General features: G+C 49.0%; 6 protein-coding genes across 40 annotated transcripts; 3 read left to right on the forward strand and 3 right to left on the reverse strand.

The window, feature by feature from the left end:
- Positions 1-4,366: 4,366 nt before the first annotated feature.
- Positions 4,367-9,779, reverse strand: Bag5 (BAG cochaperone 5). 2 transcript variants are annotated; one of them, XM_021655975.2, is made up of 2 exons: positions 9,646-9,779; positions 4,367-8,060 (listed from the first exon to the last, which is right to left on the reverse strand). In XM_021655975.2, exon 2 carries the CDS (start codon positions 8,033-8,035, stop codon positions 6,692-6,694), a length of 1,344 nt encoding a protein of 447 aa, XP_021511650.1. In that variant the 5' UTR covers positions 8,036-8,060; positions 9,646-9,779; the 3' UTR covers positions 4,367-6,691. The 2 variants fall into 2 exon arrangements, with proteins under 2 accessions (XP_021511650.1, XP_021511651.1); XM_021655976.2 differs by lacking the exon at positions 9,646-9,779 and adding an exon at positions 9,314-9,443.
- A 124-nt stretch (positions 9,780-9,903) lies between these two features.
- LOC110560175 (cytochrome c oxidase assembly factor 8) lies at positions 9,904-48,839 on the forward strand. 9 transcript variants are annotated; one of them, XR_009593153.1, is made up of 6 exons: positions 9,904-10,035; positions 18,488-18,685; positions 19,835-19,898; positions 24,131-24,221; positions 28,504-28,769; positions 29,620-30,161. XR_009593153.1 is itself a non-coding variant. In XM_060388235.1 (6 exons), the coding sequence occupies exons 1-6, from the start codon at positions 9,913-9,915 to the stop codon at positions 48,391-48,393; spliced, it is 771 nt and encodes a 256-aa protein (XP_060244218.1). In that variant the 5' UTR covers positions 9,904-9,912; the 3' UTR covers positions 48,394-48,839. The 9 variants fall into 9 exon arrangements, 8 of the variants coding, with proteins under 8 accessions (XP_060244218.1, XP_060244220.1, XP_060244219.1 ...); XM_060388235.1 differs by lacking the exons at positions 28,504-28,769; positions 29,620-30,161 and adding exons at positions 38,161-38,297; positions 48,236-48,839; XM_060388237.1 differs by lacking the exons at positions 28,504-28,769; positions 29,620-30,161 and adding exons at positions 38,161-38,297; positions 44,004-48,224.
- Positions 48,840-56,266: 7,427 nt separating this feature from the next.
- On the forward strand, positions 56,267-104,573 carry Klc1 (kinesin light chain 1). Of its 16 annotated transcripts, none has more exons than XM_021655957.2 (16): positions 56,267-56,461; positions 72,731-72,992; positions 74,561-74,791; positions 76,074-76,152; positions 76,933-77,158; positions 78,300-78,387; positions 78,868-78,969; positions 82,962-83,135; positions 83,216-83,315; positions 84,328-84,377; positions 84,462-84,529; positions 85,485-85,593; positions 87,615-87,776; positions 93,810-93,940; positions 103,881-103,947; positions 104,184-104,573. In XM_021655957.2, exons 2-16 carry the CDS (start codon positions 72,732-72,734, stop codon positions 104,184-104,186), a joined length of 1,851 nt encoding a protein of 616 aa, XP_021511632.1. In that variant the 5' UTR covers positions 56,267-56,461; position 72,731; the 3' UTR covers positions 104,187-104,573. The 16 variants fall into 16 exon arrangements, with proteins under 16 accessions (XP_021511632.1, XP_021511635.1, XP_060244209.1 ...); XM_021655960.2 differs by having other exon boundaries at positions 87,639-87,776; XM_060388226.1 differs by having other exon boundaries at positions 87,639-87,749.
- Positions 101,059-111,576, reverse strand: Xrcc3 (X-ray repair cross complementing 3). 4 transcript variants are annotated; one of them, XM_021655971.2, is made up of 9 exons: positions 111,259-111,576; positions 110,316-110,497; positions 109,309-109,453; positions 108,244-108,381; positions 107,160-107,372; positions 105,523-105,677; positions 102,742-102,954; positions 102,557-102,603; positions 101,059-102,479 (listed from the first exon to the last, which is right to left on the reverse strand). In XM_021655971.2, the coding sequence occupies exons 3-9, from the start codon at positions 109,361-109,363 to the stop codon at positions 102,245-102,247; spliced, it is 1,056 nt and encodes a 351-aa protein (XP_021511646.1). In that variant the 5' UTR covers positions 109,364-109,453; positions 110,316-110,497; positions 111,259-111,576; the 3' UTR covers positions 101,059-102,244. The 4 variants fall into 4 exon arrangements, with proteins under 4 accessions (XP_021511646.1, XP_021511647.1, XP_060244216.1 ...); XM_021655972.2 differs by having other exon boundaries at positions 109,309-109,467; XM_060388233.1 differs by having other exon boundaries at positions 110,132-110,497.
- A 17-nt stretch (positions 111,577-111,593) lies between these two features.
- Positions 111,594-141,687, forward strand: Zfyve21 (zinc finger FYVE-type containing 21). Of its 5 annotated transcripts, none has more exons than XM_060388243.1 (7): positions 111,594-111,807; positions 125,941-125,991; positions 126,463-126,631; positions 127,549-127,624; positions 127,711-127,802; positions 129,940-130,082; positions 141,335-141,687. In XM_060388243.1, the coding sequence occupies exons 1-7, from the start codon at positions 111,670-111,672 to the stop codon at positions 141,365-141,367; spliced, it is 702 nt and encodes a 233-aa protein (XP_060244226.1). In that variant the 5' UTR covers positions 111,594-111,669; the 3' UTR covers positions 141,368-141,687. The 5 variants fall into 5 exon arrangements, with proteins under 5 accessions (XP_060244226.1, XP_060244228.1, XP_060244227.1 ...); XM_060388245.1 differs by lacking the exon at positions 141,335-141,687 and adding an exon at positions 128,235-128,286 and having other exon boundaries at positions 129,943-130,053; XM_060388241.1 differs by lacking the exon at positions 141,335-141,687 and adding an exon at positions 130,217-130,797 and having other exon boundaries at positions 111,595-111,807.
- On the reverse strand, positions 130,854-200,302 carry Ppp1r13b (protein phosphatase 1 regulatory subunit 13B). Of its 4 annotated transcripts, none has more exons than XM_060388224.1 (18): positions 200,189-200,302; positions 169,609-169,756; positions 164,126-164,245; positions 160,841-160,917; positions 152,037-152,138; positions 149,729-149,903; positions 148,370-148,566; positions 144,527-144,667; positions 141,826-142,006; positions 140,220-140,324; positions 138,288-138,454; positions 137,487-137,988; positions 135,762-136,528; positions 135,096-135,233; positions 134,894-135,027; positions 133,830-133,996; positions 132,715-132,914; positions 130,854-131,937 (listed from the first exon to the last, which is right to left on the reverse strand). In XM_060388224.1, exons 1-18 carry the CDS (start codon positions 200,285-200,287, stop codon positions 131,896-131,898), a joined length of 3,462 nt encoding a protein of 1,153 aa, XP_060244207.1. In that variant the 5' UTR covers positions 200,288-200,302; the 3' UTR covers positions 130,854-131,895. The 4 variants fall into 4 exon arrangements, with proteins under 4 accessions (XP_060244207.1, XP_021511665.1, XP_060244208.1 ...); XM_021655990.2 differs by lacking the exon at positions 200,189-200,302 and adding an exon at positions 199,285-199,530; XM_060388225.1 differs by lacking the exon at positions 140,220-140,324.
- Positions 200,303-246,954: the final 46,652 nt, after the last annotated feature.

A 246,954-nucleotide genomic window follows, 5' to 3' on the forward strand; every position in this document is an offset into this window, starting at 1 on the left:
CAGCGGGTGAGGCTCTCTGCAGCTATGGGTGGAAGCCAGACTCCTGAGGACAAGAGCCTCCCCCAAGGGCTGGGCTGTCTACTGCAGCCTGTGGGATGGTGGGGACAGGAAGTAGGCTAGGCAAGCCCAGGAGATAGTCTAGCCTTGGACAGAGTTTGGATATGGTTATGTTCACCACTCCTAATAATGCACGTGGCAGCCTAGCTCCATCACCTGCACTTACGGCAAGCGCACACACCCGTCCCAACACTGTACCCAGCAAGTTCAGAAACCGCCCCCTCCCCTGACCTCCTCTGGGCCACAGACTATCCCATCTCTGAATAATAGTATTTTCCTTCTCCTGGTGACAATGAATTTTAGAGCATTTGGAGTGTATTTCTAAGGTATTGGAGTATTAATAGTACAAGGCCTGATCCAGCCTGAACTTTTTTTTTTGGTGGGGGTGTGTGTGTAAGGGATATATGTACAGTAAGTAAGGCAAACTGCCCTCAGGTGAGCAAGATGGCCCTTTAACCCCAGCCCTGGGGGGCAGGCAAATGAATCTCTGTGAGTTTGAAGCCAGCTTGGTCTATATAATATCTAAGGACAAAATATGTTCAATAAACTTTTAGGGAGAACCCTCTATTTGCCATCTTAGACCTGACTGAACATATGATTAAAAGCAGGTGCATTATGGGAAGGGACATAAGCAATAGGGGGAAAACACAGGGCACCTGTGCCGTGCAGGCTGGCAGGAAGGAGGCCCAGAGTGTGGCCAGGTGGAGACAGTCCCCAGATTGCCTTCACTGGTCACAGGGGCTGGTCCACTCCCACTGCTCTGCTGGGGAATTATGGCTGGAGCCTCTAATAAATGACAGCACTGGCATCCCATCTCTGGATGTGGTGATGGGGTCAGGACTTTGGTTTTGAAGTCACGGTGGCTCTGGGCTGGCCCTCTCCAGCAGGCAGCAAAGTTCACATAGCAGCCTTGTCGGGGAAACCCTGCATGATTGGAAAGCCCCGAGTTCCGTGGGAAATGGCAGACTCCCTTTGTCAGTAAGGCTTCCTCTTCTCTGCCTGGGGAGCCCGGATCCCCACACCCTCTACCTGAGGAATGTCACGTAGTCCTTAGGGAAATTACAGGTCCAACTCCCTTTCTCCCAGAGAGAGCCCATTTAGCCAGCACCTGGGATTCCTGAAATGCCTCTCCATGTAAATGAGGCATCTCTGTACCTAAGCCCTCCAGCCAATGATCTTTACCTACCCTGGATTTCCGAACCCCTCCCCAAAGTTCTATATAACCTCATTCACCCTGAATAGAATTGATCTGCCTCCCTGAAGCTGAAGGTCATTTCCATCACACTCATAGGCCATCTGAATCCCCAGGGACTGGTGGCCAACGCTCCTCAGGAAACAAGGGAGAGCTACATTCCTTGTCAGTTAACAGTTGTGCTTCTCTTCAGGAAGCCTCCCAGACTTCTCAACCACATAAGACCCTGTGTGATGGCCCTCGCCCAGGGTGCAGGCCCTCGTTCGGGAATCACTTTTGTCCCAGTCTGACATGGAACAGTAAGTACCTGGCTTGACAACCGAGAGACTTGGTTGTCTTATGTCCTCTCCTGCACCCCGAGTTCAGTAATTCTGCATCCAAGAACTACAGCCATTTCCTGTCCTTTGGATTCAGTCTGAAGGACAGATTTGAAGCAGCCCCTCCCTGATCACCTTGCCACCTGTAAAGGGCACTGGCCCCCGAACCGCCGTGAGTTCAGCAGTGACAAGGCACAGACTTACTTCTTCCGGCTGAGTATTAGGAGTCATCTGTTCCCATATGTGGCATGTCTGAGGGTCTTCTGCACATCGGGCACTGTGCACCCCACCAGAGCTCCTGACAGGGACACCAGAACCCTGGCTAAGGGGTGGCAGAGGTCACTTGCACCCTGGAAATTTTCTTAAGCAACAGGAAGGGTTAATCAAACTTCCTCTCTACCTAGTTACTCAGCAAGCATCTTTTGAGTGCCAGCCACATGCCAAGACACTAAAGAACAGCTCATCCCACAGGCATGCAGGCCTCTTTCCTACCAGGCCCTGGGGCTACAAGGTAGGGAGGCCAGCTTGAAAGGCGGTTGGCCCGGGACAAGCAAGCCACTGCTAGAATGTGAGAGCAGACACCTCCAGACCTGGAGACGGGAAGGGGTAGGGTGGAGCAAAGCAGCAGGGTCCAGGCTTCTGTCCATGACTCTCACCCATACTCACTCAGGACTACCCAGGTCCATGGCTCAGGACCCCAGAGAACTGGGCTGAGATATATGCAAAGCGTAAGGGCGGAGACAGCTAGCAACAATCAGGTGGGAAGTGGGTAGCTTCAGGAAATGCCTAAGTATTCAAAGGCTTTTGGCACACACTGAAAGGAGCCAAGTGCTCCAAGGGTTTGAAGGGTGGAGGGCCTGAGGCCCTGCCGCTCTGGAAAGGTCCATGTATCCTAGTTAGACAGGAACTTCACACTGGTCTAATTTCTGCAGGGTGATTCAGAGCTGGAAGACACTAGCCAGCATGAGAACCACAGCATTCTTTCCTCTGAAAGGGCCTCATGTTGCTGTTGATCTGACAGCTTGGAGCAAGACTGTTCCACGCATGAATCATCAGGCCCTTCACCCTTCAGCATGACACCTACTCATCCTCCAGGAGCCAAGTTTAAGAGGCTCACCAGTAGCTCTGGCTTTGACTGAAGCAGAAGTGTGGTGTGAGGCTGCTTACTGGAGTGTTGTCTGATCTCGACCACCTAGCCAGTGTACTCTCGGTGGGAGCCTTCCCAGCCCTGATGTCCATCCCAGGCTGTGCCCTAAGTTGGTGAACCATTCTCTCGGGACCACACACCAGCTACTGCTCCGCCTTTCCAGGCAAACGTTTGGAGACCTGCACTTCATTCATTGTCCTGTCTTCCCACTGGTCATTTAACCTCAGAAGTTCAGATGACTTGGAATGCAGGTGAGAACTGCACCGTGCTTAGCCCATAGGCAGGTAATGGTAGTTTAGTAAGTGAAGGATCTAAGAACAGCAAGGGAAGGGCAATAGATGGTTTCAAACATGTCCGGACCGGGAAGGGCAGAGCCCAGTGCTGCTTCCAGGCCTGGATGGGGCCGTGCACAAGCTCACTTGGATATTGGCCCACTCCACGCATATCCCCCGCTCAGCTGCCCTGTGGGTTGCTGGGCTTCTACCTGACCTGCCAGCTCCCAGGATGGCTGACTCTTGATCTTGATTCTTGATCTTTGAGAAGGTGGCCAAGTGCAGGGTAATGGGCAGTGTTTAATCTTTGCGTAGTCCTAAATCCCCTATTGTGTATGAGACTTTGGAGGTGCCCCAGCCCACTTTTCCACTGCTGTGTGTGTGTGGTAACGTGTTTGGGGAGCACAGACAGGCCTCTCAGCAGCCCTGTAACTGAGCCTTCAAGGGTGATCTATCTCAGGAAGATCGTCTTTCTAGAACAGATCCTGCAACCAATTCTCATATCTACAAGGTCAACTACTGTCAACAAAGGAGAATAGTGTGCCAGGCCCATCCTAAGCACCCTGGGGTCTGGGGAGCAAGCCAAGGCCATTACCTCCATATAGTCAAATCTGTGCCCATCAAGCATGAAGGGCCCCTCCCGAAAGAAGATGGAATGTGAGGGACAAGGCAGAAGGCAGGTAGAAGTCAGCAGAGAACACGAACTCTGGGCTCATGTCCTTTCTCCACACCAAGCTAAGAGCTTTGTTTTATTTCAGAAATAAGAGGTTTGCTAATGTGTCTATGTCAAGAGAATAGTGACTTGTTTTAGACACCCTAATAGTCACATGGTTAATAGTGATGAGGTGGGAACCAGCATACTGGAAACACTTCTGAATTACACATCAAAACCGTGGGCAAATGTTTCTGCCATTCTTAAGAGAAAAATCATAAGGCCTCTGTGGCCAGCCCTTATGGCATTCATTGGTAATCTTAGTATTCTCAAAACTCAGACAGAAGGATTACTCTAAGTGTGGAGCCAGCCAGGGCTGCATAGTGAAACTATCTCAAAAGAAAACAAACAAACAAAATCAATCTGCATGTACAGAATCAGCTGAGACTAAAAAAAAAAAGAAAAAAGAAAAAGCCCATCCCAAACCAAAAAAACCCAGGGGACTTTGCATTAAAGTAGCATGAAGCCAAGCATGCCTGTGTACACCTGCCATCCCAGTGCTTCTGGGGTGGAGGCAGGAGGGTCAGGAGTTCAAAGACAGCCTCAAATTAAAAACAGAAAGAGAGAGAGAGAGAGAGAGAGAGAGAGAGAGGGACACAAACTGGTTGAGCTTCATTAAAATTAATATACAGGCATTTTTAGCAAAAGAAAGCATTAAACCGAACTGAATATACTTTCGTTCCATTTATTTTAACAGTGACTCTGTCACAGATTTTCATCTAAGAGGGCAAAGAAGGAACTAAAGGCAAAGCTATCTGAATTTTGGACAAGATGGTGAATATTCCCACTTTCTTTTTTCTAGAACCAGACATGACATGTTTAAGGCTGGCAAAGGCCACGATTATCTGGAGATTCTCCTTGCAGCAGCTTCTTCACATATCAAGACACTACAGTGACAGACTGAGTTTAAGATGTCCACGAATCAGCCCACAGCATGCACAGGGCTCCAGAGGGACAGGAAAGCGCAGTCTGAACCTTGTTTTGTTCTTTGTATCAGACAACCCGGTCCAAAGAAATCTAACCCAAGACACAACCTATCCCACAGCACACATGTCATGTGGCTACTTCCAGGACCAAAGGGTCCATGTGGAAACCTCACTGGCCTGGAGGAGAGCTTCCTGTGCTTAGCAAGGCTCCATCTCAGCAGTGTGGGGTCCCCTGGCAGGTTACAGCAAAACCACTTCAAAGAGACAAAAAGCTGCTTCAACAGGACGACAGTGGACACTTTTGTGAGGAAAGGCTGACACGTGACTCTCAAAAATGAAGTTAAAGAATTATGTAACTCTTGAAAGGTACAGCTAACGTGGCTTCATGTACTGTGATTCCCTGGAGTTCAAGTCAGACTTGATGGTTCTAAGGCCATGCCACAGCACAGCTCTGACCAAACTGAGAATTCCAGGGCTGGCAGTGGGGAGGGCTCACTGCCAGAAGCCCTCAGGACCTATTCTAGAGCATTTCCAGTAGGAAGCTATGGTGGGCTTTTGATGAGATGTGCACAGGAGCTTAGAGCTATGTTTATGATCAGGCATGCAAAGCTAATTCTTCATGTTTTTTGCTGTTTAAAGAGAATTTCCTTTCAAGTTTCCAAAATATTGTGAAAAAAACAAAAAAAAACCCCACAGCTCACCAAAGTTGGAAAGGTCAGGTCTCACAGGATCATGTAATGAACTGGGAATGGGGTCTGTTATGATACAGGAGCCCACACTATCTGGGTACTGCAGAATTTTGGGGAGCTCCTTTGTTAGCACTAATAGACAACCATCAAATTGGATACTTAAATAAAAATATGACATCAGTAGGTACCCCACAGCCTTACCCCAAGTGGGTAGAGGTGATATTTAGGTGCCAGCAGCAGCTACTGCCATCTGGCCTCTGCAGAGGGCAGTCCCTCCAGATTACAAGTCTCTGGTGTCATGGTGTAAATGTTATGCTTAAAAGGCTTGTCTAGGCTGGGCAGTGGTGGTGCCTGCCTTTAATCCCAGCACTCTGGAGGCAGTCAGATCTCTGAGTTCAAGGCCAGCCTGGTCTACAGAGCAAGTTCCAGGACAGCCAGGGCTACACAGAGAAACCCTGTCTCGAAAAACCAAAGGGTGAAGGGAACAGAAAGAGGCCTGTCTATTTCACAGCTCTGACTGACAGGGAACTCCATTCCATTTATGCTACAGGTAGCTCCTGATCAGCTCTGGAGAGACCCACACTGGACACTGCAAGTCCATCCTGCCGTTACAGGCAGACAGCGACTGCTCTTTTCTTCATTTAAATGTTCCCCAGCCTTATTAACTAATAAGGAGAATTTTAAGTTGAGATCTCACAAGCAAAAATAGCTTGAAGGTATCGATTAGCTGATGTTTAAACCCTCAGTGCAGTTTCAAATTTTTTGTTGTCAGGCTTGATTGATTTCATGTGTGTTGTACACAAGATTTCCTCCTCTAAAATGAAAAGCACAGGGGAACAGTTTTGTGTTTTTTTTTTCAAGCAAAAATGTTTATGAAAAAAAACATACCATCCAAACAAAAACCCTACCCCATAAAATTAGGCAGGACCCATAGGCCTTCCAACTTAAAAAGGCCCAGCTTTGTTTAGCATAATAAAACATCTCTGTACTGTTTTTGTGCGTGGACTTTATTCAGTCCTGGAATTTCCTCCTCCTAATTTAGCTGGAGTTAGGTAAGTTTCTAGACTCTCAAATTCTGCATTTAATGTTCGAACAACCCATTTAAATCAGGAATGCTGCCCTTTTCATGTTCCCATTAAAAACACACAAAATAAACACAAACTACACACTGTAAGGATAATGAGCCAGATGGAAAAGTTAATGTGCTATAATGATATTCGTTTTGCAACATCAAAAGCAGCAGAAATACTGAATAAAATTTGATTAAATCATAAATACTGAGATTGAATATGCACATAGAAATTACATTTAGGCTCCACAAAATGAAAGCTCTTTAAGAGTAGATAAAGTGCGAACCAGCAAGATCAGCTCCTGGTCCATCAGTACTCCCACTCATCAGACTTCAGGTCAAGGTAGCTGAGGATGTTCTGGGCCAGCTTCACAGCCTGTTTCCTGGCAGCCTTACACTTCTCTTCCCCCTGTGGGTCAACAGCATCCAGAGCCAGTAGCTGTTTGGTCAGTAGCTCCTCTAGACGGATGTAGTTCTTATCAGTTCGATTTCCACCAAAAGAGAGGACTTCTCCCTGGATCTCGGACAGATTTCCAAGGACACCCCACACAGCCTTATGCGGCGGGGTTTCCTCACAAGGGGACAGCTTCCTCTTCTCAAGGGCTTCCTTCAGGTCCAGATACGTGATGAGGGTCTGGACTTCAATCACTGCTCGTCTCCTGGCTTCCCGGATGCAGGGGTTCTTCTCAACACTTACTTCATCCAGCTGTCCGATCAAGCCCTGCAGCTCTGTCTTGGAGCTCAGATACAACTCAGGAGGGCTCTGCACCTGGAGCAGCTCATTTTTTATTTCTCTCATCCTCTTGAGGACCTTTTCTATTTTTATAATGGAATGGTTCTGTCCCAGGTCAAATGCATGCGTATTGTCAGCTTCCTCTTCTAAATCTAGATATTTCAGTAATGTGTTGATGTCCTCTACCACCTCTCTCCGGTAATTCCTGATCTCCGTCCGCCCGCACACGTCTAGGGCATCTAGATCAGCAATCAGCCCCGACAGCACGCATGATAAGTGCCTGCAAGTCTCAGTACTGTCCACACCCATCAGAAGTGCGATCAAAGTGCCCCTGGCCTTGTTCACCTCACACATCACAGAGTTGATCTTGGAGACAGAAGGATGCACATCCTCAGACAGTGGCAGGGAAGGCTGTTTCTTCATGCAGTCTTCCATAATCTCTTGCACTGCACAGATCTTGGTTAGTGCATAGTACCTTGCTTTCCGCAAGGAGACTTTCCCTCCAGTTTTAACATGTGTGAGCCTCAGGATGATGTCCTGGATGGCTTCCTCAAACTCATCAGTCACAGGGTTGCCCCCACTGTAAAAGGGCACAATCTTTTCTTTCACGAGGACCTGCGCTTCACTAAAGATGTTCTGGATTTCAAGCCTGTGTGGGTGGTTTGCATTCTGCTCCAACTCTTTGAGAAGGCCTTCTGTCTCCTGTGCTGCCCTCTTCCTAGCCTGCTGAATGTCTCCTTTTCCTTCTGTATCTACAGAGTCTATTTCAAAAAGTTGTTTCGTCAGAATCCTCTCCAGTTTCTTGTAATTCTTGTCATCTGACAGGCCACTGAAGCCAACCACTTGTGGCTCTATGTTCTTTACTTCCCGCTGGATCTCCTGGAGCCTGCTAATAGAGGGGTGTTGGTTTCCCATCTCCATACTTCTGTGTTCAGATGCACAAGCACTGCAAGATGGCAAGAATGAGAACGTATTACAGGCTCTGCAGGATGTTTACATCAACCCATTCTAAACTCCTTTTTAAAAGGCACTCTTTTTACAAGGGCTGTGGAGCTAGCACTCAGTCAAGTTCAAGTTGGAGCCAGGGAAGAGGTGGAGACAGGGCTCAGTGTAAGAGCATTGGATGCTCTGTAGAGAATCTGGGCTTGATTCCCAGCGTCCACATCAAAGCTCATGGCCACAATAACTCCAGTTCCAGGGATCTGATTCCTTTTCTGGCCTCTACATGTACTAGGCACACACGTAGTACACAAATACACAGAGGCAAAACACCAATGCACATAAAATGTAAAAGCCAGGCAACATGGTACTCAGTTATACTACCAGTGCCGGGAAGGCAGAGATACATGGATCTCTGTGGTTCACTGGCCAGCCAGTCTAGCCTACTTGAGGCGCTTCAGAATGAGAAGCCCTGCCTCAAAAAAACAAAGCCAAAGGATACCACAGAATGATGGGGGTGGGGAGGCTGAACCCTGGCACCTGGGCAAAAGGCTTGTCAAAGATTTAAAAGACATAGTTGAGGGAGTTGACATTCATATGTCAACTTACTCTCCTGGAAATAGGGACAAACCAAACCAAGCTGGGTGTGCTGGAACACGCCTACAATCCCAGCATTAGAGAGGCAGAGGGAAGAGAATTATGAGTTCAAGATCAGCCCGGCTACTTAGTGATACAATGAATCAAAAGCAAAAGGGAAGTAGGGGGATATGGGAGCGATTTTAAGAACAGATGGAAGTTACTCAGGGTCCAGACTGGTGTGGATGTCTGTTTCAACCATGAAAGTGAGCTGCATATACTTTCACACGAAGCCAAACCACTAGGTTAGCAGCAACACACTTTCCTGAGATTTCAACATCCTAAATTAGGTTTTTGGAAGCAGCAGGGTACCTCTGTGAAAGCTAACAGTAGCTCTTCCAAACTCAGAGGACCACCATTCTGCCAGGGAGTCAACTTTCTACTTTTCAGAAAAGAGGAACCAAGAAATTTCCAAGTCCTCGCTCTCGGTTTCAAGCACCCCCCTCCCCCACGCCCGCGAAAACGTGACGACTGCGATGACCGGGTCACTCGCCTCCCCGTAAGCGTGCCTGGAGCCTTTCCCACGCTCTCAGGTTTCTACCAAACAGCTCACTTCCGGCGGACAGGCCACAGAACTCAGTCCCTGGGGGAGGGTCCAAGCCCGGCCCTCGCAGCGCTTTTTACCCCGTGAGGTCTGGGTGGCGGCGGTCTTGGCTGCCGCGGACGGCGGCGAGGTGGGAGATCGGCCCGTCACGGGGAGCGGCACCGGAGCGGGACCCCCAGCGGCATCCCCCTCGCCCTTCCCGGCTAGGTCTGACCCGGGCAGCCGGTGAAGGGGCCGGCGGAGGCGGCGGCAGCTACTGGCCGCGGCGGCCGCTCCCGGGCGTCTCGGCCGGGCCCGACGCGCCGCCGCCTGACCTCACAATGGGAGCCGGGCGGGCGAGGGCCTGCGCTGCGAGGGCGGAGAAGCGCCCGAGTCGGGGAGAACGAAGCTCGCGTGCCCGCGCTGCGCTCACCTGTGCCGCACGCGCCATCGCGCTCCGCCACCCCCGCTTCCGCCGCGCTGCCGTCGCCCTCGCAGAGCGGGCCACACGGCTCCGGAGCCCGGGGAAAACTGCTCCTCTCCGCGTCCCGTGCCGGCCCCGCCGCCCGACGTTTCTCTCCGGGAATGCGCACGGTCGGCCTCGCCGCGCGACGCCTCCGACTTTGCGACGCTGCCGTAAAGCCGACCTTTCCACTGTCGCGATGCTGCCGTGCGTCGCGAAATCTAGCGCGCGCGGACCATGGCGGCTTTGCCGCCCGGAACCAAAGCCCTTGGACTGCCTCTCTGCCGCTTCTTCTCCGGCGGCGGCGTCCGGCTGGCCCGTGAGCGCGGTTCGGAGCGCAGGGATGCTGCGTCCAGCCGGGTAAGCGGGACGCCGGGGACGCTGGCAGGGAGGAAGGTCGCCGAGCACCTCCCAGGACGACTGCGTCTACCCGGCGGGCTGATGATCACTGTAGAGGACCGCTATGGAGAGTGCGGATCTTGCTTATTCCCGAAGTTGATTACGTCTGTATTTACACAGCTCTTGAAGTGTGTACTTTCTATTTGTTGCTTCGTTAAGAAGATTAGTGTTCGTCTTAACTCCCTGGCTGACTTCCTCATCGCAGTTTTGTAGACTTCACATTGCTTGTAAATATGCACAATGTCAGAGGTCCATCAGTTGCCCTTCTTTGCGAGAGGATGTTTTGTTTAAGGGAGGCCTAGGTTTTGAGTCTATCGGTCAGACGAAAATGCCGACTAAGGCTGCAGATAAAACATTAAACAGTGCTACTAACACTTCATTTGCCACCAGGCTAATGACAGAAATTGAAGAACTTGGTTTAAACAATAATTAAGGGAGGACAAAGAGAGAGTTAATTAAAGATTGCGAATGTGCCTGCTGTGTAAATTTTCATCTCTGCCATGCTGTGTCTTAGCACACTTTTATTATAATTACGGTTTTGAAGTTTTGTCTTGTCAACAATTTAGATTTGTTGCCTACGACCCTGGCTTCCGGCTCAGTTCTCTGGTACAAGAAACAAGCCTTCACTCATGTCTCTAGAAAATAGAGCTTCCACGGCTTTAATCCCAGTGCTTAGGAGGCAGAGGCTGGTGGATTTCTGTGAGTTCAAGGCTAGCCTGGTCTACAGAGCAGGTTCCAGGACAGCCAGGGCTACACAGAGAAAATCCTGTCTCGAAACAAACAAACAAACAAACAAACAAGCCAAAACCCAAAAAAAGGGAAGGCACTCTTGTCCACAGCACAAGTTCCTGGACAGCCAGAAACATAGATGGATAGATGGATGCATGCATGCATGCATGCTTTGGGAGGGGAAAAATGCAACAGCCAAGAGCTTTCCTCATGGTGAGCTTTTTCCCTAACATTCATTCATTTACTTATTATTATTACTCTGTGTGATACTGTGCTGTGGAGTTGAGAGGACAACTTTCTGGAAACTGTTCATTCTTTCCATGGTTGGAATCCATGGTAGGTTCCAGGGATGGAACTCAGGTTTTCACATGAAATGCTTTTCACCCTTTGAGCTGTCTTGTCTGACCTTCCTTATCCCCGGTGGTGAACTAATGCTGGAAAAAAGACTGACAAGGAACAATCTTTGAAGAATCTTGCTGGAGGCATGCTGGCACAACTAGAAAGGCAAGCTAAGCTGATCTGCATAGCAAGTTCAGGGGGTCATCGTTAAAAGTGAGGTCCTGTTCTCAAAACAAACAAAAAGTAAGCCTTACCCTGGGTCTGGGTCCTCAGGGTAACACTTCAGCCTTTTGTAGTCCAAGGGGCAAGCCTGTGCAGTGGGGAAGATTATGGCTAGAGGAACTGGCTACCAGCCAGAACTTGCCCAATTCTACACTGACTGCTTGTGCTATGTTTTTTAGGATCTAAATGCCCCATTATGGTAAATATTGGGTAGTACAAAAGAAAACAGTTTTGCTTCAGGGCTATTTCCTATGTACTGCTACCTTTCTTGTTTCCTGAGTAATTAAGTGATTGTAAGAAAGATTGTTGCTTTGCAAAGACCCTTTGTAAATAGCAAGTCCTAAAAATAACATTGTGGGGGGGCATGCCTGTAATCCCTGCACATGCAGAGGCTTGCAGATCACTGATCACTGTGAGTTCGAGGCCAGCCTGGTCTACAGAGCTAGTCCAGGACAGCCAAGGCTACAGAGAAGCCCTGTCTTGAAAAAAAAACAACAAAAAAAACCCTGAAAACTTGTACGCCGAACAGGCCTGTTGCCCACTGCTGGAACCGTGGCCTCCTGACATGGCATGTCATTACTGCTCTGGCATTCATCAAAAATGTCAGGTACAGTGCCTCATGCCCATGATCCTATCACTTGGGAAGCTCCAGTGAAAGAATTAGAGTTCAAAGCTATCCTCAGCGACAGAGAACTCTGAGGACAACCTGGGCTACATAATTTTGGAGAAAATGCTTTCTCAAAAAAAAAAAAAGTCACTGTTAACTTCATAAAATGTTGCCAGGCAGTAATGCCACTCGCTTGCCTTCATTCAGCCAACACCTGGGAGGCAGAGACAGGCTGATCTCCGAGTTGGATTTAGCAGCGCCATTGTATTTGGCGTGAATTCCGAAGTGACGGCAACTAGGCTTTGAAGGATCCTTTTGTAAATAGTCAGTGATTGTTATCTGAGGTACTTGAAGTTGTCTTCCTGAAGCAGTCACAGAGCCTTTGCATAACTTAGACACACCTGACAAACCAGGAAGCCTGGCAGAGAACTTCAGACAACCCCTAGATCAGATAAGAGATTTGGTAGCAGAAACTGACTTGTTGAAAGTACCTTTGTAACAATACAGAGGCTTCTTGTAAGGTGGCTTCATTCCTCAAGGGCTGATCAACCCTCAGAAGCCTGAATTCATCCTGTGTGTCTCTTTCTCTGATCAATACAGAATGAGTTCTAGGACAGCCAGGACTACACAGAGAAACAATGGCACAAAAAACAAAAACAAAAGAACATACTTTTTTGTAATGGAAGTTTTGGTTTCTTTGTAAACTCAGTTATGTAAATATGTTTTTGTTTTAATCCCAAGTGTGAGATTTTAGTTGGGCTATAGTTTTCTCCACAACTGTTGTCTCCTGAGGGGCCTGACTTTTGCCAGCCAGTACCAGCCTTCCAAGTGAGGGTAATGGTCTAGGACTCTGAGGATATCAATTTGAGAGCCCAGAAAGAAAAGGGGTGGCGTAGAGTGTTGGCCTGTGTTGTGTAGCAGTTTAAAGAGACCAGAGACTGGCGGTTTGGAGCTTCTGGGATGCAGGGGCATGGAAGCCACTTTTGCTGTTGATGGAGATTGGTATATCACCCAAAGACCCATTGACCCTAAACAGCTGGGAGAAGTAAAGGGGTCTCTGTCCATCTCCCCACTAACCTCTCTCTCCTACTTAGGGTTGGGGGGTTTGGTGGAGGGAAGTGAAGGCCTAAATATCCCAAATAAACTAGCGTTTTAAAAATGAGTACAACACTTTTCCTGTTCTGGGAATTATTTATTTTGGTTTAAACTTTTCAGCAACTAGGAGAACCTTCTGGACCTTTGGGCCTGAGTTTTCAAAGAACAGGCCATTTTGATATTTTTTAGAGAGAGCAAAGGGCAACTGGAAATACTACATACAAGCTGGATGTGGTGGGCACGCCTGTATTCCCAGCGGAGGGAGGCAGAGGTAGGCTGAACTGAGTTCAGGGCCAGCCTGCTCCACAGAATGAGTTCCAGGGCAGCTACACAGAGAAACCCTGTTTCAAACAGCCAAAAAAGAAAGAAAGAATAAAGAAATACTGGTACTGATAGTTTTATGTCAACTTGACACAAGCTAAAGTCATCTGAGAGGAGGGGGCCCCAATTAAGAAAATGTCTCCAGCCAGGAGGCAGAGGCAGGCTGATCTCGGTGAGTTTGAGGCCAGGACAGTTCTACAGAGTTCCCGGAGAGTCAGGGCTACACAGAGAAATCCTGTTTTGCAAAAAAGAAAGAAAATGTCTCAGTCAGATCTGGTTGTATGTTGCAAGCCCCATTTTCATAGGTAGTGATTGATGTGGGATGGCGTAGCCCGTTGTGGGTGGTGCCATTCCTGGGCTAGCAGTCCTGGATTCCCTAGGAAGGCAGGCTGGGTGAGAGAAGCCCAGTTGAGCAAGGCAGTAAGCATCCCTCTGTGCTCTCTGTATCAGCTCCAGGTTCTTGCCCTGTGTGAGCTCCTAACCTCACTTGTATATGGAAGTGTGAGTGATGTAAACCCTTTCCTCCCCAAGTTGCTTTAAAAAAAAAAAAAAATTATGTATTCAGTATTCTGCCTGCATATATGTCTGCATGCCAAAAGAGGACATCTGTTCTCATAGATGGTTGTGAGCCACCATGTGGTTGCTGGGAATTGAACTCAGGACCTTTGGAAGAGCAGCTATCTCCCCAGCCCCCCACCCCCACCCCAGTTGCTTTAGGTCATGGTGTTTTATCACAGCAGTAGTCACCCTGACTAAGACAGCACTGCAGGGCCCATCTGTGAAGTGGGCCTTGGATCCGGAGCTGTTAGGAAAGACAAAGATAATAAAGCGGCAAATATGGAGGGGCCCAGGCAGGAAGCCCCTGCTGCGGTCAGTTCTGTGGCTCTCCTTTGTATCTGACACTGAAGATAGCAGATTCTGCGACTTGCTTTTTCTAGTGTTAAACCTTTGCAGGCCTGGAGGGATAGCACCTTGCTTCACTGGTTTGTGTAACCGCTTTATGCAGTAGGGGCCTGGGGCCCTAACTTGGGCCGCCTCTGGCAAGCATGCACACTCCCTGCTGTCTCGCTCCCACTGTGGTTCTGTGCTGTACAGCACTGCCTGCAAGGAGACACCAGCAGCCTGGCTTGCCTCTCAGGCATGTTGGATTCTTGTTTGAGACTCTGCAGGGTGCATGGCCCACAAGGAGGCTCCCTTCCCACGCACAGCCCTCCTGGCCACGCTTCAGGAAGCCAGGCATTGTGTTCGCACATTGTAAGAGCTAAATCACAGTAATTATTCACTCTACAAAGGGAGGCCTTTTTTTATTTTTATTTTATTTTTTTACAAAAGGGCTTTCTTTTCCCCTCCCCCAAGCCTCTTGCTTTCTTTCCTAATAGCACCTGCTTGGTAAACACAGTATTTTCATGTAGGGAAAGTAGAGGAATTAACCCATCATAGTCAAAGATAAATCTCTTTCAAGTTATGAAAAACAGAATGAGCAGAAGATGTGTGTGGGGGCTGTCCTGTGGAAGCAGGCGGGCTGCCACCAGCAGATCTGTGTGAAGAAGCCGTGCGCTCCTGGACATCCCGTGGGCTCTCTGTGCTGTGCAGTCAGCAATCAGCTGTGGTGGGCAACCTGTTATTAAATTTTGTGGCAGGGTCACATTGTGTGCCCTTAGCTAGCCTGGTACTATGTAGATTGGGCCCGGCTGGAATGCCCTTGCTCTCTCCCTCCTGAGTACTGTCGTTAAAGGTACATGTGGGGTGGATCTTTGAACATTTCTTCTTTTTGTTGTTTTGGTTTCGGTGTTTTGAGACAGGGTTTCTTTGTGTGGTCTTTGCCGTCCTTGGTTTTATAGACCAGGCTGGCCTCAAACTCACAGAGATCCACCTGCCTCTGCCTCCCTGAGTGCTAGGTTACAGGCATGTAAAGCCACTGCACCTGGCTTTAACATTTCTTCCTGGAGATGGAGCCTGTAAGAAGAAAAGAGTGGGCTGGACCTGGTGGCGCACACCTTCGATCCCAGGGAGGCAGAGGCAGGCAGATCTTGGTGAGTTCAAAGCCAGCGAGTTGGGAGGCTAGAGACATGGCTTCTATGGTCAAGTATGTGCCACACAATCAGGACAACTTACTTTGGATCCCTAGTACCCATGTCAAAATCCAGTGTGCTATAATCCTAGTGGTGGGTGCGGACATGGAAACGGTGATCCGTGAAGCTTGTCGGCTGGCCAGCAACTTAGCCAGTTAGGCGAGTTTCAGGTTTGGAGAGAGGACCCATTTCAAATAACAACGGTGTAGAAAGTGATCAAGGAAGATGCCTGCCATTGGCGTCTGACTTGCTCTTTAAACGTCTGAATATGTTGATGCTCCCTTATCCAGACTTGCCATTTGTGATGGAATGGTTGAGCCTGGGTTGGGGAGATAGCTCTGTGGCATAGTCACTGGTGCTCACACCTTCAACTCTATGACCCACACTAACAAATAAACACACACATACAGAGGTAAGCCACTGAGGACACTGGGACTGTAGCTCAGTCATAGAGTGCTTGCCTTGAATGGGTAGGGTCCAGAGCTTGATACAGCACCACAAGAAAAGATAACAAATTTTAAAAAATATTATGGCTGACAAGGTGTCTCAATGGTTAAGAGCACTGCCTGTTCAGATTCAATTCTCAGCACCCATATAGTTCACAATGGACTATAAATCTATTTCCAGAGGATCTGATACCCTCTTGTGGCCTTTACAGGTACTGAGCATACATGCAGGCAAAACACGTGTACACATAAAAATAAACTTTAAAAAATTAAAATGTGCCAGGTGCAGTGGCACACGCCTGTAATCCCAGTACCCAGGGAGGCAGAGGCAGCAGGATCTCTGGGAGTTTGAGGACAGCCAAGACTATACTGGGGTGGAGGGGTATTTGGGGTGGAGGGGTATTTGGGGTGGAGGGGTATTAAAATGTGGGTATATGTACCAGCAGTACAGGTGCGCAAAAAGTCCAGATGTGTCTGTCAGAGCCGCCTGGACCTGGAAAGACAGGCAGTTTTGAGCTGCCTGACATGAGTACTAGGAGCTGTTCTCGGGGTCTGTGACAGAGACCAAGTGTTGTTAACCACTGGGCCATCTGCAGCCTTGCCGCGGGGATTTCAGTGTTCTTTCCTTTCTTTTGTGAGTAACCCTGGCTGTCCTAGAAGTCACTCTGTGTAGACCAGGCTGGCTTCGAACTCAGAGATCGGCCTGCCTCTGCCTCCTGAGGGGTGGGATTACAGGCACACAGCGCCGCAGACACTGCCATCCCCCCAGCCCAGCCAGGGTTTTCAAAGAAAGCACTTAGACATTGCTTTGGCTGCAGCCTGGAGTAGTATGGGCAGAAGTGCAGAAGATCAAGGGTGGGGCCAATGTGGAGGAACTGGTTCCCACAGTAATGGTGTTTATAGAGGGCCAAAATAAGTTTGTGCCTCAGCCTCCTAAGTGCTGGAATTGCAGACACAGCCCCTCTGCTGAGATCATTTCTTTCTTTCTTTTTTCTGAATAGCAAAACATGAGGTCTGGTTTCAGTCTTTATTTACAACTATAGAATGTAATAAGTAGAAGCTTCAGAGGCTGGAGGTGTGGCTCCTTGTGTCAGAGCTCTTGCCAACACACCTGAAACACTTTAATTGAGCTGCATCCCAGCCCATCTTTCCAGACTTGATTTTGAATAACATGCTCACAGGAAGAGCCTCTGTTTTGAGATGGTGTTGGGGCTGGAGAGGGCAGTCAGTTAGGAGCACTGGCTGCTCCTCCAGAGGACCCAGGTTCAATTCCCAGCACCCACAGGGCAGCTCACAGCTGTAACTCCAGTCCCAAGGGATCTAACACCCTCACACACACAAAACAACAGTGCCCCAAAATAAAAATTTTTTTTAGAGCAGAAAATCCTTTTTTTTAAATATATATATATTTATTTATTATGTATACAATGTTCTATCTGCATATACACTTGCACGCCAGAAGAGGACACTGGATCTTATTATAGATGGTTGTGAGCCACCATGTGGTTGCTGGGAATTGAACTCAGGACCTCTGAAAGAGCAGGCAGTGCTCTTAACCTCTGAGCCATCTCTCCAGCCCGCCAAAATAAAATTTTTGTAAATATAAAAAAAGGTGATTGATATGCTAAACATACAAATTAGACCCAACAACAAGCATATACTTAGAACATTGGATTTTTCTAAATATTTATTTTAAGGGATTTATTTTTATTTATGATTGTGTAAATATGTGTGACGTATGTGTTTGCTGAGGCCTGAGGAGGGTGTTAGACGCCCTTGAAGTTGGAGTTACAGGTACCTGTGAACCACAAAATAGGGCTGCTGGATCCGCTAAGAGAGCAGCACGTACTTTCTGATAAAAATAAAATGAAATGAGCTAATGGAGAAGTTATATAAATGCAGGTTTATTGGAAGCGGCAGGAAGGGGAGAGAAGGGAGAAGTGTGAACAGAGAAGGAGGGGAGAAGAGGAGAGACGGGGGGAGGGGGGAGAAAGGGAAGGGGAGGGAACAAAATGTCTGTCTGGATTATGTAGTGAAGAGCCTCTGGTAGAGGGGAAGCTCTGCCCTGGGCTGGGGAATTTAGGGTACAGGGCAGGATCTGCCAGCCCAGCTACGGCTACAGGGCAAAGGGACCAGGATATGTTTGAAACCAAACGTTTTTAATCACTGAGCCACAACTCCACCTTCCCACCTCCATTTATTTTTTATTTTATTTTTTTGACAGGATCTCACTATGTAGTCCTGGATAATCTGGATATGTAGGTCAGACTTACATATCTATCTGCCTGCCTCCCAAGCGCTAGAACTAAAGGTGTGTGCTACCAACTGGCCTCAATAGTATCTTCACAAGAGCAAAGTACACACACACACACACACACACACACACATGATACATTTGAATTCCACAGTGCATCCGACTTTATGGCCACCTACTGTATCTTATAGTATTAACTGTGTGCTCACCATTTCTTGCACTAACTCACAGGGTAGGCTGATAAGGACCTTGAATAAATGCAGGTTGCTAATGTTATAACACCAGGGTCTGGTTTAGTTGCATGTTAATTCCATTCATTTTATTAAAGGTCTCAAGATTCTGCCCTCCAAGACAGTCTTGCCATGACTGGATAGGCCCCCCGGATCAATACTCAAACCTTCGTCCTGTTCATTTTCACGTCCCTGAAGACGAGTCCCCCTTGGAACAAAGGCTTAGAGAATTGAGGCAAGAAACACAGGAATGGAACCAGCAGTTCTGGGCCAACCAGAATTTGTCTTTCAATAAGGTAAGTGTGGGGTTCAGCTCCATGAGGAATAATACTCTCAGCCACTTGGGGGCACTAAATCTTTAGCGTTTACATTGTAGCCTTTCTGTTTGGGGCTTGTGTGAGTATGTAAAATATTTTGTCTTAAATAGTGTGTTTAGGAGCCAGGTGTGGTGATGCATTCCTTTAATCCTAGCGCTCGGCCTTCAAAGGCAGGAGGATCTCCAGTTCAAGGCCAGTTTTCCACCCTAGTGAGCTCCAGACCAGCCAGAGATACATAGTAATATCCTGTAAAAAAAAAAAAAAAAAAGGCTTAGGAGATAGATTGTATTAAAGCAGCATGTAACTGTATGAAAGACAAGGCCAGTCTCTACTATGTAGCAAGTTTAAGTCCATCCTGGGCTACATGAGAAAAGTCCTGTATCAAGCATGAAACTAACCAGGCTCAGATGGCTTCACACCCACTCTGATGGCAGCTGGAGAGATGGCTCAATGGTTAGAGCACTGGCTGATCTTTCAGAAGACCACTCTCAATTTCTAGCACCTGCATTGCAGTTAACAAGTGTCTCATTCTGTTCCAGGGGGTCAAGTGACCTCCTCTGGCCTCTTCAAGCACTGTGCATGCACATTGTACACAGACATGCATGCAGACTCTCCTATATACACACGAAACAAATCTTCTTAAAAACGCTTTACAAGTGTCATGTTTCTCAGGAAATGTATCCCAAACTTCTCAGCATTGTGCTCAAGCTGAGAGTAGTAGAAAGCAAGAGAAAAATTCTGTCTCTCTCCTCTTGTTTTAGTGCCTGGCATTAAACCTAGGGCTTTGCACTAGGCAGGTGCTCTGCCTTGTTTAATTTTTATCTTAAGATCAAGGCCTATTAAGTTGTCCGTGATGCTTTGAACTCACATTCCTGCCCCAGCCTCCTGAGGAGCTAAGCTTACAGGTATGCACCACCTCTCCTGCCTAAGAACACAGTTGTTTGGGTTTTAATATTTTTAAATTAATTTTGATTTTGTGAGACAGGGTCTCATATAACCCAGGGTGGGCTCAAACTTGTAGCTGAGAATGACCTTGACCTCTTGATACTCCTGTCTCCACTCCCAAGTTCAGGGAGTGTGGGTGTGTACTAAACACCTGGCTAAGAGAGTTCTGATGTCGCCTTTCAGGAAAAAGAAGAATTCATTTACTCAAGACTCCAAGCTAAAGGCTCAGGCCTTCGAACCAAGTCAGGTTAGTAGCTGGCGCTGTGTTGGTGTTGTGAGAGAGGGGACGCACAGGGGCAGAGAGCCTGTGTCCTCACTGCTCATCTCACTGGCCTGCAGACTTGTGTTCCTGTGTGTATGTGTGCCGTCGGGTTCCCACAAGCTCCCGGCCCCCTCTCTTCTTCCTTCTGCAGCCTCTCGGGGGTTAGCTCTTCCTTTTTCCCTTGCCTTTCTTTTCCTCGTATGGTCCTGGGGTGTGGGGAGCAGGGCCTCAGCAGTGGCTGTCCTCAGACAGGAGGACAGAGCCACCCTAGGGCTTCTTCCTTTGTTCTTAAGATCCTCTCCTGCCCTATCTTGCCCCTCTCTTGCTTTACACAATCTGGCCCTCCGCCTGCCTCCCTGTTTATTTCTCTGTCCAGTGATGCCAACCCCAGGCCAGCTTCCAGCCATGCTGGGCCCTGGATTAGCAGACAGAGATGGGGGTGTGTTGAATTAGCCTGGCTGTTGCCATGGGAACGTAGGGTGAAGGAGGCCCAGAGGGATGGCCAGACAAAGGGGTCAGTGTCCAGAAAACACACACAGTTCATCTTGAATAGCGGATGGGTGGTGTTTGTAGCCGAGATGACATGGACCATCTGGACTTTTAAACAGGCTGCAACAAATTTGTCTTAATAACAACACCTGTGAACTGACTACTCGAGGAGGAAGCTTTAAACAAACAGGACAAACAGAGCAGCAAGGCGTCAGTCTGCTTTCTGAATTTATAGGGAAGTTTTCATGGACACTTAGTCCTGGTGGAGTTGCTTTGGTGGCTGATGGCAGCCTGAAATCCCTAGCCCTTTTCTAGAAAAAAGCAAGCAATGTCCATGACCATCCCTAAGACGCCCTAAAGGGACAGTGAGTTCAGCAAGTTTTCCTTACAGGCTATCTTTAACTGCCAAGTGGCGATGTCTGGATGCCCGGTGATTGCAGACTAGACGAGCAGTTGGCCACCTGCTGGCTAAATGTTCTGCAAATTCTGCTGCAGTGCGGGAAGTTCACTGACTTCAAGTGCAGAAAGCAGGCAGCCCTAATGGCATTTGTGGACAGCGGTGGCAGGACGGAGTCTTCTCTGCCCTTTTTTTGACTGCACCAGTGTTTGTGCATCCAGAAAAGAGGGAGCCATGGAGACAGATCCTCCTCAGATGGCATTTGTGAGACACCCACATGTTTTCAGTAATGATGTAATAAATTGAGTTTTCCCTCTCCCTTCTTCCTCCTCCCTTCCTGTTCCAGCCCTTCTCTTTACCCTGTTCCCTGCTCCAGTTTGCTTTATGTTCAGTAACAAGAGACAGAGATGCTGCTGTGGAGGAAGAATGGCTTGGCCAGCATTGGTGGGGTTCCTGTGGGGGGACCCTAGGCCTGTCTGAGAGCTTCTTGGGGACTCATCAGGGGTGTGCAGCCCTGCCTGCCTCTCCCCTTCCCTGTGCACACTGACTGCAGCAATGGCAAGCCTACCTGGAGCCCCCCTCCCCGCTCCAACTACTGTCAAGTATCAGAGAAGCTTTTGTGAGACTGTGCTGTGCTGATCATTTACTAGATGAGGAAGTAGGCGTAGGGAGGACACAGTGTGAGTCTCCGTGGCCAACAGGGGGGAGCCTGTCCCTCCAGTGAAACAGCCAGTGCTGCTGTTGCCAGGGGAACAGCTTTCTGTTTTGACAGTCCCTCCCTTGTAATGAAAGGCTCAGAGGTGTAGCTGGAGCAAAGGGAACTCCCTTCTCTGAGGATCAGCTAAGACTGCCGCCCGGGAAGCATGTCTGCACTGGGTTCCATCCTGGTGCCCTCAGTCTGCTCCTATTTTCCCCACCTGCCTGTGTCTTTCCTTTGAGACCAGCCTACCTATCACCTTCCCTGGGAGCCTTTGGCGTTCCTTACCTCTCGGGTAGTAGGCACCCCTCACTTCATCTGAAGCATCTGTGTTCATAGAGGCATCCATTGGCCACTGGGATGGAGTGGGTAGAGCAGAACTGTGGGGCTGACAAGCCAACAGAGCTGGGGCAGCACACAGGTGGGTTCAAACTGCACATCTCGCATGTGGACCCTTGGAGAGAACTAGCAGGGAATTAGGGAGGTGAGTGGGCACCTGACAGTGTCCTGTGTGTGTGTGTGTTTCCTCAGGAGAGTCCTCTAGGCAGAGGGGACAGCAGGAAGGCTGAGGCAGAAACAAACACGTCTCAAGAAAAAGGTGCCGTGTGGTCAGCACAGTGGAGAACACTGCTGAGCTCGTGACAAGGGCCTGATTGTTCCACACGCTCTGTGCGTTAGCAGGGGTGCATGGCACACGTGCTGTTTGTCTGCACCATGTAGTAAACTGAGGCACAGAGGATGGCAGATCACCGACACCCGCCTAATAAAAGGCAGGCTGAGGTTGAACACGGAAGTGCAGCTGTGGAGCTGAACCAGTCTTCCCACTCGGTGTTGTCATTCTCGCCATGGGCTGTCCAGGTGGGAGGGTGAGGGGCGGTGGCTCCCACATGTGTACTGTGCAACAGCGCTCTCCATGAGGCATCGCGTTGCACCCACGCCTGGAGGAGAAGCGCATGGCCTCTGCCTTGCCCTCTGCGCAGTTCAGGAGGTGGTTGGTGTTTGGCTTTCAGGTTCCGTGTCAGGGAACTCCATCCCTCATTCACTCTCCGCTACCTCGGAGTCTCATTTCCTTGCCGTCGCCCTGAGCCTGGCCTCTGCACCAGTGCCCACCCCAGGATCGTTTGGGTTTCCATGAGTAGGTTAGCTCTGAGAATGGGTGCCAGCCACAGGTGGAGCATCCGAGAGTGTCACCTGTCCCCGCTACAGCTGTCCACGGTGCCTCGGTGTGTGTGCTGGCTCAGGGCACACGCTTGCTTCCCCAAGTACGGACTGGCTGTAGCTGACCACTGTGCTCAGGTTCATCCCTGGGCCCGGTTGATCTGTGCCCGCCTGGCTGCGACAGTGCTGCGTGGCCCACCACTGTAGCTCCGTACAAGTTCTAAGTTGAGAAATGTGAGCTTTGTCTCTTTCTTTTGTTTGTTTTAGTTTTTGAGGCAAGGTTTTCCTATGTAATCTTGCCTGGCCTGGACTCACTGTGTAGTCCAGGTTGGCCTTGAACTCATGGAAATCACTTGCCCCTACCTTCTGATTGCTAGGATAAAAGGTTAACGTTGTCCTGTTCTCTCACCCCCATTGTTTTGACTGTTAAATTCTTTGACTTTCCATTTGAATTATAAGATGGTTGGGTTTTTGTTGTTGCTGTTTTTTCGAGGCAGGGTTTCTCTGTGTAGCCCTGGCTTGCTTTGTAGACCAGGCTGGACTTGAACTCAGACATCCTCCTACCTCTGCCTCCAGAGTGCTTAGATTAAAGGCATGTACCACCACTGCCATTTAAGGTGGTGCATGCCTTTAGTCCCAGCACTCCACAGGCAGAGGCAGGAGGATTTATGTGAGTTTGCATCCAGGCTTGTTTATAGCATGAGTTCCAGGATGACCAGGGCTACACAGAGAAACCCTGTCTCAAAAAAAAGAGAATCTTTATGTGTGTCAGGGGTTGGTGATGATGGTGTTCTTAACAAAATCTCAATAGTTCGATTTTCCCCAATAAAGACTCAAGCCAGGTGCTGGTGTGAAGAATGCTAGTTCAGAGAGGCAGCTGACCTTCCTACTCAGCATACGTCCTAGAAGAAAAAAACAGCCTTCTTCCCCAGCATGTCTCCAGAAAACCTCAGACTACCTGTCTCTCCATCCTCCTGACTCCCTCTTACGCTATTGTCTATTTCTCTCTTCACTCCTTGGCAGCTGGTTGCTTGCTCCTCCTCTTCTGTAGTTGACTTTATTTAATCCTGTGCAAGCAGAAAGCTCTTGGATTAAAGGTGTATGTGAGGGCTGGCCACACCACAACTAGAAACAGGCTTTTCCAGAAAACAGCACAATCTCAGGGTTCACAGTGTGACCAGACATCCTGCAGCAGGGTGGGTCAGCCTTGGCATGCTTGTGGAGGTCAGAGCACAGTTAGTGGGAGTTGATTCTCTCCTTTACGTTCTGGGTCCCAGGGAATCAGCTCAGGTCTTCAGACTCGGTATCAAGTGCCCTGACCCATAGAGTCATATAGCAGGATCTCCTTGTAAGCGAGGCTGACCTCCACCTCCCGAGCCCTCTGTTTCCACCAGCAGTTCTAGGGTGATGAGTGTGCGCCAGCACAGCCAGCTTCTCCCCGTGTCCTGTCACATTTAAGTTGAAATTTACTTCTAGGTCAGAGAGCAACGCTGGATGCGGAGGAGATGGCTGACTTTTATAAGGAGTTTCTGAGTAAGAATTTCCAGAAGCACATGTGCTATAACCGGTAAGCGCTCCCGCCTTCCCTGAGGGTCACCTGTTCCCTGAGGGTCACCTAGCGCATCCTCATCTGGCTGTTTCCTTCCTTAGTCTAACAGCTCTGCTGTTTTCAGTAGAGGTGGGGGCTCCGTGACTTTGCGGTTCCCCCTGCAGCTTTAACTAAACCGTCAGCCTCAGTGTGCGCATGGCGCCCACAGCGCTTCCGGAGTGTCCGGAAGACACTCCCTTGGACTTGTCGGGTCAGTCAGGACATGCCTGGGTGGGAGCAAGGAGCTCAGTAGAGACCCAGGGCCACAGGAGAGCCATGCAGGGCCCAGCAAGGAAGCTGCACCCAAGTGAGTCAGCCTCCCACGATGCTGCGTGCACAGGTTACAGAATGCACCGTACACACACGTCTGTGCTGATACTCACAGAACGTTCCTGACTCCTTCTGGCCACATATGGAAAAGCTTCGCTGCCCCTGTGCCAGTAGTAGTTAAAGGTAACCACATTTTTAACACATTTATGGACACTCATGTAGCTGGACTTTTGACTGCTTTATTGGATCTCCCTATGTCACCCCTATCCCTGCCAGCCCCTCAACATAAGGTAGGAGAGAAAGAAGGTGAGAGGAGAAAGCGGGCGTGGATATCTTAGACTACTTCCTGCTGATTAGGGGTTCCTTGGGGAGGGTTTGATCAGGATATCTCCAACCAGCAATCCAACCGGCAGCAAGCAGCAACAGCAGCAGAAGCAAACAGCAGCAGGGGTATCAGCAGCCACTCCAGGCCCCTCAGGGCTCTCTGATTTATACCCTCTAAAGAGTTCCCGGAATTCCAGACGTAAGCTATCTGGAACCACAGCCCTGCCGGAGCACAGGACAAATCAGAGTTAGCTACTGTGGTCAGTCAGAAGCAGCCCATATCCCACCCCTGGGATTAAAACAAAAACATATTCACATAGTATTTCTGTTTTTATTTAGATTTCTTTGTTTTTTGTTTTTTTTAAAGATTTATTCATTTTATATGTATACAGTGTTCTGTCCGCATGTATACCTGCATGCCATCTTTCCAGCCCACATTTCTGTTTTTAAAGAAACCAAAATTTGGGCTGGAGAGATGGCTTGGAGGTTAAGAGCACTGGCTGCTCTTCCTAAGGTTCAGCAACCACATGGTGGCTCACAACCATCTATAGTGAGATCTGGTGCCCTCTTCTGGCATGTGGGTGTACAGCAGGCAGAACACTGTATACATAATAAATAAATAAATCTAAAAAAAAAAAGAAAAAGAAAAAAACACAATCAAAATTCTTACTGCACACTCAGGCAGGCTGGTCAGTGGTGGCACACACCTTTAATCCTCTCACTTAGGAGGCAGAGGCAGGTGGATCTCTGTGGGTTTGAAGCCAGGCTAGTCTACAGAGTGAGTCCCAGAACCGTCAGGGCTACACAGAGAAACCCTGTCTTGGGGGGAGGGGAAGAACACACTACAAGTGATTATTTTCCTGTTGGTAGAGAGATCTAGACGCTTGTCATCCCTGGCTGCTGAAACTACCTGGGGATGACAGATCAGGTGGGAGCACAGCCCAGGCCTGAAAGGTGTTCTCATGAGAGGTGGGGATGTAGTGTGGCTGGGATTCTAAATCTAGTACAGACCATAGGCAAACAGCAAAGGGGTGTGCATATGTGGGGTGCGTGCCGAAGACATTCGGGAGCCCAGCACAGTGGCCATGAGTTAGACGATCATCTTGTCAGTTCGTGGTCTTTTTTATTTATTTACTTATGTTTGAGACTAGGTCTCATCTATAGGCCTGACCGGCTGGAAACTTACTCAGGCTGGAAACTTGCTCAGCAGACCAGGCCTCTGCCGTAGGAGTGCTAGAATTAACAAGCAGGTGACACTGGGTTTGGCTTGTTTTTGTTACTGTTGTTATTTGGTTGGTTGGTTGGTTTTTTTGTTTTTTTTTTTTTTGTTTTTTTTTGAAAAAGTGTCTCACTGTGTAGTTCTGGCTGTTCTGGAACTCACTGTGTAGATCTGGCTGGCCTCAAACTCACAGAGATTCTGCCTACACTCACTTCCCAAGTGCTGAGAGATTACAAGTGTGGGCCACCATGGTTGGCCTGATACATCTGATTTTTTTTTTTTAAAGAAGATTTTAGTTGTTTGTTATATCTGGTAAAGCAGTTAAATGCAGCTTGAGATTTGCTTTAAAATACAGCAGTGGCAGGGCTGGGTGTGGCCAGAGTGCAAGATCTCAGAGAGCACGGGCGGGCGGCAGTGGGGGCGGTGAGGGCAGAAGGCAGGGCTGGAGATCAGGCCTGTGGGGTAGTACCTGACCTAGCCAGTCACCCGGCCTCGTGAGTGTGAGGACACAGAGCCCTGCTGCCCCCTACAGGCTCAGTGAACAGCTGCTCTCAGGAGGCCGCCTCAGCACACAAACAGGAAGGCTCAGCTGGCTTGTCCCCAGAGATCACATCAGATCATGTGCTTCGCCAGAGCCCTGCTTGGCCTGAGGCGCCCGGAGTGGCAGCTTGCGCTCCCACAGCCTTTCCCGGGTGCTTGGGTGCTGCTTGTCAGTGGACTTGCTTCAGCTGCTTCTCATGTGAGCTTCTCATGTGGTGGACTTTGGGGACTCAGACTGTGGCTGGCGAGCACTGCCACCTCCCTAGGGCTTCCGTCCCTCTCCTGCCTGCTGTCCTGAGAGCCAAGTGGCTCCAGCCCCAGCAGAAGCGGCTCAGGGCCTGGCAGGGCTGCAGCTGGCGGCCTTGGGGCGGCAGGGGCGTGCGCCCAGGGTCTGAGCTGCATCTGTCCTCGTGCAGTAAGCTCTGAAGACTTCACCGGTAGGCTGGGCGCTGCCTCCAGTGGTGGGCCTCCACTGAATGACTTGCAGGCAGCAGCCCTGGTGTTTTTGGTTTTGGTTTTTAAGACAGCGTTTCTCTGTGTAGCCCCGGCTGTCCTTGACTAGCTTTGTAGAGCAGGTTGGCCTCAAACTCACAGAGATCCACCTGCCTCTGTCCCTGAGTGCTGGGATTTCAGGCGTGAGCCACCGTACCCAGCCTGTGTATTTTCTTTGTACAAATTCCACCCGGGTGTGTATGAGAGGATCAGAAACCTGTCATCCAGGAGAAAGGGGATTTAGAGGAAGACAATTCGGTGTCCTACTGTGGAGCTCTTTGGCTGTGTACTTTTCATACAAACTAGACCAAGGCAGGACCTCTCCCTACCCCAGGACCCTAGAAAGCCTGATAGGTTGTGTTCCTGTTATCACTGCCTGTCCAGGAATGCTGCTGGCTTCAGAGGGGGAACCTTCAGTGAAGGCCAGAGGACGGTCAGAGCCTTCCATACTGGGGGGAGCCGGCCGGCTGGAGTGGAGAGTCAGTTGAGCACACCTCCAGGGCCCAGTGCCTGCAGTTGACCAGTGCCTCTTTCTCCGTAGAGACTGGTACAAGCGGAATTTTGCCATCACTTTCTTCATGGGGAAAGTGGCACTGGAGAGGCTGTGGAACAAGCTGACACAGAAGCCAAAGAAGATGAGCAGTTAGGAGCCCACCTGGACATGACCCCCCCCCCCTGCATCCAGGTTCCCTTATGAGGGCCCTGGAGACTAAGTGAGCTTGAGTCCCTTGGCCTGTGTTCAGACCCTTCCTGACTGCATCCTAGCTGGCTTGTTCTCATCGATACATTGTATATTTATCGTCTGTGTCTTGAATTGTACCAATTCAGAAGGTAATAATGTAAAAATGTGAATAAAGTTTCACTGCAGGAATTTAAACCTGTTGAAGTTAGGCGGGAACCTTCACCTGGCTGTGGTGGTGTGGTGGGGATCCTCAGATCCAAGCCCCAAAGATGGCGAAGTCAAACACAGCAGGTGCAGTGTCTCTGGTCATCACAGAGGGGTGCCATCGTTGTGACATGAGGCCACGGTCTCGGCTTCCAAAGGCACTGCATAGCAGCCATCACCGCATGGGTAGGGCGCCTCAGAAAAGAGAACACGGAACTGTGTGTGGTTGATGTGGGCTGATGCCACCATTACGGTTCAGCTTTGGACCATCTCCACAGGCTCAGCTGCAGAAGGCTTAGTTCCCAGCTGGTGGCACCATGGGGAGGTGGAGCCTAGCTGGAGGTGGCAGGTCGAAGGGCATACCCTCAAAGGGACCAGCAGGAGTCCAGCCCCATCTCTCTCTCTGCAACCTCCTCTGCCACATGCTCCCTGACGGGAGGTGGCACCTCACCAGCAGCCCAAAGGCAGGGGGCAGAGTGAGCTGGACTGGAGCCTCCGGAGCTGAGATGGTGACCTTTCCTCCTCTACAGTGACGTCCTCAGGAGCTCATCAGTAGTGAGAGGCTGATGCTGTCGCCCTGCATGCTGCTACCTAAGGACCTTGCCAAACCTGTGCAGGTCCCACATTACCAGTGTTCTGCTCACTTGTCCCAGCGTTGTCACACTATAACAGGGAGATCGCCATTGTTCAACAAACCAGCTCTGCTCCTCAGCTAGTGGCTTGGTGACCTGTCCAAGTGTATCCATTTATGGGCCGCCACTGGTCCTCAGGGCTCCGGGAACCAAGCTTGTTTCAGGTAAAGAGCCCGGAGCACACTTTCAGGGAGGGGCAGGTGGCAATAGAGCCAGGGATGTGGGAAACACTCCCCAGGCCCCACAGCTGGAGGCCAGGGACTGTGCCCGAGTTCCAGGTCAGCGGCTGTCTCTGCAGAAGTAGGGGCAGGGCCTTGTCAGGTCCTCATTTGGTGGAAGTGACTACAAGTAGGTGACAGGGACTTGAGACTCTCATTACCCTGCCCCTCAGGTTGAAGGCCAAAGCTGCTGTCTCCTTTTTATAGTTGTTTATTGGTGTGTGTATGTGTGTGTGTGTGTGTGTGTAGGTGTGTAGACATATACACATCACAACACACGTGCAGATAGCTCTCAGGAGTCGCTCCCTTTTACCATGCTGGTTCCAGAGATTGAACTCAGGCCAGCAGGTTAGAGGGGAGAACCTTCACCCTCTGAAGAGCCATTGCCCTGGCCCCAAGGGTGCTGTCTTTGAGGAGTGGCTTCACAACAGCTGTTAGGACTGTCTGAAGCTGGGCAGGAAGTCTGAGATAATCTGCAGAGTCTCCACAGCTGGCGGATGGCCTCTGGATGGCCTCTGGATGGCCACTCTCTTGGGTTGGCCCCAAACTTAGAAACAGCTGCTTCGCACCAAGGACGAAGGCTGGTGGCAAGCGTGGGTCTCAGCCTTGGTCTTGGGATCTGATCTCAGAACAGGAGCAGATCCTTGCCCCCAGCCGCTGGCACTCTTTTGGGAGGTTCTGGAAACTTCGGGAGATGAGCCCGGGAAATGGGTCACGGAGGAGGGGTGATTGTTCCTGACAACTGCTCCCTGTCTCTCTTTGCTTCCTGGTCTCCGTGATGCCAACTGCCGTGCAGTGCCATGGCCTCCCCGTGATGGACTGAACCCTCTGAAAGCTTGAACCAGAATAAATCTTTCCTCGATGAAGCGGCTTCTGTTTCCTCACAGTCATGTAAGGGAAGGAGTGCGGGAGCAGAGCAGAAGCAATCGTGGGCTCTTCCTCAGGACAAGGCCCGGCCTTGTGAAGAAGGTTGTCAGCAGGAAGGCAGCGCCGGGCCCTGTGGCTCAGGGATGTGTGTGAAGAGCACACACTGTCTCTGGTCTGTACTACCCCTGGGGATCTGGTCTCCTGAGGTGTCCTGTGGGCCCTGTGGCTGCTCCCAGATTAATAGGACAGAGTTCTAGCAACTGAAAGGTCTGTGTGAGTTTTGTCTCTGTAGCCTGTGGCCCTGTGCTAGTTCAGACCCAGAAGTTCAACTTGATCCTGCCAAGTGCACTTGAATGGCGTGATAAGACAGGGTCTCACTGTGTAGCCCAGGCTGGCCTCTGATTCACAGAGATCCCTCTCCTTTGTCTCCTTTTTCCTTCTGACTGCTGGGATTAAAGGTGTGTACCACCACACCTGGATTTATTGGACTTTTTAAGAGTGTGTGTGTGTGTGTTTGTGCTGGGGATTGAACCCAGGGTTTTGTACTTCTGGACCAAGTTCTGCCACTGATTGACATACTGGAACCTGGATTCTTTTGTTTTGTTTTGTTTTTTGTTGTTTGAGACAGGGTTTCTCTGTGTAGCCCTGGCTGTCCTGAAACTCACTTTGTAGTACAGGCTGGCCTCGAACTCACAGAGATCCACTTGCCTCTGCTCCCATGTGCTGGGGTTAAAGGCATGTGCCACCATGCCCGTCCCTGGGCCTGAATTCTTAAAATCTAGTAAATGTTAGGTTAGATCACAGATATGTAAATAGATTGTAATAAATTGTAATTGCAGTTATTTTGACCATAAAATTTGTTCTGTTTTTATAGCCTCATTCTAATAAAATATTACTATAGGCGTTCTGGTGTTTGGGGTGGGGCTGTTCAGTTTTGTTGTGTGTGTGTGATGTGTAGGTCTCTCTCGCTTCTGCACTGTGTTGCACACTGCACTTGCTGCTGCCAGCTGACCCTCCTGTTTCTGCCTCCTGTCTTGCTTTCAGTGATGGATCACAGATGTTCCCTGCTGCATCCAGAGTGAGTTACCTGCCAGGCCTTCTCCCCACACCTAAGCATTAGCTCTTTGACACAGGTCTTTCTGTGTAGCTGCAGTGGCGCTGTAGCCCAGGCTGTCTCCAGGTTGTGACTCTCTGTCACCTCTGTCTCCAGAATGCTGGGATTACAGGCATGTGCCACCATGCTGCCAGCGTGTGGACTTTCACATGTCTGTAACGTAAAGGCTGCCCCAGGAACATGCTTCACACTCTGATTTCCCTGCAGAGTGCTTCCTTGATGAATCTCAGTTGTTTTGTTGTTTTTGAGATAGGGTTTCTCGGTGTAGCCCTGGCTATCCTGAACTCACTTTGTAGACCAGGCTGGCCTCCAACTCACAGAAATCTGCTTCCTCCCGGAATGCTGGGATTACGGGCATGCGCCACCACTCCCAGCTTCAATCTTTTTTATATTTATATTGTTTGGTTGTCTTAAAAGTCTCAGAAGGAGGCTGGAGAGATGACTCTCCAGTAGGAACACTGGCTGTTCTTCCTGAGGACCTGGGTTCATTTCTCAGCATGCAGATGACCCCTCACAGCCATCTCTAACTCCAGTCCCGGGAACCTGAAGCCTCTTTTGACCAGCAAGGACACCAGGTTCACACGTGGTGCACACATGTACATGCAGGCAATACACTTAGATGCTTAAAACAACAACAGACCCAAAACATCACACTGTCTGCTCTGCTGGGTTGTGCTTCAAGACACTGCTGCTAGTCACCCAGGAAGAGAACTGGAGTGGTCCCCGAAACTCTGGAGCCCTGGGCTGGCTTGCCTCGGACATAACAGGAAATCTGGACAGGGGCCTTCACTTAGTCCTGACAGGAAGCCTGGTCAGCCTTCAGGCCTCAGCACCTTTGGCTAGAACAGTATGGGCAGAACCTCCGGTGGCCTCGGGGTAGCTCTAGTTTCAGTGGCTGACAAGGCCCAGGCTCTTCCAGAGTACTGAAACGTCAGTGACTGACTAGTAGTGATATCTTCCAAAAGACCGCTGCAGGCCGGAAGGCCTGAGGCTGGAGGATTTTAAGCAGCTGTCTGGGGAGTGACAGGTCTCTGGCAGGCCCTTCAGGGACACTCCCAATCCTGTGACCAGTTGTGAAGCCTTGCACCCAGGCTTTTCTCCTTCTCCTGAACCCTAACAACGTGTCCCCGAGATCAAGGCTGTGAGCCCACAGCCCTGAAAGCCAAGAGCCCTGTGAGAAGTGCCTGGTTCTAAGACTTGATGCCCGACACTGAAGCTTCCAGCCCAGAGGTGAGCAGCCAGGCACAGCCCCGTCTGCCCTCCTTGATGGCTCCTATAAACTTACAACAGATATCTCAGACGTCCTGCTAATGAGGAAGTCACGTGGGAAGTGGCATGACCAAGTTTGGTGTTTGCTGATCTGTTTTGCTCCCAGCTTTGCTTTTTGAAACAGGAATATAAAACACCCCCACCTCCTGCTGACAATTTCTAAGTCACACTTTAACATGTTCAGCTTAGGAAACTGAGATAGCACAGGAAGGAGCCGCCAGGAAGGAACAGCTTGTCTCATGAAGAGGATGAATTTTCCAAGTAGAAGCGGGGAATCAGCTTATATGTTTTGTTTGGTTTTTTGGGTTTTTTTTGGGACAGGGTTTCTCTGTGTAGCCCTGGCTGTCCTGGACTCGCTTTGTAGACCAGGCTGGCCTCTAAGTCAGAGATCCTCCTGCCTCTGCGTCCCTGAGTGCTGGGACGGCAGGCATGCACCACCGTGCCTGGCCAAGCCAGCTTCTATGTCGCCCGCCGTTTCCCTCTGTGGTGTTCGAGTCATTTCCCATTAAGGCCTGGCATGTTTTTTAGTATCTGAAAACTGTTTGTGATGCTCTGATCTGTTAGAGAGGCTCTCGCTTGGCGCAAGTTGACCTTGTGTTTCTGGTCGGTCTCCTGCCCCCAGCTCCCCAGTGCTGAGGCTGCAGTGTGCACCCCACACTTCCTGGGGTCAGACCATGCCAGGCAGGCGCGCCACCCGCTGAGCTGGGTCTCCAGCCCCGCATGCCCTGACCTCTCCAGTCTTTCCTTGGTGGCACCCATGTTAGGTCATGATCAGCTTCATCATGGCCAGCTGTTGTCGGGTTCCAGCTGTTGCTCCTGCCTGTGGCTGCCCTGCTTCTCCCTGCACCCCACACAGCACCCAGCATTTGAGGGGAGCAGGATAGCTAGAAAGCTGCACCCTTGGGTTCACCCAGCCAGCACCCAGGGTACACAGGGCACACCTTGTCACTTTATTGTCGTTCCTCTATGCTCTCATAGACCAGCAGGGTTTGAGATACAGAAAGATAATGTTGCAGAGTGAACCCACCAGGGTCATTGCAGAATCAACTGGTGTGGTCTCCAGTTTACATCCCCCGTTAATTGTAGGTGTGTGTGTTCTCTGTGCACGTGCGTGTGAGGGCCGAAGACCAGCACTGGACGGTGGCTGTCAGGACCTAGTTTTCTTTTGTTTTTGTTTTTTGAGACAGGGTTTTTCTGTGTAACCCTGGCTGTTCTGGACTTACTTTGTAGACCAGGCTGACCTCAAACACACAGAGATCCACCTGCCTTTGCCTCCCTGAGTGCTGGGATTCCAGACATGTGTCACTGTGTCCTACTTGTCTAGTTCTCTTTTTTCTTTTAACTAGTCAGTTTTTTTTTTTTTTAATTTTATGTGCATTGGTGTTTTGCCTGCATGTATGTCTGGGTGAGAGTATTGGATCCCCTGGAACTAGAGTTACAGTTGTGAACTGTCATGTGCGTGCTGGAAGTTGAACTCAGGTCTTCTGGAGCAGCCAGTGTTCTTACCTGCTGTGCCCTGTCTCCAGCCCTAGCATCTTGTTTCCTGAGCCCAGGCCTCTCACTGGATACTCTCCAGGTAGGCCAGGCTAGCTGGCAGTAAGCCCCAAAGACCCTCCTGTCTCAGCACCCACAGTGCTGGGAATAGGAGCACGGACCACCACACCCCGCTGTGTACATGAGCGCTGGGGACCAGACTCTCGTCCTAGGCTTTTATGACAAACACTACTGACTGAGCTATTGCCAAGCATAATAGTAGATTTCTGTATATTTCTTTATCTGTTTTTGTTCTGTTTTGTTTTTTTGAGACAGAGTCTTGTGTAACACAGGCTTACCTCAAGTTTGCATTCCTGGCCTTAACCTCCCTTGTGCTAGGATTACATATGTGTATCATCATGCCTGGAAGTTAACCATAGTCCTTGTGGTTTAATTTAGTCTGTGTCTATGTGTGTGCCTGTGTGAATTTGTAGGCACCATGTAGGTGCAAGAACAGTAAGCAGCTGGGCATGGTGGTGCACGCCTCTAATCCCAGCACTCTGGAAACAGACACAGGTGAATCTCTGTGAGTTCAAGGCCAGCCTGCTCTACAAAGGGAGTCCAGGATAACCAATACTACACAGAGAATTCCTGTCTTGGAAAAAAAAAAAAAAAGTCTGAAGAGATGGCTCAGAGGTTAGCACCGCTTGCTCTTCCGGAGGTCCTAAAGTCCCAGCACCCACATGGTGGCTTCCATCTACAATGAGATCTGGTGCCCTCTTCCGGCCTGTAGGCACACATGCAGACAGAACACTGTACACAGAATAAATAAATCTTAAAAGGAAAAAAAAAAAGAACAATAAGCACTCCTAACCACTGAGTCAACTCTCTAGCCCTATTTTTTTTTTTTTTTTTTGAGCAAGAGGGGAGGTTGAGGCATGCTTTCCTCTGTAAAATGGAGCTCCCTCAAAAGACCAGGCTGGCTTCAAACTTAGCGATCCACCTGCCTCTGCCTCCCAAGTGCTGGGATTAAAGGCATGAGCCACCATCACCAGGCTTATTTTTTGTTAGTTTTTTTTGAGGCAGGGTCTTACTCTTAGCTCACTATAGCCTGGAGCTCACCAGCAAGGCTGACCTCAGTCCTAACAACTTTCTCGACCCAGTCTAGCCATGTTCTGTGATGACAGGCGTAAGCCATTTTGTGCAGGTTGCTTAACTATTCAACTCAGAATCATCTGGACTCAAATTGTACAGCAATTATATCTAAGTGCTAGTTTCTAAAAATACATTCTCAAAGAAATTAAAGGCCACATTAAAAATGTTCTAAATGCTGAAGCTGATTACTTTTATTTAAACTGTGTTTGCCTATACATATGTCTGTACACACGTATATGCCTGGTCCCCTTGGAGGCAAGAAGAGGGCATTGAGTCCCCTCAGACTGGAGTTACAGATGGTTGTGAGTCACCGTCTGGGTGCTGGGAATTGAATCCCTTGGTTCTCTGGAAGGGCAGCCAGTGCTCGTCACCACAGCGTCATCGCTCCAGCCCGTAAACGATCAAATTTTAAAGTGTAAAATTTGAGGTAGAGTGAGACACATACAGTGTAGGCCCAGCTGGGACCTTGCCACTGTTCACCATTAATAGTGCTTCAAGACACGGTTTCTCTGTGTAGCCCTAGCTGTCCTGGACTCACTTTGTAGACCAGGCTGGCCTCAAACTCACAAAGCTCTACCTCCGCCTCCTAGGTGCTGGATCACAGCTGTGTGTCACCACACTGGGCTCCAATGTTTGCTTCTTGTAGAAAGCTCTTCTCTTATTCCTCCACTGGCCTGGCCTACCTGGAGACCTTGAATGTAGCCCAGAATGCCCTTGCCAACACACACACAGCAAACCTGTCACCACCCAAATGGTTCACACCAGAAGGCTTGATGCCCCCCCCCCACACACACACAGACACACACACACACCTTCCCAGGCTCTTCCCTTGCCGGAGAGGAATCCTGCCTCCTTGTGTCCCAGCACTCGGGGCAAGCTCGGAGATCTATAGAACTTGGCTAACAGTACTACCAGTTTTTATTAAAACGTGTGATTGTTTTGCCTGCATGTGTGTATGTGCAGAATGTATATGCAGTGCCTGCAGAGGCCAGAGGAGGGCATTGGATCTCCTGGAACTGGTGTTACGGACAGTCATGAGCTGCTCTGTGGGCTTGTGACCATTTGTGTCCTCTGAAGAACGGCCAGTGCTCTTAACTATCTCTCCAAGCCCTGGTGCTGCCTTTTGAACAGGGCTGGCTGTTCTGGAGCTCATGTGGACCAGGCTGGCCTCCTGCCTCTGCCTCCCCAGTTAAAGGTGTGCTCTACTGAGGGGACTATCAGCTGTTACAGCTGTTATCAGCTGTCATCCACCATGCTTAGACACCAGCTTGTAGGCGGGGCCAGGGAGTCCCTACCTCTTCTCTGGGAACCTCCTTGTTGGTACCAGCTGCCTAATGAGGCATGCAGAGGCCAAAGCGATGTGCTAAGGCCAGGGTAAGCCTCGGTCTGCCCAGGCACCCAGGGTTCTGCCCCTTGTCAGATAGGGGAGCTGAAGCTCACAGAGAGGGCCATGTACCTGGGACCCATCCAGAGCCCTAGGGAGCAAAGAGAGAAGAGGGTCCTGCCTTCTCCCCTGGCTTCTCCAGGGCTTAGAAGCTAGTGATGTGAGCCTGGGGCTTCAGTGACCTTCCTGCTGGAGGGGGAAGTGGAACTGAGAGATGGAGATTCCAGAGGGCAGCGCTGGGCTGAGGGGGCGGCCCAGGCATAAAGCGATTTCCTAGCGTGTGAAGCCCTGGGAACTGTCCCTCACCACAAAAAAAAAAAAAAAAAAAGTGAAGTGTGTTCAAGAAGCAAGGGCAAGGGAGCGAGGGTGGGAGTGGGAGGGAATGAGGGAGCAGGATACAGCTGGGATACAGTTAATAAAATGTAATAATAAAAATTAAAAAAAAAGAAGAAACAGGGCAGAGTGTAAGGCCAGGCCCAGGACATCCTGTCAGGGAAACAGTTGTAAACGACCCTGAAGTAATAAAGTTCCTCTCTCTGTGGGTAGCCCTGGCTGTCCTAGAACTTGCTCTGTAGACCAAGCTGACCAGAACCAGAGATCTGCCTGTTTCTGCTTCCCAGGTGCTGGGATTAAAGGCGTGCTCCACCCCTGCCTGGCTGAAGATGTTTCTTTCCACATTTGTGCAAACCGGGCGAGCCCAGCACCATTGGCCCTGTGTCCCGGGATCAGGTGGCGCTTGAGTGCACTGTTGCACTGCTGGGTGGGACTGTGTGGGTGGGAGCGGAGCGCACACCGGAGTCTCCACCTGCTGCTCACACCTATTTAAATGTGTGTGTCTCTGCCGGAGTGCCAGGACTGCCCTCGCTGCTGTCCCTCAGTAGGGGCACCCCCTTTCTCCCCAGCCTCCAGCAAAGACCTGCACGTGGGTCTGGCTCTCTCCCTGCATCCTGGACCTCCCCCCGGCTTTCCTGGGAACCAGGCAGCTCTGTCTCCTTAATTCCCAGCCCCACTCGGGCTGTGGGCCCAGCAAAGTCCATAGATTCCTCGGGCACCACCTCTCACCCTTTTAAAGAAGTTATTTATTGAGACGAGGTTTCACTCTGTAGACCAGACTGGCCTGTGACAGAAGCTTTGGGTTCTTTGTATGTTATGGAAATATATCTTTTAGTCCCAAGTGTGGGATGTTAGTTGGGCTATCGTTTGTCCACCCCTGTTAATTGTCACCCGTGGAGTGAGGCTGGGAATGGCCTTCCTCATGCTGCTTGGAGGGGGGCATGGTCTGGGACTCTGAGAGGGTAAATATGAGAGCCCAGAAGGAGAAGGTGTGGCGTTCGGTGTGGGGTGTGGAGCAGTTTGCCGAAACCAGAGATGGTCTGGCGGTTTGGAGCAGACAGGAGAGAAACGCTTCGGAGAGCAGCGGCTTGGAGGAGCCTGCTGGCTGCATCTGCGGTTGATGGGGACTGGTGCAGAGCCCTCAGAGAACCCTTGGCGATAGCTAGCCAGGAGAAGCGAAGGGGTCTGGCCCCAGCCCACTAACCTTTAGTCTCTTCTGCTTAAGGTTGGGGGTTAATGGAAAGGTGGTAGAGGCCTAAACGCCCCAAATAAAGGAGAAGTTTAAGAAAGCCCTCTACAGTCGGCTTTCTGCTGCGGTGGCCTCCGGCTCAGATCCTCCTGTCTCTGTGCTGGATTAAAGGCTTGTGCCACCAGGCCTGGCCTTCTTCGCCTTTTGAGTCTCAGTGTGCACTCAAGACTGGCCTGAAAAAAATAAAAATAAAAAAAAGACTGGCCTGAAACTCTGTCTATAACCAAGAATGGCTGAAAATGCTTCCTCCTCCTGCCTCAGCTTCTCCAGCGCTGGCGTTTGTCAGATGCCTTCCATGATTTCCGGAAGAAGCAGTTGAAACTTTTGGCAACTTAACAGGCAAGAGGCCCAGCCTGTACCCCGTTCTTTGGCTTCTCCCCTCATCCATAACCAGCATCATTTCTCCATGTAGATACCCCAAGGGATGACACTAACCCTTCATCCCTGGGCATGCCCACCTCTAACCCTAGGTATGTCTACCCTGTCACCCCAGGTGGTTCTACCCCAACTTACCCTTGGCTGGGGAAGCCTCGGGAGGAATTATACCACTCCCCCGTAGGACCTGCCTTCCCTTCAGCCTCCCACACTTTGCCATTACAACCTCGGCTCCACAGCTGTATCTGCAGCCTGGTGAGTACTTGGCACCCAACTGATCTTTTTAAAAAAATGATTTTATGTGCATGGGTGTCTCGCCTACATGTTTGTTTGTGCACCATATGCATGGCTACTGCCTGTGGAAACCAGAAGAGATCATCAGATCCCCCGGAACTGGAGTTACCAGCAGTTGTGAGCTGCCGTGGGGGTGCTGGGAATTGAACCCAGGTTCACCTTAAAGGGCAGCCAGTGCTCTTACTTTATGAGCCATCTCTCCAGCCCCAAGATGACCTTCTTGTCAGCTGCTACCTCCTTGTATATCTTTGCAGCCTGTGCTCTAGCTGCTGCAGGACCTTGAGGAGCTCCAGCTGTGCAGGACACTGGGCGTGCCCCAGGGGACTTCCATTATCTGCCCACCAGTCTGGGCGGAAAACCAGTCTGACTGCACAAAGCCTACAGGGCAGAAGTTATTAGCAGCCTAACCTCTTCAAGGGACGTTGTACTGAGAATTCTGGAATTTTGATTTTTTTTTAAACACGGAAATAGTCAGCACGAAGCAGCTGACTATGATTTATCTTGTGCTCTAGCAGAGACGTGGCTTTGCTAGCTGCAGATAGCTCCTGTGATTGTGTGACGTGTGAAATGCTGGGAACTTTTCAGAGGGTATATAAGTGTTAGTGCCCTGAGAGATGGGGTTGGTGGTTATTCAGGGATGTTGGTTGTGGTTTGTTAGTAGTCGTGCTCAAAGAAGAAAAATATTAGCTACAAGGCTATCTCTCTCTCCATCCTCTTTCTTTCATAGAGGGTGAGACTAGGGGGCTAAAGGTTGGAAAAAGAACCCACAAAGTTGCAAAAACCAGCCACAAGCAAAAAAGAAACAAGAAGAAATACTTAAGAATATCTCTCAGCCAGGCATAGTGGCGCATTAATTCCAGTATTCGAGAGTCAGAGGCAGGGAAATCTCTGAGTTTGAGGCCAGCCTGGTCTACAAAGCGAGTCCAGGACAACCAAGGCTACCCAGAGAGACCCTGTCTCGAAAAAAGCAAAGAAAAACAACTCTCCTTCTCCCTTCTCCCTCCCTCTCCTCCATCCTTTCTCTCCTATCTAGTGAAAGTGGGGGGATAAAAAGAAAAGAGAAACCACAAAGTAGCAAAAACCAGTTACAATGAAAGAAGAAACAAGAAACAAATTAGATTCTAGGATCTCTCTCTTCCTTTCTCTCTCCTGTAACCTTTCTCTCCTGTCTAGTGAAAGTGGGGGATAAAAAGAAAAGAACCCACAAAGTAGCAAAGACCAGCTACAATGAAAGAAGAAACAAGAAACGTTGGATTCTAAGATCTCTCTCTCTTCCCTTCTCTCCTGTATCCTTTCCTCCTATCAGGTGATAGGGGGTGAAGCTGGGGGCGGGGGATAAAGGGTGGGAAAGGAAGAACCCAAAAGTAGCAAAGTCCGGCTGGCTACAGGAGGCGGAGAGGGAGTGAAGACAGGAAAGCTTACAGGCCTGGTAAGCCTAGCCTGCACCGCAAGGGGGAAGCAGCCAGGTAGATCCTGTCTCATGGTGGAAGGAGAGCGCCAGCTCGGGAAGCTGTCCCCTCTCCTCACACCTGTGTGAGGCAGGTGTACTCTGTTTGTCTCTTTCTCTCACAATAACAGTGAGTACTTTTTTTTTTTTAAGTAGAAAACAAAATGATCCTCAGCACTATTTTTTTTTTTAAACCAAGGTCTCATGTAGTCCAGGCCTAGGTCAAGAGGCAGAGCAAGTAACCAGCTGACGGGGATTGAAAAGTAGGAGGGAGTTTGAGTTGAGGGGTGTTTAAGACGGCATGAAAAGGCTTTTAGCTCAAGCCTTAGCTTCATCTTCATCTCCTCAGCTCCCTGGCTTTTTGGGCTTTGAGCTAGCAAGCCTTTGGCCTTGGGTTATTTTGGCCTTTTCTCCTGGGCTGTCAGCTAGGCTAGTGAGCCTTTTGGGACTTTTCCACCTGGACCCAAGCTGAGAAGGAAGATCAGCTGGCTGCTTTCTTTGCCTCTCTGAGCTAGCAGGTGTTCACCCCAGCACCTGGCTCCTGAGTTTTTATTGGTAAAATAGAACCATAGGGATTTTCATTTTTATAAAACAGACCAGGCTGGCGTCAAACTGGCAGAGATTGGGCTGTTTCTGCCCACCAAGTGCTGGGATCAAAGGTGTGCACCATCATACCAGGCCTGGAATCTTGAGCTCTTGGTCCTCCTCCTCCCCTAGTTTACTCTCACTACCTAAATATGGGCTATGGGCGCTCTGCACATGGAGGGTGTTGGCATCACGTGACTATCATGTGACTCCACTCCCCCAATGAAGCTGTCTCCCTAAACTCCACTGTCTTGCCTGTCCTGCCACCCGGCAGGCAGCCCCGTTCTGCCTCTGTCCTGTGAAGCTGATGGTTCCGGAGACCTCCCCTATGTGGAACCCTACAGTGTGGAGTTCCTGAGGCTGGCTGACCTCACAGCCCAGTGTCCTGGAGTCCCCTCCACGGTGTAGTGAGGACATGGTGCTTGCAGCTGGCCACCGCGTGTAAGGGCTCCCATGAGGTACCCAGAAACTAACGAAAACTATTTATTACCTAACAAAACTATTTATTAGCCATCAGGAGAGACAGACCCTAGCCCTCAGTGGCCCTTGTCGCCGCCCCTTAGGTTCTGCATCTGCTAAGGAAGAAGCTACTGACTGTGGGCATCTGCCAAGAATATTATTTCTTTTATGTTGTCAAAAATGAATCGACTGGTCTCCTGGAAACATCTTGGTTGCTTCCAGCTGCTTGCTATTGATTGTTGTAATTGCCTTCACTTTATCCTGAGTCAGTCCTCCTTGGAAAAGTACAAGGGCTGCGGCTGGAGGAAGCTGAGACGGACAAACATGTCCAGTAGGTAGCCAGAGGAGGCTTTTCCTGGGCCCACTGCCCCAAGCACACACTGGGACCCAGGGAGGAGCTGGGCATTGAAATAGGCGCCAGGCTGCTGTGGGGGTGAAAAGAGGAACCAAAAGCAAGCAAGCCTGAGTGTTGGCAGACGCCCTGGGAAAGGGCATCAGTTGGCCTCTGCCCTGCCCACCCCCAAACCTGCACCAGGGAGTGCTTGCAGCTGAGGACTGGGCGGGGGAGCCTTTAAAAAATAAAATTAAAAATTATGTCCTAATGCTGGGCTTGATGGTGCACACCTTCAATCTCAGCCCCCTGGAGGAAGAGGCAGGTGGATCTGTGAGTTCAGGGCCAGCCTGGTCTACAAATTGAGTATAGGACATCAAGGGCTGTTGCACAGAGAAACTCTGTCTCAAAAAACAAAACAAAAAATTGTGTCCCACATGACCTTGGAGCTTCCAGCTTCTCCCATGATCAAGCCACCCAGCAACTTAAGTCTAGTGTGCTGTCCGCTCTGACACAACTTGGTGCCACCTGCACACAGACAGCTCCCACACGGTGGCTGGCCGTATTTCCATCTTGTTAGGGCATCATGGAAATGCATCTGGCTGTGAACATCAGAATCTGACCTCATGGCCATGAAGGAGCAACCTTTTCCAGGGCAGCGCCAGGACCATCTCAGCCCCCAACCCGTGCCCCTCTGTTGCTGCCTTCAACAAACGGGCATGTCAAGTGGCAGGTGTTACAGCAGCTGGACCCTTCAACACAGCAGTGAAAGAGCAGGTTGGGGGATCTGTTGTGCGGTTCCTCAGAATTTTATTCATGTGTTTCATGGCATCCTCAGAGATGAGCTGGGTAGGGTCCTGCGTGTCCTTCATAGCCTTGGGGCTGCAGTTCGGAATCAGAGCCCTGCTGTTACAAACCTGGCTGGCCGTGTCTGGGGCTGCTATCTGGTGCAAGCCGAGAGGACAGACATGCTCTGAGCCACTGCTGCAGGTGCTGGGAACCATATGTGAACAGAACAATGTTGAGAGAGAGAGGAAGAGGGGGGCATATGCATCAGAGGTTAAATTACACAGATTGCTACAAGAATTTAAGTGCCATGAAAACGGTGACTTGGCTGGGCAGTATGGGGCCAGCAGATGGCCAGGGTAGGTGCCCCAGAGGCCACTGTGACCAACAGGAGGAGCTGCTGTGTCCTGAGCTGCCTAGGGCAGGATGGCCATTGTGTTGTGGGTATAGGGGTGTGGGAGGAGAGAGGTCCTTGTGGACAGGCAGGTGATTAAACTGTCACCCAAGGGCTTGGGAATCACTGAGGGTCTGGGCATCTGAGAGTCATGACCTGTCCATGTCGCCAGAAGGCAGGAACAGTATGGTAAGCCCCAAAGAGGCTGTTGCAACCACACCCTGCCCAGAATATATTAATAACTTTAAAAAGGATCGAGGGCTGGGGGTGACTCAGTGGATGAATGTGTCGGCCACGAAACTTGCATTCCATCACCACAACCCACGTGGTGGAAAGAAGGAACTACAAATTGTCCTCTGACCTCCACCTGCATGACATAGCATAAGCATGGCCACACCAAAGGAATAAAAATTAAAGACAGATGTGGGACACACCTGCAATCCCAGAACTCAGGAAGTAGAGGCAGGTAGATCTCTATGAGTTCAAGACCACCTTGACCTACATAGTGAGTTCTAGCAATACATAGTGGGACCACGTCTCAACAAAAGCATAAGAAGAGAACGTGAGAGCGGTGAGCCTTCCTTTACAGGGCTTTACCACCCTTCCCTTTGGTGGTGAGCCTCTGTCCCTGAACCACAGAGAAAGGCTCCTGCTGTTCTCAGCTGTGGGAATTGCAGCATTTGGCTCTGCAGCCCCAGGAGACACATACTTCCGTAATTAGCACAGAGAAGAGGGCTCTGCTCTGGGCATGCGTTAGGAGGACAGATGATGCTGGGATAGAGAGAGGAGAGGCTCTTCCGTGTGCGGTGGGGAGGGAGCAGAGCGTGCACGCTCAGCAGAATGGCTAGAAGGCTAGAAATTTGCCTGAGGCCACTTGGATCTGAACTGTGGAAGTTTCAGGCTTCCTGGAGTGGCATGACAGTCACAGGGTGCAGTCACAGGCCTGAGTGGAAGCCTCACCACCAGTGTCCTTGAAGCCTCAGTTTCTCCATTTGCAGAATGGGTCGATGCTCCGTGCTCTGGCTGGCACGGAGAATGTGAATGAGAAATGAGAATGTGGGAGTTGAATCAGCGTGTCGTGGGGAGGGTCAAGGCGGGTGCCATGCTTTGTCCATGGTTGCCGGGGGACAGCTGTGCAGAGGGCTGGGCATGGCCTCCCCTTTCTGAAGGCCGCTCTCCTCTCAGCATGCACCAGCTCAGCCTGTGCAGAGCCAACTCCAAGGTTCCTTACTGTGCCTTCCTTGATGTCTGCCGCATCCTCCTGGCAGAGGGCAGGTTCCATCCGTCCTGCAGGCCAGGCAGGTTGCGTCATCCAACTGCTCCATGGAATTTGAGTACCGGCCTGAGCACTCTGGCCACCTCCTCCGTCTAACTGCACAGGTGCCTGGGTAGCACGGCAGTGGCTGGAGGCGCACCTCTGTTAGGGGCCTCCATCCCACTGAGCCCAATACCCTTCTCCTTTTGCTTTTTTTTTTTTTTTAAGATTTATTATGTATATAATGTGTGTTTGCATGTACACCTTAAGAGAGCACCAGATTTCATTTTAGATGGTTCTGAACCATCATGTGGTTGCTGGGAATTGAACTCATGACCTCTGAAAGAGCAGCCAGTGTTCTTAAACTCTGAGCCATCTCTCCAGCCCCCTCCTTTTGCTTTTTGAGGCAGTGTCTGATGTAGCCCAGGTTGGCTTGGAACTTGCTCTGTAGCTGAGGATAACCTTGAACTCCTGATCTTCCTGGGATTTCAAGAATGTGTCACCACACCCTGTCCAGTGCGTTTCTCCTGAGTTTCCAGACCCCTGCAGTCCCGGCCTGCCCCCTTGGGGTGAGTTCCACCAGAGGAGGAGGTACGTGGTTCTCTTTTCCAAGTACCGTACCGTGTGTGTACCTAATATATGGGGCTGAGACATCTGTCCTCGGCTGTCTCCAGCTGCACTTGAACACTGGGGAGCTGCTGCAGAAGGGAACGGAGGCCGGTCCTGGGGTGAAGGTGTAGGCACGCAAAGCTCGCCCTGGGGACTGTCACAGGCCTGTGGGTGTGCTGGCCGTCATGGGACGGGATGCACAGGAGGCAGGGCTGCTGGCCCACCAGGGAGACGGAGACCCTTCCGCCGTGCCCCCTCTTCAACGGCTGCAGAGCGGTGAGCCCTCCGAGCCAAAGCCAGATGACAGAGATGGGCTTAGACGGCCTGTGACCCAGGCAGGCAGAAGCCAAGGGGAGCTTGGAGTTTTCGTGAGTTGGCAATGTAGCTCGGTGGTAGAGCACTTCATCCAGCTTTCACACCTGGGGTTAGTTGGTAGCTTGGGATCGAACCCAGGGCCTTTTGCATGGTAGGTGGCTCACACTAACAGTCCCCGGGGCTTCTAGGTTTTTTTGAGGGTCTCTCTGTGTGGCCCTGGCTGTCCTGGAATTCACTCTGTAACCCAGGCTGGCCTCAGACTCAGAGATCTTCCTGCCTCTGCCTCCTGAGTGCTGGGAAGAAGGGCCTGCTCCGCTACCACCTGATTCCGTCAGGGCGTTTTTCAATGGCGAGAAAGTGCTAAACTGTTCCCCGATGCTGAAGTCTAAGGGTGTGGTGGCCAGCACAGCTGCTGCCGTTTCAGAGAACTCAGGGGAGTAGGCTAAAGCCGGCCAAGGCATCCGACAGGGTGGAGAGCTAAGGAAATTATAGTAACATGGAGTCCCAGCTGTTACAGGATACCCTCAACTTTGGCTTTTAATAGGTAGCTCCTCCCAGGATCCAAGCAGGAACTGGGTGCGGTTCACATCTGGTGGGTGAGAGGAAAGTTAGCAGCAGAGGTCTGTGGTGCCCCCTCGAGGAACCTGCACCCACACTTCGGGTTTTTCAAGTGGGAAAACAAACACGAGCTGTACTGAGGAACAGAAGGCCGGAGGAGCCCAGGCACCCAGGCTGAGAAGGGCCAAGAGAGGCCAGCAACTGACCTGATCCTGTACCTCCTGCAGCTGCAGCTCGGGGGGCCTCTGGCTGGGTGGTGCTCCCACCACTCAGGTTCATCAGAAAAGGAAGAGAGGGCCTGGAGGGCTCAGTGCTTGCCCAGCATGCTCAGGGCCTGGGCTCTGCCTGCACGGCATAAACAGGGTACAGAGGTGAATTTCTGTAATTCTAGAATTCAGAAGAGACATGGAGGATCAGCAGTTCATTAACTACAGTCAGGACTACGAGTACCTGTCTCCCTGCTAAAAGTAAAGTTAAAAGAAAGGCAAGTGTTGATGGATGCTGTTGTGTAGACATGTGACACACTCTAGTAACCTCCCAAAATCCATCAAGAGGGCCAGTGAGAAGGCTCAGTGGGTAGAGGCACTTGCTGTGTAAACCCACTGACTTGAGTTCAAACCCCAGACCTTCCTTAAAGGTGGAAGGAGAGAAACAGCTCCAGACAATTCTTTGACCCCCATACACACAACAACAATAATAAGCGGGGTACCCCCCCAAGACCCTTAGATATGAACTGAGCATGGCAGCTCCTATCTGTAATTGTAGCACTCAGAAGGCCAAAGCAGATGGAGCTCAGACTCATGGCTGCATACACGAAGGAAGAGGAAGTTTAAGGCTGAAAGGTGCCGGTGTGGTAGCTAGCGTATGCCTGGAAGGCAGAGGCAGGAGGATTGCTGCAAAGTTTCCGTTAACCTGGACTACAGCGCTGACTTCTAGGTTAGAGCTAAGTCTATGCATCAACACCTGACCCAACAAAAGTAAAGAACACTTGCCTTGCATGCACGAGGCCCTGGGTTCAGTCGTCAGAACGGCAAGATTAGTTCTGTGTATGGAGCCCAGGCTGCCCTCTGGATCTTCCAGTCTCAGCTCACTCAGTGCAAAGGTTACAGGCATACCAGCACCCGCACCCAGTTCTGCTGCTGATTTCTGCTGCTGCTGCTGCTGTTTTTCCTTGTAGTGAAACACCCCCGGCGTTATGATTTCAGCCTTCCTGTATGTGTGTTTGCACACGTGTGGTGTTGAGAGTTGAAGTGAGTGTCCGTACTCCCAAATTCCAAAAGATAAATATGTACTAAGATAGGCTTAGATAGTCCTTAGAGCTCAGCCTGGGGGTTCTGGTGCTCGGCCACACAGACTGTAGCTGAGGTCTGCTGGGGGGCTTTCCTGGGAGCCAGGAGGCTCCAGTTGAATCTATAAGCAACAAACCCAAAGAGAAGAGCCAAGCTCTCCCCGAGGCATAGCAGAGCGGGTAGAAATGCTAATTACGGGCTGGGGGTGACCCTCAGGGGCGGGGAGCTTGGCTGGCATGCATGGGGCCTGCATTCCACCTCAGCAGCACGCATGCCACGCTGCATGATCCTGTGTACACGAGACACTGAGAGTAGTCAGCACCACAGTGGCGGACACCTGCTGGGGTCACCCTTGCCGAGCTCCATGAGAATGGAGTGTGGGACCAGCGCTGTGCAGGCTGCAGTGCTACGGAGGCAGCAGGCTTTCCCTCCTGCCGGTGTGAGCCTGCACCCTCCTACACGCCCCACTGAGGAATCCTGCTGCAGTGGCATCAGACTTGCAGGCTCCAGAATCCCCTCTGGAGAAGAGACTTCCTCCAAAACGGTGTTGGTGACCACCCATCCTCCTTTCTCCCTCTTCCCTGACTCCTGCCTGGAAACCAGCTTGGCCAAAGGCTCATGTGATAAAACCTCCATTGTCCTCAAAAAGGCAGAAGAAGAAACCTTTCTTCTGGCCCGTGGGCTTGGCTTCCTCTCCTCAGCCTCTATGATGCTGCTTTCTGTCCATTGCGTTAAATAAACCTTGTGATCTCAAGAAACGCCTTTGTCTTCATGTCCTCTATTGTCTGAGACCTTCAAGTTCCAACTTTCATTTTCAGTGCTGGGCATGTTAGACTTACTGGCAAGTGCTCTGACACTAAGCCACACCCTTGGCCCTCACGGTGTCAGTCTTAAGAGATGAGAAGGATCACAGAGATCAGTGATGATGATGGTTGTAAATGATTAATATGTTAATTAATGCTAAATAGTCGTAATGGTTTAGATGGTTAATTTCACATTGGGTGTAGTTTACTGCAATAAAAATAGGAGGGGAGATATTCAGGCATCAGACTGAGGGACATAATCACAAACATGTTTCTGACTAAGGTCTGACACCCAGCTCCTAGGACTCAGTAACAAGACAGCTCCAGGCAGGCGTTTTGGTGATGCTTGTCATTCTAGTCCACATGAGTTTAAGGTGGGACGACATGAGTTTGGGTATATAATGACCCAAAAAAGAAACCAAAAAGACCTCCCTTCCCCCCCACCAAGGAAAAAAAAAACCCAAGCCAACCCAGGCATGGTGGCACTCGTCTTTCATACCAGCACACAGGGAGGCAGAGACAGGTGGATCTCTGTGAGGTTGGGGCCAGCCTGGTCTACAAAGCAAGTCCAGGTCAGCCAAGGCTACACAGAGAAACCCTGTCTCAAAAAACCAAAGGGAAAAACAACAAAAAAACAAAACAAAAGCCAAAGCCAAAGATTTGAATATACGTTTGACAAGATAGATATGTGAACTGGGGTGTGGCTTAGTTCCTAGTGCCTATCCAGTGTGCATGAAGCTCTGAATTCTATTTCCACTACCTACATATAAAATAAGCATGGAGTAAAGAAAAAGTTCACGGTCACCCTTGACAACCTTTGGTGACTCGGAGGCCAAGCCTTGGCAACATGAGACCCCATGTTTTAAACAAAACTAAAGGTAGATATTGTGCTTTGAATAGGACTGGTTCCTCACAGACTCAGGAGTTTAAATGTTTGGCCATAGGGTGTGCTACTGTTAGGATGTATGGCCTTGTTGGAGGAAGTGTGTCACGGTGGGGGCGGGCTTTGAGGGCTCCTATTCCCAAGCTTTGTCCAGTTGGCTCACAGGCCCCTTCTGCTGCCTGCAGGTCCACATGTAGAACTCTCAGCGCCTTCTCCAGCACCATGGCTGCCTGCACGCTGCCATGCTCCCCGCCACAACGATAGTGGACTAAACCTCTCAACTGTAAACCAGCCCCAATTAAATTGTAGGCCACACCTACAATCCCAGCACTCGGAGAGGTAGAGGCAGGTGGATTTTTGTGAGTTCAAGGCCAGCTTGGTCTACAGAGCAAGTCCAGGACGGCCAAAACTACATGGAGAAACCCTGTCTCGAAACCCTCACCCCTCCCCCAAAAAACAACTGAATTTGTCTTCCTCCCCTGTGGCCTTGCAGGGAAGTCCTATGGGGGAAGTGATGAAAAAGCAATAGAGTCCATGTCAGAGATATCCCTCCCTCCCCCACCTAGTGGGTTGACAGGAAGCCTAAGATGCCTTTTGGACTTATCTTCTTGGGGTCTGGGCATTGTAGTATGTCTATCCTGTACTATATGACCAAAATCCACTTATAAGTGAGTACATACCATGTGTGTCTTCCTGGATCTAGGTTACTTCTCTCAGGATGACCTTTTCTAGTTCCAACCATTTGCCTGCAAATTTCATGATTTCCTTGTTTTTAATGGCCAAGTAGTATTCTATTGTGTAAATGAACCACAGTTTATCAGTTCTCATGTGAATAGAGGAGCTGGGGTGTCTGGGTAGGGGGGAATGTGGGAGGGAGGGTGGGACTGGGATGAAAGGAGGGAGGGACCTATGAAGGAGATGGAAATTGAATTAATTAAAAAAAAAGAAAGAAAAAAGACATGTTGAAGTGTTTTAAATAATTATAGTAATTTCTTTAAAAATAAAGCATATATGTATATTATATATATATATGTATATATATGAAACCATGAAAAATGTACTCATGAGATAAAGACCTAAATATCATATTATACCCTTTTGAAGTAATAAAGTTCATTTGTAAAGTTGAAAAAAAGCATGTGATCTTTTCAGCATGATAGTCATGGAGAAAATGCAACTTTAAATTACAGATAGGGGTGGGGCTGTGGCTTGGAGTCTTTGCCTAGCATAGATGAGGCCCTAGATTCAATCCCTAGCAGCAAAGAATGAATCCCTCTTACACACACATTTACTTACACACCATCACACACTGACACACAAGCCCAGTAGACAGCACCACATGTTGTCTGAGAAGCTTCAGTCATGTTCAAGCGGGAGCGGGCCAGGCAGACTGAGACCCCACCAGAAAGCCACATGGGTCGCCTTGGCAGATGTGGCAGTGTCACCGGTGCACCATCCCAGTGACACAGTTTTGGGACAGGCCGAAGGAACGGGTAAAGACAAGAAAGAAACCAGACCACGTGGCCTGCTGGAGGACATCAGGAACGCGAGGGAAATGCCATGTCTAGGGAGGGCTTTCAGCTAGACGACTGGAAGTTTCCTCAAGACTCCTCAGGTCTCTAGCTATGCAGCAAGACCTGAAGGACACGAATGATGGGCCTGGACCCTGGTGTAGTGTCCTTTAATTCAGCACTGGGAGGCAGAGATGGTCAGATCTCTGTGAGTTTTGATCCTGCCTAGGGTAGAGAAGTGGGTTCAATTTTTCTGCCTACTGAAGAATTGAACAGCAGCAAAGAAGTGCTGCTGAAAATTTTGATCAGTCCCAAGGGAGTTGATTTGATACCTGGGAATATCAGGGCCCCTCTTGGGGCTTTTAGTCTCATTAATAAGAGAATGGTGGTGCTTGCCTTTAAGCCCAGAATTCAAGGTAGAGACAGGCAGATCTCTATGAGATCAAATAACATATACCCAGCAAATAACAGAAACCAGAACTACATAGTAGGGTCTCGACAAAACACAAACAAACAAACAAAAAATAAAAATAAGTTAAGAATGGACACAAAAGGAATTTCAAAAACAAAGAATGGACTCAAGCAGATGACAGTTGATTAGAGTTTGAAAGGAAAACCCCAGCCAGATGTGAGCTGCACACCGTTAGACCAGCACTGGCCAGGCAGAGGCAGGAGGGTCTCTGTGAGTCTGAGGCCAGCTGCTGAGTCCAGAAGCATGTGATGATGTTCCAGGGCACATGTGACATCCCTGTCCTGTGTGTCTTATCTGTAGCCCTTGGGCCCAAGGGACCCCCTTCCCCATAGTAGGCAGTGACAGTAAATCTCTTGAAGCTTGGGGCTTCTCCTCCAGCTGTTCTCAGAAAGGCCTCACCTCCAGGACATTCATATGAGTCCTGGGTTCCCATAGTCATGTGAGGAGAACAGCTCTCAAGACATTGGACCTCCTGAGTCATTGTTGGCAGGAAGTGATGTGGTGGCCTGCAGAACCCTTGGGTACCTTCTCTAAGGGTGTGCAGGCACTCAGTGAAGATGCTGGTTTGTCTACACAGGCCCTGGCATTGCTGGGAGAATGTGAGAGGCAGAGATGGCCAGGCTGCCTCCTGTGGGAGTCCCTGCCTCATTGGCTGGTTCTCCTCCAGTGCTGCCTTTCTGAAGGCGGCAGCCCTAGAATTTTGTGCTGGGCAGTTCTGGCTCTGCAGAGGAAAAACTGCCTGGAAGTTCCATTTTTAGAATTAAAGCCTGAGACCAGAAAGGGTGTGATCTGTATAAGGAGCTGGATTAGCCGCAGGGCCGGATACCAGGACGGGCGTGCCCAGTGACTCCTGCCTGCGCCTTGCACACAGCACTGCCTAGGTCAGGAGGGGACTGCAAGCTTCTGAGGGGAGGGGTAGGTGCCTCCAGCTGCCAGTACCACCAGTCACCTGCCCTTCAGCTCCTTCCCAGCCTGCACTGCTTCCCATGTGGACATCCTCTCTGCTGACGCCCCTCTGTTTCTTCTCTTCCTGTTGCTTCTTCCTTCTCTTCCCCTCTCTTCTTCCCTCCTAACTTCTTTCCCTTTCTTCCTCTCTTTTCCTCTCTTCTTGGGCATTTGTGGACAACCTCAGTCTTCTGTTTCTTTTTCTTCTTCTTCTCCTTCTTCTCCTCCTTCTCCTTCTCCTTCTCCTCCTTCTCCTTCTCCTTCTCCTTCTCCTTCTCCTTCTCCTTCTCCTTCTCCTTCTCCTTCTCCTTCTCCTTCTCCTTCTCCTTCTCCTTCTTCTTCTTCTTCTTCTTCTTCTTCTTCTTCTTCTTCTTCTTCTTTTTTTAGAGACATGGTTTTTCTGTGTAGCCTTGGCTGTCCTGGAACTCACTCTGTAGTTCAGGCTGGCCTCCAATTCAGAGATTCATCTGCCTCTGCCTCCCGAATGCTGGGATTAAAAGTGTGCTCCACATCTGACTTACTTCACTGTTCATTAACCAGAGATTTCAGCTTCACCTCAGCACTACTTATAGGCTACCTCCAACTTTGCAATTCCAACAAGATTTTGTCTCAAAACCCAACAAAAACAGCAGCAGCAACAAAAACTAGGATCTTTTTTGTTGTTGTTTATGCTTATTATCCCAGCACTTAAGAGGTAGATCCAGGAGGAACAGAAATTCAAGATCACCCTGACTACATGATGAGTTTGAGGCCAATCTGGGCTACATGAGACCTTGTTTCAAAAACAAACCAAAGGCTAGTGTGCTGGCTGATTTTTGTCAACTTGATACAAGCTGTAGTCATCAAAAAGGAAGGAGCCTCGACGGAGAAAATATCTCCAGCTAGGCGCTGTGGTGCATGCCTATAATCCCAGCACTTGGAGAGGCAGAGCCAGGCAAATCTCTGTGAGTTGGAGGCCAGCCTGGTCTATAAAGCGAGTCCAGGACAGCCAAGGCTACACAGAGAGACCCTGTCTTGAAAAAGCAGCCCTGTTTCTTTCTCTTACAGAGACAGGGCTGTAAGCAAGCCTATATAGGACATTTTCTTAGTGAATGAGAAAGAACCCAGCCCATTGTGGGTAGTGCCACCTCTAGCTGGCCATCCTGGGTTCTCTAAGAAAGCAGTCTGAGCAAGCCATGGGGAGCAAGGCAGTAAGCAGCCCTCCATGGCCTCCGTATCTGCTGCTGCCTCCAGGTTCTTCCCTGCTTGAGTTCCTGTCCTGACGTCCTCCAGTGAGGGACAGTGATGTGGAGCTCTAAGGCAAATAAGCCCTTCCTCCCCAACTTGTTTTTGGGCATGGTGTTTCATCACAGCAATAGTGACCCTAAGTAGGACAGAAATCAAATCTGCGAGTTGAGCCCTAGCCTTGGCTTGCATTTCTAGGCAGCTTACTGATCTGTCTGGGTTTGGGAGCAGGACCAAAGGGCCAGAGGCTGAAGGAGCTGGAAATAATGAGGGCAGAGGACCACACATTTCCATTCAGGGAGGGAAGGGGGTGGAGAAGCAGACAGGTAGTGCCACTAGCTGCCCTTGCTGGATAGAACAAGACTATCACTCACCCTTCCCACCCGCCTGCTACAGCTGGAGCCACCCTCGTACTGGGGAGCAGGGCCACCTAGGTCCTTTGATGCGCCATAATGGCACAGTCCCCTACCCTTCAGCTGGTCCAAGGGATGCTCAGAGGCCACAGGATCTCCACAAATGTGTTAAGGCTTTACCCTCATAGCCCCATGTTTGTTCCCAGGCCCTGGTCCTTAGACTCACTGGGATGGGCAGATAGCATCTGCTTGCCAGATGCAGCCTGCTAAGAGGCCTTCCCACGACAGAGGCTGAGCTCACGTGGGGCAGAACTCCTTGGCTCAGCCAACCTCCAAGTCAGAAGCACAGAGAGGCTCTACTGTGATCCCCAAAGCTGAGAGACAATGTCTCTCAAAGCCTACAAGAGCTGGGTTGCATAGCTATAAAATGGGGGCGACAGGGCTCTGTTCAGTGGCTGAGGGCCAGTTAACACAGACAGTATAGGGCTGGAGGTGTGCCTCAGTTTGTAGAGTGCTTGCCTAGTGTGCACAAAACCCAAGGTTTTGTCCCTAGCACTTTATAGACTGGTGTGGTGGTGCATGCCTACAGTCCCAGCATTTAAGAGGTGGAGGCAAGAGGCTCAGAAATTCAAGGTCATTCTCAGTTCATAGCGAGCTTGAGGTCCACTTGGGATTCACAAGACCCTATCTCAAAACATTAAAAAAAAAAAAGGACAAATGAAGGAAACAAACAAACAAACAAACAAACATGTATTTAGCAAGGGTGGGTGCTGGTCTCAGAGATGGCTGGGGCTGACTGTAGATATTCCTTTGCTTCACCCAGCCACCAGGCAGCTGTTCTGCCAAATATTTGGGCAGCAGAGCACAGCAGCCATGCCTTTTGCCTTGGTCAGCCCCTCCCTTGGGGAAGCAGCCTCAGCCATTAATGGCTCTAAGAACTGGCAGGAATTCCGAGAGTCAAGACAGAAGTCAAGGACTCAAGGGCCCGAGTGTTCCTTCCAGCAGAGGGGGTAAGGCAAAGAAGAGAGAAGGGTGGGCTTGACCTCCTCCCTTCCATCGACCCCAGCGGCACACCCTGCTGCTCTGTGGCAGGTGTTAGGTAGGGTGGGAGGATGCAGAACACTTTGCTCTAATGCTGTCAGGTCAGGGGACAAGCAGCTGTGTAAACTGACTGCAGTGCCCAGTAGTGGAAGGGACAGGGGGAAGCCTAGAGGAGACCTTGACTGGGCTGGCATGGTTATAGACGGCTTCATTGAAGAAATGACTCTTGCCTGAGTCTTGGAGTACCTGGGCATAAAGCAGAACATTTGTAGCTGGGTGGTGGTAGCATACACCCTTGACCTCAGCACTCAGGAGGCAGAGGCAGGAGGATCTTTGTGGGTTCAAAGCCAGCCTGGCTTACAGAGTGAGTTCCAGGACAGCCAAAAGTTATACAGAAAAAGTTCAACCCTGTCTTGAAAAAACAAACCAAACCAAAACACAAGAAGAACATTTGTTGTGGTCTAACTACTTCCTGTGAGGAAAATCATGACCGTGGCCATGATGGAGCAGAGATTACTATGGGAACCTACAGAATACCTTGGCTCTGCAGGAATGATGATGAAAGAAGCAAGGTGATCAAGGGATGGCTAAGTTCATGGAAAGGAGCTGTTAACACCCCCAGCAGAGGGACCAGACTCTCAGCAAAGAGCCCTGCAGCCACTCCTTCCTGCCTCCCAACTGTTCGTGGTCCTGAGAGGTATCAGATGTATGTATTGAGGTGATAGGGTGGGACTCCAGCACTGAAGCTTTCACGAGTTGACACACATGCTGGTGACCTTTGGGTGGTATAGCTGCTTGTATGTCATCCTTGCTTCTGTAAATAACCCCAATATCATTGGCTCATCAAACTGGACTAGAGTGGGATTCTTTCTTTGCTCTGTTGGTGCCCTATTGGGGGCGAACAGATATTTACATTTTTTTCAGAGATTCATATTCATCTATGTGTGTATGTGTGGGTGTGCCCATGCGTGCAGGTGACACAGAGGCCCGAAGAGGCTGGAAGAGGTCCACAGGCAGTTGCTGGAAACAGAACTCCAGTGTCCTGAAAGAGCAGCAAGCATTCTTAACCAGGTAGCCATCTTCCCAGCCCGCCAACAGGTGTCTATGTCTCTCCGAGAAGTCATGTAACATTCTAGGCAGGTGGACACTGAATCTGGTGTGTGGCAGCGCAAACTGAGGGGCAGATGAGGGCAGCTAGGGACAGGAAAACACAAGCTTAGCATGACCAGGGCCTGTGGGCCTTTGTGGACCAAACTGGTGCCGAGAGTGCTGTATGGCTGTGGCAGGGCTGATTAGCATGGTCTTCTCTTTTCCCCGCAACACAACATGGTTGCCCCTGCCTCAGGGTTTGCTGGAGTGTTCTATGCTGGCGTAGTGGGCCTATTCTTTCCTAGATTTTGAGTGTCAGCACACTTTTTTTTTTTTCCCAAGATAAGGTTTCTCTGTGTAGCCTTGGGTATCCTGGACTTGCTCTCTAGACCAGGCTGGCCTGGAACTCAGAGTAATCCACCTGCCTCCAGCTCCTGAGCACTGGGAGTAAAGGCTTGTGCCCCCACCACCTGGCTGTTTTACTGTTTCAACAAGTCAGATTCTGTTTAGGCCTGTGTTTCTCACTGGTATGGGAGCTGGCCAGCAGACTCCATGTGCTGGCATCTGGTTCTTCCCACGAGGACCTTGGGAGCTTAGGTGACATTAGTTGAAGGGGCGAAAGAACATGATGATAAATCATGAACAAGGCGGTGGGCAAGGGACAGATGAAACAAACAAACAAAAAAAAAACAAAAAAGCCCTCCACGGAAGAAGTTCATGTAATACAGGGCTCTGAGGGAGCGGCAAGGGCCCCGCAGAATGGAAACGGGCTCTGCTTAGCTTGCTCTTTTCTTTCTTACAGGCCAGGACCAGGTATATACTTTGCGCAGATGTACGGTGGTGGCTGAGAGAGAACTCGTGACACCCAATACCCAAGCAGCAGTTTGTGTGCTGGGACGAGTAAAAACTTTACAGTCACGAAAAGACTCCTTCCTAGGTCAACCTGAGCTGCTGTGCTTCCACCGCCTTATTAGCCCGCCTTCGATTTTCCTAGTAGGTTAAAATAACTGGATCTGCCTGCGAAGACCAAAAGCACCTGCTTCCCTGAAGTTGCTAGGTGTAACGCAGGGTGGAGGGCTGCAGCAGGTGCTGGGCAATATCATCAGAAGAGGGCAGTGGTTGCTAAGGTAGGGAGGCTGGCACTCGCAACCCCTACCCCTTAGTAATGCCACCGGGCGTTCTGCGAACGTCTAATGGCATCTGCAGGGTGCCCAAGCCGGTGGCAGGCAAGCTCGGCCTTGCCACTGACTCAGCGTACCCTCCGGCCGGCTGCTGAGTCAGGCCTGCAGCTGGGGGTGCCAGGCGGCTGTGTGAGTCCCGGGAGCAACCTGAGCTGGCACGCCTGCCCTTCGGGCCAGGCTGGAGGTCGAGAGCTGCGGCCAGGAGCGAGCTGCGGAGGGTGGGCCCCGGCCGCCTGGCATCCTTCCCCTCCTCCACCGCTTGAGGCGGGACGAGTGAGGCCGCGGGTGCGAGGCGACCGCACGCAGACTAGCGGCTCCTGGAGGGCGCGGGACTGCAGCCCCCCGCCTCAGTTTCCCCCGTGCCCCGCCCGGCGGTGCGAGGGCGGGTGACGTCACGGCGCACAGCATTGTGGGGCGGGCGCGGCGCCGGCGACGCCATTTTTGGCGGCGGAGGGTGGCGCGAGGCTGCGGAGCGCGAGTCGGGCTGAGGATGCTGCGGGGCGGCCGCGGAGGCGCCGCTTGCTGCTGAGGCGGCTGTGCTCTGCGCGGCCTCGGCCTGTGACAGCGCGACGAGCGCGGCGCTCCCGATCGGACGGTGAGTGCGCGGCCCCGTCCCCGCCCCGCCCCGGGCTCCGCGCGGCTCGTGCGCAGCGCTCCGGACGCCGCCGCCGCGACCCCTTCCCGCCCGCATCCTCCGGGCTGTGAGGCTTCTGGGACCTTCCGGTCCACCGCCGCGTCTGCACCCGGCCCTTCCAGGCTGCGATTTTGGTCCTCCGCCCAGACCCGGACCCATTCTCCTCCCTGCTTCTCACCGGTGCCGCACGCTCGGGTCCCCTCTCCGCGCCGCCCGCGCCCCTCCGTGCTCCCGTCTCTGTCACCTCTGCCTGCGCACCTGCAGCCTGCGGTCCTTGCCCTCTCTCAGCTTGAGCCCGCGCAGGCTGGGGTTTCTGTCCCCTCTCCTGCGCCTTTCCAGGCTCGGTCTCTTGTCACCTCTCTGCGCTCCTGTAGTCTGCGGTCCTTGTCCCCTGTCTACCTGCGCCCCTGCCCTGTCACTGCCTGCGCCTTTCCTGTCTGAGCTCTTTGTCATCTCTCTGTCTGCACATCCAGGCCGAAGCTCTCGTACAAACCCTCCTCGCCAGCCCTGGTTCGAGACCTGTCCCATCTCTGCCTGTGCCTCTCTGGGTTGAGGTCCTTGTCCCTTCTCCGGCCTGACCTTCCAGGTTTGGGGCTCAGTCCTCTCTCTCTGCCTGCGTTCTAGGCTCGGGTCCCTGTCCCTGTCCCTTCCCCTCCGCTCCACTCCAGTGTCCCTCACGCTCTGTCCCGTCTGTGCCCAGGGCTCCGCCCTGACTCAGGCCCCGGGGCGGGGGCGGCCTTCCAGTGGCAGCTGTGGGCTTAGGGTCCCAAAGCCTCGCTGCTGAGGGCCCGGGGAGGCGGCGGCGGCGGCGGTGGTTGTGTTGGGGGTCAGCGGACTGGCTTTGTCTCAGGCCTCCCCGCCCTTCTAGCCCCCACCTCTCCCCGGCACCGCCCTGGGCGGCGTGCTGTCATGCTGTGGTCCGTGGCCAGCCAGTCTCTTTCAGTGGCCGTGTGTGGAATCTCCCTGGCGACCTGAACGTGCTTCCCTTGGAGTGCTTTTCCTTGTTACTGTGGGACCCCCTTCCCGTGGGGGGGGGGAATTAAAGCGTTAAAAAAGTAGTATTAACGTGTGATGAAGTGGATGGCTTTATAAAGAAGTTGGCAGGGCATCTCCAGGTGTGTTGTGTTGGAATTGTCACTACCTGCTGTTTTATTATTAAGTGGGGATCTGGTGTACTTGCACAAATGATGTCTTTTTTAAAAAAGCATGAGAACAAAAAAATTGTATATTATTTAAACTGCTATGTGGAGGGGTAGTTGCGTTTTTGATTCTTTGTGTTACTGAAATTCCAGGGCACTTCATACAACATGACTAAGCCTTAGATCAGAATTAGCCTGGAATGCGTTGTAATAGGACAGTGAAAACCCCACCAGGAAATTGGACCAACCTCCTTGAGTCTCCTAAGCATACCACAGTTAGGGATCTTCTTTCATGGGCTGCCTACAAGCCTCAGTTGTGGCAGGAAATTTGACCTACTGTGTGCATCCTAAGTATTTTTAAGAATGCAATGATTCTATTTAAAATTTCAGAGTGTGTGGATGTGTGGGAGGGTTGGCCCTCTCCAGATCGTTAAAGAATGCAGCATCATGTTGCAGTCTAGCCTGATGGCCTGTGGTGGAACCAAGAGGGGTGGGACCTGGTAGTGAGCCCTCTGTCCACCCGCATGCAGCTGGTTTGGGAGTGCATTGTAAAAGCATATGTAGTGACTGCGCACCTTAACCCTAACACCCGAGCGGGGCCTTATTAGTACAAGGCCAGCCCCAACTACATATCAAAATTCTATTTCCAGTAAACAAAAACCAAAAAGCAAAAGTATAGACATGCATGGAATCTAGACAGGGGTATTTTCTCAGTGCAAAGAGGGAAGAGATGCGGTACACATATATGAAATATTCTAGCACTGGAAAAGTCCTGTTTCCTCAGTGCAAGAAGAACAAACAAATATTACCCACAACTTAAATGCTTATATTTTAAAAATGAGTACATTCTTGGGGCTGGCGAGATGCTCAGTTGTTAAGAGCAATTACTGTTCGTTCAGAGGGATTAGGGTTTGGTTCCTAGCACCCAGAAAAGGTGGCTCGTAAGTGTCTCTAACTCCAGTTCCAGGTAGTCTGAGACCCTCTTCTGAGCTCTGGTGCACAAAGGAATCATTCAGGTGTACACACTGATATCATCTTAGAAAACATTTTAAAGCTTTTTTTTTCCAGGTTGGGAAAAGTTAAAATCTCTAAAGGGCCATAAACAATCTTCAGACACAATTGACTTAAATAGAAAAGTCAGAAGCGATGGATTTCTTAGTTGAGTGAATATTAGAAATCAGATTACACAGCAAAGAAATGACTACCATGCTAGCAAGTAGTGTCAAGTTTTAGAACATAGAATAAAAATGTTAAAAACCGGGCACGGTGGCACATTTTGAGGATTTTCAGGCCAGCTTGTGCTCCACAGCAAGATTCTCCCTCAAACAAAGTAAAAAAGCAAAAGAATAACACTGGGAAGGCAGAGGCAGGCGGATCTTTGTGAGATCGAGGACAGACAAGGTTACACCTGTCTGTAACCCTGTCTCAAGAAATTAAAATAAAAAATTATGGGGGCTTGGGCTTGAGGGATTGTTGGCTGCTGAAAACCCACTGTGCAGGGTTGTGCTGTTAGCATCCTGGCATGGGTAGTTCCTGAAAGGGGTTAGACCCAGCCTGAGTGGTGAGGAGGCTCTTAGGCACTCGGAGGCAAGTGCATCTTGGCCACATGTGGTCCTGATGGGAGGAATAAGGCCTGAGAGTAGGTTGTGGTTGAAGCCTGTCCCAGTGGGATGGGCTGAGGGGAAGGTGAGGCTGGGAAATGCCCATGTGATGGTAGGATGAGCCAAGGAGGCCGCTCCTGTTCTGAGGTTGGAAGGAGGGCGAGGTGAGCCAGGTGGCATTTAGAGAAGGTAAGGGCATCGGTGTGGGCGGTGCTGTGCACCATGGTTGGAGGTGCGGATGAGCAGCTGGTCAGTGGGACCTAGGATGCAATGGTCGGCCTTGGGTCGGGGAGGGCCAGGAGGGTGGGGCTTGGGAGGACTCCAGACTTGTGTCAGAGTGAGCCAGCAGACCAGGGCAGCAGTGCCCTCCCGCCCCGCCCCGTCTCCCTGGCTGAGGAGCTGAGCTGAAAGCCACCGTTCTGCCTCGTCCTGCCTGCTCTTTCTTGGTAATGCTTCCCAGCTGACAGTGCTATGCTTTGTTTCCTTGTTATTTTTAAAGTTTTTTTTTTTTTGTGTGTGTGTGTGTGTGTATATGTGTGTGTATATGTGTGTGTGTGTGTGTTAGTGTTTGCCTTCGTGTATGTGTGTGCACTACATGCTAGCTGGTGCCTGAGACAACCAGAAAAGGGCGTTGGATCCTTGGGGTCTGAAGTTGCAAATGGTTGTGAGTTGGGATCTGAACCTAGGTCCTGTAAAAGCAGAAGATGCTCTTAACTGTGAGTTCTCTCCAGCCCCTGGCTCATCTGTTTCTTATTTTGTTTTTTGTCTCTGTTCATCCATTCATCTCCGCAAGGGTGGGATTTCTTCCTGTCTTCCTTGTCAGCGCCTGGTGTGCACGAGCAGCACTCACTGTTTGTTGAAGGGATGCGTTTAGAATAGCTTCTCTGCTTTCTGGTGACTCACCGGCTGGTGACACCCACCATGTTGGAGAGAATGGGAGAAGACAGGATGATGTTTACTTTTGGGGATGATAAATCCCAGGTGCTGTGGGAGGCCCGGTGAACTGGCTAGAGCTGTGGGTCTGCAGTTAAGACAAAGAATAAGGCTGGAGATGGTGCTCTGAGGCTGAATCAGCGTTATACTGAGGGCCGGCCGAGGGCCCGCCGTGCTGCACATACTGATACATAGATGGCGAGTGCCCCTGAGGGAGAGCGCCCTGCCACACTGGCAGAAGACTACCGTGAAGAACAGTTGCACTAAAATGTCTTCTGGATTTGGCATCTATGAGGTTATGACTGTGACTGGATTTGGCCTCTAGGAGGTACAATTCAGTGTTTTGCTGGGGCTCTGCCTCCCTCTGCCTGCACCTCATGGCAGGAGGCCAAGGTGCAGATGGCCTGTCTTGCTGTCAGGGCACCCTTATGCCAGTCTACCCTGTAGCATCTTAATGAGGGCCAGGCATGATGGTACGGGCCTTTAATCCCAGCACTAGGGAGACAGAGGCAGGCAGGTCTATGAGTTTGAGGCCAGCCAGGTCTAGACAGAGGACTATGTGTAGAGAGACCCTGTCTTAAACAAACAAACAAACAAACAAACCAACCCAAAGTAGTTAGTACTCGTAGGTCAGGATGCACTGTGGTCCATGGTGGTATATCCTACAGCTCCAGCCCTTAGGAAGCTGAAGCAGGAGGGCCAAGTGCAAAAGCCAGCCTGGATTACATCATGGCAAGGCTGTAAAGTGCTGGCCTAGATTGTACAAGCCTGGGGGTCAATCTCTAGCACTCTAATAAACAAACAAATAACAACAACACCAAAATCCCCAAACAGATCTAAAAGTTGAATTGTGGGTTTGTTTTTACTAATACTTGGAGATAGACGAAAGTGATTTATGCATTTTGTAATTTATAAAATGAATAGCAGTGGAAAGAGGGAATTGTATATGTATGTAAATTAAATGATTTTTTTGTTCTAAAATATTCCCATTGCCTCAGGTTTCTTTTGTTTGTTTTGAGACAGTGTTAGTGTGTGACCCTAGTTGACTTGTGTAGACTAGGCTGGCCTGGAACTCAGATCTTCCTGTCTCTGCCTCCTGAATGCTGGAGTTGAAGGCATGTGCCACCAAGCTGGCCTCTTACTACCTCAGTTTAAGCCATGGGTTGTCCCTGACTTCCTCTGTAAGTCCTCCCCTTTCATTCCGATGTTCTTGGGACAGTGGGTGACAAAGGACTGTGGAGTTAATGAGGCAGAGCAGGTGTGGACAGTCCTACTGTGCTCCAGGCATTGACTCACATTGTTCTGGTCAGAGCCACAGCCTCATGGGAACCCTGTCACCATTAGCCTGCAGTTGTCTTTTCACGGAAGGCTTTGCCCTGCTACCATTCTTTTTTTTTTTTTTTTTTTTTGACACAGCATCTTTGTGGAGCTCTGACTGTTCTGGAACTCACTCTATAGACCAGGCTGGCCTGAACTCACAGAGATCCACTTGCCTCTGCCTCCCAAGTGCTGCAATTAAAGTGTGTGCCCAGAGGCTGGGAGATGGCTGGCTCAGAGGTTAAGAGCACTGGCTGCTCTTCCAGAAGTCCTGAGTTCAATTCCGAGCAACCACATGGTGGCTTTCACAACCATCTATAATGAGATCTGGTGCCCTCTTCTGGCATAAATGGAGGCAGAACACTGTATACACAATAAATAAATAAATCCTAAAAAAAAAAAAAAAAAAAAAAAAAAAAAAAAAAAGGTGTGTGCTACTACTGCCTGGCAAAAATCTTTTTTTTTTTAATTAAAATTTAACTACATCATTTTTTTCCTTTTCTTTCCTCTCTTGAGCCCTTCCTATGTGCACCCTTCCCCCTGTCTCTTAAATTCATGGCTTTCATTTCTTTGTGTGTGTTTGTTTCTAAATATATAAATACAGCCTACTTATTCTATATATTGCTACTTCTATGCATATGATTTCATTGCTGATTACTTGAATAATCATTTTTGGAGGGCTCTTTTTGTGTTTTTTAAAGATTTATTCTTTTATTCTCAAGGTCTCACTAAGTAGCTCTAGCTGTCCTGGAACTCACTGTGTAGACCATGCTGGCTTCGAAATCAAGAGGCTGTCCTTTGCCTCCCAGTGCTGAGATTAAAGACTTGAATCACCACATCTGCCCCCCCCTTTTGGCTTTTTGACACATGACCTCTTTTTAAAATTTTTATTAATTAGGTTTATTTGCTTTGTATCCCAGCTGTAACTCCCTCCCTCATCTCCTCCAAATCCCACTCTCCCTCCATCTTCTTTTCCTATGCCCCTCTCCCAGTCCACTGATGGGGAGGTTTCCTCCCCTTCCATCTGACCCTAGTTTATTAATTCTCATCAGGACTGGTTGCATTGTCTTCCTCTGTGGCTTGGTAAGGCTGCTCCCCCCTCAGGGGCAGGTGGTCAAAAAGCCAGCTCCTGAGTTCATGTCAGAGACAGTTCCTGGTCCCCTTGCTAGGGAACCCACTTGGGTACTGAGCTGCATGGGCTACATCTGAGCAGGGGTTCTAGGTTATCTCTATGCATGATCTTTTTCTGCACTATCAATCTCAGAAAAGGCCCCTGTGCCCAGATTTCTTGGTTCTGTTGCTCTCCTTGTGGAGCTCCTGTCCCCTCCAGGTCTTTCTATCTCCCCTCTCTTTCATCAGATTTCCTGTACTCTGCCCAAACTTTGGCTATGAGTCTCAGCATCCACTTTAATACCCTGCAGGGCAGAGTCTTTCAGAGGCCCTCTGTGGTAGGCTCCTGTCCTGTTCCCTGTTTTCTCCCTCTTCCAACGTCCATCTTCTTTGCCTTTCTGAATGAGGATTGAGCGTCTTACCCAGGGTCCTCCTTCTTGATTAGCCTCTTTAGGTGTACAGATTTTAGTATGTTTATCCTATATTATATGTCTAATATCCACTTATAAGTGAGAATATACCATGTGTGTCTTTCTGCTTCTGGGATAGACATAGGACCTCTTTAGATAGCTCTGGCTGTCAGAGACCAAGCTGGCCTTGAACTCACAGAGATGCTATTTCTGCCTCCAGGGTATTGGGACTGAGGGTATGCACCACCATGTCTATAACAAAAATCCTAGAAAGGCAAGCAGATGGTTTATTGTACCAGCCTGTGGTATTTCCATGGCTGCTATCATGAATCTTTTGTTTATACACATTTTATTTTACAGATTGATAGAATTTTTCTTTCTTTTTCTTTTCTTTCTTTTTTTTTTGTTAGCATGGGTTCCTGGTGTGTGTGTGTGTGTGTGTGTGTGTGTGTGTGTGTTGTGACCCAGGTCTCATGTAACCCAGGCTGGTTTTTAATTACTGTGTAGTCAAGAATGACTGAACTTCTGGTCTTCCCACCTTTACCTCCTGAGTACTGGGGCTACAGGTATGTCACTCATCCAGTTTCCTGCAGTGCAGGGTATTGAACCCAGGCAACCAGGCAAGCACTCTCCCTAGGAGCTCCTTCAGTTCACTGTTAGGATTGGAATAGGGGAGGACACGGAAGGATTAGGTTAGATTAGGTTAGAGAAAGGTTAGCTGAGGGGAATGCTGCCTTTGGCTAGGAAGAGCCCAGCAAGGCTCTTTGAGATGCTCTGGGATGCAGGTGGGGACTCTTGCCTCTGTGGTACTCAGATTTGTGTAGGTAGTTTTTAACAGTGCTGAGGGCTGCACTCAGACCTTGAGTGTGTGTCACCCCTGAGCTGCAGCCCTAGTCCTATAGTGATTCTTTTTTTTTTTTTCTTTTCCTATAGTGATTCTTAAGAAAGGACAGGAGGCTGGGTGTGGGTGTGCTCACCAGGAAGTAAGCCTGAAGGACAGTCAGACAGGTCATGCATTTGCTGCCAGCCTGGGCTGGTATTCCAAAAAACAAACAAACAAACAAACAAACAAACAAAAAAAACAGGCAAGGTGGACAGGCCTGTAATCCCAGCACTTGGGGAGGCAGAGGCAGGTGGATCTCTGAGTTTGAGGCAACCCTAATCTACAAAGTGAGTTCCAGGACAGCCAAGGCTACATAGACAACAACAAAAATAACCCAAACAACAACAAAATAGACTAGTGTCCCATAGCTGGATAGAACAGTCACCATGAAAACAATTATTTATTGACACCTTTTGAGCTAGAGTCTCATGTAGCCAAGGCTCCTTTTATGTATCCAACTGTTGCATTGTTGGTTTGAAGATTGAGAGAGCCTTTGTGAAACCTTTTTGGGTTTGTTGGATTCATTCTGAGCCTGGACCTCATTGTCTAAGCACAGAAGCCTCTGTGCCCCTACTCGCCCCCCTCCTCTTCCTCACTGAACTCATGGAGTATTTCCTGACAACCTGTTTTGTGTATTTTTTTTATTTCCCCTTTGACTTGTTTTGTTATTGTTTTGAGATGGAGTCCTGCTGTGTAGCCCCAGTTGGCCTTGAACTCAGTGTGCTAACAAGTTGTCTTGTTGTCTTGTTCCTTTTTTATAAATAAGCTTTATTTCTCTGTAGGGATATATATATGGTCTCTCTCTCTCTATATATATGCATGCAATATATATATATATATATACATATATATATATATATATATTTAGACAGGGTTTCTCTGTGTAGCCTTGGCTGTCCTGGACTCACTTTGTAGACCAGACTGTTGTCAGACTCACAGAGATCCACCTGCCTCTGCCTCCCAAACGCTGGGATTAAAGGTGTGTGCCACCATGCCTGGTTTTTAACAGCTACAGGTTTGAAGCCTGTACCCTAGACCACCGAAGATCATCTGGGCGCGTACATTTTCTTATCTGCCCAGCATTTTATTTCTTGGAGCATTTGTGTGAACATATGCTTTCAGCTGTGTCACGTACATCAGATGGGCTTGCCAGGTCTTTGTTGAGTTGTGTAATTTTGACACTTACCTCACTGAAGCAAGCACACTGTGATCTTGTTCTAAGACTGGGTATTTGCTTCTCTGCACATAGATGGGTTGCTGCAGACTATCCTCCAGCTTGTGTCTGGTGCTCTTTGGGGTGATTGTCAGTGACCTCACCCAAGAGGGTGCTCATAGTGTCTGGGGAGCCCACCAGAAACATGCAGAGCTTTTGGGGAACAGCTCCTCCTGCAGACTCATGCAAGAGCTTCCTTCCATGCTGGGTCTACCCCCTTTCTTCAGAGTGCACCTTCACCTTTGCTGTGTTTCCTGGGATTAACCCAGCATTCTGGAACTGCAGCCTAGTTGTGTATCATCTCCCAGTTACCCTTTGCTCTGTGTACTCCCTCAGACCTGGTACTCTTTCTACTGCATTCTCGCTCTCTTTTTAGTTGAGAAGTAAATCACATTACATAAAAGTCCCCATTTTTTAGGACAATTCTAATATCTGAATTAAACTCCTGAAGCACAGGGAGGGCCAGAGGTACAGTGACTCTCACCTTTGATTCCATCACTTGGGAAACTGAGGCAGGAGGACTGCCATGACTGCATGAAGAATTTCAGTTACCCTAGGCTACAGAACGAGGTGTTCTTTCAAAGGCAGTGGGTGGGCGCACAGCGCAGCTCTAGGTAAAATGCTTGCCCAGCCCCCCATTAACGGGGTGTGGTGATACACACTTGTATCTAGAGGTAGGGGGATCAGAAATTTAAGGCCAGGGCTGGACAAGATGGCTCAGCCAATCAAAGCGCTAGCCTGACGGTCTGAGTTTGAGTCCCACAGCCGATGGTCGAAGACAGGAGAGAGCCAACTCCTGGAAGTTGGTCATTGTCCTGCATGTGATATGTGTGTGTGTGTGTGTGTGTGTGTGTGTGTGAATGGGTTTGTAGATAAAAACTTTTTCTTTTTTTTTTTTATTTATTTTTACTTTATTTCCATTTGTGTTTTTCCTGCATGGATATATGTGTCAGGGTGTTAGAAGCCCTGAAAATAGAGTTACAGACAGTTGTGAGCTGCCATGTGGGTGCTGGAAATTGAACCCAGGTCCTCTGGAAGAGCAGCCAGTGCAATTAACCACTGAGCCATCTCTCCAGCCTGATAAAAACTTTTTCAAAAAAAGTTCAAGGTCACCTTCAGCTGCAGAGTGAGTTGGAGGCCAGCATGGGCTATATAATTGTTGTTTCATTACTTATTTTTATGAAAATAAGAAATGTTCAGGTCATTTCATGGCCATCATGGTTCCATGACACCATGAAGAGCTGAGACAAGCTGATGTGACTTGACTGGAACAGACAGAGTCTGGGCTCCCTCCATTCTGACCAAGGTTTCTTGACATATGCCCTGCGCACAGACCCATTGCTTTAACACACACTTTATGCTGCTTACTATTTGCCAGTGGGGATGGGGCAATCAACCTCTAACAGGCTTCTCTTAACCCCCAGATACAGAAAGGACCTTCTGCCACAGTGAAAGTAGGTTGATGTGACATTGGATCAAGAATAAACTTCTGAACACATAAAAAAAAATTTTTTTAAAATTTATTATTTAATACTCTGCCTGCATGTGTGTCTGCAGGCCAGAAGATGGCACCAGATCTCATTATAGATGGTCATGAGCCACCATGTGGTTGCTAGGAATTGAACTCAGGACCTTTGGAAGAGCAGCCAGTGCTCTTAACCTCTGAGCCAGCGCTCCAGCCCCACATCAGATTTGTTTGTGTGGAGCCGGGAGGTGGCTCAGTAGACACTGGCATTGTTGTGAGCCTATAGTGTGTTTCAGGCTGGGGAGAAGGTAGTAGCAGGAGGCTGTAGCAGCAGCAGCAGTTGCTAGAAAATGTATGGCTTTTCCTCATGCACAGACCATAGGTCTCGGCACTGTTCTGGCTGGTTCCTGTGCAAGAACATGCAGGCTCTGATTTGGAAGGTGTGGCTACTGTGCTTATAGTCTCACAAGTGGAACATGTGAGTGGCTTAGCCCTTTAGTGAGTTTGTCTTTTGGAAGTCAGCTAGCCGCACCTTTAAGTGGGAGCCGGTTTGCTTCTGAGCCCTTCAGTATGCTGTGGTACAAAATCATGTTAACTGAGCTATTGGGAGACAGCTAGTTTCAGCACTTGAAAGCCAGAGGCAGGCAGATCTCTGGGTGAGTTGAAGGTTAGCCTGGTCTCTATAGACAGTTTCAGGCTAGCCAGGAGCCAAACCAAGGCCCAAAACAAAAGAAGGAGCAGTGAGATGGCTCAGCAAGTAAAAGTGCCTGCTGCTAAGCATGGATACCAGAGTTCGAATCCTTTGGTCTACTATTGGAAGGTGAGAACTGACCCTATAGATTGTCCTTGGACCTCAGTATTCATGCACACACAAAAAATAAATAAGATCTGATGAACAAAACAAAAATATGCTAGGCCTTGCTGGTGCATGCCCTTAATCCCAGAACTGGGAGGAAGAGGCAGATGGATCTCTGAATTAGAGGTCAGTCTGGTCTACAGACTGTGTTCCATGACAGCCAAGGTTATACAGAGAAATCCTGTCTTGAAAAACAAACAAAATAAAACAACAAAACAAAACTCCAAAATATCCCCCAAAACAAAAACAGTTTTCTCAGAAGTATGTGTAGTTTTTCCATTAAATGTTTTTTTTTCAAGAATTTTATCCATTCATTCATTCATTCATTGGCTATTTATTAATCTTTAAATAATTTATTTAAAGATTTATTTATTTATAAATAAATAAATACTCTTTTATTTATTTCTTTAACATACATTGGTGTTGTGCCTACATGTCTGTCTGTATGGGGATATCAGATCCCCTCTGGAGCTACAGACAGTTGTGAGCTGCCATGTGGGTGCTAGGAATTGAACCAGGTCCTCTGGAAGAGCAGCCAGTGCTGAGCCTTCTCTCCAGCCCATGCTTATTTACTTTTTTGAGAAGCAAAGTTGGAAGGAGAAAAGCTTTAGTGTAGGTTCAGACACTGAGAGAGGCCTGCTTAAGAGAGGAATAGTGGGGCTGGAAAGGTCACTCAGTGGTTGAGAGCACTGGTGCTTTTCCAGAGGACCTTGGTTCGATTCCCAGTGCCCCATTGTTGCTATATATAACTCCGGTTCTAGGGGATCAGCTGCCCTTTGGTGCACAGAGATACATATAGACAAAATAACGTATACATAAAGTAAATAAAATTTAAAAAAGCAAGAAGGAAGAGAATGGTAGTGCACGCCCAAGGGTGGATGTGGCCTTCTCCACAGAGAATGACATCACCCGGGTCTTGGAAACTCATTTAATGGGAGACACGATCTTGCGTGAAGGGCTGTTCAGGCAGGATCCCAGGAACGGGTTGGGGGTTATCCCAGAAAAAAGCTTGCTCTCTTTGTTTTCTGTAGGTGTGGTTTTTCAGGCCTGGAGTGGTGTTTCTTCTGTGGTAGAAGGTGGACTGTCTGCATGGCCACTGTGCCTCATGCTAAGCTCTGGGTGCAACCAAGGAGAGTTGGTGACACTCCATCTGCTGTGTTGGCTCCAGCACGTTCTGGGTGATTTGTTTTTTGTTCTCTTGTGAGACAGGGTTTCTCTGTGTAGCCATGACTATCCTGGGACTCTTGCTGTAGACAAGGCTGGCTTTGAACTCACGGATTCACCTGGCTCTGCCTCCCGAATCCTGGAATTAAAGGAGTGCACCATCACTGCCCCACTGGGTAATTTTTTTTTTGAAAAGTTTTAATTACATTTTTTGGTAACCTTTATTTTTATGTGTGTGGGTGTTCTGCTTGCATGAATGTATGTGTGTGCATCACGTGTGTGCAGTTCTGCTCGTACATACACATGACATGTATGCAGAAGAAGGTGTCAGGATTCCCTAAGACAAATTAAAGACTGTGAATTGCCATGTTGGTACTTGGAACAGGACCAAGGTCCTCTGGGGGAATAACCAATGCTTTTAACTGCTGAGCCATCGCTCCATGTCCCCCCCCTCCTATTTGGTGATTCTGATTTCACTGTGGTTGCTGGCGTCCTGCTGCAGTGCAGTTCTGCAGTTAACGTCAGCCTTTGGCCACTGTTTACTCCTGCGCCTGTCTAGTCTGCCATGTTCCCCCTCTCGGATTTCCATCCTTAGTCCTTGGTTTGTGTGTGAGTGTATGTGTGTGTGGGGCAGGTGTCAGTGGTCAATGTGGAGGTCAGAGGAAGCTGGTTCTTCCCATTCTGTGCTCCAGTCGTCAAACAGGTCAGCAGGCCTGCATGCCAGCAGCCTTCATCCTTTAATCTTTTTTTTTTTTTTTGAGATTTATTTATTTATGTATGTTAGGTATACAGCGTTTTGTCTGTACGTACATTTGCATAACAGAAGAGGGCATCGGATTCCATGGGTCTACAGTTACAGATGGTGGTGAGCCACTATATGGGTGCTGGGAATTGAACTTAGGACCTATAGAAGAACAGCTGAGTCATCCCTCCAGCCCCACACCCCTTAATCTTATGAGACTGAAGGGAGGCAGAGATCTGTTTTCAGCTGGTTGTGGTTGATGATGGGCTTCATAGGATCAGACAGGAATTCCCTGGCTGTCTGATCTGGGAGAAGAGGCCCTGCTACCACAGATGGTTTTGTAGTTAGGTTCTACTGGGAGGCTTGTAGATGTCTACTTGATTTTACTTTTTTTAAAGTTACTAAATTTTAAAGATTTTGTTGTGTTTTATGAGTATGAGTGTTTGGCCCGTATATATGTACACCACATACATGCAGTACCCATGGAAGCCAGAAGAATGTGGTAGATTCTATGGAATTGCAGGTAGAGATAGTTATGAGCCAATTTGTGAGTGCTGGGAACTGAACCCAGATTCTCTTCATGATCAAGTCCCATTTTATTTATTTATTTTTGAGAAAAGGTCTCATGTAGCCCAGGTTAGCTATGCTATGTAGCAAGGATGGCCTTAAATTTTGTACTTTCTTGCCTCCGCCTCCCAACTGTTGAAATTACCACTGTGTTGTTTCTGCAGTGCTAAGTTTCTAGACTTTGTGCTTGCTAGGCAAGGGCCCTACCAACCACATAATTCCCAGCCTTCAGAGCCCGCATTTTGTTGTGATCCGCTGACCTCCACTGTGCTCTGCAGGGTCCTGGCTGAGCCCCAGAGGACAGCGTCAGAAGCAGTGAGGGATGTAGCTGAAAGCTGCTGGCTAGGTGGAGGAGTCACTCTGGAGACGTCTCCAGACAGGAAAGTCAGTGTGAAGCAAAGAAAACAGTCTTTGGTCTGGGTGTAGTTGCGTTGCTAGAGCTTACATGCAGCCCAGGGTTTGATCTCTAACCCTGCAGCATTTCATAAGCTGAGCGTCCTGGTGCATGCTTGTAATGCCAGCCTGAGGGCAAGGACACTCCAGTGAGAGGATTTGAGTTTGAAGTCACCAGGGCTACATTGTGAGACCATGTCTCAAAAAAAGTAAATCAACACAACAGATGTAGGGTGGGGGACTGTTTACCAGGCACACACAAGGGCCTGGATTCTGTTTCCATCACTACAGACACAGGAAATTCCCACACTTAATTTTTTCATCAGTCTGGAATAAATTTTTATGGGTGTTGAGAGTGGAGTGCTACCTCCATGCTTTCCTGACAGACAGCTGCCTTAGCACTGTGTAGCAGCTTACTCGGCTTAGACGAGGAGGGACGTGGGCAGCTCAGTACACACCCCTCTGTGGTGACACGTGAGCCTGTGTTCACACTGCAGTGCCTGGTATGAATGTGGACATGGTCTGAGTGAGGCGTGCCTGTGCGTTCTGTGAGCTGAGAGCTTGGGGAATTGGAACCTTGGCAGCCTGTCCCTGCACTGTAGTATTTGCAGTGTCATGTGTGTCAAGAAGACATTTCATGTTTGCTTTATCTAAAGTAATTAGTTGTGGTTAGAAAAAGTTAAACTCTAGCCAGGCAGGCCTCAGATTCATAGCAACCTTCTTGCCATAGCCCCTGTGTGCTAGGGTTGTAGGCGCTAATGCTCATGCCTTAGTCGTATGTTAGAAAGATGAAATGAACTCAGACTTGGTATAATGCTTGAATTATTTTGCCTGGGAAAGATCAAACATTCATGTTTCATTATTGGGAAATGTAAATACCTTGCTATCAGAGGTAAGAAATGAGGAGAGAAGGCCCACATGTTTATATTCACGGGTTTAGTCCTGATGCCCTGCCCCTTTCTTTGCTCACGGGAACCTGATTACACCTACAGTTTGATCTTCATTAGAAGCTGGTCTTAAAACATCTCAGTCGTGTAGTAAAGTACACTATGTACCAGGACGAGGAGCCAGGAGAAGAGAGCACACTGTTTTCAGGGAGCTTCCGTCACGCTGGCCTGCATCCTCTCTTCCACCTGTACATTTACAACAGTGGCCTTACAGGCCGCATGCCAGATAAGCACACAGCAAGTTCACTAATGTGCCCTTGGGAAGGACTCTCTCTCTCTCTCTCTCTTTTTTTTTTTTTTTTGGTCCTTTCATTGTGTTCTGTCAGTGGAAGTTGAGTGTGCATCTGTGCGTGTACACAATCTTCTTTTTTTCCAGACAGGGTTTCTCTGTGTAACCCTGGCTGACCCGAAACTTGCTGAGTAGACCAGGCTGGCCTTGAACTCGGAGATCCACCTACCTCTGCCTCCTGAGAGCTGGAATTACAGGCATGTGCCACTACCGGCTGGTGCATATGAATAATTTTATGGCAATTGATTTTAAAAGCAATTTAGTTATCTTAACTGTGCCCCAAATAATTTTTCTGGAGAAACCGACAATATAGAAACTTGAGTCTATTCCTTGTTTTTGTTTTCATTCCTAGTGTTTAATCTATCTACTGCTTCTCTCCTTTCTTCATTAGCATCTGTCAGTCTGTTCATTTCCCGGAGGTACTCAGGGTTGTCTTTGTGATTCAGAAGGGATGGAGGTGGAGGCCCTGTTGTGTTTTTTTTTGTTGTTGTTGTTGTTTGTTTTGTTTTTTGTATCTTGAAACTGGGTTTCTCTGTGTAGCCTTGGCTGTCCTGGAACACTCTCTGTAGACCAGGATGGCCTTGAACTCACAGAAATCTGCCTGCTTCTGCCTCCTGAGTGCTGGGATTAAAGGCATGCACCACTACTGCCTGGTTTATAGTGGTTTTTTTTGTTTGTTTTTTTACATTTTTATTTATTTATTATGTATACAATGTTCTATCTGCATGTACACCTGTACACCAGAAGAGGGCACTAGATATCATTATAGATGGTTATGAGCCACCATATGGTGGCTGGGAACTGAACTCTGAATGAACCTCTGGAAGAACAGCCACCTCTTAACCTCTGAGCCATCTTTCCATGCCTGGTTTATAGTTTTTAAAGATCTACGTGTTTTTATTTATGTGTGTTGGTATTTTGCCTCTCTGTGTGTATGTGTATGTTTGTGTACTCCATGTGTATAGTGCCTGCAGAGGTGAGAAGAGGGCCTTGAATCCCCTGGAATTGTAGTTACAGATAGTTGTGATCTGACATGTGGGTGCTGGTAACTGACCTCAGGTCTTTGAGAACAAGTCTTTTTAACTGATGAGCCATCCCTCCAGCTCGGTGAAGTGGAATTTAAAATTGTCAGTGTTTGCTATTTAAAGATAAAACATCAGCAGAGGTTTTAGTGAAATGTCTGATTCTCTCTCCATTGTAGAATGTATGACAACATGTCCACGATGGTGTACATAAAGGAAGAGAAGCTGGAGAAGCTTACGCAGGATGAAATTATTTCTAAGACAAAGCAAGTGATCCAGGGGCTGGAAGCCCTGAAGAATGAACACAACTCCATCCTGCAGAGTTTGCTGGAAACGCTGAAGTGTTTGAAGAAGGACGATGAGAGCAACCTGGTGGAGGAGAAATCCAGCATGATCCGCAAGTCCTTGGAGATGCTAGAGCTTGGCCTGAGTGAGGCGCAGGTACCGGTGGGCGCCACTTAGTCATGAATGTGCTCAGAGAGTGGGTGCGGGCTAGCACCCCGTCAAAACACGGCAACCCCAGGACCACAGAGTGTTTGAATAACTCGGACACAGAGATGAGGACAGGGCATGCATACATGTTCATGCTTCCCCGAGGACGTGCAGCCCAGTCAGTAAAGCTAGCTAAAATTCAGTGAACCGGCTGGTCAGTGGTGGCACATACCTTTGATCCCAGAGCTCGGAAGGCAGAGGCAGGCACGTGAGTTTGAGGCCAGCCTGGTCCACAGAGCAAGTTCCAGTACAGCCAGGGCTACACAGAGAAACCCTGTCTGGAAAAAGAAAACAGGAGGCAGACTTCTGGATCACCAGTTTTCTCTGTTAGAAAGTCACCACCTAAATTCCAGTTTAAAAGTTTATATCTTCACTCTGTTGCATTAGTTATAAACCTTCAGCTGTTCTCTTGTGTTGTATTATGCTGTACTGGGGAGGAACCCAGGACTTCATGCAAGCCTAACGTCTCCCCAAGTTGTTTGTTTTTATATACATCCATCTGCCTGCCTGCCTGCCTGCTGTCTGTTTATATCTGTCTATCTGTATCTGTTTATCTGCCTGTCTATCTATCTGTATCTGTTTATCTATCTATCTATCTATCTATCTATCTATCTATCTATCTATCTATCTATCTATCTATCTAGGTATGCATGTATCTGTTGTGATAGGGTCTCTCTATGTAGCTGTGGCTGTCCTGGGACTCTGTGTAGTTCCAGGGTGACCTCAAACTCACAGAGATCTATCTGCCTGCCTGTGCCTCTGCTGGATTAAAAGGCATGCACCACTATGCCACACGTAGCTGTTTTGTGTGTGCGCGCGCGTTCCTGCCATGGCATGCACATGAAGGTTAGTGAACAACCATGGGAGCCCACCACATAGGTCCCAGGGACTGGACTCATGTCGCCAGGCTTGGTGGCAAGCTCCATCACACACTTGCCAGCCTCCAGTTCTGTGTTGAAAGGTGTTAGGTACGTGGATTTTTTATTTTCTTTTTTTGGCTTGGTAGTCATAGGTTTTAGTTAAGGAAGTAAGAACTCCTGTCTTCTGTTTTGTGTTATAGTTGGGAGGATGGCGACCCAGTTACTGTGCAGTGACCAGGATAGGCAAATACGTGCTCTGCAGGGCACAGCGGAGGCTGCCTTCCTCTGCTCTTTTTCCTTAGTACCATGAGGAGTATGCAGTACCTTTGGCAGTTGTTGGCAGCTGCAGAGGTTCTTCCCTTGCCTTACTGGTGAGGGCGATGTGCATGCTGCCCTCCCCAGCTCCACCTTTGCTCCTCACCTACCTGTGCTTTAAGCATCATGTACTCTCCTGTGGAAGGAAGCCCATGCAAAGGAGGCCCACTTTCAGCCACAGAGGAGATGTGTGTAACCCATAGAGGGTAAATAGGAATCCAGATCTTGTTTACTGAACACAGAGAAGCATGTGTGAATGTGCTTGGAGCTGCAAGCCCACGTGTGTGCTCCGGGCCCTTCCCCAGAGGCGCGCTGCAGCGTGTAAATGTCTTTCCTGATCAGGTGATGATGGCCCTCTCCAATCACCTGAATGCCGTGGAGTCTGAGAAGCAGAAACTGCGTGCTCAGGTTCGTCGTCTGTGCCAGGAGAACCAGTGGCTGCGGGATGAGCTGGCCAACACACAGCAGAAGTTACAGAAGAGTGAGCAGTCTGTGGCTCAGCTGGAGGAGGAGAAGAAGCACCTGGAGTTCATGAACCAGCTGAAGAAATACGACGATGACATCTCCCCCTCGGTGAGTGGCTTGTGCCACGGTTGGTACCCACTTCTGTTCAGGAAGTGCGGATAGGCAGTTTAAAAGCAAGTCTTAGCCAGGCAGTTACAGTAATCCTGTGCCTGTTAGCCCAGCGCTTTGGGAGGCACAGGCTTTGGGAGGAGAATTGTTACAAGTTCAAGGCCAGCCTGGTCTATCTAGTGAGCAGCGGGCCAGCCACAGCTATATACATAGCAAAGCCCTGCCTGGAAAGAATAGAGCAGTAAAAGCTAGTCTTTGCTTCAGCTAGGGAGTTTGCTGCTTAGTCCTTTTCCCAGGTTGCTTCTCCTCAGTGATGTGTGTGCTCAGGTCTGCTGGCTTGGCTTTCCAGCTGATGCCCCCTGCTTTCTCTTTTGTTCTTTGTGGGTATTTGCTAGTACTCTGGCTTCGCTTAGCTCAGTGTCTCTTGTTCTTTGTGGGTATTTGGTAGTACTGTGGCTTCGCTTAGCTCTTTGTCTCTTGGAGATGGAAATGGAGCTTTGCAGATGCTCTTCCCCTGGGCTGCGGCCCTGGTTCTCTTCCCTCTTTGGCCGTCGTTTATTTCTGTCCTTTGTCTTTCAGGGTCTTGGTGTCTTTGAAGGATGCATTATGCATCGCTATGGGAATGTTCTATGGGAGAGTTATCTCCAGAGGCACTGCTGCCACTCTCATGGTGATGTTCATTTCTTACCTGATTAGAATGTTCGTTCTCTTCCCTGTTGTCACTGCTTTTGCCTTGTGCACTGTGCAGGAATCTATTGAAGTTATGATGTAAAACTGACAGGTTTTTAGCTCATCTTGGGGCCCCTAATGTCCTCCACCATGGGCATGGGGCCTGCAAGCCCCACTATTGCTTTGGGGTTCTAGCTGCACCATTTTTTCCTGCTCACTGTTTCTTGATTTTTCACCCTCCTAGAACTTCATCTGAGCACAGTGGACGGATCTAAGGTCTAGAAATGCAGTCAGGGCCTGTCTTTCCCCGTATGGCCTACAGTTATGTTTCGTCAGTTCTGATCTAGCAAGCTCTCTTTGGTTGCTTTTATCTGTTGCTTTTGCTGGGGTGGGGTAGGTGTCAACCTCAGGCTCCGTGCAAGGTCGGCGGGCTTAGTGAAGGCACCGCTCTTTACTAACCTGACGGATAGGCTCGCAGCAGATGAGCATGCACGTACTTCTGAGAACGGCCTGTCCTGTCTGGTCTGTGGCAAATAAAAAGGATTTTCTGTTGAGGGACTTGCAGGTGGCATGTGAGCTCTGTGGAGTTCATGCTGCCCTGGCTCTCTCGTAGGAGGACAAAGACTCTGACTCTGCCAAGGAGCCGCTGGATGACCTCTTCCCAAATGACGAGGATGAGCCGGGACAAGGAAGTGAGTTGCTAGCTTGTGGTTGTCACTCTGCATGGTGCACAGCGCTGCTCCTTTCTCTCTGAGGACACCTCTGTCACGGTGTGCCGAGCCTGTGCTTAGCCTGTGTGATGGCTGGCTCTTCACTCACACACTGTCTAACATGATAGCCCAGGTGGCCTGGGACTGTTTTCTTTAGATTAAAAAAATTATGTGTGTGAGTGTTTCATTTGCATGTATGTATGTGCACTAGGTGGGTGCCTGCTGCCTACAGAGGTCAGAAGAGGGTGGAGAAGCCCTCAAAACGGAATAACAGCTGGTTGTGAGCTGCCTTGTGGGTGCTGGGAAGTGAACCCCAATCCTTTGCAGGAGCAGTAAGTGTGTGTTCCTAACCACTGAACTATCTTTCTAGCCCCAGACCTCAGACCCTTGTTTCTTCTGCCTCATCCTCTCCAATTCTGGGAGTAGAGGTGTGTGCTACTGTACCTGGGAGATTGCCTGTGTTTTCCCCAAACTTTAAAGTAGTTAGTGCGTGTTGGGATGTCAGTACATAGGCCAGAGCACAGTAAACAGACCTGTGGGTCTTTGCACGGCTAAAGAAGTTGGAGTTCTACCTACCCAGCTTTTCTTTGGTTTCTCGCCTGGAGGAATCCTATGATGTCAGTCTGCAAGATGCTGTCTGGGATGGGCTCTTTCTCCGGGGCTCGCTCAGGGATTGGCAGGAAGGTGTGAGTGAGCGTGCGCACTACCTGGGGTAGGATGCGGGCTGAGTGTTAACCGCTGTGCTGTGTGTCTCCTCTGCAGTCCAGCAGCAGCACAGCAGCGCTGCAGCCGCCGCCCAGCAGGGTGGCTACGAGATCCCTGCGCGGCTGCGCACGCTCCACAACCTGGTGATCCAGTATGCTTCGCAGGGCCGATACGAGGTAGCAGTGCCACTCTGCAAGCAGGCCCTGGAGGACCTGGAGAAGACTTCGGGCCACGACCACCCTGATGTGGCCACCATGCTCAACATCCTGGCCCTGGTGTACAGGCTAGTCCTTGGGTCACTGCACTGAGCTCTCTGAGGGCAGCTTTGAATCTGCCTGCTGCTGCAGGGTTTGACAGACCTTCTGGGAACAGCTTTCCAGCCTTGCCATCCACTTTGGACAGCCATCAGTTAACAGAGCATCAGTGTGGTGGCATGGCCCACAGCACCAGAGAAGGCGCTGCCTGCAGCCGCTGGGCCAGCTCCTCCTGAGTAGTCATTTATGCCCTCCTCAATGACCGACTTTTTTTTTTTTTAATCTGTTTTGTTTTGTGTGTATGAGTGTTTTGCCTGTATGTGTCTGTGCACTGGGTATGCAATGCCCTTGGGGGTCAGAAGAGGCCTTTGGGTCTCCTGGAACCGCAGTTACAGGGGATGGTGAGCCACCCATGCATTCTCTGCAGGAGCAGGTGCTCCTAACTGCTCAGCCATCTCACCAGGACATTTTTGACACTTTGATATGCAAATGAAGCCCTCTGAGCATTCTCCAAAATTTTGTATTTTTTTCCCCCTTTGGGATAATCTCCTAAAACAGGTTTTTATAAACCTTTGATGGTTCTGTCCAACTGCTTTTTAGAGGGTTGGTGCCCTTTCTGCTCCTGCCACAGTTCTCTGTGTGGGCAGTATTGGTCATTTCCTCCTCCTTGTCAGTAGGCTAGAGAAGTAGTTTCAATGTGTATTTTTTTGAGTGTATATTTTAAGTCATCTGCATTCTCCTCTGAATTTTATAATGTCTCTTTTTCTTGTTGGATTTTACAGTGCTCTAAATTTTTTATTTTTAATCTTATTTTTAATTTTTATTTAAATTTTTATTTTTAATCTGAGTTTCCTGGTGGGCTTCAGTCTCACCCTGCTGGGCCTGGTCCCTGAGTCCCTGACTGAGCAGGTCTAGGGCAGGTGTGAGTCTCTGCTGACTTCTGGCTTCAGTTGACATTCTTTGTGATCCGCACGTAGGCTCTGTCCACTGCTCTGGACTGACTCCCTCGGTCAGCACTGCAGGGAGTTTCAAAATTTCTTTTCAAAAGGTTCAGGCTGGGTTGTGGTAGAGTAAAGCTTTGCATGCTTGAACCCTGGGGCTCAGTCCTCAGTCTCAGTAGTGGCTGGCAACTTAGTGGCCTCTAGCTGATCACGGAATGTCTCTCTTTAGGGATCAGAACAAGTACAAAGATGCAGCTAACCTGCTGAACGACGCCCTGGCCATTCGTGAGAAGACCCTGGGCAGAGACCACCCCGCGGTGTGTATACCTGCTTCTTCCAGCCCTTTACATTTTATTTTCCCCGGCTCATCCCAGTGTCAAACTCAACAGGGAGGGTCTGAGAGCCACCTGGCCCCAGATGGCACCGGCAGGGCCTGCTCAGGTAGTGACACGCTCACATACTCCAGTCACTTCTGCTTTTAAAGTCACCTCCTCAGATCACTGGCTCACTTGGCTTTGATCCAAAATCAAATTGCATGCCCTGCTCTAGATTTGTTCAAGAATTTGTGTTGTCTTCCTAAAGAGTCTGGTCACATCTGCACATAGGTCTGTTTTGGTTGCCTTTGTGACTTTGAGAAAATTGAAGAATCAAGATCCTGCTGCTTTGTTTCATTTCAGTGATCTGTTTGTAGTGTACCCTCTGACGTGATGAGTGCATCCCCATGCGCGTGGGGAGGGTCTGGGACACCCCTTCGTGGCATTTCTTCCGTGGCTCACTGCGGCCTTCTGTCTTGGCAGGTGGCAGCGACCCTGAACAACCTGGCAGTACTGTATGGTAAGCGAGGGAAGTACAAGGAGGCCGAGCCGCTGTGTAAACGAGCCCTGGAGATTAGAGAGAAGGTGTGGGGCAGCAGTTTCTTGTTCACTGAAATTGAGGGGTGTGTGCATTTGAGTGCGTGTGCGTGCCTGTGTAAATGACAAAGTTTAAGGTTGAGAACAGCACAGTGATACGGTATTTTTTTAAATTATATTTTTATTTTTTTTAATATTAGTCACAGTCTACCCACATTGTATCCCAGCTGCAGCTCCCTCCCTCATCCCCTCCCAATCCCACCCTCCCTCCCTCCCTCATCCCCTCCCTGTCCCTCTCCAACTCCACTGATAGGGGAGGTCCTCCTCCCGTCCATCTGACCCTAGCCTATCAGGTCTCCTCAGGACTGGCTGCAGTGTCCTCCTCTGTGGCCTGGTAAGGCTGCTCCTCCCTTGGGGGGTGGGGGGTGGGGGAGGTCAAAGAGCCAGCCATCCAGTTCATGTCAGAGACAGTCCCCGCAGTGATATGGGAATACTATTTGCTTACTGACAGTAACGCCTGGAAAGGCAGAGAGCCCTGAAATGGAACCACCCATGTGGGAGTGTGTTATGGGTCGGGGCTTCCAGCATGTAGCTATGCTGCTCCTGTGGCTGATCAGAAAGGAGGTTCTGAGTGGCAGGGGGCAGCACGGCGTCTCTGCATTTCACTGGTGGTGTGTACTTGTTAGTAAAGATGCTTTATTTTAAGAAGTTTACTGTATTAACACCAGCACTCGGGAGACAGAGGCAGGTGGATCTTTGTGATTTAAAGTCAGCCTGGTGTGTATAGTTTCAGGACTCACTACACAGAGAGACCCTGTCTCAGACAAACAAAAGTAAGTTTACTGGAGCTGGAGAGATGGCTCAGCAGTTCAGAGTACTTGTTACTATTACGGAAGACTCAGGTTCAATTCCCAGGACCCACATGGTGGCTCACAGCTGTAACCCCAGTTGTAGGCGATCCAGAGTTTTCTTCTGGCTTCAGCGGGCATCAGGTGTGCATGTGGTGCACAGACACACATGCAGGCAAAACACTCATAACATGAGTAAATGTTGTTGTTGTTGTTATTTTTTATTTTTATTTTTTTTTTTTGAGACAGGGTTTCTCTGTGTAACCTTGGCTGTCTTAGACTTGCTGTTAGACCATTCTGGCCTCAAACTCACAGCAGTCAGCCTGCCTCTGCCTCCCTGAGCGCGCCACCATGCCCAGCTGGTAAATCTTAAATAACTATGTATTTCATTGCACGCCTTCCAGTGGTCCAGGCAGAAGGTTAGCAGAGTACTCAGGGCTACGGGCAGTTCTTGAGGAACAGACTGGCCCCAGCACACCAGCCTTTTTTCTCAGTGTGCGTTCGTTGAACACCTGTAGTTTCTGGAGGGATATAAAGAAGGTGGGGCCTTGTCTCTGCGACAAACAGTACAGCAAGTCTAGGGCCTCGGAGGAAATTCGTATTTGTTACAGGCTCCTAGGGTGGACTACAAACTGTGCAGGATGAATGGCTTGGTGGCTGAATGGCACAGTTCAGCTTGGTGTTTTCTTTTGCTTTAAGGTTGATCGATTGATTGATTGATTGATTTTTTTTTTTTTGAGACAGGTTTAAGATTGATTGATTGACAGATTGTTTTTTGTTTTTCTTTGTGTGGCCTTGGCTGTCCTGGACTCACTTTGTAGACCAGGCTGGCCTTGAACTCACAGCTATCTCCCTGCCTCTGCCTCCCTGAGTGCTGGGACTAGAGTGCGTGCCACCATGCCCCACTGGATTTATTTGTTTGTATTCTATGTATCTGAGTGTTTTGTTTACAAGCATAGATGTATACTGTGTGTGCACTTGGTCTCAAGAGACACCAGAAGAGGACACTGGATTCCTCGGAGCTGGAGTCACAGACCGTTGTGAGCTGCAGTGTGGGTGCTGGGAACTGAATCTGGGTCCTGTGCAAGAGCAGCTAATGTTCCCAACCACTGAGCCATCTCTCTAGCCTCAGCGTGGTGTTTCTTAAAGTTGTTTATTAGTGATACTGGGAGTGGTCATTTAATTTTGAGCCATATGCAAGGATTATTAAATGTATAGCTATTTCAAAATTTTTATTTGATTTTTTTTCACTTTATTTTATGTATGAGTGTTTTGTCTGCATGTATGTCTGTGTATCACATGCATGCAGAGTACCCTCAGAGCCCGTGGAACTGAAGGTCCAGATGGTTGTGCACTACCATGTGGCTGCTGGAAATAAAACCCAGGTCCTCTGCAAGTGTTGTTAACCACTGAGCTGTCTCTCTAGCCCCTAGATAATCTTTATTTTATTGTGCAGTCACCTGCTTATTTATGAAAGGAAAGTGTCAGATTGTGTGGGCTGGGGTCAGAAGCAGCGTAAGCATAGAGAGGGATCTAGATTAGAAGACCAGTTCAGCCAGCACTTGGCACATGACTGTGCTCTGAGTTCTTGAGGGGCTAAGGGGGCTTCTCTGTTAACTCCAGAACCCCAATACTAGTCTGGAGAAAACAGCAGAGCCTCTTCCAAAATGCCAAGTTTATTCCAGTGCTGTATGCAGATCCCTGCCGGCAGGAGCGCCCTCCCTTGATGAGCTGGGCCCGGGGGTGGGGGGTGGGGGGTGGTCACCTGTGGGATAGAGCCGCAGGAGGGGAGGGACAGGCTCCTTCCTCCAGCCCTGCGTCAGCTCAGGGAGACCTTGGGTTTGAACTAAATCTTGGCTAGCTGACTTGACAGGCTCAGAGGCAGGGAGAGGTGGAGAAGACGTTGGCAGTGTGTTCGAGTGAGGCGCAGTGCTGAGCGGCCAGTGCCTGGCCAGTGTTTTTGCTGTTATTTATTTATTTATTTATTTAGCCTGAGGTGTTTCTCTGTGTAGCCTTGGCTGTCCTGGAAATCACAGATACCCTCCTGCCTCTGCCTCCCGAGTGCTGGGTCTGAAATTCTGCAGCACCAACCCGGTGCTTGACCAGGTTCTGGAGGGAGTTAAGTGTGAGTTTGTTCTTCCGTCTGTGCCAGCCACCTCTCTTCTTTTTCCTTCTTGCTTTTTTGTTTTTGTCTTTCATTTTTGTTTTTGAGACAAGGTTTCACTGTGTGGCCTTGGCTGTCCTGCTTTGTAGACCAGGGTAACTTCAAACGCATAGAGATCTGCCTGCCTTTCCCTCCCTGAGTGCTGGGGTCACAGGTGTGTGCACCATGACTGGAAACCAGCCACCATTTCTAAGGAGGAGGAGGAAGGAAAGACAAAACTCCTGCTTTCCTGACTTTGACTCTAGGGAAAGGATCAGTGGGCAGGGTGATTATGGTGGTGAGACTTGCTGGAAAAGGATGGTGGGTGTGTTTATGAGGCAGTCCTGGGGAAGTGGGGAAGGCTGCAGTGTGAGATGCAGGAATAATGCACGGAGGTCCTGGGTGTCTGTAGTAGCGGGGCTTCGGGGAGCACAGCAAGCATCTGCGATGGAGCACTTGAATTCTGGTAATCAAAGCCTGTGAACCGCTTTCTTAGCTTCATGGCGTGCTCCACTGTGGCACCTGCCACGGATTACACAAGCTGCTGAGGGCTGTGGAGGCTCATGCCTGTAATCCCAGCCCCTGAGAGGCTGAAGCAGCACTAGCCTGGGCTAAATAGCAAGTTCCAGGCTAGCGTGCACTACAGAGTGAGACCGTGTCTCAAAACAAACTAACAAACACCGCCTCGTGCACACCACCCCCCAAAAGAGCCAGGTGTGGTGCTCAAGCTCTTGGGGGGCAGAGGAGCAGAGTCTGAAGTTCAAGGTCATCCCTGCTACATAGTGATATGCTCCTACCCTGAAAAGAAACAAGTTAAGGAAAGGAACACAGAACCCTTTCCCTCCTTCAAGGTGAGGTCAGTGGGCTCCAACTAGTCTGTAGTGATGTGGCATGGGAGTCTGAGTGTGCCCAGTGTACATGTGGGGCAAGGTGAGTGCCGCCCTCTGCCAGGACGGTAGACAGTCAACAACAACAACAACAACAACAACAATAATAATAAAAAATAATAAGAAGTGGTGCTGTTTCTGAGTCACTGTCTTTAACCCCAGGTTCTGGGAAAGGATCATCCTGATGTTGCCAAGCAATTAAATAACTTGGCCTTGCTGTGCCAGAACCAGGGCAAGTATGAGGAGGTGGAGTATTACTACCAGAGAGCCCTGGAAATCTACCAAACAAAGCTTGGGCCTGATGACCCCAATGTGGCCAAGACGAAGAATAACCTGGTATGCTCTATGTGACTCGCCTGGAGATGACAACTGCGGTGTTTCTGTGTGAGGGTGCTGATACTGTGCTTTATTTGAAGGCCTCCTGTTATCTGAAGCAAGGGAAGTTCAAACAAGCGGAGACTCTGTACAAGGAGATCCTCACCCGTGCGCACGAGCGGGAGTTTGGTTCTGTGGATGGTAAGCAGTCTTCTGAGCAAATGTATTATCGTGTTAGTAAAAAGAATGGTTTCCAATTCAAACTTGGCTGAAATATCTAAAGGATTTTCTCTCTCTCTCTCTCTCTCTCTCTCTCTCTCTCTCTCTCTTCTCTTTTTAAGATTTATTTATTTGAGTGTCCTGTCTGCATTTACATCTGCCAGAAGAGGGAATCAGTTCACATTATAGATGGTTGTGAGCCACTATGCGGTTGCTGGGAATTGCTCTGGGAGAGCAGCCAGTGCTCTTAACCTCTGAGCCATCTCTCCAGTTCCCGAGCAAGGCAATTTATAAAAGAAAGCATTTAAAACCTTGCAGTCACTGACAGCCTTAGAAGTCAGCTGCCCAGGGGTTACTGTGTAGCCTCAGCTTTCCTGAAGCATAGCAATCCACCTGCCTCTGCTTCCCAAGCGCTGGAACTAAAGTGTGCACCACAGGTCACTCCAGCCGTCTCTGTTTCTCTGTATCTTTTCTTCTTCTTCTTCTTCTTTTTAGATTCTGTCTGTCTATCTATCTATCTATCTATCTATCTATCTATCTATCTATCTATCTATCTATCTATCTAATGGATGAGTGCTTTACCTGCATGGATTCCTCATATTACAGACGGTTGTGAGCCACCATGCCACCATGTGGTTGCTGGGAATTGAACTCAGGACCTCTAGGAGAGCAGACAATGCTCTTAACCTCTGAGCTATCTCTCCAGCCCTCTTTCTTTTCTTTCTTTCTTTCTTTCTTTCTTTCTTTCTTTCTTTCTTTCTTTCTTTCTTTCTCTCTCTCTCTCTCTCTTTCTTTCTTTCTCTCTTTTTTCTTTTTCTCTCTTTTCTTTCTTTTCTTTCTTTCTAAAGGGTTTCTCTGTGTAATAGCCATAGAACTCACTCTGTAGACCAGACTGGCCTAGAACTCAGAGATCCACCTGCCTCTGCCTCCCAAACACCACCACCACCTGACTGGTTTTCTCATTCCTCAACTTTGATTGTTTTTTCTTCCTTAGATGAAAACAAGCCCATTTGGATGCACGCAGAAGAAAGAGAAGAGTGCAAAGTAAGGCTGGGCTGCCTTGAGGGGCCTTGTGAGTTGATATACTGTAGTGTGTCTTTACTCATTAAAATTCTCTGTCACAATTAGGGAAAGCAGAAGGATGGGGCATCCTTTGGAGAGTATGGTGGCTGGTACAAGGCCTGCAAAGTGGATAGGTAAGTCTGTGTGCCCAGAGGCCAGACAGCAGGGAAAGACGGCGCTGGGCCAGATGTTAAAAGTCTAGTCCCATAGCCCCTGTTTCCCTTAAGTTCTAGTTGCAGACATGATTGTTGAGCTGCTGAGATGGCTGGGAGCATTGAAGCCTGGGAGCTGACATAAGCACAAACTTTGACCTCCCCAGGAGGCTTATCCGCAGGTGTGCCTACACACACTGATAATAACAATGAGTAGTAAAATAAAGTAAAAAATAAAATCCAGGCATGGGAAGACATACCTCTAACCCCAGTACTTGAGAGGCAGATACAGAAGGATCTTTTGAGTTTGAGGTTGGCATAGGGAGTTTCAGGCCAGTCAGAGCTGGGGTGTGAGGCCCTGTCTCTAAAACAAACAAACAAACAAACAAACAAACATAAAAACCTGGCTGTTTCCTCGGTCAGTGAGCTCGCTCCAGCAGGTGGGTGCTGGCCAGCACTCCTTTTTATTGACAAGCACCTAACTGAAGGAGCTTAGCTGAAGGGGATACTTCAGGAGCAGCTGCCTGAGGCACAGTGCAGCACACTTAGCATGTGTGTGGAGCTGGAAGCCAGCCCTTAGCACGCCTATCTGCACAGGGGGATGATACACCCTGGCTGTTGGAGGTGAGTGTGAGCACACACGATGCCTGTGCTCCGTGTGCCCTATACTTCTGCTGGCCGAGAAGCCTGCTGCAGTTCCCTAGTGTTGGCTTCCTTTCTTTAAGACTCAGTATCCTCCTCACATCCATCAGGAAAATGTATTAGCTGACAAAAAGCCCTGTCCTCCATGTACTGCACCAGAGCACACTGTGATGCGGACTGCTGCCCAGCATCCATGCCCGTCAGACGAAGGGTTACCACACACCACAGCCTTGCTGTTGATGAAGCTGTCACGAGATTTGTACTTAGTGGTTCTGTGTTGTGTGCATTCTTGCAGTCCTACCGTCACAACCACTTTGAAAAACCTTGGAGCACTTTACCGACGGCAGGGGAAATTTGAAGCTGCGGAAACACTGGAAGAAGCTGCCATGAGGTCACGTAAACAGGTGTGCCCGTCGCTTCTGTCAGCTGCTCTGTCGGAAATGTGGCCTTATATGTGGCTGTTACTGAAAACTTTATTGGGCTTAGTCTCTGTGAGGACTGCAGGAAGAAAGGATTTATTATTTATTTTGGAGACAGGGAATTGCTCTGTAATGCCATCTGGTCATACATGTATACACACAAAGAAAAAATTTTAATGTAAAATACCTGGATTTGGGGTCTGAGTGTGCTGGCACAGGCCTTTAATCCCAGGCTTTGGGAGGCAGAGGCAGAACAATTTCTGCAGAGAGGTGCAAGGTTTGTGGGCAGCCTGGGCTACATAGTGAGTTCCAGGCCACTCAGCCCTACATAGTGCGACCCTGTCTCAAAGACCTAACAAAACCAAACCAGCTAACCAAACAAACCCCCAAACTCCCGAAGAAACAATGAAAACAGAGTAGAGCATGGGTTTATTGGGTGTGGTGGGTCACATCCCTTTCATCCCAGCACTGGGAGGCCAGCCTAGTCCTACAGAGCGAGTCCTCGGACAGCCTGGGCTATACAGAGAGACTATGTGTCTATAAAACAGAAGCACAGGTTTCAGTGTGGCCTTTTTGTGCACTGTGTTGGGTGTTTTGGTTGCACTCAGCACTCAGCACCCTCTCACATCATGTTTGTGGTAACATAATTGTATTCATCTAAAGTGTGCAAAGGGGCTGGGCATGATGGCCTCTCAGTACCCGGTGCTCAGTACTCAGGTGCTGAGTCAAGAAGATTAACCTTTTTAAACCAACCTGCACTATAAGAGACCTTGTCAAGAAACTAAAAAGGTAAATGAAAAAGAAGGAAAGGTGAAAGGCCGGGAGTGCCCCTACGTGCTCACGGTTGGTGTGAAGTACTTTGAGTTGGGGCCAGCTCTCCTGGGACTTGGGGGATGGCGTCAGGCAGAGCCCTTGGTGCTGCCTGTGGTCCTGGGAGGTGGGTCAGGCAATATGTGGCCTGTCACCAGCTGTGTCTTCCCAGGAGTGGGCTCTGCAGCTAGGCCTTGCTCTAGATTGCAGGCTGAGGTCTAGCAGGGGGAGCTGCAGGGAGAGCTCTCGGAGGTCCAGAGGAAGGGTGTGAGTGCTCCCCTCAGGACGCTCTCCAACAGGCAGCCGCAGAGGCTCTGAGCAGAAGACAGCTTCTGTGCCTCAGGAGTGTCGTGTCACACAGCAGGGCAGGATGTGGGCATGTGCCAGGGTTGTTGTCATCGTGGCTTTTTGAGACAGATTATCTCGGTTCCTAGGCTGGTCTCAGACTCCCGCTGAGGTTATCCTCGAGCCTCTGACCTTCCTGCCATCTCACAGTGAGGTGCAGGCATGCACCATCAGGTCTGCTGTGCGCTGTGTGCTCCCCTGGTGTGCATGCTGGGTCCAGTTAGATATTTCCAGCCCCATTCGTCGAGCCACCTGCTTGTGTTTGGCCTTACCTGGAGTTTAGTGTGTGCTTATAGCACTTGTTTTAAGTACAAGGCCTGAGGTAGCCAGGCTGACCTTGAACTCATCACCCTCCTGTGCTGCTTTCTGAGTGCTGAGATTACAGGCATGGACCATCACAGCAGCTTGCTTACACAGAGTACAGCTGCAGTCAGTCCTGTGTGTAAGCTCCTAATTTGGGTGATGCAGACGTACATAAGGCAGACCCCTCCCTGTGACCCTAGGAAGCCTGAAGCCCATTCCCAGGAAGCACTGAGCAGAGTTTGTCCTGGTAGCTTAAGAATCGGTGCATCTGGGGCCTGTGAGGTAGTGAGGGCTCGGTGGGTAAAGCTGCTTGCTCTGGGAGGTGGCACCGAAGACTCCCACAGACCTGCAGGAGGGTGGAAGGAGTGACCCGCCTGACGCCACAGTGCCCTGTGACCTCTTCCACCCAACCCGTGCCTGCAGGCGCCCAGGAACAAACAGTGACAGAATAAGTAAAGATTTGGCTCTGTCTAGTCAAGCTCGGGCACCTGAGAAGTCTTCTGAGGTAAGTGCTAATGCGTCACCGTTCTCCCCTGCCTGGCTCACAGGGTCTTGACACTGTTCACAAACAGAGAGTGGCCGAAGTGCTAAATGACCCTGAGAGCATGGAGAAGCGGAGGAGCCGGGAGAGTCTCAACGTGGACGTGGTCAAGTACGAGAGTGGCCCTGATGGAGGGGAGGAAGTGAGTATGAGCGTAGAGTGGAGTGGGGTAAGTACAGCACGCAGCTGGCTGCGCTCGGGACTGCCGGCCTGCCCCCAGCAGCACTTGCTGGCTGTTCTGTCTCACGCTAGACCCTCCACTTTCCGCAAACTAAGCATCAGGGAAGCTCTCTGTAAGTTCCTAACTTCTGCTAATACTGAAGCTGTAGTGCTTGTAGTTGTCTTCCTGAGGCCACACCAGCTGACGGGCCTCTGGTAGAGCATGTGTGCATGCTGATTGAGCGTCCTGGCTGTGTAAAGCCCAGGCTAGACTCTGGTTCCCGTAACCTAGGGATGGGTGTGGCTGACAGCTAACTAGCTTTCCTAACCTGCCCATTTCCCTGCTAACTCAGAGCCCCTGGCAGCACTCAGGAGGCCACCCTGGGGCTGCGAGAGAGCCTGGAGGGGTGATGCTGTTTAACTGGACCTGCTTTTCACGGCCTCAGGGCTGTCCTGTCTGCCTTGGCGGGCCTAAGCCCACACTGCCACTTGACGGGTGTCCCAGCCTTTTGGCTTAGAGCCACCTGCTTGTGTATGGAGCCAGTGGGCTTCAGAGTTCACGTGGGCCTGCTCCCACAGCAGGCCTCTCCACTGCTTCCCACCTCGGGTCGTGGGCGGCATGTGGCCTTCAAGTGGGTTTCTGTAATGTGCTGAAGACTCGTCTGCTGCACGGGTGTCTTTAGCCCTTTCTTCAGGGAGAGCGTGGGGGATCCTGCAGGCCAGGCACACCACTGTGCTGGAGCTCCCGTGGGGCTGTGGCTGGCTGTCCTAGTGTGGCTTTGTCAGCTGTCGCTCGGGACTTTCTCACAGTCTATCCTGCTTGTGGATTGGTTGGCTCTAGAATTTGCTTAGCTGCAGCTCTGGGAGGAGCCAGCGTGTTGACTAAACGTCATGTGACCTGTTGGTAGCCACATCCCAGGCCATCCTCTAGGGTGATCTAGCAGCTTTCTTGTTTTGAACTTTCCTGTGCCAGGACAGCCAGTCAGCATCCACTTTACTGTTGAGCATTGTTGGGCCTGGTCCCAGGCTGCAGCACAGGTCTGGGGGTTCCTGCCCGTGCCTGTCCTGTCCTGCCCGAGCTATCCACTGCACTTACTGTCCGCCCCACTTCCTGCATGCTTGTCCAGAGGGCCTGTCCTGCTTGGTGGCCAGTGGCTTGCTTACAGATTATAATACTCTTGTGACGTTCTGGGAGAGCGCTCTCCTGAGACAGTATTTCTAGGTCTGTCTGTATGTGAGTCCTGTGCCAGTGACATTGTCAACAGTTCAGCAGCTCACACCCCGCCCTGGACACTCATGGAGGAGGTGGCAATGCCTTTACCTGCAGAAAGGGAGCCCTCAGAGTGCGAGTCTTTTCTGTCATGCTGCTGCCTTCCACTCTGTGTGTGTGTGTGTGTGTGTGTGTGTGTGTGTGCATGTTTGCATGTGTGTTCGCTGGCGTGTGTGTAGGTGTGTGTGTGTCCACGAATGTGAGTACACACATTTAGGCTAGAGAGCTAACTCTCCTTCATGTTTGTTAGGCAGATTGAGCTGTCTACAGCCTTGTTTCTTTTGAGTCTCAGTGGGTAGCTCAGGCTGTCCTTGTACTTAGTGCTAGCCTCCTGCCTCAGCCTTCTGGGTGCTGGGAATACGGGTGTGCACAGCACGCCTAGCTTAAACTTAAACTTGGTTTCATTTGACACTATTGGGTATGATTGTAGGGGCTTCCACATGCTAGGCAAAGCCTTTTCCTCTGAGCCGAGTCACATCCCTCCTCATCCATTCATTCGTTCATTCACTCGTTCTTACGCAGCCCTTGCTGGTCTGCAGCTTGCTGTGTACACCAGTCTGGCCTTGAACTCACAGAGAGCCGCCTGCCTCTGCCTCCTGAGTGCTGGGATTAAAGGCAGTTGCCATTGCTGCTTGGTTTACAATTATAATTTTTAAGGAAAAGATTTCAGTGCTCTTGAAACTACTGGAACTGCCATCTTTGTTGTCTGGGGTGACTTCAGCTTTAGCCAGTGTGTCACAGGGTCAAGATAACGGGCGATTAACTCACAGGAGTGAAAGGAGTCCCCTTTTACACAGACTCAGGGCTTCTCAGTGCTCAGAGGTAGACTTTAGAGCTTGATGGTGAGGCAAGCTTGCTAGGTATTGGCCGCCCTGCGGGTGCCTGGCTGTGTGCTGGTGAGGAGCTAGGGCGTGAGGACATGGCGGGCCTCTGTTTTGCAGCAAGCCAGCATGGGAGTGCAGCTTGTCCTCTTGAGCTTACATCATGGTGATGGTGACCACACCTCCTGAGAATGGGGCTCCCTCAGGCTTCCTGAGGTGCCTGGCGTGGCTCCAGCAGGCCAGTCTCTAGAGAAAGCTGGTGCTTCCTGGCCACGCACTCTCCTCTAGATCAAAGTCAGTTTCCTGACCCAGCCCCTGTCTGTGTGATTCTGCATCTAGTGTGACGCGGGTGTCAGTCGTGGTCACTGGGTTCCAGTGATATGGAGCAACGGTGGACTGTCTTGTGTAAAGTCATCCTGCTGACAGGTGTCCTGGTGTTCGCACGTGCAGTACCAAATGGTTCAGTTCTCTGGGACAGAGCCCCCAGGACAGCCTCCATCTTTGCTGCCCCCTTTTCTTGGGGTCCCTCAGATGCAGCCTCTGCCCATCTCCTCTTATTTCACCTTGCTCTTGTGCTGAGATTCTCTAAGTGTGTGGATGTGTGTGCATGTGTGCGTGTCTCTGCGTGTGGCACGAGTGTGCGTGTGTGTCTGTGTGTGTGAGCAGCTGCATGCATTGCTTCAGGACTGGAGATTGAGCCGTACACGTGGAAGGGACGGGCTCCACAGCTGAGCCATACTCCACCCAGTTTGACTGTTTTGTTGGAGACAGGGTGGAGCCCAGGCTGGTCTCACATGCAGGCCCCCCTATGTTAATTTCCCGGGCCTGGGATTATGGGTGTGTGCCCTAGTGCCGGACTTCTACAGGTTGTTCTGTTTTTGGTTTTGCCCTGGCTGTCCTGCAACTCACTCTGTAGCCCAGGCTGGCCTCGAACTCACAGAGTTTGCCTGCCTCTGCCTCCTGAGTGCCGGCATTAAAGGAGTGCGCCACCTATTTTGGTTTTGAGACAGGGTTTCTCTGTAGATCCCAGGTTAGCTGGAACTGCTAGAGACCTTCATGCCTCTGACTCCTGAGCTCTGGAACTACAGGCGTGTGCCACCAGGCCTAGCTTGACCTTCACAAGGCTTGATGCACGGAAATCCTTGCTTAAGGGATGAGATACTTGTTAGAGAAGGATATAGCTGTTCAAAGAGGAATTTTATTTTGGGGAAGTCATGCTAACAAGGCAGCTGGAATATACTAAAAGAAGTTACACACCTACAATTTTATTGTACAAAGAGGACTCTTAAATCAGTTTATTATGTGATTTATTTCTGCTCAGAAACCCACTTTGAGAGCTTACAAAATGGCTGTGGGCAAAAAAAGGCATTTGCCACTCATGTAACCTGAGTTAATCCCCAGGATCCACATGGTGGGCAAGCTCTTCTCTGAATACTGTGGTGCACGTGCTAGTACGCACACACGATACGTGTAATTGAAAAGAGAAACCCACTTCCGGGCTCACGCAGTGTGCACGTCTTTTGTGGCGGTGTAAAGAAGTGTAGAATGCAGTGAGCCTCCACCGTGAGCCTCGCTGGTGGGCGTTAGTCACCAGCATCCGTCCCACCTGGGGTGCAGGTGCTGACGTCGTGTATGGGAAAGCCTGAGCCCAAGGAGGGGGCAACCTGCCACTCGAGGAGAACCGGGCCTGGCGCTGGCAGCCAGCTGCTCGCCCGTGGCCTCACCTGCTTCTCAAGCTGCTCTAGGTGGTGGTGGCTTCCAGGACCCAGCTGGAGTCTGTGTGCCCTGATGCCCTGTCGTGTGCCCTCAGCAGCTTAGAGAGAAGGGCGCTTACTGTAATGCATCAGAACCCAGGGGTGGGCACTGAGCCCCTTGTGGTGGGCACAGGGCCACGTGGGCAGTAGGGTCTGCTGTGTGGGAGCTGCAGAGCGCCTAGGGTCCTTCTCATGGCAAACAGTGGGAATTGATGTTTTCTTGTCCTCCTGGCATGCATGAGGCATTGGTAACAAGTTTTATTTTTCGTTTTAAAGATGAGAAAAATGAAGCTCGGGCTGGTTAAATGACTTGCTCAGCGTCCCATGGTGAGTGAGTGGGTGGGCCAGGCCCAGCTGTCTGTGTGCCTTTCAGATTCTGCAGACCCAGGAGGCCAGCTGTGGGAAGTGTTTTTGTTTGATCACCAACCGCATGCTTCAGATGTGCTGTCAGCTCTTAAAGTCACTGGGTCTTAAAGTTTCGAAGCTGTCTAGGATGTTAGTGTATGGGACAGAAAGTCTTCAGACTGCAGGGGTTTGTGACAGTTTAGAGAGAGCAGCTCTCAGCAGAAGAAGCTTAACTCTCTTCCACATTCAGCCTTTCCTTTGTCCCGGTGTTCTGCAGCACCTCGGACAGTTTCTCTCGGGCACAGTAACTTGTGAAACTTTCCGTAGTAAGTATGGAGGAGGTTTCTAACACCATGCTAGTATGTGCTTGGAGAAACGCTCATGTTCCTTCTTGACAGTTACCTGGAGGCTGCCTCAGTTCCCCGCATGCCCTGGGTCCTGGGCCGGCCTGGCCAAGCAGGGAGCACCTGGGTTGCTGAGCAGAGCGCTGCTGCTGATGTGTGACCTAGAAATACTGTGGAGCAGGCTTGGGGCGGGGCCTGCTGCGCCTGCTCCTGTGGCCTCATCTCTTCTCTCTTTCTGTCTGACAGGCCTAGCCCGGTGCCTCCCGCACTGCTCCTGCATGACGGGCGTGCCTCCTCCGGCCCTCCAGTGCTGCCCGCTGTGTCTAGCAGCCCCTAGGAGCTTGTCAGCCGCACCTCTGGGACTGGCCATTCCTTTCGGTGCTGCTGTCCTTTTGGGGTCTTGATTTCTGGATACATGTAGCTTTGCCAGATATGTACTTAGAAATATCAGCCGTGTTAATACGCCCATTTACTGTGTAACACACGAGTTAACAGTTAAGAGAGAGTAGCTGTCCTCCCTGCTGACAGGTGTAGCGTCACGCAGGGTGTTTACAGTGGCATGATAGTGACCTGTGCAGTCACTGAGTGCAGGAGTGAGGCATGTGCTGCACATCCCTGTCGTACGTAGAGGCCTGGCCGGCGCCCAGCACAGGGCCTCCCCAGGACACACGAGGTAGATTTGCTGTGTAGTCTTGGTGTGGAATTTTGGCAGTTCTGCTTTTCTCTACTAATCTCAAGTGCTCTGTGATGTGTATTCGTGTCTTTCTAACTTCTAATAAACTCACTCCAACTGACCGTGTCTGTGTCTGTCTGCTCTGCTCAGTTCTCCATCTTCTGGGATGCAGGCCTGGGAGGGGGGCTCTAGCAGCAGCGGGGTTCTGAGAGCCCCCAGGGGCCGTTCTGAAGAGTAACGCTGCCGTGCACATGGCTCCCACTCTGTATTTGATCTCGTGTCCAGACCCCGCCGGCATCTATAGCATGTGGGTTGGTTGTGGGAACAGCCGGCTGTGCTTCCGCTTCCCACAGGTACCTCAGGGCTTCTAGTGTTTGTATGAGAACGACCGTTTCATTAAAACTCCTGCAGCAGCTTTCGAGTTGCCATTTAAATTCACTGAAGGCACGCCTCTGTGCTGGGGAGATGCGACTGTCGTGGTGAGGCCTGGTGCCCTGGCTGATTTCCTGCCGGGTGTACACATGCTCACACATCATGGAATTACTTACACTTGGTTGCCAGGCTTGGAAGATGCCTGAGTTCTTGTGACCCTGTGCTGTCCCTTGTCCTAAGACGGTGGCAGCAGGCTCACTGTCCTTTGGCTGCTTCTGCTTGGTCTCTTCCTCTTCAAAGGATTCCCGATCATGGGTTGTTTTTAACGTGTTCTTGCACATGACAGTTGGTGGCGTTGGCAGGACTCACTTGCCAGCCAGTACCTGGCAGCAGTTGGGTCGTTGGGCTGAGCCTGGGGCAGGAGGGGACACCCCCAGCGTCACGCTTGTTCACATGTTTTTCAGGATGGCACTGGATCTTTAAAGCGCAGTGGCTCCTTTAGCAAACTCCGGGCTTCCATTAGACGCAGCAGTGAGAAGCTGGTTAGGAAGCTGAAGGGAGGAAGCTCGCGGGACAGTGAGCCGAGGAACCCTGGGTAACTATCTCCTCAGCGCGCCCTCCTCCCGTCAGCCCCGGTGCTGAGCCACGCCTCGGGCAGCCTTACCGGGGCTCAGCGGTGGTCCCGGGAGGGTTCAGGCTCTCTGCCTGCGGCTTTCCAGGGCAGGGGAGAAGCAGTTGGGAAAGCGGGCTGGTAGTGGCCCAGAGGGGATGGTGGAGTGCCTTGATTCTGCTCCGAAAGAGCCTTCTTGGTGACAAGGGGCAGTCTAGTCTTAGGACCCTGAGCCAGGCATGTTGGTTCATCCCTGTGACCTCAGGGTTTGAGAGGCCAGCATAGGGTGCAGTGACACTGTCTCAGTCAGGATGGGGCTGTGAAATGAACTAGGGCTTAAAGATACTGCCAACGGTGTCCTCTGACCTCCACACGTGTGTCTTGGCACAGGATGTATGTGCACACACACACACACACACACACACACACACACACACACAAACAATTAGAAAGAAAACCAGTCCGGGAAAGTGGCTTGGTGTGTCAAGTGCATGTAGCCCAAGCCCCAGGACTTGAGTCTGGACCCCAAGCGCTCATGCAGAAGGGGCACGTGATCACGTGTGTGCCCTGGGTGAGCCTGAGACAGCCGGATGCTGGAGGTGTCCTGCCAGCCAGTCACCAGAGCGGCGGCTCCAGGTTCAGAGACGGAGAGTGGTGGCAGGAGAGATGTGAGGAGGGCGTTGGTACTCCAGTCACACGCTATGTGCACACACACACACACACACACACACACACACACACACACACACTCAGAACTACGAACGCCACTCAGTGGCATGCATAGTGCACACCATCATTTCTTTCTAAGTTAACGTTGGCTTAACTCCTTCAGAACTCACCTTCCAGAATGAAAGCTGTGATCACACCAACTCAGCCAGGGACTGTGGGAATTTTAGTGAGGTTTGAGGTTTGTGACTTTGTTACAAGGAGCATCTGTAGACTTCACAGCTCTGGGCGTCGCTGGGTTTAAGGAAAGATAGAGAGTCACGGCTTTGAGCAGCGGTATCCGTGGTAGCATCCATGTGGTCTCCACAGGAGGGCTTCACGAGAGGCCTCTCCCGCTTCTGCTCCATATCAGGCCACCATGCCTTGTCCCTTTGTGCTGCCGGCTGCCCCACACTTGGGGACATTCTCAGTCATTCTCTGTATTCCAGACTTCCTGGGTAGACCCGCTCAAACTAGAAACACACTAGTTTTTAAAAGGGATGCACTTGGCAAAAGTGTCCGTGGTAGTGCCCTATGGGTCGGGACTTACCAGCTCCTGGCTGTGAGTTCTCAGGGGTATCTGGAGAACACGTTGGAAATTAAAATGCTTTCCAAGCTGCTCTGTTGTTTGCCTTCTGAAAGTGTCCACTTTCATTCTCAGGGTCACTTGGATCAGGATCCATACCTGGCTCCCTGCCTGGGCCTTCAGCTGGGTCTGGTGCTACTGTGGCCCCAGCCTGCCCTGTGCCACTTTCCCTCTGGAAGTCTGTGGGTTTGTGTTGATTCTGGGAGGCAGGTTGGCTTGAGCAGGAGGCGCTTGGCTTTTGTTAGTAGTCATGAGCTGGTTGGCTGCGTCATAGAGGGTGTGAGGGGTTGACGGGGGTGAGCCCTGGAGGCACCACTGTCTGAAGGCCCCCTGAAGTCTGTGGGCAGACTGCCTCCTGCTGGCCTTGGCCTGTGAGGGGAGTGGGGCCAGCTCCGGGGTCAGGGGTCTGATCATCCGGCGTCTTAGATGTCTGTGGAGTCAGCAAGGCAGCATCTGTTGTGTGAAGCTCCAGGGATTAAACACTTCATTCGAGCCGTTTCTCTCGGGTTGACAAAGTTTCTCTCGGGGCTGGAACCAGGGTGGCACCCGTGCTGGGCAAGTGTCCGCTGTTGTGCTTGTCTGTGACAGGTGCAGCAGAGAAGCTGCTGTCTTGACTGCTGACATCTTGGTGGGAAGGTTTTCATTGTAAGAGAGAAAACTTCTAGAGTCATCTGGAGGAGTCCAGAGAAGAGAGAAAAGAAATCAGAGGGGAGGAGAGAATAATGGAGAAAGCGGGATAGCAAGAGAGAGGGAGGGTTGGCGTGGTGGACAAGTCACATGGATTATACGGAGGCAAGGTGCTGGGCAGAGAAGGGCCAGGAGCATGGCACTGACTCTGAAATGTGTAGTAAGTACAGGAGATGCCGAGGGAGCCTGGGAGTCCGCATGGGTGCTTAGAGCTGCCGTGGGCAGCCTTGTGCCCTTTCTGCCAGAGGGACGGAAATGACTCCTGGGCGGAAAGGAGCCTGTTTCTCAAGTTCCTGAGAAATACTGGCTTTCATCTAGTGGCCAGAGATCCCTAAGGGCCCTATGAGCTCCTTGCTAGACACACCGAGACTGAGCAGAGCTGGGCTGGCCCTTCATGTTTATTTTGAGGCAGGGACTTATTCTGTAGCCCAGGCAGGCCTTGAGTTTGTGAGCCTCTTGCCTCAGCCACCCAAGTAGCTGGGTTGCAGGCCTGCACCACCAGCCCTGGTGAGGGCCTGCCATTTGGGTGCTGGTTCTGTTGCTCAGGTAGACTCTGAAACTTGTGTGTAGTCAGTTCTGGAAGTGCCTGTTCAGGGGCACGCTTGGAACCTTCCTCTTTCCCCTGTCTTCCTCATGGCTTCCGTGCTAACCGCCAGCAGTGTGTGGCCATCTTGATGTTGGAGTGGCGGTGGTGTAAGAGCTGCGGCCCCTTTGGCAGCCAGACACGGTGGCGGTGCACACCCATGGTTAGTGCTGGCGTTTCTCAATGACGCGGCTTAGATGCTGCACAGCGGTAAAACGGTGGCATCTTCCTGCACCGGCGGACCCTGGCATTGTCTGGCTGACAATGTTTGGCCTGTCAGCTTCTCGGAGGACCCCAGGATTTGCCTTTCTAGGGTGTTCCTGGGTAGAGCCAGGCCTGCGGGCCCCAGTGAGAGCAGCTGCCCTGGAACACTTGGACCCTAGTAGTTTCCGATGTCGTTGATCAAAGCCAGGGCGCTGAGGAGACCGCTTTGCTGCCACCATTTATGAGGAAAGAGATGAGAGAAGAAAGTGCTTTTTGGCTTTCTTCAGAGAACTCGGCTGCTTCACTGAGAATGGTGTGAAGCAGTGCTCAGGAGGCAGAGGCAGGCAGAGCTCTGTAGCTCAGGGCCAGCGTGCTCCACATAGTGAGGTCCGGGCCCAGCCAGCCGTAAAGTGAGGTCCTGTCTCAAAAACAAAACAAAACAACAGCAACAAAAAAATAAACCGAGACCATCTGGATGTGTCATGTTATAATTTACTTGTGATTGGTTTCTCTCATGGTCTGCTGTAGAGAAAACCCTGTACCATCCTCCAGTGGTGTGTGACCGGGCTGTACTGAAGTGTTTCTGTTTAGTTTGTCCTGTAGCTTTTGGTAAGAGAGTCAAAAACAGAGCTAGCCGTTTGCTGGAATTTGTGGGTACAGCATCTGTGACCATAGGCTCATCCCCATCACTGAAGGTCCTGTGAGCCTGGGCCTAGGTGCCAGCCCTTTGGCCTGTCTCTGGCTTCTGTGCCTGCTGGAGGTGTGTGCAGTTCACATTCTGAGCCCCAGATCCTGCTCAGAGGACCCCGGGGGTCTGCTCAACTGTGGTGTGTGCATCACGCCTGGCTTCAGGATTTGCTTTGCCTTTCCCCAAAATAATGTTTGCTTGTTTGTTTCTTTCAGACAGTCTCATTGTGTGGCCCTGGCTAGCCTGGCACTCACTTTGGAGACCAGGCTGGTTTCTAAACCCAGACCTATCTCTGCCTCTAAGAGCTTGAATTAAAGCTGTGCCACGCCACACCTGGCCTCAGTTTGATTTTCTAAATAGAGACCTCACAGTTTGTCTTGCTAATAGCAAAATCGTTTCTCTTATTAATAATTTACCAAAACAGTGGAGCATATTTACGCACCTCTTCCTCATACTGAGCGGCCCTGGGGTAATCAGCCCTTGAGAGCCTCGACCCGCCTGACAGGCAGCAGAGCCCTGCCCCGGCTGAGCAAGGCAGCAGCACTTGCTGCATTAAGAATTAATGCTGCAGAACATGCAGAGAAATGGAGGGGCTCCCCCAGGCACTAAACATGCAGAGAAATGGAGGGGCTCCCCAGACACTAAACATGCAGAGAAATGGAGGGGCTCCCCAGGCACTAAACCCAGTTCAGGAAGGGGCGCGCACTTTCAGGCTAGTGAGAGGACGGCCCACCCTCCACGTTGCGCGGCCTCCAACATTCCCAAGAGCAAGAGAGATTGGTCACCGGAGGGTGTTTCCTCTTTTGGCTGACCATGGGCTGGTGGGTTTGTTCTTGCATGTCCCTGTCCAGGTTGCGCGTGAAGTGTGTCAGTTCTTAATGCGGGGGCCGGAGCCACAGAAGGCTGCTTCCAAGTGAGGAGCCGTCCCACTTGTGCCCCGGCCACACGGCCCTGAGCGCGCTGCACCGTGGCGGGCTTCTGTGGAGGGGCCCAGTGCACGCTGCTGACTGCGCGCTGGTCTTGAATAGCTTGAGTACCGTGTTCGCTGGAAGCAGTGTCAGCGTTGCAGCAGGCTCGAGGGTGCGCTGCCGTCACCCGACACTTAGGACCCCAGCTTGTCCCTGTGCAGTCTCAGGCAGATGCTTCACCTTACGCTGAGAGCTTGGCAGAGTGGCCTTTCTGGTAGACGTCTGGATTGGCAGCTGGGTGTTGCCATCGCCTTGACCCTAGAACCGGTCCCATTTCTTGGGCTCTGAGCAGACCTGACAGCTAGAGCAGCGTCATGACTTACTGTGAAGGACATCCTGTGCTGGCACATGAGCTCAGGACGAAGTCATCACACCCAATGAGGCCACAGCTCTCTCACTGGCCCAGAGTCAACTAACAAACTATCAGCGGGCACCTGGCCCCGAGCAGAGCATGAAGGCCCTTACGACAGTAGCTGTGTGCTCTAGGCACACCTGGAATGGGGATTGAAGACTGACTTTTGGTTCTGGGATATACTGAGGCCTCTTGCTTCTTAGGCACACCCCTCAAACTGGTGCACCCCAGCCCCCAGCTACGCCTGTAAATCCAAGTGCTCGGTGTTTGTGCGTGCAGAGCTAACACTACTGGAGTGGCTCCTTACAAGTATTGACTAATTACAGTTTTCCACACAGAACCAAGTAATGGTCCGCTGGCTGGAAGAGCACGGAGTTCCCGCCACACTGACCTTGCCCTGCGGGCTGGGGCTGAACTAGATAGGATCTCTGAGGGTGACAGAGGCACTGACACCCTGGCAGCCCTGGCAGAGGGGAGCGTGCCCGTTTGGTGGGAGTGGGTTTACTCTCTAGAAAGGGACGTCCACCGACATCTGGAGCCTCCTGCTTACAAGATGCCTCACAGCTGTGCTCCAGAATTGTTGCTTGATCTTCACCCTGTGCCTGGGAGAGCCAGCAGCACTGTGGCCAGGGGGCAAGCCAGGCTGCAGCTGGTGGCCTAGGCGTGCGTAGATCAGCTGCTGCACGTGACTTATGCCATGTGCTATTAAAAATTTGAACACTGTGAAAACACTGTCAGGCAAGAATCAGAGCTTAGAACCCTTCTTTCCTGCGTTCACCATGGTCTGTGCTGAGCCTGAAGTGTGGAGGGAGGAGAATGAGCAGTGCCCGGAGCTGCTTCCCACAGGCTTTGCAGTCTGTCTGCTGCTGTGGGGTCCGTGTCAGTGGCGGGTGTGCAACGATAGTCTGAGCCCCCTCTCCCCTGGTGTGTGTACAAGCACACAGAAGCCTTTCCACAAGTTCCCACCGGAGGCAATGTGTGAGACCAACTTGAAGCTGAGAACACAGCCCGCAGAGGCGGTGGACTTACAGACCTGACTTAGGGCAACAGGATGTGGCCTTCAGGCTGCAGGGGCCCGTCTCCATCCAGCATCAGTCTGAGGAATGGTGCAGTTCATCACACACCAGGTGGCCGTGCTGCCCCGAGTGTTTGCAATTAACTGCTCACAACCAGTTACAGTCCTAGGCCAGCATCCAGCAAGCAGGGGACGGTGGATCTCTCAAGCGTTCAAGGGCTATACAGTGAGACCGTGTTTCAGGGTAAAGCAGCAGGTTGGGCTGGGGAGATGGTTAGGCAGACAAAGCTATTGCCACACAAGTGAGGGCTGGGAGTTCCTCAGAACCCCGAAAAGGCCTGTGGAGTCTGGAAGCCCCCCTGTAATCCAAGGCTGCTAAGGCGGACAGGGGATCTTGGGCCAGCTGGCTGGCCTGACTAGCTAGCACAGCTGCAGAGGAGCACTCCGGGAACCTGTGTGCAGTCAGCACTGTGCAAGGCTCTGTTGCACTCCGTGTTCTCAGGAGGGGCGGGACTCCACTACCCCTTCACCGGGCTCTTTATGGTGAGGCTTCTCAAGAGCCAATGAGCGGCGGTGGCTACTGCTGGGACGCTCAGGGTGGCGGGCACAGCGGGCAGCCGGGATGCTGCCAGGGTGGTATGGGGTCCTAGGTGCTGAGTGTTGGAAGAGTTCAGATAGGAATGCCGTTAAGCTGCTGGGGATATCTTCAGTGTGTGTGCAGGCACGGTACTGTGTGCACATCTGGATAGCTCTGCGTTCGTTCTGTTCCCTCCTTTTCCACATGGGTTCCAGAGAGTGAATTCAGGTTGTGCTGCAAGTGCGTTACCCTCTGAACCATCTTGCCAGCCTGGGAAAGCCAGTGTTCCTAGGAATATACATAAACTGCTGGAGACGTGTACTCACGGTGCATGAGGCTTATGGGGCGCTCGGACCTAGTTTGCGTCCTACACTCATCTGCATTCAGTCCTCAGCCAGTGGTCCCTGCAATGCAGACTTGAGCAGCAAGGTGGCATTTAATGCACGAGAAGCAGGTGGGCAGTGTCTGCAGAGTGGCAGGAGTAGTGTGGGCAGCTGGCTGTGGCACATCCAGAGAATCTGGTGAGAAGCTGCTCCCGACACTGGAAAGATTACACAGTTCCCCTATCCTCTCGACTTAGCAGGCTGACCACTGTTGGGGTGGACCTGCAGGGCCCCTGGACCTGGCTGGTGGACACAGGCCCAGGAGCCTTTGGGCATGGCTTCTAAGTGTGTCTGTCTGGGAGCTGTGCTTCTAAGTTTCAGTGTAATCTAGAAAGGAACTTAGAAGTATTGACACTTTGTTACAAAAATAAAGTTTTATTTCCTGATATAAAGCTCTCCAGTTTTGCAGAGAAGCTGTTCTGTATAAACCCAGTCCACCCCAGGTAGCCATGTCCCATCATTTATGCCAGTGTCTCAGGCTTTCAGGGCCAGGGGTAGGCTGGGCTGCAGCTCAGGGGAGAGCACCTGCGGCGCCTGTAGGAGGCCCTCGGTTTAACGTGCAGAATGGCTAAGGAGCACTGGGGGCCACAGTGGCTCTGGAGGCTTGTCAGGCTCAGTCCAGGGTCGGGCCACCCTGGAGATGTCACGGTACACACCGTAAGTGTTGTTCGCCCTGTGGAGTGGGGACAGTGACGGTGGTGTCCTGGCTGAGGACTCACCACTGGAGCAACAAGACTCGTTGGCTCAGAGGGCCCATGACCCCATGTGGGTCCACTTGGCAGTTGGTGGGGGGAGCCTGTGCTGCCAGGCAGGCTGGGAGCACAGGGTTTTGGCACCACGGCCCTGCTTTCAGAGGCCACATTCCCTGGTGACTGTTGAGCCTCAAGCCCACGTGATGGTGAGTCTGGGTCCACAGCAGATGTCAGCAGGAAGCTGGCCTCCGGCCAAGCATTCGTAGTCCTGTCAGGTGGTCTGTAGTGCCCTCCAGCCTGAACCACTGCCGAGCCTGGGTTGCTGGACAGAGTTAGCCGGGCCGAAATGAAATACACAAGCATGTTTCCTGGCGTCCCTTTCTGAAGTTGCCTAAAGCTGTTGGGCCTGAGGCAGGCCAGTCCCATTGCCCTTCCTCAGCGTGTCTTCTTTACTCTGCCCCAGAAGGTTGTGTATGTGTGGGGAGGGCACACTGCAGGCCCCATTTGCCCGAATGCTGAGTGTCACTGTGCGTGTGTGCGTGTGTGCGTGCGTGCGTGCGTGCGTGTGTGTGCGTGTGTGTGTGTGTGTTGGGGTGGGGAGAGCTGAGAGCACCCTGTGGGAGGGGAGACCTGGTGGACAAGCTGCTGACTCAGTCCCAGGCAAAGCAGCTGAGGGGCACACCCTGGGCCACCATTCCTCGTCTAAGGGGCAGGATGGGAGGCTCAGTTCGAAGGCCAGCAGTAGGTGAACCCTAGGGCAGAGAGGGCGTCTCTGCTCACCAGCTGCCGTGACACCGGCTGTGGGAAGGACTCCTCAGGCCTCTCGGCCTGGTTAGCGTGTCCACTGGTCTACTGTTCGTAGGCCTTAGTCCCCGGCATCCCTCGGACGCCTTCCCCACTGACTGTGTAGCCACAGGAGGAGAGGGGCAGGTGGGGAGCGAAGAGCACACGTAGAGTCCGAGCGGGGCTTTTGGGCAAGCCCATGGTGGCGCCATCTTCACGGACCCGGTCGGCCATCAGTTGCATCAAGAGCTGGTTGGCCCAGGTGATGCCAAGGGCTGGAGAGAGGCGCTCGTCACAGGCCCTGAGACACAAAATGGGCATTGCTGACTGTGCATACTCTACCCCACTCTGTGTCCAGCATGCCGAGTCCACACTCACCCCAGTGGCCCGGGCACAGACTCTTGGTCCTCCACCATTTCTGTCACCTGGAAAAAAAAAACAAAAACCAAAAAAACAAGCGAGGGTTAGCGACAGCAGCCACTGTAGCCACTCCCTTCCACCCAGCCAGTCCTGCTTTCCCTGAGTTCAAGGGCAACCGCTCCTTCCCCTGCTATACCCCCTACCTGGTTGATGCACAGCACGGGGCTCCGGAAGGTGCTGCTCAGTCTCCGAAGCGTGGCCCCCAGTGACTGCAGGTGCTTGGCCCTGACAGCTGAGGCCTGAGAATCGAACTCACAACGAAATGGGGCCGCAATAGAGTCCACCACCACCAGGCGGGCCATGCCCCTTGACAGCAGAATGGGGACCCTCTTGCTCACACACTCCAACAAAGTGTCCTGTGCGGACATACAGCATGGTACTGTACTGGCCATGCCTGGCCAGTGGCCGCCTCCCGCCCGCCTGGGGTAGAAGCTCACACCAGACTCCTTCCACCCCGCCCCGTACTCTTCTCTCACAATAGCGCCTTCCACTGTGCTCCCAGACCCTCACCCTGAGGCCTGTGGAGGGGTGGGAAGAGTGTGGCCGTCATCATGGTGTCCACACCCAGTAGCCCCATAGCAGACACTGAGCTCACCCAACCCAGCCTCAGCTCTGTGGCTGACACCATCACCTCACTAGACTGTAGTCTAGAGAGCAGCTCCGCTTGGCCCCTCTCAAGTAGGGTGTGTATGTTTATCTGTTGGGGGGCGGAGGTACTGCCTAGGTCTTAGTTCTGATGGGCAGGCCAGACCTGCTGGTGGTAGGATGGGGTAGTGGTCTGGGAGTCTGTTGTACACGTATTAGATACAGCCCACTCCTTACAGGGGTTGGAACCCTGTACATCCACATGGGCGCCACCCTGAGAAAATGCTAGTGTGGACAGCGCGGGGATAATGCTGGGATCTTCTCCCCTGCTGCCCACGCCAGGAGCTCTGGCTTTCTTTGGGCCCCTGGGCCACTGGCACTAGGCTTGGGTGAATTGTGCTGCGGTCAAGAGGCTGACTAGCTGGGTGGCCCAGGTGACAGGGCAGGCCTGATGGGCAGGGTAGGTGAGTGCTAGCAGAGCGAGGCCTTGCTGGTGGCTGCATGGCTGTACTTAAGTGGAGAGAAGGCTTGAGGTTTCAGCCAGGGCCTCCATACTGCTCCTTACTGCTCCTAAGGGTCTTGAGGCACTTCCGGCTGGCTAAGCAGGCAGCCAAGCAGTGACTCATTGGCAGCGGTGAGGAGCGACCAGCTTCCAGCATCCAGCCCAGAGTGAAATTCAGTCTGTACTTCTCTCTAGGGCATCCCCAGCAGAGCCTCTTTGTGTGGAAAACGACAGCAGCAGCCTAGAAGACGCTAGCACCAACGTGAGTGCCCCTCCCTCAGCCAGGGCCTCGGGGACGGCGGGCGCTGGCGGGGCCTGCCAGGTGCTACCTGCCAGGTGCGGCTGGGCCTGATGGCTCAGAGAGGTGGGAGGAGGTTCCATTTCCACGAGCCCTCTGGAGGCTGACGCTGACTGCTCCCACTGCTGGGCAGACCCCAAGGCGGGAGATGGAGCTGCCCCCAGCGCTGGCCTGGCCTGACCCGTGGCTTTCTCTTGCAGTGACCTGGGCCTGGCCTACTCTGAACGCCGTGCTGCTGCTGCTGAGCGGGGCTCCAGAGCTGGCCCTGTGAAGGCCGGGGTGGGGCTGGGAGGGCCCCGGGCTGGGAGCCCGCACTGCTAACTTAGTTCCCCTGCCCATGTGCTGTGGGGCACATACTAATAACCATACCACTAGTAGGGTCTTGGAGAGCAACACTCGGACAGTAAGGTTGGTGGCCTGTTCCCTTCCTGCGAGGCCCACAGGACGGGACACACCTGGCTCCTGCTGCTTCTGCCTGGCCTCTCTGTGGCACTTCTCACGTGTTTAGTTCTGTGTTGTGTGTGATAATGTATTTTTATTGTACATTTTTTTAAAATTAAAAGTTTATATGCCTTACTGTCTACCAGAAAGTCTGTTCGTGACTATTATTTAAAAATGATTTTTTTATTATCGTGAGTGGCGGAGCCAGAGAACTTTGGAGCTCGCCATCCTCTCAACACTCTGTCTAGCCAGGAGACACTCCAGATGGGCAAGCCAGGGTGCTCCCCATGCCCAGGCATTACCCACATTTATACATGGGGTACAGGATCACTCCCCATCTGTCACCCCTCCCTGCACACAAGAGCTCTGTGTTGATGACTGTCCTGGGCACGGCTCAGCTTCCTGGCGCTGGAACTGAGCCCAACCTGGCCAGCTCCTCCGGCAGCGGGTAAACCTCAGGCTCAGGTGGACCTGACCGAGCAGCAGCCTCGAGAGGGCTCTGCCGTGGCTTAGTTCTCTGGATCCCACCTAGAGGACACCACTGCTAATGTCTAGGGTCTCTCTTCCCCTCCTTTTTCCTGGGCCGCTCGACAGATAATGTCCAGGAGCGAGTGAGGTCTGCATTTCAGGGGCAGAGTAATGGTGTTGGTCTAAAGACAGGACAAAGGAAGGGGCAGACTTAAATAAGAATTTGACTTGTGAGTTTTTGTTGTCTGAGATAGGGTCTCACTATGTAGCCCTGGCTGGCCTGGAACTATGTATGTAGGCCAGGCTGGCCTCAGACTCAGAGATTTCTCCTGCCTCTGCCTCCCAAACGCTGAGATCAAAAGTACGCACCATTATCCTCAGCTTGACAAGTTTTTGAATTGAATCTCCGTGTCCAACCCAGCATCCCCGAATGCCTGGCCCACAGGCATCTCGGGCAGCAGGCTCCTTCCATGGCCTCCACTCTATGAGATTCTGGTCCTCTGGACCCTGTGTCTGAGATCTCCTTTCCTGACTTTACCCTGTCAGCGTACTCTGAGCGAGCCTGGTCTCTGCACCATAGGCCGCCGCCTGGCCAAGTCACGGGCCATTTGTGAGCACGAGCACACTCACCACGTCAGCTGCGTGCTCGATGAAGATGTGGTTGCTGAAGCGGATCTTCCGGGTCACCTCCGCAGGCACGTCCGTCCGGAGCTGCTGCTGCTGCTGAGCGAGCTGCCGCAGCCGCTTGCTGGGGAAGACGTCCTCCGTGCAGATGTAGACGGCCCCTGTAAACCAGAGCGCCGGTGTGCGCAAGGAGCGGACGGACCGTGGCTGCACACACCAAATGGAGTCTACCTGTCTCAAGCTCTGTCCCTTACAAATTTCCACCCCGAAGGGCAGCGGGCCCGAGCTGGTTACACCGCCTGCGGCCTCCCTGCTGGTCCCCTAGGAACGCAGCTAGCCCTGTCCTGGCACCTGAATGCTCCCGGCCCCTGTTCCTGGATACCAGCCGTCCATCCCGTCCCCGCTCTCCAGGTCCTCGCTGGGCCTGGTGGGCAGGACAGCCCACAGGCTCCGTCTCTGTCTGCTTAGTGATGCTGTTGCCTTTGCGGTGAGTCCAAGAGCAGAACAGGCCCGAGCTCCCGGCCACGGGGACCACAAGCAGAGCTCGTGCAGTGCGCTGCTAGGCCAGAGGCCATGGACCCTGCAGCTGAAAAGAGCCAGGCCACCAGCGGGAAGCCCTGGGCTGTGGATTTTCAACAGAGATGCCAGTGCCTCAGATGAGAAACCGTTTTCCCATAGATGGTGCTGGGACTGTTGGGACTCACGGGCTTAGTTCTGGAACTCGCAGGGGAAAGATTGCAGTGGCTTGAAGCTAGGCAGCAGACCACAGAGGGTAAAGGAATGTGCTCCTCAGCGTCTCGCTGTGCAGGCCAGCCTGCCTCCAGCTCGCCCTGTCCTCCTGCCTGTCACTGAGGATGGGCACAGGCGTGAACAGCACAGCCGGGTGACGGTTTTAGGAGTCAGTAGGCAGGATGTGGACTTCTGAATGGGCCCCGGGTCTAATGGGGGTGTCTTGGAAGAAGGCACACCAGAGGCTAATAGCACATCGCTGCAGACCTCAGGAGTGCTGGTGGGAATGCTGGCAGTGCCTCGCCACCAGGAGCAGCGGTTGTGCCAGGCAGGCACTGATGGAGACGAGGGAAGCTGGAGCACGCAGCCACTGCTTTTGTGCTGAAGACCAACATGGAACAGTGCCGTGGTGAGGCCCCAGCTGTGGCAGGACAGGACGAAGCTTAGGATCCCCAGAGCTGCTACCCATCCTGGGCGTGGGGCCAAGGCGGGAGCCCATGGCGGGAGCCCATGGCTTACTGTGTCAGCAGCTAGGACCGCCGCCCATAGAGGGCCCAGGCAGAGCCTCCCTGTATCAGAGCCACGTGCTGCACAGACTGCCAGCCCCGACCAGGACAGCACCCCATGTTCTCTGCCCTACCTTTCTGGCTCTGTGGGCCTGAGTGCAGGGCGAGGTGCCCCAGCTGAAGCTGTGTGGTAACTGCAGAGCCAGCTGGCCCCATTTCCTTCTGACAGCCGAAGTACAGCTTCGCCTCCCACTCATGCTTTTGGAAGAAAGCCAGTCATGGGACAGTGCCTAAGAGATAGCCACTGCCTCCCTGAGAGGAAAGCAGCCCCCGGCGCAGCACAGGGGCCCGAGTGCCAGCGGCCTCAGGCAGTGCCTTCCCTACCCCTCAGGAGGGGCAGCCACTCACCAGCCTCCAGGCCTCCGTACTGTCGTGGGAACTGCACGGCCAGGCAGAGCTGTAGCGCCAGCTGGGTCTTTCCTGCTGAGCTGCGGCCAGCCAGGCCAGTGATGCCCTCCAGGGGCAAGCCGCCACCCAGGAACCGGTCCAGGACAGGGCAGCCCAGGCTGAGGCGTTGGTGCTGCCCGGGGAAGCTCTCCCTCCGCTGGAACAGGTGCAGCGCTGCGGGGAGCACGGGGTCAGGCTGGGCCCCGGCCGCTGGGCCCTGCCACAGCCTGTTAGGGCCTGGGAGCCTGGGGCCTCTGAGGAAGCGCGGGCTCCATGCAGCATGGCTGGAGGACCGGCAGAGCCGTCACGCACACGGGCAGGGTGCCGGGGTGAGGGTGCACCTGGCTGTGCAGCTGAGGGCAGTGCGTGCCTAAGTCTGTCCCCGTCGCACGCCCCAGGATGCCACACACACGTTCTAACGTGGCCCTTCCCTGGTGAGCACAAGCTGCTGAAGAAACCCAAACTTAGTTTTGGTATAGTGGTCTACACATAGAACCCCCGCACTTGGGAGGCAGAAGCATGTCCATGAGTTTGAGGCCAGCCTGAGCTAAATTCAGAATTCCAGGACAGTTAGAACTATATAGAGAGACCCTATCTCAAAAAAAGCTGTTCTCAGGTCCTGGACGGCCACAGTGGGGAGAGAAAGTGAGCAGTGTGTGGCGGCAGGTCTGCGCGGTGGAGCTGCAGGTCAGCCGGGCGTCAGGAAGGCAGTCATGTGGGGACCATGTCCGGAAGTGGCAGGGCCTCGCATACCTGCCCCTACCATACCACTGGGACCCCAACTCTGTCTCTCACTGAGGGCCTCCTTGGGTGCAGGGATTCCAGGAGGGCTTTGTGGGGGAGCTGAGGCCGTGGGGCCCCGCTGCTCAGTGCTCTGTGATTCTGGCCTTCGTGTGGGCTCTGCCCAAGTCACCTGGGCTGCCTATCCGAGGGGCTCAGGACGGCTGCTATGAAGTCATTCCCGGAGAGCCTGTGGAGTAGGCTGGCCCCCAGCATCCCGCCCCGTACCCCTGGTGCCTGCTGGCACAGGCGCTTCCCCACCCACCTGTAAGGACACGGTTTCCCCGGAGGTGGAGAGAGGCCGCCCTCAGCAGGCGCTGCACGTCGTGGCTGGGCAGCCTGGTGAGCCGCTGTAGGTCTGGTCCCGAGTAGCGCAGAACCTCTTTCACTGACTTCAGTCTACCTGAGGTTACACAGAGAAGCCACAGCAAATTAGGGCACTCAGCAAGGAGGGGAGGCCGAGAGGGAGCTGGGCCTCCAGATACAGGGGCACAAGTGACAGTGACCCGGTTCACCCGGAAAATCTTGGGTAGCATGACTACTGGGTGGAGAGGGAGGGAGGCAGCAGCAGCAGGAGCCAGGGATGCAGGCAAATCCTGGCTGCTCTGAGGATGTGACTGTCACCCTGTCCCACCCTTTGTCCACAGTCCCAGCTACTTGGGAGGCAGGAGGATCACCTGAGCCCAGGAAGTCTAAGGCCAGCTTGAGCTACACAGCCTGTCTTTTAAAAACAAAACAAAAAAGCATGACTGGAGTTGGGGGTGTAGCCTGGGATCGCAGCTGTTGCGTACGCACAAAGCCTGGGAATGACTGACAAACAGCGAAGGGGCAAAGTGAGAAGAACTCTGAGCGGCCAGTGGACAAGGACGTTGGATGCAGACAGGCCAGGGCTGGGCACGAAGTGAGGGACGTCACACTGTTGACCAAGGGTCTGACGGGGGAGGGTAAGGAAATTCTGGGCTCCGATTTACTTTCAAACCAGTTACCAGAAGAAAATATTAATCCCAGCACTTGGGCGGCGGAGGCAGGGGGATGACTGTGAATTCACAGCCAGACTGGTCTACACAGTGAGACCATGTTGCACTTAAAAAGAAGGAAACACAGCTCATTGCCCTTGTATCAAACCAGTTCACTTTTGCAGAAAGGACTGCCATGAAGATGAGGGCCAGCAGCTCGCTGCGGCTCAGGAGCGCCCCTTCCGAGACTGACTAGCCCACGGGCAAAAAAAGATTTTAGAGGAGCTGCCGGACCGAGGCAGGAGCTGCCGGGTGGTAGCTTTCCACCGCCTGCCTTACCCAAAGTGCGTGTGTATCCACTGCACAGGATTTACCCTTTTTAACCGCGGCAATAATTCTGGGGTTTAGGTCCAGCTGATCCAAGTCCATTTCCTCAGTGGATTCACCATGCCATGTGTGACTCACAGGGACGCAGCGATGGCAACGAGTCCCCGGGTGCTGGCTGTCATCTCGGACGGCCTGTGGGAGTGAGCCTGTGAGAAAGAGGTGCACGAGAGGGCGGTCTGAAGTGAAAGGTTAGGCGCTCCAATGCAGGCTGAGGACAGGGGCCACTGTCCATGAAGGCGCGTGGCCATGCTTCTGTCACCATCAGTTCAGAGGCCTAGGCTCACCCAGGCTGTGGCACAGAACAAGTTCAGCTGCTCCTGACCTCCTGAGGCGGCAGAGCACCAGGCTCGGCTGGGAGTGGGAGAAGGAAGCCAGCTGGTGCCTGCTTCACCCATTTAGCTTCCTGGGCATGTGTGGGTCCAGGCCCACATGCGTGGGTCTTGCTCAGCATTCTCTAACTGTGTGTGAGTTTGGGACTGAACCTCAGGACACCAGAAGGGGCAGGGCTGCAGCTCTATCTCCCCAGAAAGCACTGGGAGCCCCGGCACCAGGCCTCTCCCCATCCCACCTGGGCTGGCTCTGCTAGGACCAGTCCAGTGTGACAAGAGATGTGACTGCAATCTCATGCATGGCTTCAAATGACAATGTCAGGAATCGCTGAGGTGGGCTGAGGGGTGGCCCAGACTTGCTGTCAAGTGTGAGGGTCCTCAGAGCAGGCTGACTAGCTGCATCTGTTGCTAAGGCTTTCACACATGCACACACATCAGTACACACTGCAAACGGCCATACACACATGTACATACAACACACCTCCACCTCTTGGGGTGCTAAGACCAGTAGCCGATGGCCAGCTGGCATCCTTTTTTTCTCTTTTGGTTTTTCGAGACAGGGTGTCTTTCTCTGTATAGCCCCGGCTGGCCTGGAAGTCTGAGATCCCCCTGCCTCTGTAAAGGCACACCACAGCCCGCGGGCCAGATTCTTGTATGAGGCCTACCACTCTCAACACAGCTGAGTGAGGTCCCCGGGTACGGGCACCGAGACTCCCCTGGCAGTACTTAGGGTGCGGTGTGAATCAAGTGCCTGATCTCCTCTCTGGCTGCAAGGGAGACTTGCATGGTTGGCAACAGCGGCATCAGGAAGGCCGAGACTGGAGCAAGCCTGCATCCCACCCGTCAGCTGCAGAGGAGGAGAAAAGCTGGTTTGAGAACATGCTTCCTCCTGAGGACACAGAGCCCTGGCGCCAGAGCTCAAAGGGTCCCAAGCCATCAGCTCGCCTGCCCAGTGGTGGGCCCGAACAATCGCAGCGCTTGGTGGAGGCTGGACGGAGCACAGGGCCGGTTCGGTTAGTGTACTAGTAACTGCCAAGGCCTTGAGGCAGCCAGCCTTGCTCTACACAATTGCCACCGAGCAACGGTTCCTCCAACCCTGAGAACCTGTGTCTCCGAGGCACGGAGCTCGATGCTCCACTTGGCCGCCTGTCTTCACGCCCTCTACAGAGATGGGGCTACAGCAGCCTATCCCTCCAACTGGGGGGCAGGCTGTGACAGAGCGAGCAAAGCTCCTGGGTCGCTGTTTTGGAAGCGAGACCAAAGACCCAAAGAAACCAGAGGATTAGATGCGCGCGGCGGCTCACTGCTGTATTGGTTAGGAAGGCGGAGGCAGGACTGTGGGGAGCCCAAAGCCAGCCTGGGCTACCCGCACCGCGAGCCTCGGTCCTTAGAAAGGCCACCAAGGAAAAAAGTCACAGGTCAAGCCTGCAGCGACCGGTCCCGCGCTCCGCATCGCTGCTACCAGAGGCGCCCGTGGGGAGGCCCGGGGCGCGGGCTTCGATTGCTCCAAACCCCGCTACGGCCCTGAAGGCGTGCCCCGCCGAGGAAGCTCGTCCTTTGAGCACCGGCCCCACCGTGCCCCTCGCCCTCTCCCGCAACCCGACTCACGATCGGCCGCCCTGCCAGCTCTCCCGCGCTCTCCGCCCGCTCCGGAAGCCCCGCCCATCTCAGTCTTCTCTTCCAATGAGCGGCCGGAGTGGGAGTCCGCCACACCCAGCAGAAACGAAGAGGCGTCTACGTGGCTGATGAATTGGCCAATCCAAAGTCGCGATCGCCCCCAGAGGCGCGGAGGACGGCCCCCAGCCCTCTCCGCCGATTGGTGGATGGCCACAGGGGCGGGGACCTTGCGCGGATTGGAGAAGGGCGGCGCTGGGGCGGATACCACTCTCCGATTGGCTCCTGTTCCGACCTGCGGTTGCCGATTGGGCTCCGGCGCTGTCACCGTGCTGGTGGGAGGGGCGGGGTGGCGTCGTGTGTGGGCTCTGTGCGGGAGGCGGCGTGAGGGGCTCCGGCGGAGACATGTCCTCGGGGGTGGCCGCGCGTCGTGACGCCAAGAAGCTGGTGCGCTCGCCCAGCGGCCTGCGCATGGTGCCGGAGCACCGCGCCTTCGGAAGCCCGTTCGGCTTGGAGGAGCCGCAGTGGGTTCCGGATAAGGAGGTGCGTCCTCGCCCCCGCGTCCCCAGCCAGAGCCTGGGCGTCTCCCGCCTCGGCTCCCGGGGCGCTTGGCCACGGCTCCCCGGCCGCGTCCCCGCTGTCCCTCCCGTGCTGTGGGGCGTTTTTCTGTTCCTTGCCGGTCATTGGCTGCGCCGTGCAGAGCAGGGAGGAGGGCGGGGCGGGAGGCTGACCGGTGGGCCGCGGGCGACGGGGGGCACGAGGGGTCCGCGGGAGCGGTGGGGAGGGAGGCCGCCTCCGTTGGCCCGTGGAGGTTCGGCGCCACGGAGTTGGCAGCCTCCGGAGTTCTAAGCTCTGCCAAGCTTGGCCCCCTGGGGAGAAAATGGGAACACTTCACGCATTCCGTGCGATTTTATTGCAGAGTAAGTTAAATAAGTGTAAGAGGCGTCACCGTAAGTGTTGGGGACTTTCATAAACTTTTAAAAAAACACTTTTTACTTGCGTGTATGCGCCTTTACCCCCGTGCCACAGCGCGCGCGTGTAGATCGGAGGGAACCTGTGGAAGATAGTGAAGATTGTTTTCTTCTCAAACTGTGGGTCCCGGGGATGGGATTCAGGTCTCAGTGTGGCAGCGTGTGCTCTATTTGGTGAGCCAGCTCAGCGACTCCTGTGAGTTCATCCATTCATTCTTTTTTGTTTTTTCATGAGGCGGGTCCTCCCTATATAGCTCTGGCTCTTCTGGAACTCACTACATAGACCATGCTGGCCTGGAACTCACATAGATCTGTGCCTGCCTCCTGTGTGCCTGGCATGCACTGCCACACTCTGTTGCTGTGTTGATCAAGTTGGCCTTGAACTCACTGAGACCCACCTACCTCAGCCCCGAGTGCTGGAATTAAGGTGTGAGCCACCACACCTGGCCTTCTCCCAAATTTCCCTGCCTGGAATTCTAACCAGCTGCTTTTCCCCCCTCCCACCCCCCGTTGGGATCTGATCCACAGGTGGGTGAGGCCCTGCAGTGTTTTAGAGCGAAGTCCAGTGGCTTTTTTCCCCCCCTTTTTTGAAACAGGTTTTCTCTGTGTAGCCTCGGCTGTCCTGGACACTTTAGACCAGGCTGGCCTGGAACTCACGAAGACCCACCTGCCTCTGCCTCCCAAGTGCTGGTGTTAAAGGCATGGGCCACCATGCCCAGAGAGGTCCCAAGAGTGGGCCTCAGGGGCTGGAGAACCCACCTGTGCAACCAAAAGCTGCAGCCTGGCTGCCCTTTCCCTGCCATTCCCTGCCCAACTCTGAATTTACTTGAGCCCCTAGAGAGAAGGTTCATGGCAGCACTGGCCTCTCAGAGCCCTGAAAGGAGCTCCTGGTGTGCTAGGTGTGTCACTGGGCTGTCCCTGTCCTCCCCGGTGGCACCATTTCAGTTCTGCACTTGACTCTTGCCCTTAGTTATCTGAGCACACAGATTGCTTCTCTCTCTCTCGTGTCTGTAAAGATAACTGAGCCAGAAGCAGGTGTGGGCTTAGGGATGGGTAAGCACGATCATGCGTGGTTTAGGTAGGGGTCTGAGTTCAGGGTCTATGTAGTGCCTTCCAGGGCAGCCAGGGCTACACAGTGAGACCCTGTCTTAAGACAAAAGGAAGGGGCGGGGTTAAGGTTGGGTACAGCCTGGAACTCCAGCCCTTGCTAAGACAAGAAAATATCTAGTCTGTCTCAAAAACAAAGTGTGGTTGCTGGGGAGATGGCCCAGTGGATAAAAGTGCTTGTTGTGAATTAGTTTCAGAGTAACACCCAGAACTGGCAGATGTAACTTTTCAGGGAAGCCCAGTGATTGGAGTAAGGGCTACACGTGGGGGCGGTAGAAGAGGCCAGTGGGGTGGGAAGCCCTGCCTGTGGGGTCAGAAGCTGAGGCTCTTGAGAAGGTATTGTCACTGTCACTAGGCCAGTGTCGCTAGCTTTCTCAATATGTCCCCTGTTGCTCTCCAAGGAGTCCTAGGTTAGATGTTTTCACCCGGTTGACACCTGATAAAATGTTTTATATAAAACTTTAAAATTTATTGTTTCTGGTGCATTGCCATAAGTCTAGATAGCCTGGCAGAAACGCCACGTCTGTGCCAAGAGGGAAGGAGAGGTCTCTGACTAGTGACCCCCAAGAAGAAGAGTGTCTGGGACTTGCTTGGCTTTGTAGGAGTGAGCAGGGCTGGAAGAGGTGGCAGTCTCCCACAGGAGGTAGGGTGGAGAGGGGCAGCCCAGGGCCTGATGGAGGGTGAGTGGCCCCAGGAACCAGGCAGGAATCAGGGCCTTCGCTCCACTTGGTGCTTGAGAACCCAAATCAGCAAGTGCTTTACGCGGCAGAGAATGGGGATTTGGAGTGTCTGCCAAACCTGAACTGGCTGGCGTGGGGTGTGGCTGTGCCTGTGGGGGAAGGGCGGCTGGCGGCCTGCCGGGGAAGGGCTGGGATTTCACAACTGTTTATAGGACCACAGTGTAAAGTTCGACTGGCTCTTCCCAAGACTCAGGACCTCGCTGTGCATTCTACTCTGGAACCAGCGGCCCGTGGGAGGCTTCGGCCCACGGCGCCGGGGAAGTTCCTGGGCTGCTTCCAGGCTGTAGTTGGTTTCTCTCCGGGTCTTTCTTTGGGCTGTTTGACAGCTCTGTAAGCTAGACAATCTGAGAGCAGTCCCTGGGATGAACCACTCGCACCTCCACCGCTGCCTGCAAAGGCAGCCGCCTCCCAGCTCTCTGACAAATTCATTTCGTCCTCATCTCACGCCTCTATGGGCTTGTCTACTCTTTGCCTTCTCCTTTGAACTTTTTACTGTATATGACTGCTTTCCCTGCATGTTATGTCGGTACCACATGCATGCCTGGTGCCTGCGGAAGTGCTGGGCCTGGAGCTGCGGCTGTGGGCCACCATGGACGTGCTGGCGGGGTACTGAGCCAGGGCGCCAGCAGGTGCAGTGGAGCATGCGCGCCTAACTGCTCAGCCGCCTCTAGCTCCTGAACTGGTGGCTTAACCTCCTGCTGGCGTCCCGGTCGCTGACGCACAGTTGCTGTCGGTGCTCGTGTTTGTGTGGGTGTGTGCGCATGTGAGTGAAGCCGCGCCTCAGGTTGTTTCCTCAGCCTGTCTCAGACAGGGTCTCGCTGAGTCTGGACCTCACCCATTGGCTGCACTGACTGCCCATTGAGCTCCGGGGATCTGGTTTTTTCCCATGAGTTTCTAGGTGGGTTTTGGGATCTAAATTCAGGTCCTCATGCTTGTGTAAGTACTTTCCCAACTGAGCCATCTCCTGACAAAATGTTATCATTGTGTATAAGTGCATGAGGTGTGTATGTTCACATGCTGCCTCAGGGTTTTATTGCTGTGAAGAGACACCACGACCAAGTCAACTCATGAAGGAAAACATTTAGTGGGGGCGTGGTCCATTATCATCGAGGCGGGAAGCATGGCGCGTGCAGGCAGGCAATGTGCTGGAGAAGCCGAGAGTTCTACATTTTGATCTTTAGGCAGCAGAAGGGGACTGGGTACCACACTGGGTGAAACTCGAGCTTAGGAGACCTTGCTTCCTCCGAGGCCTCATCTATTCCAGCAAGGCCAGACCTCCTAATAGTGGCCTAGGGGAGCCATTCCTGTTCGAACTGCCACAGCTGTAGGCGCGCAGAAGTCAGAGGACAACTTTCGAGGGTCAGTTCTTTTACTGTGGGATCTGGGGATGAACTCAGGCTTGATAGCGAGCATGTTGCCCTTGGAAGCCATCTTGCTGGCCCTCTTTTTGTTGTGTTTGTTCGTTTTGAAACAGTGACACAGAGTTGTCTAGGCTAGTCTTTGACTTCACTCTGTTGTTTGGACTGGCCTTGAATTTGTGATCCTTCTGCTTCATCTCCTGAGTAGCTGCGACTACAGCCATGAGCCACTAGGCCCAGTTAAATTAATTGCTTTTTGAAAAATCTAGGCTATAGTTGATCCAGAGCCTGGTGCACTGGCCTGCAGGTGGGAAGAAGGGACAGTGGGGTCGGAGTTGGCTCATTTCTCCTTCCTCAAAGGGAGAGCGATAGGGGTTTGTCTTAAATGCTGTTCTTTTTTTTTTTTTTTAAGTTTTATTTATTTATTATATATACAATGCTCTGTCTGCATGTACACCTGCACACCAGAAGAGGGCACCAGATCTCATTATAGATGGTTATGAGCCACCATGTGGTTGCTGGGAACTGAACTCAGGACCTTTGGAAGAACAGCCAGTGCTCTTAACCTCTGAGCCATCTCTCCAGCCCTTAAATGCTGTTCTTTTTTATGTTTATTTCTTGCCATGTGTTTGAATGTTTGCCTGCATGTGTATCTGTGTGCCTGGTGCCCACAGAGGTCAGAGAGGTCATTGGATCCCCTAGAAGTGGAGTTACAGTGGTTATGTGTCACCATCAAACCCAGGTCCTCTGCAAGAGCAGAGTGTGCTTAACCTCTGCGCCATCTCTCCAGCACTTAACCCTTTCACACACCCACTGAAGCCTGCAGCACATTCGAGATAACATTCACCTTGTGCTTTCCTGTCTGCTGTCACATGTCCTGGGAAGGGGAGGTAGAAGGCTGGTGCTAAAGAACTGGCTTGCTGGGCCTCACACCTGTGCACTGCGGAGCCGAGGTGGGACGCTGTCTCCCGAGTACTCTGACCTAAGCCTGGCTTTGCCCTGGGCTCTTCTCTTGGTTGCCCAGGACTCGCTCACCTCACTCCATTAAACACCTCCTGAGTGTGCAGCACTGAGTCAGGCTGGGTGGCTACCACCAGGAGTCAGCATGTATGTGCCCTGGGGACCCGGTGCTGGGAAGAGGGCACGGCTGGAGAGGCTGTGTGGGCTCACTCTCACCCCTCCTGTCTCTTCCTGCCCTTTGTCTCTTGACTGACCAGGCTGTCCTCCTTCTCTGGAAGGTGGAAGCAGGCAGGTGTCATGGGGCCACTGCCTAAGCCGGTTTGTCTCTTGCCCGCCTTTGGTCTCTCTTCCTGGGCCATGCATGCCCCGTGGTCCTTTCTGAGCCACTGGCTGTACAGCTGTCTAGTCCACCCCTGTAGGAGTCAGTTCTGGGGTCAGTGTGGCGGCTGAGTTTGCCCATCAGTGACCTAAAACAGGTCTGGCCCATGGGTTGAGAACCCGCTGCAGACACTTGCTGCATGTGGTGGGGCAGTGGGTTTCTGGGATTTGGTGTGCTACAGCCTCTCATTTGCTGAAACAGCCGTGTCATACACAACAGACGCTTCAAGGCCCTGAAGAGGCAGGAGCTACAGGAGCCGCAGGAGCCGGCCAGCTTCCTGGCCATCTGGTTTACCCCAGGCAGGCCCTGGCTGACTGTGGGCTGGTCCCTGAGGTGGGGCTGCTCACGTGGCAGGGCTTTCACTTTTATAGCTTTACCCATGTTAGTTCTTTACTGTCTTTTCATGTTAAATTGATGAGCTGATACATTTGAAATTTCTTTGTGGGGTGGTGTTTTGTTTTGTTTTTGAGACAGGGTTTCCCATTGTAGCCGTGGCTATCCTAGAACTCACTCTGAGGACCAGACTGGCCTCAAACTCACAGAGAACCCCGTTTCTGCCTCCTGAGTGCTAGGATTAAAGGCATGTACCACCGCCACCCATTGAAATTTTTTTTTATTATGAAACCAACAGAAAATTATTTTGTTTAAAAAATCTGTTTTCGGGGCTGGAGAGATGGCTCAGTGGTTAAGAGCACTGTCTGCTCTTCCAAAGGACCCGGGGTCAATTCCCAGCACCCACATGGCAGCTCACAACTGTCTGTAAAGCAGATTCCAAGGGATCTGACACCTTCACACTAATGCACATAAAATGAAAATTAAATAAATTATTAAAAAAATCTGTTTTCTGAGTAAGCACACGTTTTGTTTTGTTTTGTTTTTTGAGAGAGTCCTAATGTTGTTCTCAAGCTGTTCTCAAACTCACTTTGTAGCTGTGAGTACCCTAGAACTTTCAGTGATCCTCCTGCCTCGGTTTAGGATTAGAGATTTACACTAAGCCTGGCTAGTTCGTTGGTTATTTAGAATAACAGAATACCTGTGGCCATTTACGTTTTGAAGGGAATGGGTATGTGCTTTAGTTGTGGTCTCAGAAACTAGTCTTCAGATGGTAGAAGCATTTGCCACAAAAGCATGAGGATGTACTCTCCAGAACTCATTCAAGGCTGGGTATGCCTCCACTTGCAAGTTGCCTGCCTCTGTGGCCGCCTGCAAGGCCTGTGCTGGCTGTCAGCCTCCTGGAACATGGTGAGGGTAAAGAGATCAGTAATTGCTCCCTGCCTGGGGGGGGGGCAGGGAGCAGAGGGGAGGTACAGGAAAGATGCTGTGACTGGGTGAGGGTGTCGGCAGAGGGGCAACGTGGCCTTTAGGAGGGAGGTGGGAGCCCCAGACTGTACACATGGCAGCCTTAGGGATGGGGAGGAGAGTCAGGAGCAGGGCACAAGAACCCCCCCCCCCCCGCATACTGGTGACCATTTAGGGTATCCAGTCTGGACAGTGGGGTACTAGCCCTTGGAGTCACCAGCCATTGCTATTTCTTTTACATTTCCCCACTTCCACTTTTTTATTTTTCTTTCTAGTTTTTGAGACAGGTCTGTGTAGCCCCGGCTGTCCTAGAACTCACTCTGAGGATCAGGCTGGCCACAAACTTCTGGATCCAGCTGCTCTTGAGTGCTAGGAGGATTCATCTCCACTTTTTAAAAGAAAAATAAAAGTGATGGTAGAGACTGAAAACCAAAGGGTCATTTCCACTCTTTGAAACCCCAGTCGTGGAAGAGACCAGAGACAGGACAGATCTCTGCATTAGGAGGGTGGCGGAGCCACCTGAAGTATCACTTGGATCCTAGGTCAGAGCCATCTGACAGTAGGGCTTCGAGGAAGGAGGAGCTGGGATTCTAGAAGGGCTACAGGTGGCATGCTGCCTTCAGGGAGGCTCCAGGACCGGTGGGAGCCGCAGGGATCAGGGCTGGCTCAGCTCACACTTCAGTCGATGCTACAGCGCTCCACCAGGCCACGTAAAGTTCTCTGATGGTCATGTGTGGCTGTGTTCCAAGCCAGAGCTCTCTTGTCATGGCTGCATGTTGCACCAGGGTGGCCTGCGGGCTGTAAAACAGCTACTCTCACAGAACTGCTGGTGCCGTGGCTTGTTTAATCTCACGTGGCCACTGTTTGGCTTTTGTGATGGACATCTGAGTCAAGGAAGGCACTACGTTGCAGCAGGAACTTGCTGCCATTCACAGCATGTGGCGTGCTCATGAACTAACAAGATTCTGAGGGCAAAAGCCCCCGACAGAGCTGCTGACTGTGGACAGTTCCAGAGCTGGATAGGCCAGGCATGGCCTCCAAGTCCAAAAACCAGAATAAGAGTGGCAAGGAAAACCTAGAAGCACTGTGGCACATTGAATGTCTCCCATGGAGCTTACTAGGGCTGGAAGCACCTCTTGGTATCTCTTCCTTGCCTCAAAGGGTCCCTGCTGTCCTCCAGTGAAGGGGCAGTGAGCACAGCCTTAAGGACTCAGGCACCTACAGAGGTTTGGTGCTGTGGGATCAATTGAGAAAGTGGGCCTCATCAGATAGGAGTTTCCTCCAAGCAGCCCATTCACTCGGGTGGGTTTTGTGGAGCACACTTGCGCCGGCCCAGTGCTGGCTTCGAGATCTGTAGGTCCAGGTTCAACGGAAGAGCTGCAGGCCCTCGGCTGATGGTCCCATGTTCTCAGCGACTTCCTTGTGGACATCTTCCAGAATCTGCCTGTGTCGAAGCCTAGAGCAGGAGTAGGTCAGGCCCAGTGGGGTGAAGAGGGACCCTCTAAGTTGTACCTAGCTGATGTCATGCAGACAGGTGGAAGAGCACGTGTGGAGGTGGCGAGGGCCTGGGTTAGCTGTGTGGCGCCAGCTGCTCAGGATGAAGGTCTGTTTTCTTCATCTTGTGCTGTAGAACCTGCCTGGTGGCTGTGTGGATCCCTGATCCTTACCCTGACCTGTGGCCCTGACAGCAAGCCACGCCTGTGCTGGCAGGGCTGCAGCCACACAGGGCAAGCCTCTGATTGACCACACTGTGCTCGCCAGCAGAGCCAGGGATTCATGAGTAGCTGTCCTACCCTGGTGCCAAGCCTTGCCAGGCTGAGCAGCCCTCTGTCAGTGGTAAGATCTGGAGTAACTGTTAGATAAAAAGGTCCTGATCAAAATATGGCCCACTGTCTTTTCTTTCTTTCCAGAATTAAAAAAAAAAAAAATTCTTTTTCGGGGTGGGGGTAGGCATGGGCAGGCCAGTGACCCATCTCTCCAGTCCCATAATATGCCTCCTTTTCTCTTCCTTCCTCCCTCTCTTTGTTGCTTTCTTTGTTTCTTGTTTCTTCTTTCCTTCCTTCTAGAGGAATTTTAATTTAGAACATGACTGCTTGGCAAGAGATCTCATCCAAAGACCATCTAGGTCTGTGTGATCAGGACGGAATACAAACATACCTTTAATCAAGGAGACAGAGGCAAGCAGATCTGAGTTCACGGCCAGCCTGGTATAGAGCAAGTTTCAGGTAAAGAAAAGCTTAGATCTAGGCATGGTGGTACATGCCTTTAATCCCGAACAGTGAAAATAAGGTTAGTTGTAGAAGGAAGCTCTCATGTTTGAAAGTGATGTCTGTCTGAGTGGCAGAAAAAGAAAGTGCTGAATCAGATTTGACAGAATAGGATATACCCAACTCTCACGAGGAGAGTGAGGAAAAGGAAGCTATGTAAGGGTAATGCAGTTTTACCAGAAGAGTTTTACAGGAAGCTTGAATGAGGGAACAAGATACAGGTGAAGACAGAAAAAGCCAGTTTGAAGAAGTCAGCTGGGAGAGGAGTTTGAGCCAGAAGAGCTGGGTTGAACCAGCCAGCTGAGTGCTCAGGAAGAACAAGAAAAGGTGAGCTTGTTCAGCAGTAAATCTCAGAGGCTGAAAACATTCTAGGCCTAGGTTAGATTGTACCGAGGCTAGAAGCTTCCAGGACTAGGCCTAGGTTAGCAGTCAGGCGCAGTAAGCCTCGGAGACAACAGTTGAAACAGGTGAATAAAACTTCCTTTTGAGACAGGATTGTAGGCCTGTGAAGGCCTGGCTGTACTAGAACTTCATTTTGTAGACCAGGCTGGCCTCAAACTCACAGAGATCACCTGCCTCTGTCTCCTGAGTGCCAGGATTAAAGGTGTGCACCACCACTCCTGGTCCAGTATGACCATCTCTTCTGTTTCTTCGAGACAGGGTTTCTCTGTGCGGCCCTGGCTGCTCTAGATCTCTCTCTCTCGATCAGGCTGGCTCACAGAGATCCACCTACCCATGCCTTCTAAGAGCTGGGGAGCTGGGATTACAGAGATGTGCCACCACCACACAGCTGTGGTCATTTCTTATCTTTTTTTTCACCTGTTTTTTTTTTTATACAGTTTTTTATTCTTTATACAGTTTTCTGCCTGCATGAAGGCCTATACTTCAGAAGAGAGCACCAGATCTCATTATAGATGATTATGAGCCACCATATGGCTGCTGGGAATTGAACTCAGGGATTTGGAGGAACAGCCAGTGCTCTTAACCTCTGAGCCATCTCTCCAGCCCCTGTGGCTGTATCTTATTCCATCTCTTGCTATCTAAGACATTTTTTGGTGTTCTCTGACTGTTTTCCTTTTTACTGTAAGGGAGAGGAAGTTCTCCATGCTGGGAGCCCTCTCTCACTTCCCACTGTGGGTCCTTAATATTCAGCATTGTTCTTAGTTACCAAGAAGAGAAAGGCCCTATCTCACAGGAAACTTTCTAGTGTTTGGACAATTGTTTTCAGGTCACCACCTCCCTCCGTGGCTGGTGCTCCCTGGTGTGGGAATCTTGGCATCTCTACTCATGGTAGGCATACCCAATACCTCCCACACAAAGGGGCCATGCCTCAGCATCGCTGGCACCTTCTTTAAGGCTGGGAGCAACAGTGTACTGGACTCAGGACAAGTCTGTCATAGCTCATCACATCTATGACTCCATTCTACTTCCATGGATTAGCACTGTTTCTGGCTGGCATTACTCCCCCAGAGGCAGGTTTACGAGCCATCTGGGTGTGATTGGGGACACTCTGAGGGAAGTTGTCAGTGTTGTCATCTCACACACTTCCCCTCCTAAAGCCTGCAGGAAGCTAGTTCAGGGAGCAAGCCCCTCCCTTGACCTGGAATTTGTTTGCCTTTGGAGTTGGCTAGCTGATGGCCACCAGATGTTCTGTGCTAGGAAAATCACCCATACACTGAACACATGTGAATACATGTGATTCCAGCTGGGCACTGCAGACACAGCGGAAGGCAGTCATTCCAGTGGCTGGGCGGGGAGGCTCAGCAGGTAGCACTCTTCACCTGGGATGTTTCGGAAGAAATCCTGTGACCATTCCTTAGGACTCTAGTCCTCCTTCCAGGGTCCTTCCAAGGTGTTTCAGTGTTGCTCCTACAAGTCATGAAGCAGGGTGTGATGGTGCATGCCTGTAATCCCAGTACTCTGGGAGGCAGAGGCAGGTGGATCCCTGTGAGTTTGAGGCCAGCCTGGTCTAAAAAGTGAGTCCAGGCCACACAGAGAAACCCTGTCTTGAAAACAACAGTACCCAGGGCTCCAGCAGTGGAGACTAGAAAGGCTGCAATCCCATGGGCACCCCGGGCAGATAGCTTGTATACATGTAAAACTTGGAGGTTTTGGTGATCATGAGGCTTTAAAAACCTTTTTTGTTTTAATTATGTGCGTGTAAGTGCCAATGTTCACAGGCCGGAAGAGCTCTATTTCCCTAGAGCTGGAGTTACAGGCGGTTTTGAGGTACCTGATGTGAGTGCTAGAAACGGAACCCAGGTCCTCTAGAACAGCGGGTGCTCTTAACTGCTGAGCCGTGTCTCCTGCTCCCACCAGGAGTGTTTTAAGCACTGTCTGAGCAGTCTGTGGAGCACCGCCGTGGCTGGATCTGGGTTGCCCTGCTCTGCATACTTTCTTCAGGTGTTCTCTCCTGGTCGGCCTGCTTTCCTGAGTGCAGGTCATTTCTGTCCTTACATGTGATGGGTGCAGGTCTTCCCTCAGCACCACCAGCCTTCCTGACCTGCTCACCCGTGTCCTGGGCTAGTGAGCTCCCGGTGTCCAGTTAGCATGACTTGTTTCACAATTAAAGGTTGTGTCCTTGCCTGCTCTATGATCTGGCCTTCTAGTGTGGAGTGAGCAATTTGTGCTGAATCCTGTCTTGGGAACAGCAGCTCTGACAGATCTATGAGTTTGTGGAGAAAATGTAGTGACCCTTGGAGTAACCAGCTGTTGGCCACAGGATTGAGGCCTGGCAGGCACCACACAGAACTGCAGTGAACAGTGAGCTTCCTGGAGACAGCCCACGGCTGTGCGTGCTGCGATGGGTGTGCCGTGGAGAGGCGCGGCCCCAGGGGCTTCACCTGCTGTTGCTTCTTGTTGCCGCTGTGCCTTCCCATGCTTGTCATTCCTGTATTCATTCCTCACATATCTGGCCTGGTGTGACTGTCAGAGGAGACCCTCACTGCCTATAGTCTGGTGTAATTGCTTCCTGGGTATTAGCCCACTCTGTGGGGAAAACTTCCTAAACTTAAACATGAAGATACACTTTCATGAAATAATGCTGTTAGATAATTGATTTTATGACTCCTGATAATGATTTTTAAACAATTCCTGATTTGACTGAAGTACTTAAAAAAAAAATTATTATGTATACAGTGTTCTGCCTGCATGTACACCTGCACACCAGAAGAGGGCACCAGATCTCTCTATAGATGGTTATGGGCTACCATGTGGTTGCTGGGAACTGAATTCAGGAACTCTGGAAGAACAGCCAGTGTTCTTAACCTCTGAGCCATCTCTCCAGCCAGGTACTTTTAAGAAGTTAAATATTAAGATAGTTGATAGAAGCTGGGTGTAGTGGCACATGCCTGTGATCCCAGCACTTGAGGAGGCAGAGGCAGGGAGATCTCTGTTGAGTTTGAGGCCAGCCTGGTCTACAAAGTGAGTTCCAGGACAGCCAAGGCTACACAGAGAAACCTTATCTCAAAAAACCAAAAAAAGAAAAAGAAAAACGAAAACGGCAGTTTAAAGCTTAGCCAGCACAGTGGTGCACATCTATAATCCCAGCACTTTGGGAGGCAGAGGCCAATGGATCTCTGTGAGTTTGAGGCCAGTCTGGTCTACAAAGTGAGTCCAAGACAGACAGGGCTACACAGAGAAACTTTCTCAGAGAAAAAAAAAGTTTTAGAATCAAAAGTAGACTAGCAAAGGTTGGAAAAGTAGTTCAGTAATCTTCCATGCATTACAAGCACATAAACTGCACTAGGAATAATAATAGGCTTGGGACAGACTTACAGTCATGGAAACCATTCACTCTAGGTTCGGTCCGGGGATAAGATCGCAAGTCTCAGTACGCAACGTGATAAGAAAAGCCATGAACAATAAACAGGCAATTTTATTATAAGAAGAGAATGGATGATTAGCTAGCTTAACTATTCAGGACTTCAAAAATAAGACTAAGATAGACGACCTGTTTCTTGGTAAAAATCTTGTTAACTATGACATAAACTTATAATGAGCAATGAGCTTGTAGGACGGAAGGTGAAAACATTGCTTTAAAAGATAGCTAATGTTCGGTTAGGTGAGAATTTTGATAGGAAAGCATGTGACCAATAATCCTGCTGTAGTTCCCTCTCGTGTAACAAGTTTATCCATTTTTGTGATGATTGCTTTTATGGCTATGAGGTAATTTTTCGTCTTATGTAGAGAACTTTGCCTTAGAGAGTATAGAAAGAACTAGAGAGAAAAGGTTGTTGGAGCCTGCCTTGCTTCTTCTATATGCATGCGTGTGGGTGTTTGGGTTTTTTTCCTCCATTTCTTTACTGTGTGACCACCACCAGTGGCATCCCAAGTCAGGTGCCATCAGCCCTAGCTTCTGAAGAGTTCAAAGAGTTCAGAGCTTCCTGCCAGCTTTAAGCAGTAATGGCCCGAGACACCAGAAGCTACTGGCCCCTGGCCTCTGCCACCAGCTCTATGTCCTGCCTCAGTTTACTGCTGGGGGTCAAAGCTGGCCTTTGGCAGAAGTCCCCAGAGCATCTGAAGACGCCATACATGTCTGTTGGATCTGACGGCACTGGGTCGTCTGGAGAGGCTACTGATCAGCTTAGTTTTCTGTTGTGGCTCATGCTCTGAAACCGCCCCCAAGGGCAGGATTTACAGTGTCACTGAATTCTGGGGTGGGAGACTTCAAGCAGGACGTGGACTCTGGAGAGCAGCCTGTTCCATTTCTGACAAAAGGAGCAGCAGAGGAAGGCAAGTGAGCACTGTGAGCAGACTCGGCTCTGTTCACTGTTGAGCTGTGCAGCCACCACCCTATCCCCGGGCCTTTCATGCCATCCTAGTCAGTTCCATTCTCTTGCCTGCATGTGTGCAAATCCATGTGCACAGAAGACTGTTTGCCCAAGTCCAGTCTCAGAGCCTTCTGCCTCTCTTCTGTGTGAGTAAGCCTCTTCGGGACATTCCAGGCCACACTGGACCTCTCTCATCTTGTGTTCTGCTCTAGCTTCTTTCTTATAGGCCCCAGTTGAGTATGCGTTCAGAGTCAATTTTATGTCTCAGCTATCTAGAGCATCCTTCCTAAGAAGAGTCCCTGTACCTTCCTTTGTACGTAAAGCAGGATTGACATCCTTTCCCCCGCGTGGGTCATGTCCTGCTATGGAATGTCATTTCATTTCACAGCACTGAACTTTGGCTCCTGTAACAGGATGAAGGTTAAAACAGCCAGAATGAGCTGCGCCCAGATTGTGAAGGGATCCAACCCTTTTGAGCTGAACTCTCCTGTAAAAAAGTCAAACTGTGTGCCTTTGCACCCCACAAAACACTGACCATCAGGCATTCAGGCCAGGGGTTGGCTAGGACTCCTGCAGGCTTTAAGGGTGCCCTCCTAACCTAGAGCCTTGGGCTGTGGCTTGACCAATCTTGTCTGGCTTCTGAGCCACACACTGAACTCGATGGGCTGTTCTGCCTTGCTGTTTCATAATTGGCCTCGGTAGGCTGCTTTGGCTGGCAGAAAGTTTGCTTTCTCAGCAGCTTTCCTGACCCCTGTTGGCCCTGCCTCAGCAGTTAACCAAGTGACAGGGCTGGATTATAATACTGTGTCACATTCCCTTCTAGTGTCCGAGATGTATGCAGTGTGACGCCAAGTTTGACTTTATCACCAGAAAGGTAAGCTGAGGCTGTGGCAGCATAGGGCGGGGGTAGGACTGGGCCCAGTAGACTGAGTTCTTTCTGGGGAAAGCCCAATTCCTCAGAGGGACTGGATCTTATAGGCCATTTTGATACTGTTTCAGTCACTGGTGTAGCTCTGGGACAGGAAGTACTCAAGAGTCAGCCTGTGCTGGCCAGCAAGCAGCTGAAGGCTTGGATTATGGTTGAGTGATTGAACTGCTTGCCTAGAACGCACAAGGCCCTGGGTTCAATCCCGAGACACCCACACCCCTGCAGAGAGACAGAGACAAAGATGTTCCTTTGGTCCTTTTCTTCCAAGTGAGGCAGAGCTCTGCTGGGTACATAAACTAGGTGTGTGTGGAAGAGGCCCATAGCTCGCAGTGCATTCAGGGTTGAGAGTACTGGCTAGCAGGGCGGGCTGGTGCATCGTGTTGACCCTGTTCACCGTCCAACCTTCACCCTCATCAGCACCACTGCCGCCGCTGTGGGAAGTGCTTCTGCGACAGGTGCTGCAGCCAGAAGGTGCCGCTTCGGCGCATGTGCTTCGTGGACCCAGTGCGCCAGTGTGCTGAGTGTGCCCTGGTGTCCCACCGCGAGGCTGAGTTTTACGACAAGCAGCTCAAGGTGCTCCTAAGTGGTAAGCATGGCGAATGGACATGCTGTCATGTAAGATGTAGCCTGCTCCAAGATGGTGTATCCTGCCCTCCTCTACTTAGAAGTAGCTCGAGAGCCGACTTTCAGAAATGGAAATGTTCTAAGATGTCTGACTTACTGGGCACTGCCATCAGATCGATAGGGAGATGGGGCCAGCAGCACCTTCCCCAGATGGAAGGCTGTCACTCGTAATCAAGTTTGTGTGACCATGGCCCTCAGAGAAGAGGCCTGGAGACAAGCTGTAGCAGGTGCAGATGGCCGTTCTGAACCACACCCAAGAAGGGAGTCCTCTTGGGGGTGGTGCCTGTCTCCCACAACCCTGCCAAGCAGTACAGCCTCTCAGTGCTGCGGGCCTGTATGTACCCCGCAGGTGAGGGCCAGCTTCTTCCTGCCACTTTGGCCTTGCCCGCTCTGCTCTAGAGTACAGTTACTGTCGGTCGTTCTGGGACTTGATGACCTCCCCTACTTTCCTTCTTTGAAGGTTGTAACAGAATTCACAGTTTGTGTGCATAGATGCCTTTTACGTGGATGTCTCATACACCATGTGCCTGCCTCATGCCAATACAGAGGTCAGAAGAGGACGACCATTCCCTTGGAACTCGAGTTAAGGCCCCTCTGAGCCACGATGTGTGTTCTGGGAACCGATTCCAGGCCCTCTTCTCTAGCCCCAAAGCAGTGCCTTTCTAGGTTTCTGAGACCTGAGATTCATTGCTGCCTATTTGTTTTACCAAAGGGACTCTAAAAAGCTGGTACAAAGCTTTTTTGTATCATTTATATCAGCCTGCCCTCTTCCGTCTGGTAATGGAGGAGGAAGGCTTTTATGTCCTGAGTGCACAGGTCTGGGGGCAGGGAGATGAAGCAGTAAGTAGGTCATGTGTGGTTTGTTTGTTTTCTTCCAAGGAGCTACCTTCCTCGTTACTTTTGGGGACTCAGAGAAACCTGAGACCATGGTTTGTCGTCTTTCCAGCAACCAGAGGTAAGAGCCGAAGGCCCACCAGCACTGAGCAGTGTTGTCACATGCTTTAGGCCTCAGTCTCAGACTATCCCTTTTGTTGGTTATAGATGCTTGATTCTGGATGGAGACAGCCATCATGAAGTTGAGATTGCGCACATCTGTACTGTGCAGATTCTCACAGAAGGCTTCACTCCCGGAGGTACATGACTTTCCTTAGCAGGAGGGGTCTGGTGCCTATGTGGGCAACAGGAGGTACTACACTTACTCCAAGATGGCCTGCCATGCTCTTCACTGGGGCTTGTGTTAAGTCAGTAACTTTAGAATCCACCAGGTAAGTGGAGCGGGATAATGAGGGGAGATTTGCCTGCTGTGTCCATCGTTTCCTGGTACTTAGGCCATCTTACTCACTGAAGCTCCAGACAAGGTTTGTGGGGGTGGCTGTTTCGGAAGCGTGCTGGTGGACCTCTGTGCAGCCAAGGCTCAGTTCAGCTCCTTGGTGAGCTTCAGTGTTGGCTGGGGCGCACATCGCCCATTCTGAACCTCAGTTTGAAAGCAAGATGCATTAGGTCAAATTTCTGACTGATTCTCGGTTGTTTCTTCTCTGCACTGCCTGCCTACCTTCTTCAAATAGAAAAAGACATTCACTTACACCAGCCTCCTGGGGAGCCTTCCTGCCTCTGAAGGTCAGCCTCCATCCTCCCTGGGTCACTCCTCCCAGCATGTTGTGATATCTGTTCTTCTTCCAGCCCCTTTGCTCCTATCCCTTGGGGTGGATTCTGAAACTTGGGGTCACTTTTGATTAAGAGAGAGACGAGGTTTAACATATGAGCCTATAAAGCATGAGTGAAAATGTCCTCACAGAACAAAGTAAGTTTGCTCAGCTCTTTCCCAGGAAGTTGTGCAAGAACTGACAGATTCTGTCACTGTAGCCCTCAGTGTGCCGAGGTCTGGTGTGTGGGTAGTCCTTTGCTGATGGGGCACCAGGCATTTGCAGAGGGCGGTAGCTTTCATCACTACACCCAGTAGCTTGCCTCACTCAGACACTGGCCTCCGGGGACCCCTGGCTCTCAGCTCCTCCATCTCAGTCTCTGAAGGTAGCAATAAGAGGGGCCTGGCTAATGAGTAAAACAGGGAGGTGCATGGAGCATTAAGATGGGTGAAGATGCCCTAGTACCAAAGGCAGGGTATGGGGATGCAGACACTCTCACATCCACGCTACCCGCTTCCCAGGGAGTCTAAAGATCAAGAGTGTCTGGACATGCATGTGTACCATGTACATGCCAAGTGCCTTTAGAGAGGAAAGAACTGGAGTTGCAAATGGCTGTGAGCCACCATTTGTAGGTTCTGGGAACTGCTCCTCGGCCCTCTGCAAGTGCAGTAAGAGCTCTTAACTGCAGAACCATGTCTAGTAAGTTGGGGTTAGTTTTTGATGGCCACACGAAGCACAGACAGCCATAGCCAGCAGTGGCCATGCCCACATTTCAGCAGTTTTATTTACAAAAACTGGTGTAGACATAGTAGGCACAGCCCAGAGGAAGGTCTGCAACAGCCTGGCTAAGACAGCTCAGCTGGGGCCTTCAGGCGGGTTTCTAGGTTTCTGAATTAGAATATAATTCAGAAGCCTTGGGGTGGACTCAGCCCTCTCAGCCAGAGCTTTTGCAGGCAAGGAAGTCAGACCTCTTCCTGACTGTGGTCTGCAGTGTGCACTCCACTGGCCGTGGTCCTAGCAGAACCCATCTGTTTCTCAAGTGGTTTACTCTTAAAGCAGATCCTAAATTAAAATCACCGTGCTTAGAGCAGCTGGTCATAGCCTGGAGCTGTGACTTGGCAGGCTGACCCCCAACAGGGACCTCCATGGGATGCCTGACACAGGGCAGTGTGGCATCATCCTGCATCAGTACTGGCTCAACTTTGGCCTTGGTTTCAATAGGCTCATCTGTGGCCTACATACAACCTCAGGCGTGAAGCCAGATTGAATGTAGCTCTCTGCCTGGCTTAATCTTCTGGTGGCCAGACCATTCCTAAAGTAGCTTCCACTGTTCTGCTCTGGCTGTGTGTCTATCTGCAGTTTCTCTGAAGGTGGGAAGGAGCATGGCATGAATATAGGAGGCTTGGCAGTTTGGGGACTGCTGGAGAAGAGGACTGTGTCGTATGTCCTATGCTCAGTGATATGGTACCGTTAGTTTATCCTGGGGATCACAAACCAAGTTTCTGTTCCTTCCCCATTCTCTGTGCACCTGGGGTCTCTGCAGAAGCAGGAGCATGTTTCCACCAAAGGCTGCATTCTGAGCAGCACACAGTGCATTACGGTCCTCTGACACCTCATCTCCCTCCAGCAGGCAGCACTCGAGCCACAGGAATGTTCCTCCAGTACACAGTGCCAGGGGCAGAGGCTTCAACACAGCTGAGGCTGATGGCTGGAGAGGATGCAAATGGCAGCAAGAGGCAGGCTGCTGCATGGCTGGCAGCCATGCACAAGGTACTATTGACAGGGTTGGGGGAAGCTGAGCTCATAGACCAGTGTTTTTCCCAAAAGACTGCCACATAGCTGGGGTGTCCCTAGTTACTCCCCTAAAAGGCACAAAACCAATCATGCTTTTTGGTGTTCTACAGGCCACCAAGCTCCTTTATGAATCACGAGACCAGTAACTGCAAAGGTTACTGAGCTCAGAGCGACGGAGTCCAAGCTGCTTGCCCCTGTCTGTGCACTCAGGGTTCTGCCCTGTGTGTGCTTGGAAATGCAATTCAGGTGTCTGGAAGCAGTGTCCACTCACCTAGTGCAATATGTACACGGTTGATTAACGCTTTAAAGAGCTTGCGTTGCAGTGCACTGTTGGTACTTAACTAGCCTTGGGAGAAGCTGCACTACCGCGTTGCTAAGCTAGGGCTAGTATAACCTACTCCATGTTTCTATAAATCCCCAGGCTCATCAGAGATTTGTGGCCCCGTTCCCACAGAAACAAGTTAGGGGGTGATCACTCGGGCCCCCGGTTTAGCACTGGGCCCTGCCCATCCTCAATAGCCTGCTTACAATGCCTTAGTCTGTTTCTAGACTCACTAATCTGGGGCAGTGAACAATCCTTTTTATATGCCACTTTTGTGTTTCCTACTTCTCACTTACTACTTCACTTTGTTAAGATGACTGTACAGTAATTTGTATATAAAGTATATGATTAAAACTTATTTTGAAAGTACACTGCAGGCTCTGGTCTCACTTTGTGCCCTGCATCCAGAACACAAGACTCTCAGCCAAGTGTGAGACAGCAGTTTATTGTGCACATCACACAGCATCGGTGGTTGTTGGGATGGCACGGGGCATCACTTCTCAGCCACCTGTACAGTCAATGCTTGGCAGCTGACTACAGCACTGCTCCCAGAGCCTACACACAGATTTACACGCGATTATGCACAGACTGACATGAAAAATAAAGCCTAGAGGCTTGTGTTTTGATGAGGAAGAAACATTGTTCCGGCACAATTCTGGTAGTTTCCAATGGCCTAGTTGAAAAATAATCTTGGTGTATAAAAAGCCTGCCTACAGAGTTCAGGCTGCAGGGCAGAGAGCTAAGCTTGCTGGGAACGTGGCCACATCATGGGCATCCCAGTCTGCCAAGTGGCTTTGCCCAGCATACCCCAAACTAATGGTAGACTCCTGTGTCTAACTGCACTCAATGAACTCGTGCCAAAAGGGGGCATAAAAATTGGCATTGTGCAGCTAGAAGCTGTAGGAATCAGAACCCTGTGTGCTGAGGCATGCAAGTATAGCCACAGCCAAGGGTCATCAGGTAACCAAACAGAACAGTTTCCAAATGGGCTCCTTTGGTAATGAAAGGAAAGAAATTTTTATGAGGGATGTGCAAGAGGATGACGGCTTCAGACTTTCCAAGAAGGGTAGCCAAAGCCACCTGGTAGCAGCTTGCTTTTGGTGAGATATCTAACATAAGGGGCCTTCAGGCTGAGTCAGTCAGAGCTTTATCTTCATTGGCAACTGCCAGGGTTCATAGTTACAGGACTTCTTACTGGCAACAAGGGGTGGGTGTTTTGGAAACTGGGTATTTATTTGGATTTACAGTAATTGGCAAAAATGCAGTCCTCTGAAGGCAAAGTACTACCTCTCCCAGTTACTGTGGACTGGAGAAGGGCCTCACCTGGGAAGTTGGGGTTCACATTGTGGATACTGTCTGCTAAAGTGAGCACCATGAGACCATCCTAGCTTCAGTTCTTCCAGGGCAGCTGGAGTCCTCTCCAGTAGCTCCTGGGAACAAATGAGACTGTGGTACTCCAGGGGGAGTTCAGGCAAGTGTTCGCTGCCGAGGCTTGATCCTAGGATACAACTGGGAAGAAATGGACAAGAGTTAGGGCAAGAAGATGACTGAGAAGGAACAATTGCTCAGACCTAACCCTGGCTGACCCAGAGGATCCTGTTTCTATTTTTATCACACCTGCACACCTGCCACTGTCTGCCAGGCCCCTGACAACTTAAGCTCCTCAGGTGCAAACACCCGCTTGGTTCATGCCTTGGCATCTGGCAGGTTCAAAATATCTGGGAAGATTTGCCAAGAAGCTTCTTCCAGGCTTATCACAGCACTTAGGGTAGAGAGCAGAGGCAGCCTGGTGGTTAGCTTTCCATTCTCCTGCCTTCTAAGGACTATGATTACAGAGGTTGGGATTTAGCTCAGCAGTAGAATGCTTGCTCAGGCCTTGAGTTCAGCTGTCAGTTCAGGAAAGGGAAGGAGTTACAAAACTACCAAAACAACAACGGAATGAAAAGCAACCAAGCACTAGGATTACAGCGTGTGCCACTACACCCACTCTGGGGAATTCAGGTCAAGGAGAACTATGTGGGGTGGCTTAGTTCTTCCCAAAGTTCACCATGAGCAAAGCAGAGTGAGGTAACCCTGATGGTCTCTAAACCTCCACATGTTCTCCAGCATGTGAGAAAGCCACATAATTCTAGGGACTCAGGAGCTTGCCCATAGGCAGAGCAGGCTGCTGGGGCTTGGAGAGAAGTGTTCTGTTCTGCCGTGATGTCAGCAGAACCGAACTTCATGCTATGAATGTCTTTGTACAGGCAAACAAGGCCAGCTGACATCCAGCATCTAAGTGCTTACCCCCAGCAAGTTTTTGGGCACGTAGCCCTCCCGGTCCCCAAGACGAGCCCACCACCACTCAGTCTCGCTTTCATCTTTGCGCCTCAGGATGGTGATGGCATCCCCTTCATGGAAGGACAGCTCATCGCTGTTCTGGGCCTCATAGTCCCACAGAGCGTACACAGTGCCTTTGTTCATCACTCCCAGCTTCTCTTGTACCCCTGGGACCAGAAAGGGATGGTCAGGTTTTGGCGGAGGATGCCAGCTGAGATAAAGGTGAAACAAAGCTTACATCAAGAACAAACTCTGGGCAACCCTTGGATAAAGAGCTGACTGGCCTCGAGTAGCAGCACAGCAGCTGCACACTCCAGCTCGTACCTTGTGTCTTCTGTGACTTTCAGAGGCTATGTTGTCACTGCTGAGAAGGATTTTTCCCTTAGCAGCGTATGTGACTGTAGTTCTTCCCAACATGACCAGGGTTTGCCAGGGCTTGTGAGCCTGCCCAGCTTCTTTAATGCCAAGAACTTTGCTGTGGGAGTTCAGTACAGACGGCAGTTTGGCTGTATCACTTGTACCATCAGGCCAAACACAGTAGCTTCTCAAGTTGTATTGGAACCCGTGACTTGTGAATACTTAACTGCGGACATGGCTGAGCTCCCAGATGTCTGATACCTGCTCCAGCAGCTTAGCTAGGACTCGCCCTTCACTCACCAGATGCTTGAGGTGTGTAGACAGACAGCCCCAAGCCAGATCATAGTCCGTGGAGCAGCCCTGCTTCAGCTTATGCACCCTGCAGCAAGCGTGTAGGCCAGTGCTAGTGCTGCCTGCTGGCCCTCAACTCCCACTCCTGTGACCCCATTCTTGAGGGCCTGGGACAGAACCCCGCTAACATGACCGGTTTTTTGTTTAGGGCAGTCTCCTCATGTAGGCCAGGTTTGCCTGCAGCTTAATCTTCCTAAGCTTTCCAAGTGCCGGGACTGTAGGTTTATATAACTCGGATGCAAATACGGTTTTCAGATGTTGGGGCGAGTATAAAGGCAAGGAGCACTTAAGCATGGTCCACTCGAGGCCAGCACCTGGGTCACAGTGCCAGTTAGCCAGAGCAGCAGCTGAAGTACCGGGGCCTACATACATACCATACAGAAACTGAGAACACTGGATGTACCCCTCTTCCATCTCCTCACACTTGTCTGCAGCAGTCTCAATGTCACTGATGGTGGAGGCGAAGATGGCAGCTCCACTTTCCACCAGCTGCTTGCAGAGGTGGACACTGTTACAAGAGGCCGCGCAATGCAATGGCGTCCTAGAACCAGAGGGGGAAATGTACGGTCAAGTACACCCAGGGCTCCTGGCTTATAGTTACACAAACCTCCAAGACACAGCACCCGGCTCACATCCTAATTCTTAAAGTGCATTTTACCAGCTCTTACAAAAACAGGTAAGCAGCCAGCTGTGGTGGTGCACACCGGTAGTCCCAGCACCCAGGGGAGGCAGAGGCACGTGGATCTCTGTGAGTTCAATACCAGCCTGGTCTATAAATCAAGTCCGAGACAGCCAAGGCTACACAGAGAAACCCTGTCTTGAAAAATAACAACAAAAGTAGGTAAGAGCTCCCTGGCAGTTCAGACCAATGGGTTCTGCCACGTAACAGAGCCCTGATCCTGAAGGCATATAGAAACATTCACAAACACCTAAATATCTAAAGGTGTGATGGTACACACCTTTAATGCCAGCACCTGGGAGGCAAAGGCAGGCAGATGTCTGAGTTCGAGGCCTGCCTGGTCCACAAAGAATTTCATGATAGAAAAACTGTTTATACAGAAAAACCCTGTTTCAAAAAACCAACCAAACAACAAACCACCACCAATACCTCAAAATTCACAAACACCTAAATGTTAACAAAGTGAAACCCTGAAGTTACTGTTTGTAGACTTTCTATAGGATTCATGTATTTCATATAGAATGTCTGAAAACAGGGAAAGCAAGTAATTACAATACTAGTAAGGCATATGAAGAATAAACAGTTAACTGGAGAGAAACGGACAGAAATAGCAAAATGCTGATGACAGCTTTTCTGGGAATGAATGAGGGGTATGCTTCTCCAGGATTCTCAGTTTTCTAGAACTTGCATCCTTTCTTTTTGTAAGGTAGGAGAAGTGAGTCTGAGCCTTTTCACTCCCCACCCCACAAGGGTTCTCACCATCCATCACTGTCAGCAGCGTTTACATTGACACCAAAGTCCAGCAGAAACTTCACGATGTGATGGTGGCCAGCACAGACAGCGTTGTGTAGGGGGGTGATCCCTTCATCGTTGGGCTTGCTAGGGTCTTCCACCTAGAGCACAGAGTGTGTGAAAGCCAGCCCTTCCAACTCCCAGCAGCACACGTGGGAGCGTGTCTCACCTCGTAGATGATCCTCTGCACTAGATCAAACTCTCCTTCCAGAGAAGCATCGAGAAGCAGAGCCAGGGGGTTGAAGCGCACTCTCAGCCCATGCCCTGTCCGTTCAGAGTTAGGCTTCTTCAGGTTGGTCCGTTTGCTCTGTAGGTGGAAGTGTTTTAGCATCAGGCCACCCACCCAAGGTAAGGACCAATCCAAGACACTGCTGTGGGAAGGGGTGGCAGGAACTAAGGCAACAGTTTTCTGGGAGCAACCCTGGTGGCTGCCCTACTAGGGCCTGGCCATATGTCAAGTGGAGTAGTTGGCTGAGGCTGCTAGTTACTCCTGGAAAGACTCGTGGGAGTATGGTGATGTCCACCCCTCACCATACTGATGGGAGGCACCTCATCCGTACTGACATGCCACAGGGCTATTTCAGTGGTGGCTCAGAGACCCCACTAAGAAAGCCTTGTGTGGATTTCCTGAAATGGTCTCAACCTCTCTCTGCAGTGTCGATACTGACTTCCTCAGAGAGGCCATTGCTTCTCTCAAGTCTGTCTGTCACTCTGATGTCAGTGGCATCTGGCTTACCAGGGTACCATGTACTGTGCTTTAGCCTGTGATCATCTGACTGTCCTGATCCCACATCTACTTCTGCATGCCTGGCTTTGGTCTAGCATGGATACCCACCGCAGATGCTGTTGGAGGATGGACCACAGGGGAAGGAGGTGCTGCAGGAACCTGTTCCTCCTCTGAAGGAGCCTCAGCCACAGGACTTGAGCTCGGTTCCGTGGAGGGCACTGTGGCCACATTGTTGTTATTGTCCTCAGCGGGCTCAGCAGTTTGATGAGTTGTTTGGGGACAAATGAGCTCTTCTGGCTCAGGGGAAGGTAACTCGTTATCGTTGGCATCTGAGGATGGAGCAAGCTCATCAGGAAGTGGGGCTGTGGGCCGGGGAGGGAAAGGCTCATCCAAGTTGCCATTGGCATTGGTATTTCCATTGTCCACATCGGCTAAGGTGCCTACAAAGTCCTGTGAAGGGCTGGGCTGATAGAAAGGAGTACCCTCCATGCCACCAGCCAGGGTGTTGAAGCGCTGATACAGCAGCTTCTGGATGTTGGGCCCTCCAGGGCCCTCTGGCTCTGTGATAGAGCTGCGCTTCTTCAGGGGTCGGGGTGCGTTGGCTAGCTTCCTGCGGAGAGCCTCCAGGTCCGCGTCACTCTGATAGCGAAGTGGTGAATGCACGATGGGGGTGAGCTTGGTGGGACTAAGTGGCCGAGGCAGGCTTTCCACTGTGCTGCCTTCTCCAGGCACGCTGGACCCTTCCTGTTCTGGCTCTTTCTCAGCACATTCTGAAGGTGGCTGAGGCTGTGTCGTGCCTGTGCCCAGTGACCCATGAAGAAATGGTAAGGGCGATGGAGATGCTGACCCTGATGGTAGGACAGGCTTACCATATACTGGAGGAGAAAAAGAGGACAGAACAATTTCATCCTGGCTGCGGTAACAGGATCTTCTCCCTGGCACTGACTTGATAATATAGAAGCTACGGTTACTGGTAGGTTCTGATTTCTGAATCCTCAGCAAACCTCTTCCAAGACCCTCCACTCATTCCCTATAAACTGGGCTTTGTATTTGCTTCCAAAACTGGGCTCTTTCAAAAGAAAAGGCTGTTGACCTGAGCTTCCCCATTCCATCGAAATCTGTTGTTCTTTGGCCAAGGAAAATGCCAAATCCACCAAATCTGCATCTGAGCCCGGGATGACTCAGGCAACAAGGAGATACTTACCTCTTTGGAATAGGACACATTTGACCTGTGATCCAAGAACTTCTGTGGTCAGAACTGTGCCCACAGATCATACTACCTGGGCAGTCCTTGGCAGGCAAACACCAAGAATCGAACTACCAGTTTGGCTGCTGCAGCCGTCTGACCCCTAGACTCCTCCAGCTAGGATGGGAAACTCTGGCCCATGAGGTAAATAGAGCTGTGCTTTCTCTTCTCTCTTGCCTTCCTAGAAGGCAATCACCCACTCCAGGCTGTCCCTCCTGGACGCTCCTCACACGGCCCATGCCCAGGGTGCGGGGCAATGGCCAGCAGGTCTACCTCTCCACTATTGCCCCCTGCTCCGTCACTGGATAACTAATGACATGCGTTACAGCCGAGGAGGAGGAAAAAATGGAAATTCCAAAAGCCTAATCTTTCTGGGTAATGGATTCACTACCAAGTGATTGGTGGATGCCCAGGTAGGAAGTTAGAGTGTGACTCAACTGCAAAACTACTCTGCATTTTGTCTCTTACTTCTGTCCCAAACTGACACCCTATGCTTTAGGTAAGAATTACATTTTATGCTAAGTAGCATGCAAGGACAGATCTTCATAAAGGGTAACTTCCATTTCAGAAAGCACACAGCAGCATACCTGCTTTAACTGACTTATTTAAGGTGCCATGCCCAGGTGGCTGGTAATTCTTAGGTGGTGTGGCTTGCTGGAGGTACATGGAGTATATGGAACTTGAATTCACAGTCTGAGGTCCCTTCCTGGGAGACTGTGGCCTTGACCCCTTTTCAGCCAGAAAAGGCCTAATGGCCACTGTGAGTGGAAGTTCAGGTTTTCCATCTCCAGTTGGAAAGGCGGGTGGCCCGGCTGGCGGGTAAGTGGGACTTGGTGGCACTGATATCCTCTGCTGAATCTGCTGTGAGGAGCCAGGCTGGGGAGCGTTGCCTGCTGGGGGCAGCGGGGCAGGTTTCTGTCGACTTGGTGGGCCTGCACCAGGTCTGGGCAAGCTGCCTTCTTTCCTCCTCTCCAGGGAGCTTGTTGATCCTGGGCCCAGGGGCATAGAACTTGGATAGGTCCCATAACTTGGGGGCAGTGGCTTGCCTACACCAGGGACGGGAGGTGGCCCTTTGCCAATCTCGATGCCCTAAATTTAGGAGTTGCAAAGAAAACACGAAGTTACTCTTTGGAAGGTTAAATATATTTCTGTCCATTTACAGCACATACAGTAGGATTTATAAGCATTTAAAGGACATTATCAGGCTCCTTATCTGTCTGCACTTGAGCATGCTCAGGCCCCTAAGGGCCAGTGGCTCTCTAGGACTCAGGGTATAAAGTGGACTCTAACAGGACTAACTTGCCTCCACAATACCTCACACCCTTGAGCTGAAGATCAGAACTAAGGGAAACTCATTGGGGCTCCGTGACTAAAGCCAGGTAACCTACCAGCTTCTCCGTTGCTCCCAGTGCTGACAAGGGCAATGGCTGGCTCGAGATGGCACCCTGTTTTAGGGTCCCTTCCATGCCTGAGTCCTTCCAGTCTCCACCAGCCATCTGAGTTGACTTCACCGAAGCAGAATTCTGCTTTAATGTTGGCCAGTTCCCATCATTAGCTTGAAAAGAGCATAGAATTTAAGTAAAAACGAAACAAAAAGTCTTGAAACTAGTTGAGCCAGAAACAAATAATAGTACTAGGACTTCCAACACCTGCATGTTTATTACTTTGCTCAAAAGCTCACAGACCCTTGCATAAGCCCAAAGAGTGATCTTGGCTGTCATCCCTTGGCCACTTACTGACGTGGCAAAGCTCTGCTGTGCTGCAAGGCTGCATCATACTGGAATACGGCTGAAGTCCAACACCCACAGCACAGAACACAGAAGCACTTACCCATCAGGCACCATTTACAAACAATCACACAGCAACATAGACAGACTTATTTGACTTCATAAGAGATTGGTATGATTTCATTATTAAAATAAGATTTCTTCAATTTGTTCAATATGAGGAATTCTCCTCTAAAGTTATCTGTGACCCCCAAGAAGCCAGTCCAAAGTGCTTTATGATTGGGTAGCAGCAGGAGCAGCAACTAACATTTTGTTTCAGTGATTAGGAAGCCAGTCATCACCCGCAATTTACCAGGAAATCTACAGAAAGATGTTTATTACAGAGCACTTTCCAAACTGAAAAGGGGTGCACCCAAGTGACCTGAAACTGGGTTAGCTGTTATGCCCTGACTTAGGCCTCCCTTCTCTGACAGGCACAGGGGTGGGCAGCTCTGGCTGCCCACTTCCAGTCCCACAGCAGCCAGGCATGAGCAGGAATAGCCTGGGTGGGGAGACTGAGTAGCAGCACGTAAGCCATCTGTCATAACTGCTTCAAGGCGTAAGTGTAAGCTGCTCCAAGATGCTCTGTAGTACAAACCAGCCGGGCCTGCCAGGCCATGGTATGTACTACAGGGGCAAGCTACTCAGCATGCTCCGGCTGCTTTGCCCCTTCAGGGACTAGGACGGTGCTAAGTCGCAGGGCCCCCGGGCCAGGCCAGGCTGGTGAGCCGTCTCAGGGCTCGACACAAGCTGCCGTTTTGCTCTACAGTCCGTCGGCCCTTTCCTGACAGGTGTGTGAGCTTCACTCCCCTGCCGGTGACTGACTGGAGTATGGGCAGCATGAACTCACAGAGGCACTCAGGTAAAACTCAGCTTACTGGGAAAGCAGGGCCAACTGGAGATCCATGGTGCTAGCAGGTAGGCTATGATGGGATTTTTCTGCCCTCAGGGTCATAGGAATACGGCTGCTCAGTAGCTTCAGAAACCCCACAGCAATGGCAAGTTTTATGGGAAGCAGCCATGAGAGGACTAAGAAACAACTTTTTTTCTTCAGGATAAGGTAGATGTCAAAGGTAGCTACTTATTTCTACTACTAAGCAAAAGACCTTCAATTAGGATGAGAAACTGGTTTAATAAATAACTCAGAAAATCTCCTTCACTCTTGATTCTTTTCTGAAATGGGATTTCACGATATAGCTCAGGCTGCCCTGGAACTTTTAATCCTTCTGCTTCAGCCCCATACTGTGTGCCACTATGCCCAGCGGTTCATCTTAATTTTTGAGAAATAAGCAATCCTCCTCTGCCATACACATCCATAACACAACCCTTTCTAGGCCAGCATCTATCGCTTGGTGTCCAACTGTGTCTGGATGGCCATGTATGGGCCCCTACTCAGAACTCCACAACTGGCTTGGAAGAGGTAGGTGTATCACCTCAGTATTGTTTTCAAGTGCAGGGGTGATTAACAGTCCTTTGTCAGTTTGGAAAAACAAATGATTGTTGATTCAGTCTGTTATGATCAAAAGTGCCCACTAAGGCTGTCAGATGACGTACAGTTTACAAGAGGGCTTGCAAAGTGGTGTGAGGAGCCGCAATCAGGCCTGGCGTCCAGGTCTGACACTGTCCATGTGCTGATCACTCTGCATCTACTGTAGCCATCTGTGTAACAGAACCAGGAGAGCCAACCATGGATCAGAGTGCCCCTAAGGAGAACCTCTCATCCTAGCTCCACAGCTGAGATCCTGGCCCCACCTTGGGTTCACACAGGGAAACTGTGTGAGCTGCTTTCAGCTCCAACGGAAGGAACTGAGGTTAAAAGCATCTTCCAGCAACCTTATGAGGCTACACAGCACTTAAACAGGGAGTGGGAAATAGGGTGGTATTCTCAGCTTGGCAGTTTTAACAACCGATTCAGTAGAGATAGCTATACTAATTTCTTGCCACTGAACATTTGCACATTTTTACTGTGGATAGGAGAGTCATACAGCTGCTTGCCAATGAATGCTGCAAAGAGGGGGTCAACACAGAACCCATTTGACTGCTAAGACATGGTCATAAAAAGGTCTGAGTGGGGTTCTGGCCCATGAGGGTGGGGAAAGCCTCTTTGCTGGAGTCAGGAGTCAGAATGGCAGAAGTAGCTGTGCACAGTAGGTACCAAACAACAGAAAGCCACAAAAATGCCTGTCGTGGTGGTACATGTATGCCTTTATCCCAGTGACAGAGGCAGGAGTATCTCTATAAACTGAGGGCCAGCCTGGTCTACATAGTGAGTTCCAGGCCAGCCAGAGCCACACAATGAGACCCTGTCCAAAACCACAATTTCCATTCCCTATCTCCCAAAAAGATTATCACAAACTTGCTACTAATCCTAAGGGGGTGGAGGAAGATTCAAAACATGGGCCTTATATCAGGAGAATAGTACAAATTTAATATGCCAAGACACAGATTCTTGATTCTGTGTATACAGACCAACCTTAGTCATAAAGTTATATTATAAGGAAGCCCTGATATTTTAGACAGGGTCTCCTTGTATAGCCTAAGCTGGCCTTGAACTTGTGGTCATCTTCCTACCTCTCTTGATTATTGGGATCATAGGTGCATGTCACCATATCTGGCAAGCCTGAATTCTTAATCTGTTGGTTTAAAAATAATCATTCTCTCACACACAGAGCACTGTGCCTGGATGGAACAGCATGCAATGAGTGCCCTGAGAACACAGTGCTGGAGGCTTGCAAAGAGCGAAGAATGTGTTTGAGGATTTTCCGACCCCTGGTGCTGCAGATCCAACCCATGGCTCTGCAGCCATATCCACAATCCAACCCAAGTTTGTGGATTTTTCTGACTGATGAAGATGGTACTGAGTAGGAAAGACAATCTGCCTACAGGACAGCAGTCCTTGCCTAGCCGCAGACCCCAAGGCCGTCGTTCTTAGGGGTAAAGAAGCTGTGCTGTATGCACCCCTGTAATTTATCATTTGTAGTACAGTGAGGACCTTCAGGTCAATAAAGAGAATTTGTTCTAGTTTTGGGGTCATTGTTATTGTAGAGAATGGGCACCTCAAGGGGAGCGGAGCCTGACCCTAACATACGGGCAGGGCTGCCGCCACTTCCATACCCTTCTCTCCTTGCGCACTCTCCAAGAGAGGACTGGGGTGACTTACCAGATTTGGATCTTCCATGGGCAGCACTTGGGGCAATGGTGAGAGACTGGGGCTTTACAGGGTCCCCTGGGAGAGGAAAGCCCCCCGTACTGGGAACCTGGATATAAGGACCCACTGCAGCAACCCGGCCAGATGTGCTCAGGGGTGACTGTGGTGACGATGTGCCATTCACACGGTTCAGCTGCAATGAGGATGAAATCAGAGTCAAGATTAAGTTCAGTTAGAGACTGTCAGGCTGGGAAGGAGGAAACTCACTCAGTTTGTAACCTGGGAAGGGCTGCCCCGAAAGAGTAGCATGTAGAAGGGGAGCAAGCCTTTAAAGAGCTTGATTCATACTCAACACCTGCCTAGTGGTGAGCTACAAAAGCAAGGAACTGGCATAGTGACAGCACAAGCTCCAGTAACCCACAAACTGCCTTCTTTCCCTCAGGGAATGCTATCCCTCTGCTGTGTGGACAGAGGTACTGGCCAAAGCCTGCTTGCTCTCTGAGCATGACTTCAAATCCTTTTCTGTACTTATTCACTGTGCTCTATCAGGCCAGTGACTCAGCCTCTCTGAGCCTCTGTGTCTGTATCTATAGTCAGGATGCAGGGCAAGTGCTCAGGTGATGCTCCAGTCCTAACAGGGACCCTGTATTTCTGGAAAAGTTCTGCTTTTATAAGAAAGGTCACAACCAGACAGAAGACACTGGCCATGCAACACTGACCAAGATCAAAAGGATTCTAACTGGAGGTCCAGAGGCTCCTTAGTGGATTCCTAACTGTGTACATGATTCCACACCTGGGAAAGGTTTAAGATCTTTGCAAATGCTCAGAAGTACCAAGATCTCCCAGGAGAGCCACAGCTCTACAAAAACACCATTTTTTTTTTTTAAGATCTCTGAAACAGCATAACATATCTAGCTATTTGTGACCATTTACTTTAGAATTGTTGTATGTGTCTGCGTGCATGTGTGCCCATGTGACAGTACATATGCAGAGGTCAGGGACAACTTGTTATAGAAGTAGTTCTTTGATTCCATTGCAGCATATGGCTCCTGTGCTTGAGCTTGTGTTGTTAGGCTTGGAGGCAAGGTGCTGAGCCAGCTTATCAGTCCTGTGGTTTCCTTTGGTTTGTTTGTGGTTTTTCTGGTTAATTTTTTGCATCCTGGCTAACCCACAGTACCCAGACAGGTACTTAAACAGTAATCTAGACGTTGCCAGGAAGGTCTTTTTTAGATGAGATTAACATTTAGACAACACTCTAAAAGATGAGTGGGTCACCATGCAACCAGTGCAAGGCCTCGAGAAAGACAGAGGTCCCCTAGAAAGAGGGGACTACAGCAGCCTGCCTTGGACATAAGCCCCGAGTTCTGTGCTACAGGTTTCAGACTTGACAGCCTTTATAAACACATGAGCCAGGCTGGAGTGCTGCCTTACAGTTAAGAGTACTGCTGCTCTGATGGCGCACCCAGGTTTGGTTCCTAGGACCCAGGTGGCAGCTAACAACTGTCTGTAACCCCAGTTCCAGAGGATCTGACACCCTTTTCTGGCATCTGTAGGTACTGTGTGCCTACAGAGCACAGACATACAGAAATAAAAAAATATAAAACAGAAAAATACATATGCCAATTCCTGAAGCTATCTTTCTTTTCCTCTTTCCTTTCTTTCTTCCTCCTCTCTTTGAAGAACTCTCCCCACTACTCTATATACGTAAGTATACAGAATCTTGTCTCTCATGGCCTCTGTGTTAATCTTGAGAGAAAAACATCATCTGAAACTGTAGTTACTAAATTATTGGCCTTTGAAATAAGGTTTAACCAATAGGGTAGGGCTCTATGAGAAACAGACTGTTAAAGTGCAGTCTTCCACCTTCTCCAGATCCACCCCAGCCAGGCAAAGCCATGACACCACACCCACCTCCTCAGAGTGCCTAAGGCAGACAGAGGACACCTCTGTCCCCAGACTGTCTCAGGGCAGGAAACTCAGGGCAGGGAAGACATCCTTGCTAGTGGATACTTCTATTCTCCAGCATGAGGGCAGAGTGTGACGGCTCTCCACTCAGCCCTAGGTGCAGACAGTGTACAAAAGTTGGATGTGGTACCCAGTTAGACACAGGGCATAGTGTTTATTCTCACTCACACACTGAGAGGCAGCAAGACTCAGAGGATGGTGAGGAACAAACAGACCCTGGATTGTGGTACAGCATTAGATGTTAAAGGAATGAGACAGAAATCTAGAAAGTCAGCCATGTTGTTTAAAAAAAAAAAAAAAGGCAAGGTGCAGAGTGTCTGAATAATGTACTTGCTGTAATCCCATTTTCATTTAATAGTCTAAATTCTTCTACACTTTTGTATATGAATTAAGCAAAAGACTAGACCCATTAGCAATTGTAAGCTCTGGAGAACAGGGGGAAAACTGCTTTATTTCCCTGTCAATGTTCCTGTACTATTTCAGTTTTTGCTCCAAGTATTTACTACCTTTGAAATTTAGAATAGCAAATATTTTGGAAACTATAACTCTATATAGCATTTTGTCCAGGATTTTTGTTGTTGAGACATGATCTCCTTTTGTAGCCCAGACTGGTCCCTACCTTACAAATCTCCTGCCTCTGCCTCCTAAGCATTGAGATTCAGTGCGTACCAGCAGGTCTAGTAACAACTGAACTGTTAGATGACGCACTAATAGCAGTTTAGCTCACAGCCATTCGCATTTCACATGCCTGGATTTTCTTTCCATAAAGGCGTTCACGAAGCTCGCTGATCCGCTTGTCCATCATGGCCACTTCCATGTTGCGCTTGTTCAAGAGCTCCTTCTGCTGCTGGAGCTTGGAATTCTGTTCCTGGTTAAGTTGGTTCCGAATCTGCAAAGTAGAGAGTACAATTAACAGCTGTATTAATTACATCCTGTTAGCTTTCTAGTAGGTGGGGTCTTACGTGAATCAAGACACTTATGTCTCTTCAGGGCCAGAGTGCCCTGGTTACAGCATGGTGGTCATCCACACAGCCCCAAGGTGTTCAGGCGCCATGAATCCAAACAGCAAAGGCTTTTAAAAAAGTGTGATCTCCACAAAGTGGACAAAAGCATCTAGAAAGCAGCTGGTCAGGTACAGTAGTTGCATGTGGAGGCTCACACCTTTAATCCGAGCACTCTGGAGGCAGAAGCAGTGGATCTCTGGGAGTTCCAGCCAGGCAGGGGTACACAGGGAGGTACTGTTTCCAAATTTAAGAACAACAACAACAAAAACCACTCCTCGTTTGTTTTTCAAAAACTTGGATCACTGACCCAAAAAGAGTCTCTGAGACCAAATGGAAGCACCAAGTTAAAGTGATAATGAATAAGCTGCGGAAGGTGGCTCAGGCCTGCAGTCTAAACAGCAGGAGGATCTGGAATTTCAGGCTAGACTTGACTACATGCACGCTAAGCTCAGGGCCCACTTGGAGCATAGGAAACCCACTCTCAAGAAACCCTTACTGTCTTAATAGACTGTACATGAACTGTGATGTACTCTGTAGTATGCTATGCCAGAATACACTGTACTATACTGTCTGTAATGTACTGAATGTGCATTTGAAAGTCTCCTTTGGATTGATTTTGTTATACAAGGGCCAGGCAGTGGTAGCACAACCCTTTAATCCTAGCTCTTGAGAGACAGAGGCAGGCAGATCTCTGTGAGTTCAAGGCCAGCCTGGTCTACAGTGAGTGTTCCAGGATAGTCAGGAACACAGAAAAATCCTGTCTCCAAAAAAAAAAAAAAAAAAAATCAATACATCCCCAAAAAGATTTTGTTATATAAAATCACTCAAATAAAAGTGACTATAATACATCCCTCTCGTAACACCAGATGCTGAATGTTAGGGTGCATCTGTGTCATGTCGTCACTGACAGGTGTACGTATGCAGATAATGAACACTCTATTTGTAAATGCAGATGTGACCTCTGGAATGTGATGGCCAGGCTACTTCTATAATGGCCCTACATTACAAATGCATAGTAACTAATTCCAAAATTCATGGCTAGTGATAAATACAACAGTTGCTGCAGTGAAGCAAGCCCTTTATCAGTGTGCCAGAATAAGGGACAACAAGGAATGGTTTACATGACAATCTCAGATCTCAACTTAGTATTTTGTTTCTTTTTAAAACATTTTTTATTTATTTTTATTTTATGTGCAATGGTGTTCTGCCTGCATGTATGTTTATGTGAGGGTGTCAAATCCTCTGGAACTGAAGCTACAGACAGTGAGCTGCTATGTGGGCACTGGGAACTGAACCCCAGTTCCCTGGAAGAGCAGCCAGTGCTCCCAACCACTCACTTATCTCTCCAGCCCGTATTTTCTGTTTCTTGTTGGGCTGTTTTGACTTAGTTCAGTTGTTCTGATACGCAGTTATGGATATTAGAGAAAAGAGGTGTCAGAAATGACAGTTTGTATTTCTGCTTTGAAGAATACTCAATTCTACGTTTTGATTTCTGGCAGAGCAAGCCTCCCACAACCTTGCAGGATCTAGAACCAGAAGACTCTGTGTCTTTTGATATTTATTGTGTTTTTGCAACAACAAGACCTGTTGTTTTCTGTTTCAGAAAACAGAACTTATGGATTGAATGTTTGCCCATTATTAAAGTAAAAACTATATTTATATTAGTTAAGAGGTCAAAGTCTTAGCTAGGCATGGTAGTGCATGCCTTTAATTCCAGGACTTGGGAGGCAGAGGCAGGAAGATCTCTGAGTTTGAGGCCAGCCTGGTCTACAGAGTAAGTTCCAGGACAGCTAGGGCTACACAGAGAAACCCTGTCTCAAAAACCAAAAAAGAAGAAAGGAAGGGAGGGAGGGAATAAAGAAAAGGTCAAACTCTCATTTCCAAGGAGAGGAAAGAAAGAAAAGGGACTGGAGGGAAGAAACTTGAGCTTTGCATTTGGATGTGTTTGCAGAGATGGCCTGTCAGCTGTGAGCAGGTACAGCACAGGGGAAACCAGTACAGAAGCAGCTTTTGTTTGCCTGAGTTCTGGTGCAGGAGCCTGAACCCAGGGCCTCTTAAATAATGGTGGGCAGGAACTCCACACTGGCCAACATCCCCAGTCTTTGTTTTTTGAGATAGGATCTTGCTATGTATACAGATTGGCCAATAGAGTTCGTATGGAACAAAGATAGAACAAACATCCTCTTCAAAATACATATAGGACAAGGGCCAACAGTGCCCTATGAGACCAAGCTTAGAGGCCTGGGGTAGCCCCTGCAGCAGCTCTATCAGAATCCAGGAGGCAAACCTCAGGCCACTAAATGAGGAAACTTAACTATGGAAGTAACTAGAAGGTCACAAACATAAGCCTAGATTCCAAATACAGCACTCACTTTACTGAGCTGTAACTGGCATCTATCTATCTATCTATCTATCTATCTATCTATCTATCTATCTATCTAATTTGTGTGTGTTTATGCCATGTATGTGTGGGTTCCTTCTGAAGCCAAAAGAGGCAGTGTCAGATCCCTGGAGCTGGAACTACAGGCCACTGTTAGTTGCCTGACTCTGGTGTCTGAAAGTATAGCAAGTGCTCTTAACCACTGAGCCATCTCACTGTTTCCTAGAATGATATTAAAAAAAAAAAAAAAGAAATAGAAACTAGAGACCATCAGGATCTACCCACTGTAGAAGGCTAGGCAATTATTTTGATAAACTTCTTATGAGCCCATAGCAGCAGCACACATACTTGCATACTCACAATCCTATTTGTATATTTACACTGGACAGGAGGCAGAACACTAAAAACTAAAAGCAGACCAAAAAGCTACTTCACTCAAATAGCTTCCTTAGAGTACATCTCACCAGAACACATACCCTAAAGCTACTTCACTCAAATAGCTTCCTTAGAGTACATCTCACCAGAACACACGTACCCTAAAGCTACTTCACTCAAATAGCTTCCTTAGAGTACGTCTCACCAGACACACGCCCTGCACACTGAACAGCTGCTTAAAAATGTAAAGGGACGGGGATGACCTGAGGGTCTACACTGAAATGTGCTCATAAAATGACCCAGTCCTTTTTTTTAGCACAGGCTAATAAAAATCAAAAAACCTGCCCCTGGCCTGAAAAGTCAACTGTTGAATGGCAGGCAGCTTTTTTAGATTTACATATTTTATTGTATGTGTATGAGTGTTTTGATTTGCATGTATGTACGTGCATTACGTGTGTGCAATGCCTGCAGAGCAGAAGGTATCAGTTTCCCTGGAACTGGAGTTACACATGTGTGTGAGCCACCACATGCTGCTAGAAACTGAACTTAAGTCTTCTGCAAAAACCGTAAGTGTTTAAGAGCTCTGAGACATCTCTCCAAGCCCAAAAGATGAAATTTGAATATTCAGTCTCCCTAAGTAAGCCCTAAACTGCACTGAGAAGGTATTTGGAGTGAAACCTTTTGGAGGCATTTACATACAGATGAGGTCAGACCTACTATTAAATTAGAATCTATAAATTTGTTTCCAGGTTCTGAATATCTGTTACATACCAAGGAGAAAGCCAGAAAGAGAATATCTGTATTTAACCAGGCCCCAGACCCAGACAATTACCTGTAGCTCTTGGTATAATCGTTTTAACTCCACAGCTGCTGGTCCTGTCAGCTTGCCATTGTATGACTGGAACCCATTCAGTTTTCCTTTTTTTAAATCTTCTAGTTGCTGACTAAGCTGATCAACTCGTAAGATTGCAGTCTGAACTTCCTGCTTCTTTTCTTGGAACATGGCACTGAACCTTTCTATCTCAGCAGCTATAATTACCAAAAAAAGGAAAATGGTCATTTAAAAAACATATTCTTCTTCATTTCTATACATTACACTCAATTCTGGCACTTTTTAGTCCTAGCCTGGGATTAAAGTGTATGCATAAAAATGAGATAAAAAAGATAAAATGCATGCATAACCCCAAACAGTTTTTTTCTTCCAAGAGCTGGGGATGGAGAAACCCTGAGTCTTACATTTGCTAGGTAGGTGTTCCGGCCTACCCAGCTCCAAAACACACCAACAGGCTTTGAAATCTGTGGTGTGACCATTCACAAAGCCAGTAACTATGCTTGTATTAGTTACTGAATATCCTGTAGAGATAGCAATTCAAAAGCTAGTTTGGCCAAGGTACGTCAGAATCTCAGAGAGAATGAGAGAAGCTTTGATGTGAAGGTCTTACCCATTGCTCTAATATTAAACAGGCATTAGCTGAATGGACAAACAAACAAAACCAAAGTTCACACAGAAGCAAAAGAAGCACCTGTATGATGTTACTGACCATTTGTTAAGACGAGGCCTTACTCCATAGTCTCTGCCTTTCAAGGGCTGGGATTACAGGTATGAGTCACCATACCTGGCTGTACTGTCACCTTAATGTATGGATAAAATTTAAGTAGTTAAACAAAACCAGACTATTCATTATAGCCTCTGGAGCAGCCTGACACCAATCCAAAGGGCTGATGTCACTACCATAACAGAAGTGTCCAGAGCTATTCCAAAACAAACTGCATGTCATAAATATGTAAAACTCACCATAAATTTATCAAAAGTTTAAGCTCAAGGAAAGAGAAATGTGAACCTCCTGATTAACCAATACACAAATTACTACATTGTACCCTATAAAATGCATAATTAAGTTTATATTTTCTAAAAATCCAGGAAATTGAATTCAAACAATACCATACTAGAACTCAACCTCATTCAGACTTCATTAGTTTTTTGTTTTTTGTTGTTTTTTTTTTTTTGAGAAGACTATATAATTTAAAAACCCAGTTAACTTAATGAACTCTGTCCTCTTTGCTGCAGGTGAGAGTAAAGTGTTAGAACATGCAACATGCCATTTGGATTTGTGCCTGGAACCGCCAGGCAACTGGCCTGTCTGATTTGGCTTAGCCTGGGCATGTGGGCACTTGGGCTGTAGGCACATACACAGATTGCCGTTCATAATTTTGCTGTAGTCAACTTGTCCTCTCATGGCACGAATCTTCTTCAGCTTGTTTTCCTGGGCTTCAACTCGCTCTTTCAATTTCTGAAGCTTTTCATTTTCAGAAATGGATTGCTGCTGGCGACGCTCCTGTTGCTTCAGAAAATGTAAACGCTGTTCCTAATAAAGAACGAAAAATCTAAACTTTGCAAGTAGAAACTTGATTACCTTTATACATTAAGGGTAAATAAACCGAATGTACCCTACAACACTGCCTATTAATGAACACTGAACAACACTGTAGGGATTCCACATACGTCAGACCAGACTGGCATTCCTGGATATCCATCTGCATGAGACAGTCTCAGTTTGGAGATTCTTACGGCAGAGCTGGCTGCATGCACTGATCATGCTGGCACCTCTGCTGAAAGGTCACAGCAAGGAACCTATGTCTTTTCCCCAGATACCATCATATCTGTCAAGTCCTACCAGCCTTGCTTCCTGCTGTCTGCACAGGCTGCAGATACTACAAAGTACTTCCAAGGATCCCACACTCAATTTCCTACACAGCAGCGTGTTCAATTTGGAAAGTAATCACTAGATGAACCACCAATCTGCCACTCATACTAGGCAATCAAAGGACTGTGTGCTTTAGTCACGATTAGTGTCTAAATGGGAAACATTTTAATAGGACAATCCTAAAATAAAATACACACATCACTCTCCAACAATTTTTCTCTTCCTCATGTGAAAACATACCTCAAAGTGTATTTGTGGTTCCATCTGTGCACATAAAGTGCGTCAAGAGGAGGAGGACCACACATGATCCCACAGGCATGACAGACCACACTAAGGTGCAGAAATTCATGCTCAGGCATCTCAGATTGAACATTGACTTGCGATTTATACTGCAGAAAGTATCTACAAAGCTGTCTTCATTACATGTTAGAGAGAGAGTGTGTGTGTGTATGCCACCTGGGTACAACAGCCCACAGAGGCCAGAAAAGGGTGTCTGGAGCTGGAGTCATGTAGTTGTGAGCTGCCTGATATGGATGCTGGGAACTAAACTTAGGTCCTCTGGAAAAGCAGCTATTACTTTTAACCACGGAGTTCTCTCTGTCTCTACAATACCTTCTTGAGGCCCAATAAGTTTGAGACAACTTTTTAAAAATGTGCGTGATTTTAAGTGGGTGGGTACAGTGTGCCATGACGCGCACGTGAAGGTCAGGGGACAGCCCACAGGCACTGGTTCTTTCCTTCTACCATGTGAGTCGCAGGAATGGAACTCAGGTCATCAGGATGAGCCACCTTGTTGGGCTAATGAGACAACTTTTCAAGACAAGTCCAACAAATTCTCATTTACATAAAAGCAGTCAGAACAGTGACCTGCATATTCAGTAAATGAAAACTACTAGATTAGTTACTTGGTGATTGAGTAACTCTCTCTACAGAGAGGACAATCAGGCAAACCAGTTGGGTAAAGGCACTCACCACCAAGTCCAGACCTGAGGGCCTCTCCTGGGACCCACATGGTGGAAGGAGAGAGCCACCTCTAAGAACCTGTCCTCTCCCTGACACCTGTACCATGACACACGTGCCACCCACACATAAATGCCTAAAGACCCACACGCAAAAGAAAAAAAAAAAACCACAAAGGATAATAAGCCAAGTTAGACTGTTCAGAGGCTTTCTTTAAAGCAGATTCAAAACATTTTAAGACATTTCACAGCATGAATAATGAGGGATGGGTAGTAGCTCTGATTATTTCTAGCTGACTATCAAGCAGGACTAAACCATGGTTTAGAAAGATTCCCAAATGTGCTGTCAGGGGTTTACCCCAAAAAGCAGAACTTGGAGTGTACAAGGGCCCTAACCATGCTCAGTGTGGAGCAGCGCTTGGAAAGGCCGTTTGTTAACTGGCTCTCACTCTTCCAGAGCCCCACCACAGCTTTCATCAGATTGCCAGTCTCCTCTAAGACAGTAAAACCTACTATATGGCCCAGATCACACCAAGGGGACTTGGGAATAACAGTGGGAAATGTCTTCTCTTTCACATTCTGTCTGTTATTTGGTTACTCAGCCATTTCCCGTTCTGTAATGAGATGTGTACCAAGGACTGAGGGTTCTTGCTCTGACGCAACTCCAACATCATGAAGATTCGGGCACATGTGCCATTACAGGATGCACCATATACGCACTGCTCTGCACTTCCCTGGCAGCGCATCTTACCACCCATGAAGGCAATCCCCGTCTCAACAGCCAGTTGAAAATACACATTGTGAATGATGTGAATGATGTTTCTTTTGAACGTACCTTGGCAACCAGCATTTGCTGTTGATTTTCAATTTGCTGCTGCTGCCTGGCCGCCATATCCTGAAGTTCTGAGAGAGTAAGTTCAACACGTGCATTCCCAACCTGTGGAGAACAAAAAGTACTCGGTGTGTGCGTCCCTCTGCATAATTACCTTTCTCTCGCATCAGACTCACCACACAGCTTGGTTTTAGAGAGGGTCACTAGAAGTTAGAAGAATAGGAACTTCTTCACAAGAACTTCTCTTACCTGGAGACCACTTTTATTAAAGGTAAATATCAGTTATAATTTTTCCTAAATACAATTTTCTAATGCATAAATCTCAGATATTAGTCTTAATAAAAAAAAACATTACATGACCATTTCCAGACGTGCACAACTGCAATTCCTCTGTTTTGAGTAGGGATTTAACAGGTATATTTGAACAAATGAGGCTGCCAACATTTAAGGACAAGCATTCAAAAAATAAACACATAGATGACAAGAAAAAAACAAAACCATTTCACTGTCACTAGATGAAAGCTAAGTACAAATAGCTCTTAAATGCAATGTTCATTAAAGCCCTCTGTATGGCCTGCTACCTGACAGAGAACAGGGCATATGGCTCGGACATGAAAAGGAAGCAGAGCATGACAACAGGCACACACCCTTCCCACACAGCCTCACCATGACCATCAGGCAGGCGCCAGGGCACTCCACCTTACAGATGGGAGAGCAAGCAGAAGCACACAGTTTAAGAAGGCAATGCAGACAGCACATGCTCTTAACCCATCACACAGAACATGGCTCACCAAGTTCCGCCCTGTGCAAGACGAATGCTATCAGATGTGCTCCACGCACTGCGCACACATTCAAGTCTGTATACCGGGTGTGCTTGAGGAAGTACAACACTGGCTTTGAGGTTTTATACCTACGTCCTCCTGCTTTCCTCCCTCTGCTGCTCTATGTTGTATTTGAGATTTTTCCTGTCTTTTACTTTTTAACTGGTAAAGAAGACAAACCCAATCAAGACCCCTGGACAATAACAGGAACCTGTCTCAAAAAGATTTAATCTAAGCTCGAGTGAGCTCTAACTGTCCCCACAGTTGGTACACCTACACCCCAGTTTTAAATTCTTCCAGTACCAAATAATCACTTCTCCCCCACATCTCTCCAGAAACCTCTGACTGCTCCCTCTGACAACCTTTGACAATGTCCCTAATGAAGCTAACTGAGCCACAGCTTACTTTGGTACCTTGCTCTACTTTTATTATATTCTTTAGACTACTGTGATCTGTTTATATTTCTAACTCTAAAAAGAACCTGTGAACCCAGTTTTAAAAAATTACCTCACCAAACATCTTGCTTTAATGTTTGCAAAGCTAGAACAAATGGCATAGAATTGGTTAAAAAGAATAAAGTAAAGAAATTCTAAGCCTGATTTTTGTAATGAATTCTAAGAACCTCTGAGTAATTCTTTAAACTGCACATTTTATACATTTTTTGTATGGAGAGCTCACAATAAAAGACAAACACAAGAGGGACTGAAGAGATGGCTCAGAAATTGAAATTGTTTTTATAGAAGACCTGGATTCAATGCTCACATGGGTGGCTCACAACTGTCTGTATAACTCCAGTTCCAGAGGATCTGATGCCCTTTTCTGGCTTCCATGGGCACCAAGCACACATGTGGTGTACAGATATACATTCATGCAAAACACTTATAAAACAAAGAAATATATAAAAAGAAAGAGAGAGCGCAAGAGAGACACACAGGCATAGTGATATACACCTGTAATTCCAGCAGACAGAGCTCTATGAGTCATTCCATGACAGCCAGAACCACATAAAAAGACCCTACCAAAAACAAACAAACAAACAAACAAAAACATACATGTTGACTCTAATGAGAACCAAAAGCAAAGTACTGAGGCGAGTGACTGCTTCCAAAATCAAGGCTGACAGGACATCCTGAGCTACACTCATGGTAACATCTAAATTTAAAATTGAACATGTTTACTTTAAAATTTAAAAATATTTCTTTATTTATATGGGTACTTTGTCTGCATGTACATCTATCTGCACAACAGAAGACAGCCTCTGACAGTTGTGAGCTACCATTCTGGGAACTGAACTCAGGACCTTCAGAAGAGCAGGGAGACACCTCTCCAGCCTTATTTTAAATTTTAATTAACTTATTTGATGTGTATGGGCATTTTGCCATTCTTAGAAGCTTCCCTGGTAAAAGACAACACCCTACAGAAAGCATAACCTTGGGTAACAAAAGAAAAGCAAAGCTTGCATCTGCCCTCAGGCTTTGCCCCTCTGAGATATGGCTCTAGCAGCTGCTGTAGACATTCACACACAAGTCTGCACAAAGATTTGCTTCTCTCAGGACCAGAATGTTGCTTATATGGCAGACTGACATTTAAGTTCCCAGCTGCCAGGCTGCTTTGCAGATTGCATCTGCAGTCCCATCTCGCAGTGCATCAGAGTTCCTGCCTCTCCTCTCTGCCAGATCTCACTCTATCAGTCTTCTAGCATCGTATGTTCAAATGATTTCAGTTTGTATTCTCCTGAACATTAATGATGTTGCACACAATTCAATGTACTTAACAGGGCATTCATGAATCCCATTTGGTGAAGCCATGCTCAATTTTTTAAAATTGGGTAATTTCCCCCTAAACAAGAAGCTATTTGCAATTGATAACTACTGGCAAATGGAAAATCCATTTTTCTCCAATGGAGTCCCACTAGGCATAGCAACAACTCTCCAGGGAAGGTCCCATGCTCCAAACACAAAATGAACGTTACTTTTATTTTGTGTTATTGTTGCTGTGTGTGTGTGTACTTTTTGTTTGATTTTGTCTTTTTTTTCTCATTTTTTTATGGTTTTTTGTTTGTTGAGAGAACACAAAGTTAGGTGGGTAGGATCTGGGAGGAGTTGGGGGAGGAGAAAAACATGCTCAAAATATATTGTATAAAATTTTAAATAAATAGAAAAACATGAATAAAAAATACTGTTTTCAGAGTTCATATATCCTGTCATAAGTTATTCACATAAGTTATTTATCAAGCATATGATTCTCAAGTATTTCCTCACAGACTTTGCCTTCTTTTTTCATAACAAATATTAAGACCACCTTATCTGTACTAAGCAACCAGACAGATATGGCAGAAGACAAATTCATCGGCTGGAAAATGTCTCTTTATTAAGGAATGCAGAACACAACACAAAGCAAAGGCAATTTAAGAGATAAGGAAAACAAAACAGGACAGGTATCTAATTGAGATCCAACAAAAAGAGGAAGATAAATATCTATAGAGAACTTTGTAGAATTATTAATAAATGCTAATCCTCAGAATCAGTAAGTTTGACAAAGTCAAAATAAATTTACACAGCCTCACTCAAAAATGGAGGATTATTTATTCCTAATCCCAAATGTCACTAAATGAAAGTAAAGAGGTTTCTGATATCATATAATATTCAACACAAAGTAGGTCTGAGAGGCGCACACAGCAACTAGACAAAAACAGCAAGAGACCAGATGGTATCTGAGAAAAGGCTGAGCCATAAGTGACCCTGGATGAGCATCCCAGTCACAGGGCTGCCATGGGACTGTGACATGAATTGCTGGCAAGCAGATGAAATATCTACACAAGGCAGACTAAGCCTTCACCTGTCTTAGAAGCAGGTAAATCCTGGCCTGACCCTTCCATGTTTTTGCTATAGTAGCTAACATCTAGATTTTTTTTTTCCCTAGACAGCTGTTATCTGACAAGCACAATTGAGTCCTTGGTACTACATGAAAAATGATGACTGAGTTATCACATTAGTAACTGCTTTCAAAAGTCAATCTTGACATTTGTATTCAACTGATCAAAAGTGTCAGGGCAATTTAGGTGAAAGGACAATATGTATTTAACAAATGATAAAAAATGCAAAAGAATGAATTTGGATTTCTACCTTATACCATACACAAAAATTAACTTAAAATAGGTATTAGACTGAAATATGCACTAAACCTTTAATAGTTGGAAGAAAACACAATCTACTGGCCTTGCAGCATGCTGAACATCTAGGCAGGACAAGTAAACAAGACGAAGGGCTTCCAGGACTCTACCAAAGAACACTTTTTGATGGACTCTGTCCTTTCAAAATAGAAAATCATACCTGTGAGCACTTCTATCGAAGCAAAGAACCCATGGCCTTTGGAACCCCACACAGGACACACAACAGAGAGTAAATTAAGATCTTTACAGCACAGTCAAGCCACCACCTAGACCCACCTGCCTTGTTGACTTACAGTCTATAGAGAGCAGAACTTCCCTAGCCCTTGCTTGAGCAGCTGCTAATGGGCACGACCCACACTAGTTCAGCATTCTGTCTTGCTCCAACCCACACACCAGCTCTCCCTCACAGCTGCTACCTGATCTGCTCTTTCTCGTCTCAGTTCACAAGGCAGAGCACTTAATATGCAATTGTTCCATCCAGGACTGACATATAAATTATGGGGAAAATACTTCTAATATCTTGTTAATTTAAAAAATGCATGTACAAGTGCTTTGGAGACAGTAAAGTACTTTACAAGGCAATGCATTAGAGGATTAAAAGGCAGGTGTACATGCTATAAAATACACCAAAACATCTTTGATGTTATGCTTTTAGCAGTTAGTCCTCTAGACAGGTTCTCTGACTCTCCTCTAATTACAAGCTCTTATAAATGGTACAAACACACTTTTTAACAAAGGTTCGTTTTAGAGTGTTTTGTCTGCCTGTATGTCTGTGCACCACATGAATGCAGTTCCCTCTAAAGCCTGAAGAGGGTGGTGGATCCCTGGAACTGGAGTTAGAGATGGCTGTTAGACTACATGCAGGTTGTGGCTAAGATTAAACCTAGGTACTCTGGAAAAGGAGCCATTGCACTAAGCTGCTGAGCCATCACTCCAGCCCCATAAACACACTTTTAATTTTGGTTTCAGGCCTAAAAATCGTTGGTCTTGATGTACTGAATCCAGATGCAACTTGATGGGCTGGGGTGGGTTTGTTGGCGGGGGAGCACACCTTTTCTGAGGAGACGGGAAAGAAGAAAGGGGGAAGAGGGCAGGAGGGCGGAACCAGGAGAAGGGAAGGGAGGGGGCTATGATCAGAATGTAAAATGAATAAATGAATAAATTTATTAAAAAATCTTGTTGCTCTTAACAATTGTATCAAGGAAAAAAAGATCACAAACCTACACAAACTAGCCTTCTCCCTTTGTTATATATTAGGAATACTGGTCTTCTGAGCACCTCTATCTATCATCCATCTTACATTACCATCCCTGAAGCTCAGATCACAGCAAATCTTAAAATTCAAAAGAACTTTCAGAGATGTTGAGATGTCTCAACAGGTAAGGATGCTTGTCACCAAGACTGACAACCTGAGTTCACCCTCTGAGACCCACAAGGTGGACACATAAAACTGGCTCCCCGGGGCTGGAGAGATGGCTCAGAGGTTAAGAGCACTGGCTGCTCTTCCAGAGGTCCTGAGTTCAATTCCCAGCACCCACATGGTGGCTCACAGCCATCTATAATGAGATCTGATGTCCTCTCCTGATGTGAAGGCATACACGCAGATATTGTATCCATAATAAATAAATTAATTAAAAAAACTGGCTCCCCAAGTTGTCCTCTGGCCTTTATGTATTCACACATTCTTGTAGCATATACACGAACATGCACGCCCATGCCTACCCACACACCAATTTCAAAACTGTGCTGTTAACTCTGAGTTCTTACTGTGACATATGCCCGTATCCTGGAAGTTGTTTCCAGCAGGGACAGGAACAGTCACATAAGGTCTGCTTTACATCCTTTTACACCATCACCAATCCCACCAAGCAGCTAGGTGTGATATGTTACTCCTGGAATTCCAGCACTCAGGAGGCAGAGGCACATGGATCTCTGTGAGTTTGAGATAGCCAGGGTTATATGGAGAAACCCTGTCTCAAAAAAAAAAAAAAGAAAAGTCCACTATGCATCCATCCACCCATCCATTTGAGACAGTCTCACTATGTAGCCAAGGATGACCCTGAACTCACAGCAATCTTCCTTCTACTTCCCAGCTGCTTGAAATATAGGCATGTGCTGCCACATGTAGCTGTGTCAAGAAATCTTAGAGTAAGAGAAGTCAAGAGTGGAACAGGCTGTAATACCAGCACTCAGGAAGTGAAGACAAGAAGATCAGATGGTGAAGGTCATCCTCAGCTACACAGCAAGTCTGAGTAAAGCCTGGGATACTGTGAGGCCTTGTCATAAAAGTAGGGTAAGGATAAATGAAAGAGAGAGAGAGACAGATAGATAGACATACACACAGACACATAGACATATAGATACACACACACTGAGAGAGACAGAGAGAGAAATAGACTGATGTCCTGAAACAGTTAAGAGCTCTCTGCACAATTCTTCTGGATTTCGAGTAAAAAATATGTCAGATGAGGATATGTGAAATGATCTTTAGAGACTGGAGTGCAAGGAAGAGGAATGCCCAACCTTAACATCAGCATTTCTCTGAGTCCCACAAGGAATATGACATTGAAACCAAATAGAAAAAAAAAAATATGGGGCTGGGGAGATGGTTTGATGGCTAAAACACATGCCACAAAGTGTGAGGTCCTGAGTTTGAACCCTCGGAACCCACATAAAAGCTACCCTATGTAGAGCACAGCTGTAATCCCATGGACTCCTACGGAGATATGAGACAGAAGAGTCCTAGAAAGCCTGCTAGCCTGGTGTATGCAACAGTAAACAGAAGGGAGCAACAAAGGGGGAAGGCAAGCACAAACACCTGCAGCTGTCTTCTGACAGACAAATTCTTATATGTACACATGCACGCTTACACACACACACAGTTTTTAATAAGAAAAACTAGAAACCATGATCCATGTCTCTGCGGGAGTTAATATGGCCCTCCTAGGCTCGTTCATTTGAATGCTTGGTCCCTAGCTGGTGAAGGTTTTGGGATACATTAGGGAGTGTGTTCCTGTTGGAGGAGGTGTGGCCTTGTTAGGGAAGGTGTGTCACTGGGGGTGGCCTTCAAAAGCCATTGCTAGGCCCAGTCTCAATTTGTCTGCCTCCAATTTGTGGATCAAATTAGCTAGCACTCCAGCACCATGGATTCAACCTCTGAAATTGTAAGAAAGCCCTCCACTAAATATTTTTCTTTTATAAGCTGCCTTCATTATGTCGTCTTGTCACAGCAACAGAAAGTCAAGGAAGACAGACTTCCTAGTGACTGTCTATGAAACTTAACAAAACTACCATTAATTGGGTTATTTCCTCAATCCCTCCCTTTCCTTCTCTCTGCTTCTCTGTCCCGGACAGGATCTCTATTAGAATACCATGCTGGCCTCAAACTCACAGAGATCCACTTGTTTCTGCCTCTCAACAACTGGATTTAAAGAAATATACCAACAAGCCTGGCTTCTCTCTCTCTCAAGAGTGTCTCATCTATCCCAGATGGCCTTGAACTAATGACCCTCCTGTCACTACCTCCCATTGCTTAAGTTATAGGCATATGACGCCATTTTTGGTATGTGTGGTGGCAGAGATGAAACACTCTGTCAACTGAATTACAGTCTGGAACACTCTACTGACAAAGCATAAAAGAATAATTAATTAAAACTAGAAAAAAATATATAAATACTGTCAATCTTGACAAAATAAGTTATATACTGCTTTTATTTGCTGCTTAGAATTTGGGAAGAGGGAAGACAGAAGAATGGGTAGAAGGCTACTATCCTTCTTTTACAAAGATGGAGGTCATGTGATTCAAAGAAATTCAAAGAAGCAGGGATTTGGGGCTGGAGAGAGGGCTCATCAATTAAGAACACTTGTTTCTCTTGTAGAAAACCTGGGTTGCAGTTAACAACTATCTGAAACTTCAGTTTCAAGGAATCCAAAGCCCTCTTCCAGCTTCCATGGGCACTGGTCATGCACATGGTGTACATACATACATGCACACACAATATACATACATGCAGGGAAATCATATATATAATATACATAATAAATATTATAACATATTTATTTTAATACTATATGGTATTGTTAATATGTAATTTATATATTGTAAATATAATAACATATAATAAAAAGTCTTAAGAAGAGAAGGAGGTGACAGTGGCAATTCAGATTAGGTTTCCCTTATCTAAAAGTTCAAAATCCAACACTTTTCGGAGCTCTAACCTTACTCTTGGGTTAGGGATATTCAATCAATGAAGCCTATGCAAGCCTATACTATGAAAAACTATGAAATCTGAAACACTCTGACTAAGCGACTGTCAACCTGCACATCCACAGAGGTGAAACAACAAACACAGCTCTAATCTGGGAAGTCAAGTGGCAAATGTAGCCAGTGTGTAAGTCATGTAGTCAGAATAAAACCCACCTCCCTCCAGACTCCATGTTCTTACCACATCTAAAAAGGTCACACACTTGCCCACAGTTAAATGATTAGTTAGTTTCATAGTGAGCAAGAAATAAATGGTAACAAAAGGGGCTGGAGAGAATGGTTAAGAGCACTGTCTGCTCTTCCTGAGGTCCTGAGTTCAATTCCCAGCAACCACACGGTGGCTCACAACCATCTATACAGGGATCTGATGCCCTCTTCTGGCATGCAGGTGTACATATGGAGCACTCATATATGTTAAATAAATAAGTAATATATGTTAAATAAATAAAACAACTTAAAATTACAGACCCTGTGCTCACTGACCAATATTCACAAATACCAAAAAAAAAAAAAAAAAAAAAGAAAAAATTCCACAGTTCACATGACTTACCCCATTTTCAGTGCGCTTTTCTCCAGGTACATTTGTTACATTTCTCTGAGTTCTCTGCTCTTGGGTCTGACGGCCACCTAAAGAGATGAGAGGATGAAGGCCACTGTGAGAGCTCATCCACACTGTTAACTGGATTTAGAAACCCCATGAAAACACCTTTCTGTGTCTATAAAAGGGGGTTTCCCGAACCTTTAACTAAGGTGGGAAGAGCAGGAAGACCCACCCTGAATGAATGAAGCACTGTGCCATGGCCTGGGTTTCTAGACTGAATAAAAAGGAGGAAGAAAGCTAGCAGCCACATTCCCGCATTGCTTCCTGAGACCCAGCAATGCCTCCCTCCTGCCATGACAATCAGGGCAGTGCTCCTACCATGGACTGCATGTCCTCTTGAACTGGGAGCCAAAAGAAACTGTGTCAGCTATCTTTCCTGGATTGTCTACATTTTTTAATTTACATTTTTGAGAGTTTCATGCATGAGTAATGAACTTAGTTATTTTCAGATTTAAAAAAATTATCAACACCATTATTATTGTGGTGTGTTTTTTTTTGTTTTTTTTTTTTTTTTAAAGTCTTTTGCTATATATCCTTGGCTGGCCTGGAACTTGCTAAGTAAAATCATAGAGATCCTCCTGCCTCTGCTTGCTTTCTAAGTGTTGGAATTAGAATATGTGCCATCACATACATTTTAATCGTATGTATGTGTCCGTGTGGGTTTATGCACATGAGGCAGTACTCATGGATGCCCTAAGACAGCACTGGATACCTTGGAACTAGAGTTACAGGCAGGCTCAGGTCCTCTAAAAAAGCAATATGTGCTCTTAACCACCAAGATGTCTCTCCAGCCCCCAAAAGATTTTTGCCTTTTTCCAAAAAAATTTTTTTCTCAAAAAAAAAAAAAAAAATTGTATATGTGTGTGTGTGTACGTGTTCACAAAGGGCAGAAGAGGCACCGGATCTCCTGGACCTGGAGTTTCTAACGGTTGTGAGCCACCTGGTCTTCATGCTGGTAACTGAACTCAGGCCCTCTGGAAGAGGAGCAAGCATTTTAAACTGCTGACTCATCTCTTTGGCTCTCAACTAGTTTTTTTTGTTTGGTTTTTTTTTTGTTTTGTTTTTTGTTTTTTTCTCCACAGTAATGAGAAAAATAACAAATACAACCGCCAACTCTTCACTTTTTGCATATTTATTGAACACATATGGAAAATACCAGGAGAAAAAAAATCCAAGACTTACTACAGTTAAAAATGTTTTACAAAGCCAGGTATGGTGGGGTGTGCCTGTAACCCTAGAACTCAAGCAGCAGGAGCATCTCTGTGAGTTTGAGGTCAACCTGGTCTACAAAGTGAGTCCAGAAGGGCCAAGGCTACACAGAGAAACCCTGTTTCGAAAAACAAAAACAAAACAAAACAGAAACAAAAAGTTATACAATCAGTCTTTTCATGCTTCTTGTATTTTAATTAGTCTCATGCATGAAATTTATAGTCAAGCATGAAATTGACTTGTTATCAGAAGTATTTTAACTGCGGACTGGATAGATGGCTCTGTGGTTATAAACCCTCGCTGTTCCTATGGAGATCCTGGGTTCAGTTCCCCAACACCCATGTTGGCTCACAGCTCTCTGCAACTACAGGTCTCAGGGAATTGACACTCTCCTGCCTCAGAAAGCATCAGGCATGTATGCTGCACAGATGCACATGCAGGCAAAACACCCATACACATGAAACAAAGAAAGAAAATACACTGAAAAACAGACAGTGTGTTCTAGCTGCCCGCCATGGTAGTACCTGCCTTTAATTGTAATACTCAGTGGCAGAGGCAGAGGCAGAGGCAGAGGCAGAGGTAGGCAGAGGTAGGCAGATCTCTATGAGTTTGAGGCCAGCCTAGTCTACATATTGAGTCCCAGGCCAGCCAAGGCTACAGAGTGAGACAAAAAACAAACACACAACAACAACAACAACAAAATAGAAGAAAAGAAAAAAGAAATACAATTTTACAGCAAATACCAGCTAAGCTGGCAGGAGCAATCCCCTTAATATAAAAGACAAATAAAGAAGGGCAGCCACACATGGCGGCACACGCCTTTCATCCCAGCACTTGGATGGCCAGCCTGGTCTATAGAGAGATTCCAGAATAGCTATGGGCCAACAGAGAAAACCTGCCTCAATGGGTTAACGAATTAATGAATATATAAAGGAGGGTAACTTGCAATAAAGAAATCCTTCTTTATAAAATTATACCCTTTTTTCCATGTATGAATGTATATATACATACATATGTGTATGTATTTTGAGACAGGGTTTCTTACGTATTTATTTATGGACAGGATCTCTTGCTTTTCTATCATTTTTTTTTCTTCTAATTTCTAAGACTTCTTACATGGAAATGAAAAGATATCCATCCATGTGAGTTATCCATATTATCAGGATGCTTACTGCCTTCAGTTTTGTTTTGTTTTGTTTTGTTTTTGGTTTTTCGAAACAGGGTTTCTCTGTGTATCCTTGGCTGTCCTGGTCTCTCTTTGTGGTCCAGGCTGGCCTTGAACTCACAAAGATATACCTGCCTCTGTCTCCCGGTGCTGGGATGACAGGCATAAGCCACCACTACCTGGCAGTTTTTCTTTTCTTTTTATTGTTTGTTTGGTTTTTGTTGTTGTTGTTGGTGGTGGTGGTGGTATTTCTTTTGTTGTTGTTTTGGTTTTTTCAAGATAGGGTTTCTCTGTGTAGCCCTGGCTATCCTGTAACTCACTTTGTAGACCAGGTTTTTTTAAGGCAGCAGCTCAGTAGGTAGCCCTGGCTGGCCTGGAGCTCAGAGGTCCACCTCTGGTGGTGCTGGGTGCTGAGATTAAAGGTGCCACCACGCCTGGCTTTATTTTAAGTAGCACACTTGCTGGTCTTGTCTTTTATGGTATGGTGTAACACTGAGAAAGGCCTGGTCCAGTCTAAAGTGAGAGCTATTCCCCATAACCTTTTCCTTTATTATTTCAAGGTTTTATTTTAAAATTTGCTATCTGAGCTGTCTTATTTATTAAAATTAATTCCTTTATACATAGCATGTTTGCACACTATCATTTGAATGCATCATCTTACCAGCTTGGTGTCTTACAGAGCTAGTACTTACAGGTTGTAACATACTCCAATCCTGCAATAGCAGAGGCCAAAAGCAAATGGAATACACATTCTCCCAACAATTTTGAGTAAAGGAAGAAAATGTGTGAAATTTTTTTTTCTAAAATTAACTAGTGTGATAAAAGTTAACAAGTGAGTGAAGAAGAATGCATTTATTTACCTTGTTCACTGCTTTCAGCTGGAGAGTCCTCATGTCGAAGAAAAAATTTCACTTCTTCCCTGCGAGGTCCCCACTTCTGCAGGTGCTCATACATCATGTGGTCATAAGGAATGGGGCGTTCTAGGAGAAAGACTACAGTTTACTCCAGAAACAAAGACAATGCTACCAGTCAAAGTGCTCATTTTTGCTCTCTTTCTCCCTCTCCATCTCCCTCTCCTCCCCCCCCCAATTCAAGAAGAACATTAAAGGCACCATATTTTACTTTAATGAACAAAAGTAGAATAAATGAGAAATGACACACATTGAGGCAACATACAAATATAGTACCACATTATCCAAGTACATTTCCAGCATCTAATAGGGAATAATGAACCTGACCGTGCATCTCTATTTTCACAAACCTGTGTTCTTCAATGATGCTTCTAGGTCTCACCCTACAGGCCTTAACCACTGTAATTTATTCATCTGCAGTTCAGTGTTTTTTAATTTTTGTACTGAGGACTGAACTTGGGGCCTCACGTGTTCAAGGTAAGCACTCCAGCACTGAGCTTACATTTAAACAATTTAGACTTTTTGTTTCACACATATATATTTTCTTTTTTCCAAGATTCGTTTTATGTGCATATGCCTATGTCTGTATGTAGGTGTATTCAGGTGCCCATGGAAGCTAGAAAAGGGAACAGGAGCCTCTAGAGCTGGATTTAAAAGGAAGTTGTAAGTAACCTAACATGCATGCTAGGGACTAAAATCTGGTCCTCTGTAAAAGCATCATGCACACTTTTTTTAAAAAAGTAATTTATTTAATTTTATTTTATGTACATTGGTGTGAGGATGTCAGATCCCCTGAAATTGGAGCTACAGACAGTTGTGAGCTGCCATGTGGGTACTGGGAATTGAACTTGGGTCCTCTGGAAGAGCAGCCAATGCTCTTAACCATTGAGCCACCTCTCCAGCCCTGCAGCAAGCATTCTTGACTACTGAGCAATCTCTCTAGTTCTCATATCTCATCTTTAAAATATGATTTATTCTGAACTACTAATAATTTAGACTATTAAAAAGATGGGCACATGCCATATCTGTAATTCCATCACTTGGGAGGTAGAGGCAGGTTTGAAGGCAGCCTTAAGGATGGGAAGTCTTAAACCAGCCTGGGCTACCTAGTGAGATACTGTCTCAAAAAATTTTTATTTCACACAAGTAGAAAAATTGCCAAGACAGTACTATATACCTTTACCTGAGTTTCCCTAATGTAGAGTTGTCAAAACAAGTAGTTTACACTAGCAGACTACTGTTAGATTAGAGGCTTTAGTTAGAATTTACCAGCTTCTCACTAATGCTGCCAGGATCTCCTACATGTGTTGCAACTTCCAGGCCTCCTCTGGCCTGTAACAGTTTTTTTTTTTAATGGTTATGACAATTCTGAGAATTGGACAGGTATTTTTCAGGATGATCATAGTTTTGGTCTGTCTGATGTCCTAAGGCCACATGTTTGGGGTTGGACTGAGGTGAGCACCTCTTCTTCCTCTTGGCTCTGGCAGGTGTGCACATCTACAGTCAGAGCCCAGCGTGAGCTTTCCTGCAGGCTCTCAAAGGGGTCATTTACTGAACAGGGAGAAACCATCTTACTCAATCGGTTATTAAATGGCAACACTAATCTCTAATGCAGCCAATAGGTCCCTCTTGGACCAAGTGCATTCTCCTCTATGAACAGACTTTTACAATGTCACAACTTTTCAACTTGCTATTGAAGTGGATTAGCTGATATTTTATTTAGGATTTTCTCATCTATGTTCAGACTAAGGGGCTGGAGTTGGAAGATGTTTGCCCAGCTCGTGGAAAGCCCTGGCCTACCCTACACTGTACAAACAGCACATGCCTGAGATTCCAGCTCTAAGGTAGAGGAAGGAGGATTGGAAGGTCAGGGTCATTCTCAGCACACATGGAGTTTAAACCCTATTGGGGCTACATGAGACACTGCCTCAAAACTCCAGCTAAGATTAGCCTATACTTTCCTTGTACTCTTGTTTAGTTTAGTTTTGTTTTTTGTTGTTTTTTTTTTTTTTTCTGGTAGAAATTGTACTTGTCTCATAAAATGACTTAAGTGGTCATCTCTTTTCCTATTTGACTTTTCTTATATCAAATGGGAATAATTAATTCTTTAAAGGTATGAAAGATAAAAAATTATGGCGACATAGGAAGGGAAAGGAGCCTCCCACCTCAGTCTATCTGAAACCCTCACCAGCTGAAAGGCAGGAATTTCAGCACAGTGAACATCTGCTGTGAAGGGCGCCAACACAGGGATGGAATGTTTCCATATAGTTTATGTTAAGATGGCAACCAGTCAGCTGAAGACCTGAATGTATAAGACTCTGGGAAGGGTCTCATTCCTCTTTAGACATTTTCTGGGAATCTCAAGATTATTAACTTTGTTTACATCAAGTATAGCCTATCTTGCTGGGCGGTAGTAACCATTATCATTTAATACCATCATCACTGTTATTATTATTTCTTATCATCATCATTATTACTCTTCGTGGTTTTAGAGACAGTGTGTCACTTTGTAATTTAGGTTCTTTTGACCCCAAGATCCTCCGTCAGCCTTCTAGGTGCTGGGATTATTGGTGTGCAGACACCATTCCAGGCTTTAGTCTACTTTAAATTGTTAGTTTTTTTATTTACTTTATTTTAAAATATTTATTTTATTTTACATGTGTATATCTTTGCCTGTATATACATATGTGCATTACTACATGTGCACTTGGGAGCCAAACGAGGACGTGAGTTAGAGAGATTGTGCACCACCATGTATGCATAGAACCAAACCTGTGCCCTCCGCAAGAGAAGGTGAGGGCTCCGCTGAGCCATCACTCTAGCCTCAAATCGCTTACTTTTTAAATAAGTTTACTCGAATTATCCCTTTGAGCTACAACACAATGCACATGATAATTTCTTTTTGAAGCATTTCTCACCCAATGTAGGCAAGATCTACCTTACTTAACCAATACCAAGGGCATGGATGAAATGAAATCCATTTGTGCTTAGTCCAAGTTCAACTCAGAATTGAGTATATATAAAAAAATAAACAAGTACAAGTTGAACATTAAAAAGTAAATTTCACAGCACATTTCTGGTTTCAAAAGCAGCATGTTTACATATACAGGTCCATAAACTTTTAAAAGTATTTGCACTGGTCTTTATAAACTAAAGAGCATAGGGGCGGGAGAGATGGCTCAATGGTTAAGAGCACATGCTGCTCTTGCAGAGACACAGCTCAGATCCTAGCCTGCATACAGTATTCATAACCTTATGAAACTCTAGTTCCAGGGTATGGAGTGGCCGCTTTGCCCGCTTTGGGCACTAGGCACAGACACGGTGTACACATATACATGCAGACAAAGCACTCACACACATAAAGAAATAAATGTGTCTAAACAATAAACTGCAAGATCTATAAATCCTTTTAGTCATACCCTCTGGCTTAACATACAACTGAATCCTAGGCCACATTTTTATTCATATTGCTTTGGCTTCAAAGATGGTACGTTCTTGTAGCCTCACAAAGCAGACCAGGTAAACAGGTGAGACTGCAAAACTCCCTACCAAAACATGTGTGGTGCTTTAGTATATGAAATCTCAGAAAGAAAACAATACCCATATTCCAACAAGACAGATTCTCTGAATGTGACTGTGAGGAGACAGACTGCAAAGTGAAGAACCTAATGAAGTAACTTGCCTATGTGCGAGTGTGGCAGCCAGAGGGCACTGCAGATGACTTCCCCAGTAATTCTTCCCTTTCAGAAAGGGAAGAATTTTAGCTCTCACCATTTTAGCTAGACTGCTGGTCAATGAGCCCCTTGGGATTCACCTCCTATCTTTAGCCACTGAAGCCATCTCCACAGCCCTGTCAATGATATCTCAATAAAGCTGTCAAAAAAAAAAAAAAAATACTATTTGGGGCTGGAAGGATGGCTCAGTGTAAGAGCATGTACTGCTCTTCCAGAAGAACTATCAGCACCCACATCAGGCAGCTCACAATCAATTCTAGGAACTTCACTCCTCTGGCTCTGTGGGCACCTGCACTCATGTGCACATAACCACATACAGACAGATACACATACACATAACTACAAATAGTAATAACAACATTTAAAAACATGAAACTTTCAAAGAATAAAATGTATTTAAAAATAATACTTGTCTCTAAGGAATCTTTAAACATTTTCATTTGGACATCTATCTTACTATCATCTCAAATGCAACGTGGGTCAGTTGATGATTCTCTCAGTATCCAATGTAGATCCGTCCACACCTCAATTACCAGGTATATTTTCTCTAGGCATTTTTTCATAATGTCATTCCTATTTAAAACCCGCACAACTGCTTTCTAGCTTCTCTGTGGTACCAGGGCCTTGCATGAGCTGGTCTGTTACCTTCTCCTTTCTAAGTAGAATCACGTTCCTTCTTTTCTTCCTTTCTTTTTTGAGACAAGGTTCTGTTGTAACAAGCCTTAGCTGTCCTGGACTCACTCTGTAGACCACACTGGCCTTGAACTCACAGAAATCCTCCTGCCTCTGCCTCCTGAGTACTGGGATTAAATGCATGCACTACCACTCCTGGCCTTTTTCTTTATTTTCTTTTTGGTTCTTACTTTGTTTTTTCGAGATAAGGTCTCATGTAGCCTAGGCTGGCCTCAAACTCAGTCTGTGGAAGAGGGTAACCCTAAGTTCCGGATCCTCCTCCAGTGCCATGTTTACAGGGTACACCCATGCACAAACACACTCAGTTTAAATTTCTTCTTCAGGGTTTAAATCTTGCAGAATTTTCTGCATTTCTGCAATCACATTATCTTTGAGAAATTTCTCTGCCTGCTTGCTAACAAGTCTTTCAATACAGAGCCAGGATCTTACTATTCTCAGTTCAATACTATTTGTGGAGGACTTCCTACTTATACCACATGCTGTCTTCCTGATGTTATTAGATGGGAAAAAGAGTTCTGAACAGAAGTTGAGTTATAGCTCAGTGGTAGAGTTTGTACTGGACATTTGTAAGTATAAGCTTCCTTGCTTCCTTCCTTTTTCGTGGTGCTGGGTTCCATCCCCAGCACCATAAAAAAAAAACATAATTCACACCAAAACCAAAAACATTAAAAACAGTTGCCGAGGGCCAATGAGATGGCTCAGCTAGTAAAGGTGTTTACCCCCAAGCCTGATTTGAATTTGACCCACAGAATCCATATTATAGAAGGATTATAGAAGAGTCCTCACTCTTAAAAGCTGTCCTCTGACTACACAACAACACTATGGAACAGGAGCTCATACACACCACTGAGCCATTTTGCTAGTCACAAGTTAAAGAATCTTATCTCCTATACTACAGTTGTTTTGTTTTCAGCTCCTTTATACCACAGATAACTGGGAGTCACAGCATGTTTCCAATTGAGCACGCTGAGCTGTGTGTGGCGACCACTGGATAGCCTGACATACCGCTTCCCCTCCACACTTCAGCCAGGTGGCACCCGCCCTCTCCAGGTTCCTTGCAGAATTCTACGACATCTCGACAGGTGGTTTCTGGTGTTATAGGAACTTCTGTTAAAATCTGTTCATTGTTGCTCAAGAACACGGTTAATATCATCTGTGAAAGAAAAGATTAAAACCACAATTTAGATTCTTCATATAAAGAGTTCACTATTTTAACTGTTTATGTTAGCAAACACAGTTGCAGGGCTGGAGAGATAGCTCAGTATTGAGAGCACTTGCTTGTCTTACATAGGACCCAGGTTTGATTTCCAGCACACTCACGTCAGTTTACAAATGTCCCTAACTCCATATCCAAGAGAGTCAATGCCCTCTTCTGCCCTCTGCAAGGTACCAGGCATGTGTGTGATACACAGATATACATATAAGCAGAACACTCATATACTCATACATATAAATTTTTAAAATCTAAAAAAAAAAAATCACATTATAAGCTGTTAAAATGGCTCAGTAGTAAAAGCACTTGCTGCCAAGCCTGACAACCTAAGCACAATTTTCAGTGTGATATGAAGAACAGACTCCCAAGTAGTTGTCTGACCGCCATCTATGCACACCAGGGCATACACACTCACACCAACATCTCTCCCCCAACACGAATCAAAACAATCAATTAATCAATCCCACAATGCAAAGATATCAGTGGGACAAGGTGACATCTCACAATCAGACCCATTTCAAAGGAAAAGATTTAAATGACACAGTGATTCAAAACCAAGCAGGGAAAAAGTGAATGTAAGTGAGTGTTTCCCAACTGGAAAAAGCTGGATTCATTTTCTACCTCAGGCACTGACAAAAGTTGCTTCTAGATCAAACATTTTATTTTTAAATTAATATTTATTTTTTAGGTGTACAAATCCTTTGCCTGCAGGTATGATGTGCACCACATGGACGCCGGTGCCTGCAGAAGTCACAAGAGGGCTTCCCTGGTACTGAGTTACGGATGGCTTTGAGGCGCCGTGTTAGCGTTTGGAATCAAACCCGGGTGCTCTCATGTGTACTTAACCAGTGGGGCATGGTGGCACACTGTATTCCCAGCAAAGGCAATTGGAGCTCAGTGAGTTCTAAGCCAGCCTGGTCTACAAAGTGAGTCCAGGGCAGCCAAAGCTACCCAGAAACTCTGTCTTGAAAGAACAACAAAAATGTTTAACCGCTAAACCATCACTCCAGCCCTGACCATAGATATAAATCATAAAACAAAAATTCTAAATAAAAAACCATTCTAAACCAAAACCTAAGCAAATATGTTTTATAACTATGTACTACAGAAGCCCTTTCTAATTCACAATTCAAAAACCAGAATAAGGAGACTGATTATTCAAGCACATTAAATATAGGAATTTTATAAAGCAAAGAAAATTGGGGAAATATTTGCAGCTCTCATTACAAATAAATGGCTAATCTGAATCTATAAAGAGCTCCTAAAAGTTGCTAACAAAACAGTAAAAATCCAATTCATTAAAAAATTGGCCCCCAGAAATAAACTAAAACATCATAGCAAAAGAAAAATAAATGGCCTTAATTACAAAAATACATCACAATACAGTTGAAAAAGTAAAGATTGCCACTGAGGGGAAGGACTTTCCTTTATTTCTGGTTCTCAATTCTCAGCAGGAGCTCAGTAAACTCTGGGAATACTTCTTAGGGCAATGGTTCTAACTCTGTTCCATAAAGCTTTAGATCCCTCCTACTTCCATTTCCTATTGGAAAAGGAACTATGGAATAGCAAAGGTAGCTGACATGAAAGAAGACAATAAAAATATACTAAAGTTTAGTAACTTACTGGATAAGTAATTAGTAAGGAGCTCACAGAAACCATGAGAAGGATCCACTGAGTTGGGCAGACAGCCATCAGAAAGACCCTTAGCTTTTACATGCACCAGAGGACTAGCTCTAAGCTCCTTCTGGGTCTGACGAGTTACAACTCTGTACTGACTTAAAACCTTGGAAATGTAGGCTGGAGAGATGGCTCAGCAATTAGGAGCACTTGTTGCTCTTGCAGAGGACCTAGGTTGAGTTCCTGGCACCCATATGGATTTAACAACAGTCTATAACTCCAGTTCCAGGACATCTGATACCCCCTACTAGTCTCTGAAGCCTCCTGCACATACATACATACATACATACATACATACATACATACACACACACACACACATGCAGGGGCAAACACTGAAAGAAAGAAAGAAAGAAAGAAAGAAAGAAAGAAAGAAAGAAAGAAAGAAAGAAAGAAAGAAAGAAGAGAGAGAGAGAGAGAGAGAGAGAGAGAGAGAGAAAGAAAGAAAGAAAGAAAGAAAGAAGTAACTCTTAAGAGATGAAACAAAGAAAAAAAAAGGAGAAAACTCAGTCTCTGGGCACATCACCATGGTTACTACTGGAGCCCAAACTTAACCTTTACAGAGCACCTAACTGGCTCTGCTGCAGTCCTGCCTTGTAGACACATTACTTTGTCTGCACGCACACTGCTGTGATACTGGATCTGCTCTTCATTCTCCATTCCAGTCACACTGGCCTTCCCACTCTTCCAACAAGCAGGTCAATTCCTGCCTCAGAGCCTTCGCATTTGCTCTTTGGTTAGAGTGTGCGCCACTCAGCTACTCACAGCTGGGACAGCCTCTTCCAGCACTTGTCAGCTCTCCCTAACCAACCTATCTAAAGGAGACTGTTACTGTCTCTCACCTGATTCAGGCAGCTGTTCAACTGTTTATTCGCTGTTTCTTGACAGCAGGAACCCTGATCAGTCCTCAGCTGTGTTCTTACTCCCTGGATCCGTACCAGGCAAAGCATGGACTATATAAATCCCCTAATTGTATGACTTTTGAATCCTGAAGGATACATGCTTGTCTGTCTTTTTATCTTCAAGGTATCTTCACAAAAAATATGAGAATATTTACCCTTTTACCACTGAGTTAGCCCACATAACAGAAGAAGAGTGTTAACATGAAAATTGGAAGCCATGATTAATTCAAGAACGTAATTCTTGGCAGAGCCACTCATACCTAGACATCGGGATGCCTCTAGCCAAACTATCTCCTTCCACAAGATGGCGCTGCATGGCAACAGGGAGCAAAACCACATTTGAAGAATAACTAAACAAGAGGTAAGTTGGACGTGGTGATGCACTCAGGAAGTTGAGGCAGAAGGATCAAAGAGTTCAAGGCTGGCCCAAGCTACATACAGAATTTGAGTCCAGCCTAGGCTACAGGAGACCCATTTCAATTCTTTAAAATGATAAAATTATAATTGGGAATTGATTGTGTTTAAAAAAAAAAAAAAGAGTTGGCCTTAATAGAGTGATGAAAATTTTTCAAAATAAATAAAAGCTTAAGCCTGAAAGGTGCATATGTGACCTGTTGAGAGGACACGTGTATGTCTCTAGTCTGCTAAAGAGCTCTAACATTATGTCCTCAACAGCCCTATTACTAAGTCAACTTCACTTTTTATTTGATTTCAGAAGCGAACATTAAAAATATATTCCATACTAGCTATAGTGGTGCACATCTGTGATCCCAGCACTTGGGTATAGGTGTAGGAGGACCAGAGGTTCAAGGTCATCCTTGGTTACCTAGTGAATCTGAGCACACTAGGCTACATGATTTTTAAAAAATAGACATCATTTATGTATACACACATTCTATCCTATAAACATTCACTTCACCAATCTGAACTGGCAAAATCTGGTGTACAAAATCCCTGAAAATACAACATTAATAACGTCCCTTCACCCCATTCACCTCATTCCTTTCATATTTAAAAACACACACCATTTGAGAATCATCTAAAACCTAGCAGGAATGCCAAACTTGAGTGTAAGCTTTCCATAATGCCTACATGCAACATGTCTTAGGATCAAAACTTAGTGATATGCGAGCCTCTACAGGGGCACATATTTTGGCACTCTTGCTCACCAGTGTTGAGAAATTACAATCACTTTACTGGCATCATCCATATGACCATTACAGAAGCAGAACTTAGGCTAAGCATCAGACTGTGGAATAGGCGGTCAATGACCTAGGAAATCAGTATACCAGTAATAATTTCCTTTTTTGTTAATGTACAAAACAATGGGTTTCACTGTAGTATTTACATTCCTGTATACGGTGCTTTACTCATATTCACCCCACTGCCCAGTCTGCCCTCCACTCACCTTCTGCTGCCCAACCCCCAAGATGTCCCCGACCCCATTTTCACACACCCACACAGCCACACACACACAGTGTGTACATAGAAATCTAGATTTTGCATGAAATGTTCATTGTCTTCCCTATTCGCCTCTTTTATTCCCCTCTGACTACCATTTCCTTTTAACAAAACAATATAAAACAATATTAAGAAAAGGAAAAGAGGCAGGGATGGTGGTACACGCTTTTAATCCCAGCACTTGGGAGGCAGAGGAAGGTGGATCTCTGTGAGTTTTGAGGCCATCCTGGCCTAAAGAGAGAGTTCTAGGACAGCCAAAGCTACACAGAGAAACTCTGTCTCAAACAAACAAACAAACAAACAAAAAACCAGAAAAAGAAGGAACTGAAAAGAGGGCTGGAGAAATTGCTCAGTGATTAAAGGCACTTGTTGCTCTTATAGAAGACCCACATTCAACCTCTTACAACTACAGCTTCAAGATCTAATGCCTTCCATGGATACCCGCACCCATGTGACAGACAGACAGACAGACAGACAGACACACACACACACACACACACACACACACAATAAATGAATCTTGCTGAGCAGTGGTAGTGCACACCTTTAATTCCAGCACTCGAGATTAAAGTGCAGAGGCAGGTAGATCTCTGACTTGCAGGCCAGCCTGGTCTACAAAGCAAGTCCAGGACAGGACAGCCAAGGCTACACAGAGAATCCCTGTCTCGAAAAACAATAATAATAACAAAAATCTAGAAAAATTAAAAGTCAGGTCTCAGACTGAGACGATATCCACAAAGTGTACAGGCAATAAAGTACTTGTATCCTAAAACACAGAAATTCCTTAAAGTTTGATATGGAACAACACACTTTGTTTCAAAGAGGCAAATGATGTGAACAAACATCTAAGCAAAACCAACATACAAACACCATATAAACACATGTAAAGATGTTCGTCATCATAGGTCATGGAACGCATTATCAGAACATGAGATACAAGACTCACCTGTCAGAACGGCCAAAACTAAAGCACCACACAGCAAACACCAGTCAGTTAGATAACTCTGACACTAAATCCTCAACAGTCCTAACAGTCTGCTTGTCATCATGTCATATAAGGCCACAGGGCAAAAGGCTTCAGCAGCAGACAATGCTATAGCCACTTTGGAAGACAGTAATAATTTTTTAAATAAATGAAACAGGGCCACACCTGTCATTCCAGCACTTGGAAGGTTGATGATGCAGGAGGAGTGCTACAAGTTCAAGACTAGCCTGCACTTCACAGTTAAGTTCCAGGCCTGTCCACATGTCCTTTAGTAGATGAATGGATCAACAAATTATGACACTTTCAGACAGTGGAGTACTGTTCATTAATAAAAAGATATGTATGTGCTATCAAGCCACAAGATGACAAGGAGGACCCCCTAACTATAAGTTTCCGCGTAAAACTGGTCTGAAAGGCTACATACATACTGTACAATTCCAACTGTATGAGATTCTGGAAAAGTCAAACAATAGAGCCAGCACTGTAGGCAGTGAGAACTGCCTTGCCCCAGGGAGAACTCATTGCCCCGGTGTTTAGGGTAATAAAGCTATTCTGAAAGACACTAGAAGAGTGGACACATTACACATTTGTCAAAGCCCACAGAACTGTACATCACCAAAAGCCTGGCATATAAACCAATGACCCCAGTCAACCAAAATGTACCACCACTGATCCATCATTGTAACAGATGGATCATAATAATAGGTAACGGGAGGACTGAACTGGGAGGAACAGGAAGCAGGGGAGGAAATTTTCATTTCTGTTCCATTTTTCTATATTCCTAAAATTGCTGTAAAATGGTCTTTAACTTAAAAAATAAAAACAACAGTATACTGAATCTGGCAAAAGTGCATGCAGACATTCTGACCACGTGTCTGTGTGTGTGTGTACACAGAGGGGCGGGGTGTGTATGTGTGAGAACTGAGTCCCCTTGTAAAGTGTTTCCTAGTGTGGACCATGGGGTTTTAGGAAACCCAACAGAACGTGTACAGAATTGGGGAAAAAGTCACTGTACCACAGGTTTTCTATCTCCTTAGTACAGTGCCATGGGGTTTCCCACTCTCCATTTCCACACTTACTCTGTTCAGACAGCCACTACTTTTCACTTTACAGACAAGGAAAAGAGACTTGAAGAAGTTAAACGCGTTCAAGTCACAGAGCTCACAAATATATAGAGAACTTAATTCACTCTACTTGACTCCAAAGCTAAGGCACCCTGAACCAATTCTCCAAACCAATTCTCCAGTGCTTCAAAATAAAAATTAAAAAAAAAAAAGAAATGAAAATCACTGAAAGTTTTAATAAACATTCTCTTGATTGCATAATCTTCCATTATTTGTTTATATTTCAATTAGCCAGGTTTTACCTAGTATTTTTATTTAAAATGATCACGTGCAAACTGAGAGCTTTTTTCCCCATGTAATCATTATAGTACTGGAATAAGAACAAAGAATCATGGCTTTTCCCCCAATTAAACACAACAATAAAATAGAAAAATATTTTATCTAAACCACATAAATTTTCTAATTAAATGTTCTTGTTTTTCAAAAATTTGCATTAGGTATATATCAACAATTCTCAGAGTAAGACTTCTTCTTAATACACACTGTTTGATAAAACTCAAGAGAAAATATTCCTACATGGTTTTTGTTGCTGCTAAGACTGGGTCTCTCTGTTGCCAGGCTGGTCTCCATCTTGCTGACCCAAGTGATCCTCCTACTCTGTCATTCTAAGAGGCAGCGACCTCAGGCAGCTTCATATGGCTATTTTGGTGATGCAGAGGAGGAAACCCAGGGCCTCATGCTAGCAAGTGTGCTAATATTCTACTCTATCCTGCTCCATATGAGTTTATATACTCATATACCCAAGAGAACTACATGTGTACATTACACATAAACCTGAACTCACAGAATCATTTATAACAGCTAAAAAACAGAAATAGCCTTAACTTATAAAGACACTTTAAAAATGTACTTATATCTCTGTGTGCACATGCCTACAGAGCCAGGAGAAAGGGACTGACTGAGCCCATGGAGCTGGAGGCAGATGTGGGTATCAAGTCTTCCAGAAGAACAGCAAGCACTCTTAACTATTGAGCCACTTCTGCAGTCCCAACATCCCAAACTTATAAATGGTTGAGTAACATTTAATATACTCAGAACTTATATTATTACTTGAACAGAAAAAGAAATGCAATGACTGTTACAACGCAGACCCTTGAAAAGAGAACAGATAAAGTCAGATATAAAAAGTCACAAATTGGCTGGGCAGTGGTGGTGCACCTTTAATCCCAGAACTCAGGAGGCAGAGGTAGAATGGACGTTTCACAGGCATGAAGGCCTACAGCTAGAAAAAATTAACCAAAATAGTGACCTGAAGGAGTAATTTTTACAGAATTAGGTATACATGCACAACACAGAGCACAGTTTCCAAAGGAAAAGCAGACCCAAAACCTCCTCCCTTGATTTACAGGGGACTGCTAACTCTGTCTTTTAGGTGAACGATGGCTCCCAAAAGCCATAACACTTTGAATTTGTACTCCATAATAATAAAACACATAAAAATAAGTGTGAGCTATTGTTTCATCGTAAGAAACTAAGCAAGAGCAGTGTGGAGTACAAGCGCTGGTGCCTGGAGACTGTCTGTTCACACAGGGAAAAGGCCTCAGATGACCTCAAGGCCTTGATAAGCTTCACTGGCACTATGACAGAACAGTGATAAGACAGCTCCTGAAACCAGGCAGACCACACTCTTGCCACAGAGTGGTAATGTAGAGTTCCCCTAATTAGGTGTGTTCCAGGAGAGGCAGCCAGTGTTAGCAACGTTCAGTAGGAACTAAGAATAGGATCAAGAAAACAGCTCTGGCTGGGCATGGTAGGTCACGCCTGTAATCCCAACACGTGGGAGGCAGGGACAGGCAGATCTCCGAGTTCCAGGCCAAACTGGTCTACAGACCTACTTCCAGGGCAGCCAGGGCTACACAGAGAAACCCCATCTTGAAAAACAAAAACAAACAACAAACAAAAAAAACATTATTATCATTTTAATGCTTAGTGAAGGGGCAGGCCAGACTGTCCAAAGTCTTAAGAGGAAAAAACAGAGAATAGGAGCTTACCCAGGGAGTTGGGTTCAGAGCACATGCTTCTGCTTGAGTAGTTCTAAAACATTATGACCATGGATTCATGATCACTTTAAAAGCAAACTAGACAAGTTCTTCATTTCCATGAAACTGTACGCAAAAGTTATCCGCAAGAAACAGAAAGCCAAACCTCTTTAAATGAAAGAACTCACTTCATACAAATTATGTGCATGTAGCTTGAAAAAAAACATTATGACTATAAACAGCCAACGAGTAAAGAGGCACTATAAAAATGAACGCGCTCAGCAGCCCACACTGCTCTGCTTCAGAGAAACGTCCTACTGAAGAACAGACATGAGAGTAAAGCCCTTGGTGCCTTCAGACTCTGGGCATGCACATTTTATTTAGTACTGAGGACTTACAAATGCTAGGCAAGCAAGCCTTCTACCACTGTGTCTCCAGTCTTTAAAAATTTTAAGTGAAGGCTGCCCAGCCTGGTCTTAAACTTGTACTCAGGCCTCAGACTTCCAAGTTGCTGCTTCTGCCCATCAAAGCAAATGTATGGAGCTGATCTGAATCCTAAGGTGTGTGTCTGCTCAGGCAGCAGAGGTCCTCTTAGTCCCATGTATAACTAGGCACGGTGGTATATGTTTTTAAGCCCACACTCCGGAGGCAGAGGTAAACAGACTACTATGAGTTCAAGAAAAATTCATGTACAATTTATGGAAATTTATCCCCATTCTTTTAAAAAATAACATTCTACATTCCAAATTAGTAAAACATACAGCTACTTATGACTTTCTATATTATTACATGGGTATAATTTTTGTTCTTCCAAACAAGCCGTATCATGAATGGCTAATTGCTGGAGGCTAGCAGCCAAGCAGTCCTACTTTTTCACAAAGGTGAAAAATAAACATTTTTCTCAGTGCCAATAAAACACACATGCATTTGGTCCTCACAGCAATCCTGGAGACATCAACTGAGATGCTTTCACAGTCAATTCATCCCTCTGCTCTGGGACTCAGCTCCCAGAGATCATGTTTATTTTATGTGCTATGTCCCTCTTGCCATTGTTCACTCAAAAAAAGTGTTCTTTGCACCACAAATATGAGTGCCTACTATGTGCTGGGGAGTGCACTGATGAATTAAAAAGGCTCTGGACCTTATACAGTGTGACAAGGTGAGGGAAAGACACAGTAAAACATACAGAATAGCAGATGGTAGCAAGTAAAACAGATAGGCAATGGAGTGGTTTCAGTCTTAAAGAAGATGGGTAGAGAAAACCTCAGAACCCAGGCATGGTGGTATGTGCCTATAATTCCAACATTCAGGAGGCAGAGGCAGGAGAAAAAGTAGTTTACACAAGACTACACAAGACCCTGTCCTTCCACCAAAACAAAATGCTTCCCTGAAGGAGATGACAGAGTAAGGTTTGACAATAGTCTAAAAGAAGAACATGCAAAGAACAAGCGTAAAGGCCCTAAGGCAGAATGAAGATGAGGCAAGAGTGACACCCCTGAAGGAGTCCAGCTTTGCTGGAGCAGAAAACTAACAGAATGGAGATGTGCAGCAAGACACATGCCAGGCTTTTCCTAAGAGGCTAAAGGGAAGCCAGAAGGATTCTAAGACGGCTCATTTTGATTGACATTTCCCAGCTCATTCCAGCTGCTTTGTGGAGAACAGAGCCATGTGGAACAATCACAGATGCAGTAACCCCTTAGTAATGAGCTAGAGTAAGAATCCACGATAGAGTGCCAGAGATGCTGCAAGAGAAAGCAGCTGGGGAGACAACCTTGCTGATTGGCGTAGATGTGGATTCCAAAAAAAGAGAAGCACACTCCAGACAGAGAACCTTGGTACTCCTAATGCCAAGGTCCCCAAAGGTGTCCCTTTCTTGCCCCAGCTGAATACCATGCTGTTTGGCTTTCCAGCCAATGTTCTTCCAGGAAATCTATTAAAAATTATTTATCTATTATTGTTTGTATATGTGATGTGGGGGGCGGTGCATGTTTGGGAGTGTGTAGGTCAGGGGACAACTCTGTGGAGTTGTACTAAGTGATTTAGCCACTGAGTTACTTAGCCGGTTCAGCAGGTAGAGGTGTTTGTTGCCAAGCCTGAGGGCCTGAGTTCCATCCCCAGGGCCCAGACAGTAGGAGAGAAGTGATGCCTTCAAGTTGTCCTCTGACCTACACATACCTGTTGTAGCACTTGAAAATATGCACATGCACATCTGTCACACACAAATAGAATGACTAAATTTAAATGAGCACTTTACAAAGAGAAACCTGAGAACAGTTTTACAATTATGCTCACTCCAGGCACTACAGCTAATTCTAACAGCTCAGATGGGCTGCACTTACTTCATTAAAGCCAGCCACTTCCAGGCTCTGACTAGCCCTGTACCTGCCCCCAATACAGAGCTTAGCAAGTAGGGAAGGGAGGGAAGAGAGGGCAGCAAACCCTGCTTCAGCCCACTAAGGGGCATACCAGAGAAGCAAGCACAGCTTGCAAGTGTAAAAACACCCTTCCTTTCCCATACCACAAGGTCCAGGAGCACATGCAAAAGCCTCTGCTGAAGAGGGAATGAGATGAAGGCAGATCACCTTTCCTTTTGTCTTATCTTTCTCTGAAGAGTTTTCTGTCTCTTCTAAACTCAAAAATAGTTCATGTGCTATTATTGGCTCAGTACTCAGCATGTCCTCATAAGGATCCATAATCCAACACAAAAATAAAAAGGTAACATTCATTCTAGTCCATTAAAAGAAAAGCACATATTTCAAGCAGCAAATTTGAGACTATAGTACCTAGATGCTTCAATTTCTTTTTTTTTTCAGTTCCCAATATTTTTATTGAGATCACCTTCTGAATAGCAAATCCCTTAATTTCAAACTCCCCAAAGACAATCTTTGTTCATCCCAAATTGCATAGTTTGTATATTAGATTAGGCACAAAAACCCTGTTTTGAGCTCTGAGAACTGTGGGGACCTTCTGGAAATCCAAGTTTCCCAATGCTAGCCCTGAGCCACTACTTCAGATGAGTTCTCGGAGAGCACACTCAGGCTCATTGTTGACTTATCAAAGCTGTTTTCTCCAGCTTCTGCTTCAGGGAAGATGCTTCAATTTCTTAACACTAATGAGTATAAAAGAAACAATTTTTTTTGGTAATTTGAGTTAGTGATAAAGTGATTACTTCCTTCTTAATCTGTTTACAGGTGTTCAATTCAACAAAGAAATACTCTGAACTAGGGAGACAGAGGCAGGTTTCTGAGCGTTCCAGGCCACCCCAGACTACACAGTGAGCAAGGCCAAATAAAATGGGGGGGGGGGTCAGGAGGGAGGAGATTGGTGGCGAGGTAGTTAAGAACACTGCTTTTCCAGAAGAGTTTGGTTTGATCCCCAACACCCATAAGGCAATTCACAACTGTTAGTAACTCCAGCTCTGAAGGATCTGGCACCCTCTTCTGGCCTCCACAGTCAGTATATGCATGTGGGGCACAGACATACATGCAGGTAATATCCATACACATAAAAATTATTTTTTAAAAAGTTAAAGGCCACCCTGGGCTACACAGGAAGACCCCAAGTCCATGCCCCTCCCACAGCATTCTCTCAATGCATCCCCCTTTTAATTTCTATACCTAACAATAACTTTGCCACTAAACTAGTTGGACATTCCCCTGGCAGTCTTCTAAAAGTCAGACATGAACTAAAATTTAAGTTGGGCTGGTGAAAGGGCTCAGCTGGTAAAAATGGATACTACACAAGCCTGACAACTTGAGTTTGATGCCCAAATCCCACAGTGAAAACAGGTAAGTGACCACGGGAAATTATTCTGACTTCCACATGCCTGCGTTCTCATCTACAAATAAAATAAAAAGTTAACTATTTCCCAAACTTCCTTAATGTGAAAGGAACAAGGCTCTATTTATGATGTGCTGGAAAACGAGGTGGATCACACAGGCCACATCAGCCTCTTTTAAAGGGAAATGCAAGCTTGAGAGGCTTAGTGCCTACTCTGGGAACAGACTCTACCTAAACATGCTCCATAAAGGCTATGACATGACACTGTTCATGGCAAGCCTAGGTCTCAAGTATCTTTAAAAACTTTTTTAATCTAATTTTTATTTTATGAGTATTGGTGTGAGGGTGTCAGATCCCCTGGAACTGAAGTTGCAGGCAATTGTAAGCTGCCATGTGGGTGCTATTAATTGAACTTGGGTCTTCTGGAAGAGCATCCAGTGCTCTTAGCCACTAAGCCATCTCCCCAACCCCTCTTTAGTGGCACAACTTGGCAGGCCACTCTACCTCTCCAAGGTAAAAAATGGACACTGTTGTTCCCTCAAGAGAATGGAGTAGGAGGGATGGGGGGAGAAAGAGGGAGAGTGCTCTTGTATGTCTGACACACTCAGCTGAGCTTGGGTTGGCATCTAGCCTACTTCACATGAAGGCAGCTAAGGTTAATTAACACTTTATAACCAAGATCCTACACTTGAGGAACCAACTGGCCTAGGAAATTCATCACCTCAACACCCATTTCTGCTGTCGAGGACCACATAGTCAAGGAGTCTTCCACCCCAGCTGCCATCTCCAGCAATAACTTGTACTAGCAACGATGCACTGTTTTCCTGGGTGTCAGATATCCTGCTGGTCACTGTCCACACAGAATACTTCAGCCTGGGGTAAAAGGTTTTCTTTTCAAGTAGCCAGCCATGGTAGTGTAGACTTATAATCCCCAACACCGAAAAGGCTGAGGTAAGTGATCATGGATTTGAGGCCAACCTGAGTTGCATATCAAGAAAATGTCTCAAACAAAGGCTGGAGTTTAGCTCTGTGGTAGAATAGTTGCCTAGCATCTACAAGACCCTGTGTTCAGTCTCCAGATGCATAAGTAAGTATGTAAATGATAAATCAATAATGAAAAGCATATTAATATTAAATGACAACACATAAATTTTGAAAGTGGCAAACAACAGAGGAAATAAAGCTTCTTTTGACTTATACTTCATAGCCAGTATGTATTATTTTCATGCCTTTTCAGTACCACAAAATGTTCTTTCATTTTAATAACAAGGACACACTTAGAAAGTAGACTGGTACTTAGCTAATGACAAACTCTGGGGGTACACACAGCTGCATTTTGTTTTGGGCTATGTATTCTTTCTCTATGTGGCCATACCATAATTTATTGAGACAGACACTATTACTTTATTTTACAGATGAGGAAATGGGTTCCAGATGGTTATATAATTTGCCTAAAGGTCACATAGCTGGTAAGTGGCACAGCCAGGTTTGGAACCAGGATTACCTGATTCTCAGGACTGCATTCTCAAACACTCCTACCCAGCCAAGCATGTGTTTTTTATGTTTCTACTACAAGACTGAAAACACCTCAAGATAGTCATGTCTTTAAGTCTCCGTATCTACTACTGGCTAGCACACGGTGAAAATAGGTGCTCGTTGCATGCCCTTTTGGAGATTACTGTATTTATCTTCCCCACTAGACTATTCATGCCTTTCTCAATGCCCTGTGAAACAGTTGACACACAGACACATTTCTGGAAAATATGGGTCCAACATCTAGTACAGAAGGGTCTCTTGGCCTTCCTAGATCTCTGAACCAATGTAATTTAGTTTGAGACGCCTCCTCCCCACCCCCACCCCGCCTCAAGAGGAGCCTCATCAGTAAATGTTCTTACAGTTTTAGGTTTTTTCTTTTGTTTTTTTTGTTTCTTTGTTTGTTTGTTTGTTTTGTTTTTGAGACAGGGTTTCTCTGTGTAGTCCTGGCTGTCCTGGAACTCTCTTTGTAGACCAGGCTGGCCTCCAACTCACAGATAGCTGCCTGCCTCTGCCTCCTGACTGCTGGGATTAAAGGCCTGAGCCACCATGCCCAGCTATTGCTACGTTTATTTCTTTTTTTAAGACAGGGTCTCTGTTTGTAGCTCTGGACAGTATAGAACTCACTACATAAACTAGGTGGTCTTAAGCTCACAAGGGCCCTTCTGTGTCTGCCTCCTGGGTTCTGGGATTAAAGACGTGCACACACTCAGTTGCTACCACTACTTGTAATATTTATTTTTTTATACATGAGTGTTTTGCCTGACACAGACCTGAGCATCAAGTGCATTCCCAGTGCCCAAGGAAGCCAAAAGAGGGTATCCAATCCCCAGGAAATGCAGTTGATCACTGAGCCGTCTCTCTAGCCCCTATCATTATCTTTAAAAGTCCCATTCTTCCCTCTAAGTTACTCATATAGAGTCTATTCTTGGCAAGTCTCCAAACAGTCAGGAAACCAAGCTTTTCTTTATTAACAGGGATATCTGAAATGTGTTCAATTTTACAGGTAAACACTCATATAAAAGATTAAAATGTATATAAGTTTACTTTTTTGTCACTTCATGGCAAAGCTTGCGGTACAGCAGGCAGAAAACACCAACAGCCACACAAAACAAACTGCTACTTAGTATATAACATAAATTGGGTATATTTGCAGGATCACTATTCATTTAGGAAATTTTTATTGAGTCCAACCTGGCCCTGAGCCAGATTCTGGACACAGAAGGCCAGTAAGACTGGCCTCAGTCTTAGTTCCTCACTGGATCTGAGACCTAAGAGAACAGAGAACTGCAATTTGGAGCTGCCAAGTGCCAGAAGATCCCATGGGAAGGAGCCCAGACTCCAGGATCAGGAAAGGCTTCCCAAAGGAAGCAACAAGTAGGCTGGGCAGGAAAGGAGTTAGTTGTGGACAGGAATGGGGGATTGGACAGGCAGCGCTCCAGCTGACAGAGAAGAAAGCAGAGAGCAGAGCCAGGCGGCAAGGAGTCTGCCAAGATGGCCCCATTAGGCACAGCAGTCTGGACACGCTGACCAGACAAGCAGCCATACAATAACACAGTTACCCACTGCCTGTCTCACTCTGCAGAGTAGCGCAGGACAGCCTCTCCTGTCTTCCAGCTAAATAGAAATCTTTTCACACGACGTTTTGTTTCTGCTATACTCTCAGATTTTATTTACAAAGAAAAGAAAGTAAAACTCAAAAATAATTCAGTGTGTTAAAATACACCAATTGAAAAAAATTAGAAAAATTAGAACCCGGAAGTCTCCCCAGACACAGCAGGGCTAATAAAGTATTTCAGAGAGAAAGCATAGCTTAATCATAACAGTACTGGCAATTAAAATGTTGATTAAATCATCCCTTCTATTTTTTCCTATACCTTAATTAGAATCCTAAATCATTTAATTATTAATTATTCTATTCCTATAGTTGTTGGATATACTCAAATGTTGTTGTAAACAAGAAGTTACAGAAAGACACCAATTAAAAAATATCCTTATCAAAGGATAATGCAACATTTTTTTCACCTGTGAAAACTTGTTTTGTAAGCCCTTACCCAAAGCAATCTTCAAAGCAAAAATGTCTGAAACGAACTGACTCAAAACCATTAAGCATTTTGGAGCTGAGCCGTAGTGCTTGCCATAAGCCAGATCTTGTGGGTTCTTCACACAGCAGCAGCTCACTCGATCCTCCCTAATCTCCACAAGGTTAGTACTACAGTGTCCATTCTACAGATAAGAAAACTGAGACATACGGAAATTAAGTAATTCACCCAAGATCACATTGCTAGAAAATGAGAGTGTTTCCCCAAATGTGTGCTCCCTCATTACTGCACTATCCTGATTAACAGTCTAGAAGCAGCAAAGCAAATGTTAGCAATAAAAAACAACTATAACAAAAGCTCTTCCAGACCCAGCTCTTCAATCCCAGCACTCAGGAAGCAGAGGCAGGTGGATCATTTTAATTTTGAGGCTAGCCTGACCTACATAGCAAGTTCCAGGACAGCCAAGGTTACACAAAGAGGTCCTATCTCAAAAATTAAAAAAAGCAAAGCCCTTCCATTAAATCCTTGCAGACTTCAGCTGGTAGCATTCTCTGTGCAGTTAGGGCTTTAGTCCTTTTCCCCAAACCACAATCTGAAACCACACTGGACATCTGATAGCCACTAACCACACATGGCCGCTGAGAACTTAAAAACATGGTTAACATGAATTGAGATGGATTTTATGGGTAAAATATGTCCTGGAATTTGAGGACTAATTCAGTCTAAGAATGTAATTTATCACTAATATTTTAATACTAGATGTTGAAATCCTTTGGATATAATGGGTTAATTGCACTGAATCTTTTTATTTTTCTGTTCAGCTCCTGGACATTATAAAATTATACTTGTAGCTCCATCATGTTCTACTGCACACAGTAATCTAGACTGCATCAGCGGTAGACATCACTGACAAGGTTTACTCCTTTCTGATGACTCAGGCATCATAAGGAGCTTTAACTACCCCCTGTGTGATCTGTAATCATGCCTCAGGTACTAACAAGTCAGACTGCCCCTTATATCTCAGATTACAGCCTCCCAGCATGGTGAAGCCATGTCATTGTATGACTTCCAGGCTGAGATGGAGCCCTCAACTGTCTGTATCCAGCTCGCTTGCTGCAGCACCTAAGCTTGAGAGGCTAGGTAAACTGGAGTGGTACAACACACAACGAATTGCCTATGAGGGTTTAAGGGACTTCGACAGTTATGTTGAAATCCTGCTCTGTCTCTACGACAAGAGACTCCTTTCATACCAGACTCCGATCATGCTAGCTTTAACTAGAAAACACCCAGCCCAGCTTACAAGCTTCAACAGTAGTTTTAGTTTGACAAGGTAAGAACGGTGCTGTGGCTCGGCGGTGGTGGCAGCTGCTGAACAGTGTGAATGCACCCACTGCCACTGAACTGAACATTCAAATGCTAACTTTTATCTTACCACAATAACACATATGTATGAATACATATTAAAAGACCCTTTGCCAGTTTCATGTTTTCCTCAGGATCCAATTCAAACTCTTATGCAGGTCACACTTAGCCCTCAGACTCCAGCCTTCACCTAAGTTTCCTCATCCCTTCTATCTCCCCTGGCTTCATGTTCCAGGCACTTTTCCCTCATTACACATTTCAATTCTGACCGTAGTCCTCTCTGACTTGTGATCTTTCTACCTTACAATCCTGCTCCACCACCTCCACCTTCTTTCCTCACCTTTCAGGGACTACTCTGAACCTCCCATGTCAACATGGAAGGTTACAAAGATAGTTGCTGCCACCATGCTCTGCATCAGCTGGTACTTTGATGCTCGAGTCTTTCATATGGCACTTTTGTTTACATCCTCCACAATGAGGTCACTTCAAGCAGGGCCAGACCCAGCATATAATTATTGCATCCCAAATGCTGTTGAGCTCATTCAGTAAACAAGTACTTGCTGAATGCCACTGGGGGCCTGCAATGTCCTCAGCACTGAGGACACTGCAATGGAAAAGGAAAACAGACTCTGCTTTCCTGGAGTGCCCGGAGATAAACATCAGGCAGGCACTGTCCTAAAGGAAGCAAAAAGCACCGAGGAGGGGCACTTCCTGCAAGGTTGTCTGGGAGGTGCCACTACCAGCTCCTATCAGAACCCTGGCGAAGTGCACTCGTCTGGCTCTGAGTTGACTAACAGAAATACTAGATAAGGAAGACAAACTTTAATTTCTAACAAAAGAAACTATGCTCTCTCTGTTCTACCAACCAGTTAGATTTTAGAATCTCATTATAGCTTCTCTCAGCACAGAGCAGAAACACGCGGAGTGGGATCTCCACTGTGCCATATTCCCACAATAGCTCCTCGTTGCAGCAGAAAACATAAGAGCAAATGTTTACTGAGTGCTTATCATGAATATTGATACTCCAGGACCTGATAGGCCACCCAGCCATCTCAGGAAACAGAATGTCATTAAATCTGTTCTAAAGAGGAGGAAGAGAAGGCACAAAGATGTTACATAATTTATCCAAGGCCTCAGGAAAATGAGGGGCAAAGCCAGAATCAGAGCCCTGTGGCACTGAAGTCTATTTCCCCAATCAGAGTCTCAGGTAGAAGGATATAAGTTCAAGGCCAGCCTAATGTACATCGTACGTGTGTGTGTGTGTGTGTGTTTCAGGCTGGCCTTGAACTTGCATCTTTCCACCTCCATATATTGTATGCATGTATCAAAAGAAAGAAAGTGCACGCAGAACTATTAGATGCTTCAGTACTGTGATGGAAGACCCCCACTCCAGCCATGATCTTGGAAACTTCGGTTAGTCATCTCAAGAAACTGACTATGTAAACTACGAAGAACAAAGTGAGGTATATAGTGCAGTACAGATGCCCAGGCAGCAACCCTTCATGCCAAACACACAGCATTAAAAGCTACTTAATCTGAGGGGAAGGACTTGTTTCCCTGATGCATTTAGACCTTCAGATTGAAAAGTTCCATATTTCAGGACTAGCTAACATCTCAGACAGCCAGATCAAAGCACATCCCCCTCACAGCCCTTCTACACCACTGTTCAATTACTGTCTTAAAGGAAAGGCAGAACCAGCTGCCGAAGCAATGAGCCTGTGATCCTCAGCTCCAGTCATGTACTTCCTTCCTCTCTCCCACACGTACGTGCACTAACACTCAAACATGAACTCAGTTCATACTCTACCAGATCTCCTTCTACTCCTAACCAAAGCTTCCCCTTCTGGGCAAGCCTGAATCAACTAGTCTCTTAACTCATCCTGTTACGTTCTTTTTTCCCAAGGTATCGTTTTTCGTAAATTATTTATGTTCTTCATTTCTGTGTGGTAGAGGGGGGCGGATATGTGTGAGTGCCACAGTTTCAGAACTTGGTTTTCTCCTTCCACCATGTGGGTCTCAGAGACTGAACTTGGGTCTTCAGGCTTGGTAGCAAGGGCCTTTGAGCTCTGAGGCCTCTCATTTGGCACTTCATTTTTTTTTCTCTCCTTTTCCGTATACCTTCTACCACTCCAGAGTACTCTTCTATAGTTTCCCAGGCTTTTGACTAAAATCAAGATCAAGTGCAGAATGTATCCTACCATGCAAATCTGACAGCACTGCTGCACTTCCTGCAAGTGAATCAGGTCCAAACTCTGCTCCTGCACACATGCACCCATACACACTCACAATGGGATCTGACACTGCTCTGCATGTCATTTCTTCCTTCATTCAACAAATGTTTACTGAACACCAACTACGTGCCAATTTCTGGATTAGGCAGTGGTATAACAGAAAACAAAACAACAGTATTCCGGCTCTCCTCCTGAAAGGCAGAAATGAGCCACACGGTCAGGGCAGCAACTGCAGCAGGGACAAGCTGAGCACCCTACCCAGAATTTGAACTCCAAAGTGCTCCAAGATCTAAAATGAACATCAGTATGAAACCACAAGGAAAAAATTCCACACCTGACTCATGACAGAGCTGTCAAAATGCTGGTGCATTAAAAATACTGTATAGAAGCCAAGCGCAGTAGTGCACACCTGTGATCCCAGCACTCTGAGAGGCAAAAGCACACAGATCTCTGTCACCAATCTGGTCTGAGTCCAGGATAGCCAAGTCTACACAGAGAAACCCTGTCTGGAAAAAAAAATGCTGTATAGTGGTCGTGGTAGCACATACGCTTTAACCCTAGCACTTGAAAGGCAGAGATAGGTAGATCTCTGAGTTCAAGGCCATCCTGGTCTACAAGCTAGTTCCAAAACAACCAGAGCTACACAGAAAAACCTGTCTCAAAAAACAAGAACAAAAACAAAACAAACAAACAAACAAACAAAAAAACGACCAAGCAAACAAAAAAACTATATAAAATTACCTTCAGTCTACAGGTACGATGCATATGAAACAGCAAATCTTGTGTTTAAACATGAACTCAATTTCCAAGTCTTATACACATGGAAACATTCCAAAATCCAGGGGAATAAAAGCTAAATTTGAAACTGTAGTCAGAAGCATTTCAGATAAGGGATAATCACTGAAGTGCAAAGACGATCCAGGTAAAATATTCTGAAAGAGATAGCTGCCACATTGTGCCACCTTGTCATACCTAAAAGCACTGAATTATACATGTTAAAAAGTGGCACATAAGAGCCAGGCATGGTGGCACACGCCTTTAATCCCAGCACTTAAAGAGGCAGAGGCAGGTGGATCACTGAGAGCTTGAGGCTAGTCTGATCTACAAAGTGAGTCCAAGACAGCCAAGGCTATACAGAGAAACCCTGTCACAAACAAACAAACAAACAAAAAAGTGGCTTATAAGGCCCAGCATGGTAGCAAATACCTTTAATCCCAGTACTTGGGAGGTAGTGACAGATCTCTCTAAGTTTGAGGACAGCCTGGTCTACAAAGAGAGTTTCAGGAGAGCCAGGGCTACACAGAGAAACCCTGTCTCAGAAAGGAAAAAAAAAAAGTGGCACATAAATTATATTTCTTCTTACCTAAAAAACAAAAATACCTGCACAAGCAAGACAGTTCAGCAGATGTCTACTGTTGTGCTAAAACACTGTAACCAAAAGCAACTAAGGGAGAAAATGGCTTATTTAGCTTACAGTTTAGAGTCCATCATGAAGGGAAGTCAAGGTAGGCATTCAAGGCAGGAACCTGTAGGCAGGAGCTGAAGCACAATATCAGGGAGGAATGTTACTTATTTACTGACTTACTTCCATGGCTTGCTCAGTATGCTTTTTTTTATACAACTCAGGACCACCTGCCCAGGGCTGGTACCACCTACAGTGGGCTGGGCCCTCACACATCAATCATTTACCAAGAAAATGCACTACCGACTTACCTACAGGCCAACCTAATGGAGATATTTTTTTAAACTGAGTTTCCCTCTTCCCAGATACTGCAAGCTTGAGACAAACTGGTGGAAACTAGTAAGGACAGCAGGTGAACTCACTCAGTGTGTAAGCTTGAGGACTTGAGTGTGATAGAGGGCACACATGGGGGAAGAAGAGAACGACTCTGGAAATCTGTCCTCTAAATGACATACGTACACTGTATGTAGCTATAAAATAGCTACACCTATTTTCATTCTCCCTCTCTCTCTCTCTCTCTCTCTCTCTCTCTCACACACACACACACACACACACACACACTCATGGTATTTCCTACGTGCCAGGCACCTTTTATGTAAGTCAGGAAATGCTACCAACTGTAAAAGGTTACTGTTATCTTTAACTTAGGAAATAAAGGAGCCGAAGAGTTGGCATACACCTTTGATCCCAGCACTTGGGAGGCAGGAGTATCTCTGCGAATTTGAGACCAACTTGGTCTACACAGTAAGTTCCAAAACAGCAAGAGCTAAATATAATAAACAATCTCAAAAAAAAAGAGAAAAAAATGAGTCATGTCAAGTAAATTTACCCAAGACCACAGAGCCAATAAATGCTAACACCATAGTCCATATTTTTTCCTACTGCAGTAAAGTCACCTTAGCAATGCCTGCACTTAGAATTACTTAAGGTGCATTGAGGAGATACTGTTTCATTTCTTATAACAAATTTTCATATCCCTTCATTGGCCTTTAAGACCCTGTTACACAGCTGGGCAGTGGCACACACCTGTAACCCCAGTACTTGGGGAGAGAGAGGCTGGTAGATCTCTGTGACTTCGAGGCCAGCCTTGTCTACAAAGTCAGTCCAGGAGAGCCAAGGCTACACAGAGAAACCCTGTCTTAAAAAAAAAAAAAAGACCCTATTACAGCAGTTCGATCACCTGCCTCACCTCTTCACCCCTCAGAGACACCATCACTCTGTTCCAGTCACAGGCCTCCCCATGTGGCCAGCATACTGGGCACACTCCCACTGCGGGGCCTTCGCATCTGCCTGAACTATGATAATGACAATCATGGCATATGGTATCAGTCATGGCTGTGCCAAATTTTCAGTTAACATTTCCTCTAACATACCAACAGCACCTTGTACTGAAGTGTACATTAATATTTCAGATGTCACTTATTAAGCTTAACAAAACTGCCTCTCATTTTTCAGGCCTTTTGTTGTTCTTCATGGTCAACATGCATTTTTATTTTATAAAATCTAGTAGATTTGCTTATCAGTTAGTACGTACAACACTCATAAGCTTCTCTTTGCAGCCAAATAAAGCAAGGCAATCAAGCCAAGAAAGTGTCACAGGAGAACCTGGTTATACTAGTCCTTGGGCCCCAGAAGCACAGTTTGTAAAATAACTATGGCAACAGCACTTCAAGGCACCCAAATCCCACCACACGTTGCTGAAAAACCATTCTCCATCTGGGCAAACACGCACAAAGATGCATGTTGACAATCAGTTATGTAACTTTAACATAATAGCCCAGTGATATTTTAAGCTCTTGTCATGCTTAAAATCCTCAGCGTAACTACAAAGCATATATGCGGCCAAGCAGGATGCTAAGAAAGGAGGGAGACACAAACATAGTGCAAGGCAGAGAGAACCATCACTCCTTAGCAAGAGCATCAGCCTTAGGATTCTTTTAATGCTAAGCTCTATTTGACACAAGCATAAAAGAAAAAAAAAACTTTTGCCAAATTCCATTTACCAGCACCTCTGGCAACATGCTTTGACTACGGCAAACTCCCCGCTGACTGGCGCAAAGACTAGAAGCAGAGTGTCTGAGTCAGATCCTTTGTTTTTAGACCTTGCCTCACCACTTATTAGCTTGGAGACCTTGCCAAGTTTCTTTACCTCTCAACCCTCACTTTCCACAAACAGACATCAGCACAAAGCCTGCCACACGTTGCCAGAGCAGACAAGAACAAACACCACTGCTGGGAGCGCACCCTCACTAAACTGAATCGTAGGAGGCCACGGAGCTGCAAAGCTTCTGGCTTGAAGAGCCGCCTGAAGAAGAGTTCTTCACGTAGACTACTTTATCTTCAGAAAAATGGCACTAGCAGCTTTTATACATAACATTTTGGATCACTGAGATGGTGCTTCTCATTTTAGAAATATCTGAGCAGCTCAGAAATACATATGTTTAAGTGATCTTATATTGGAAAGGAATAAAACTTTAAAAAATTGTCCAGTCTTGAGTATTATTTACTTAATGAGAATATAAAGTCAAGCTAATTAGACAATCAAGCAAATAATTAACTGCACCATCACACATCTGAGTTCTCCCTATCTGCTCCATCACACAAGGTTTCTTGACACTAGGCAAGAGTTAGGATGCCTCAGTCTTTGATGTGGCCAAAATGAATGTCACCTTCATGAAAGTTTCTGCTCTAAAACAGCTACTGGACCAACCACAAATATGTGGAAATGACCAAGTCCAACTCATTTGACAAATGAGAAGCTAAGTTCACAAGCTATTAAGTCAAAAGGGCACATCATCAACAAGTGGGCAGTCAGAACCCAAGTCTCCCACATTTTCCATTCAGGATTCTGTCACCTGTGTGACAGTTGATAGTTCACCAGAGAAAGACCTACTCTGTATCTTAACATAGTTCTACATAGTTGGGAAGAAAAAAAAAAACATTCATTGAACACTTGATATGTTTGCTTAATGAAAGCTACCTATAACCACAGATGAACATAACCCATACCTTACTTACAGTGAGCACAGAAAGGGCTCCTAAGAATACATTTGGTGGAACCAGGTAGTTGGGCAGGACAGTGCAACAGAGGTTAAGGAGCCCCAGGGCTAACATCACCACCAAAGCATCCTCCTCACAGAGAACACACTTCAAAGCTGCAGCACTTCCTGTTAGCCTCCTTTTGGAAGGGGAAAAGCAGCCCCAGTCACATTCCCTTAGTATGCTCCATCCCTTTAAAAAGCTTTACCAGCTCCCAAATATCACTCTTTCAATAAACACAACAATTCCCATTTTCATCCACTCCGTGCTCTAACTCAGGCTTTCCATTTTTAACTAAAATTTTTTATTTCTATTCAATTTGTATAGGTATGGCCTTAATATTATGAGGCCCAACTGGGTCTTAGGGCATTCATTAAATATTCCTTTCCCTTAGGCAAACATTAAAAAAAAGTTTTGCTGATTTTAAGTGTGTATTTGCCTGCACATATGTCTGTGTACCACATACATGATGCCTGGTAACCGCAGAGGTCAGAAAAAGGTGCTTGATCCCCTGGAACTGGAGTTACAGTTGGGAGCTTCTACTTAGGTGCAGGGAATCAAACCCGGTCCTCTGTAATAGCTAGTGCTCTTTAAAGAAAAGCCATGTCTCTATTGTCTTAGGCAAACTTCTTCTGGGGGCAGGGGTTGGAAATGCTTTTCTTTTTTCTTGAAAATAATTTTTCATACAATATATTTTGATCATGTTTCCCCTCCCCCATTCTTTCATACCCTCCCCACCTCCTATCCACCTCACCACCCAACATTGTTTTGTCAACAACACATACACACAAACACACAAAACCCTCACACAAAGAAGAAGAAGAAGAAGAAGAAGAAGAAGAAGAAGAAGAAGAAGAAGAAGAAGAAGAAGAAGAAGACGACGACACCACTGAGTTGGTTTTGTATTGTCTAACTACTTCTGAGGATGGACCTACCCTGAAGTATTATTGGTATACCCAAGGAGACTCCACTGGTTAAACAAACAAACAAACAAAAAACCCTAATTTCCTTTTGCTAGTAGTTATCAGTCTTGGGTGACTTCTCGGTCAGGGTAGAACGCTGTGTGTCCACCTGCCCCTCTCAGTGCTGGGACCCTGTGTAGTTTGTATTTATGTTGGTCAGTCCTGCAGTTTCTGGAAGACAACTTTTCCTCAGGATTATCTATCCCCTTTGGCTCTTAGAATCTTTCTGCCTCCTCTTCTGAAGAGATCCAAGCCCTGAGGGGGAAAGGTTGAGAAAAACACCCCATTTAAGACTGAGTGCTCTAGTCAGTTTCTTTTTCTCTCTTTCCCTCTCCCTCTCTCTGCACACTATCCAAGTATGTGTTTCTGTGTTGCTGTCCATCTACTGCAAACAGAAGCTTCTCTAATGTGGGTTGGGTGAGGCACTGATCTACGGATACAGCATTATGCCAGTAGGAGTCATTTTATTGCTGTTCTTTTAACTGAATAATAGCAGATTTTCCCCTAGACCTGTGAGCTCTCTAGTCACAAGTTCAAACCACGCTAACAGTGGGTTTCATCTCATGGAGCAGGCCTTAAATCCAACCCGAAAGTGGTTGGTTACTCTCGTAACACGTGTGCCACTGTTGTACTAGCATATCTTGCAGGAAGGTCACTGTTGCAGGTCTCAGGGATTGTAGCTGGGTGATACTGATGATTACCTTTCTCTTTCAGTAGCATGCAAAACACCTTCCAGTACCATGAATGCTGGTCCGCAGGGGCAAAGCTTCTAGTCAGGCACCAGCTCAACTTCTCCATGTTCTCTGACATAAGTGCTGTCTTCAGCACAGTGTACCATCAACTTATCATCAAGTTGTAGAGCGTAACCAATAGCCTATAATGTTTGTGGGTTTCCATAGAGCCCCTTTGCCCAACACCTGAACAAGATGTAACCCGCTCCTGGCACTGGAGGTTTTACTTGGTGGCATAAGATGTCTAGTCAGGGCATTGTCTCTCTTATTACTTGGTGACTCCACTTAGGTTCCTTTCATATAGCTCTGTATTTTAGGAAGCTTCTAGAAGAGCTGGTTTCCATATGGATTTTCAAATGGCCTTTAGTGTTAGTGGTCCCTCTCCATATTGCTCCTTTACTCTTCTCAGCCTTCCTCCTCCCTCCCTACTCAATCTGCCTCTTCTGGTTTTCCCTTTGTCTATATAATATTATACTCTCGTTCTGCTTCCTTGGGAGATCTTTCCTCCCTTGATACCTAACCTCTATGGATTATAGCACATTTATTAAAAGCATAAAAGCTAATGTCCGGACATAAGAGAAAACATATAATACTTGTCTTTCAGAGTATGGATTACTTCATTTGGGATGATTTTTTCTAGTTCCATCCATTTGTCATTATCCATTTATTAGTTGTTTCCAATTCTGGCTTTTATGAATAAGAGCAGCAATGAACATGAGCGAGTAAATATCTATGCAGTAGGATGTGCAGTCCTTTAGCTATATTAGGGAAAACATTTTTAAAGGGTCACCTGTTGACAGAAAAGTGACTAAAGATACTGGAGCACCTATACTGTTTTTAAGGGAAAATTTCAAAATCCAACTTTAAACCTAGAAGTTGCCCGGTGTGGGGATACGCACCTTTAGTCCCGGCACTCAGGAGGCAGGAGCAGTAAATCCCTGAGTGTGAGGCTAGCCTGGTCTACACAGTGAGTTCTAGGCCAGCTAAGGCTACATGCTGTGACCCGGTCTCAATGCAAAAGCCATACACACACACACACACATGCAGAAAGTCACAGAACTTTTTTTTGTTTTATTTTCTGAGACAGGGTCTCTCTCTGTAGCTCTGGCTATCCTATGTAGGCCAGGCTTGCCTTGAACTCACAGAGATCCTCCTGCCTCTGCTTCCACCTCCCAAGTTCTGGGATTACAGGTGTGTGCCATCACATCAGGCCAAAGTTTTGGGACTTTATATAACAGCAGACAGCTGTCTTCTACAAAGGCTTTGTCAGATGGGCACTCGGCCAGACACTCCTGACTTTCAGCAGCTGAGATCCGGTGCAGCACTAACCATTTGATCAGTTAAGAGTCTCCACAGACCAACACTACATCACTAAGTTTCAAATCTGCGTTGCCCAACCTGGTAACCACGACCTACCTACATGGGACAATAAACACTTGAAGTGTGCTGGTCTACCTGAAGTGTGCTGTAAATGTATATTTTCAAGGGATTCACAAAGCTTACTTAAAAAAAAAAAAAGTCATCCGGGTGTGGTGGTGCATGCCTGTAATCCCAGCAGCACTCAGGAGGCAGAGGCAGGTGGATCTCTCTGACTTTGAAGCCACCTTGGTCTACAAAGTAAATTCTGGACAGCCAAGGCTACACAGAGGAACCCTGTCTCAAAAAACCAAAACCAAACCCAAAATCAAAATATAAAGTCACTCGGGAACCAGAGCCAGGCGGGTCTCTCAGTTAGAGGCAGCTTGATCTATAGAGGACAGCCAGGGCTACACACAGAGACCCTATCCTGAAAAACAACAAAAAGTCCACCATCACATCGGTGGCTTTTTGAGGAATCACCTTTTTAAAATTATAGTTCAGGTAACTAGTGAGATGGCTCAGTGGGTGAAGGCACTGCCATCAAGCCTGATGACCTGAGTTTGATTCCAGGGACCCACTTGGTGGAAGAAGACCTTCTCTATAGGTTGTCTTCTGATGTGCACACTTACTGGTGGTGCTGTGCACATACAATAAATAAGTGTAGTTTAAAAGTATGGCTCGGGCAAACCCAGTTAGCAAAAGGTATGAAGAGAAATACTTTGTTCTGTTGATTCTTTTAGTACCCAGAATATTTTAAACTGCATTTGATCCTGGGGTGTTACATTCCATGAGACAGTCCTACTGCTTGTACAACCACAAAATAAGAACCAATCTTCCTGCGATGATTCACTGATGGTCAACACCAAATATATAACAAAACCAGAAAATCACATTTACACTTTGGATACATAGTGTAAGATAGCCTCAAGAAGGAAAGGTGTGTTCTTAAAAGCTCTGTTACATTTACAAGCACCTCCACCTGTGTTAACAGAGGAAGGCTCAACCCTACAAGCAGTATTTTTAGAGGTAAAGAAACTCGAAAGTAAAAAACACAAAAGAGGGATTCAGAAAAACACCTTTGGTTTCTCAAAATATCTTAAAAGTAATGCAACAGAAAATCTGCTTAAGAAAACACTATTTGAATTTTTTTAAATAAAATCCCAATCCTCAGGCTAAACAAACTTCTCAAAAACAAAATTTGTTACCATAGACTGGAAACCCCAATCACATAGAAGTAAAAATGTCTGGCTAACATACGAAAAAAAGCAATCCAAGTTCCCTAACAGGGCATTTTTAATTAAATACTACAGAATGATGAAACCTGCCAAACATTTGACAATCTTCAATATTATTACAGTGTGAACGCATTATCACCATAACTACCAAGACTTAACTGAAATTGCTTTTGAAACTAAAATACCCCAATACCTTTTCAACATTATGCCAATAAGAAGAGGAAATAAAGTATATCTTGCAGAGATTAAAATTACAAATTGAAAACCCAAAGCCATAATAAAAATATACCATGGCATTCTGTTTAACACTTTTGAGAACCATCCTGGTTGATCTTCAGGATCATACTTCAAATACTGATCTGTTCTTATCCCTGTTAGTCAGTTAATTTAAGGCTCAGACCTCAACTCTTTCAAGGTCATACTGCTAAAAAGTACCAGAACAATTATTTGACTCCAGCTCTTCTGATGCTCTTTTAATGCTCCTTCCATTACATGACAATCGTTTAAAAACATGTTTAAAATTCAACAAGCCCAACACCAAGGGATTTAAGGATCAGATAGGTCAAATCTTTAAACTCCACAAACACCAGGGGTTGGAATCAGTTCAAAAAGGGGAGAAGAGATTATCAGGAAATGGGAAATTATTTGAAAAAGAGATATGTAAGCTAATGAGCTTGGGTGCAGCATAGCAGAACGGCCATAGTCAAGTAAAAATGCAGAGAGACATATTTTCCCTCTGAAACGTGATCTTTCATGTAGGCTTTAAAAAAAAATTTTTTTTTGGTGGATCTGGGACGTATAAACTCAGTGGTAGAGCACTGGCCTAGCCGTGCAAAGCCCAGGTTTGATCTGCAGCACTTCAAAAACAAACGAACAGGGGGAAAAAAGGATTGTGTGTTACTTTATTATGTCTAAGAATTTTACTTAATAGACATTCAAAAACAATACGTCCAAATGGGTACAACCCATGTCACCTTCCCCCCCCAATAATCACGAAGTATACACTTCACAAAAAGCCTGTTTTAAAAAAAAAGAAAAAAAGAAGAGAGAGAATTCAGCATCCACCGCTTGTACTGCAGGTAAGGGAAAGGCAGGGAAGGTGGCAACCCCAAAGACGAAGGTCTTCCTGGCCAGAAGCATCTTTGAGAGCAGGACAAAGGCTCGGGCGACACACAACCGGCTCAACCTTCAGGACAGAGGGACATCACGCCAGGTGGGGCAAATGTACCCACGGGGAAGCCTCGGCAAGGGGATTCCTAAGATGGCTCTCCGAATCCACGCACGGCGTGCGCTCCGCCCAGCGCGGGGGAAACGTGGGTCCCCAGCGTGGGAACACCGCACCGGGCGCCCCCGCCGCCCGCTCCCGGGGCGCCGCGAGGAAACCGAGGCACGGCTGGCCGGCCGGGAGGGGCCGCTTGCGCCGCAGCCCCGCGGAGGCCGCGCGCCCCGTCTCGCGACCCCGCCCACGGCCGCCCGCCCGCTGACAGCCGCCGCCCCCACCTGCCCCTCGGGCCGCCCGCCCCGCGCGCCCGCCCGCCGCCTGCCCCCGGCCCGGCCCGCCGCGCGCGGGGCCCGGGGGACGCGGCGCCGCCGCCCGCACCCACCGGCATCATCCCGGCGCCGTCCGCGGCGCCCTCGCCGCCTGACAGGACGCCGCTGCGGCCGCCGCACAGGCCGCGCACCCGCTGCGGCGCCCTGCGGCCCGGCTGCGGAGAGGCGGTGGCTGCGGACAGCCGCGCAGCCCTCGCCCGTCCTGTCGCGCCGCCCCCGCGTGCCGCGTCGCCGAGCCTCAGCCGCCGCCGCCGCCTCTGCCGAAGCCGGCCGCCTTCCGCCACCCGCCGGGCTCACCCCGCAGGCTGCGCAGGCCCCGCCCCGCGCGTCGCCCCCCCCACCTACGCCATCTGTGATTGGTCCGGGGTGGGAGGCGGGATGAGAGGGCGGGGCTTGCCGCGGCGGCCAGGTGAGAGCGCGCTCGTGCGCGTCCGCGCTGTAGGCGGCGGGGGAGGGGCGCGCTCTGCGGACGCCGGCCCCGCCCCCCACCCAGCAGGCTAGGTGGGCGTTGAGGCGCTGCGGGACCTCCGGACCCCGAGTCTGCGAGCCTTTGGCTCAGGGTCACCTCGGACGAATAGAAAGCAAAGGACGGAGAAGAAAGGGCCGGCGGAGTCCTGCATAGCGTCGAGACCCGCGGGGACTCGAACCTCAGGTCCGAGAGGCTGGCGACGAGCCGGCCACAGACCCCCTCTGACGGTGTCATACCCCCCCCCGCCCCCGGGCTATCTAGTGCCACGCACGGCTAAAGGCCGGAGCCTAGGAGGTGGTCGCAGGGTGTCCCCACCGTGTCTGCGTCAACACACTTCATACCGCTCAGTGCCCTGGGCCCCGGGGACCTGGGGCTCTGCCCTGCTTCCGCCACGACCTGAGCCATGTCGCCCTCCTGGACACAACACACAGGCTGTCCGCCTCAGCCCTTCACGTGTGCCATCCCACGACTAAAGAGCCCATGCCCACCTGTGTCAGTGTCCTTGGAGGTCCAGCGCCGACGTCCCAGGGCAGAGTCCAGTCTGTATCTTCAGGGTCCAGCTCTGTTCTTAGAGCCTTGTCTTCCATGTCACGTTGCTCTCCAGCTCGGGAGCCCGAATGACAGAGACTGGAGCAGGCCCCAGAGCAAACCCTCAGCAGAGGCTGCCGGCTGGGCAGGCACCCTTTCTGAGTGCCCCACATCGCGCCATTCGCCTGGACTCTGGCAGAGGACACACAGCGGCTGATGAACTGAACCGGACTTAAACTTCCATGAGCTTCTAGAAACATGAATACCGGTGGGGGACCCCCAAACACAGAGGGTAGATCACCTTGAGAAGTACCCAGGCCCTGGAGAGGGCAGCAGCTGGCGACCAGGGGCAGTTTATAGCTTCTCTGAGGGGCGGGAGGCTGTGGCTAAGTGGGGGCAGAGGGAGGGAGGAGGCCCGAGTTGCACCAGCCCCCTTATGGTTGGCCACACCTGTGCTTAAGAGGCCACGGGGGTTAGTGATTGAGAGCGTGGACTTTCCAGCTGAACAGACTTGGTTCAGCACCACGGCTGACACACCCTCGCTGTGTGATCTTAGGCGGGCACATATCTGTCATGGGGTATGGTAGGATAATAGTACCTGTCGGCGGAAGTTCGGGTGTGACGTGTGAATGCTTCCAGCAGCCTGTGGCACGTGCCAGCTTCCCTGTGAATTCTGTAGTCACCTCATCGTTAGCAAGTAGGTTTAGTGTATTAATGTCCCTAGGGTTTTAAGACTGAGTTCATGTGGGCCATGAGTGGCCAGTGACACATCCTTTCTGGGAGCAGAGTTTTGAGAGAAGAGGAAGTTTGGGGAATGAGTGATTCTAGATTAGATGTCAAGAGACCTGGGCCCCAATTCCAGCTCTGTTCAGCTTCCTGCAAGATCTCAGGGGCCTTGCATCCCCATCTGAGTGTCAAGTCCATGAGTGGTGAAGTAATAGATGTCGACCCGCTATGCCCAACAAAAGGTAGGCCCAGAGGAATGCCACCCGCTCTCCTAAAAGGTCCTTGATCTTACAAAAAAAAAAAAAAAAAAGATGTATTTTGGGGACTGGAGAGATGGCTCAGTGGCTGCTTTTCCACAGGACCCAGATTTGATCTCCATCACTCACATGTCGGCTCACAACTGTCTGTAACTCCAGTTCCAAGGAACTGCACCCTCTTCTTTCCTGTCAGGCAGGCACACATGCGTGGTACACAGACAAAGCACAGCATCTACACAAAATAAAAACCACAATTTATTTTATTATGTATGTTATATGATCTGTGTATGTGTATACACACGTGTGTAGGTTTGTTTATACACATGCATTTGCAGGCTTCAGATGCCAGGAGCAGAAATGGCAGGTGGTTGTGAGCTGCCTAACACGAGCGTTGGGAACCTTCGTGGTCCTCTTCAATATCTCCCGTCATCTACACCAGGCTTCATCAGAGGCCCACCAGAGTCACATTAATGATAGAATGCAGGCATTAGGGTTTATGCGGTGTCCATATTGTTCAGAGATGCATCCCAGCATCTCTGAGAGGCCTCGACTAGAGCTGGCTTCAGAGGGAAAGGACAAGGCAGTGAGGAGCGCTGAGCTGTAACTGCTCAGGAGTCATGATGTCTGTGGGGCATGTTCCACTCCCTCCATTTTGTACCTTTCTAGTATGGTATATTAAAAAGGGTTAAATAGCCTTCAAAGCGAATTAAAACGCCCCTGAAGAAAATCGGTGTATACTCACATTTGCATATTGGAGTCCTGGGAGGGTTTCACAGAACACTAATACAGGAATGTCTGGGAACACCAGGGACAGATGTAAGCCAGACTTGGCACTATTAGGTATGTGTGTGTGTGTGTTTTTAAATCTCATTTTCAGAAAAGTTTTAGAGTTGAAAGATATTTACAACGCCCCCTGCTGCCACTCTTCCACTTACTGGGATTGTGTTCCACCAAGCAGGTTGTGGCAAAGGTACGTGGAGGGTGTAGTTAGTACCCCTACAGGCACCATCCCAGCAGTAATCCGAACCCTAGAGCACCACTTCCTCGCGATCACGACTCCCCTGTTGGCCGGAACCACCACACTGCATTGAACCCAGGACCAATGGTCCACAGGAAGGTCCAAGGTCAAGATGTGAAATACGGCCTCCACAGAAGTCACATCTGCTTCCCACCACCATAAAGTACAAAATTCTTCAGTGGGACCACTGTAAGGTGTGGCCCTCCGTATGCTTTTCCTGCCCCACTTCCTCTAATTATCATTATTCTTGCTGAGGGCCTGTGTGGCGGGGAGTGTGTGCACATGGTATGGATGGATGTGAAGTCTCACGGGGGACGCTGCGTATCAGCCTCCGTGGCTCTCCATCTTACTGTTTCAAATTATTTTAAATTTTATTTCGTGTGTGAGTGTTCTGGCTGCGTGTATGTCTGTGTACCACATGTGTGCCTGTGCCTGGAAGATCAGAAGAGGGCATGAGACCCCTGGTACTAGAGTTACTGATGGTTGTGAGCCACGGTGTGGGTGCTTGAACCCAGGTCCTCTGAAGAGCTCTTAGCTGCTGAGTGACCTCTCAGTCTTCCACCTTCTTTGGAGTTCATTGGTTCTGACAGACTAGCTGGCCATCAGGGATCTGCCTGGCTCTGTCTCCCCAACACCGGCATTGCAGGTGTGTGGGTCTATGCCAGTTTTTGTTTTGTTTTGTTTTGTTTTGTTTGAGACAGGGTTTCGCTGTGTAGCCTTGGCTGTCCTGGAACCTACTCCGTAGACCAGGCTGGCCTCGAACTCAGAGAGCCACCTGCCTCTGCCTCCCTAGCGCTGGGACTAAAGGAGTGTGCCACCACTGCCCAGCTCTGTGCCAGTTTTTTACACGGGTGCTAGGATCCAAATTTAGGTCCTGGTACTTCCAGGGCAAGCACTGTATCTTCTGAGCCACTTCCCAGCTGTCCTCTAACTGGTAACACCTAGTTATTAACTGTGGTACATCTGTTACGGCTGATCTGATGAGCTCATATCACAATATCATGGTTAATGTGCAGACGTTTTCCAGGCTTCTAGTTTTATCTAACGACCTCTGTTCTAGGACTGTACTTTCTGTTCACTCAGCGTGTTCTCTAGCTGCCTTTTGGCTGTGACAGTTTTTCAAAACTTTTTTTTTTTTAATGACTTTAATGGTTTTGAGAAGTACCAGTCAAATGTTTTGTCCTAGTTTGCTTTCTATTACTGTGGTAAGCACCGTGGCCAAAAGCATAAACACCATGACCGAGAGCGACTTGGGAGGAAAGGACTTATTTCTACTTAAAACTTAGAAGGGAAGTCAAGGCAAGAACTCAAGCAGGAACCTGGGAGCAGGAATGGAAGCAGAGACCAAGCTTATTGGTTTGCTCTCCATGGCTTGCTCAGCTTTCTTACAACTCAGGATCACCTGCCCAGGGTAGGGACCACCCAAAGGGGAGCTGGGCCCTCCCACATCAATTATCAATCAGGCCAATCTGATGGTGGCATTTTCTCACCTGAGGTTTGTTCTTGCAGGTGACCCTAGCTTGTGTCAAGTTAACAAAAAACTAACCCACGCTTGTTGTACGAAAGGTTACTGTTGCAATGTCTGAGATGTTTCTGTCACCATTAGACTGAAATTAGGAGTTAATTAAAAGGAAGAGCAGAGGTTGATACCATTGTCATCACAGCAGAACAGTACATGTACTGTCACCAGAATCCATCCTTGATTGTTATCACTTGGTTACTATTACATTTTGTTTTAATTTTGAGTCCAATAAATACGTTTTGTTTGATTTTTGAGTCAAACTATATAGTAAAATAAAAATTTTTAAGACATGTGTAGTTTACTGTGGTTACCATGGAAAAATGCTACCATACGGAGCAGAGTGACTGAGGCAACAGAAATAAATAGAAATGGTTTTAGAGGCTGGACGTTGAGTCAGATTTGAAAGATGAAATGCAAGGCAGGATGGGCTCTTCCAAGGCCTACCTCATGGTCTTGCAATGGCTGACGCTTGCTGCATCTGCTAGAGCCTTCTCTGTTCACATCTCCGTTGCTTCCTTTTTATAGGATACCAGTCATAACTGGACTGGGGCCCAGCCACAGAACCTCATCGAACCTTAATTTCCTCCTAAAGGCTCTTTCTTTTGCCGCAGTCACATTCTGGAGTGTACTAAGGTGAGGACTTTCATATCTGACTTGGGGGCAGGCACAATTGAACCTTTAAGACTTTTTGAAGCACAACTTCAATTTACCTCTTCACATCTGTCTCCCATGCCCCAGAAGCCCGCACATAGCTATCCCAAGCCCTCACCCTTCCCTTTGCCAAGGAGCTAGGCCCATGACACCTACCTCCCTGTGTGTGGCACAGTACTTGGCCATGTCTCCATTCTGTTCACGTTTTAAGCCCTCCTCCTCTGCACTCTGCCCAGATACTCCTGGAAGGAATCTCACTCCCTTCTCCCAGACTGCTGACTCCAGCATCAACCATCACTGCCTTTCACCTTAGACCTGTCGGTGTCCCTGTATCTCCCAGGGGCCAGCCAACACATTCCCTATGTGCTAGGCCTGAGAAACCTGACCCCAAACAGGAGAGATGGGCTCCCTGTCCTCACAGAGCTTCTATTCCTGGCGGGAGAGAAGATGGTAAATGCTGGCAAATGTGCTTTAAAGTTTTAAAACCAGATAATGTTTCAGACATGGCTGCTTCGCCAGTAGAAGGTAGCAATTGAGTTGGTGCCTGAATTCTGAGGACATAGCTTTGTTGAGTTCCAGCTGAGGAGCAGGGGTGGGGAAAGAAGGTAGGAGTGGGGTGTACCCAGCGCTAGGGAGCTCTGTGAAGGGACAGAGGAGCACGGAGAGCTCAGACCTGAGCTCTGGACAGCTCAGACCTGAGCTCTGGACCTAGATGGATCCTGATGAGCTTCCAGAGCATACAGAGACCTGCTTTGTGTTTTCCAGTGCCCGGTGGCAGTTAGGAACGCCAGCGGGCCTGCTTCAGGAGCGGAGGACTTAGAAGCACTGAAGCAGAGGGTGGAAATGGGGAACGAGGTCTGGTTTGGGATGCCGTTTGAATGATGGGACTTGGGGAAGGGAAAGGCAAGGGGCAGGATGGCTGCTAACGTCTGTGCAGGGCTGGGGACTGGGGTCCTGGATAAGCAGGTGTGGGCAGGTAGGCTCAGTGCTGGAGTCAGCTGTGATACTCGCCAGGCTTATGTTCCGGGCCCCTCCTTCTTCTGTCCAGCAGGGGCCTGCACCCACGCCTGGAGCCCTACCCTCTCTTCCCGAGCCTGGATATTGGCCCCACCACAACCACTCCACCCCCACTTCCCCCCTCCCCCCTCCATGTCCTTTCCTCTCAGCACTCACCTCCGACCTCCAGTTTAGCCTCCCTGTACCAGAAGTGGGCTTCTAAACAGGAAACCAACCCAGCACTGTAGGTCATAAGGCCCAAGTGTCTGCCACAGTCCTTGAGACGAGCGGGAGGGCTGGGAGAACATAGCCCTTAGACCCTGGGGGCCCGGTCTCCTGCCTCCGTGTAGGCAATAGCTGCCTCATCAGCACTAAGCTGTCACGGCTCCCCGTCAGTGTGTGGTGGGCGCGGCAGAGGAACAGAGGGAGCAGGGACTCACTTTCTGCCACCACGGCTTTCGGAGACGGATTTTCACAGTAAGCTGGCTGTGAACCAAACTTCTTCCACCTCTCCTGTGGGCATTAAGAATTTGTATGAAAGGAGTCAGAAAAATTGACGCTTGTAAGTCTGGCCAAGACAGGACCCAGGAGTAAATCAGTTACTATTCTATTAAATGGAGTGTGCTGGGTTTGTTTGTTTGTTGTTTGCTTTTTTTTCTGTTTTGTTTTGTTTTGTGCTTTTTTAGCTTGACATGAGTTAGACTCTTCTGGAAAAAGGACCCAGAGCTGGTTCCTCTTGGCTGAGAAAATGTCTTTATCAGGTTTCCTACAGGCAAGTCTATATGCAGTTTCTTGATTAATGATTGATGGAGGTGGGCCCAGCCCACAGGGGGTGGGTGGTGTCACCGCTGGGCAAGTATTCCTGTGTTGTAGAAGAAATAATAATAATAATAATAATAATAATAGAAAGCCGGTAAGAAGCAAGTCAGTAAGAACAAGCCAATAAGCAGCTTTCCTCCATAGCTGCTTCTTCAGTCCCACCTCCTCTTTCCTGCTCTGACTTCCTTCAGGGAAGGACTGTGATACAGATGAGTAAGTTGAAACAAACCCTTTCCTCTCCATATTGCTTTTGGTCATGATTTATCACAGCAACAGAAACCCCAAGACATGACACTGTCTCAAGCTGGCCTCTGAATCTGTGTGTCTAGACCCATAGATAAGTACAGCTCTCAGACTTCATCAGACAAGTTTCTTTGAGCAGTAGAGAGGTTAATGAGGAAACTCACCACTGATCAGAGAATAAGTGCAGAGAATAAGTGTTAGGGAAGTACTCAGCCAGAAATGGGTCAGCTGTAACACACACACACACACACACACACACACACACACACACGCTGCTGTGGCCATTTTGGAAGAGCCAGAGGTTGGGACCAGACCAAAATGACTGCACTCATGAGCTCACAGCCACTGTGGCTGCTGGCACAAGACCTATACAAGATCAAGCCAGTTGATATTCGGAGGTGCTGGTGACAGGTAGAGGCTTCTGCAAGAGACAGCCAGTTTCCTTTAAAGGTATAGCCTCCAGGAGGATCAGACTCTACCGGATGAGCCCATGAGTATGGGCAGTACAAACTGGATCCATCGAGTTAGTAAAAAGAAGAGGGATAGAGGTTGGGGGTAGACCTGGGAGGAGTTGGGGGAGGAGTGGGGAGTGAATGTGACCAAAACATATTGTATAAAATTTCAAATAATGAGTGAAAAAAATATATTTTAAAAGGAAAGAAAAGTTGGTGACTATCTTGAACATTCTTTAAGGTCTGTGCTCACGTGTCCAGTGCTGACTCCAGGCACACGCACAGAAGCAGCATCTAACAAACAGCAAACTGCCCTCTCCGCCAGAAAACAAACTACAGAAAACCCACAAGCACCACTAGGGCTGAGTGTCAGCAGGGGGCTCCTTCCAGAAGATGGCACACAAGGCTCTAGACTCTAGAGAGGTTCCTGTGCCTGCAACCAGGCCTTCTGACTCCATATTGCTTTTGGTCTGAGCTCCCTCATCCAGAGCTGCAGAGCAAACACCTAGTTGGAACAGGGCTCCAACCTGCAGCCCAGGGACTGGTTCAGTTCTGCAGCTGTGTACCACCTGCCCCTCCCCCTCCAGTTGCACAGGCTGGGCATTCCCGGCTACCAACAGCACGCATACAAGTCCTTTGAGAGCTAAGGTACTATTCTGCCACCTCTTAGTCTCTGTGGGGCCCCGTGGGAGGAGAAGGGATAGAGCGAGACCTGGACCCTGCTTTCACAGGTTCAGTCCTTGGTTTATTTCTGACCTCTTCTGTGCCCTGCTGCTAGATCCCAGCATCTAGAGGCACAGCCCCTGCCTCAGGGGCCTTTCCGTCAGGGGCTGTATACCCTACAGGTATGTTAGGCAGCTGAGCCTACGCCTCCTCTACCAGCTCTATTGCAGGTTTTTCCTATATATTTTTTTTCACCTCCACCTAACCACGCCCTGCCCGGAGCTCTGGCCTGTGCCAGGAACCTCTAGTTTCCGCTGTTATTCATGGTGCTGTCTCATCAGTCAGAGTCCCCGTGGGAAGCAGATGGCTTCCTGAAAACTAGGGAAATTCCGGGAGTGTTATTTACAAAGGAGAGGCTTGTAGAAAGGGTGGGAGTGAGGGCTAACAGAGAGGGCAGGGATCCCGGCCCTGTTTTGGCAAGATCATTTCAACTCCTAGAGCTAGAAGGGCAGGGCTGAAGTCTTCAGAGTATGAAAGAAGGGAGTCATTAAGAGAAGGTTAACCCGGAGGGAAAAGACTTTTGCTCCAACAGCACAGGCCTGCTGAACTGATCTGCTGGGAGAAGGCAGACTCATTTTCTGACCTTCCTCTCCAGCCCGCTCTGACCCCCGACTGGGGCACCTCAGTGGATACCCACTCGGGATTTGGACACAGTCCAGGAGAGCAGGGGAGGGATGGAGGCAGCCAGGACCTCTGCATGTTTTGTTCTTTGTGCATTCCTGAGGCAATCTTTTTGCCTCATAAGAGCCGTTGTGCTGTGGGCTGGAGAGATGGCTCAGAGACTGGCTGCTCTTCCAGAGGTCCTGAGTTCAATTCCCAGCAACCACATGGTGGCTTGCAACCATCTATAATGGGATCTGGTGCTCTCTTGTGTCATACAGGCATTTATTCAGATAGAGTGTTCATATGTATAAATAAATAAATCTTAAAAAAAAGTAAAATAAAAAAAATTTTTTTAAAAAAAGAAAGAAAGAAAAAAAAAAAAAAGCCATGTGCTTAAGAAGGCTCAGAGACATGTCACTCCAGATTGGCTAAGAGCACGCCGCAGTATCGTCCATGCCTGTCTGTGATAGAATATCACAGGGCATTCTGTCACCAGGTAGCCATGCCGGGTAGCCTCCCAGGCAGAACCCACACTTGTGGCAGGCTTGCCTCAGTGCCCACACCCCTCAAGCCAAACTGCGGGACTCTCCCTAGCGGCCCTAACTGAGTGGTTCTCAAGTGTGCCTCCTCCGACCCCTCCTCAGTGTACCTGACTGAAACAGGGTCTAAGAGTTTCTGTTACGTGACAAAATATCTCAGAAAATCAGACTTAAAAAGCAGCTGATTATTCGTTTTTAAATTTAATTTATCTATTGGAACTCAGTATGTAGATCAGGCTGACCTTGAACTCCCGGAGATCAGCCTGCCTCTGCCTCCTTGAGTGCTGGGATCACAGGCGTTCACAGCACTTGGCCCAGCTACTTTCAGGGCTATGGAAAGGCAATAAATACATGATTATGGGAGGGCTTAGAGGAAGGAGGGAGATGCTGAGGAAGGAGCAGGCTGAGGCCCCAAGATGCCCTTCAGGAGCCTATCCCTGTGGCTTCCTTCTTCCAAGTAGGTCCAGTCTTCTAATGCTTCCACTAGTTCCCACTTTCCCCAGCAGCTGAGGACCAAGCCTTCAACACTTGAGAGTTCAAGGGACCTTTCAGAGCCAAACGACAGCTGAGTAGCCACCAAGCCACACACTGATAGCTCAAGTACGCTCAGCATCACCTCCTGCATGGACTGAATGTCTGCAGCCCTTCAAAAGTTAAGGCTGAAACCCTACCCCGACAATGGCATTGTGGGGGGAAGGGTGCTTGAGGAGGTGGTTAGATTGTCAGCCTCATGGGTGGTGGGAATACTGTCCCTCGAAGAGAAACTGGAGAGAGGCCACGGAACCCTTGTGCGGCCTGAGGAAGATTCAGAGGAATCTAGTGTGTTGTCTACACACTGGAAAGGAGGCCTCGCCAGACTCGTTAACTCGGCTGGCACTGTGATGCTGAACTGCCCAGAATGTGGGGCTGTGAGGATAAATCTGCTGTGGTTAAGATGCCCAGTTTATGCTGCATGTTTTGTTGTTTGGCATTTTATTTGAGAGAGGGTCTTACTTTATATCCCTGGCTGGACTGGAGTTTGCTATTTACACCAGACTGGACTTGAATTCATGACCATTCTGCTGCCTCTGCCTCTTTGGCGCTGGGATTACAGGCAGGTGCCCCCGCATCTGGCTGTCCTGCTTTGTTTTTAAGTCAGGCTAGATTTGATCTCCCGATTTCCTGTCATTAGAGATACTTGCCACCACACCTGGCTTGGTACTTATTTTAGCCGTCTGAACTGAAACAAGCCCCTGACCCACCCACACATTCATAGTCCCCCAAATGTTGTGTAGAACACAGTGGTGTGTCCTTGTCCCCAAAGCTCACCTTTCCCCAGCTTTAGAATTCAGAAGCATTAGGGTGCTGGATGTCTGATCCAAGAGATTCCATTTAGAGAATCTGCATTTCTTGGAAGTTCCTAGGTGACTGGGAACCATCCGAGATCTCTCTGACCCACATGGGAGCACCCAAGAGCTAAGAGAGGCCAGCAGGCCCAGGCATACTCCTCACAAAGAGGGCTTAGAGTGGGAGATAGTTGGCTCTACATTTTCTTCACAGCACTTTATTTAAAAGTGTATTATGTGGGCTGGAGAAATGGCTTGCAGGTTAAGAACACTGGCTGTTCTTCCAAAGGTCCTGAGTTCAATTCCCAGCAACCACATAGTGGCTCATAACCATCTATAATGAGATCTGGTGCCCTCTTCTGGTCTGTAGGCACACATGCAGGTAGAATACTGTATAAATAATAAATGAATAAGTCTTTTTAAAAAATGTATTTTGTGATTGCTCATTGCTCTTTGCCCTGCTAGAATGCAAGCAGCAGGAGGAGGAGGATGTCTCGATCCTAAGTTCTTAGCTGTGCCCGAGGATTGGAGACGTTCAGCAGATGACTTGAATGAGTGAGTGAGTGAACACATCAGCCAGCCATGCTGGCACAGCTAAGGGATTCCCAGCATTCGCCCCAGGAACCTTGGCAGGTGCTTAGCAAACATTGGGGCAAAGCTGGTACAAGCGGGTAGGAAAATGAAGAGGGATAGGGAAGCCTCAGAGGGGCATCTGTGCTGACCACCTTCTTGGGGACCTCTGTGTTAACCCTGGCTCTCCCTGGCATCTGACTAACTAGAAGAGAGGAGCTGCCAGCTCTGACCCATGGCTCCTGGCAATGGTTGCCAGTCCTCAGCCCAACCCCTGCTTGTGTCCTTGCTAGTGTGCAGGCTCTGCCTGCCTTGAATCCCCCGATGGAGGACCAAGTGCTCTTCTCTACTGAACTCTCTACTTGCTTTTCCCAGCCTCCTGACACCTGCAATTCTGACTGCTATTATTGACCTTGATTTTTTAAACAAACTTACTTTATTTAGTTTTATTAAACACTTTTACCTCCCTTCCAACACCCCCCCCCACACACACACACAGGGTAGGAGGGAAAGGAGGTTAATGGGGACAGGAGGTGGAGCTCTTTCTGTTACTTCCCGAGGGGTAGGGTCATAGGGTTCTTTTAGGGGCAATACCAGTATCAGTTGCCCAGAAATCCAGAAAATCCAGGTACCCAGAAAATCAGCAAACAGCAAATGCAGCAGCAGGACGAGCCAGCAGCAAACAGTCTCCTTCCAGGCAGCCGCACCTTCTTCCTCTGGGCTGTCATATTTATACCCCTCAAAGTCCTCAGAATTCAACCAATTCCACCTGGCAAAGACCACGCTGCATGAGACACTTAACAGGTTTGGACAAACTGAAATCCCCAACTTGGAATTTGAACAAAAACATGTTTGCATATCATTAACCAAAACATCCACGACATACTATTTTCCGAGTCACAAGTGCCCAAGGCTGCAGAAAGAGAGAGTCTAGGGAGAAGGAAGGAGGCCAGCACACTGGCTTCTGTCCCTGTTCTGTGGGCTCCAGCTGACTATCCACAGCCATGGCAGCCTTGGCCCCCACTGTGGAGGGCAGGGTCCTTCCACCAGCTGAGCTGCAGTGCTGATCTTATTCCATCTCATGTTGAAAGGTTTCTTGAAGCTTCATGGGCCAACCTTCATGCCCTGGCTAGGCTGTTTCTCATCTGGTCCTTCTGGGTTGTGTTTTTCAGGTTGCTGAATCAAGGCAACCCGAGTGTTGAAATTTAATGCTGAAATTTAACCTTGAATTAAATGTTGTCATTTTGCTGGCCTCAGGTGGTTGGACAGATCTGACCTCATGTACCTATCGTACCTATCACTGTGACCCTGAGGAGGCAGTTTCCCTCCAGTAGAGAGGAGATGGGTGTTTGGGAGGAATGAAGCCAGAGCTGGAAGGTCAGGTTCCAAATGAGGCTGTCAGCGTCATTTGTTCTCTGCCATGTACACGTGCCACATTGTTTTATGAGCCCTCCCTGTGTTTTGTAATAACGTGTAGCAAGAAGTTATCAAGCTGGACGTGGTGGCATGCATCTGTAATCCCAGCACAAGGAGGCTAATGCAAGATCACAGGCTTAGAGCCAGCCTAGTCCACACAGCGAGACCAGATCTAGAAAAACTAAGGAAAAATGTTTTGAGCCATCTACATATTTTTCTTCAGCTCAGTTTTCCCATTGTGAAGCAGGGGAATAGTAAGTAGTATCTGCCTGGGGACTTTTTTGGTCAGAATTACATAAAACAGCAGGCGTGTCCCACAGTGAGAGATGGTGGGCTTTTGCTGTGTCCCTGCACTGCAGGGTTCCTGGCTCTCCAACCTCACCGCATGTATGCATGATTGGCGGCCTTGAATGCTCTGCCCAGCAGCTTGACCTCAAGACACCCCCGCTAACTGAATAACAGTGTCTGCCTTCCTCATCGCCTACACTCACTTCCCCTGCACAGACAGCACTCTCGGGAACAAGGCGATCTGTCCTTTTTGCCAGAGACAGCAGCTGGCCCTGCTAATGTCTGAGGCAGTGACACCAACTGCTGCAATTGGACTGGTGGCAGAAGCGATGGTGAAGCCAGCCAGAAGGGCACAGCTTGCCCTCCCACTGAAAGGAAGCCATGCACACATGCCTCAGCTTTGCCAGCCCAGGTGATGATGGTGATGTTGCCAATGTCCTATGGGGGCTTTGATGGAGAACACTAGATTTGAACGGTGTGCCAGAGCACCCCTCACTCTCTCTCTCTCCTTCCCTCTCCCCCTTCTTCCCCTCTCACCCCCCCCCCCCACATAGACACTCATAAGCACATACACACACTCACAATGTCACCTCCAAATTTGCTTTCTTATTTTTCCCCTTTGAGACAGGGTCCCACTATGTAGATCAGGCGGGCCATCTCATGGGCTAGAGTTCCAAACTGAACAAAAAGGAGAAAGTAACCCAAGGGCCGCCATCTACCTCTCTCTGCTTCCTGCCTGCAGGTAACAAATGAGAGCCACCCCCGGCTCCTCACACCCTCCCCACCACGAAGGACTGAACCCTGGGAGCCAAAATAAACCCTTCCTGCCTCGAGTTGCTTTTAGGGCAATTAGAGCAACAAGAACAGTAACTAACACTTGTGGCTAATTGTTTTTTTTTTAAATATCTATTTGATTTTTGACAATATAGATACTATATAAACTTCCAATGAGAAACTGTAGGCTCGCACCTGTTAGTCATGTGCCCTGGGGACCTCTTTGAAGTCCTTTTGGGTTTCTTTGCTTGTTTAATCTTCCTATCTCCACATCTGATGCTCTGTTTTTTCTTGGTCTTACCAGTTGAGGTATGATTTATCAGATACAAGCCTGCGGCTTGGGCTACTCCAGAGACAAAGGGAAGAACATCTCTTCTAGCTCAAGGCCTACCCAGGTTACAATGAGTTCAGTGCCAGCAAGAGCCTATTTAAAGAACAAGTGTAAAGGGAGCATGGAGAGGCTGGAGAGATAGCTCAGGAGTTGAGAGTTTGCACCGCTCTTGCAGAGGAACCGAGTTCAACTCTCAGCACTCACAGGTGCTGCAGCTCCAGGTGGCTCTCACTTCTGTGTCCGTGGGCATCTGCATTCACGCACACATAGCCACACACATACATGTACACACAATTTTTAAAAATCTTAAAGAAGAGAAAAGAAAGAAGGAAAAAGAAAGGAAGAAAGAGGGCTGTAAGGAGCTAGACAGATGGCTCAGTGGTCACGAGCTCTTACTGCTCTTGCAAGGGACCAGGGATATGTTCTCAGTGCTCACATGCTGGGTCATAGCTTCCTCTAACTCCAGTTTCAGAGGCTCCAACACCCTCTTCTGGCTTCCACCGGGACCGCACACTTGTGGTGCACAGACACATACAGAGTGTTCCTATACTTAACATTTCAAAAAACCTTAAAGGACCATGGCTGTAGCTAGGTGGCAGAGTGCTTGTCTAGAAGGTCGAGGCTGCAGGTTTAATTCGCACTTCCAGGGAGGGGGACATGATTGCCTGGTGCCCGGTGATGACAGGTGAGAATTTAGTCCTTTCACTTGTCCTCTTCTGCAGACATACTTACCTCTTCATGTTTCATTAAAGTGATGTTCAGATCCAGCACTGTGCCCAGTAAACACTAGTCACTGCTGGCCCAAACTGTGGCCAGGCTCTCTTAATATAACACGTGTTTTGTTCCTGCAGATCAGCTAACTGATACAAGGGGGATTGGTAAACAGGGTACGCGGTCAATGTTTCTGTTGAATGCATTTCAAAGCCGGCGGCAGTAACCATCCCAACAACTAAAAAGAGTTTAGTCACAGTCATAGTCGTGACTGTGCTGCCTCAGTGTCTTTAATCTTAGCACTTGAGAGGATAAAACAGGTGGACTGCCAAAAGCTCAAGGCTGCCTGGGCTATAGGCTACAAAGCAAAAACAAAACAGCACACTGAAAGTAAGAGGACCTTTGCAATAAATGAAGGCCCTCCCCAAAGAGGCAAGCTGAAACCAGGAAAGCCTTTTTCTTCTTTTTAAACACTCACTGATTTCTTTTGTGTGTGAATTGGGGTGCACATGTGCTAGGGCATGCTTGTGGAGGTTGGAGAACAACTTGTGTGAGTCTGTTTTTCTCCTGCCATGTGGGTCTTATGGATCAAACTCGAGTTTGGCGAGTGCCTTTGCCTACCTGCCCCACAGCTGCTTTCTAATTGGTAAGGAAAGCTGCCTCTATTTGTTGTTTTTGTTGGTGTTGTCTGTTTACTTGCTTGTTTTGTTTTTAGGCCAGGGTCTTTTGTCCTGGACCCTCGAACTTACCACGAAACCCAGGCTGGTCCTGCCTTCTCAGTTTTCCTGCCTCAGCGTGCTGAATATTGGGATTACAAAAGCCGCCATGCCTGGCCAGTTTGAATCCGAAGTCTCGGTGAAACTGGTTTGCTTTAGAGGTAAATGTGTACAAGGATCTCCAGCATCCAGGAGGAAGCAGCTGCCCCTAAGGCTCGCTTGGCTGTTCAAAAGGCAGCAGTTGCGGTAATTGGTGTTGGTGCCTGAGGAGAAATGACTGTGCTGGTGTTTTTATTGGTATTGTTGCTGTTTTTATTAGGGGTCTGGTTACAACCTTCTGAGACAAAAAAAAACACAAAGCTAATAAAGGACTTGTACCCAGAGCATATAACTCAATAATAAGACAAACAACCCAATAAAAAAATGAGCAAAAAACTCATCAACAGGTGGTAGCAGTGATACAGACAACAAATAAACACATGACAGTGTCATTGTTTGTCATCCTCACTGGAGTAAGATTGCAACACCACAGGCTGAGGCCCTGGAGCGCTGAGACAGCAATGGGGACACAAAGTGGCTCATCCCTCTCAAAAATGGTCAGGTATATATATGTAATGTATATATTACATATATATTATATTATATATATTAAATCATGCACTTGCGTATATAGTCCTGCTGTTACTCCTTTACCCTTGAGAAATAAACCATTCACATTCAGACCCAAAGGTTCACATCATCTTGGGCCATAACAATAATTCTGAACTGGGAAGAACCTGGTATCCATTCAGCTGATGACTGTGAGCTGGGTGTGGTGGTGCATGCCTGCATCCCAGCTCTTGAGAGGCAGAGGTAGGAAAAGTGCCCCAAATTTAAGGGCAGCCGGGGCCAGACAGACAGACTCTGCCTAAAGGAGGGGGCAGTTGGAGCTGGCTCTGGACGTAATCTTAACTACTTGGAAGCTGAGCCAGGACCTCAAGTTCAACCCTCCCGAACTACAGGGCAAGATCAAGGTCAGCGCAGGCAACTTAGTGGGACGTTTTCTCAGAAGTTTAGTGAAAAGGGATGGGGCGCTGGTGAGATGGCTTAATGGGTTAGGGTACTTGCTACCGAGCCTGATGATCTGAGCTCCGTCTCTGGGGCCCACTTGGTGGAAGGAGAGAACTGACTTCTACACGTTGTCCCCTGACCTCCACACACGCAACATGGCATGCCCCTACACACAAATAAATGCAACTAAAAAGAAAAGAAAAACAAAAGGACAAGACTAACTCAGTAATAAAGGGCTTGCCCAGCATGTACGAGACCCTAGGCCCAATTCCCAATACCAAATAAATTAAAGGAGGAGGGAAAACTTAGCATCAAATGTACTGACATTCGAAATGCTTCCCTTTCTTGCACAATGTCTCCCTCGCACCATATCCTGGTGGGTTTTGATGTTTAATGGTGGATATTCGGGGGCACTCACATGCTTGCCACAAAATGTACAGCTTTGATCAGAGCCCAAGGTACCAGCACAGACCCCTCTGCCAGGGCAGGACAGCCTGCCTCGTTCTCATGTGTGGCCCCCAGGGCTGCAGCCTGTTCTAGGGTGCTCTGTGTCTGGGCAGGAAGTGTGTCAGTGTGTTTGTCTGCCAAGTCACCCATCTGCCACCTTGCTGCTCTATCAGCTTGGGGTAGGACAGCTGAGTCCATGTTCTGTCCTGAGAAGACATGGGCACACAGGCCTGTTCCTGGCCTGCAGGCTCAAGCCCAGGCTCCCCTCTGTGGGAGCAGTAGTTGGGCTGGGTTACCTGCTAGCTGTCAGGGAGTCTGGGAGAAGTGGAGCAAAGGTGTCTGGGAGGCAGGCTGTCATCCCAGGCGCATGCTGAATTGCCCACTGGGCTTTGCTTACAGAGACGAGAGTATTAAACACGAAATGCAGCTGTTTAGTCCAAGCCTGGGGTGGGCACGTTATTTCTCCACATTGGTGTCCGAAGCCAGCCTGACCAGTGTAGTCAGATAACGCCCCATCCAAGGACGACTCTGTGGGACCCCTCCTTCTGAGTCAGGTCCCTGCTCAAATAGCTCACCAGGGAATGCCCCTACCCCCTCCTCCTCGGGTGTGCCCTCTGCCCTTTGTGGTTTCCTTGTATCAGCCCCCGGGGGTTGGAGGCCTGCATCTCTGCGGCGCACAGAGCAGACCGAGTGTGTGCACAGATGAGGGAGCAAGTGAGAGAGCATGGCCTTTCTTATGCTCGGGCTCTGCGCAGTGCCCAGGCCCTAGTAGCAGGCCTGCTAGGCTCACCAGCTGCCTCTCAAAACCTGTTCCAACCCCGCAACCCCCATGAATTGTCTCATCTCTCTCTGTACGCGTAGACCCGCTGGTCCTCACTGCTGTGGTGTTCCAGGAGGCAGCTGCCTCCCGTCCAGCCTGACCAGGCCCCTTGCCTCTTTCTCAGCCCCAGGTCCTGCCTTTCAAAGGTGGTGGCCTTCCCCTCGCCCCACATACACACCTGTCTGTCTGTCTGTATATCACCTGTGTGTCTGGTGCCAAGAGGCCAGAAAAGGGAGTTGGATCTCCTGGAATTGCAGTTTGGGCTTCGGTGCTGGGAACTGAACCTAGGGTCTCTGGAAGAGTAGCAAGTGCTTTTAAATGCTGGGCCATCTCTCTAGTCCCAGTTTGCTTGCTTTGGTTGGGGGCCTAGTTTCCTGCTTGGCAAACCCTACTTGCCAGCCTAAAAGAAGACTATGATTGGTATCCCACTGTTTAGGAAAGTAAACAGAATCAGAGGCTAAGCAACTGTTTGAGGCCACAGGGCTGTGAAGTGGCAAGGTAGCAACTTGAACCCAGGCCATGGCCACAGAACCTTGGGTTCTAACAGTTCACATCTTTGTGGCTTAGTGTGTTCAGATTGGCGATGGTGGTAGGAGGGCCCACCTGGAAGGCCATGTCAGAGTTTTCTGTAGTTAGGCCTCTGGGGTGGGGCTGAGCTACCTGCCAACAGGTGCTGTGGGGGATGTTGACAGGAACTGGAACCTGTTCCTCCTCCCTGGCGCCTTCCAGAAACTGCTGCTTCTCTCATCCCGGAGGAAGCGATCGGGCAGCAGTACCTCAGGGAGGATGGGGCTGCGCCACAGCCCGCATGCTGAGCATGGGCTGCAGAGGGCCCAGCAGGAAACAGTCACATCATGCTTCTTCCTGGGGCACATGACAGTCCAGTCTCTGAAGCCCAGGGATGCACTGCAGTGGCCAGGGAGGCCAACACACTGGAAGTGGCTTGAAGGACAGCCAGGAGGCCACCATCAGAGGGAAACAGAGAGGGTTCATGGCCTGCGTTGCAAAGAATCCCTGTTGGAAGCCGAGGCACCCCTCCACCCATCTTGTGACTTTCTTGAAGGCTGTGTGAACAAGTCAGGTAGTACTGCCTAACTCTTCCTCCTCTGCCTGTGAGCTCCCCGCAGCCTCTGAGTGGGCACACTTGATCACATGGACACAGAAGCCTGGAGATGCTCCACAGCTGCCATCCGAGGCCACCCAGCAGCCCCCAGGCTCCTTGATCTGTGCTGTGGTTCCTACTATCAAAACAACCTGGCTCAAGGCCAGCGGTGCAGCCTGTGCCAGGCAGTGGGAGGTGGGCTAAGGATTCACTTGGGCTGGACTGGAAGTTCTGGCCCTGGGCCTGCTGGCCAGGGGGAGCCATCTGTTTGGTGGCTTGTCAGCGTCAGCATTTCTCTCCCCGAGGGGCTCAGTCTCTGCTGGCCAGCAGTGAGGACAGGCTCATGGTGGCACTTTCTATTGCCCCTCTGCCCTCTTGGCCATAGCTTGGTTGTAGCCAGGTCACCCTGCAGCCCAAGAGGGTTAGTTCCACAGGCAAAGGAAGTGGAGCTTGGATCTCTGCCTCAATGCCAGTGGCTCTCAACCTTCCTGATGATGGGACCCTTTAATAGAGTTCCTCATGTTGTGGAGACCCTCGGCCATAAAGTTACTTTTGTTGCTACTTCGTGACTGTAATTTTGCCGCCGTTATGAATCATAATGTAAATATCTGTGCTTTCTGATGGACGTGGGTGACCCGAGAACCTGCAGGTTGAGATGCACTGCTCTACACCCAGGTTAGCTCCACGCCAGGGCCTACCTCAGCACCCCTCGGGGGACACAGACTTGGCTGGGGTCTGTTCTGTGCTGTGTTCTGCCTGCCCATGACTTCTGGTCCCCTGGCCATTATCCTAGCTATCAGGGCTGGTCTTGCCTATTCCAAGCGTCCCCTTGTCACATCCTCGCTTGCCCCATTCCTAGCCTTTGTTCCTGCTGTCGATGGCTTGCTCTCTGCTCTCTTTATTATCAACCTGGCCTTCAGAGTCCAACTCAGGCACTCCTCCCCTAAGTAACTGTTCCTGAGCCACCACCATCTACATTTCCTACTCCAAACAGTATTGGCTGCAGGGAAGGGTCTGCTGTCAGGGCAGGGAAGCCCTTTCAGGGTGGAGAGGCAAGTCACTAGGGGCTTCAGTCAGGGATCTCAGAAGACTGGGCTATCTCAGGGCGAGGTGGGGACAGCCGACTGCCAAAGGCTTCAGGGAGGGAATTTCCACACCTTGCCCACCTGGCCCCTCAGGGCTTCCACTCCCACATCACCCTCTGTGATTACTCACCAGCAGTGACTTACACAGCTCTGAGCCTCAGTCACTTCAGTTGTTGATGGAGGACAAGAAGTTGAGTGCCAGGCAGCAGGCCACAGCACGTCAGGCCTCTGTACCTCACACCTACTAGTGGGTGCTACTAATGACAAGTTGATTCACCCATCCATACAGTGCCTGGGGGAGAGGAGATCGCAGCAACCCCAGCTCTGTACTATCACACCCTTCAAGCAGGTGTGTGTGTGTGTGTATGTGTGTGTATGTGTTTACAAGTACATGTAACTCTGCATGTACACTAGCTGGAGGGAAAGTTAGGTGTCCTACTCTATGATTTTTCCCCCCTTATTTCTTTAAGGCAAAGTTTCTCATTGGACCTGGAGCTAGGCTTACAGCCAATAAGCTCCCATGATCTTCTTGTCTCTGCTCTCCTCCTCCAGTGCCAGAGTTATAGGTGTGTGTGTGCAGCCATAACAGCATTTTTCCACATGGCTGCTAATGTCTGAACTCAGGTCCTCATGTTTGTGCAGTGTCTTGAGTTTCTGCTACCGCAGTAAAACACCTCAACCAAAAGCAGACTAAGGAAGAAAGGGTTTATTTCGGCTTAACGCTGTCAGGTGGCAGCCTGTTGCTGAGGGAAGTCAGGACTGGAACTCGAGGCGCTGACGCAGAGGCCACGGAGGAGCTCTGTTTTACGGGTTTCCTTGACTGGTTTTCCTTACTCAGCCTGCTTTCTTGCGGCACTCAGGACCACCATCCCAGAAGGCACCACCCACAGTGAGGTGTACCCTCTCACATCAATCATCAACAAGAAAATGCCCACAGGCCAATGCGGTGGGAGCATTTCCTCAGCTGAAGTTCCTTCTCCTCAAATGGCTCTATACATGCCATTTGTCCCAGCACTCAGGAGGCAGAGGCAGGCGGATCTCTGAGTTAGGGCCACCCTGGTCTACAGAGTGAATTCCAGCCAGGACTACACAGAGAAACCCTGGGTGTGGAGCAGAAGCCACAAGGACTCCTACCCTCTGAGCCACCTCTCCAACCCCATGAACCCATTTTGATGTCCTTTCCCTGACCTCTTCCTTCCCCAGTCCCACTGTCACAGGCACCACTTTCCTTTATCTGCACCTCTCTGAGACCCTAGCAGTCTTCAAGGTCCTGGTACTCAGAAGTGTGCAGGAGTGGAAGTGGGGAAGAACCCCAGGGACCTGCCATCAACCTCTCATTCTATATATGGGGAAGCCAAGACCCAGGAGGGCCAGGACGCAGACTCAGTGACACAGGGAGGGAAGCCTCAGCAGGCGGCAAGCAAGGTGCCTTTAACTAGGGCTTTGGCTTAATCACAAATGAGATCTGGGTTTCTGGAAGGCCTCAGGAAGCTGCAGCTACAGCGATGCCAGGCCAGCCTGGGAGGCATCCTGAGGACACAGCTGTGCGCCTACACTGGCTCCACGTGCAACTCGGCTGTTTTAGTGACTGAAGCTGCAGGAGCACCAAACCACAGAGGGGCTGCTCCACAGATGGCTTCTGGGATGTCCAGCAACATTGCTTTGGTTGAGCACCTCAGGAAAGGGTGGGAGCCTGCGATGGTATGCCTAGTCCCTGGGCATCATGGTACATGTCCCAGAGTGCACACAGGCCCCTCAGCTTTCCTGTGACCCTGCCGCTATGCAATATCACCTCAATTCTTGCCATGCTTAGGACCCTATGCCCTCTTCCTGTGCGCTGGTGTCACTCACTGGGTTTTCTGCCTGGGTTCCACTCTTCCTGAATGTCTACACAGTGTCCTGCCCAATCCCAAATCAAATCAGGCCATGCTGAAACCCTCTGGCTCCCGATTGCCTGCAGGATAAGGCCTGACCTTCTTTCTGCTCCTTCCTGGCTCTTTGTCTTTGCTTCTAATCCCTGAACATCAAGAGAAGAAGTAGTCACAGCAGAAGGCTGCCCTTTTTCCAGATGCCGGACTTCTAAGGCTCTGCCTGCCTCCCTACTTTCCTCCCTTCCTCCCTCCCTCCCTGCCTCTCACCATCCCTGCCTGCCTCCCTGCCTATCTTCCTGCCTCCCTCCCTTCTTGCCTTTCTCTCTCTCTCCCTCCCTGCCTCCCACTCTCCCTTCCACCCTTCCTGTCTACCTCCACTAGGTCTGGCCTCAGAAGAACACTCAAATCTGGCCTGGTCAGATAGACAGGATGGCCAGAGGCAAGTATATGGGACACTGAGCTGGGCCTCTGACCTGTGTGGATGGAATCTCAAGCCTGTCTTGGGTCACTGAAGCCACTGGTTGGCCCTTCACCCAGTCCATGCCTGACTCCAACCTTTGCCCCGGGACCTGGCCAGCTGTGAATTCGCAAGGGTTGTTCAGTTGGGTCCTGCTCCCCACAGAACCTTGTCACATACCCTACAACCCAGATCCTCTGACATCTACCTTGTTGACCTCTGTCCACCAAATCCTGTGCTGCCTCTCAGGGCCAGGTCACCTTCTCTGTCGCAGTCCTTGGTCACCCTCTGCCCGATAGTCTGCTCTTCTCGTCACGCATGGCTGGACTTCCTAGCTTACCCACCTCGAGCTTGTAAGTGGCTCTGACTACCTGCTGGGCATGCAGGCCCTCCGTCATCCCTCCTGATTATGGCTCCCTGGAAGGTGGCTGGTCAGAAGAATCCGCTATTAGGGAAGCAGAGGACCCAGGCATGTGCAGGGCAATGCAGGAGCCACTGTGATGGCTGCAGTGGTTCATAGATTCTCTCTGCCCTACAAGTCAGGCGCAGGGTTCTGAGTCTCCCCCTGAAGAAAAATACTCACTGACAGGAGAGCTGACCCTCTTGTGCAGGGCGGGGCATGGAGTGTGTGTGGAAGGAGCCCTCAGAGGTCCCGGGGATACCTCTGCCTAAGTGCTGGGGGAATGGGAGGAGTTGGGCTGCAGGTGGAAATGGTGATTCCAGGCCAAAGGTCTTGCTCCCTAGCTTCCTAGGGTCTATGTTGGTGTCCAGCTTTTCTGGACTGGGACCTGAAACTTGGCCTTCATGGGTGTGGCCTGTCCTTCAGGGGTGTGGCACCAGCTCCAGGCTCCCCTTCCTGAGTGTATTAGCTCCTCCAGTCCGCCACACTTCCTTCCTGCGGCCTTCAGCTCCGCAGCCGTCCCGCTGTTCTATGCTTTCCCTGCTGTCTCACAGCGTCCCCTGCCCCTCTGTCCTCAGTTCTGACTGGAAGTCAATGATTATATGAACGATAAGGAGAGTGTGGGCTTTTCTTGTGGCACCTGACACCTTTTCCTGGACCCAAGTGAAGTGGCAGTCACCAAATAACTTACCTGAGCTCCCTGGCTTTCTTCTCCTTCCCAACTGCTGGCTATCTGTCTCTACCCTCCCTGCAGCCCGGCACCCAAGCCTTCCTCTACAATTCACCTCCTTTCCCCCATGAAGGGATTCAGTTTAACTTTGACTCTACATTGGCACCTCATCCCTCTCGGACAGATCCAGCTTATGGGAGCACACACACACTTGGACATGGAAGCCCCTCAGGCTAGGCTTCAGGTTTTTATGGAAGATGGCCTAGTGTGGTGGTTAGTGCCCTGCCCTAAGTGGAACCCTGGATTCATCACAGGAGCTACCAACCACAGTAGCCAGATCAGCATTTCTGCAGTGGCCGTTAACAATACAGGCCAGCCCAGCCCCAGGATCGTCTCCAGGACCCAGGTGTACCCTTTCACGGTGATGGTCATTCCTGTGCTAAGGACCTGAGGAGGGGCAGAGCCTGCTGGAAGGCAAGGCCACAGCCCAGGCACAGCCCAGGCTACACCTTGGATGTCCAGATCTTAATTAGGGGAAGGATGCTTCCAGAAGCACGGCGCATGTTGCAAACAAACGCTCCACTAGCTTCTGCCAGAACACAATGGAAAGACAGAACAGCTGGCGCTCCCAGCGCTTGTCCAAGGAGAAATCCAGGACATGCATGTCAGGGTGCTCCATGGTGAGCCCTTTTCCCAGTGTGCACTCTGATTCAGCAGAAACTTAGCTAATCTATGTTGTCCTTGATATTTATTTATAGTTGCTTCAGGATTGGGGGAAGGGAGAGGATCAACAAAAGCAAAGCAGATATGAAAATGCTATAAGGAAATCTATGGGCTGGAGAAATGACTCAGGGGTAAGGATGCCTGCTGCCAAGCCCAGCTCCCTGAGTTCAATCCCTAGTGATCTTCATGCAAGGACCAACCAACGTTCAGAAACCGGCCTTTGGCCAGGTGTGGTGGTGCACACCTTTAGTCCTAGCACTCAGCAGGCAGAGGCAGGAGAGTCTCTGAGTTCAAGGCCAACCTGGTCTACATAGTTAGAACTTGCCTCAGGGGGAAAAATTGTCAAAGACAGAAATGGTTTATAACACCATTTGTCCAGAAATTGTCCAGAAGAGACAAATTCACAAGGACAGAAAGTAGGTTAGCTGTTGCTGAGGACCGTGGAGAGGGCATGGGATGCAAGCTAAGAGGCATGGAGCTTCGTTGCCAGTGATGAAATGGTGGGGTTAGGTTTGGTGACAGATAGGGCCATCTTGTGAATGAGAACGGCCCAGTTTTATACTTTGGTATATTGCTGGGACTTGGGACATAGTTGAGTGGTAAGCGTGTGCTTAGCGCACTTGAAGTCTTGGCTTTATCCCAACAAACAAATTAAGGAAGTGACATGTATATGCCTGGTGCATACACTTGTACTCAGAGTTCTTGGGAGGCAGAGGGTTAGGAGTTCAAGGTGAACAGCCTGGGCTAGGTAGACCCATTCTCTAAAAAAACAAACCAATCAAACCAATGAATGCTTGAATAATAAGTAATAGAGGAGTGTGTCTTGTAGCATGTGAACTATACATTGGCAGAACTGTTAGTTATGGCTTCTGCTTCTCTGTGGTCAGCCTCAAATACTATCAGCCTGCAATCAAACACCAAGACACGGCAGGAGGTTAAGGCTGCAGAAGGATCTTCCAAGGGAGCACGTCTGCCTGGTCATGGTCATAATAGAAAGTAGCCGCAGCTCACTGAGCGTGTGTTAGAGGCCAGGGCAATGCCTACTGGGCTAAGGATCACTTCAGGCCTCCTTAGGGACCTTGAGGTCAGTAATTCCATCCCCGTGTTACAGATGAGGAAACTGAGGCTCAGTGACATCATATGGCAAAGTCTTTTACAACTAAGAGGCAGCAAACAGGAAGTGGTGGCTCAAGCCTGTAATCCCTGAACTCGGGAGACATAGATGGGAAGACTGTCAAAGTCAGCTTGCTCTGCACGGTGAGTCCCAGGCCAGCCTGGCTACAGAGTGAGAACCTGTCTCAAAGATAACAAAACGATGGGTGTTGGGGAGATAGCTAAATGGTTAAGAACTTACTGCTCCTCTGGAGGACCCAGGCTCAGCTGCCCAGCACCCACAGGTGGCTCACAGCCGCCTGTAACTCCAGTTCTGGAGGATCTATGCCTCTTCTGAACTCCGAGGGCCCCTGAACCCAGGTGGTTGTCTTGCATACATGTGGGAACACACACATACACATAAAATAAATACTAAGAAAACAAAACCCAGCAGAGCTGAGGAGGCAGCTCACTGGAGAGGGTGCTTGCCTGCAGTACGCAAAGCCCTGTGCTTGGTGCCCAGTACATCAAGCATGGGAAGCACAACTTTAATCCCCACACCAAGAAGACAAAGGCAGTAGGGTCAGAAAGTCAAGGTTATCCTCAGCCACATAGGGAGTTCTGGGCCAGCCTGTGGTTACATGAGACCCTTTCTCAAACAGGCATCTAACAAGTAGCAGAAATTGGCACTGAAGCCCAGACCTATTTGTCTGGAAGCACTTGCCTACATTGTGTGTGTGTGGGGGGGCGTTTCCCCATGATTCAAGTCAGCCCCACTTTTCCTCCTATCTCTTCTCCCTTGCTTCTCTTCCCTAACCCATTTCTCCAGGGTCTCTTGTAATCTATACTAGCCATACCCCTATGTGGCCAGTGACAGATGCCCTTGAACTTCAGAGGCTCCTTCTGCCATCTCCCTAGCACTGGGATGACAGGTGCGCACCACACCCAGCTCTCACTCTTTTTTCTGTTACCAGGTGCAGGGATCTTTCTGTCTCAAGTGCTTTCTGCACCCAGAGACCTTTTTTGAGAAGGCCCTTGAGTGCAGAGCAAGATTGTAGCAGCAAGACCTGTCTCTCTGCTTCAGAGCCTTCACTGTAACCTCAGGCAGCTGCAAACTGGTGTCAACCATGACCTGCTCTGCGAAAGACAAAGGGAAACCTGTTTTCCCTCAACGAGGGTGCTGGAATTAGACAATGTTTGGCTTTCCCTGGATGGAGGATCGTCCCTTCTTCCCACTGGGCGGGAACCAGTTCCTGTTCGGCAGGGCTGCCTGGGCCGCTGCCAGGACCTCGGGGGAGGGTCTCCTTTGTGGGCTGCTCCAGAGCTGAGCTCCTTGGGGGCCATCAGAGGTTTAATCATTAATGGCACGTTTACCTTTGGTTGCAGGCTGGAATTGGGATCTGTTCCCAGGAGCAATTATCTCTGACACATTATTTTGTGTAAAATCACTTTTAGCTGATAAAGCTGAAGGAAAAAAGGGGTCCATTAACCAATGCTGGCCTCTTGGTGTCTGGAGCTCCCTGGGACATCACTGAGGAGCCAGCTTTTAGGAGCTGTGAAAAAGCTTCTAGAAAACAAGCTTAAAAGTTGGCGGAGCGTCAAGGCGGCTTGGTGTGTTTTCAGACCCTCCACGTGTCACCCCCATCTGCGGTTTCTGGGCTTGGCAGAGTGTCCTGGAGGCATGCCCAATTGGTGCACACATATCTGGGACCAAGGAAAATTGATGACTTACACCCCCTGTTCCAGGGTCCTGAATGAAGGCTGTGCCGCCCACACTCCTAGCCCAGGCTGGGCCCGGGCACCAGGGGGAGGAGGATGTCCTTGGTGCTTTGGTCAGCCAATGTAAACACAGTGTGTGCTTCTGCAGGTGAGCTTGCCTCAGGAGCTCGCCTCATCCTCACCCACAGGTGCCCAAAGCCCGTGCCCCTCACCATTGCCCTTTCCCTTCACCTTCCCCTGACCTTTAAGGCAGCTGGCTAAACCCCGCCCCCCCTTCTCTGGGAGAGTCCCATGAGGCTGAGCCACCACAGTTGTTTGTGAAGCTCTAGTATTTGGGGAGGGTGTGCACAGAAAGACCCTTGTGGGAGGGGAATGGTCATTGTCTTGCTTTTCCGGTAACCTCTCTCCCTCTCCCCTGGTTCCCAGGGTCCCTTCTTCACATTCTCTTACCTGAGCCCTGTGGGACTCACCTGCAGCATCACAGACCCCCCCCCCCCCCCGCAGCACCCGAACTGAGGCACCGTCAGTCCACTGTCCCTCATCCCCACACTTCTTTCCCCTCAGCCTTGGGAGCAACCCCAGGGAGCTCCTTCACCGCCTGGCTGCTAATTCTCCCCTGCAGAGCAGGCTTGCTCCCATAACTGCAGTACACAACCTCCTGGGACTCAGGAGGGCTGCTGAGTGGTGGTCCAGCTGGGAGGGTGGTCAGCCAAAACGCTCAGACAGGAAAAGGCCTCCAGAGAGGCTGAGGACCTGGGCTTTGGCCAGCTGCGGCCTGCTTTTTCTCAATAGCCCCAGGCCCTCCCTCTGTGTTGCTTCTGTGACTGAGCCTTATTTCCTGATGTTTTGTGAGGCTCAGGCCTATGTGACCTTTGGAGACTGCCAGCTGCCCCTCCTCACCCCACCCACTCTGTTCGGTCAGACGCTCTCAGAAACTCCAACCAGCTTCGTGTGACAAAGCCTCAGTGGAAAAGCTGGCCAGGGCTGCTTGGGCGGGCACAGCGGAGCTTGCCCGCTGTTACCAGAATCCAGGAAAGTGAGGGAGAACCAAGGTAGAAGGACCCCGAGGATCTGGAATCCCATCTGCACCCTGTGCAGGTCCTGGGCCTGTTGTGGGCCCTGCTAAGAAACTCACCTCCTGCCCTGTGGTGGACATGGCCTGCGTGGTGTTCAGGAGAGACGGCTTCCTTGGGAGCAGGCATTCTGAGCGCTTCAACCAGCTCCTCTTTTGCACCCCTGCCACCTCCACGTTCCCTGGCACAGGACAGTGGTTGCCCAGCTGGTCTCCCTCTCTCCGTGCCTTTTTTAACATGGGGTTTCACGTAGCCCGGGTTGGCTTGGCATTCCCTGTGTAAACAAAGAAGACCTAGACTTCTGACCTTTCCGCTTCTACCTCCCAAATAGGAGGATCACAGGTGTGTGCCACTGCCCCCCACTCCCACTCGAAGATCTCAGTGGACTTTAAGAAACAGCGTCCACGGGGCACAGTGGTGCACGCCTGTGATCCCAGCACGCAGGTGGCAGAGGCAGGCCTAGAGCTGTACGTTTGGGGCCAGTCTGGTCTACAAAGTCTACAAAGTAAGTCCAGGAGAGCCAGGGCTACACAGAAGAAACCCTGTCTTGAAAAAAACCGAAGAGAGGTGTGTGTGTGTGTGTGTGTGTGTGTGTGTGTGTGTGTGAAGGAGAGCATGTACATCAGTGAGGAATGGTTCATATCCTGAAAATAAGGTTGGTTTGAAATTGAGCTGGGCATTTAACAACTGTGTTCCACACAAACCACAGAGGTACATTTCAGCACAAACTCAGCAACTCCGCACCCTCCAGAAAGAGTTGAGTGTGGGCTCCAGAGGACGGCCTCTGTGTGGGGGCAGGGTCGGTGATGGGGGCGGACAGGCACCACTGCTTTCTCCCTAGGCGTCATCACTGAGAACACAGCTTAGATTCGTATCTTCCCACCGATAGGCTGGGTTATCTGCAGTATGCGTGGTAGAGGCAGGTGATGCTTTCCAGATGTTCTGGCAGCAGCCACCCACCCCCAGCCAGGCCCAGCCAAGCTCCTCCCGCATGCTTTAAGTGCATGCCAAATGGTAACGCCTGGGTCCTGGGATAGGATAGAACAGCCTGGGTGGGGTCCTCAGAGTCTTGCAAATACCTGCATTGTGGGTTTGTGAGGACCAGCCCTGGAGGGTCTAGTCTGACCTTAGGCAGTCCTCATTGATTTCGACAAGCCTGTGGCAGGCCACCTCGTAGAAAGGGACAGTACAAAGGGCAGCCAGCTCTGTGAGACAGTGAGTGTGTGGGAAGGTGACCCGTGAGCAGGAGGCTGGGGGACCTTGGTCAATGCTTCCCTGAATGTCCAATGGTTCCTGGACATTGCAGGGATAAACCAGGCCTGCCCTGCCCTGACTCTATCTCCTGAGACCAGGGAGTAGCACGTTAGCTACCTAGATAATCTAATTGTTTGGAGGCCTCTTAAAGCTCACAGACAGGCGTCAGCTCCTCCCTCTGATCCATCATCCTACAGATGGGAAAACTGAGGCCCAGAGAGGAAGAGTGGTTAACTTAGGGAGACGCAGGGATGGCAGGAGAACCAGGGCTACTCCCGAGGAGGAAGAGCGGGCAGGCTCAACATTTCAAAGTCCAGCCTGGGCTGGAGCCAACCGGGAAATAGGAGACAGAGAAGGAACGGCAGAGACAGGACTCCTCAAGGACTCCTTGAACCCTCAGTTTTGGGTACTTTCCTGGTTCCTTGGGGGTGCCCTAAGGTCTTGAATAGAAATAGAGGCTTTCCAGCGTGGTGGGCCCATCTACTCTCCGGAGCTCAGCTTTCGTGTCCTTGTACCTGCTGCCAGCCCTGGCCATTAGTGCAGGGCATCCACCTGGCAGGACACAGCCTCTTGCCCCTCGGTATATGCACACTGCATCCTGGGACACATCCTGGCCGTGTTCTTAGTGTAGGCACCAGGCTGTGCCTTCTCCTCCACACACAGGCCCTGGGGCGGGTGAACAGTCGGGGCACCGCGAGCCCCTGTTACACAGGCTGGCTTCTCCACGGTGGATCTCCTGCCCCGCCTGCAAGGCCGTCGAGAAGGTTCTTTCCCAGGTCCGGAGGGTTGCCGCTCAGCACCCGTGTGCGGCTAGCTGCAATGTCTTCATGCTACCTCAGTCTCTGACTCTCAGACCCTTCCCCCAGGCCTTAGGTACAAACTGGCATTCAGAACAGTTGAGCCGGGGCCCCCAAGGATGGAGGTGGCCTGCCTGTGCCTGGCCTGCTGTGCTCTGTGGCTACTGCTCCCATCCAGCCTCAGCTGCTCCTCTTTGACTGGACAGAGAGGCAGTGCTTGGTGGGGAGACGAAAGATCCTCATGTTACCGTGGGCTTCCATCTGTGGCTCCCAGACACCCTATATCCCTACCTAAGGTGGCTCCATGGCCAGGCAGGGCAGCCTACCCCATTTTCACTTAATTAATTGTGCGGACCAGGAACCCAGGGGCCACACTGGAGGCTAAGTCATCTGCATCTGGTGTTGTCAAAATTCAATGTTACAGCAAATGTAAGCGTCAAGGTCTTCATTGGCTTTATTTTCCATTGCAGAATGAAGCAGTACTTAATTTCATGAAATAAAACCTGTAAGTGTGCCAGTGCCTCGAGCTTTTGGATTTAAGGTCAGAGAAGGGCTGAGAGAGCAGAAATAAACCCTGAGATCAGAGTGGTTGTTTCAAAGTTACTTTTCCTGAAAAGGGGACAGGGACAGGGAGCAATGGAGACATAGCTGACTGGCTAACCTCAGGTCACTCAGGTTGGCTAACAGGTGGCTTCAGGTTGGCAGGGTCTGGCAATGAGTAAGGTGTGTGGTACCTGCACTGTGGTATTTAACAATAGGAAGACAAATATGTCACTGTTACACGTCCAGACATTTTCCTCAGTTTAGAAGCTTATTTTCTCCCAACTTCAGGATAAATAAAAATATAGCTATGGGCCCTCCTGCGTTACAGCAATGGTCCTGTTGTCCCTCTTGGGGAGTCGTCCTGCCTTCCTGAGATGGCCCTTGAGCCTGAAGACCCTCCCCTTCTCCATGGCCATGGCCCATTTGAGGGGAGGCTCCCCACACGGCCCTGCTGGGGTAAAGAACGAGGCAGGGAGTTTGATACCTTCCCCAGGCTGGAAGTGAGGGACAGCCCAGCTGGGATTCCAGCATGGGTTCTGAAGCCCAAGTCTAGGCCCTAAGAATCAGTGCATGGGATGCTTTATTTCTTTTTAAGATGTGTGTTTGTACATGTGTGCGTGCACAATCAGATGAGTAAAAGTGCTCATTGAGGCCAAAAGAAATTGTCAAAAATGGACAGTGGTGACACACGCTTTTAATCCCAGCATTCAGGAGGCAGAAGCAGGTTGCTCTCTGAGTTCAAGGCCAGCCTGGTCTACAGAGTGAGTTTTAGGACCGCCTGGGCTGTATTGTATTCCTTAGACCTGCAGGCGGTTGTGAGCCACCCGGTGTGGGTTCTGGGAATGAATTTGGGTCCTCTCCAAGGGCAGCACTTGCCCTCAGCTGCTGAGCCACCTCTCCAGCCCTGGTGGTTTGTGTTTCTATGCGGAGTTACACTGGTGTAGCCCATGCTGGCCCAGAACTCACCATGTAACCCAGGGTGGCCTTGAACTCATAGTAACTTTCTTCTCTCGGCCTGCTGAGTGCTTGAATTATAGGTGCTCTAGAACATTCTCTAGAAAAGGCTGAGCAGCTTTTTCCAGTTCTCTCTCTCTCTCTCTCTCTCTCTCTCTCTCTCTCTCTCTCTCTCTCTTTCTCTCTCTTTTTCTTCTTCTCCCCTAGCTCCTTCTGGTCATGCGGAGTGTCAGGCAATGAGCTGGAGGTAGGAAGACTGGGAGGATCCGGGTCGGCCTTTCTGCAGCAGCGCTCCAAGGCTACCCTGAAGCAAGGCAATCACCTCTGGGACCACGTAGGAAACACACACACATGCACGCACGCACACATGCATGGCTCCAGGTTCCAGAGAAGGGAACCAGGTTTAGAAGAGATGACGTTCCCCTGCCTCTGGAATCTCGGAAAACCTTCGGGCTTCATGACAGCCGCTTTTACCTAGAACCGGAAAAGAAGCAGGAAGTATAACAATGGGACCTCCAGCCAGTCTGAGCAGCTCTGGGGTCTCCACAAAGGAGGCTTGTGTATTCCCATCAACACCGTCAGCTCTGTGGGGCCGCCTTTCCTCTGCTCTGGGCGGCAAGGACCTTCCAGACTGGGCACCGTGGTGATTTGTGAGGATGGCTAGTCGTCATTCAGTCCCGGTCGTGCGAGGCAGAGCCGGGTTTTGAGGGCCTGAGCCCTCCTGCTGTACCTCCTAGGCCCCTATGGCCCTGTAGGGCCTGCCCTGAAGCACAGGAATTAGCTTTAGAACCAGCAGGTGAGGAGAAGCAAGCCAGGTCCAACTGACCTGCTAATCAGGGTGGCGTGAGCAAGTTGATCCTGGGCCTCCACTCTGTGACAGCTGCAAACGTAGAGCACAATTACAGCCAGCCTCTTCCTGCCCTCTTCCGCCAGAGGAGGCCTTCCTCCCTTACTTCTGTTCAATCTATCAAGCATTTTTTTTCCGCTCAGAGGGTAGCATAGTAGAAGTTGGGGCTCACCAGCACCCGTGTTCTCTCCCCACGCTGAAGCCGCACTGCTCTCCTGGTCCATCAGAGACTAGGCTTTCCTTCCTCTGGCCTCCAGTGAGTTGGGTCCTGTTCAGTCTGATCCTTTATTAAACAGATATGCTCCCTGAAAGGTCTGCGTTCCTGGTCACTCACTGGGAACCCCACTTCCTGCGAGGGTTTGGGGAGCCAAGCCGTGCCAGCTGTGGAGGCCCCACTCTGCAGGAAGGAGGTCTCCCTGTGAGCCAGCAGCAGACGCCCGGCCGCCCTTGACAGCCTGTCCCTGGCCCTGCTCACCTCCCACTTGCAGGCACTCCTGGAGTCCTCCTCTACCAGCCCCACCTAGATGAGGATAAAGGTGAGCCAGGCTCAGGGATGACCCCAGGAGCAGAAGGAAGTCCTGAGTCACCCTTGCCGGGAGCAGGAAGTGGTTATCACCAGAACCAGCACTACCAAAGCCCAAGAGCCAGTGTGACATCACAGCAGTGACCAGCAGGGACAGGAAGCATCTCCAGCAGTCATCCCTGTGCATCCCTGTCCTCGCTCTGTCTCTCTGTCCCCCTTCTGTCCCTCCTCTGTCCATCCTCTGTCCCTCTGTCCCTCCCCTGTTCCTCTGTCTCCCCTCTGTCCCCATTCATCCCTTTTTCCCCCTCTGTCCACCCTCTTTCCAACTTCTGGCCCTGTGTCCACCCCCTTTTCAACCTCTGTCCCTCTGTGCATCATTTGTCCCCCCTCGGTCCCTCTTATCTCCTCGTCCACCCTCTGAGCTGCAGTCTACCCCGAGCACCATGGCTGAGATAGCTGGGTAAGGGCCTTGTCTAGCCTAGTAGGAATCACAGTGCATGGTTCAGAGCTGGCAGGCAGGGTGGCTAGGAGGTGGAGCCATGTTTGGGACCTCCCTCAGGAAAAACCTCACTGAGTTGTTGGCTACGTCTTCACTGGGGCTTTGCAGAACTGTGGGCCAGAAAAGATGGACTGAAGCTTTGTGAATGTGGAAGGTTTGTAACCAGTTTGACATCCTCTTCTTTTCCTTTTCCCACCCAAGCACATATACAATGGATGCGGCCCGGTCTCAGGGGTCCTTGGGAAGTCAGGCCATTGTGGATGTAAACATGTTTTTGTTTTGGCCCCAGGTGTGGGATGTGGGGCTGATTCAGATGGTCACAGCAGCAAACTATTTGCCTCATGTGGGCTCTGAGAGGAGCTCTTTGCCAGCTGCAGATGGTTTAAATCTGAGCACTCTGGAGAGAGAATAAATGCCAGATCCCAGAAAGAACAAGGCTGATCCTGCTTCTCCCCTGTGGCTCCTGGTTATGAAACAAGAAGATGGAGAGCTCCTGAAATGAGGATTGGACTAGCCCCAAAGAACTCGATGACTCTAACCAGCAGGAAGCTGCTAAGAGAACCATGCCCCTTTAATTCTCTCTCCCCTACTTGGTGTTGGGGTGTTGGAAGGGATTGGGGTGGAGCAGATAAAAGATAAAAGAAATGTAAATAAAATAGTTTCTAAAAAGAACACCACCCAGGCTCCCAGACCAGAACCAGGGTTTAACAAATAAGTTCCAGGGGACAAGACGGAGGGGACCTGGTAAAGGCCTGCTGGTGTCCGTGGGCACCTACTGTCTGTCCTCTCCATGTAGCTCTCAGACACATCCCTAATGCACCCTGGTCTGTCCCAGCAAGCTCCTCTGTGTTAAGGGAAGAGGGGAGGAGGCAGATGCATCAGCTGAGGAGTAGTTAGAGTACCACTTAGTGTCGCTTGGTATGAGGGCTGCACTGAGGCCTGACCTGCTTCCATGGCTGGGGCACAACCAAGGGCAGCATAGGAAGCAGGCTTTGCCTTTCCTTCCGGGCAGGGGCAGCCTCCTACAGCCTCATTGTGGGTGAGGACACCTATCACAGGGTGGTAGGAAGAGACTGATGTCCCTTCGGCCTCTCCCTCAAGGCCCATGTGCAAGCCATCAGGGGCTTTCATCCCAGTGTTCAGTTTGGGGATGCATCAGGTCTCCATAGCAACCTGAAGCTCCGGGGATCTGGAAGTGTGCCCAACCCTCATTCCCACTCCTAGATCCCACACAGGAAGCATCTGGGGAAACAAGATAGGCAGCATGCCGGGTGGTCACAGCAGCCTGGGGGGGGGGTGAACAGGCCAGCTGGGCCAGCAGCTCTCTGGTCCAACTCCTACCCAGACCTACCCCACAGTTCATACTGAGGGTCCCAAGAGTATCATGTCGTGGGTGGGCTTCAGTTGGGGAAAGACTGGGGTTCATGACATCTCTCTGTCGCCGGCTTAGATGAGTTTTGATTCCCGTGAGTTCCGGTCAGGCAGGCCATCCCATCAGGAGGTGGTACTGACAGTAACATCGCTCACACACGCTCATGCTTAAAGGATTTTATCATGAGCCCACATCACCTCTATAGCCAGAAAACAACAACAGGGCACTTCAAAAACAATTAAGTGACAGCCCCCAAGCCCAGCGGGCAGCCGATGGTGTTGTGTCAGGGCAGAGTTGAAGTTCCGGTCAGGTCAGTGTCCAGATGTTCCAGGCCACCAGCCTGACAAAGTGTGACCTTGGTGACCAATTCTCACAGGCCTCCAGGGAGGCTGCCAGGTGACTCAGCCTCTTCCTACAGCCCTGTGAATAGCTGGAGTCCACAGTGAGGCTGTGTGAGACTGCCTCCTCCAGGAAGCGCAGTGTTAACTGGTCTAGAACCCCACAAAGCCAGACACTCCAAAAGCTCAGTGAGGCTTTTCCTGAGGGCGGTCCTAAGTATGGCTCCACCGCCTAGCCACCCAGGCCCTGTCTGCCTGCCAGCACTGAACCATGCACAATGATTTCTACTAGACTAGACAAGGCTGTCTCAGCCACGGTGCTCAGGTAAACTGAAGCATAAAGGGGGACAGAGGGACACAGAGGATGGACAGAGGGGGGACAGAGCAGGGACAGGGATGCACAGGGCTGATTGCTGGAGATGCTTCCTGTTCCTGCTGGTCACTGCTGTGATGTCACACTGGCTCTTGGGCTTTGGTAGTGCTGGTTCTGGTGATAACCACTTCCTGCTCCCGGCAAGGGTGACTCAGGACTTCCTTCTGCTCCTGGGGTCATCCCTGAGCCTGGCTCACCTTTATCCTCATCTAGGTGGGGCTGGTAGAGGAGGACTCCAGGAGTGCCTGCAAGTGGGAGGTGAGCAGGGCCAGGGGCAGGCTGTCAAGGGTGGCCGGGCATCTGCTGCTGGCTCACAGGGACCTCCCTCCTGCAGAGGGGGGCCTCCACAGTGGCACGGCTTGGCCCCCATTCTCTCTCCTGGATGCCCCTGCGGCAGGGCAGCAGTCTTAGCTCCCTCCCCGTTACAAGCTGAGTCTCTACCTCCTGCTCCTCACCTCCCTCAGACCGGTAGAACCACCGAATCTGCAGCAGGGGACAGAGTCTTAGGATAAAGGTACAGCTCCCCCTTGACTAAACCCCAGCAGAGTGCACCATCTTTCATCTTTTTGCCACGGGCATCAGGTCCAGGCTGGGTTGAAAGGTGGTGTCCGGAAGGCGGACAACCCCAGGACCTTCAACCAGGACCGCCCACTGTGACACTTCTGCCTGGGGTCCAGCACTCTCCTTTCCTGGCTAGGTCTCAGGCAGGCCTTGGCCTAGGCACTGGTGTTCTACTGCCCTCTTGGGGACACCTCCGCTTTTGGGTTCCACCTGCCTGTTTCTTGGTATCCCTCCTGCCTGCTAGGTGGCCTCTTAGACCTCTGCCCTCTGGTAGGGCCATTGCAAGCCTTGGACTGGCTCTATGTACCCTCCATCACTCGTGACCATGCTGTTGGTCCCTTTTCAGCTGCAGGCTCTCCTTCGTGTCTTCAGCCCAGCCGTCACTGGGCCGCAGGTGAGGTTTCCTGGGAGCGCGGCCCAGGAACATGTTTTTCATGGCGCTCTCCTGGGAAGGACATGCCATAGGCTGACCCACAGTCACACACACTCCCAGTCACCGTGACTCTTCAGGGATAGGGTGACAGGTCTGGGGAGGGCCGCCAGAGCGCATGGGTGGGTGAGGAGGCTGGGTTGTGGGGTCTAGCCTGGAGTAGTCTTCTGGCAGTTTTGCTGGTTGTGCTCACAAGAGGGTTTGGATGGTGGCTGTACTTGTCTGGCTTAGAGGCCTGAGAGTTTGAGCCTGGAGAAAGAGTTGGGAAAAGCACATGGGAAAGGGCTGGATGGCCATCAGGAGATCTACCTGCAGGCCTTGGGTAGATGTCACAATAAGCACTGCACGCAGGAAGGGTCACGGAGGCCACAACACTTTGACTTACTGCTTTCTGTTACTTCTTAGCTGCCAGGGAATCAGCTTACTCCACTCTCTGCTTTTGTTGCAGATTTTATGATCTTGATTTGATACACCTTCTCTTGGAAGGAAACTTCTATAGTGTTTGGCATGGAGAACATGGCAACTGGTTTGGGGATCTTCCCAATGTAGAAGGACACTTGCTGGAGCTAGCACCTGGTGTCTGGCTTTTCCAGAAACCCCCAGAGGGCTGGAGTCCCTCCAGACACAGCTGGAGAGGAACTTCTGACGAAGAGGCCAGCCTGAGGTCAGCATACAGGCCATGTTGTGTGTGCTCCTGAAATGAATCATTGACCTTGACTGGAGGCTTAGAGATAAAGGAGCCAGGGCAGCAGTGAGGTGGCCCCTTCTCTAAGGCTGTTACTCACTCTACAGCATTGCAAGAAGATGCTCTTTTACATTTTATTTATTTACAATCACACGGGAAGCTGGGCAGGATGGTGCATACCCATAAAGTCAGCACTGGGGAGTTGAGGCAGGAAGACTGACATGAGTTTAAGGCTAGCCTAAGGGTAGATACAAAATATCCAGGTGACTCATAGGAAGACCCTATCTGAAAACAGCAACAGCAGACAGTAGATAAAATGAAGAAATAAAACCCCACGGTGATTCCTGAGTACAGTTTTGTAAACATTGACACATTGCTCATAGATCTAAACTTGGTTTCTGCATCCGATCTGACCGTGGCCTCCACTCAGGGTGTAGTCACCATCTTGTTGGAGGTTCATTTTATATTATTTACACATATGAATGTTTTTTCTTTCTTTCCTCTGTTTGTTTGTTTGCTGATGTTGTTTGTTTTTGATAGGTTTTCACAGTGTAGCCCTGGCTGGCTTGGAACTTTAGGCCAGGTTGGACTTGAACTCACAGAGATCCACCTGCCTCCACCTCCCAAGTGCTGGGATTAAAGGAGTGCATCATGATGCTTGGTAACATATGCAGGCTGTAAGTCACATGGGATCACTGTGCGCGTAGTCCCCTTCTGCACACCCCTTTTGGAGCTCCTGTTGCATCAATATGTAGGAACTGACCTTAGGACCTTCCCCTGCTGCAAAGGGCCTCATCTTCAGCTGTGTCCTCCGTAAACGATGACCCATTCTATCTGCGAGAAGGCTTGGGCTCTGGAGGCTGAGTGACTTGCTCAGGGTCCAGAAGAGGACTAGGAGGAGCAGGCCAGCAAGGATTAGTGACCAGGGCTCTGCCACAGGGCGGCAAGGGACGCTGGGGAATGCCGTGTTGGGGTTGGGGGTGGGAGTGACCGCTAAGCACTCTGGGACCTGAAGGAGTTATTGGGGTAGAGTATTCAGCCACACAGCTCCCTCCCAGAACCAGGCTCCTCTGCTGGCCTGCATTAGATTTGCAAAGCCGGGCAATCACCCAGCTGGCCCTGCCCTCTAGGATGTTAACTCTGACCCACTTCCAAAGAGCTGCTCCCAGGTGCCACCACCCCTGCTCCTCCAGGGAATGCCAATCCTCTGGCCTCACCAGCTTGGAGTGGCCTCTGTATTGGGTGTCTTTTCCCCAGGACATAGGTCAGTGCCAGGCATATGCTGTTATAGAAAGGCCAAGCTTGCCAGGTTGGGGAGGGTGTGGCAGGTAGGGCTTCCCACCTTGGGCAAAGGGGTCAAGGTGCTAATTAGGGCAGGCATCTGTCTGAGGAGGAGGAGAAGTGCTGGGAGGCGGTCACCTGCTTCTTAAGCCCTGTTTCCTGCAGATTCAAGGCTGGCTTACCATTGGCCAGCCTGAAATGACTAAAAGCTAAACTCAGGAGCGTCTGGCAGATCATGGTTCTACTCAGTTCTCCTGAAACCGGCCTCCCTCAACTCATCCCTGGTGTTTGGCTGACCCAGGCTAAAGCCTTCCCCAGGAGTGGGTGGTGTTCTCGGCCTGGTTCCCCAGCCCTGGCTTGGCTACCTTGTTTCGATCTCCTTGGAGACCACTAGCTACAAAGCCACAGTGATTAGGGGGAAGGGCACAGGCCCCGGCTCCGCTCTCCTTGGGACATTCAGACAGTGGTGGATCCTGGAGAGAAGGAGTTCCCTCCATCAGAGCTCTGGGGTCAGCCTGAGGGTCCCTTGAAACCCTGGTGTTTTTGTTCCCTTTATTTATTTCCTTTAGTGTGTATGTGCACACACACACCACTGCACTGCAGTGGAGCCCAGGACAACTTTTGGGAACTGGATCTCTCCTTCCACTGTATGAGTCCCCAGTTGGGCTTGGCAGCAGGTGTCCCTACCTGCAGAGCCAGCTCACCAACTATTTGTTGTTTTAAATCGAGTAGTTTAGGGCCAGCATTGTTCACTAGATCTGACATTTGCTCAGTACATAAATAAGCTTAAAGGTTTCTTTTCCTTTTTTATTTTATACTAGTTTTCACAGTATTAACCTTTTCAAATGTTCAGATACTCTTCTTTGGTTTTGATGAAGCACATGTTTATCTTCATGGCCCACCATCCATTTTAACCCAGTTGGGGCTCTGTGCTCTGTTAGCTGCTATCTGGGCAGCTGTTAAGCTTGGTGGCCACGAAGTACAGCTATGATTCTCTCAGCCTTAGAGCAAAGAGACAGGAGAGTGAACCATCTAATGGGGGTCTGAATCACCAGCCTCCAAAGGGGCTGTGGTTCTGCCAGCAAGAACATGGTATGTGGCTTGAATCACAGGTAACAGCTGTCTACCTGGTGTTTGCTCTTGCTTTGGGGGCAGATGCCAACACGGAAGCCAAAGGTTTCCTCATATCTGTACAACAGGCCACTTCACAGTAGCTTGTGGCTATGCATTGCGACGTTGCTGGGTGTTACAGACTGCCGCGTACTGATCCTGCGGAACAGTGCAGACAGCAGGAGTAGCAGCAGCAGCAACTGAGGACAAGGACATTGTTAGCCATGTGCTTGTTGAGGTGACCCAGGGAACCTGAGGAGGCTCTGCAGACAGCACTGGGCATATCTGGGACTGGATGAGGTCAGGCATTCTAAATAGTCCACCTAGGACTTGGTCTTAGTTGAACATAGGGTCAACTAAGGGTCGTATGCTGCAGGGTTCTGAGTTTGTGGGTAGCTGCCAGGAAGTAACGTGAAATAGATGCCAGCTGGGGAGCTGGTGATGGGGCTGAGCCCAGTGTGTACACTTGCCGTTTCCTGCACATACTGGGTGAGCTGGGTCTAGCATTCTTCTTGATGCTGGACTGAGTCTACATACGGTGGTGCCAGGTGGTTGGTGGCACGAGTGTTTTGAGCTTATGTGTGTGGTGCTTGCAGAGCTCTGAAGAGCCTGTCGGAGTCTTCTGGACTGGAGTTACGGACAAGTAGGGGTTGCCATGTGGGTTCTGGGAAGAGAACCTGAGTCTTCAGTTAGAACAAGTGCTCTTGATCACTTCACTGAGCTTCCTCCAGCCCTCCCGAGGGCTTCTTAGGGTGACAAAGGCACCCTGGGTTCTGCAGCCTGGGTCAGACAGACCTGGGCCAGAGGAAGAGTCATGCTGGATCTTTCTTGCTGTCTGGGCCTGCATCCCTGCCTGCAGTCTCAGTCCCATCAGGTCTCACCAGCGACCTTCTCAGCCTTTGCGGCAGGGCCTTTCAGGAATCATCTGCAAACACTGTGTTTTGGGAAGAAGTCAAGCACTGTTTCCATGAGGAGCTTTTCAGAGAAGGAACAGAACTTAAGAGTCTCCATGTAGCCACCATCTATCAACTGATGCCGTATCTCATCGCTCTGTCCTCCATCATGTTGTCCCCTCCTGCCCTATTATTTTGAAGCCACTGAGGAACTTTCTGTTGACAGCATTCACGGATTCACTCCAGGAACTGACTCTAGACTGGGGCCCAGAATAGGTATGCTTGGACAGAGGAGTGGTCAGGGCTGAGCTCTGGGACATGGAGACCCCAGGAGAGCTGGAAGAGATTGGGCTTACCTGGGGCCATTAAGGGTCACCATATCTTTCCTCCAGGTTCTTTCCAGATAAACAGAGAAGCAGCTGCTGCCAGGTGGGGACAGACCCCCCCACCCCGGTGTTTCCCCACCTCCTCCTGTAGGACCTTGGCAGGGAGGGACACCTCCCTGTCACCTTGATCATGTGCCAGCTGTGGCAGCCCCCTGCACCCGTGAGAGAAAAGGCCTGTGGGAGTGCCTATCTGCAGTGCTTAGCTCTAGATCATGAGGTCAAGTGCTCCCCACGACTCAGCCAGCTGGGTCGCATGATCCAGAGCCTGGTGCTGGTGCAGCCACTAGACAAAGGTCCTTTGTTCACACACTAGAACAAACACTTCCCCTGGACATTTACTCCCAGGCTCAAATGTAATATGGGTGTAAGTTACTCTTTAACAGGCAATTGGATACTGGCTGTTGAGTTCTGAATTAATTTCCTGGAGGGAAGAGATGGCCACATTGCTCAGGGAATGACCAGCCAATCTGTCACTGTCTCAGGAGCATCCAGGGCTGGCCATTACCAGGACCCTCAGAACCAGAAAAAGTGGCCACTGCAGTCAATCTTCCCCAAGAGTCGGATGACATGAGGGAAATGGAGGCTCCACAAAGAGGCTTGTCTGTCCAGTCACCCTGAATCCTTTGGGAGAAACAAGTGATCATGTGCTTTGGATGGGAATGTCCAATGGCATGATGCCCAGTCCCAAGCCCTGTTCCCACCATTAGCTATTGCCCCCCAAACTGGGACTTCCAGGTCAGGGTCAATGGCTGACATCCCATGACCTGTCAATCTTTAGTGATCAAATAAAACTGCATGGGGCGAGGAGTGGTGATCACTGGCAGAGCCTTTGTCTGGCTTGTGGCAGGCCCTGGGTTATAGCTCCATTACTACAAAAATAAATGAACAGGCATTGCAGAAAAGTTTTACACATCAAACTTCAAAAACCTAGATGAGGGCGTTGGATAGAGATGGTGTGAGGATCCGTGGGGAGGAAAGGAAGCCACCTCTCTCGCCACCTGCTCTGAGTAGGCAGTGGAAGAGCCCTGTTCCAGGGCAGTTCGTCTATGGTTTGCTAGAAGCCCATAGCTTGGTACAAAAATAAGAGCAAAAGGCTATTGACTTGACCCTGTGCAGGTATTTGGACCAGGAAGAAAGGAGGGAATCGCTTTGCAGGAGGAAAATATGGGTGTCATGGGGACCCCTGCACGATGCCAGCCTCGACAGTAGTACACGGGAAGGCAGCGGGAGACAGACTGTAGGAAGAGATGTGGGAGGGAGGGAGTCAGAGGCTTCAGAGCCACCCTTTCCTGACCTGTGTGGTGCTTTGGCCCCCATCAGCTCATATATTTGAATGTCTGGTTCTTGGTTCTTAGGAAGGTTAGAAGATATGGCCTTGTTGGCGGAGGAATGTCACAGGCTTTGAGGTTTCAAAAGCCAATGCCAGGCCCAGTCTCCATCTCTCTCGCTCTGTCTTGCAGATAAGACGTAAGCTCTTCGCATCTGCTCCAGCACAAAGCCTGCCTGCCACCGTCTGAAACTGGAAGCAATCCTCAGTTAAATACCTTCCTCTACAGGTTATCTTGGTTGTGGTGTCTCTTCACAGCAACGAAGTCAACCTGTTGTTTCGGTGGCCAGCCAGAGTACCAGGATCCAGGGTCCCGTGTCCTGTCAGAAGATCTTGGCTTCTTGAGCTCGAGAGAGGCTGCCTCAGGATGGGTATCGGTGGGCCCTGGGCTTCATTCTTCTTCATGGTCCCCAGCTGCTTTTATTGACAGGTGGGGACATGAAGGTCAGGGATGGGGTCAGAGGCTGTCAGGCGTTCAAGATGTAGCGAGCCTATTTTCCACCTCTGATGAACTTAGCATTAGACTTGTGCTGGCTCAAGAGTTGAGTGTGTGGGCATCTAACCCATTTGGATGAGCAAGAAGGGGAGAGGTGGTCTGAACCCAGGTCCTGAAGAGTGGAAACCTGTCTGTAGGCTCTTCTTTGTTGTTAAGTTGACTACATCTGGAGTTTACTAAAACCCAAGCATCCCGGCGCATCTGTGAAAGATTTTTTAATTAAATGACTTGAGGTGGGAGGAGCCACTTTTAATCCAGATCTTCTGAAGTGGGAAGACACCCCTTTGATGTGGGCCACACCTTCTGCTGGCAGCCGACACAAAGGCCGTGGAAGGAAGCTCGCTGTTGGCTGCTTGCTCTCGCTGCCTGTCACGTTCACTCCTTCACTGGCCTTAGAGCCTACTTGTTCGGGATTCTGGTGTATACTGAAGACCAGCCAAGACAGCCTCGTAGACTGTACAGTTATTGAATTTTTAGACTTTCAGCTGGTAGACAGCCATTGTTGGACTAGCTGGACCAGACCAAAGCCTGTAAGCCATTCTAGTAAAACACATATTACTATATGAATAATATGTAAATTATAAACACTTCTATATAAACACGTGTATATACTATCTATTCATTCCGTAAGTTCTGTTCCTCTCGAGAATCCTAGTGCTCTGCCTGAGGGTGGCAGGTCAACAGGAGACAGCCATTGTGGGTGGGGATGCAGGAAGGGCATTCTGCCGGCAGTGGCACGAAGAATATCTTTATTTAATGTGCGTATGTGCGCATGTGTGCAGGAGAAAGAGGACTCCTCTAGATATCAAAATCCCGAGATGTTCAGCGCTGCCTCTGAAAGGTGTAGTTTGGTGGCTGGAGGTAGGACTCAGTGGTTAAAAGGACCCAGGTTTGATTCCCAGCACCTGCTCGGCAGTTTACAACCATCTGAACCTCCAGTTCCAGGGGATCAAACACCCTCTTCTGGACTTTGTAGACACAGATACATAGCTGGTGCACAGACACACATGCAGCAAACATTCATACACATAAAAATTTAAACTAAAAATTCTTGCAAGGTGTAGCATTTGGAGAGCTCACACTCCTTCCCCTGACCTTTAAAAAAATTATTTTCTTGAGACAGGGTTTCTCTGTGTGGCCTTGGCTGTCCTGGACTCACTTTGTAGACAGACCAGGCTGGCCTCGAATTCCGAGATCTGCCAGCCTCTGCCTCCCGAGTGCTGGGGTTCGGGCATGTGGTACCACACCCAGCTCTCTTAAGCTGACTTTTAAGAACTGATGCAATGGAGCAGGGTGGTGGCGGCACACCTTTAATTCCTGCACTTGGGAGATAGAGCACAGAGGCAAGTGGATCTCTGCGTTGAGACCAATCCTCTTCTACAGTTTCAGGATATGAAGAAAACCTCTTGAAAAATACAAAAACTCAGCGGGAGTGCTATGTGAACGCCTGTACTGTATTGCTAACGCCGTAAGAACAAGGATATGGCTGTTCAGCACAGTCGTAGTTTTTAAAAATTAATTTATTCACTTGACATCCCGATCGTAGACCCCTCCCTCTTCTTCCTATCCCTCGCCCCAGAACATCAGTGCATCCTCTTCCCCTGTGGCCTGGTGAGGCAGCCCCACCAAATACTTTGTTTGCTATTGGTTGAATGTGTGGCTATGGGACCCATAGATAACAAGAACTGACCACATTTTTTGTTTGTTGTTTTGTTTTTAAACTGCATATTGGGGATTGAAAAAGCAGGTGTCCTAAGGAGGCACTGCATCAGGGAGGAAGGTACAACCTCTGCTAAATGTAATGCTGCAAAAATCAAGGCCAAGGGAGCCCAGTCTGCTGGCCCAATGTGCCCCGAAGCAGGGAGGGGAGAGAGGCCCACTAATGCACCACCTTCCCAAGCCCCTGGGCTGCACGCTTTGAGTACACGGTCATCTAGCCTGTCAGGACAGGAAGCCAGTAAGTATGTGGAGGTGTAGGTTGGGATGGCAGGATGGATGTCTGGAGGCACAGCCTGTCAGGGGCTGTCCTCAGGATGTCTGGAGCTGAGGCCGCAGAGGAACACTGTGCAAGAGCAGACACTGTAGCGGGAAGCTATGCTGAGTAGGATCAGGAGGTGGTGAAACCCGTGTCGTCTTCCTCTTCCCAGGGGCTCTGCAGGGCAGATAGAGCACTTGGCCCTCTCAGGCCTCATGCAGTAGGTCTGCCCTTCTGCCCCAAGACCCTACTTGGAGAACCGGGGAATAAATAGCTAGCAGCCAGCACTGATGGCACTGGATCTGCAAACAATCCTTGAGGGCAGTGTGAAGGAAGCAACCCTGTCCCCCTGCCCGCTCCTACGGCTGGAGGCGCAGGCACTCCATGGTGTGCCTGTGAGCTCGCACACGCTGTCCAGTGGGCCTGGGGCGAACTGCTAGGTGGTGACAGGCCACCCACACAGGTTGTGAGGCAGCAGTGCCTCTGCAGTCTCACTCTCACTGCTTGGTCACTGATGCCAGTTTCAGTGCAAAAGCCATTTGGCTACAAGGCCAGAGTGGGGACAAAACCACAAGGTCCCACTCTATCCCATTTCAAAAGAGAAAAAAGCCTGCATTTCTATAGCAGAGCGACTTCATTGTGGCTGTCAGAATCTGAGCCTGTCAGGACAGGCAGTGTCTCTGTGTGGCTCCTCACTGTCCCCACAGCAGTCCCTTTGTAGGGCAGGACAGATGGTGGCCTCCCGCCAGTCTCCTGGACACTTGAGGACACTAGTAGTCCATCATGATGTTCCCAAGCCTTGGTCTGGGGCTATCAGGTCACCTGAAGACAGGAGGGTGGGAAGGGCACTAGTGGAGATAGATGGGAAGCCTCGCTGATTCTGTCGCTTCATGCAGAGGCACCCAGAGCGCTTAGCGGGGCCATCAGGGGACCCCCAGATAGTGCCAGTGTAGGCTGGGGTGAGGCTTCTGATCCAAGTCTCATTGGGAGGATAGTGGCCTGTAACCGTGTAGGCAAGGGCAGCCAAAGATCACAGGCTGCCCTGTGGGAGCATGGACCTCAAGCACCCCTGGTTCTGACAGAACGCTTCGGAAGCTTTCTTCGGTCTCTGTTTCTGCCTAGCATGGCCCTGAAAGCAATGGATGGATAGTTGACTATGGACTCAAAGTTTGAAACTACGAGCCAGCCAGCCAAACAAACAAAAACCCCTCAAAAACAAGACACCTTTGAAAAGTTGATCTTCTCAGTTATTCTGTATCAGCAACAAACACTAACAGTTTTTATTTTGAATTTATTTCTTTAGACAGGGTCTCTCTCTTTATAGTCCTGGAACTATGTGGACCAGGCTGGCCTCAAATTCAGAGAGCTTTTCCTGCCTCTGCCTTCCAAGAGCTGGGATTAAAGGCACATACTACCACACTGGTCTAATGAAGTTTGAAACTGCAAATTCAAATTGTTTAAGAGACATAGGGCCACCCAAGCTACTTCTAAGTTATTTCTGTATGCACTAAGAGAACACTTGCTAAGAGTCAGTTTGCTCCTTCCACCATGTGGACTCCAGGGACTGAACTCAGGCCCATCAGGCTGAGAGGCAACTGTTTGCCAGCTGAGCCGTCTTGCCAGCCTATTTTTTTCTTAGTGTAAAACTGTGGAATGTTGGAGCTTACAATGGATCTGTTTCTTATATGTTCTATAGTACTTATTGGCACAAAGCTTTGCATGATATTCCCTTATTGTCCTTTTAATCTGTGTCGAGTTCCTGAGGACTGAAGCCAGGCCTTGAACATGCCATGCTAACACTCCTGCCACTAAGCTACACCCTAGTCCTTATAACTTTAATGTCTATAGAATCTGTATGAGCATCTACCTCTGATGCTGCCTCTTCTCTGTTGTCAATCTGGCTAAGGGTTTACCCATTTATTGAGGTTCTGAATGAACCAGCATTTGTGTTCACCAAGTTTGCTCCATTGTTTTTTTTCTTCAGTCTCACTGAAAGATTATCTTTTGCTTTCTTCGTTATACTTTATATTTGGTTCCTTGAGACAGGGCTTCTCTGACTCCCAAGTACTGGGATTTAAAGTGTGTATCACCACCGTCTGGCCTTATTTCTTCTAGCTATTTTTTCCCCCTTCACAAAACTAAGGACTGAATCTAGGGACTAGTAGGTGAACACTCTGTCAACTCATTTTCTATTTTCTTTTTTTTGGGACAGAGTCTCACTATGTAGCGCTGATGGGACTTTAAGAACTTAACAGACCAGAGTGTCCTCAAACTCACAGATCTGCCTGCCTCTGCTCCTCCAGTGCTGGGATTAAAGGCATGTTTGGCTCTGCAGTATTTTTTAATATTTGCGTGTACAGTTTCTATACAAGGCTCATAGTTTCTATGTTTCAACCTCTAGTCCACCTAGCAGTTGTTTTATTATTTCCTCTCATTCAGTGGGTTAATCAGCAGCAGCCTGGAGCCCATTCTGTGAGCCTTGTTATTTCTATACCGCTTAACCCTGAAGTCTCTGCCCTGGCAGCAGAAGGGACCATTTCACTGGACCTCTACTCTTGGACATACTCTGGCCAGTCTCACTTCCCTGTCATTAGTATTAAGAGGGATTTTCCTATGCTTACTAATAATACTCCTTGTTCTGTCTGACCAAGAGCTAGGAAATGTACTAAATAAATAAATATAGGGTTTGGTTGCATTGCTCAGGCTGGCCTCAAACCTGTGACTCTCCTTGGTGTCTCTCAAGCAGTTGGGGCTACAGATGTACATCACACTTGGCTATAACTTTGCTTAAATGCCACCCCTTGTTCAATTACACTCATCAGAAATCCAGAGTGCAGGGGCTGAAGAAATGGCTCAGAGGAATGATTACTGCTTTTTTAAATTTTTATTTTAT

The sequence above is a fragment of the Meriones unguiculatus genome, chromosome 7, assembly GCF_030254825.1.
Source record: "Meriones unguiculatus strain TT.TT164.6M chromosome 7, Bangor_MerUng_6.1, whole genome shotgun sequence".
Classification (NCBI taxonomy): domain Eukaryota; kingdom Metazoa; phylum Chordata; class Mammalia; order Rodentia; family Muridae; genus Meriones; species Meriones unguiculatus.

What these genes read in the sequence shown, in the direction of transcription:
- LOC110560175 (XM_060388235.1), top strand. Translation starts at nt 9,913, where the DNA reads ATGGCGGCTTTGCCGCCCGGAACCAAAGCCCTTGGACTGCCTCTCTGC. An exon ending in AGGCCTTCGAACCAAGTCAG is followed by an intron (nt 19,899 to 24,130) that starts GTTAGTAGCTGG and finishes ATTTACTTCTAG; the next exon opens with GTCAGAGAGCAACGCTGGAT. An exon ending in AAGCACATGTGCTATAACCG is followed by an intron (nt 24,222 to 38,160) that starts GTAAGCGCTCCC and finishes CTGTCACCCCAG; the next exon opens with GTGGTTCTACCCCAACTTAC.
- Klc1 (XM_021655957.2), top strand. Translation starts at nt 72,732, where the DNA reads ATGTATGACAACATGTCCACGATGGTGTACATAAAGGAAGAGAAGCTG. An exon ending in GGATGAGCCGGGACAAGGAA is followed by an intron (nt 76,153 to 76,932) that starts GTGAGTTGCTAG and finishes TCTCCTCTGCAG; the next exon opens with TCCAGCAGCAGCACAGCAGC. An exon ending in CCATGAGGTCACGTAAACAG is followed by an intron (nt 85,594 to 87,614) that starts GTGTGCCCGTCG and finishes CCTGGCTCACAG; the next exon opens with GGTCTTGACACTGTTCACAA.
- Ppp1r13b (XM_060388224.1), bottom strand. Translation starts at nt 200,287, where the DNA reads ATGGAAGACAAGGCTCTAAGAACAGAGCTGGACCCTGAAGATACAGAC. An exon ending in AATTATGAACGGCAATCTGT is followed by an intron (nt 148,567 to 149,728) that starts GTATGTGCCTAC and finishes TGGTAATTATAG; the next exon opens with CTGCTGAGATAGAAAGGTTC. An exon ending in TGCAGAGGATCATCTACGAG is followed by an intron (nt 135,028 to 135,095) that starts GTGAGACACGCT and finishes TCTGTGCTCTAG; the next exon opens with GTGGAAGACCCTAGCAAGCC.
- Xrcc3 (XM_060388233.1), bottom strand. Translation starts at nt 110,179, where the DNA reads ATGCCAGCTGGCCATCGGCTACTGGTCTTAGCACCCCAAGAGGTGGAG. An exon ending in TCGAGCACGCAGCTGACGTG is followed by an intron (nt 102,955 to 105,522) that starts GTGAGTGTGCTC and finishes ATGTCCGCACAG; the next exon opens with GACACTTTGTTGGAGTGTGT. An exon ending in CCGTGCTGTGCATCAACCAG is followed by an intron (nt 102,604 to 102,741) that starts GTAGGGGGTATA and finishes TTTTTTTTCCAG; the next exon opens with GTGACAGAAATGGTGGAGGA.
- Zfyve21 (XM_060388241.1), top strand. Translation starts at nt 111,670, where the DNA reads ATGTCCTCGGGGGTGGCCGCGCGTCGTGACGCCAAGAAGCTGGTGCGC. An exon ending in CGTCTTTCCAGCAACCAGAG is followed by an intron (nt 127,625 to 127,710) that starts GTAAGAGCCGAA and finishes TGTTGGTTATAG; the next exon opens with ATGCTTGATTCTGGATGGAG. An exon ending in AGAAGGCTTCACTCCCGGAG is followed by an intron (nt 127,803 to 129,939) that starts GTACATGACTTT and finishes ATCTCCCTCCAG; the next exon opens with CAGGCAGCACTCGAGCCACA.
- Bag5 (XM_021655975.2), bottom strand. Translation starts at nt 8,035, where the DNA reads ATGGAGATGGGAAACCAACACCCCTCTATTAGCAGGCTCCAGGAGATC.